The sequence below is a fragment of the Psittacula echo genome, assembly GCF_963264785.1.
Source record: "Psittacula echo genome assembly, chromosome: 18".
NCBI lineage: Eukaryota > Metazoa > Chordata > Aves > Psittaciformes > Psittacidae > Psittacula > Psittacula echo.
The window spans coordinates 455,733-729,824 of NC_137754.1; the positions used below are offsets into that span (position 1 = coordinate 455,733).

Genomic DNA, 274,092 nt, shown 5'->3' on the forward strand with positions numbered 1-274,092 from the left:
TTAACCATGTCCACCATGAGAATACCCAGCTCTTTGCTGCTTCTTCAATATTGCCAGGGGTTTTGGACACCAACGAAGCAGTCACTGAGTTTCCTGCCGCAGGCGGCTGTGTTTCAGTAACAGCTTCATCAGGTTTCTCTGGAGTTGTGCTTTAGCTTAGATTTTTAATTGCAAAACATCACCGTAGACTGCCACACAAAGGGATATGTTAAGATTGGAAAGTCTTTTGGCTGAATGAGAAGCAGGTGAGTTGACTTCCATCATCATTTACTGCTGGAGCTGAAACGTGTCTTTGTTCCGACCCAGAGACACTTCAAAATTCACTGTGTAAGCAGTCCCCTTTCCAACAGGCGCTTACCAGCAATCAAAGGAGTGAGTTTCCCACAGCTGACACCCACCATTTAACAAATTCCAAGTGAAAAATCTCCTTTGGAATGAAATATCACCATGCGGCATTCCAGCAGCACGGCAACATTTCAATCCTGCTGCAACGCTGCCCCTTCCTCTTTTGTTTCTTGCCTCAGGGGATGCGGTCAAGGCAAGATTCCCCCTGTTCCGCAGTGTCTCCCAACACCTCTGCCCATTCCCTGTTGCACAGGCAGGGTGGCAGGAGGGGTTTTCCCACTGGTGTGTGATATCCAAGGAATCTCCCCCCCACACACAGCCAGCCTGACTTAGAACAGGACATGGCAAAGCGGTGAGAAGGCTGCACAGAGCTGTTTTGCTGGAAACTTGCTTTGTTTGGGTTTTTAATGATGAGGAACTCATTGAAGCTAAAAGAACCACAATGAGAAGGGATGAAAGGTGCAACGTGCCGCGCCTGACGCTGCTGCCACGCTGGGTCATGGCCACAGTGACTTGTTAAGCTGCCATAACTGGAAGGTACATCTGAGGCTCCAAAGCATAAACAGGGATTCCCACCAGCTTGCCTGAACTGAACACAGTTCCCTGTATAGATGAGGCCTCATTCTGGCCTCTTTCCCTTCATCTAATGCTGACAAAACCCATCTGCCTCCATGGGTGTAGCACTGCTACCAAATGGAGAACCCACCAAAAATCTTTCAGCATCAATCCCTGCCATTTTAATCTCTTCTTTTTTGTACAGTGTGCATTTGAGCTGGTGTCTGCAGCCTCACCCTACAGAGCAGAGCTGCCACCTCCCCCAAGAGCCGCAATTTCTTCTTAGTTCAATTATTTCTGCACCATATTGTTTGCAACAGCTGAAGCCCACAGTGCTGCTCAGCACATTATGGACTCTGTGTCAATGCACCATGAAATAGCAAGACTACAATGGGGCTGAAGTCACAGAATCATAATCCTTTAATAGCTTGCTTCATTTGGGCTGCTGGAAGATGGCACAAAGTTTCTATTTTTAAACCAATGGTGCTCATTGTGATGAAGCCAGGGCTCATGGGATATAACTGCAGCTGCGGACCTTTTCCTTCCCTGAGGTTTGGAAACTCAGGGTTCAGGTAGGGGGAAGCTGCTGACAACTTCTGACCCCATTTAACTGTCTGGATTTATCTGCTTGTTTACAAAGGAGCAGTATACTTGCAGAAGAAATACTTTCTCCTGCGTTTTTCCAAAGCACTGCATTGCCCAGGCTGAAGACTGAAGACAACATCTCTAAAGCCCAGCTCCTGGCATTTCCCTGCAGCGCCTTGGGGCACCTCGGATGGCATTTTACATCTTAACACCAAAAGCCACCCTGGGCTGGGGCTCACATGCAAAAGGGCAGCTGAGAGGAGTGACAATGGGACAGGTTCCCAGGGAGAATCCTGCTCCCCCCATTCCCATCAAATCCCTTTTTAAGGACAGCAGTTGGGTGTCTTGGCAGATGTGCACTTGCACATTTTTGTGTTAATAAAGAGGAGCCCTTTTTTAATGCAAATTTGCATATCCCTCCTCCTCTCCTTCCATGGTTACACTTCGAAATACAATAAATATTTCACTTTCAAATCTAGATTCATTAAAGGATGCCTAGGGGGGGAGAAATAATAAGGTATCGCTTTACAGCCCAAATAAACCACAGAAAGATACAGCCTATAATGTATATTTCAGGCTTTAGGTTGAGATAATTCATACATCACTCCCAGCTAAGAAACCAAGATGGTGCTGCGTCAGCACGTTGGCTGAGATAATATCTTCTTGTGCTGTTTTATGCCTTTTGGTGATGTATCCCAGTTCCCCTGTGGTGCTGCAAGTGGGAAACGATGAAATGGCCACTGCTGATGGGATGTTCCTTCCCTTTCTTCTTCCAAGAAGAGGAGCAAGCCGGGAAACATGCTGTTTGCTGCTGTGGTTCCTACCCAAGGCCCATTTTTCTTTGCAGGCTGGGAGCTGAGCGTGACGGGAGAGCCCGTGACAGGCTTCAGGGTGCTCGTTTGTCATAAGAGCCATTTGCCTACTAATAAAGTGACCTTGTGTAAATAGCTCAACTTCTCACAGCCACCACATCGCTAGGGCAGGACAGGCCTTGACAGATAGGGACCGCACGGGCTGCTGCTCCAGGATGAACTGCTGCAGCCGGGAGTTGTTTCTGATGGGGCTGAGGTGCTCCATCATGTCACGGCAGAAGGTGCCGGTGAGTAACGTGCCCAGGGACATGATCCTTTCTGATGCTGTCGATGTTCTGGGAGCCTGGGCTCCCCCCCTTTGTCCTCTCCAATGGCCAGCACTGCCCAAAGGAGTTGCTGTCACTGCTGCCTTGGCAAATTGAGCCCCACGGCACAAACTGCGTTTGCTGAAGAGCTCCGGAGCTTTTGGGATGCTGCTTTGCAGGGTGTGGGGCAAGCGAGGGAGATCTTTGCATGAGACCTACAGGGTCTCCTTGGGTGCCAGCAGCAAAGCAGCCTGCGTTTGTCCAGACTTGTCCTGGACATCACCATGGCTGACCTTCAATGAGGGAGCCATGCAGATCCCACTGCACAGTGCCTTCACCAGCTCTCCTCCTGGCACAGCTGCAGGACCAGCCACGGCCACTTCTCCATGGGATCTATCCTTCAGCCGCCCTATAGTGCTTGGATCACACCCTTGGTTTTGCCAGGAAGCAACTGAGAAGTGTGGGGTGGGAAGGGACAGGGGAGAGGGATGATCTGCAGGGCTGCGCTGCAAGGAAAACACGGGGACGGTGATTGTTGTTGTTATTGTTACTCTCCCATGCACGCTCCCAGCCAATCCAGTAATCTGTTATTTATGTGTAGCCTAATTAAGGTTGTGAGTAGCTTGATCTCTGTTTACTTAAGTATCTAGCGGAAGATTGCCAAGATGCAACAACAGGATTTCAGGGCAGGCAGGGCCAGCTGTGTGCGCAGGATGCTGCGGGCTGCTCCTGCCTTCGCAGGTGGAGGTCGCATCGGCTGTAGCATCAAACACCCTGCTGCCAATTCAAGCTTGTCTACTACAGATTCAGACAAACCAGACCAAATAGAAGTGAGCAAAGTCTGAAACCAGTGAAGGGGGTGTGATTAATGAAACACACATGGGATGGGTTTAAATCTCATTCCCACAAAATAAACCTACAGCTGGACCCACGGCCCCACTGAAATCACAGCACAGACGTCCATGACTGCACACTTGCTGCGGCCGAGCTGTGAATCAGCCTCCACGATTCATAAGTTCCAGGAGTTATCACAAGGAAGTTGATGGGACTGCCCGTGTGAGTAACCACGCTCCGACAGCACGAGGCGTTTGCAACCTGCCTTGTGTGATTTACACCAACACAAAGAAAGAGATGAAGCATCCTCTCCTGCCGAGTCCCATTTACTCAGCTACTCTGTCTTAAAGGGGATCTCGGATAATGTCACCTTTTTGGAGCATCACGGATGAAATATGCCCCTCCTGTTGCATGCATTATGGGTTTTATACTTAGCACAGTGGGCAGCCTCCTCTCCTCCCACCAATCCCCAGGCTGAGCCAGCCAACGAGACTATTTCGTTTGCAATGTGCGCTGCCACCCTCCAAAAGCTCTTCCAAATGGATCTGTTTGGGCCCATTTTAAGTATCAATATTGCCAGGTTCTGTGTTAAATGTGTACGCAACGCGTTTCGGGAAACCTTTAACAAATTCTGTGCGGAAGAATATGTTTTCCCATATGGGCTGCTTAAAGAAAGGCAGATGTGAGGCAATCCAAATCCCTCATATGCTTCTCCTCCTTCTCCCTTTCCTTTTGGCAAACCATCTCAGGCAAAGACAAATATTGTATCAAAGAATTATGGAAATAAACACGAACATAGCTCAAGGGCACGAGTAAGTTTCTGGAAAATTTTCTCTGTGCAATTAATAGGTAACATTGCAGGGGGAGCCAAGAACCCAAAAGATGCCCGAGGAAGCTAATTTTGTGGTGCAGACGGTGCTCTGGGAACCATGGAGCGGGAGCTGCGCTAAGCAGCATTAGTCAGGATGCTCTTAACAGGCTGCTGAGAAAGATGAGGAAACCCAAGCAGGGAGCTGGGGGGGGTGCAGGTAACACCGAGCCGGGGTGAGCCGGGGACAGGCTCTGATCAGAGCAGGGATAAGGGCAGGAGCTGCACCTAGGGCTCAGGCGTTGCAGCTGGGGCGAGGGGCAGAAACATCTGGAGGCGGCATCGCTCCTCCTGGAGCCCGTGCTAAGCTCATGCACACGCGCTATGTGAGAGCTCGTCTTGTGCCGAGAGCCGTATAGAAACAGATGGCAAAGACTGCGCCCAGGCATAAATCAACAGCGCTGCCATCACTGTGACCCCAGACATAGCCAATAGAGCAGCGCTCCCAGCACCCCATTCCCTCTGGGGTCCCTGAGAATGAACCCGCAGCTAGAAAACAGCAAGCCAAAAGCAGGAGGCAAAGCACAACACCCAAGCAGAATTTCACTACAAAATGTAGGGTCTTACAAGAAGACAAAGAAATAAATACCTCATTCCTCTGCCAGGTTCCTCAGTTCATTAAATAACTGCAAACATTAAACCAGATGTTGTATTTTATCACTTGACTCGCATCATTAGGACTTCATTTCTGACAGCCCCAGAACAAGCGCGATGCGGTTATAAAGGTTATTTAACTATTAAAACAACTATTAATTAAAGTTTGCCAAGTCCTGGGGGCTCTGAGGACAAGCAGCACCTAGGTAAATGTCAGTTATTATTTAATAAGTCCTTGTTGTTGAAACCTACAGCACATGAGCTGTGCTCCCAGGAGGAGCTGGGATCCAGCCTGGCCCCACTGTTTGCGGGGGTGGGTGCTCCAGTGTCAGAGCCCACTGGGATCTTAGCAGAGGAAGAACAGCAGCAGCAGCCACAGGACAAGTATTTAACCTTGATCTCTGCCTTTACCTTGCTGGGCCAGGCCCTGCCTCATCCCAGCCCTGGGAACACCATGGATTGGGGCCACCTCGGGTTTTCTGCTGGTGAAGCAAAAGCGGCGAGACCTGACCTGAGAGGACAAGGGAAAGCAATAGATTATAACCCAGCAACAGCTCTGAGCTCATCCAGGGCTCCCAGAAATTGCTCCAATGCCAATAATTAACAGCAATAATGCTGAATAAGCCTCCAGCACATCCGAGCTCGAAGAGTAAAGGACTGCACTGAGCTGGAACCCAGGAGAAAGAAATATGGAGCTGCTCTTGCATGTTATTCTGTAATTAGGGCTTGCTGCAGCTTTGTCCCTGTCCCTGTGTGACAGAGTACGCCCGTTTTCCCTCCGGTGATACAGAGCAAGGGGAACAGCCACCTAACAAAGCCTGCTTTGTACATGTAAAGACAAATAAAACAATAACTTGATTCTCCTAAGCATGAGAGGGGGGGAAAGAAGGGAGGGAGAAATTAATATGGAGCAGAGAGCCCAAGCATTAAACGGGGGATGAAACGCCTGCCAAGGTGTTTTTAACAACAAACCAAGGAAATGAGAGGGCTCTGAGCAACCACTGCATTGAGACAATAATCACTCATCAAGTCAAAGTTTCACTCTAATCAGTTCAGTTGTTAGGGGGAAAATATAGAGTGATGCTGGGCTCAGAGAACTGCCGCTCACCCCTGCCTCCTGCCTGAGGACCACAGCGGCAGCGACCTGCTCTGTGCTGCACCTTCCCAGGTACCAGGAGGAAGCCGTGGTGCCCGGGGATGTTTCCAACCAGGCATCACTGCTACAAAGCAAGAGGTCTTTCCCAGCTTTGGCAATGCCCCAGTGAGGGGCCAGACCCTGGGCACCACGCTGTGCAGTGCAGAAGAGCCAGGGATGTACGTGCAACGGCTTTCCTAAAGGATGGCTCAGCCTTTGAAAAGCCCGCCCTTTCAGATCTCCTCTGTAGTAAATCCACATCCATTCAATACGAGATGTGGATGCTTTTGCTGCGGAATCTCATAGCATTGGGAATTCAAGTAGCTGTTTTGAGAGATCAGCTGGAAACCTGGAAAGAGCAACCTGCATGCTGGTGTATTTGAATGGCCATAATCTGCAGAAATGGGCACAGGAAAGGGCTCCAATGAACAGACAGGCTATTTTCCTATGAGAGAGGAGCGTGAGAGGTCCCATGCACTAGTGGAGGACACAGGCTGTCCCTGTGCTCCCAGATCACTCCCAATAGCAGCCAAGCACTGTGCGAGTGCTAGGGACATGCTTTTCAAAATAGCTTTTGGCAGTGGAAGGCAAGGCAAGCTTTGCCATGGGCTGGAAGGAAGGGAAGCTAATCCAACAGTGCTTTTCAACCCACTAATCCTGTCCCGTCCCATGAGCAACGGCCCAACAATTATCTTCACCACACAGCCGCTGACAGGGACAGGGAGACTTGCCTGCACCAGAAAGGGAATCATTTTCAGAGCTGGAATTTCACCACAGACAGCTTCAATTCCGCTGCTCCAAGCATGGAGCTCATCTGTGCTGAGCTTGACTGCAAACCCCTCAGCATGAGGCTCTTCTTGAAGCATCACTCTCGGCTTTACTGCCAGCTTGCTGAGCATCCCTCGGGCCAGCCAGCCAATGTCCCCTTGTCTGTGGGGCCCTCTCTGCAGCTGAGGTGTAAGGGATCAGGAACTGCAAAATGGGATCGCTGCAAGGCAGGGAAAACATAAATCTCTCTGAGCATGCCAGGAGCTGCTGGTCAATGGGCTGAAATTCAGCAAGCCCCAAGAGGATTTGTCCTGCCTCAAGCTGCCATCAGATCTGTGCACATGGGACAGCTCACCCCTGCCCTTTCCTGCCACCCCCAGGATAAAAGGGTCCATCTGGGAAGGCAGAGGACAAGTTTTTAGATGTGGCCTGATTTATAAGAAATCAAAGGAATGATTATCCCCTCTGTGATTTACCTTCCTGTGCTTTACAACCAGAATAAATCGCAATGCTGAATGTTGCTCTGGAGTTATGAGTTATCGAGGGAGCAGCAGTGCCATGAATCTTGCCACAGCTGGTAACTCATCCCCATAGCATGTCAGAGACCCTGTGCTGGAGGTTTAACTGGGGACATGGCTGTTCCTGAGCTGCCTGCTCCTTCCCACATCCCAGCTACAACCATCACTGCTGCTGTATGTATGCTGCTGCATACAATGCAGGATGGCCTGGAATGGGTGGAATGGGTACCTCGGAAATCAGAGAAACTTCTGCTGGAGCCTCCTGAGCATGAGGTCATTACAGCTTATTCAGGAAAGTGTCACTGTGAGTTTTAGTTCTCCTGCACCTTTTTTGAGGTCTCTCAGTCTGATCTCAACCCACACTTATGGGTGAGAATAAGCCATTGTATTAAAACACCCTGTTTCCAGGGTTGGGTTTTTCCCTGCCCCATGCTTTACAGAGTGCTGGATTCCTTGGCTTTTTGGATTACGGGTGCAGGGGTTTCCTCTAACGCAGATGTATTTCAGCTTCCTGAACTGGCAGAGTTAACTCAGAACACACAAATGTGTGCAAATAGCTCAGGTAATTGCAATCCCTGTTCATCACTTTGCATTGGGCAATCCAAATGTCACCCCGACGCCAGGCGCTTGCTCACTGGGCTCTGGGAGATGTCCTTAAAATTCCTTCGTCTTCTTTAAACTCGCCTGTTCCCGACAGCAGCGTGTCATCTGCAAATTCCGCTCCTTCACAGCTTATTGCTTGCCCAGATCGTTAATGACTGCATGGCAGAGTCCTGGATCTCGTACAAATCCCAGAGGCGCGCTACCCTCATTGTCTCCAGCCGCAATTTGTCTGCAGCAAAGCAGCGATAAAAGCAGCGTCCCCACAGAGCCCATCCTCCAGGCTGGGGTGAGCTGCAGAAACAATGTGAAGGCAGAGGCACACATTCCTACACAACCCTTCAGTGAGGCCGATGGGAGCTGGGCAGGAGGAAGAAGGGCTTTGACATGCCAGGAACAACTCCATGAGGACTCTGAGCTTACCTGGAGCTGGCAGCAGCTCTGGCCGTGCTGCCACCTTGGTCCCCCTGACTGTGTCCTGATGGGAGCTCTGGTGTAGCTGAGCCATGGCAATCCCTGCACCGCACCACCATCCGCAGTGTCCTACCAGGAGGGAGGCCAGGAGAGCCCTGTGGGTGGACAAGAGGAGAGAGGGACATCAGGCAGCTCCCCAAGGAGCCCACAGATACCAGAGAACTGCACAACCGCTCCCAGCCTCCTGAGTTTAAGCTTTTCCTCTGCAGTCTGCAGAGCAGAGAAACTTCTCCCACCAAGGGTAACTTCCAGCCCAGAGCTGTTTCACCGTGTTCTCCATCGCAGTGGTGGAGCAGCCATGTGCAGAGCAGTGTCCCCACCCCTGGCCCTGCACAGCCTCCCCCAGCCACCCTCAGCCCTGAGCGCTGTCTTTAATTGCTCTGTCTGTCGCAGGACATCGCTCCTGTTTCTTGATGGGTTCTGCAAAAACCAGATTCAGTTTCCAATGCAGTTAATGCCAGACCATGTTTTTATACAGATTTTAATGGCTTTCTGCAGCCATCGTGTCCTTCAGCACAAGCTGGAGCTCCTGCTTGCAAGGGTGGCAGAGCAGGGCTCCCCAGGGAGTGAGGATGGAGCCCTCTTGAAAGGAACTCAAAAATGCTTTCTTATAAGCTCCCTATAAATGCAATTTGCCAGATGGATCTTTAGCCCAGGGGTGATTCTCTTCTTGGTGAAAGCAGAAGAGGGGCCAGAGGACTCAAACTCCTTTCACTTCTGTTCTGACTTTGGCGAAACCAGCAGTGAGCAATACAGTGCAATGACTCATTTTTTCACCCTTGTTTTCTGGCAGGAGCAATATCTTGTGTCTCTTACTCAAGTTAGGATTATCGACCTGCCCTGTGCTTGCTGTCCAGCGTGGGTGACATGACAGCTCAGGAGGAATTGCTGTCTGGGTTAGAAATGCTCTCACAACTAACAGCTCCTTTCCTCCTGGGCGGAGTGTCACCTGCAGAACAAGGCATGTTCAGCACAGATGACCCAGAGAGCTTCTTCAGAATGCCAGAGAGAAAACCAGCCAGGGAGTGAGGAGGCAGAGGAGAAAATAGGAGATGCTATGGGTAAAACAAAGGCAGCTGGCTTGAGACAGCACTGGAGGTAGCTGGTACCTACCCAGCAACCCCATCCTATGCTGTGCCTGCTCACAAGCCACAGTGCTTGGACAGTGTCACTTGCCTCGGAGAAGAACCAGTTCCCATCCCCTTCTCTGCTGGGGCATCTCCCAGCCTCTATGCAGCGAGCCCATTGGCATCAGCTCGGATGTGGTGGCATCAGCTCCGAGCCCTTCCCGCAGCAGAGGCCCCTCCATCGCTGCATCAGACACAGGACAGGGGCCAGAGGTGACGATGTGGACATTGTGTGTGCTGCAGGATCTGCGCCAGCAACTGAATCGGGAGCTGAAAGTCACCGGAGGAGGAAGTAATTAATGCAAATCCCCAGGGCTGGATCAGTGCAGATACCGAGGCTCTCGCAGTCTCCCCAGAAGGTAGAGGTGCTGCCTGGTTCGCTTATTCTAGGAGTTCAGGCCACACAAAACATCTCAAAACGCTATAAATACCTCCTGAGATGCTGGAGAGGCATGTGATGCCACCAGCGTGACATGGAAAAGCCTGCAATAGGAGTCTGGACCTGCAGAGCCTCTGCATAGTGCTGGGGCAGCATTTCTCTGTGATCTTTTAGGTCTAGATGTAACAAAAGAACCAACAAAACCCTAAACACAAACGTGTTCTTTCAGCATCACTTTCTGTTAGATCCAGGCTGCAGGCACCGACTGAAAACACATCCCACAGAGAGCAGGTGAAGGTCTGGAGCTGAAGCCAGGCTGGGTGTGGAAGGGGGATGCCATCTCTCCTAAGAAGGTGATGGATACAGATGTGGGACCCAGCTGAGGTGCGCTTAAGGGCCATAACACAGCCAGTGGTGCAGATAACCTTGGAACTGGGACACGGAGGAGGAGAGATCAGTGCCTGTGGCACCAGGTTATTTTAGAGCCACAGCAAAGCAGCAAGAAGGAAGAAGTCCTGAAGGCAAGGACATTTGGGATTGCTCATATTATTACTACCGCTTCCTAAAGGCAAACCGAAAGCAAACGCAGCAAAGAGGTGAAAGCCCAGGCAGCAGATGGGTCTCTGAAACAAGGGTTCCTGTATTGCAGGGACCAATTTAATGTCTGTTTGCTATCTTCATGCCTCTGGCTCTGCAGTCAGTTCACAGCCTGCATGTGGGTACCACACTCACAGAAACCATCGTGCAGGAGGTGCTGCTGAACTCGAGCCTGTTCCTCCTCTGTCAAAGTCAAGTGTGTTTAATTAAGGCAATACAATTCAGGCTGGGACTGGTCAAGTTCTCCCCAGAGGTGCACAAGGGAGTTACCTATGTTTTCACAGGGTTTAAACTTACAATACAATAGCCAAAAATAAAGCGAGCTTTGTACATGCCGTTACTGCTACCTTTTTTGCATACAATTGAATAAATTACCTTTTGTTATGAAACATTAATCCTCTTTGCTAAATGGAATAATTCCCACCACGGATGCAGCGTGAGGCTGCAGCGCCCTCAGAGCAGAGCCGGGGGCGCCCTCCTGTGCAGGCAATTACTGAAGGAGCAGAGGAGCTCGTGCATCCCAGGAGGAGCGCAGGGGCCTCGTGGCAAGGTCGAGATGTTCCCTGGTGCATCCTTGGCTGGGGCAGCCAGTGATTACAGGGGCATAGATCAACCTTCAGAGGAAACAGAGACGGCAGAGTGAGAGGGGAGGTCTATGTGAGAAGTGATTTATCATTGCTAATCGCTATTTATGCTACAGGAGTACCAAGAACTGCTGGCCTGGGGTCCCCCAGAGCCATGCAGCACAAAAGGAGGTCCCTGCCCTGCCCAGATAATGGTCCAGATGGGTGCCACATGCTGCACTGCTGCACACAGGCTGGAGCATAGCAACAAGGCTGCAGCATGGGCAGGGTGCACTGATCCCAGCTAAGCACCTCATCCTTGGCCACCCTTTTCCAGGAGCAGAGCCTTTCTGCCTGTGTAATTACATATTAGCATTAATAACTATCGGTCTTCAGAGGAGGTTTCCCCATGTCCCCCTTCCCCTGGTTTTTGCAGGTTTGCTCTATCCTCACACCCATCACACACCTCGGGGTCGGGCGCTGGAGCCGAGCGGGATCCATTAGAAGGAAAACGCCACAAATCTCTGCGTGAAGCAACAGCTCCTGACAAAATGAAAGCAGCTATCTGGTTCAGATCTGCACTTAAAACAATCCAGAGAGCCATTAGCATTCCTCCCGTGTGATCCACATGGAGTAATAGCGGCTCTATGAATAAAATTAAAATCAGAGCTGACGCTGCCTCGCACTTGGGGAGATGCTGCACAGCGAAGGCCACGTTACTGTGGGCAACACTGATCGCTTCAGCCAGAGGCTGGGCCCCCCATTCTACTGCTTTGAGCAGCCCTTTGGTTCAGGAACATCTCTGCTTGCTGCCTTGCAAGGCGAGCAGCAAGTCCTGCTTGAACCCAAGCCCACGAGGGCATCCTAGAGCTCAACCACGCACAGCAAATGGCAAATTATGATGTTAAGGGATTGCTGAATCTTTAGGAGCTGTCTGTGGCTCAGGGATGGGCTGGCTGCTGTGCCCTGAAGGCAGCCCTACAGACTGCTGCTTCCCAACTGGAAGGGATGCTCCTCCCAATGCTCACAGGTTGCTGGTAGCACGTGGGGGGAAGAGAAACCCTCTTAGAGCAGCAAGGAGGAGAAATCTATAATGTTTTTAACCAAGCTGCGAGTTTCAGACTATAGTTCATTAATTCAAAGAGATAGAATTGATATTTCTCCCCTTCCCATCAATGGAGTCAAAGGGTCTCTCCATGTCTCCTAATGTGGCCATCGTATTCCGATAGCTCCGACAGCCTCTGCAGAACTGGATCGTTGTTTCCTCCAGGGACTCCTCGGAGATGCCTGTAACCAGACTGCCCAAACCATCACGTGCAAACCCTGTGGGCAGGGGGTGTCAGTCCTGCAGCTCCATCTCTGTGTCTGCCAGTCCGTGGCCGGAGCAGCCTGTGTGCCCAGGAACGGACCGGGAGGAAACTGCTGCACAAGGAGTCTCGGCTTTGATCTTAACAACACGTGGCTCTGTGATTCCGAACACTGGGTTTGCCGGAAGTCCCAGAGCACTATTATTCACGGTTGCTTATGAAACCCCTCATTAGCTCAAGAAGCTAATTGTTGTTGTTGAAGAAGCGAGCAATGAATCCTCATGCCTGGCACTCTGCCACCCCAGGAGCTGGGCTTATTGACTGCAAGGCACGGCGGCCTTTCCTTCTGCAGGCAGAGTAATATTCCCCAACAAACCCACATCCCCCCCCCATTAGAACCATCTTTCCTTTATTCTCACCCAATTCCTATCCACAGAAAAAATCAGGGCTGTGAGCGGGTGCAAACTTTGGGACTCATTTGAGAGGAACTCTTCAAGCCAGTGGCAAAGTTACCTCTAAAGTGCCAAAACCTGGGGGAAAAACAACATTCTACATGGATCAGGGCACCTTGCCCATACAGGAGAGCAGCTCAGGATGGAGGTTCCTTCCCCTGCCAGCTAAGCCATCAGCCCAAAGCAGAGGCATCACTGGGGTCAGCAGCAGCCACCAGCATGAACAGCAGTTAATGAATGGTCCCTCCCACCTGGCTGCTGGGAGGAATGGGGCTTCAGCCGGGAGGAAACGATTTTGCAGGTATTGTTTTGCTAACAATAGCAATTCCTGCTTCTGAGAATGCTATTTTGCTTAATACCTTCTTTCTGCAGAGCGGCGACACGATGGAGTAATAGCCCTGGGATTGGTGTGAAGGGGTCTGGCTGGCGACAAGGAAAACAGCTGTATCCATCAGAAAAGAAAGAGAAAACAAGTGCAGAGAAAACAAGTGCTCCACATAAGCATCCCCTGACAACACGGGTTTTAATCTTCAGGATTAAATGGTATTTTGATTCCTTTCTGCACAATAAATGTATTTGCAGGGAAAAACGTGCCTATTTTATCCTCTGGAAAGAGGAAAGGTTTCTGGGCCTAAGCAATGCAGCACTTACTCGAAATAACACACAAGCACGGTTTGAAAGTTATCTGAGAAATCAAACACAAACCCCATGGTCCAGGGTGGAGCGGGGCCGGCTGCAGCATCCTCCTCCTGGTCACCTGTGCCTGCTTCTCACTCAGGTGAGGGGCAGAGGAGAGCCCTCTGAGGCTGCACAGACCCCCCCCAATTCCCTATTGCCCAGGGCCAGTGATGGCGAAAGGTAATTATCCATTAACACCTTTGTGGGCTTGTTTCTGTTTACCGGGAGGGCCGTGGGGCGCTGGGCACAAAGCGTTTACACTGATGAATTATTCAAGTTGTGTAAAACCAGACAGCATTATTCTCGGGAGAGATAAAGAGGCGGCTGCACATACACATGGATGTAGATATAACAGCAGCTTTCAAAAGCATTACAATTCGCAGTCTTCTCCTCCCAAACAAGGCACAATGCTCTTTTCCTCCGAAGCAAAGCAGCAAACATAGAGCCCAGTTCCAAACAAGAAGCCACGCTGTCCCACAGAGTTGGCTGATAGCAACTAACCCCTGTCCACCTGCATCACTCATTGGCACCCCTGAATCACAAACCGGCTGCAGAGAGAAAAGCTGCCCCTGGAAGCCGCATGGGGCTGCCCAAGGCTTTCTGGCTGCTCCTGCTCTCATGCTCTACCCCCCTGCTCGCTTAGGAGCCAGCACACATGCAACAGCCTCAGCAACCTGACAAACCAGCCGTGGGCATCTGCTGTACCATGGGCAAAACGTGGGGCTGACAGAGCAGCGCTGCATCCCCACAGCTCCTGCAGTCCTACCAAAACTAGCCAATATGTGCCATCACAGTGCCACCGGCAACGCGGATCCAGCCGCCTGCAGCTGATGGGCACGCTGCCCGGAGCACCCTATCAGAGCAGGGGGGACCACGGCACCCACTCACACCTCTCAACACCCAGGCTGCTTGCCAGAGGGCTAAGGGTCCTTAAAAATAAAGAAACCCCAAAATCCTTCAAGAGTGCAATGAACCAGAGCACAAAGGAAAGGGCTTATGTTAGAAGCCAACAAGATACCCTTGAGCTGCCGTCCTTTCCCCTCTCTGCAGGGTGATGGAGGGCACCTGTGCTCCTATTGATCTGATCCGCACACCCCGAGCACAGCTCGTTTGAAAACAGGAGGAGAAACCCAGTGCTCAGCAACACAACATCTTGTTAAGTCGGGCGAGCGGTCCCACTCCGCAGCCGTCATCGGGCATCGCCTGTGCACATGGAGCAGGAGCGCGCTGTTCTTGATGGGGTTATTAATAACTGTCACGCTCCGAGGAGGTGCAATAATGCACTTGCTTTCCTTCATAGATTAAAACAAACCCGCAGGGCAGTGTCCCAGGCCTCCTGCTCCCACCCTTTGCATCCCAAAGGCAGCGCAGAGGCACAGCAAAGGGAGCAAACCACCGACACAATGATCCCTTTGAGATGGCCAAGCTTAATTCCCTTCACCAGAACCAGCCTTCCCAGGAGGGACAGGGCTTGCTCCCTTACAACGTGTGCTGCGGAATAATGCCTCTATTTTCACCCCACAAAACCCCACACTTGCTGCTTTGCTGTAGTTACACTTTTAGACCCAAATATAACCAGAAGCTGGAGGGAGGAGTGTGTGTTTAAGAGACTGTTCATCTGCAGGCAAAAAGTGTCAGTCCCTATGTATTAATTTAAAGTTTGAGGGTTTTATGTGGATGCTGCTGAGACAGACATAACTATGAGTAAATATGTCAAAATAAGCTATCAAGTGGAAAGCTGGTCCCTGAGCTGTTCAATGGAAGAAGTTACACAAGGATTATGACTAGATTTCAAATTATATTCCAGAAAGCGAGAAAACAAAGGACAAGGACAAGGTTTGGGGGATCCTTATTAACGCCTAGACAGTTCCCATCCCTGTCTTGCTTTGCAATATGCTTGCAATCAGCCTTTTCTAACGGAGCTTTCTCAGTGTTTTTCACACCTTTTTAGAGCTCCAGGTTATACCAGATCCTGCCTTTCCTTCCTCTCCTCCCCTGCCACTTCTCCTGGAGGAGTACGGGCTGTGGCATGTCTACATCTTCAAACCTGAGTAGAGACAAGTTTGGACACAGTGCCACGCTGCTTCCTTGCCCAGAAAAAGAGGGAAAATGCTCCTGTCCGAGCCCTGGGACTCGTTCCTGAGCAGAAAGCAGCAGGGAGCTCATTAGCCACCGTTTCCCCAGTCTTCCCCATCATTACTGTCACCTAGTGCTGAGGAACAGCTGGGAGGCTGCAAAGCATGTGGGAACTGGGAGCTTCGGAAGGGCTGGAAACTCCTGGCTGGACCATGGGGCTGGTCCCCTTCCATGGGAGCATCTGCTGGTCCAGTCCCTGGGCTTCGACTGGCAAGATGCTGCGAAGCTCAATGCCATTGGGCTGGAAAGCCTGGATTAAAGCTACCCAGCCTGCTAAAGGCTCTTGGGCACTCGCTAGCAGAACTGCTAAATTAATCCACTGAACAAAGCAAAACCCTGCCTTAAAGTAAAACTAAACCCCAACATCTACCTGAACAGTCCTCCCCTGGAGGCTCACCAGTGCTTCACTTCCCATTGAGAAAACAACCAGCTGTAAAAGACTGATTAGTCAACTGGTAATTGAGTTCTTAAATGTCAAAAACAATATAGTATGAATATTCAGCAGATCATGCCACCGAAACTCACCTGTTCAATCAACACTGACTAACAGCTCCCATCCCATTGTTCTTTTCCAGAAATTATGGTAATTTGACTTTTCCGAGGTGAGGAACAAGGCTCTCTTAAAACACATCCTCTTGCAGGTTAATGTCTAATGGGCTGCTTAAAAGAAAACTGTTTGGGAGCCGTGCCTGGCTTCAATCCCTCCACATTAGCTTCATCTGGCAGTTTAGGTAGAGGGCCAATTGAATCAGAACTGCGTCAGAGCAGAAACGGGTAGTATTTTGCCTCCGAGAAGGAGAAAACTCAGTACATAGATTGGAAAAAATGGGATGTTTTTGTGCTGCTTGAGGTTAAACGCAGCCCAAGGATCAAGGTCACAACACATTTCAGGCCTCATTTAATTTAACAGGGGAAACACAGGCTACATTTAATTAAGGGATGTATCTCTGGTTTCTAAAGGGATGCAGAGTGTTACCAGAGCAGCCCAACCAAGTGGCCGCCCTCTTCGCATGTTGGTACCATTTCTGCTCACCAGAAGAGTCTGGATTTGCCCCCAAAACTGCTCTTGCAGCCAGAAGGGGTTAGCACCCAGCTGCACGTGAGTGAGGCTGGAAAACAGCATCACCCACTCTTGGCTGCGGGGCTCTGCCCCAAACCCCATCTCTGGCTGCTTTGGTTGCTGGTATAAAGTCACTGGGGTAGCTGGGTCTGGCTGCGGGTTTTGGTTTCCGGTGGCACACCAGGAAGCCAAGCAACACAGCCTCATCCTTCGAACACTTTACATCCTTCTACCATTCTAAATCTGGATGTGTTTACTGATCCCTTCACCTTGCCCTCTTCAGGTTTTCTGTGCTGTTTACCTTCAAAGGACTTATGTTCTAGGAAAGAGCCTGTCTGGGAACAGCAGCAGAGCCTCACGGTTCAGCCATAAGGCACCATTAAATAAAACCACCTTCCCTGTCACCATAATTGGGATGGAGCAGCTTGGGAGGAACACAGGCTGCAAGCACTGAATCAACCAGGGCTTCTCCAAAGCCAGGGCAGATACATCACAGCCAGGAACGCATCATCTCGGTGCTCCTTTGGGGCCATTCACTGTGCTGAGCCCTCACAGGCAGTCACTGCTGCTGAGGGTCACCAGCACCATGCTTGGTGGGCATCGAGGGGGACTCAGTACCCGGCCCCATGCCAGCACAGCAGATGACAGCACCATTAGAGACGGGAGGATTCCACCTTCCTGAGCATGCTTTAAGCTAACACACAAATGTGCCATCCTGCAAGGGAGCTCCCCGTTACCCAAACCAGACCTATGGGCTCTCCATAAAGCGGTTAGCAGGGACACTGAAAGCAATCAGGCTCTGGGAGAGGCAGGTTCAAGCAGCCCCGACTGCTCTCATTATGGTGGAGAATAGGGAAATAAAGCCATTAGGCTCACCAGACAACTAGGTTATTTGTATGATTTTTTTCAATGATTAGTTTCTTTAATAATGCCTTCTGCAGTGGCAGAACCTCTCCGGCACCGCGTTACTGATGGATGGCACTCCCATGTGAGCAACCAAACCCAATTTTAATGTTTCATGATGCTACTGAAATGAATAAAAAGGCAATTATCGTTTTCCTCCAGTAAAGCCTCAGATGCTGCCAAGCGCAAAGGGATGCTGGGTCCTTTGTCGAGGACCATCACGTGTCACTTGTCCCCAGCAGCCCCAGTGCAGGCTCCCTTATACCTGGTGCCACACAGACGGGAAGCAAGAAACCTCTTGTTCCAGCCCAGCTAGGAGGGAGCAGGCAAACACCCTCTCCTCTCCTTTCCTTTCTCTCCTCTCCCCTCCCAGTGCTCTCCCATCACCTCCTTTCAGCAAACCAAGACTTGGTTTGCAGCTTGCACTGCACCACAAAATGACCTTTCCTTTGTAAGGAAGAGTTTTCCTTCAAACAAGAAGATTTTCACATACAGGAGCCAGCTTCCAAAATTTCATCCTTTTAGGAAAAAAACCAAACTGGAAGTGTTGATCATTTCCCCCCCGCTCAGTTCTCACCAGCCTTTCCCAAAGCCACTGGGATGTGTCTGCAGCTGAACCCCCCATTCACAACCGTTTCAGAAGGCTCAGAGAGAGGAGCATCCCACAGTGGGAGCAGGGGTGGCTGCACTAGCTTCATCCTGGTGGACCTTGACCTTGGTCTCAGTCCACAAGATGCCCGTCAGAGTCTAACGGGACACTGTGTTGTGCCAGACCTGTTCCTTGACTTCTCTGTAGTACAAATTGATTTCAGGAGCCATTACTGTGTATGAGATATCAAAGACCCCCTTAGCAGCTTCCTCTGGTGGAGCCAGCGACCAGGAGGCAGGGAAGGAGTTTTACTTTGTAATGCCATCTTTTGAAAGAAAAACATCCATCTGTAGAAATGGGCAGTAAAAGCCTCTGCTGAACCAGCATTAATATTCCAGCTGAGAGAAGCCAGAAATTCAGGGGCATTTCTTCCACTCTTGGCAGGTTTGCCACCTCGTACAAAACACTGCACATTGTCATGGATATCACCCTGTCACTTGTGTGGGGTGAGGAGAGGTGACCTCTCCCACACGCACTGAGCTAATCACCATCGTGCCTCGCCTCTGCCTGGACCAGTAATTACACTAACCTATTTTTCAGGCGTACAATGTGAGAGTTCCAGAGGAACGGAGCTCCAACAGGGAAAAATTAACCACCTGACTTGTGCCGAGACACAGCGGCTGTTTATGCCTCCTGGAGGCACCACTATTTGCAGCAGAACAAGAGCAATACACGGTGCAGCAGAGGGCAGGGAACGCGGCCCACGCATGCCAGCCATTCGGTTGATCCCTTTTCCACCCTTACCCAGGCTCCGAAGTGTGAGCCAGATGTTTTGCCAGGCAGCGGTGGCTGCAGGAGAAGCAGGACTTTGGCTGGTTTGTGCTATGAATATTCCCGTGCCCTCACTGCTGGGAACCCCCATCATTCCCTATGGGTCTCACTGCAAACACTATCAGGCACCCAAAGGGATCCCCACAGTCTGGACACGCACACAACCTAAAAATCAGAAACCAACCATACCTGTAGACCCCTCCAAGGCCATTTCCCTGGGTCACCCATGCAGAAGGGAGCTGCCCTGTGAGCTCCACCATGTACATGTGCCCATCTGCTCCTGGCATCACTCTGGAGTGAAATTGCCCCAAAACAACCGGGCAGCAACCACCTGTATGGGGAAGTTCCAAACACTCGTCCCTGAGACTCATTTTGATTACTGAGGCAACTGAAGCTTTAATTAGTGACGCACGGAAGCGCTCCGGACTCAGGCGGCTGTGCAGGAGCTGTACAAACAATCCGGGAATGAAACCCCTCATCGCTCCAGCAGGCACCACCTCCAACATCCCTGTCCTTTCCCGGCTTTTCAACACACCTATTCAAGACGTGCTGGTTTTGAAGCAGCAAAGAGCAACTCCACCTCTAATGACTTTGATTTTCCCTGTTGCAAAGCTGCGCACAGAGGCCGGTGAGAGCAGCTCCCTTTCTGCTCGCTTGGGTTTTGCCTGGATCTTGTTCTTTCTTCCCTTCCAGGCCAGGGGCACGCTGCCGCCTTCCGCGGGCCCACGCTGCCGCGCTCCTACCGCAGGAAGCAGAAAACTAGTTTAACATCTCATTTATTTCCTAGATGAGAAAGTAATTCCCTGCTGAATGATTATCCTGAACCAACAATTCAGAAAGCAGGAATTTACAGTGTCTGCCAGAGCCAGGAGTGCATTACTGTAGTGCTGGGATATAATGGAGCTGAAATATGTTTTTTTCCCCTCCTGTTAGCCTGAAGAGAAAAGCCATTAAATATGATTAAGGTTAAGAGATTGCTAAAATTACAAACAGCCGCCATTCAATTATTTTGCTCTATAAAACGCAACACAGACTGAAGTTATTTCTCCAAAATGTGTTTTTAGAAAATAACATAACACAACTAATGTGGTTTGATGTAGCAAATCAGGTTTCAGATACTCCTCGTAATGCGAAACTAAGAGGTTCATAATTTAACTCAAAGTTCGTAACTTCAAGTTGTCAGGTGCCTGCTCCGTTAGAAAACGTGGTGGGAAGGGGGGAAAATCAATCCCTCCCCAACTAATATCCTGTGGAGTTGTCTAAAGCCAGAGAGTCAATCAGGTTTATCACCCATTAAAGCAAAAGCCAGAAAACACAACAGCTTGGCACCACAGTCACACAGGCCTTATGGAGAGTAAATCACTGCAGGAGTCTCTGTGATTCCCCATGCGACCTGAGGTGGGTGCGAGGGACGCGCTGGGCTGGCAGCATGGTGCAGGGCTGTATCTCAGGACATCGGCTGCCTGGAATCCCGGTGCCTGGCACTCAAGGCACGGGCAAACACACCATGCTAAAAACGTGGTTTCTGTCAGCCTCACACAAGGAGCTGAAATAATTGGAAAGCTGGAAAAAAAAAGTGGATGGGGATATATTAACGGCTAGAGACTGGTGGTTATTACGGTTAATAAAATATGAGGAATCGCATTATTCTGCTGAAAGCAACACAACGCTCACAGGGTCCCCAGAGGCTGGCTGCAGAGCCACTTCCATCCGCAGACTCCAAGTGAGCTTGGCAAAGTGCTGTGCACTGGCTGCTGGGTGCTCGTGCTGTGCCTGCATCGCCAGCCCAATCCCGGCAGCTGGAGAACCAAACTGCTGACCCAGCAGCATTCAGGCCTGGAGGTTTCATGTGTCAGGAGGATTTGTTACCTTATAGATGCTAATTATTCACCTGAGGCACTGGAGTGTGACTGGAGTCACAGATTCCCACCATGGTAACCATGATATCAGCATGATGCCCATAAACTCCATTTACTTCCACTTGTCACAATTTCTACACAAAGTCCCTTCGCAGCAGGTTGCGAAGGGTTAATGTGTGGGAAATAGGTCATTTGATGAGTAATTGCATGATTAGGACCCAAAAGATAGATAATTTCTCATAACCACATACATAATTCATTCAGCTAATATGCTCATAATCATCTCGCTCGCACCCACTTGCACCTCACAACAGCCATTCGCTCACTTCCAGCCCCACGTAACCAAAGCGTGACACAGAAAACAAACATGAAAGAGACTGCTGAGTCCATGAGCAGCAGCTTTACCAAGAGAAACCAGGGCTGTGCACCCTTGTGTACCCGAGCACCCAAAGCATTTCCATGGCAGAACGCTTTGGGACTATGCCTGGGCTTTGCCGGTGTTTGCCTGGAGCCATCTGGGACATCCCAGTGACTGACTGGGAATTATCCAGTATCCAACAATTTTCCTCTTCCTTGCCTGCATCACCTGTGTACCTGGCTCCACTCAGACCAGTCAGAAAACCACCTCCCTTTCGCTTGCTACCTAACCAGCTATTCCGTGCACATGAAACAGCAGATAACTCTTTATCTGACAGGTAATTAGCTGCAGAAAAAACACAAATGAAAACCACAGACCATATTAATAACCACGCACAAACACGTATTTGGCTGGAGATGCACAATGAACTACTTCAATTTACCAAAAACGCCTGGTTTATCTGCAGATGGGAAAGGAGACATCTTCATTTCCGCTCTCATCTGTGAACATTAGCAGCAGCTGGGGAGCAAGGTGAGCCCCTCTGGCCCTCCTACCCCATTCCTCCTTTTAAATAAGGAGGAATGCATCCTGCAAAACCAGGAAACATGGGATTCCAAAAAAGAACAACCCCACAAAATGGGTGCAATGGCCACAGGGAAGGCTCGGGATGCACAGCGGATCCGGCTGTGGGACCATCGGTGCCTTTTGCTCCAGGCTGCACACTGCTCCCCACCTCCTCCAGCTTCTGATTGCTAAAGCATCTCTTTGCAGAGTGTTTATGTCTTTTGCATGAATGTTTAATCAGATACCCTCGCACTCTTCCCAGCAGCCTTCCCCTGGGAAGCAGCCGGAGCCGGAGCGACAGCTCCCGCCTGCCTTTTTGGGAAGGATTTTCTGACAGGGAGAGGATAAATTGCCCTCAACAAGGAGCCATCAGCCTCAGCCCCGACTGTGAAACATGGAGCAGCCCTCCATGGGAGACGGGCACAGAGGAGGGAAAACCTGGGAATGGAGACCCAGGCGCTGGGTCTGCTCCAGGCTGGCACCCCCCTGCCTCTGGCTGCCTCCCATATCAGGCCAGGTACCGCTCCAGTGGTGGGCTGGAGGGAGGGATGCTGTGATGTCCCTCACCCATCAGGAGGGATGTGTTAATGACCACCCAGAGCCCAGCGCTGGGACATCCATCCCAGGGAAAGTGTGTGAAGTGCCTGGCGAACAGCACTGCAGCATCCCTCCGAGCTCTCCTCCTCCTGCTTACCCTGGGGCCTTCCTGGCTTACGGAAAAGCCTTTACCTTTGAATCAGGCTTCCACCTCAATCCCATCAAAGGCTGTGCTCACCATGGATTTGCTTAACACTCGACCTTCTAGGCACCATCAAATCTAACATGGCTTGACAGATTCGGGATTAAACACTAAAGCCAGACAAATCCATACGGCCCCAGCAGATGCAACAGGATGGGCAGGATTGGGAAAAAGAGAAAAGGGAAGAAGATGGAGATGCATACAAAATTGGGCAGCTTCTGCCCACACCAAGAGTTTGCTGCTGCAGCTGGAACAAAGCCCCTAATCCTGCTGCTCTTGGCCCACTCTCCCCCCTGCTCCATGGGGACCAGGGTCCCTGCTCCCATCTCCTCCCAGTGGGATGCTGCTCCCTGTTTGAAGAGGTCAGATCCCACTTTTCCCCACTCAGCCTCCCCTCCAGTGCCCTCAGTGAGGTGCAGCCTCTCCTGGACAGTGTTCCAGCCACTGCAGCATATGGGTGGAAACAGCAGCAGCAGGAAATAGCAGCTGCCCAGGCTTGCAGCAGCAGCTTGGGAATTCCTGGATGTAAGGTTTGGGTTTGTAACATAAACCTCTTAGTTTATGAAGCATTCCCCTTCCTTAGCCAAAGGAAGCCCAAACCCAGCATGCCCGATGGAATTGCGTGTTTAATATTTAACAGGGGGCCAGGCTAGCTAATCAAACATCTCTTCTGGCTTACCATTAGCCCTGGGGTCAGCACTGAGTCTGCAAAGTCCTCCCTCTGAGGCAAGGTGGGTTTATTTCTCTCCATTGCAGTAATGCCTGCAGAAGGCAGGCTCCAGCAAAGAGTTCAACAAGGAGATAAAAATCTGATTTACTATCCCAGAGGAATCAGAGGTGTTTCTAAAATACCATTAGAAAAGAAACATAAAGTACACTTTATCACTAAATGACACTTCTTTGAGATTTTACAGGATCACAATCTTGGAATTAGCAGTTCTGCTGCTACCGTAGCTTTTTGCCTGACACCCTTCATGGGACTATCAAAATGAACAATGGGAGTTTTGTTTGGAAACTGCTGAAAACAGACATCCAGGTATGAACCCTCCTGAAAGTAAGAACCATAAAGAAACAGAGCGTTCATTTGGACAGCCTGGAAGCATCATGAACACAGCAAATCCCATGGCACCCTAAAAAGAACCCAAACCCCTGGAGCCACAACCGTGCCCCCAGCAGCAGGGCTCAGGGCGACACTGACCTGGTGGCTCCATGCCCGGCAGCCCTGGGGGGCTCTTTGCCAGCCCTGCCCCGGTTAGAGCCCTGCGGCACAGGCAAGCGCTGCAATTCATTGGCGAGGCCGTGCCAGTTTTGCCAAACATCTGGATTATTGATGCAAATCCCCCAGATGCTTTTGCAGTGTAAGCAGGAGCCTCAGCTCCCGGCTGCCTGGCAGCAATCCCCGCTCCTGGCACGTCTTGTGCTGGGAGAACCCCTTGGGAAGGACAAACTCAGCATCTTTCATTACTTGCAACCGGCTGCTCCCAGTCCTGGCTCGGCAGTGGCTGCTGCTCCTGGCTTTGCTGCACCCTCCCATTGCTTGGCACCTTGCTCAGAAGCAGCAAACCCCCGGTGGCTTTGGCACAGGCTGGAAGTGCCAACCGCTATTCCCAGCCTCTGGGAGGTCCATCCTGCCCTGGTTGCCCACCCAAAGCCCCTGAGGCAGCAGGGGAAGCTGCCATAGGTCTCCATTGGGACCGGAGCCCTCCCAACACATCTGCAGAGCCACACTGCCCGCCCCAGCCACAGCCTTGCCACACCTCAGCCCTGCCCAAAGCAATTTACTCGGGGCTGTAAACAAGCGTGTCCATTGCGGGAGGAAATGGACAGCCACCGGCAGTGATTTCCCGCAATTAAATGTGAATTAATTGATTTACCAAGTGATGCACTTGCTTTATATATGGTGGGTTTAAGTAACTAAGGTTTAGTAACTAATTTCCAAGGCATGTTTATTAGCACTGTGTAAATCTGAGTCAACCAGTTATTTCTAATTGTGGGAATAATTAAAAATGAGGGAGTACTTCTATTGCAGAGAACACCCAACCAGGGCTGTGCCTTAGCTTTGCCCTTCCCTGCCCAGCACCATGGGCTGTGCCATGTCCCCTTTCAGCTGTCCCTGTCAAGTCACTCCCTTGGCTTACCAGCTGCATCCTAACAACATGTCCCTACTGCGTAGTCTGCATTGGGATTTATTTCCCCCCAGAACGGTGCAAGGACCATTCCCATGGCTTATCCCACTCCATATAAGCATGGATGGCAGCACCATCCCCTCCATCCCCCTGTATCCCCCCCACACTCTTCCTCACCCCCCCAGCCCGCATAGAATGACTCCAAAGGAATTTTGTGGGGGGTCTCAGGATTAAAAGATTGGCTCTGTGCTGCTTTATGCCTGCATCTGTTCTGCTGAAATAACCACCCCTCCTAACCGTGCCCACCTGCTGTCTTTTGCAATTTTAAGTATTTCTAAGTAGCAATCAAATCAGTATAATTTGTTCTTTATCTCAGAAAAACCATTGTGAAAGAAAAATGTGACCATTATGTTACATCAGGGAAAAATACAAGCCCTTTATTTCCAGCCTTCTCTCTATTCTATCAGATCTCACAGTCGTCATTATGCCCGTCGTACTTAATATTGCTCAAATGAACGGAGCTTGCTTTAATCACCGCAACCTTTCTGCCTCCCCCCAGCTCCCCCCTCCCCAGGGTTAAGGCTTTTTTCCTTTCTTTTTTAATTCAGATACATAAATACTCCTATTATGAATGCGTTAAGGGTTTCCAGGAGACGGCTCCGCGGGCTTGTTTCGGGAGCTGGCTGCTATCAGCAGCATTCCCATCAGCCGCTATTGTGTGAGGATCGAGGTGCTGGAGCCCAGCAAAAGCAGGATGCACCAGGCAGAGCCACCACCCACCGGCTGCTCCGGAGACATCACAATAAAAACCCGGGCAAATATTGACTCTGAAATCAATTTCCAGATTAGGATTGACTGCCGAACTCAGCCGGGTTGCTGCAGAACCAGTCAATCCCGTGGCTCTCAGATAATAAAGTGCACAGATCCGAGGTCAATTGGAAATTATTATTTATAGACTGGCTGCAGAGGTGGAGGAGAAGCCCGTCACAGCCCCGGTTAATCCCTTGCCATGCCATGAGCTGCACACTGGTGCAGGTTTGGGAAGATGTAGCTTTGATTTAAGGAACGGGGCAGCGGAACCTTTCAGCCATAAAAGAGCCACTAATCGGTGGATCTGGTTTCCTGCGTGGTTTTCCACCCTATGCTTATTTAGGCTCCTTTCACCTCATACTGGTTATTGAGACATCTCTCAGGATCCCCCCAGCCAGGCTGTAACCACCCTGAACCCCATGAGCGCTGCTCCTGGGCACAGGACCAGGAATACCACATTGAAACTGAGCCCTGGCTTGGTTCACATCCTCAAATTAGACATCAGAGAAGCCTCCCTGTGTGCCCTGGACCGCTGCCTTGCTCAGTCGGTGTTAGCTGGTTAACCGTGTGCTCAGGCTGCACAAGGTCACTCCTGGGAGGTGCTGGGGAAAGCTCTCAGTAATACATCAGACCGGTGTTATCTCAACAGCCCCTTCCCAAGACATGGCCACAGGGACCACAGTGCTACAAATCAACACTGTCCTTTCCTTTTCTTCTCCTTCCCACTTCTCAGAGTGCCAGCTCTGAAAATAAGAGCCATTTACAGGAAAGCCCCCCATCACAGAAGCTCCTCTCTCCCAGGGATACGACGTTATTGCTGTTTATGTGAGCTGTGAGCACATCTTCAATAGACAAGAAGGATGGCACACAAGGTTCAGCCCATTAGACAGTAAGCCAGGGCTGGGGGTCAAGCAGTTCTATTTAATAGCCTGCTCCCGGTGCCAGCCCTTTAGCCTGCCGGGAGATGAGCGCAGACTCCGCTGCTGATGGAGATGGTTTATTAGGGTTAGTCTGGGTCCTCCTTCTCCCTGGAAGCAGTTGGTGAAAGCCTCGTGTTCTCCTTGGGAACACTGCTTCCTTTGGCTCTGCAGCTTAGCATGGCAAAGTGAACCCCCCGACCACTTCTGTGTCCACTTTGGGCTTGGGAGAAGCAGGATGCTGATGCAACAATGAGTGTTTAGTGCCCCAAGTGCCAGATACCCGCTGTGGCATGGGGCCCTTCTGCATCTCAGCTCACCTCCTGCACATGGAGGGTGACCATATTCCCATTGCCTTTTTAAAGCATAGTCTTTAGGACAGTCCTAGTGATGCACGTTCACGCAGCAGGGAAGGTCCGAGCCAATTCTGGGTTATCCAAACAACAGTAACTGCATTTGAGGTCTCTTGCTCTGCGGTAAGGCTCGGGATTAGGCATCCTTTGGCCAGCACCACACTGCAACATGCTTGCTGCTTCAGCCTCCTGTGCCAGCACGTCTGCAGCACATGCTCTGGCACCAGCTCAGCTACACTCAGCACATTCTACTTTCCATAAATAAAAATTAAACAAACACTTAACAAGCATCATGCATATTAATAGCCTCCAGGTGAAGGTTAGCATGAGCTGTGATTGTGGCAAACCGCATTTGATTAGATTGACGTGGAAACAGGGGAGATAAACAACCCACAAAACCCTAAAAGTCAGAGTAATTTATTCTTTTGACCTCCGCGAGTTTCTCAGTTTTATGCAACTTCAGCCTCCTTCATGTAATGGGATTCTTCCCTGCTCAGTGTGCTTCAAAGAAGCAGGTGCTGGCACATGACAAATTACTCCATTCCGCTCGCCCCTCAAACGGTTCACTACATGTATGGCATCTGCATGACAAGCGGAGCTTTTGACTCAGGCATCTCATAAAAAGCTCCTTGTGAAAGCAAGAGACTCATCATGGTCCCTCCGCTGAGCTGTCAAGCCTGTTGGGTAAGCAGGAGGTGTCGGGGATGACAGGGCCTGAAGCTCAGCCTGGCTTCTCCCGCAACCTGTCAGGTTTATTTTACAGAGGGTGCAGTAAGGCTGGTTTGGGATGCAGCAGCAGGACAGCCCACATCCCGGTTACCTGCATCCAAGCCAGTGCTCCGAGCTGCCACCTTAGGCACAAACACCCATGCCATTGTTCTGATGCCTGCACTGATGTGCATCCCAAAGCCTCCCTCTCTCTTCCCTGACTTCAAACAAGTTCAGGCGTTGGCATCCAAACCGAGTTTTCCAGCACAGCAGTCACTAATCCCCCCTCACTCAACCTGAGGAAAAAGGCCATCCCAGCCATAGACAGAGAGCCACTCCTGGCTAATAAACACCAACAAAGGCAGCCTGGAAGGATCTAACCCACGACTGGAGGTTATCCACAGGGTCTCTGCTCTGCTGCTGCAGAAGCACCAGCAACACGTTCCAATGGACAGGCACTGATTGTTCCTTTGTTTCCTGTTTGTGGTGGCACCGCTCATCACAGCAGATGCTAATGAAGACGTGATGCAGGCAGCGCCCTCCACAGCCATTTCTCAATTCATTAGCATCCTGTCACTCTGAAGGGTGACAGTGGAGACCCATGTTCCCGCATTCCCACCTTTCACCAGAACATGACAGGATAATAAAGCAAGGCTATTTCCCGTCCAGGGGAAAAGCCAAATGCTTTCCTTAAGCTCAGCTGTTGTTACAAGTCCCTAAAATGGAACACAAAACAGAACACCACCCCAGCACCCGAACAAGCAATAACGAAGACTCACGGTGCACCCCTGCTCGCAGCGGTGTGTTAATCCTGAGCACATTGCAGTACTTCCCCTGTTAGCTACACTGCACATTAGTCCTACAGAAAACAAGCAAACGCTTTTTCCCAGTGGCAGCCTGGCAGGGGGTTCCACATCTCCCAACCCTTCTGTGGGACCAGAAACACCCGACGTTTTCACCTTATCCATTAAAACACCCAAACCCCAACAAACCTGTAGGAACAAATGGTCATGATGGTGGTTCAGTGTTTATCAAAACACCGAGTACCTCAGTGCAGGCAACCAGGCAGCCACAGATAAAGGCAAATGTCTCCTAACACAGGCACCAACACGCCTATCAGTGGGACAGATTTATTCTAGCAGCTCAACGTAACAAGAAGCCCATTGCACTACTGAATTCAGAGTGGGCATGTTCTCCGAAAAGATGAAGTATGCCATAACCAGTTCTTGGTTAGGAAATACAGCCACTGAACCATCCGATGGGCTCCCGAGTTAATGTGATAATAGCTGAGCAGGGTTCTTTAACACAACTGCAGCAGCTGGCGCTGCTGTGCTCAGGTTTCTGCACTACTTCTATCAGCACGATATCTAAACTCGACTCCTGTGCTCTGATTGGGGCCATATGTTACTGGCTGACATTCAGATGAGCCGTGAAGCTCATGCAGGTATTTGCTAAATCTGTGGAGATGCAGAATTTGCTGATCTCCGTTCTCTTGACAGCAGTTTCATCATCCAACTGGGAAATAACAGCAGCACAGGGTGAGCCCGGCAGGCTCCAAAGCCGTGGGCAGCAAACAGCTGGCGTAAAAACTTCGGGAAACATCCACCCGCAAAACGGGCCAATTCGGGATAACCCAGGAAACAAGGAGCAGACACTGGGAAGCAGTAGCCTGGTTTTCAGCTGTGTGATTGCTCTTACCCAGCTCTGTGACCCTCTGCAGGCCGGGAGGGAGGGGAATAAGACATGGCTCAGCACAGCAAAGGCCTCTCCCTCCTCAAACAGGAGGTTTTGGAGACCCTGAGATGCTGCTGCAATGGGGCGACAATGTACAGCCCTCTTGGCACAAGGGGCCTTTGGAAAGCAAACAGCAGCATCAGCTTCTGTGAGATGCTCACAAGCAGTAGGCTTGGCAGACACCAGTGTGGCAAAGCAGCCAGGAGGTCTTTGCCCACAGCAGCTTCCCATGGCCAAGAGAAATCCCTTCTCATCCTTCCCTACAACCACTTCAGAAGGCTCCAGCAAAGCATGGTCCATGGTAAGGGCCCTGGCTCTGCGGCAGAGCAGGACAGACAAGTGTTGGCAGCATCCAGACCCACAGACCTCACACTTCTCTTATTGAATTTCACTCCCTCCACCTCTGCTCGCAGCTCGCTTCCCTTTCTGCCCCAGCCGCAGCACAACACCATCTGAGCTGTGAAAATGCAGTCAGCACATCCAGCCACTGCTGCTGCCTCCTGAGCGGCCCCAATGTTGTCAGCTCTCCACGGCTGACAGCATTCCCTGATGTTAAATAGGCTTCGTGGCTGAGTGGAGGCAAGCTTCCAGGGTAAGGAACCAGCAAAGGAAGAGGAAGAAAGAGTGAGATGCTGAGAAGGCAAGAAGGCAACAGGGAGGCAGGAGCACATCCAAAACCCATTTTGAAGACCATCTTTGCACACTGGCATTGGCTCTCCCAGCACATATGGAGCCATCCGACCGAGAATAGAACAAACCTCCTCGAACAGCTTACAAGGAAAACACCTTTTTCCTCCCCTCCCAGAGGATCTGACTGTGCTCATGGCAGGACAGGGGGCTGAGAGCCACAGGAGATTGGGGTGCTTTGGGGTAGCTTTGCCTTCTCCATGTGTGAACGCTGCCGCAGCCATGCTGCACGCAGCCCAGTGAAACCCATCATAGATCTTCTATCTTTATTTTTCCCCCCTGTTAAATCTAAGAGGGAAAGATACACCAAATGTTTGGTAAGAGCTGCTTCCCCCGGGGAGGGCTGTGGGAAATGCGCTCTCACAAATGAGCTAACACAACTCCCCTTCCTTGTTTATCTTCTTCATATTTGAAGTAAGGGCTGGGGAAAATGGAGGAATATTTGGCTGAATTCCCTGTGCCTGTCAAAAACCAACACTTCATAAATATGTAAGTGTGCCTATCTATCACCTGCTGGTGGTTTGGGCTTCCAGGAGCCAGGGAATCATTGCTAACCTCTGCATGGAGCTCAGTAATAAGCAGGAGGCAAAGCTTCACTTTCTTTCCTATTGCTGCCCCAAGGATCCAACTGCTCTGGAGAAGCTGGGAGCTCTGGGGATTTGGGATGAGGAAAGAAATTAAGTTTCAGCAAGTAAAATAACATGAACCTGTAGTTCTGCTTCCCTCCAGTGTTTGGGGTAGCAATTACCTGAACCGTAAGTGACCAGCGAGGGGTTTGGGCAGAGTCTTTAGGTGACCGGCAGTGTTACCAGCAAGGCAGTGCTACCCCCGTGGCACAGATGGGAAAACTGAGGCACTGCCTTCCTCCCTGTGTCTTGGGACACCCTGCCTAGGAGGTGCTCCTCCTGAGCAGGCATCATGGACGGAGGATGCTCTTGCTCCTCTCCACCACCATGCTCCCAGCATCGGGCAGCGGGGCTCAGGGAAGGATGCAGGCAGGAAGAGCTCAGCACACGCTCTCACAGAATGGACCTTTCCTGCTGTGATGCACTTGAAAAACACTCAAAAATAGACAAATCACGCTCCCCCCATCAACCCCCACCAGTCAGCCCCGCACAAGGGCACCGGCTCTTTTCCATAGACTGTTCTTTTTAAGGACCACGCACTTACATTTAATTAAAAGTATCTACGTGGAAATGAGATTAATTAATTCTCCTTCTACCCAAGAGCCCTCTCATTGTGTTCTCTTCAATGAGGTTTTAAAATGTTGTCTCTCTGCCCTATCTGGGCTACTTGTCTCCAGACAATGCTTGGGCTGTTATTCCAGCATCACACCACCTCAGTGCTCCTTAAAGCAAAGACAGGGTGCAGAGCCAGCCTGTGGTGCTCTGCAGGAGGTTAAGAGTAAAGCTCAGGACGTGTGTGGGCATCCCTGAGGATCTGCTCAGCCTTCCCATAGCTTGGGACAGACAACCTCCACGCAATGCACGGCCCGAGGATGCTGCATGGGTGAGGCTTTGCAAGGTCAGAAGGTGAAGACAGATTCAAACTGCAAGGAGAGGGCTGCAAAAGGCCTCAAAGCCGGTTGGAAGCCCAGCAGAACAGATGCAGCATCATCGAGGACCGATGGTGATCAACAAGATGGAGCCTTCGCCGCTCCCCAGTGTCAACAACCCCGATGCACACCAGTAAAGCAGGAGGCTGTGAACGCCGCTTCCTAACCCGCCACTCCCCCGAGCCGCCCGCCCGCAGGTCAAGCACAAAGACGTGGAAGGGGAGAGCTGCCAGGAGCGTCCAACAGGAAGCGAGTGGAGCGGGCGGACGAGCTCACGGGAGCCGGATGCGGAGAGGTGACCTCGAGCTGCGCGGCAAGAACGGCCCCGCTGTTACACCCGGAGAGCAACGCGTGCTCCAGCCCCTGCTCTTCCGTGTGTCCAAACTCCACCTGGCGCAGAGGAAACGTCTTCATCCTAACTCAGTGTCCGGTAGAGCGGGTGGAAACCGAAACAGAACAAATTTCCTGTGTTGGTGCCAGATCCACACGGGAGGACGGGGCTCCTGGGCTTGCTCACACGCCCCGAGAGGAAGGAAATAAAGGAACACAGTGCAAACGGCACAGCAGAGCTGCCTTTGGCTCTCCCGCCTTTAGGCAGCAGCACTGAGCTACCTGCACAAGCTACGTTATCATTTACAGAGAGTCTGAACTGATGGGCAAACGATGTACCCCTGCTCTGGGTGCGTGGGGAACCACAGCAGAGCACGGGGAGAACTCAGGGGGTTGTGGTGCTGCCAGGAAGGGAAAGGGGCTCGGATCCGCGGCTCCACTCTCTGTGGCACAACTTTCTTTCCCCTTTCCCCCACTGATCACTTCAGCTACTTTCCTTCTGTGCCATTTTCCAGCTGCCAATCTTCCCATCGATCCGTGAGCTCCAGCCTCCTGCAGCCCAAGATTAATTGATGGGGGACCAAGAGGTTTCTCCTCCCAAACAAGGGCTTCCCAGGCAGGTCCAACAGTACACCAGCCAGGCTATTTACATTGTAAGTCAAACATGAGATCACCCAGAGGCTCCCCAAGGCTCATAAAGGCACATCATCAGGGCGAGCTTATTTACAAGTGGATCTCTATCAAAATGAGGGACCTCAGTAGTCCTTCCCAGACCGGCTTCCCAAGCTATACCCATGCCAAAGCATTTGCATCCCATTTTCCAGGGATGGTTTGTGTTTCACCTGAATTCCTTATGAGAAATCCCAATTGGGAGCACTCATGGCAAGTGCCTCATGACTTGGCTCAGATTAACTCCAGCCACATCAGCTCTTTGCAGAGTTTATCCCATTTGTATAGATTCCAGATTACAGCTTTGACAGATCTTCCTGACTTTGGTGGGAAAACCAAAAAGAGCAAGGGGTGGCGGGGGGGGGGGATAAGAAGGATCCTTGCTGCCATGCTTCAGACATGAAATATTCATTGCCTCTCAACCACTGTCTACAAGCTGGTAAGCGCTTCTGTGACCCCAAATAACACAGCATTGTTCCTTCCCAGTCCCCACACTGGCAGCAGCTCCTGGACCTTGCTTTTCTCGCGCACCCTGGAGAAGATAGGAACCCTCTGAAGGATGCTCCTGTATCCCAAGGACTAGAGGCTACGCAGGGGACTCTTAAAACAGATTTGGGATGCCCAGGCAGCACTTATCTCCTCCTGATTTATGTCTCTGCAGCGTCTATAGTAAATTCAGTGGATCGCCTTTACCTTCAGCGCTGTCTCTCCCCTGTAACACTAATCTTTTATTCATCTCAATTCTGAGCAAAGACTTTCCAGATAGTGAAGATGACAACGAGCACAGCGGGTATTTCGCCTTGCTGTCAGGCACCAGGACTGTGGATGCTCCCTGTGTACCACCCACAGCCTCCCTTCTGCGCCAATAAGGATGCGGGTGTCCAGGTTCCAGCATCATCCATACCCTGCCCTAGGAGAAACCGGGTCATGCAAAGAGAGGCCTGAGCCACGGATCACAGTCTTTCCATCCTTCCCAGACACTGGCTGGGTGGAAATTTCCAACATCCCCTTCATGCAACTGCTTACTGTCTGCTAGATTTATCTGCCTGATTTTAGCCTTCAGAGCCTGATTTGTCTGCCTGTCATTTGGACAAATGTTGACAGGCAGAAACAAGCAGGGCTTGCTTTCTTCCACTCCCTTCTGCTTTCTTTTCTTCCCTCTCCACACCATCCACTGCCAGTGAGAACATCAAGGGAAAAGGATGAACAACTGACCCATAAAATAAATACAAGGCTTACAGCTTCTGATCAAGATTAAATATTGTAGGAGTCACGGCCACATAAAAGCTGTGGAAGGAAAAGTCTCAGACCTCAGAAAATATCCTTCCCACCCCAGCAGCGTTCCCAGTGACTGTGGGGGGGCAGCAGCCCCCGGGGTCAGGGTCCCCAATTCACTCACATGCCTACAGCCAAAGAGACAGCCCCTGGGAGGAGGAAGGAGCACCATTGCCTTGCCCTGCTCCCACCAGAGAGGCAGCAGCTCCGTAGGAGGGGAGCCCATCACCAGGACAGCGTTTTAGAGCCAGCTTTGTATACACAGGGGCAAGCGCAGAGCACTTCTCCTGCGTGACCCGAGAAGCGTGCACAGAGCCTACAACAATAAACTGCATCAAATACTCTTTGTTTAACTCCAGGACATGCGTCTGGTTTAGAAGCTGTGTGGACCCTGCTCTGCAGCCTGCCACAGCTGGAGCAGCCTGCAGCAGGGAGCCAGACCCTGCAGAGACAAAACACCAGCTAAAGGAGCTTGAAGGCAGCAGCAAACTGCTCTCCTTAGTTGGAGCTGGGAGATGATGGCCTCCACTTAGAGATGCCTGCACACAGATAACCACAATTCACACACAGTTTGCACAGGAGGCCGAGGTAGACAATGGGAATGCATTCACTGCTATGGCACTGGGTAACAACCACACCTCAGAGCTCAAGGACTCGTGATGGGCACACTGTGCGGTCTGCTCTTGACCCCACTAGTCCCAGCTGCTGGCCCAGCTGCTGGACACATAAGGATTTTCCATACAACTTGGTGGAACATGCTTAGCCATTCCTGCTCCACTCTCCTCCTTTCCCTTCACATCAATGCATACCCATCTGCTAAAGCACTGAAGCACTCCAGCCACCCAGCTGCTGAACTCGGTGCTTGCCAGGCTAGTGCAGATTTCATTTCCCTCTCACTAGTTGCCAGTTTTCCCAATCCTGTAGGTCTCAGGTTTGCTCTCATAGACGTACCCAGGCAAGCAGTGCACCACCCCTGCTGCAGCACAGCCATGTGCAAACACAACCACAACTAACCAATAAATGGGGGAGCTTCCCCCCCACTTTCACAACCCTCCCCGCCTGAGCTGCCCCCACAAACAGAAATCCATCCAGGTGCACCCCAACCCCCTGAAACCCTCGTACCTGCAGAGCCAGGTCCCTGCATCCAACCCAGGCACTGGGGCTGAGCTGAGCACTAAGTACCCGCAGGTGGGGATGGAAAGTGTCTGCAGCTGAGCTGGGGCAGGGCAGGAGGGTGGGCAGCAGGCAGAGCCCCCCCCATTGCCTTGGCTAACAACAGTAGGGCAGTGCTGGAGAGGCTGTTCCCACATACAGAAGACTGGGAGCTCCTGGGAACTGCTGTATATCCCACGTGGAACCCCCTAAGCCTCCCCTTGTACCAGTCCTTGGTTTGCCTTAAGCACACCTGTGTTTTCCTGGGCAAAAAGGCACAGTTGATCGACAAGCACCAGCTCCAACCCAATTCAGTTCTGTTTAAAGTACCCAAGTTTTAAACTCAGAAATCTATGAGTCCATACCCCTTGAGCACTGAGCACTTGCACACAGGCCAGAAAGCACTGTCAAACCCTGCTCAAAACCAGCCTGCCAAACATGGCATGAGCCGAGTAGGTTGGGTCTGGGGTGGAGGGGTGCTTGCTGGGACCGGGCTGCTGGCAAGCTTCTGCCCCATAGCTGGTTGGTGTGGGCTGATGTGCACCCTGCAGCACATCAGTGTCCTCCTCTGTTCTGAACCAGAGCCAACAAGCAATTGTGCAAACATGAGCCAGGGAGTCAAAGCAGTGGCACAGAGAGAGTTGGAGCAGTGATCGGCAGGAAATTAGACATTTAAAAGCTGAGGAGAGTGACTGGTGAAGATTAAACGCAGTATAGATCTGCTGGAGCAGAGGTGAGTGAAAGAAAAGGTAGATCATTGACACCCCTCAGGCAACAGGGTGAAGACATGTTTACGTACCGCTGTGTAATCAAGTAGGAATGAATGCAAGACTCGGGGCCTTAATTGTTCATTTGCAATCAAGGCCACGCACACCTTTTCTTAGCCACAGAAAAACACCGCCGGGCTCCTTGTTCCCGCTCCACAGCAGCATTACCTGGAGGAGGGAAAATTACCCACAGTAATGGGGCTGACTGCGGGCACGGAGCAGCTGGGGAAGGGAAGCTGCAGCCCTCACCATCAGAGTGATGCTCTGGACACCAAGACCCCCGGCTGGGATGGGAGCAGGGTGACAGACAGGAGAGCAGGAAGGACAGCACGCAGAGGTTTCCTTCTGCACCTAATTGAGATTCCGGTGCCGCTGCCATGCTGAGGAGCTGCTGCCAGCCTATGGAAGGCAGGAGCCAGCGTGGTGCCAGCCCCGAGGGAGGCCGGAGCTGAGTACAGACGAGGGCGTGTGATCAAATATTCCCTTTGTTCCCGGCAGCTCTGCGGCTCCTGCTTGCTCGGCCCACAAGTGCCTGCTCCGGGTGCACTCCGGCAGCAGAGGCGATGCTCATCCTGCCTGTTGCAGCAAGGAGGCAGATGCGAGGGCTCCTGGGGGAGGGATGATGCTGCCATGGGGATGCTGAACCCTGGTACCCGAGCAGAAGCTCTGTACCCAAACGCGAGTCAGTAACACCAGACACCAGCACCCGGGCTGTGCAGGAAAAAGCAGTGAGGGAATCCAACCTTGGTGCTCTCTGGATGCTGAGAGCAAGTGTGTGGGGCCTTGGGGGAGATGCCTAGGACAGCACTGGTACTGCTGGCACACGAAGCAAATCTTTGTTGAAGCCAGTCAGATGAAAACAGCATCTCCAGAAAGGAATGGGGGTCATAACAGAGCACAGGAAACTGCCTGTGGGTCTTTCAATCAGCTCTTCCCTGGCACCGGGCATGCTCACCCCTGCTCCCAGCACTGGGACAGACAGATGCCAGCCCTGCTGCACGGGAGGGCTGGGCTCTGCTTCCTGCCCTTAGTCACCTTCCTAAGGACAGTTTGGTTGTTTAACTGGAGTGTGTTTATTGAACTGAAGCATGTTTGTGTAACTAAAGTTGGTTTATTTATCTAAAGTTTGGTTATTTGACTAAAGTTGGTTTATTTAACTAAAGCTGTTTTGTCCAATTACAGTTTGTTTGTTGAATTAAGCTTCCCAAGGAGGTTCTGCAGTTCCACCCAGATAACGCAGAACTCTGAAGGGGGTGATGTGTGCGAGGGGGATGCTCTGCCGCAAATGCCTGGTAATTTGGACCCACCATGACCTTGCTCAGGGCAAAGGACTGAGGGGCTTTGCCCTGGCTCATGGGGCTCAATCTGAGCTGGTTCTAACTCATGTGCAGTCAGTTCCCACACTGTATTCCCGGCACACTGCTCACCCAGAGTTACTGTGTACTTACCTGTGGACTCTGAGTGCATGCAGAGCAGCAGCTCTGGTCCTTAGAACATGGGGCTGCTGCTGCACTGGCACCAGCTCCCAGAATCCCTGCTTGCCCAGTCCCATTGCCAGGACCCAGCACCGGGGGCACGTCCTGCCCAATCGATGCCGCCTGCAGCAGCTGCCGAGAAAATGGGATTGGATCTTCAGGAAAAGCTATTAGCCCGTTGTCAGGCGGTGATGGGAGCTGCCTGGCCAGTGCAGATCGATGCTGCCAGCCCCAGCGCCCCGCTCCTGCTTTCTATAGCAAGTGCATTTCAATCCTGAGCCCGGAATTCAGGTTCGTTTTATCTGATCTAGGTTAAAGTGTCATCTATCACTAATTACTTGATGTGGCAGAGCACTCAAAGCTGGGACTTTATTCTTTGATTTCATAACAAGCCAGAAGCATCCTCAGGTCCTCTTAATGAAAAAGGCTTGACAGCTGTAGGCTCGCTCTGGAAGGGAGCACGTTTCTGCGGCTGGTCACCAGGGATATTTGATTCACCGAGTCCAGTTTCTTACTGTTCCTCTTTTCAGCTTTCCCCCTCAATGTTTGTGTGTCTTGATGCCTGTTAAAGCAGTTGTGTTTCATTGAGAAACTGATTATAAACAGTACATTTACACATTGTTTTTGTCCACTTGTGTTGCCTGGGCAGGGCCACAAGGGCAAAGACCTGAAGTGTTCAGGTACCAGTAGGAAAGAGGCAGAAAAGGGGTACTAGGTGACCCCTAAATGCCTGAAGGATGCGGACCACAGATAGGATAAAGCACAGACTTTGTTCTTTCAGAGGACCACTGAGGCCATAGGAAGCTCCACAGAAGCTGAGACACTCTGGGATGCTCAGCAGCGAAGCCCTAACACAGCAGAGGGTGGAAGGGGGGACACTGGGCACACAACCCTGGGCACAGGGAAACCGCTGCAGCTTCTGAAGCCCTCACAGATGAACTCAAGGAGGTTTCTGAGCAGATGCAGTTCTCTGTGTGGTGCTAAACAGACGGACAAATGGCTAAAGCAATGGCTCGCAGCATAACCCTACAGTCACGAGCCCGAGCTGCCCGAGAGGAAGGGTTGAGCTCTGGTTGTCCACACAGACTCCCTTGTTCCCAGGGACATAACGAGATAGAAATGAGAACCTTTAGAAGCCATGGCTAAGTAAGCCTGTGATCTTTGCAAGCAGCACTCCCTGTTTGGGTTTCTTTCCCAAACAGATGGATACTGCGGCATGAAATTGCCAAGATTAAAGGCAGCAGCGGTTTAGTACAGGTGACTGGGGACATGAAATGGCTGGGCCATTCGAGGACGGGGATCCAGAGCCCTGGCACAAGCTCTGCTCAGCACTCACAGAAGGTAAACAGCCCCAGAGCAAGGCAGCCGCACACAGAGGTGCTGGCAAACCCACCAAGCATGATGCCGGGATGGGGATGAGCCTCCGATGTGTCCACAGCAGGGCTGGGGCTGGGGCTGGCAGCACCCGTACTGAGCGATGCTCACAACTGCATCCTCAACAAGCTGTTGGTGTTCAAACACACCTGAACCGGTTTAACACTGAAACGAGAAGCAGCCATAACCCAGGGCTCCCCATCCTCTCCTGGCTCCCACCGCAGCCCTGCCTTCACCACGGCACATCACCTCCGAGCAGAGCCACTGCAGCCCAGCAGCAGCAGGTCTGTGTGCGGCAGCAGACATCTCAGACACAGCATTAATCACGGCTCAAAGCCCTCGGGGAGGGGTGCTGGCTCGAGCAGCATATGTTGAATCAGGAATTACAAAGAACCTTGCCCCACTGCGACATCCAGAGTGGGACACTTGAGGCAGCTCGTGGCAAAGAGTGTGCAGGTGTGCGGGTTGTGGCATTCCGGGATGCTGCCTTGCTGTAACATCTCTACGTGTTAAGAGACAAGGGCCAGTTGTGCCTACTACAGCCTTGAGATGCTCCATGGTCAGCAGTGACAAGTGCTGGGGACCAGCCTTTCCTCACAACGCAGGACCTGCACATCTGCCACCGACGAGGGACCACATAGGGCACATGATGGCACCCCGGTCCCCCCACTGCCCTTCCTTCCAGGCAGAACACATCAGATGCCATTATTGAGTGTGGCTAAACAATGCTCTAGGAAATAATTCTACTTGAGCTGCGCCACGTGGACACACCACCACCTGCATTACTGTAATCATAAAGGGTTCAGGGAAAGGAGAACATGGACCTGGTGGGGAAGGAATTTAGCTGCATATCTAACGCCATCGACACCACAAGTGTGTGGCACAATTTGCTCTGGCTTGAAGAGGAAAAAGGCATCAGGGACCTGCAAGTTTAACATCTCTTGTGCATTGAAATAATTAAAACATGGCCATTTTGACCACCACAGTTAACTGTGTTCATCGAGTAACAAAAGGAAAGGCTGCTTTTTCTGGTTTGCCCCCAGTTTTTTCCTCAGTGTTATAGTTTCTCTAAGAAAAATGTTATCTTTATATATTTATATATATGACCTATATTTATATATAAATACATGAAGTTCTCAAGAAATCCCTGTTCTTCGAGGAGCAGCCACCACCGCTGCCTTTGGCACATGAGGCCAGATATGAAGGGCTCCTTGCTGTACACTGCAGCCTGTTTACGTGCAGGGATGATGGCAGCACGCCTCTCGGCAGCATCTCCTCAGTGGAAAGCAACTGCTTCTCTCCTCCTCCTTTGTCCAAAACATCAAAGATTGATGCTTCCACAGTTCCGGTGCTGCAGCTGCCTCGTAACCTGATTTCAGGGGGGACAATGAGCAGAGGCCCTTGGTACCAGTTCTCTTCACTGCAGTTGATGTCTCGGGGTGAGCAGACACCTCGGATCATGGTTTGGAAATCCCCAGTGTTATAAAGGGAGGACTGAACTGGAGATGGGAACGGGGTCCCTCAATGCTCGCCTGCTGTTACAGAATGTAAATATTGGTCTGCTATGAAAGCTTCCATACCGGGCTGCCTCCGGAGCACCTCAGGAAGACTGGAATATCAGTTACGGGTCGATTTGCTCCTTAAGTAAACACCGACGCAGGATAAACAGAACTGGAGGACGGCTACGACCACGCCTGCAGATGGCAGGGATACCGAGAGCAAAGAGAGATGGCGTTTTGTAACATTAATCTTTTTTTTATTAAGAAGACAGATATTTTATAGTACTTCTTTTCCTTTGTAAAAATGGTATACATGAACCAATACAAAATGTGTATGGGAACAGATGGATATGTATTTTCTTACATTGTAACACCTTCCATGGACACCTTAAAACAGAATTGGCCTAAGGGGAAAAACCAGAAAGGCCGGGTAAATAAAGAACAAGGTTGTTTATCATCAGTTCCGCGTCCTTCATTTGTAATATCCCTTAAACAAGGTTGTTCTTTCTTCACGCTTCAAAATCCTAATGATCTAAAGCTGTACAAAGTAATACTCAACAATACATTTCAAACAGTGCACTGTATACTGAAGAAAAAATACATAACCCAATATACAACTCAAAGTCGCAATTTCCTGGTTCTTATCCTGTTCCTAGGGTTTGTTTTGAATGCGTGGGGCCGAAATTTTGCAATCTACCTGAGACGGAAAACACCAATCAAAACACATGAACCTGAGACATGTCAACAGCGTAAGTCAAAGTTACATCGGTAACACTGCACTACGGTACACTCCAAACAAAGATGGGCTGCTCAAAGCCAGGGTGCCCGTCCCGGCGGCGGGAGAGCCCCCACTGCTGCCTGCTCCCAGCCACAGCGCGGGGGGGCTCGGAGAGGAGCTCGGCAAAATCTGCTCGGAACAAGGGGTATTCCCGCAAGGTCCTTCTCGCGCGGAGGGGAAAGGCGGAACGCTGCCGGAGCACGGGCCCGCTCTCTGCCGTCGGGCCGTCCCGATCCCGAAGGAATCCCGCGTTGCCACGGGGCTGCCAAAACCAACAGCTAAAGAAGAAAAACCCAAACGCACAAAAACACTCCCCCAAAATCCCCCTAAAAAACCCAAACCTGACGCTAAGATTAACGCTTCCCTTAAATAAATCTGCATACATTTTCCACAGAAACACAGTGAAAAAAAACCCCAAAGAATCGCTCCAAATCCAAGATCACTCACAAGAAACAAAAGATTCAGCATACAGACTTTAACCCCACCTTGTCCTGGCGCTCTGCTGCCTCTCCCTTACAGTTCTATCGGACCTCAAGTCCCCGTTTCACCTATGGCTTTGTAAGTCGGTCAGCGCTCCCGCAGTGTCCCATGGGCAGGACACGAGGCCACTGCACTCCCTATGCCCCATGGCTGCAATGGGGGGAGGATGACAAGGGCCGGGCTGTGCCGGCTCTGGCAAAGCGGGACAGGGGGGCCTAGCCCCGAGAGCAGGATGGAGCTTCCACAAGGCACCGGGCGGGAGCAGACGTCCCGCATCCCTCCCAGAGGATACCCCGGGGCCGACGGGCGCCTTTGCCGAGCTCCAGCTGATTTCCTAGTCACCACCATCGAAAGCACCTGAAACATGGGCAGCCACGAGCGGGTTCTCGCTGGTCTTTATCCGAGCCTTTAGGACGATAGAGGGAATGGGACATGGGCACACTGAACTGCAAACTACGAAGTCTAAAATGTGCTGGTTCTCCTCCGATGAGCTCGAGTTCTGAACGGAAGCCGGTGACGAGAAAAAGAAACACCTTCAAGGAAACGCACCTACTCCAAGGGGTCCCAGCAGGCAACTCCCGGAACCCAAGAGGAAAGGGGAAACGAAGAGCCACAGAAACCCGAAGGGAACTAACGCACAGAAGCCCCTCTTCTTCCCAGCCTCCCCCCGACCCCAACAAACAGAAATTAAACAAGGCACAGAATCTTCTGCAAATGACTTCACTAAACTAAATCCAAGCCGGACTTGGCCAAAAAAAGAAAACCCAAACGAACTGAGGTGTCGAACAGCAGAGTGTACTTTGTGAGGAATATTTTTACACAGCCAATCCCGGACCCTCCCAGCCTCCGACTCTCCACCCATTGGCTTTTTTTTTCTTCATAAAGAAAAGACACAAGCTGGTTGCAACTTCCAATATCACTGTCTCTTGAGCGTTTAAATAGTAACCGTCCACGGTTGGACACCTCAACAAACCAAGGCTGCTCTAGATGAAGTACTCTTTCTTCTCTTCAGAGTTGTTTTGTCCTCCTTCTGCATTGATGATGGCTGTGTCTGCGTCGGCCGCATCATCTGCTCCTTTGGCTTCGTGAGTGAAGTATGTACCTGGAAGGGAAGCAGGAGGTTGTGTGACTGCTCGCAGGTCTCTGCAAGAGCACAAGCGATGAAGCCAAGAGTGCCAGGGGAAAGCAAACCCCTAACGGGAGAGCAGGGGACACTGAGTATGAGGGACCGAGCCACTGAGAGGCTCTTCAGCAGCAAGACCATGCTGCAAGCCTTGGTGCAGGTGCTCTTCCAGTCCTGCCCTGGGCATCCAGAGGAGCAATCCATTTATTATAGCAGGAGCTGGGCACTTGGCCTCCACAACCATGACAATACCAGGCTGCAACATGAAGCCAGCATTGGGAAACCCGCTCTCCTCCTGACCCAGCACACAGAACATGGGTGGGCAGCTCCAGCCCTCCTCCTTTCCCTGCTCCCAAGGGCTTTCAGGACTCTTCTAAGAGCAGCCAGGGTCCCTTGCACAAGACAAGACCCCGCCGCGAGCAAAGGGACACGCACGTCGCATCCCTTCCTCTTCCAGTTTTGTCTTACCTTTATGTCTGGCAAAATATCGCCCTAAAATGATGAGCAGGCAAAGCATTGCAAACACGACCACGGCCACGACGCCGCCGACCACCGCGTGGTCCACGCTCCGTATTGCCCCTTCCTCACCTGCACGAGAATCTGTTGAGATCAGAAGAGGAATAAGAATTCGGGACTTATTACGATGTGCTCTGAAGGGTCTGGCCGCGGCTGCTCTCGGGGCTGGAAAAGCCACCCTTGTGCTCTCAAAAGGAAGAGGGGTAAAGCACAGAGCTGCCTCCCAGATGAGTTGGGGCAGAGGAGCTCGGTCTGGAGCCCAACTCATGTGGCGGCTCGACTCGCAAGGTGTTTTCCGCTAGAAGCAGCAGCGCTACGACTACGCAGGTGAGAGGCAGCTGGGAGAGGAGAGATGGAGCCGGAGGTGGCTGCGGATTGGGGAGATTTCCCTTGAGTGCTCCCCAGATTCCCACCTCCCCAGGGATAGGGGCACAGGGAGCAGCAGGCCAATACAGGAACATTCGCCATGAGCTCTGGAGGAACATCGCTAACAATGGTCCTGTTGAAACATTCCACTTCGGCCCAAAGAACCACAACCCAGCCAAGCCAGCCCAGTAAAACCATTTACAACCGTCCTTGCCCCATCCCAACAAGATGATGCCTTTGCTGTCCAAAGCATCTGCAATGTCTGGAGACACACAATTCCTGACCCACAGTACAGAAACCTCTATGAAAGTGAGTGATAATTGTAGAGGCCTCCAACCGCTTTACTGCGCTTACTTAAGCCTTCGCCACACTATTAGTTTTCTTTCAGAAGCAACTCTCTCTTAGGACGCCGTCACTGGGGAGAGGAATGACATGTTTGGCAGGGGAACAACTCCGAAATGAACCCAGAATGAGCTATGGCCATGTAAAATGAATGTATGGCAGTGTAAACAATTTTAATTTAAGAACGCAGCTACATCAACCCTCACTGCAATCCTAATGGCAAGTGAGATTTATAACGTAGTAAAACACAATTATTCTCCCGCTGATTAATACATTAACATTTTGGAATAGAAGCTAAACCATTGTCTCTTTTTTCCATGGAGTCAAGCGCGACACCTCCATTAAAATGATTTACTGGCCATACCTTACAATTTAAGCACAGCAGCAACAGAAACGGTAAAAATCTTTTAACTTTACATGATTTGTGAAGTCATATGTGAAGGATTTACCATTTAAATCTTTCACTACAAGAAGCACATGGCCTATAAATCTGCCCTGCATGCAGTTGCCCAGACACCTAAGAGAAATGCATTTTACCAGGAAGACTGAGAGTGCAAATGCAAGTCCATTTCTAAGAAAGATTTATCTCCGTCTCCCTCCAAGGAGCAGAGCAAATCTCTGAAGCCTCCACCTCTAATAATATTTGAAGTTTATCGATCAAGCGTACAGGTCCATGACAGCTAAAGGTAATGGTGCTCTTTGGAGCCGAAACCTGATACAAAGCTTGTGAGCAGCAGCCCGGGATTTACGCTTTCTATCAATATTTCCAATTCTGCTCCAAGATGAAGGACCAGGGCCCCTAAGTGAATAACTCGTGACTGAGAGCACCATAAAGCGCCTTTTAATTAAAACAATCTGAGACAAAACCCCTTCGAGTGCTTCCTCGAGTAACTTTCATGAGCTCTGGCATGGGCAGCAGGAGCAGGGAGCCCCTTTCCAAGCTTACCTGGAAAGCTGAAACTCTGCCCCAAAAATGGTCCTGCAAACCAAAAGCACTGGCTGCCCCATCACCTAATGCAGGTCATTTGGCTGCAGTTCTGGCTCTGCTGCCTGCCAGCACAAGGGAAACAGCCCTTCCCTAAGAAGCGACTGTGGCAAACAGTCTGTGCAGAGCAGTTTACTGAGTGTGACTTTGTCTACCGGGACACGCAGGGCCATTTTTCTTCATTATTCCTGTTAAAAGAGACCTCTGTGAAGTGCCAGCATGAGTTCATTTTGTTATGTGCGTGGCTAAACAGTTTATCTTCAAGCTTAACAGACTACATCAAAATTACATGCCTTCTGAGGATGTCTGGTGGCTGCCAGCCATCCAGTGCCAGGTCTGTGGGGAGGTGGCAGTGGGCTCTTAGTGGCTGATGTATGTGTATGTCCATCGGACAAGACAGCGGATGGCTTTCCTGCCAACGTGCAGGACGCTGATGCCCCAGGAGCACCACGTGCAGGACAACGCTGCTTTCCCACCCCAATACATCCTCAATATGTAACTTCCCTACACAAGCTGCTCTGGCCATTCCCTTTGCTAGACACTCCTCCTTCAATGTCTCCTCTCTGCCTCATCTTCAACACCTCACCAAGCTTCACATGCTCCAATGCGGTGACCGAACATCAACCCCGTTCTGCCTTCCAGCACAGAAGTTTACTGTCACTCGTTATTTCTATGGTAATTTAACAGTTTCGAGTCTATGGGGCAAGGAGTAATTCCCCGAATTTGTACTGAGGAAGAGAGACCTGACCTTAAACCCTGGGATCTGCTTTGAAATGCTGCCTCCAATTCACAAAAGCTATTCCCCCTTCAGATCTATGATTAAAAAAGAGATCACAACTTTATTACTGAAGAGGGAGCAGACGAGATGGCAGGAACTGACAAAATGCCACATTATTTGCTAATCCTAATATGTTATTCTTCCTGAAGATTTGCTTTTCTCAGCACCAATTCAATTATAGATGCTACAAATCCTTCTGACATTTAATTCCCTCTTGTCGGAGAGCACTAAATGTATACATGCAGAGCTTTCCATTAAGATGTTAGGAGCGCGCTGGCCTTTGCATTGAGCACTCGGGAATCTCCCTGACACAGTCTGGTTCTGGCTTTGCTAGGGGATTTTTGGTGGGAGTGGGAGGAGGGAAGGAAGAGCAAGGAAGGGGCTGCCATGGCTGCATGTCGTGACGAACATGCACCGCAGCGTGGCTACTCTGCAGCTACTCCACACCGCGCTGCACCTACTGCTGTGGGCTGGTGCTTTGCTTGGTGCCAAAGCACCTTAAAGGAAAACTGCAGCACCAACGGCACAATCCACCTGCAATAACTGAGCAGATGCAGACAAAGTGCAGCACTGCCCCGTGATAGAGGGATCCCACAGTTTTCCCTGGTGTCGCACTGAACTCGTCTGCGTGAGACGCAGACCGACACACATCAGCAGAGAGCACCGCAGCCCCATTTCGAGTGGTGGACAACACAAGGCTTTGGTAGCTTTCAGTTCGGTTGTGCTCAGTATTTTAGCCAACTGCTCATGTCATTAGCAGAAGTGAGATGATGCCACTGAAGTTTTCCTTTAACCCAACAGGGCAGCTCATAGAATACTATACAGACAGAGAAGAGGCATTTCCGACCCATCCCTGCTCCTCACCGTACCAGCGGGACGTACTGAGTCAGGAGCAGCACACAGCAGGTGGTTTATCTTCCACATGAGCACTGTTAACACACACCTGCGCTGGAAACCCGCATGTTCTTACCTTTGGGCTTTATTTGCAGGGGGAGAGGCCTTTTAAAAATAAAGGTATTAACAATCTCCACTTTTCTAACACTTCTGCAGCCGTAATTGCTTAAATCAGCTCTCAAAAGCGTGCAGATTTGGTTAGCAGGATCCTGACAATGTGGGTCAACCCTCACAGCAAGCTTTAGCAAGGGAAGACTGTTCTCCTCCTAACTTCCCAGTAAAAAGGTTCCTCTCAGTTCTGGTTTAATGACTTACTGCTGCACTCCCACGAGCATTTCTCTTCTATTTCTGAGTGAGAGTTAATGTGAAGCCCTTGAGGTAGGACAACACGGGCTAAATTTGTGTGTGCATATCTAAGTTCATACACACACTAACTCCACTGACAGCTCCATGCTGCCCAGATGCTAACAGAACATCTGCAGCAGGGTGGGGAGCAGAAAACCTATGAATTTCTTTGAAGAATTCCTAACTTGGCCATGTTTTTTCCCTCTAAACTGGAAGTTCAGTTTACTAAATAAGGAAGGCACTGATGTGACTCAGGCTCCCCCAGGTCACAGTGTAGGTGCTAATGGCCTTAAGTCCCTGCTGTGCTTTGAACAACTGGGCAGCTAGCTATTCCTCCTCGCTACAGGGTAGGGCACCTACAGCTCGTGCTGACATTTCCCCACTGAATTTGGGGTTTCCAAATGCTAGAGCAGCACTAGAGGTTGGGGCAGGGGGAGGAACAGGCTGTCGCTACATCAGAAACACTATAAACCACCCCACCATGATGTGGGAGGACAGAAATCCCTGCCCGTGTATGACAGGATGAGCAATACCATTATTCATTACTACGGAGCGGAGCGGCATTAAGCACTCTGCCCCTACTCTAATTTATTGATGGGCTGTTAAAGAGTAGCATTAACCTGTTTGTTGTATTATAATTGCATTTGGTCTCATTTAAGCCAGAGAGATTTGAGGAGTTCACCCTTCGTCAATCAATAAGTGCCCCTTCAGCGACCCATTTCAAGATCGCTTCATAAGAAATACTGTGCTTTGCTTCAATCAATTTAATCCCTATGACAGGTGCTCAATGTTCTCTGGTGGCTTCTCGAGTCTCCTCTCTGCTAGGGAACAGAGCCCCACTCACAATCGATAGCAGCCGATTCATCAGCATCCCCCTGAACCAGGTGCTGATCAGACCCTAGTGGGGCTACACTGGCCCTCCCTGACTGGACTGGGGTCCAGGCGTGCTGCATCCGCCTAGCCACGTGCTCACAACTGGAGCAGGCAGCGGTGCGGCGATGCACACACAGCCATACGCCTGTACGCACAGCCGGATGTACAGCTGCGTGCCCAGCCATCCCGAGTACTGCAGGACACTGGTCTGTGAGGCTGGACCAACGCAGAAGAGACCCTGTTCCATGCCATAGTCTACAGTCTCTACATGGTAGGAATGAGAGGAGCATTGCGAGTGGCACGGACACACACACAGCTCGACCAGGAGAAGCGAAGACAGCTCTGCAAACTAGCTACCTGGACGGAAGGCAAGGGATGCATTACTTAATTGCACAGTTGGCAGAGCCTCCGTTGAAGCATTTAGCAGGACAGGAGTACCTGGAAGGAACAGCACACTGAGCAAACCCACAGCAGCAGCCACGAGCTCCACGAGCCATGAGCACGCACCCCGGCATTCCCACATACCCTTGGGCCGGTCCCATGGGCTCCCAGTGCTCCCCATGGAGAGCTCGGCTCCGGCACTCACCTGGACCACCGCCTGACAGCCCAGATGGACCTATTGCAGCTTCCCAGAGTTGGGCATGGGCTACGGGGCAGAGGGCAGCTGTGTTCGAGGCAGGGAATGGCCTGGGGCTCCTTCTCGATACCATTACCCTGCGTAATGGGGTGCGTCAGGAACCCAGAGAGCAACAAGCAAAACTGGAAATTCCTAGGGGAAAAAAGCCAACCAGGAGCCCAAAGGGATGCTCCAAAATGGGTGCGTGGGGGGGAATTTTTGCCTTGCATTCAAGATCCAGAATGCACCCGATACTCAGGAAAAGGCACTAGCTACGTGCCAGAGCCGCAGGCCGGGGCACACGAGGGAAGGTAGGGCTGCCAGCAGACACCCACTTTGAGGAATTCCTGTGTGGAATTGTTTCCCGTTCTTCCCTTCAGCCACAAAATGGGGCATTTTTCTTCAAAAAAATACAAATTTAAGAAGTAACCAACCATCTCAGAGCAGAACAATTATTGCTACTGCCCAGACACCTAGTGCTGCTTACCTTGCCAGGCCTGCAATAACAATGATTAGTACTGCTCACGTGTTAGAACACACACGGAATTCAGCAATCATTTCTGACCTCTTGGCCAAAGCATACCCTGAGTGGCTCACAGTGGATGCTGCTGCTTGGATCAGATAAAGGGTGAGTGTTTTATAGAACAGGATGAGGATTTAGGGGCTTGGTTTTTTTGCCAGTGTTTCTGCACTGGGTTCAGCTCCCAAGGGAATGGGGTGGATCCCAGCCCTTGGCCGGGCTCTTCCCGGCTGGAAGCAGCTGCGGGGCTGCCCTGTGCTGCCCTGCCCACTCTGGGCTTCCTCTCCATGTGCACTGGAAAATCAGTGCATTTCTAAAGACACTTGGGAAGACAGGCAAAACGGAGATCAGGGGTCTAGGCTCTATTTGCACCCCTGTTTCGAATATACCAACTGCATCCATAGAAGATGCTTTCACTTCTCCATCTGGGCCAGCACTAATTTGCAAGGACTGACTCTGAGGATGGGTTTATGCAGCTTTCAGCCCAGCGTGGATAAAGAGGTTCAGGCAATCGCCCCCTTTTCATCCCATGTCAGGAGACGTGGGCACACAGAACACCAAGCGGTGAGACCATGAGCGGAGGGATGGCTGCGCCACAGCAACGGGACAACGCAACGTGGCCAGGGTGCAGAAATCAGAGTGGAACCAGTATCTAGGGTAGAAGAGCAGCATTTACCTACGTACTAGCCCTTACCTGAGAGATCCCCATAGTCCAGCTCCTCTGCCGAATTGGGCAAGTGAGTAAAGCCTTACAAGTAAAAACAAACTCATTTTTCTCTGTGTTCCTCGAGTGACAAAAAACAACACACTTAAGAACTGAGGATGAATTTCTTGAGCGGGACAGAAATAATGCGTCAATCACTTGCCACCATCTGCCAGATAGGGCAGAGGAACCCGCAGGGCAGAACTGCAATCATTCCCTTTATAACAGACAGAAACATTCCTCAGTCTACACTGTTGGCACACCAAACATGGCATCAAAACCACTCACTCATAACAGCATGCAACGACCCTCAGACTCTGCCTTTTAGTCCCCAAGGGGAGCGATTTCCAATTGAGGCCAGGCCAATTTGGGCTCTGTGCACAGACAGCACTGGAAAAGGCCCTTCCAATTTGCCACATAAATCAGTCTTGGTTTGGGAATGCTGACAAGCCTGGCAGTTTACTGATCCGGGAATATTGTGGGTCGCATTTCAGAGCTGCCAGGCACCTGTACGTGCAGGCTGCAGGCTGGGGCTTCCGCTAGGGCATCGCACACAGGCTCCTTTTTCCCTTTCCCAAAGCTGATGCATTCACGGGAGAAGTCTCTCTCCCCAGAGCTGATAAAGCAGTTAGGTGAGACACTCTCAGGAGCACCAGGCAGCTACTGCTGCCTATGAAGTTGTTCTTTCCTACTCTCTTGGAGAGTTTGATGTTGGGGGCTGCTCGGGAGGGCAGACTATCTCCAGTGCCCTCCTCTGTACAGGTTACAGGGCAAACCCGTTCCTGAAGGCCAGAGATCCCTTTAAAGCAGGACCACTCCAGCAGGACCTGTGGTAGCTTCCTCTGGCTGCTAAAGCACGGGTGTTATTGGAGAAAAAAGAAGTGTTTCCCATGGAGAGACACCGGCATCACTGGGCATTGGTTTGGAAAGTGGCATCGTGAGCTGGGAGACTCTTAGGAACACCAACCTGGTTTTAAACAGCCAGGAGGTCACCGCAATGCTGGCGTGTGCAGCCTGTCCCCAGGGGAAGCAGCAATCCTCGTGTGGAGGGAGCACATTAAAGGTAAACCTGGCTCCTAGCGACTGCTGGTTAAACACATCAAGTCACCTGGAAGCTGCAGGGGATTTACCTTCTGAAGGGGGAAATGTTTAGATTAATGGCTGGATCTGTGTGTGTGTGCTGCTCTTGGCTTCAGGGAGCCTCCTCTTTTACTGGAACACAATATATAAATACCATCACAGGTGACTCCAGAAGCACTGGGCACGCAAACCTGGGCTCAAAGAGGAGCCGGTTGACTTTTCTCTCTCCAGAATTCCTTCTGTAGAGCCTTCCCTTTCTCTACATGCTCTCAATAACAAGAAAGGGCAAAGCTGCGTTTTCCACGAAGCCAAACCACCTTTTTTAGAAAAGAAAATGTAACATTCCAGTGATCCAGGTTCTCCCTGTGCCTGCTGCACTTCAAAATGCCACCGAACTGTATTAAAGCCTGTTGCGAGGCATTTTAAACACACAGTAGATTACTGCTTGGTTTCTCTCATTAAACTTTGACCTGAGCTATGAAAGCTCCTCCTCTTCACCCCTCATCAGGAGGAACTCCAAATCTGCTGCACCTCCTGCAGAAAGAATGGAACCTGCCTTGTTACTCTCTACCCAGACCCAACACGATGGTCATATGCACACCTCTAGCCCCAGAACTGCACAATGCTGCCTGAGCTGCCTACAGGTGTAAGGAAAAGACAATTTCTCTTTGTACCAAGCTGTAAATATCAATTAGGGGTTATATTTAATGCTGCCAGTTCCCTGGCATTGTAGAGAAACCTCAACATGTGCCAGGAGCTTTGTGATGTTTTACTTTATCTCCCGAGGGCTGGAGCTGTGAAGTATATTGAGGAATGCATTTACTTTCAGTTGCACCTTCAAAGGGGAACAAGGCAGCTGGACAGGCAGAGCTGCGTGCCAACAACACTGCAGAAGGCACTGAGGCCTTCTCCCTGTATGCTGCTTGCTGCCTATGGGGAGACCCATGAGAGCCCAGCAGCTTCTGGCTCAGCTCTAGGCTTCACACGAGTAAAACTCATTTTCAGAGACCGAGCGCTATCAGAAAAGGCAACAAGAGCTTAACACAGCAGTGTTAAATGTTCTCATCCAAAACCCTGCTAAGGCCCTAATTAAAAATTCATATGGGCCTCCGGGTAAGAATTTCCAGCTTAGAAAATCATTTACCTGCTAGATTATGGGCAAGGTACTTTCGTCCCTCTTCGTTCACGACTGGGATGCTTTCGTTATTTTAACCTCCACTCCGGGTTCCTGCTTTGCCAGCTTCAGAAGAGGTTTTTCTCGCCCTACCTTTCCATGGGGATGAGCAGAGATCCTGCCTGTGCTGAGGCAGCAGCACCTTGTCTCTGCCCTGCTGCGGAGCCGAAGGCAGCTCTGAGCCAAGCACATGTACATGCGTGTGGGGCTGCCCCGCCACAGCTACACCGCAGCATAACCCACTGCAACGGGCGATGCCCAAGGTCTGGAAGATCCTTCAGGAGCTCCTTCGGCTCTTTGCTTTTGACAGGGCAGGGTCAAAATTTGGGGAAAAGTGGAGGAATTAAGTCATCGCTCTCGCCGGTCATGTATAAGGTCATGGCTGCTTATACATGTCCTGCTTGTGCAGGGGGCAAAACGTGAGCCGGACGTCTCGTCCGATGGGATCCTTGGCAGGGAGGAGATCCCAGCCTGTGAGTGGTGACAGCGGCCAAGGAATAAAAACTGGCATGTGGGCTTTGAGGGGGAGAGGGGCAGGAGAGATGGAAAGCAGGGGCCTGGCAGGGAAAGCGCCTGCTCTCCATGCACGGTGGTGGGAGGCTCCGGCTGCGCATCAGCAGGGACCAGGGGACCAGGGACCCTGACAGGGCACCACGGGAGGGAGGGAAGGAGGGATTCAGCTCGGTAAACCCGGCTGAGTGCGCTGCAGCAGAAGCACAAGCCTTCCTGCCGGCCATGACCATGCTGTTATTGGAGTTCTGGCAATGAACAGTGCAGAGAAAGGAGAAAGTGCATCAGAAAACTCACAGTTCAGCTCTCAGTTTTCAACAGAAAGAGTTAACAATGTTCGTGCTTTAGGTCACTCATGCAGCGCTGCCGTCAACTCCATTCCAGAGGGGAATGGCAGGGGCTTTGCTACCGCCTTTACATGCACACACATACAGGACTCCTTCCCCCCAGTCCTCTAGGATACACTCCAAAACACTACGTGACTCAAAAATCCTTTCCCCAATTGAAGTATTGTGCTGGTTCCCACTAGCCTTACATTTCATTTTCTTTGCTACCAATCTCTTTTTCTTTTTGTCTTTCTTTCTCTTTTGGTTTGTTTTAGTTTTAATTCCCCCAATTCATTTGGAATCGTTTTTGGAGAAAATCCATTTGGCTGTAGAGTTCATGCCCATGCATTTCGAGTCATTCACAGACATGCTCACTCCCATCAGACATTGGTAAGAACAAATGGCCAACATACAGAAACACCTGGTATACTCCATACACACTCCAGCAACACAAGCTTGGAAAGAACCCCCCGAGTCTTCATGGGAAAAGCAGCCCCGTGGGCAAGCGCAGGGGGCTCGGTGCCAACCGGCTGGGATTTATGGCAGGAAAGTCTGTGGCAGGTCGCTGGAGTGGGACTGCACTGAAGGCAGGGTCCCTAGAGCCATGCTGAAGGCTCTGTACCAACTGCTCTCCCTGCACTCTGCATCAAGGTGCTGCTGAAGCAGGACACCCTCCTGCTGCACCCCACAGTACACAGCACTCACCATGAGAGTAAGAGGCGGATGGAGCCTGGCTTCCTTCCAGACCAAGCCTGGGTCTCTCCTGACCTTCCCGACTGCTCTCAGACCCTTCTAAGGAAGCAAAGTGCCAGGCTGGTGCTTCAGAGGCGCAGCCGGACCCTTAGCACCAGGGCAAACACAACTGAGCAGACCGGCAGGCAATGAAATGGTGCCACCACCCTCAGAGGCAGCTCTTCCAGGCTTTCCCTGTGCCCCAACCACTGGTGACCAACATTTTGCCTTCATCTGAAGTCAAACATGGAGAGAGAGACTGGCAATGTACAGAGAACAGAAGTTATGCTGCAGGCTGCCAGCTCTCATGGCAAGGGGGAAAAGGCATGGAGCAGGTAAGTTATCCAGGACACGAACTGCAAGTCCTTCCACTTGATAAGGGGCCTCACTACTCAACTGTCACTTCACTCAGTCCTACCTCTGTCACTGCCCCAGATACGCCAGGGAAGAGGTGGTTTTGTGTCACAAACTCCTAGTGATAAAAGAAAGGGCCAATTGATCAGCTAAGAGCAACTAAAATAGCAAACCCAGATATGGGTTAGCCTTCATTAAAGCTGTCAGGGGTTTTGGTTCCTTAGCTGAAAAGCGAGCTTGTGCCAAAAGCAGCATGCTCAGCTTCCAGCCTGACGTGACTATTGCGGCTCGCTTCGGAAGCGAAGGAAGCTGTCAAGCTGTTAGCTCGGCTGCCTCCAGCAGATGAGCAGGGTTACTTTGCTAGACTGCTATGCTGATAGGGAAGTGCTGTGACTTGTTTTCCAAGCCTCCTTCTGCACTGCAATGATGGGAACTTTGCTTCTGCCCATGACCCCTCTGCGGAGCATCCCCAGGATGCCAAACGCTGCCCTTGCCACTGGACTTCAAGAATTAAATCTGAGCTCCGGTTTCCAAAAGCCAGATTTCTTCTCCACACATGAAGCAACAGCGCCAGTAAGGAAGATGAGCAGGGAACCGCTCACTGCCTCGGCAATGCTCGCAGACATGCACCATTAACATGGGGTTTGGGGGATTGGGACCTGCCTGGCACCAGAACAGCTGCAAAGCTCACAACAGGAATGACAAAACCAGACAGACTTTCCAGCCTTAAACCCCATGTTATATGTATGAGGCGAGTCCACCTGAAGCATGGTTTTCCCTTGAAGACTGCATTTCCCTTTTTGCTTCCCCTTCCCAGGCTTGTCTTGCCACTCAGCAGCGCTGAGAAATAAGAGAAACAGGAATGTGATACCAACCGTGAACTGCCGGTTCTGTCGTCGCCGTTGTGTCTACACACGGGAACAGAGGATTGGAGGAAGGGAAGAAACAGGAGGAACAGCATGCAAAAAAAGGGAAAATGGAAAAAATGGAACAGATAATATATGAGCAAGCTTTCAAAGAACATTGCGTGACAAGCAATAATAAAATGAAAGGCAAAAAGCATTTGAAGTGAGTTGCACTGTTTAGAAGACATGCCTCCAGTTCAAAAGCTATGAGCCTGAGGAAAACAGTAAATTTGCCTCTTTTTCCAGGACCTTGCCACAACGATTACTGGTGGGTGCAAAGTCGGGGGAGCAGGAGGCGGGGGAGAACACCCACACCAACGCTGCAGTTGGTAAGGACCAAAACAGAAGCTCGGGACCAGGACAAAGAGCCCACACTTGGCACAGGGCTTTTATGCATTCAAACATTGCCATCATCCACTCCCACCTCTTCTTCTCCTTCACCCAATGCAGGGAACCTCCAGGCATGTTTGTACACGGCCCAGCCTCCTAACCTGGAGCCTTGCCAAGGCGGCAAGCCAGGGCTAAAGCCAAAGGGCTGCTGGAAATCTCACGTCTGGTACTGAAGGTGCGAGCAACAACTCTGCCTTGGCTACACCAAGCCTCAGACCTGCCAGATGCTTTTAGGTGTAGAAATGTTCTAGAACTGGCAAATGGAGACGGACATTACCAAGCCCTCTACTACAACAGCCACCTGGGTAACAGCTATCACTAAGTACAATACACTGGCCCTTTTCTGGTCAGGAATCTGAACCTGATTTCACCCCACACCTACCTACCCCCCATCAGAAATGTCTTGGGATTTGCTGCCTTGCCAAGGGATTGATGCTTCATCTCCTCACGGATGTTTGCAACAGGCTGTTTTAAAGACTGACCAAATCTGAAGGCTTTCTATGGCAGCATCCTATGCTATTCCCCCACACCAACAGCTCTAAATCATATTCACTTGTGTTATCCAAATTACTGGCTTATTTAGCTATCGAGACTCATCTACTTTTTGTCCGGTTCTACACATCCTGTGATGTTGGTTGCTTGTGTTAGTGGGGTGGGCTCCTCCCAACGTTACTGTAACCCCACAAATCCCTACTGCTATTCTGGAGCCCACAGCAAAGCCCAGGTTTTGCACAGCTCAACTCTGATGCAGGCAATGTTTAAATGCATATACCCCCATAAGCGTAAAGACGCGCTCCACTGCCTGCTCCTGCAAAGCAGCCCGGAGCTTGGGTTTTGAGACAACACCAGACAGTTCACACTGGCGCTTCCCCTCGCTCACATGCTGTCGGGAGCACCCCACACGGGGCATCCCCCTGCACGTTCCGAGGCAGCAATGGAAAAAGGACCCCCCGCTCCTTTGCAATTTAGCTGAGGACAGTCCAGGTCTGGATCTGTGAAGCACCAGCGGAGACAAGAACCATACAAGGAATACACAATACTTACAGATACAAGGTCTACATGCTTTAATTATGAAAGCAAAACAAATAAACCCTGCACAATTGAACAAACTGCACCAAGATTTGCATAACAGATTACCAAGCCGTCATTAGCCTGCTTGCGCTGCCAGTGCATACTGTTCTTGGCTTGGCAACCCAGCCTAACACACGCTTAGAGGCGCCAGCCCGTGCTCCCGCGGCAAGGGAGCTTCCCAAAGCCGAGGGAGAGCAAAAGCCAGGCTCTGCTTTGCTGTTGGGCAGCCGTCCCCAAGCAAGGCTTTGGTTTAACCAAGCAAATGGTGGAGGGGAAAATGGTGGTGAAGAGGGGGAAAGCTGTCATTTAGAAAGGGCTGTAAACCTGAGCATTAATTCCTGAGATAGCGTCTTGGCATCTATAAATAGTCTCAATTTACTGTCTTCCTGAAACAAAAAAAGTTATGTCAGCTTTTATGCTCAATAGAGAATCTGCTGAAAGTAAACTTGTATTCACGTGCTGGAAGAGATACTGGTGAGGAAACAGTGCAAATGGACAGTGCATCTCGCTTCCCCGGCTGGGGACAGAGACCGACAGGTTACAGAACACAAAGTTCTCAAGCGGTTGTAAGTGCGAACAAATATCCAAGTCAAACAACATGTTGGCTGCAGCTGGAATGACAAAGTTATGATTAGCAAATGGGTTGGATGGTAGCAATAGGAAACACAGACCAGTTAAAGTTTAGCATGAGTTTTCCAGCAGTCCTTTTCCATCCCAGAGTCTTCTTTGAGAAGAAGGCTGTACAGACACCATGCTCCAAGAGGAATAATCCCGTGTTAAAGCAAAGCAAAGAATGTCCCCTGACACCAGCACACAACACAGCGGTTCCATGGCAAAGGAGAGAAGTATCATCAAATGAGTCAAACTGTGCGCGCAGCCAACTTCTCCACTGCTCTTCCCAACACGGGAAGGAACACCCCAGCCCCGCAACACTGCTGCTACAACCATCCACCCTTTTGAGATGGACTGGCTAACTGTAACCGTGCTCCCCTGAATTCCAGGTACATGCCATTCACTTTGCCTTCGCTTTTGAGAGCCACCTTCATATGCCAGACCAGGTGTACATATGCTATATAATCCTAGAATAAAAATCATCTCCTCTCCTCAAATACAGACGAACAAGAAAGTCCTTGATGTGCTCCTGACTTAGCTACGGTTGAAGGAAGCACCAAAAAGCACCGTTCTGGGTCCTGAGCCCCAGGTGTGAGACAACACCAGACTGCGAAAAGCAGTCACACCATCACACAGAGCTGATGTTTATCATTTAAACCGGTAAGTTGGTGCTGAAAACAGGCTCTTTCACGAGATGTGGCAGAGAGGACATGGAAAGCACACAAAGAGCCCAGCATGGTTCTTTCCATCTTAAGAGTAAGGCTTCTAATCGGTAAGAGAACAAAGCGTGCTGTCTGGGGAGAAGGAAAACAATGCAATAGTCCTTCAATAGCTATGTGTACAGAAAATCACCAGAGCACTGGTTTATAACTAAAGGAGGTGCCCCAGAAAGGAGCCGCTGGCCTCTATAAAGCTGCATAATCATCTTTTAGCATTGATCTAGGAACTGAGTTTAACGCTGCCAGCTCTGTGATGAAGACACCATCACGCATCATCTTGTGATGCACATGGTGTTATCTGCAGCTAAGAAAACATGAATGACACCCAAGGTTTTGGCACTCACCACTTCATTAGGCAGCTACACAAGCATGCACACACACACATATATTCACACATATTTGCAAAATCACCACATGAAGGCATCTGGGCAACACTTGGTTGAGTTCCGAGCTCCGTCACTGGGCCCCCGCGTTTCCTCAAATGGATTCTCTCCAACTCCAAACTGTTTGTGCAGTGTCACAGACCAGGCCCTTTAAACCTGTCCATAAGGAGTCCACAGCCTCGAACAGAATGAGCATGAGGGAGGAATATTGAAACCCTAGCAGCAAAATTCCATTCACCAACTCGAATGCCTGAGCTGCAGCCCCAGAGAAGCACAGGATACGCTGGGGCTGAAAACCACACAGCTATTGTAAAGAGAATTACAGCAGCTCATCACCAGTATAATGGCAAACCACACTTTTCAGACTTAAGGAGGTATTAGTCACTGTATGTATCTCTTTGATATACTGCTTTCTCAATTGCTTTCTGAACTGAAAACAAGAGCCGATCTGATCACTGACTTGTGGAGCTCTGATTCTTCCCCATTTTCCAGACTCCTTCATCCGGAGTGACCATGGAGAGCCTGAACTCCTTCATGTGGCTGCTCTCACAGCAGCCCTGGGGACCAGCACACTTACAAGTGATTTCTGCTTCACCTCAGGTCCTCAAGGCTCAGAGGAAGCCCTACAAAATTCCCTGCCATTCCCACTGGACACACACCTGCTGGTGTTGGACATTAGCAGAGATGTTCTGTTTCAGTAACAGCATCAGAGGGTGGTCCCAGGGGCAGAGGAGCTGGTGCCTCTTTCCCCAGGTCAGCAGCACAGCACTGCTCCTTGGAGGATGGATGGACACGCACCCTGCGTTACGATACTCAACGATGAGCCTCCGTAAAGCATCTCCAGCTTGTGCTGACAGCTTTTGCGTACAGGCGCGTTGCAGCGCACCCCTGAGACACTTTGATTTGTGGACCAGATGTTCCACAGAAACAATCACAATCTGCATGGGGGTTGCGTGTGACAAGAACAAAAGTATTCCTAATAGATGCTCTCCTAAACACACACATTTCTGCCCAGCAGGACAGGTTCTGTGCTGCTTATGTGCTGTTACCACCAGTACAACCAGGTGTGACAGAACCGTGCCTGCTGCTGACTGGACAGAGCACTAAAAGACTGAATTTTATCTCATTTTATTTCCCTGTAACGGGCCTATCAGCCACTCTATCTTCCTTTATTCCCTTTAATGCGGTCACATCCTGGATGAAAATGTCAGGAGAGTGCAGCATCATCTTTAAATTAACTTGACATTTTACCAGGGACCTGCTGAAAAGCCAAAGCCAGATGGTACTAAATAATGTGGGGGCACAAGGCTGTGAGCTGAGCCCTACGTGGTGCCACTGAGCCCCTGGATGGGCTGAGCACCACCACAGGTAGCCACGGGCATGAGCAGCTGAACCCAAAGGGATGCAGGGCCTGCAATCCATGTGGACCAGAGTCATTCCCACGCTGCCTCCACACCTCCCACAGACCTACCGCAAGGGAATGTCAGCACCCAGTGCCTCTTGCTGCACCCTTCCCAGCCACCACTACTTTGGATTACTGTGGGAATGAACCCTGTGCCGCTGCAGGATTTCACATGACCGGCTGCCAGCAGGGAAGAACCAGCTTCTACTGAGGACATCATCATCTTCCTCATCTACAGGAACACCTCCGGTCAAACAGAGCTAAACCTGCTGCCTGCACTGTGTCACCCCCTGCATGCATACCCACCCCTGCTACGGTATATCCAAGACACAGGGGGTTAAAGCACAGTCTAAAAGGCCCTTAAAGAGAGGCCACAGTGGAAGCTGCTGGCAGTTTTAAGATGAGCAGCAGCTCTGCAGCATCAGTAGCACCCATTGCCAAGCTCAGTGCGTGTATGTCACCCCCAGGCCTCCACCAAAGCTGTTGCCAAGGTACCTGCATGACTCATCTGCAGAGAGAGTGTGATAAATGCAAACATGCATGGACAAGTAACCCCGTGGATCCCGGAAGAGTGAGGGATGCTCAGGAAGGCAAGCAGAAAGCCCTGCTCTGCGCCATGCCCGCGGATGAGGGCCAGGCTGTTATTAAGAACCTTTATCTCCCAGGAAACAAGAGCTGCCCAAAGCCAGCATTTCAAGGGACAACTCCAGGGGTAATTCAAATTATGCAGTTTGCTCTGCTGTATCGTATTGTACATCTTAATGAACAAAGCCACAAGGACAATTTGAACCGATCAGAAAGGGCTTGCCAGCGATAACAGCTGAAGCACTGAAGGACGGCTGGAATATCAATGCAGTTGGAGGATATACGAAAAGGATCAAGCTGTCACGCAGGAAATCTTTTCAAGCATCTACAGTGAAGCAAAGCAACAGTGACAGAGGCAAAGCTTTAAAGGTCGTGCTGTGTGGAAACTTGACCGCTGCTCAGCCTTCCCCTCTCCTGGAAGGAAGCAGCAGGTTAACTCACAGACACCTTCCCCACCTCCCTGCACGGAGCCTGCAGAAATGGAACACGACCTGGATGTGCCAAGCAATTGGGGCTGATGCATGGCTCTAGGCATGCACCTGGCTGGGTTTGGGGGGGATCTCAGGGCACCCAGGAAGCACAGTGCACCCCACAAGCGCAGGGATAACGCCCCTGCTCCATCACATTCCTGCACATCACGCTACCTGTCCTCCCCCACTTGCTGCACCCACTGCTCCAGCTCGTGTTGGCTGAGCAGCGTCTATCACCGCACAGGGATAACAGGGCAGGACAAGGCTGCTTTTCCATTTCATGTCCGAACACATCTGGAGTAGAAAAGAAAGATGTCTGTCACGGGAACCTGCAGAGGAGCATCTAACTGACCATGCATGCGGAGTAGCAAATGCAGCCCTTTGAGATTGTTCCACGTGAGAGTTTTAACAGGGGAAAATGGATTCAGGACAAGTTATCTCCCATAACTCAGAAGAAGCAGTTCCAAGAATTCCTAGGGGCAGCTGCGAGAGCTGACAGCACACCCACACCTGAGCATGGGACATGGAAACGAATCAGTGCAGGGCTCTCTCTAACCCTTTCTTAACAATATTTTACGTTAAAGCAAGACAATTGTTTTCCAGAACACTCTGGTTCCAGGGGATGTGAACTAGGCTGGGTTATACAAGCAGCAGCAGGGAAAAGGAAAAATAAAACTGATTCCAAGCAGCAGCCAACCTGCCAGCAGAGGCAAGAACACCCCGTCTGCCACCCAAGCACTTCTGTCACACCACAACAGTATCTCAGTGCTTTGGTGAGCATGGGAATTAAGGTATCAATTGTCTCTCAGGGCTTTAAAAAGGGTTTCAACACTGCTATGCTATGTAATTCTAGAGATTATGTTAATTCGACCTAATTTTTCCCAGTGACAAAGTCTCTTAACTACTGAAGAGCAGAAGTTGCCGCAGCCTCACGCTGCCTGGCTGCTGGAAAACATACCCAGGCAGGTCCTAGCAAAGCCTCAGCTGCTTTTTGTGGGCAAAGCACACTGAACCTGTGGGCAGAGGATGTGAAGACACACATCAAGAAGACTCAGCGCCAGACTGGTGGCAGGGAGGAATATAAAAATCTCTCTTATCGGCATTAACTAATCTTCTTCCTACACCCCGTGAGCAGGAACTGCTGGAATCAGTGAACAATATAACATTTTCATTACTTTTCCAGCCTCTTCAGCAGCTCAGAGCCAACAACAAAATGAATTAAGGAGGTGATGGAGACCCAGCTGGGTTTCGCCAACAGGATGTCAGCAAGCTTTGAGTTTTAGATCCTCCACCATGGCAAACAAAGGAGGGAAAACGGGGCAGCCACACGCTCCTGAGCTCAAGGCACTTCTGCCATGCTAATGAAAGAGTAACCGGCACTTCTGCTGGCACAGGAAATTAAGAGCTGCTGGTCAATGCATCTTTGGGTGCCTCTTACAGTTTTCCAATGCAGTTGTGCTTCCCCATGGAGCAGCACCCTCACAAAGGGCAGTGCTGATCCTGAGGGCAACAGCTTGCTCCAGCGGAAAGCCACCAAGGAGAAACAGCTGGGATAACATCCTGCCAAAGGTCCTCCCTCCCTTTGAAGACCATCATCCCTAAAGTGACAGGCTGATAACAATCCAGCTCCCAGGAAAAGGGCAGGCATTTGCTGACAACCACATGGACTTAACAGGGTCGATGAAGCACCAAGACCAATTCTTCCTTTCAGCCTTCCAAAATTCACTGAAAGCATTAACAAATCACCATAAAGCAAAGGAGAATGGTATGCGTGTCCATGACACCCAGCCCCAGGGACCAGGCTTCTCAGCAAGCGGGGACTTTCATCAAGTGTGACACTACTCTGAAATGAAAGCTGGTTAAGTTAAGGAAGTAAAAACAGAACTGAAACAAGGCGACCAAATGGCAAAACAGGAGCACGTTCACAGTGGAGCACCTCAAGCATCCAGACCCGGGTGCCTGTAGTCCGGGTTTGTCCATAACCACCTGGAAGGAGGAAGACAGAGAAGGGCCAGGTCCAGAGAGCGCGACGGCGGGTGGCCCATGGCGCACGGTAAGGCACACTGGGAGAAAGGCTTCAATTGCTCATCCATGCCAGCCGGGTCTGACTTGGGTGCCAAAACCTCAGAGGGAGAGAAGCCACGCACCCCGAGCAGGACAGTCAGGTCAGCTGAGCAACGGCAGAAGAGCAAATAAAACGTGAAGGCATTTACACGGGGGATGCTTTACAGCAGCGATAAACATTATGCCATTAGCTACTCAACAGTCCATGCTCACCTTCGGTTTGCCACCCCTACCTCAAACAAAACAAAAGGCAAGCAAAAGCAAAAGCAGCAGCTGACATAGAAAAGATTGGGAAAATGGCAATGCAAATGATTACAAAGAACTCGGAAAGGCCTTTGGCATGAGGGGAGGGTTGGGTCTAGTGGGGAAGGGTGATGGATGCAGGTAACAGCACATGGCGCCTCATGATGGGCTGGCTGGGTTTGTTCCTCTTGTGAGACAGGGAAAAACCCACTAAAAGCCAGCTCCTCAAAAAGGGTCCTACGACTGGATTCAAACTGACTGGTGGAATTCCCTTTTCTGGGAGAGCAAGGCAGAAGCCTTATTACAGAGAACACTGAGACATGAGAAAAAACATCTAGAGTCACACCAGGCGAATTACATTACTCAAGACCCAGCTTTCTGCTTCCAAGTATGAACTGCTCAGAAACTGACAGTGATGGGGGTGAGGCGGAAACAATGGCCTGGATTAACTGAGCTATATGGCTGTTTGCATCCTTCATCTGAAAGCACCCAGCACCAGCCACCAGTAACCGCACGAACAGCTTGTCCTGCCAAAGCAACCCCTGCCTGTCACAACCCCTGCAGCAGGGGCCGTGCAGCTCCTGAACTGCCCGAGCACGACCTGGAGGAGTGTTTGCAGAGAAAAAGGTGAAGTGCAAGTGACCTGTTTGTTGTTTTTCCCCAGGCTTCATGCTCGGCTTATATACACAAAAGACAATAAACATTCAGGACATTTCCAATGGTTATGAAGGTACCGTACCTGTGATGGTGGTAGGGATGGTGGTGGTAGTGGTGGTGGTTGTTGTGGGAGGAGGGATAGTTGTGGGGGGATCTGGATAAAATATAAAAAGGAAAAATAATAATAAAAAAGCAAATTAAGAAAACCCAAGCAGAACACAACAGCGGTCAATAGTGAGCACAGAAAACCAAGGACACAAAGAAGCAGCGCGGCTGGGGGAGACCTTTCTTGCTTTCCTCCTCCAAGAGCCAGGGGCCAGAGCCCACAGCAGGGCACGGCCGCAAGCTCCATCACAGCACAGGGATGTGCTGAGCTGGAAAGCCTGGCCCCAGAAACCCTCCCCCTCTTGCCTTCCACAGCGCTAAAAAAAACAAAGTAAAAGAACAAATAAAGCCCAGCATAAATTAGTCAATGAGAGAGAGAGAGAAATGGGATGGGAGAGGCATAAGGAAAATAAACTGCACGCTTTCCACAACACAAAGAACAGTTCACAGGTACAGGCAGAGACACGGGGGGCTTGGTTGGGTTTCTACATATACACTTGAAAACCCAGGCAGGAGGTTTGTGTGAGGGGACCTGCTGCGCCTGAAGGCTTAACATTAAGAGCCCATGAGAACATCTCCCTTCCTTCCCAGGGCTCCTGACATCCCTCTTCCAGGAATGCACGCCAGCAGGATGTTAAAAACTACCTCAGTGGTAGTCATAAATACACAGGAATGAGAACGTCCTTCCTAAGCACCAAGGGATGAAGAAGTTCACAGAGATCTTTTCATTCCAAAGAGCCAAAGTTTGCTGACAATTTCAGCTGAATGGTTTGGCTATTGGGGCGCTGTTACTGAGGAACATGGCTGTGGGGACTATTCCATCTGTGAGCGATCACCGTGTTCCAGACATGCCTGGGCTGCGGAGGCTCCAACGGTGCCGCTTCTCACTGTGCTTGCATTACGTACAGGGGCACATCCTCCTCATGAGTACTGGGCAGGAGCGCGTAGATACGAGAAGATGTCAGCGAATAATAGGTATTGATGCCCAGGTGATCAAACTGAATGTGTTAAGCAGTTGGGGAGACTTTGAACTACGAATTCATTCGCCAATAATAGAGCATGAAACATTTCATGGGCTTTTGATTTTACGTCTCCTCTATAGCACGTCAACTTTTCATCACTAACGCATCTGCTACTCTTTTATCTCCAAGCGAGCTCTCTCAGATTCCCTAATTAAGACATCTGAACTTTAATTATATGCTGCCCCTTTCTTATATTCCATACAACTTCCCCAAAGTTAAGAAACCTCAGCATTTGCTTCACTGTGGAGCACTTGTATTAGGAGCAGTTGTTATCCCTTCCCTACATTCAAAGCATCCCAGTCCCTGCACTTAGGACAGAGAACTTCTTCCTTGCTCATAATGCAAACCCTAGGAGTGCTGGAGACTGAAACAGCAGAACCAGAGGCATAAAGTCCCTGGCCTTTCACCACGCTGCATGGGATGATGCTATGCAGAGATCTTCCTGCATAAAATCTTCCTCCATAAAATAAAACCAAAAGAAGGTTCCTAATTGTGCTAGAAGGTTCTAGCAAACCTGTCTGCCCATTCCCACGGCGAGGAGAAGCATGGAACGAGCTCTAAAAACAGGCATGGTTTGGTGTGTCAGTGTGATTGGGCACCCCTGCCTCATGTGTGCCTTAAGCACAGCTTGGCAGCAGCTATTCTGCAAGCCTTGCCTGCTGGAAGCCATCCACATGGAAAACCATTTAACTGCCTCTCGTAGCTATCACTGCATACAGCCATACAGCTGCATACCCCATACAGCCCCTGGGTGCAGAGGGACTGTGTCTGTTGTCCCCCCAGTTCCCAAGTTAACAGGATTTGGGGAGCCCTGCACGGGAGAGAGCCAGCCCCGCTGGCTGAGGAGCAAGACACATCCTCCACCAACATCCATACTGCACCTACAGAGACGTGTCTGGGAGGACACGGACCCCGGTGCTGCTGCAATATCACATTGCAGTGGGGAAGGAGCCGAGGGCTGGAGATGGGAACACTCCCACTGCTGAGTGGGATGCGACCAGTGGCAGCAACTTCCTCAAGTGACAGCCTGAGCTGGGTCAGTCCCAGGGCCTTCAGCTGATGGCTGCAGCTCCACCACCACATCAAAGCCTCTGGGTTCGGATTCTTTACGGACTCCAGAGTGCTGGATGCTCATGGGATGCTCCCAAACATGCAGAAACCAGGTGGGATAGGATGTAAAACCATTACCTACCCACAAGCTCCTGACAGACCTCAAAAAGTGCTCTCCTACTTGGCCAAAGTGTCCCAAATAGGGTCCCGCAGGTTCATATCCCCTGGGTCCATGCACCTCCTTTAAAACAACATTGTCCCAGGTCTCCTCCCATGGATTTAATCCGGAGGGAGCTGCACTGCATGAGTCCCACACAGTCCAGTTCTCACCCACATCTAAACCACAGAATTAACAGTGTGTTTCTATGAGCCCTAAATCCAAGTCATTAACACTGGAGAGGGCTCATCTAGCACTTGCCTGGGCTGAAACAGGTACATAAGGAGTGAAAGCACCTCACCTCCAATGGCTCTATGGCAGTAGCTCTCCCTGGTTTCCATCTGCTGGGGAACTGCCCATGTCCTACTCCAACTTCTTTATTCTCCACAACATTGGTGTTTCTTTAAACACCGATGTAAACCAGGTATTTTTTAACACCATGAGCACACAAAGAATTCCACCATAAATGCATATTTGACTTCATTTTGCAACTGGAGTCTTTTGGACCTACAGGCACTACCGGTGTGAGGTGGCAGATGAGTTCAGTTTCAGCCCAAAAGCTGTAGCTTTGTTGTTACCTTCAGCCTTTGGGTGAGTTTCTAGGACTGGGCATAAAATCACTCACATGCAAGTGGCATTCAGACAGGCAACATGAGGTCCTCGACTATTAATCTGTATTGGAGCAAGAACAAGAGAATGTGGACTGCAGAGCTTCAAGCTGCTGTTACATGGCCTGAACTTCAAACCAAAAGCAAGCTCCTGTCCCATCTCAGTAGAACCATACAATTGTTTAGGTTGGAAAAGACCTTTAAGATCCTCAAGTGCAGCACCCACCACAAGCTTAGCCCAGGCACACAACAACCACTCTTAACCCATAAAGTTTAAATATGCAGCCCAAGGGAATTGCTCATAATTAAACAGGAGGATCACTCTCCGGGTGCCTACTGAATCTTCATTATATGCAACGCCTGGTGACAGGAGCACAAGGTCTAAAGCAACGGCAAAGTAATGCAGAGGGACTGAAGAATTAAGGTAGGTACTTAACAGCACTTTAGAAAGATGCTGAGGCACGGTTTAGTGTCTGCTCAGCCGCCACAGACAGGCTTAAGGCATCTCATTCCTCCAGTTTCTTTACTGGTTTGTAATTGTCTGGGGATGCTGGCTGAGCCTTCAGCAATTGAACTTCCTAATGAAAGACCTGGCCGTGCCCTCCCCTCCCGGATCACTGCTGAAGACACTGCGGAAGGCATTACAAGAAGGAAAAGGAGTTATCAGAGAAGTCCTAGGGGAACTGTCAGGCCAGAGAACTTCCCAGTTCTCCCCATGGCCCTGCTCTGGCTTTTCCTTTGGCTTCCCTGGAAGCACCAAGTACCACGGCGAGCCCAGCTCCGGAGGAAGGAGCGCACCGGACACTGGAATAGGCTCTGCTCCCGACAAGGGAGTTACAGAAGCAAAGGAAGGGTTTGGCAGCCCCGGCCCCAGCCCGGTACAACGCAGGTGTCAGGAGCTGGCTGTAAATCTTGCATTAAGCCAAAAGTTAACTTTGTCAAAGCTTTCAGAGCAGGAATGTTGCAATTATGTGGAAATGAGTCTAGAAGAACGGTGGTTTTCTCACGTACCGTATACAAACAGCATGTAATCCGCATGTGATTTCCCCACCGCGTTGGAAGCCTCACAGCGGTATGTACCATTATCTGTTTTGTTTAGGTTACTAATGAGAAGGTTTGAACCAGACACTACAACGTGTTGAGGCATCTCATCATCTACTCTTAACCACCTCATGTCCGTAGGCCTACAGAGGAGGGAGAGAAAGAAACAAGCACATTACTATTTTCCTATGGTAAAGATGGCATCTTCAATAGTTCATCCACAGACAGAAAGCCCAAACCAAGAAAAACTGTAAAGAAATAACACACACTTTTTTGCACTACTCAAGCCCCGATGCTGTCGGGCTTCCTCAATTTAAATTTATTTTAACCCAACAGGAAACTGTATCCAGACCTTAAATTTTCTGAAAACACTAATGCAAGCAGGAAGAAAGTTCATTAGTGGTTAATCATTCGCTTGTTCATTAAACCTGTGAGGCTGTGGATGACCTGTGCACCCCTGAGTGCCCATCCGGCCAGCGCGTGGCAAAACCAGGATGTTCTGGGATGGACACAGCGCTGAGCAACACCAGCTGGGTACCGGCTGGGGTCTGGTTCTGACCAGGGGCTGGGTGCTCCCCTCATCACTGCCACATGGGCGGCAGCAGCTCTTGAAACGTGGCTTAATTTCCACATGGTGGAAAGGGCTTTGGTGCTCCTGGCTATGGGCTTCAAAAGGCCGCTTGTGATTTCAGAGTCCCCAGGTTTCCCATGCTGCGTGCATGGCACAGCAGCCGCTTCCTGGGGATGTCTCGCACCCTGGGTCTCCTAACAGTGACTGTTCCACTGTCCTCCCACTTCTGTCATAGTCTTGGGGTAGGGGGGAGTTGTGTCAAACCTCACAAGAAACCTGTGTTAATGCCAATATAGAAATTCCTGCTCTCTGGTCTTCTTTCTCCTGAGCTTCCCTCCAATGTTTTTGTTGCCCAATCTTGCAGAGAAATGACTTTAAGTGGAAAAACATCCCTCTTCACCTTAAATCACTGTAAAGGAGTTTATGAAATCTCTGTCTCAAAACCCGAGAACCAAACACTGCCATTAGCTGAGGGTGCATCTTCTTATGCTTTGAGAGACCCAGGTGAAGTGACCTACAGCACATTACTGGCACCACCGTAACATTAAGCAGCGTGCTGCCGGGGAGATGTGTCTGTCTTACTTAACGTGTGTGCGTCTTACTCATAGCCTGCAGGAAAAAAAGCAGGAAAAAAAGCAGCCTACCCATTAAATTCCCAGGTGACAGCAAATGGGAGGAACTGCAGCTGCCCAAGGAGGAGGTGTGCAAGGGGGCATTGACAGGCTCTGAGCAGGGAACAGGTATTACAGTGGAATTCAGCAGGGGACGTGCCAGTCTCTAATGTACGGGGCAGGAACCAGCCTTGTGCCGAACAGAAGACACTGGGAAGCAGGAATGCACGGAATGACCTGGGAGGGGAGGCAGCACCACGGCCTCCTCACTGCACCCTGCCTGCCCCTGCCCCCAGCAGCAGCACCATCACTCCCCATGGCTTGTGTGCCACTACCCCTGCCAGGACTCCCGCCCTGGGCACGCTACCAAGGAGATGCTGACAGACTTCGGGGATGTTGGCAGGAATCTCATGGACATGACGGAAATAAAACAGGAGAGTAAATACTTGACAGCCATAAATCCAAGTGGAAGAGAAAGTATTCTTAAAAAAGTAAAGTCAACAAAACTTAAATCACAACAGCGATGGGAGTGTGCAAGAAAATCTGCCCGGCCTTGCCAGGGATTTCCTGATGCATGAACTTCTTCAACTACGTAAGAAAGCCTCAAGCGCATGGCAAGAGGAGGAGAAAGAATAAAACCTGCATTTCCTAAAAACCACGCAGGGCACCAAAAGGGAGGAAGATCATCCCGCAGTCAACAGTACCAAAAAGACAGACTGCCTTACCTTGGGATCCATTCCACTTTCACCAGTGCTCAGTGCTTTGGTGCCAGTCTGACTCCTGCGTACCGGCACCTCACTGGGATGCGATACGCAGGCCCTTGGCCTGGCTCTTCCAGGTCAAGAGCAATTGCCACCCAAGACATTCCCTGGGGAAGAGGCACACGGCTGCAGGGCGCTTCATTCTGCACCCAAGGGCTTGCTGTGCAGTGGCCATGAAAGGCTCTCCTGGGAGCAATTCCAATGGAAATCCCTTGGCCACTGATTACATAGCAATAAAGTAAATCCAAATGGAGCAGCAGATGCTCAGGTGCAGAAAGCATCTCTCTCTCTTTTGCACTGTGATGTTATCTCTGCAGCAGAGAGCGGCATGTTGGGTGCCTGCAATGGCAGCAGAGGTCCTGCAGCACGGCATGGCCCCGCCACGACCTGCCCATCCTGGGGAATGCCCAACTTACTGTGGTTTTCCAAAGGCTGCGCACGACAGTTCCAGCGGCTCCCCCTCTCTCGTAAGGCCTTGCACCGGGTAGTTCTGCGAGACCCGCACTTGAGGCTTATCTGCAGGACAGAAAACAGCCCTCTGTAAGCCATCACCAAGCATCAAGCCAGGTCACATCTGCGTGCACCCAGAGCTGTTATCCTCTTGGCTGGCAGCAGGGAAAAGGGGGATCTGGCAGCGCTTCCCGCACTGACCAGAGCACCATGCTTCCTGGGAAATGCAGCTTGCTGTGCCAGCGTCCACCTGCGAACTCGCCCAAGCTAAAAGGAACTCATTTGCCTTCCCGCTGAGGTGAACCAGAGGTATTCGCGGTGCTTGGAATTGACAGGTTGTACTGTGCATCCTGTATTACTGTACAACACTTGGCATCCACACACATCAATATGCTGGGCCTTACGGGAGATGCTTGTTAGAAACACGAAAAGTAAGTCAGAGCCGATGCTGCTGCTGTTTCAGCAACAGAAGGGTTTATTTGGTCCAAGCGAAGCTCTTCTAAATCCTAAACCAAACAGAGAGCATTAAGGCATTGATAGTTATGGAGCCAACTCAAAAACTCCTCAGTAAGACCCTGCAGGAGGAAAATCACAGCATACCACAGAGCTGGAGTCCACAATTAAAAAATTCATTACCTCCTACAACTGAAACACAGATTAAAAACTCAATCTAAGCTGTAGCTAAAACATTATCAGCGCGAGAAATCAATTCAATGCTACAACTGCCATTAAGCCGTATACATTTTTCAGGAATTTACTCAACTGTAAGGAACAAAGGGAGGCAAAAAATCAGTATGCATAAAGGCTGAAGCCATTTAAATGTTTCTATTTCCTTGGAGAGTAACTGCTACCAAAACCACTGGCTTGCTGCATTTTATTAACTGTTTAACTCATTAACATGCTTCCTATGGAATAATAGAGATTAGAAAAAAGACCCGTGTCAGGATTTAACCAATTTAAACTCTCATAATTTCCAGTAATGGAATAAGCAACACGAGTAAATCCCCTCCTGAGATGACTACACCACAAACACTCCATGAACTAATCCCGCTGCAGATGCCATGGAACATGGTGTCTCTGCGGGCTGGAAGCGGGATCCTGCCGTGCCGGGGTGTCACACATCTGGGGTGCAGAGTCCCTGTTCCACTGCAAGCGTGATCCCTTCAGCGTGCCCCAAACCACGCTCCGCATGTGCCAAATACAGAGGTGGAAGCAGGTCTGAGCCACGAGCGCTCGCACAGCCCACAGACCCGGGAAGACGAAGTAAACCGAGGATTATGCAGCAAGTGAAGCCCAGGCAGCATCTGAGACGCCGTGCCTGGGCTCGCCACTCCGGCTCACAATTCCCACCCCCCAGCCATCTGCTCCCTATTTATTATTTGCTTTGCAGCAGTACCTGCGAGCCCATGCCAGCAACACAATGCTATTGTGCTCAGTGCTGTAGAGAGAACAGAAAACCTGCCCTGCCTGATTTCCATGGGCACACAAAGACGACGGCACCCTGCGCCGAGGAAGCTCTGCGCGGCGCCTTCCGCAGCCTGCCTCCCCTGCTGCTCCCAGCCCGCCTGCTTTACATAAGTTCCACTGTTTCTAATGAGCTGCTCACCAGCTGACAATTCCTGATGGAAATCAAGAGGGATACACTGAAGGCTTGCTGCACTGGGAATATGCTGCACATTGCCTTCGAGTGAGTGCAGGGGATAGGTGAGCCTTGCCATGTCAGCTCTCTGGCCCCACAGCCTTCATTAAGCAAATGAGAACACTATGTTGGTCTGGACATGGCAGAAGTGACACCTGCAACAGAACTGCGGTTTATCAGCACCCATGCATATACTCAGGGCAACAAGAGCATTCCCATCAGGCTATTCACAGCGAGCATCACTCCTGCACAGGACTCACCAGCACACCAGAGATGACAGTGGGCACCATGAACACGCTTCCCAAGTCCGAAGGATTCAGAAGGATGGCTGGGCACTCAGGAAAGCCGACCTTTCAATTATGAAAAAATTCCACTTGCTTCCACCAAGAATTGGGGTGGTGGGGGCATCATTTTCTCCTTTAAGGATATGCCTTTCTACTGCTAAGGCGAAGCATCCTGTCTCGGACAAAGCCAGTCTATTTCGTTCAGATGATGGACTCTGTTAGTGAAGCTTTGTGAAATGGCAAGCACTGCGGGATCCCCTGCTCAGCTCCTGCATGAGACTGTGACATTTAGCAGCCTCTGCCAGTAAAGCTGCGATGGTTTCAAAGCCCGGATGCAGTTTGCTGCCCGTTAAGTTAACCACTGTAAGAAGACTGTGTTCGAGTGGTGGCCTCTGTGGCTGCATGAGCTGAGCAAGGACTATCCAGGATGGTGACCAAGAACTCAAAGCAAGAAGCAGAGGTTTTACCCTCAAGTTCATTCCAGCAGCCTGAGATCCTTGACTTGGAGCTTCATGTTGTCATACCACTGGATTACTCCATAAAAACAAGCACTTGCATCTATGCACCCAGGCCGCTACATACACCACTGGCAGGCAATTAGATCTAACAACCCAAAGCTATTTCCTCGTGCGCCTTTTTCCAGCAGCTTAAAAAACCAGCCTGGTAATTTAATAAGGCACCTTTATTAAGCTCAATTCATTCAAAAGCTAAGAGTGATATACAAGGTTAAATACCAGTAGTCTAAAGGTTACACTGTAGCAACAACCAATTTGAAAAAACTTATTACAAACCCATCCTGCGTTTGATGAGATTTCTTTTCCAGCAGGCACCCCCCTGTGCCTGCCGGTGGGGGAGCTGCAGCCTTCCCAACGGGACCATGCACCCCATTCCTTGCCCTGCTCCTTGTCCCACCACCTCTGCTTTCATTCCTCCAGATGCTGAAGACTCCCCCCACTGACAGGTTGTGCTGACAGCTCAGATAGAGGGAGGCCAAGGCAGCAGAACACACCTCCCCTCCAATTTCACTGGCCATCCTGGGCTCTCCATGCTGATGTTTCCCAGCCTTAAAGCTCCATGCTTTGGAAGTTACCAGAACTCTCCAGTTCTGCACTTGTCCCCATCCTTCCTCTTATCAGCCTCTCTCCCAGCTTTTGTGCCATCAGCAGAGATTATTAATGGTGACTTCTTGAGAGCACTGAACAGCATCAGGCCGAGCACTTGGGCCAGTGCATTCACTCTAAAAATACCACCGTTCACTGATTACTCCCTAAGGACTTTCCTTTGAGATCTGCCGGTTAGCAATTCCATAATCCATTTAAATGTGTACTCCATCGATAATGCGTAGATGTCATTAATCAGCCAAGATAAAACCCTACATTGAGCTTGGTGCCTTACAAAGGCCTAAGCCTATTATTCCTACCGTATTATTCCCTTTCATCAGGCCAACCTACGATCTCCAAAGCACGCATGCTTACTGTCTCAAAGCCCAGCACCAGCCTGGCCTCCTCATGTGCCCAGGGTACCATGATGCTTCAGTCAGGTCCATCAAGCTGTGGGCAAGCTTCCTGCTGCCCCTTAAGTGCCTCTTCCCAAGGGGGAAGAGCCAGGATGCATGACTTTATCTGGGAGTACAACCATGGACTTGAACAGATGCTTGGTTTTCTTGGGAAAGCAAGGCAGCGCGTGAAAGGTGGTTACATCCTCACCCTTCTGCCTCTCCCATGAAATACAATCACAGTGTGCATAATGAGGAAGCTACGTGCAGTGATTTCAGCTCTGTGCCTGTATCCGCTAATTCCACTGTGCACAAGAGCTACCAAAAGCTGCCATAGAAAACCTGCATTGCACTCCACGTACGTGTTCCTTGGGGCTGTGCCAATCCTACCAGCATTGAATCATCGCATCGCAGCAGCTCCCAGTCCTCCAGCAATCTCCATGCGAGTGATACAGCTCCTACAATGCAGCAATCTGTCCACCCTGAACTCAAACCCACACTGAAACGGTGGGAATAACACAGTGAAAACATTCTGGGAAGCACTCGTGGCTTCAGAGCCACCCAGATAATACTTTATCTGCCAATGGGAACTATTTTACCCAGCTCCTCACCTCTGCTTTCATCTGTGCCCCAAAACAACTATTCAGACCCTGACTGCTGGCAGCTTCCATGCTGCCTGCCAGGAGAAGGGCAGGAGGAGCGTGTCCCTCACTATTAGAAGGCAGCAGCCAAGCAAGTGTGTATACACGGGTTAAACACAACTGTCCCCTCCATTCTGAAATCACACAGGATTGCTTATCAGGAAATGAAGCCTGCGTCAAAGACAGCCCAGACCTGGCAACCCTGAATCTTCTCCTCACCTCTCGCAAGGACAGGAGTCTGTGTGGCTGGTTTCAGCCAAAAAGGCACAAACCTCGTAAATAAATAGCTCCCGTGCTTGCAATAACGAGTAAGTGTGGGACCAGCAGCTCCCAACTCGGCTGGAAGAGCCTTGCGAAGACCGCTGGGCATAATTCACCCTCAGCAGAAGGGACTGAAAGCCTGCAGCAGAAAAAGGGAAGCCAAGGCCAGGCAGGCTACAAACACTTCAGTATTTAAGTGAGCTCTGCTGCCTAACGCCTGCAAAAGGCAGAGTCCAGCCCAAAGCGGGAGCTCCTCGCCCCCAACAACACCCCTTGGAGAAAACCTCCTTAATGAGCTTGCAAATGAGCACCCAGCTGGGAAATGTCACAAACAAGAGTGGCTAACGCCCCAGAAAATCAAATAACTCAACACTTGGCTGATCGTGGCGCTTTTCAGATGCACTGGAAGGAAGAGAGAAAAAAGCCTTAAATCAAAGTTTCTGAAGGGGTCAACACCTCACTGAACAAAACAACTCATTTATTCCTTTTCAGAAACCTCCAGATGATAAATTACACTGATGTTAATCACTTCGCTGCATACTATGCAATTAATACTTGTACGCAACAAATGTAAGGTTTGCTGGAGATGCAGCAGCACACATACATACATATGGCCCATTTTTAACATCATTTGGCACCAAAAATCCTCCTTTCCTAACAGCAGAGGCTATAACAGCTTCCATCGGTGTGTATTTTAACAGGACATGTGCAGATGTTATGAAGAATGAATAAGCAATTAATTAGAACTTCAGAAAGGCAAAAAATACAGCAACGCATAGAAAACGCCACATCAAGACCCCAACTTCTGCTTCCAGCCTCATGAAATGAGATAAGCGCCACAAAGGCTGAACTTAAATGTCTCCGAGAATATCTGGTTCCATTCCGTTCCTTAATGATATTTTAATGCGTTTTGTTGCTTCATTTCCTTTCTAAAATTACACTCAACGCGCTGCTCTTCCATCCCTCACCGGTGGATCACAATCCCACAGGGAAAGCAGCTCCAGCTGGAATCAGGAGCTCTTCCCAAACCCGGACCGGGCAGCACACTGCAGCTGCCGCTGCCCCCGTTCCCTGAGTGCTGTTAATGTTCCCCTGAATGTTCTCACCACTGCTCAAACTCTGTTTGTTTGGGAGGCATCACCAGGAGCCTCTCAGACATACTCCTCAGGGCTTGTTTGCACAGATTTCTTTTCAATAGCATCCCCTACATGCACACAGAAGCATTTATCTCTCAACTTCACAAAGGGCCAGGCTGTGCCACATTACATACGCAACAAATAGCTTACTCCAGGAGTAGGACAAGTTAATACTGATCACGGACCAGTTTTGCTGAGCGCAGCAGAACAGGCTTTCCTCCTAGCACACGCTGCTGCGAGCAGGTTCCTGGCTGGTGTTTCCTTGGAAAACAACACAACCAACCCACAACTTTCAAGCTGCATCTTGGAAAAAACCTCCCTGTGCTCCGAAATTCAGTCAGACAAAAACCACCTCATTACCCGAGAAGGCTCCATCCATCATCCTCCTGCCCTTCCCCAACACATTTCATGCTCCAGTTGGATACATTAAATGCAGAGAAATACAACCTCTGCTGAGAAGAACATTTTCCTGTTCCCTGCTGGTGTCCCGACGAGGCGGATCTGCTGTGACCTTGGAGGGAATGGGCAGAACTTACGGGGAGAGGATGGAAGAGCAGGGAATGAACGAGCAGCACAGCTAATGGGCCTGGAGCAGGAAATACACTGTGGCCAGGGGAACTGCACCACCAGCAGCTGCAGGAGTCCTATGCTCCAACTGCAAAAGCCCATCCCTGAAAAGCCATCAAGCGCATACCAATTAGGCCTCATTGTAGGCACCTCAGCTCCCCAAGAGGCCAAGCACGTGTCCACAGCAGCACTGATGGAGATGCCTCTCTGTGAAGACAACGGGCTTCCTCCTGCCCAACACACCATCAGTGTGGAGGGGAAAGTTTGCTCTGCAACAGCCTCTCCCACCGGGAGCTCAGGCCCAGCAGCAGGCACTAAATGCAATTGTCTGGATGCCGTCCAGCACATGGAGTCCCAAAGCCGCTACCTGCTGGGAGCTGCCAGGTTATGATGCATGACATGTTCTTCTGCCCGTGCTCTCCCCTCAAGCCATCTGCTGCTGCCCACTGCAGGACCTGACCGGACTAGCATGGGTCAAGTCCCCAATATATCACCATAATCACTTTTAAGAAGCTCAGAGTTTAATGCAAAGCAGACCATAAACACAAAGCAGTCTGAAAGCCCTTCTCCTGCTCACCCCCGCTCCCCTCCGAGGAGGCTCTGCGCTAGTTCCAGTCCAACAAACGGCTCCGGAATGACACACAAGGATGCTACCATCAGCGCTAAGGGCAGAAACATGGGCAGCGAGTGCAAGTGCAGCCTCCAATGTGTTCACTGAAGTAGGCACATGTCCTTTAGGACATCCAAGTAACTGCAGTTTGTGTGTGCTCTGCCTTCACAGCATGGGGAAACCTGCAAAGGCTGCAAACAAAAGAGGTCAGAATGGATTTGTCTGAGGAAGAGTGGAAAAACTGTTAGTGTTTTTGCAGAGAAAGGACAGCGGCCACCTCCTACCCCATTAGACAGTCGGGATTCCAGAGGGATTTCTGACAGGAAGCCTAAAGGTGAGCTGATGTCTTTTCCAGCAAAGGGAAGAACCCAGCAAGGTTTCAATACCTCTGCAAAAACAGGGGAGATGGGATTTTTTTCCCTCCGTTAAGTATTTGATCAAGCCTCACAAAGGTGCTAATGTATTATTAAAGCTAATGGAGCTCTACAAGAAATGTTAATGGACATTAAGTTTGCATAAATGAATTACACATTAGCTCGGTCGCAAGAAATCTCGTATCTGCCAATTTAGGTGGTATCTGATCATTTCTGTTTTCCTCATTACAGGAACATTACTTCCCGCTAGTTTCAGAGATATGACAATTGTAACCAAGATGTTCATAATGAAACTACATAATGAAGCAGATGAAATAAATTAATACAAAACATCCCCTTCTCCTTCTGAAGTGATGTTCCAGCTGAAGTGAGCCTCCACAAACAAGCCCCCTGCAGGCCCCAGCACCCTGGCTCTCTGAGGACTCTGTGATGGTGCTTTGGGAGCTGCTTGCTGCTCACATGGTGCAGCAGCTCCCGCCCTCATCCCCAGCAGCTGCACCAGAGCGCGGCTGCATTTGGGAGCAGCAGCACTCCCAGGCACCTGCTCCTAAACCTTGTTAATGTCATATACAGCAGCACAGTTCCTAAACAAAGTGAGATGTTATTAACAGCAGACATGTTGGAAGTGCTATAGAAAACAGGTTGGCCTTCATCAGCAGCATTACTGAAGATTCCACATACATCATGTTCCTCTGACTTAAAAAAACACCTGGTGCTGTGTGTTTGCAGTGCACAACACTGAGTTTCTTTTGCACAGAGCTGAGTTTTTGTCAGTGAACTCCCAACGGTGACCAGTCGCTTTGATGTGGCGGTAGAGAAGCATTTTTCAAAGAGATAGGTAGGTTGCTAAGAGAAAAATACTCAGGTTTAATCTGTTCTGACAAGTATAAAGCCCAGCCAGGAACCTTTGACAGTGCAGATTCTATGTACAGAAAGTTATTTCTTAAGAGCATAAAGGTATGTATTTATTGTACTGCAGAAGGGCCAGGAGAAGTCGTGGCTTAGCCCCTGAAGTGGTACCCACCATTTTGAGCAGCAATACAGAAGCCCCATCAGTGCTGTCATTTTACCTTCAGAGCAGCTCCTGAGCTCTGAAGTGAGGGATTTGATACATTAAGAGAATGAAAAGTGCTGCTACTCACACATAACTTCCAGGTAGCGCTGCGTCTGCAGGTCCTTGACAGCCGGGTGGTCCACCAGGCAGATGACAGGGACCCCGTCGTCCTCCCGTCCCACCTTCAGCAGCAGCTGGCTGGTCACCGTGTACATGTCGGACCACTGCTCCACCTCCGACTTGCCTGGGGGAGAGAGCAGAGGGTGGGAGATGGCGGAGGGAGCACATCCCCTTCGGGTGCCATCCATCCCCGCTCGGCAGGCTCCGAGGGTTAGGGGGGCTGTTGCCAGTTGAAGTCAATGCTGCGTTACCAATGATTAACGATCCTCTCACACCATCCCCAAATCCCCAAACCCTTAAATCAATGAGCTGCAAATCCCTCCCACTACTGAATCAACAATTAGCTACAGAAGTGATTAACCAGATTAACTCTATTAAAAGCAGTATTGATGGGAGGAAGTGTTTCAGCAGTGCTGGTCGGAGCAAAGCGATGTTCCAGGCTGGCTGCTGGAAGGATGCAGTAAGGCACAGCATGGAGACACGGAGAAACAACAGACAAGGCAGGAGGAAAAGGAACACAGCAAGCATCTGCTGACAATGCACCTCCGCTTTGTCTTCAGATACTCTCATCTGTGGCTTTGTGTTTAAGAATTCTCAGTGTAAACGTTAAGGGCAACTCCTGGAGCAGAGGTCTTTCAAACACAAAATACTTCTGTATAACCTATTGAAGAGAAAGAGAGGCCAGATGCAGAAAGCAACACCCCATGATGTTTAAAAGAAAGGCCTACTGATCCACAAAGCCACGCTGTCCTGCTCTTCACAACCCACAGGCAGGTATCTCAGATTCCCTGCTTGTGTGTAAAAAACCCAAACTGCAACGAATCAGCAGGGTGAGCAAGAAGCTACCACCCAGCTCAGCAGCCTTCAAAGGGAAAGGGAAGCTGGGATTCATTTGCCAATACAAGAAAACTCAATCAAGAAGCCAGACAGGACAAGCACGAAGGGTCACGACAGTTGCACTGCTGCCCACCAGAATGGGGAAGGAAGCCTGAAAGGGGCCCCAGAAAGGGAAGATCTGCACTGGTGACAACTGGTGCTGGGAATCAGTGGAACACCCCTTCAAGTGGCAACAGGTTTGCATTCCACCTTTATCAGCACGCTCTCAGATGTGTCCTGCTCGGATGCTCGCAGGTGTTTGACTTAAAGAGAGGATTTCATCCTGCCCTTGGAGAGGGAGGATTTGAAGTAATAAGCCTGGACTTGTATAGAGAGCCCTTCAGTGTCTCAGACTGGGTAAAGCACAAAGGTGCTGTCAACCAAGCTCACATCTACATGCAGGCTTAAACTAACAGCATGTCACATGCAATCTGAATCAGTGACTTGAATGTGCAAATACTGGGAGCAACCAGACTTCAGGGAGACGGAGAAACCCATCTCACATGAATATTCAACTGAACACAGAGAAAACACTCCATAAACAACAGAGCTGAATGTGAAGGCGAGCTCAAAAGCCTCACAACCCAAAGCACAGATGATCCTGCCTGCACCTTAAACCAGGCAGAAAGCTGCAGAAACCACTGCGGAAGAAAACTCGGCTCTGGGACCGCTCAAGGTCACCTCTAGTTATAGAAAGGCTCCAGAGCCCTGTACTGGTGCCTGGCAGGCAGGCAGGGCCCCAAACGCAGTCCACCCCTTCTGCATTAGAGAACAAGCTGTCTGCCCACACGCTCCTTTGTTCCTGAGCTGGCGTTCAAAGTAGCTCACTTCGCTCTTTCTCCTTTTATTTTCTCCCCTTAACCTGGCAACAGAGAACAAATCCCCAGCATTACATAAGTCATCTCAGCTGCCTGAAATGTCACCTCTGGAAAAACCAAGTGGCTGAGAGGATGCACCTACCAGTGAGCTCCTTGTTTCCTTTGAACCATCTGATGGTGGTGGCTGGTCTGCTGGCCATGGCAGTGCAGTTCAGCTCGATCTCTTCTCCCTCGACGGCGATTTCTTTCTGGATATCGATTACCAGATTGCGCGGTGGGACTGCAATGAGAAAGACAGCAGAGCACGTGCTTGATGAAAACCATTTTGCGATCACTCACACAAGACAAAACCTCCAGGAAAACCCCTAGAACCGACTAAAGGAAAGCAGCAACTGGGATTTACTTGACTTTTCAATCAATCAAATCCTTCGATAGGCGGTTTCTCAGTAATCAGAGTAAGTGCTTCCACTCCTCACCTAACAATCATCGTGGTGGAACAAATTATTACTTATCAAGTTTGTAACTTTCTGTTCCCAATCCCAGGCAGGCGCTGTTCCAGGGAAGAGCTGTACCTTCTGCGCTACTCGGTGCTGCGTGCTGCTATTTGAAGGTACAGCTTGACTCCGCACACATTTCTTGACTTCTTCTGACAAGGAGAGGAAACACGAGAGCTGACATTTGGGAGCGAATTGCTTACCGCGCCTCGAACCTCGCGAGGCAATTTTTCTCTCCTGCTGTTCAGCTTCAAGCCTCAGCCGCGGGGAGTGGAACCAGGCCAGCACGCATCAAGCTCATTTAAAAGGCTCGAGGAGCTGGTGAGCCCCAGCCCAGGATGGAATGAACCACTCTGGGAACAACCCTGCATCCCCATCCGTTGCAGCACCATGCACCAGCCACTGACCCAGCGAGAGGAGCGAGCCAGCTCTGCACCCAGGGATGGGCACCTCCATTGTATGGTCATTTCTTCAGCATGCCAGTTTGCCCTTTGCCTCAGGCACCTACAGATCAAGACTCTTCCAAACACCACGCTAGGAGACTATGCACAATGAAAATCACCCAGTAACACTGAGAAACAGGCTATAACTTCAGGAGATAACAACAACTGCAGTGTCTCTGAGACTGTGACCAACCAGCTTAAAAGTTCCCAGGCAGGAACAAGGAGTCTCCTTCCCCTGAAAGCACCAGTAGAAGAAAAATGAACATCAAGGGATCATTGCACAAAGTTGCAGTTCCAAAAAACCCCGGAATTTCCAAAGGAAACTCAACTTTGCTCTGATCAATATGATTAAGCAACTGCATAGTTCAAATGTGACTAACACGTTTTGGAGCTAATGAAGAACAAATATGTATAAATACCATCCAGATGATCAAATGGACTAATTAGTCACTTGTGGCTTTTCTCTAACAAGAACAGAACAGGCTACACATTTGAGATCTTCACATGTTCCAATTAAGCATGAATAAATCTACATATTGTGTCACAGAAGACATTAAAGCACATGGGCGAGAGGGGGAAGCGCTGCTGAAGCTCTCTCCAACACTGACTCCAAAGAAGGATGCAGCGCTGGCACTGGGAGATGCAGATCAGTGACATTACTCCTTGATAGACTTTACTCTGTATCGAAGTCGGAGTGACAGCCACGAGATCTTAGGTGGGGGATGCATTCCCAGTAGGACCAGCCACGTATCGACACAGAGAACCACTGCCCTGCCCCAGCTCATTTCATCTCCTCATTAGGGAGTCAGTGGAACAGGACACAGGAAAGACATCACCTTTGGCATGGTGGTACCTGACCTCTCCGTACAAACTACATCCAAGAGAAACAGTCCCTCCTCCATCTCCTCACAACGAACATCTACTGTGCCTGCCTGCTCTGCGAGCTGACGCTTGGCCCGAGTACGTGCTGGAGGTGAAGGGACAAGACCCACTGCTTTAAGGACCTTGGGGCTGGCCGTGCTGCAAGTCCTTCTCCAAATGAACTTAAGCACGAGGCAGGGAAACAGACTTTGCTCTGGATTCTGAAGCATGAAGCATATTTAATAATCACAACCAAACCCAGCAAAATCTCTCTGCCCAGAGAAGCTGTGGCTGCCTCATCCCTGGCAAGTGTTCAAGGCCAGCTTGGACACAGTGGATTGGAGCAACCTGCTCTAGTGGAAGGTGTCCCTGCTCGTGGCAGGGGATTAGAACTGTATGAGCTTTAAAGGTCCCTTCAACCCAAACCATTCTGTGGTTCTATGAAACTCTGTTTTGTCTCCAACTTGAAAGACACACCGCTTCTAGGTGAATACAATAAGTACTCTTTATTTCAAACACCTTCTTAGTATTGTTAGCAGTGAAATGAAATCCAACAAACTACCTTTCATGTGTGATTCAGAGAGAAGAGCTGGGGGAGAGCTTCCTATGCCTATGAACACCGGAAAGCACACTGAAACTTTGAAGGTGTTGATAAACGTAATGGCAAGAGTAGAACTGCTTATAAACATTATTTAAACAATGTATAAAAACCTAAGAACCAAATCTCATTATACAGAAGAAGGGAGATTTAAACTAATCAGCAAGTGAGATCTTACATTAAGTCACCCTCTGTGATTCAGGTTCTCCTATTAATAGAGTCTTAAAAGCTGCTGCTAATCTGCAGAAGCAGCTCTAATGGCACGAGCTGCTATTACTGGTAACAGCATCAGGCTGAGCTGCCTGTGCAGGGGACCAAAGGAAAGGGGAGAGCTCAGCCCAACGTGCCTGAGCACATTCTGGGGATGGGACGGGATGGAGGGGAGCAGCAGCACCAGCCTCAGCTCTGCAAACAGCCATTTCAAAGCAAATGAGCAAACTGATGGCGTCAAACGAGGGACCTCGTGTTCTTTCACACGTGAAACAAATTTTTGTTAAAATTAATAGGAAGCTATCACTTTCCATTAGCTGAGCCCGAGGTTTCTCTGACTATATACATCAACTGACAGAGATGCGAGAACTTCACCACGCGGGAGGTTCACCAGTGAGGCCGTTAGTAACATCAGCCCTTAAGGAGTATCATAGATGGGCAAAGATGCTGTCATTTGCCATTAAAATGTAATCTCTCAAATCCCCAAGTTCTGGAAGGGAAGAGTCAGTGTGTGATCAGAGTAGTCTGATTACTGAAAACACAACATCCATAAACTGCACAGTTCCACCACGCTACGAGGCACTCCTGTTAATTTATTTTCCCTCTGCATATCAGATAATTATTGAAAGACATTTCCTACAGCTTTTACTTTCTGGCTGACTTCTTTCTCACTCTGCCAGATGAGATGTGCCCACTGCAACTCATCTTCCCCTCTCCCTATGATGTGTGCCTTCTCTTGCCCTATAGCAACAGCCTCGAGACAGAGGAGGACATTCCTGCCAGGACACCAGCAGGTCCAGAACACCAACTGATTCACTTGGATACTCTTACAGAGCAGTGACAGCACTAATGACTAATCCCTGCAGACTGTGTGCAAACCAAGGCTGGTATTAAGCTTCACTCCACAAAGGGCAGCAGAACCTCACAGCTTTCCAAGGGACCTGCCCCAGTAAAGGAGAGGCTTGGAAGAGCACAAGACCTCATGCTTACACCTCTGCTCACTCTTTGAAGCCAAAACCTGCCTATAAGCAGAAAGGTAAGACCTGAGAATCACACTAAATACCACACAACCTGCAAAGAGAGGCTCTGGGTGCAGCCAAGGGACACCTTGCAAGACAGGAAGGCTACAGGAGGGTGATGCCACCAAACGACCTGCTTGCTACTTGCCCTTGAAAACCCTGTGCCTGCAGGTTCAAGTCCTAGGCTGCTTAGAGCTGCTGAAGGGCTGAGCTGGTCTCCAGTGGGAGAACGCTGGGTGTTCAGATCCTGTCTGTGCTGTATCACTGGAGAGCTGCAGCCGCATCCTGCTGACCCCAAAGTTCACCACAAGCACCTATTTGGTCCTTACCGAGCACTGTGATGGTGGTGTAGATTTCCTGCGGGGGGTCAGTGTAGAGCTGGCAGAAGTACCTTCCTTCATCAGAAATGGAGACGTTTGTCAGGGACACCCGGAGCTCACTGTTGGAGAAGTTCACCAGCTGGAACCTGCTGTCCTTCAGCGCTGTGAAGCAAGCACAGCCTCAGTGACCATGACAAGAGACGCAGCATCTCCTCTCCCAGCACAGGTCTTCATATAAAACCAGCAGAGACACCCACCCCCTGGCTCCTGATGGCAGCATCCATCCTGCCTCTGACCTTGAAGTCCAGCCCCTTAAGATATTTCAGTTCCCATATCATTACAAGGACTCAACATAAGCCCAACACCTTATGAGGTGCTTATCAGCTGATAAGCTGATATCAGATGGCCTAGGGACCTGTAGATAAAATGTTTGTTGAGAAAAATCACTTCTATGTGGCCCCATTTCTGAGTGTTTGCAGTCAGTGGACTAGGGGCAGTATGAGAGAGAAAAGACTTGGGAAAAGCACAGTTTAAACTCTCCTGACCAGTAACAGCTGCCCATTACTGGTGTAATTGAGAGTGTTTCACTGCAGGTACCATGCTCTGGGGCATGACCATCACAGGAAACAAAGCCAGCCTCATCCGCTGGATACGGCACTGATGGGAGATGCTGGTTTGGTTACAAAGCAGCACAGACTGCCTTGAAATCCTCAGTCTTCAAAGCCAACAGATTACCTCTGAGAACATTGCGCTGTCTCGGTGTTGCCCTGTTCAATTTGTTTGTGTCAGCTAAATATTTGGCACTCAATTGCAATTCACCCTGAATTACTACAATCAATTCCTATTGCAAAGTAAGACGGTCTGACTTTTAAAGGGGACCGTCAAGGTTTCCATTAAGGAGAAAGATTATGATTGCCTGTCTCATCTACCCTCTGAAGAATTGACTAAACTTGAAGCATCCAGCATTGCATTAAAGGACGAGCTCTTGGCAAACGTTTTCTCCCAAGTGCAAGCGAGGCGCAGGAAAAGTTGTTATCAAACAAGGAATGATGGGACTTACGTCTGAAATCTCGGAAATAGATGGTTTGCCTGTTGGGATTCAGGAGCTGAATCACCGAGTCGTCGCTGTTCTTGACACGGCAGCTGATGGTGGCGACGTCCCCCTCCACCACCGTCACGTCTTCTGTAACCAGATTCTGGCCGTCACCTTCAGGAGAGCAAAGAACGAACAGCAACATCAGAAACGACATCTGCAAGTCCTGTTTGTGTACCCAGCACCCTGGGAAAGCCAGACCTAGCCTGGACGTCCAGTGGAGCAGCCAGAGTGGGGCTCCCAGACACCACACCTCCCCTGATGTTCTAATACACATGTTCCACATGTGCAGCAATGCCAGAAATCTGCTTCCTCATTCAATGGGTGAATTCTGTTACATTACCTCAAAGAGCAGTTTGCTATAAGGAGCTTTTACCCTTTGACTTGAGCACACAGACTTTGGGGAACCAGTTTTTACTCACTCTGTGTAATCAGTAGGTGCTATTAATGTCCAGAGGCAAGAAAAAGAGAATTCAATGCAATTATGCAGCGGGAGCCATGTAATCATTTACAGGTGACCACCTCAAACTCTCCTCCTAATGCCCAGGGAGGTTGTGAATGCTCCATCCTTGGCGGTGTTCAAGGCCAGGTTGGATGAGGCCTTGGGTGGCATGGATTAGTGTGAGGTGTCCCTGCCCATGGCAGGGGGGTTGGAACTGGATGATCTTAAGGTCCTTTCCAACCCTAACTATTCTATGATTCTATGAATTGAGTCACCACATCACATGCACGCAGAGAAATTTGCTTCCCATGTCAAGGGATGCAGAGGATGGGAATCTGAAAACAGTGCTTTGCACTTGGGGTCCTGCACCCATCACCCATGTACCAACAGCAGAGACCCAAAGCCATCGATCCATGAGGGGCCACAGCAGCCGTCACATCCTGCCTGGGTACCGGAGCATCACAGCTGTGCCCAAGCAGCCCCAGTCCATGAGAGCCAGCGTCAGGTGCTCCGATACCTCCAGAGCAGTGCTAGCACAAATATTCAATGTTACTAACTGCTCCTGGGGAATAATTTTATCAAAGCCATTCAAAACAAGGTTCTTGCACAAGGATCAGCTTGATATGTTCTCATAAACGCAATATTCACTACAAATCATTAACAAAGCTATTAAGATTCGATTTCCATCTCAGCAATTATTGCTAGCATATTTTTTTACATTTACTTTAAAAGACTCAATCCTATTTTCAATTCATTAAACTGTTCCTTGCATTTACTGAATTTTACATCAGCTTAGAAGCCTATTTGAATTAATAAGAATTACAGTAGAAGTAATTTAGAAATAAATTATTTGAAGTTCAAGCCACTGAAGCTTTTCATGCCGGGATGCTGCTACGTTAAGCCTGCTCACTGATGGCTTTGGAAGTCCAGCATCTCTGTCCAGACAGGCATCAGGATCCCCCTCCAGAAGGCATTTATCTCCCTGAGGACAACGACAGGCCGAGTGCACGTAAGGACACGCCGAGCCATGGTCCAAAGCCAACAGCATCACCAGCCCAGCAGACTTTGCGTATTTGTTCTGAACCAAAGGGCGTCTAATCCGGCCCTTGGCTGCAAAGCTCCCCTTGCTCCGCTGACCTAAATATGTTTTCGTGGCTGAGAGCACCAGACCATGCACGATAACGCTTTGGGGGATCTGGATTCTGATCGGCTCCCGCTTACCAAGACAAGAAGGGCATTGCCGTGACCTGCATCAAGTACAAATTCTGAATTAAATCAAAGGCAACACAAAGTGAGAGCTCCAGACCCATCTTCACGTCAACGTTCCCGGGAGTTTCTCAGTAAATATTTACTGGCAGCGCGTTTGAGGAGCATTAGACACATTCACAGCACTATGACATGTTGTGACAGAAAAGGGAAGACTGGGGAGGGGAAATGAAGCTTATGGACCCAACAGAGAATGGCAGAAGTTGAAAGAAGCAAAGGAAAGCTGCTACTGAAACCCAACTTTAAATCAGCTCCCAGTTCCCAATGCATTTGGGGGACCACGAGGCAGAGCCAATGGGAAAAACCCAGCTACATGAGATAGGTTTTCACTTGTTCCATGGGAGCAGACTGTCACAGCCCCCATGCTCTGTCTGTGTATTAGATGGTGGTCTCCTGCTGGGAATTCCGGTACTAAGCCCAGATCCCCTCTCCAGTGTTCAATGCACACAACAGACTCCAGGTCCTGGCCCGGAGTCTGAATCATCCTTATCTCCAATGTAAGGCATTGCTATGGAGAGGAAGGGAGAAAGGAATACGGAAGAAGCCAGGTTCAGGGTGAACTGCCCTACATAATGCAACGTCTCTAACAGCTTTAATGAGCAAGTACAGCAGCCTGGGAACAGCCATGTCTGGAGCCTATGCAATTCATTTTCCCACTTCTCTTTCTGCCTCAGACCACCACAGTCTCCGCTTTTCAGACTGCAAAGACAAACATCGATGAGTAAATTGTGTTTCAAATGAGTTCCTCTTAGCTGGACACAGCCCAGGGACCTTGGCTCATATGCAGCGGTCACATTTAAAATCAATTCCTTCTCCACTTGCAGCACACCGGGAGCAAGGGGAGAGCCAGTGAGAAAGGGAAAGACGAAAACTACGTGCTTGTGAGCACGATTCTGCCATTTCCAGGGAAACACGAGCAGCGCCGCTGCTGATCCAGCCTATGGGATGCTAGCACAAATGCCTTCCAAGGAAGAGTGATCCTCACTGCACCCAAGCCATGTAAGCCCAGAGACTCAAACAAAATTCCTCTTCATAAATTGAGCCAAGGGAACAACCCACATGGATACACAAACTGTTTGCTCGTGTGCTCCAGCAGCAAGTGACCTGGCAACCAGTCTGCAGAATTAATGTAATTTGAATGTCACAACTCATCTCTCAATTCCAGCTCCTACAAGGAACGTGGTGCTTAAATAACCAGCCCGAGTTGCAACAAACATGAGGAAGGTTTGATAAACGCCTTGTAATCCACCTACTGCAGGCGCTTCGTCTACTTCTTGATGCTCCTCTCCCCGAGCAGTGCCTACGCTCTCTCCATCCATCATGAAGATAGCATCCCTCCAAAGGAAACGTCAGGAACCGCCTGTTTGAGAGGACTTCAGGAGCCAAAGAGACTTCTTGTCATGATCAGATAAGAGTAGCCTTGCAGAGCAGGGAAGAGGAGGAAATCAAATCGACATTTCACTTCTCTGCACATCTGCTTCCGGGAGGGAGCAGAGGATTCACAACTCAGTGCTGGAGGAAGTTGCTGGAGCTCAGTGCATCCAGTCTCCAAGGCTTCAGAGGCTCTTTCAGAAAGCTGCAGTCGTCACACTTGAACTTTGGAGAAGAACGGACAATCCGCGCTAATTGTGCTGGCGAGAAAATGCAATTGCTTCCTGCGGAGTTAATTTCATGACAGCTTTTCATAGGCAAAAGAAAGACAATTTCGGATGAGGCTGCCTACAGACCATGCACGTGCGAGTGCGGGGCACGGCTGGCAGCAGGGTGAGCACTGCTGCAATGAGCCAGTCCTACACCAGCAATGGGATGGAGTGGGGCTGGAGAGCAGTGCCATGCAGTGAAACCCAGTCTGCAATCCACATCATGTGCAGAGACAGGGATGCTGCCATCCACTTGCATTAATTCTGAGTGCTTCCGGGTGAAGGAGAGCAGAAGAGGCAGCCTGCTGCTACTTATACCCATGTGTAATCCTCTTGGAAGCCCGCTGAGGCCAAGGAGCCACACAGGGAGCAGATCCTGTTCCAGGGACACCAAGGAAGGGGATCTTGCGGCTTTGCTTCTCTCTCTCCGAAGCGGAGACTGCAGCAAATTGATGTGGCAACACTCACCTGGTACAAATACCTTTACTTTCAGATTTCATGTGTATTATTCTTTCTTCACCACTACAGCTAGGTTTGATAGAACTGCTTTGAGAAAGGATGCTGCTGATAGCACCAGTTTTGGTATCACTTGATGATGCTAAAAGAATCAGTTCCTGTTTAGGATGGAGGGAAAGGAGGTGTGGGTGGAATTAGCATTCACAGAACCTATCCCCAAAATGTTAGTACCATGGATGTGTGAAAGTGCAGGTACTGCTGATGACTAAGGAAGTGCACTGCTGATGAAGGAACTGCTCCTCAGCAACGCACGATGTCTTCCACTTTCCAAGCAGAGAATAGTTTGGCCAAAGGTTGATTGTTTCTCAGAAGAAGAAATGGAAGAGGCGACAGCAGCACCAGATTAAAGGGTCACATCAGAGCCATGACTGACCCTGGCCCTCTCACCGGTCCCCAGCAGCCAGGTCAGTGGGAGATGCTTCTGCACCCGACTTGGCTAAAGGCAGGTTGGTTTCCCCCCAGCTTCCCCACCAAACCTTGGATGCAGAACTTGGATCACCAGTCCTGGGATGCGAGCGGATGTCTGGCACAGTCTGCAGGGACCCAACCACCGCCAGCTCGCTGTCACGGGCTCACCAAGCTGCCTTGTCACTGCAGGGACCCATTTCCCTCTTTCCCAGCCCATACTTTAGCAAGCGTGTGAATGCTTTCAGCACCTTTCCGCGGTGCTGCGCCCGGCTCCTCTCCGAGCCACAGCTCACACTTCCCTGCTGAACGGCTCCCATGAGACAGCATGCAAGAGTGTGCTAAAAATTCCTTGCTGCGGGGAGCACGTTTACGCGGTGACACACACACACTTCAGTCAAATACACCGCAAAGTCAAGCAAGTTGTGCACAGCTATTAAATTCCTGGAGGAAAAAATGCTACAGCCACCTTTATGGCTTTTCTGACTTAAATAGGAAGAATAAAAGATGACAACAGCTCGGAGCTGACACCAGCGGCTGAATTTACTTTAAACATTTGTGGATTTCTGCATGATGAAGTGGCATTGGGGAATTCTTTCCACTGGATTGTAACCAAAGCAGCACAGAGGCAGAAAACCGCTGGGAAACAGCCCTAAAGCAGCGCTCTCAATGAGAACAAACCAGTCACAGCCCACATCCTGCGCAACGAGCAAATGGAAGTATTTCTTTTCACCCTAAGAATTAAACCCCTTTCCCCTTCCTATGAAACCCTGCGCACTGCTGGCCACAGGTTTCTCAACCCAGAGCACCTCCTGACCCGCCAGGCCCATCGTGCTGCTCCTCTCATGCTGCTGCTACCAGGAACCACATCAGCGCAGATTTATGATCTGCCACCTGTGCTGGGATTAGATGTCAGCCTTGTCTTTCTATTACCCACATATTGATAGATAAAATTCCATGGCCATACACTGCTTCTGCCTTCAAAGGTTACCACTGGGGATGCTGAGATCGATACCCATCTCATCTGTCGCTGGCTGGGAGGAACAGAGCAAACAAGGCTGCTGAGGGGGGCAAGGACCTGGCACAGCTCGCAGCATTAGTACTGGGTTTTGCCACAGAGCCTGTTGTTCCTCACATCTCCGGGTTTTTATTCCACTTTTCTAACCAAATCTTGGGATGGAAAGCAATTCATAACAACCACCAAAACACAGTCTTTCAGAAAACGATCATTCCTGCACAGTTAATAGGTTTGGATTCTTTGAAGGAGGAATCCTATGAGCCACGCTCACCACAATGGAGCTTCTGCTGTCTGAAAGCACAATTCACACATTTTGCTGCCATAGATAGATTGGAAGCTGCATGCCTGGTTTAGAACTAATTCCTTAACCCATTGGACAGTTCTTAAAAGATGTTGCTACTGCAGCTTTTCCTTTTACTGTTTTATATCTATCTATCTAGGGATGCTCAAACAGTTTAACCACCTGCCTCGAAGCAGCGCTTTCCAGAAATAGCAGCAGCTCATCTCTTGCTTTTACTGTGGAAGTTGCAGGTCCATCGCCAAGACAATAAAGGGTTGAAGGGCATGAGGAGGAGCGAGCAGAAGTCCAGCAAAGGGCAAAGCTGTGCACAGCCTTAGGACAAACACAAGGCAGGACCCTGCACTCCTGTTCCTCCCAATACTGAGCCATCCCTGTGAGCCACCACAGGGCAAGGGCACTGCCTGAAACCCACTGCTCCGGTTCCCCCTCCGCTGCTTGGAAGCAGCACGGCGAGGTAGGAGCCTGACAACGCACGAGGGTCCCAGCAGACTGCTGCCTCCGTTCAGTGTGTTTAAATAACACAGTCTAGGATCAACACTCATTTATTATTAATGGTGCCCTAATACAGAATCCCGTACCTGCATTTTATCCTCCAGCTGCATCGCTCCCAAGGACACGCGCGGCCTGGATCTGAGGAGGGAGACCTTAATTAACCCAGAGTTTCACACACACACATGGAATGTCCTCTCTCTGCCATGACCTGGTCCATCAGGAGCCCGAGCCTGATGTGCAGGACGTTGCTGCAGGTAAGAGTACTCAGAAATACTCAGTTTTCCCAGACGATGAGCTCGTTGGGCACATTCACATTATCACAACATTCCCAGCACTTGCTGCCTCACACATTTCCATCTCTGCCACAGGGATGCTCCATACTTAAACACCTCAGCACCGGCTCCAGGCACAACACCCACACTCCCAAAACTGCCAACAGGGGTTACTCAGGATAACAGGATTCTCCAAGAACCAGGAAGGCTGTTTCAAGGCAGATGATGGGTTTTGTTTTACTCTAATAAGCAGATAGGTCTGATATCCGTTCCTGTAACCCACTTCTTGCAGAGATAATAGATAATATTGGGATATTTTTCTTGGGGTATTCTGGCCAATTTGCATTCTTTGGCTGAGAGACAGCTTTAAAGGACACCACTTCACTTGCTGCGCTATACACACAAGGGATGCCACCCCCCTTTCATTTTAATCTTTAGAGATCAGAGAGAAGATCTTTTGCACAGAACAACATCCATTCTCAGTGAGGGTTATACATCACATAACCATGAGGGTTATGCATTCCCTCCCCAAAAAACCCAGGGGGAAACCACCTCAGCAGTGGCATTCCAATCCAAGAGAGCTCCTCCCAGCTCACCCTCCCGGAACGGATAACAAGGTATGTTACAACAAAAGCCTTTAGTCTCGGTCTGCCTCAGACACAATGACAAATGCTAGCCTAAAGGGCAACGTATTTGTAAGGCTGAAGTCTCCTGCAACACCAACTGTCCTGATTCCTCCCGCTGATAAAGGCTGTTCTGGGAGCTGTGTTACCATATATTATTTGCCAGAAGAGGAAGAAAAGCCATGGAATCAGCCCTCGATCTGCTACCCATCAGATTTATAACTGTTAGCAGAAGACCAGCACTCACGTCCTGAAGCATTAATCAGTCAGTGCAGATTGTGACCATCCTCCCCAGCCTCCATGAGTTCTCTATTTCTTTCCCCCCCTTCATCAGTGGGATTTGCTTTAACTGCAGCCATGAAAAGAACGGAAAGGGCAGATGCTCCTTACACAGGAAAACCAAACCATGGCTTCATAAATGTCACCAGCTCAAGCCCCCTTCGGTGCCCTCTGCTCCCATCAAGCGCTTCCAGAACATTCTCACTCATTTCTCAAAGTTGCAGTCGCCTTTCAAAACCAGATTGCATTTAGCTCTTAATTAAGCAGCTCTCTTTGTGCACACACAAACCCGGCCTTGAGGTTTAGCTTGTCGTTTTAACCAAAAGCAGCACGGTAAATGCCTTTTACACGCAACACCATTAGATATAATTAAGCAATGGGTAAAGCATACATCGTGCTATAAATGTCATTTAGTTTTACAGTTAAACTCATCAACATTTATCAAAACACTGCCTCCAGAAAGAACAAGACAGCCACAACCAGTGACTTCAATCCGCTGCTGTCTCTGGAGCAGCGTGCTCCAAGGCAGAACCTCAGCATGCAATGGCTTCCCACTTCATATTTGCATCTTTTTGATGGAAATGGTAATTTGCTGCTAAGTTCCTGCACACAGCAGGATGGGAAGCAAAGGATCCCATTCTGCTCTAGGACCTGCCGCTTTCCCACCCTCTCAAGCTACACCTCTGGCTGCACCATGGAGCACAGTGCAAAACCAAAGCCCCTGGCCAAGGACCCTTATGCAGGTGGCAGGGCTGCTGCTGCCCAGCGCAGGGCACCGTGCCACCACCTCCTCCCCGGGGACAGCGGGACCAGTGCAACCCCATGGCACATCCAGCTGCCCAGTGGGAACCGGCAGCCTTCCATCCACAGGGATGCTGGCACCGTGCTCCTGCTGCTGTAGGAAGCCTAAGATGAAACTTCATTCATAAGGGTCTGCTTTCTGCGAGGGGCACGTCTGAGCTACCACAAAGGGGATGTGAACTGTAAAGCAAGGGAAACACAAGCAACGCACGTTACCAGACACTGCCGTGCCTGTGCTGCTTTAAAATCTCACCATTTCCTGTTTTCTCCCGAGGAGCATTAACACGTGCAAACTGAGCCCATTAGAGGCAATTTTCAATTTACTGCTCCTCCTTGATATTCACATGGTATACACCAGCAGGCATCAGCTCCATCAATAAGGCTCGTGGGCACCCAGGTGACTGTAAACTACAGCGAGAGCTCCCTGACTCTGCACCTTTACACAGAAGAAAAGGCAAAAAACCCACCCAAACAGTTTTGAAGTGGGTGTTTCATCATCTCCCATCATTACAGATTATGCTGCTGCACTCCAGGAGTACCAAGGAGCAAATGCTGAAGGTTCCTGCTGTTATTTACTCATTCTGCCCCTCCGCAGCAGTGGGAAGGGCTGCTCCAGGCGGGTGAGGATCTCCTCCTTTTCCTCCTCCTCTCCCACCACCCCGGCTCTATGGCAGACACAAGCTCTGCCCACTCAAACACCTTCCTCACACCGTGTTGGCAAGGCAACTGGCATCAGTGCGGGGCTTCGGGAATGATCCTGCTCACATCAGTGCCCGGAGCAGGGAGACGGGATGGACCGCAGCAAATGAACAGCAATGCCTGCTCCCTTTTCCAAGCTCAAAGACCAGGCTCTGGAGGTGAAAGCAGCTGGGCTGGTACAAACCTGTATCCCCACCCAACAGTCCTCCTCATGCTCACCCTGCAGCTTGAGAACTACCAGCAGATAAAACTCCAGTCTTCCAGCCTCCTGAACAGCCCTTAGAAAGGAAGGGTTCAGATTTACAGGCAGAGCCAGGTCGGAGGACAGCCAGGGATCTTGGAAATGGGCGCTATATCCTAGCGCCAACTCCCTGGGTCACCTTGGTTTGAAACTGTGCAAGACAGAGAGAGCACTTTGCTAAAAATCTATCTTCTTAACTGCTTGAAACTGAATTAAAATGCATGTATGCAGCACTCCTATCTGCCCGCTCTTCCGAGCCTCTCCTTTGGCCTTATGATAAAAGAATGCAGGAAATTATACCCAACCTTCCCCCAGCCCGGAAAAGGGAATTCATTACAGCAAGCACAAAGTCAGCGCTATTCCAATAAACCAATGCAATCCATTCAAGCACTGAAAAGCATCCTGAAGGCTTGACACCTTGCTAGTCATTCACAGCGTGTCCTGCCATGGGTATTACCCAACAACCATGTCCAGGACCTCTATGAACGCAGCAATAGCGTTCCACAACCCCTCCCCTTGCAGCCTTCCCTTGTGCCCTGACCCCAGAGCTGAGCACACTCACTCCATCCTGCATGAGAGACACGAGGCCTTGGCCAGATGTTGAACCAGCAGTTGAGGACCCACTACAGACAGCTGCTTGGCATCACTGGCAAGAACAATGTAAATCATCCTCATTCTTCACAGCTCCTCACTCAGACCCCAACAGCTGGAGGAGATCTGCCAATTCTTGCCAACTTGTAAGGAACTGCGAGCCCAGCCTCTCATACTCAGCACATCGAGGGGGAATATTTAACAGCAAGACTCATTTCCAAAGGAGCAAGGTGGCAATAAACAACCGGGCAGCAGAGCGCTGGCAGTCCGAGCTTTCCGCAGCTCTTTTAGTCAGGAGCTGCACTCACATCCGAGAGCAAGGGAAATTCCCCCCTTGATCACTTGTGTTAAAACCACGTTAAAATCCCTCCAACTTAAAGCAAGGTCTGCTGAGAATAAAGACCCTGCTCTGGAACTCAGAACCGAGCTCTGCGACACCTCGATTTGGGAACTGTGACCATTAAGTATGACTGGAATTACAGCCTGGCTCAATGTGGCTTTTACAAGCGCTTTCTGCACTTTAACATGGCTTTTGCTGCAACACCGCTTAGAATCAGAGTCACAGCATAGGGAGCTGCTGTACCGAAGGTGCTTTTGGCTTGGTTTTTCCTTTGAAACCTGCCAGGGCTGCCTATTCCTGAAGTGTTTCCCACCTGGCAGCCTGGCTGGGAGCTGAAGAGCTGCCCCAGCCTGCAGGTACCATAAATCACAGAACCCATCTGATGCGCCCGCAGGGTTCCGCCTCCCAAGTTACGTTAATAACTCCCTGGGCCTGGAGCAGCCGCCTCCTGCCTGCAACAAGTGCAGTGATCCCCGCTCCTCCCAGCTCAGCTCCTTGGGCTGCTGCTTGGAATTCATTACCATGGAATAATGATCCCGCGAACGGGATTTATTACGCTCAGTCAGTGAGATAAAACACTAGGGTTGTGCGGAGAAACACTTTGACACAGACACCATATGCTCAGCACCGATGATGAGCTGGGTTACTTCAAGCAGGAAGATTTTGTTTTCCTGCTGCACAGATTCGCCACCGCAAACATGAGAGTGAAGCAGCACGCCTGGAATGGGAGCAGCGGGCACATGCTCTGCTCCATCGGGATGAACTGCCCCTCGCCTGCTGCCCAGGCAGCCTGGAGCAGCCCTCACGGGTTGATGAACGCCTGCTGAGATTGGATGGTGCTACAGAACAAAACAACCCTCACGAATCATAAGGCTTTATGGGTGTGCTGCTTTGGATAATTCCCTAAGAATCGAACTACGTCCTGCTCATTAGCAAACCTGGCTGCACAAGAGAAGGATTTTGGGAGTGAGGTGATTACACACAGGTAGCGCGGGGGGCAATGAGGGAAGTCAAACTCCATTTCCAGGCACCCAAAGAGACAACAGCCTTGTCAAATAATGGGGCAGGGAAGTAGAGAAGCAGGAAGTGAAGCTGCCTCACTCTTCATTTCCATCCCAAATGTGGTGTAAGGAATGGAATTGGTCACCCTTCAAGCGCAGAGCCCCATGAAGCAGCCACCGGCACCGATCTGCCCCACAGGTCCTTGTGCCAGCCGGGGTGCTTGTGAGCAGCAGGACGGGAAACACAGACCCCCCAAGCCCTGTACCAGGCATCATTAATGTGAAACTGAGCATCTGCATTCATTCACCCCAAATCTGCAGCTCAGAGGATGAACCATGTTACTGGGGAAGCAGTTGCACTGCTGTGTCTCAGAGTGAACCACAATGCACACTGTATGCCTGCTGTACCTGTCGTCCCACACAAAAATCCCAGTGGGATGAGCTCTTCATGCTGGCTCAGGGTTTTTGGTTTGTTTTCTAAGCAAACATCAGCAGAATGTACTTGGATAGGCAAGTTACCAGTGCAGAGATAAGGACACCCAGCTCTGAGCAGACCTAGCAATCACAATTGGCAGAAACCAAAGGGATTTCCAGTCAAACCTCACTTCTTGTGTGGTACCTACCAAACTCTAACAAAAGCATTCAGAAGAAGCAAGCTGAAACATACCTAAGTACAAACCCAGGTCATCACTTGGTATACACAGCAGTGGGGCTGTTTATTAATGAGATCGACATTCTAACAGGCTTTCTCTCCTGGAAGCGCGCTGCTATTGCACCAGAACCACTAACTGCACTTGTGCTTGGGATTACTTGTGAACAGGAGTTTGCACCCAGTCACCACAAGCCCACCCCCATTTGCCAAGCTCCACATTGCTCTCTTTTCCAGCCAGTCCCGTCTGATTCAAAACCAGCAGGTTTTGGTGTTTTGGGACTGGACTTCCCCTTGAGCAGCATCCAAGGCATGGCTCATGCGTGGTGCAGCCCAGCAATACTCACCCTGTACCCAGGGCTTCCTGGTACAGCAGAGAACTGCTGCATTTGTGCACACTCACAACCCAAATGGGACCTTTGCCACAGGGCTACGTGACACAGCACCCATCACCAGCCTGTGCTTGTGTCCTGGCTGCCACTTCCCAAAGCCAGGATGTGGGCACTGGGGAGTAAAAACCTTGGCCAGAGCAGCTCCTCCACACCATGGCTAATGAGGATGGTGCTGGAGACAGGAAGCAAACCTTCCTCCAGGTCCTGAGTGACCGTATTGTGAGGGTGAGACCTGCGCAGCCGACAAAACTGCTTGCAGCACTGCTCTGGTCTGAAAACGCTCCATCACGCCTCATCCCCACCACCCAAAATCATTAACAGCACAGTCCTACAGAGCTGCAGCTTCCTGGCCCTTTTCCCTTGCTACCATTCCCCCCGGCTGGAGCCTGGGACACACAGCCAGTGCCGGAGGGAGCATTTCAAAGGGTGATCCCAATTAACAGCCCGCATCTATTCACGCTCACACGCTTTCAGTGGAAGTTTTCCTTTTGTCTTGCCGCGTCCCTTCCCGAACAGAGGCTCATTACTGATGTAGGCCAGGTCTTTAATTGCTTGGGAATGTGGCTCTCAGCACAATACCCCTGAGAGGCTGCTTTATGAGCTGTCCTAATGCCACTGAAGAGGGCCACGAAACCCCCAACCCAGCTGCCTGGCTCCAACCCAGAAACCTCGGATTTCCACTGCACTGAATCCACATTCCCAAACCAACACTGTGCGAGAGTGAGTGTAATCCTGCCGCCTTCGGGCAACAAGAGCGGGCATCACCAGAAAAGCATCTACTTCTCCATCACCAGCTTTCACACACTCCTGCCCAACCACCCAGGACAGCCACAGATTGACTGTACAATGGCACAACTGGTGGAACATGCAGCCTGGGAGAGCCCTGCTACAGCATTAGGTAAACCCCACCCTCACCATAGGACAGCAGGGATGTGGAAGCTGCGAGAACACATGGATACCCGCAGCATCCAGGGAAGCCATTGCTCGGCTGGTACCAACCAGCACAAGCCATCTAAAGTGTGCCCATGCATCACAGGCACAGTGTGTGAGGTACTGCATGCACCGGCTCCCAACCCACCCTGCACCAGCCATTTACTCATCTGAGTTTTCCCGGTTTTCCAGCCACGATCCCACCACTGCGGCCCTTCTCTCCCACAAGGGTTACAGAAAGGAACACTTTCTGCAGGCAACAACACCCGTGGTGTTTGAATGATAGTCTTTCCAGGGGAAAGAGCTTGTGGATTGGGTTGCTAAAAGCATCCACCTGCTTATCAATCCAAGAGCAGCATCTCTAAAGGTCACAAGTGGGGAAGAAAATCAAACTGAGAGGCTGATTGTGATTCCTCGCAAAGAGGAGCTCGTTTCTCACAGATCCACCCCGCCGTGCTCTGGAACGTGACCTTTCCATACAAAGAGAGCAGTGCACTTCTGCCTCTCATGTGTTAACCTCCTTTTCCATAAATTAAAAGCAGTCTTGATACCATCATTACACACTCTTGCTGGATACAACCACCGAGGTCCCGCACGCCAACCCCATCACCACCTCACATTTGTTAGCACGGTATCGGGGTGATACCGGCTCCTGGAATGGGAATTTTCAGTGGCACTGGTGGAGATGAAGAGGATACAAAGCACAGAAACTTGACGGCGAGAAAAAACACCCGTCCTCTCAAAACCTTTCAGTTTCTCAGCATCCATGAAAGACCCAAATCAAAACCGGAGTCAAGATGGAAAACACGTGGAAGCGGAGCTGAGCACAGCCTGGAGGATGGAGCTGTGGAGTCCTCAGGGTTCAATCCCCCTCCATTTCACCTATTCCAGGCCACAAACCCCAAACCCAAGGCACCCCTAAAAAGACAGAGACCCCCCTGGGGTGGGGATGCTCCCTGTGTTCCCATCCGAGGCAGTGAAGGAACAGAGTCATCACCTCCTAATACAGCACACCCACAAGCAGGCTTAAGGGGATTTGCTGGGAAAGCCACATATTTAACATAATCATTACATTCTGGCAGCTGAAAATGCTGGCAATAGGAACACAGGTTGATCTTCTACTTCTGTACTTACTCATAATGATCTTTACTGGCTGCATGATCTTTGCCTACTTGTTTGCACTGCTCCATCTCTCTTACAGGAGCAGAACATACGACATTTACCACTCTGCTTTCCAATTACCTCTTAGTTTAGCTGAAGGTATCTGAAATGTCAGCATGGGATTCCACCCACACCCGCTGCTGCCCAACCTGGCTATGGCCAGCAATGCTCAGCATCTCCACTCTGCCTTGCAATGCCTCCTGCCAGGCAGATTAGCCCGAGGAGGAGCTCACGCTGCCCTAGGAACCACCCTTCAGCGGGGACATGAGCAAAGGGCCGCGTTGCCCTTCACCAATCCCAGCAAATGCCTTATTCCAGGTCAGGCTGGACACCGGTGGAGGGTCCAAAGTAGAGCTTTGTCTGGTCACCTTGCACAGCAGGCAGGGAAACCTGGGTGAAGAATGGCTGTCACACTGTCCTGTGTACAGTCCAGGTCTGCTCTGAACATCATACAGCTCTCTTCCTCTCTGACACGTGCTGTCATTACGTGACTAACACCAGGACCACTCGCCCATTTACAAGGCATTGCAGGGCTGCTGGCTTCTGGTGACTGCCACAAGCGTGGCAAGGGGGTTCACCATTAGGCATAAAGTCACCTGGCTTCCCATGAGCCACGTCGGACCCCTCCTACCAACTAAACCTCCACAAGGACCCCCTCAGCTTATACTTCCTAACACAAACCTGTCAGAGTTAGGTGAACTGGAGGCTTGCTTAAACTGCTACGGAAAGAGAGGTGCTGCAGAGCTCCCAGGTATTCCCACACAGTGAGGGTTTCTCCAGATCTCCTGCTCCATAGGTGACAAACAGCGAGGCAGCACACACAGACACACCTACAACCACAAGGATCTGTGGGAGGTAATTAGGAGGCAGGCAGACAGACACATGCTCAGTTCCATGATGAAAGACAAGGTACAAAAGGAGCCCTTTGATGCCTCCACAGGTTGATGGGACAGAGCCCTCAGCATCCCTTACTGCTGCTTCTGTCTCTGGTGAATGTTTGGTACACGAAGAACAGGGAAACACATCTGACACTGGCAAACGAAGCGAGCATGTGAACAGCGTGACCATCCCAGACCCTTCCAGTCCTGCTGATGAGCAGATGTGATAAAAATATCCCGTATTCCTCCCATTGCCAAAGATGGGAAGCTAGTAGCAGCCTTCCTTCAGTTACCCTCGCAGAGGAAGGTGGCGAGTGGGCTCTGCCGAGCTCTCAGGACCAACACTATGTGTGAGTGACGAGATGAAAGCTCAAGGCAGTGCGTACGGGGCTGTGGGAGGGAAGAGCGAGCGTCTGCACTGAGCTCTGTGCGCTCTCCAAAGGGATCTGGCAGGTGACTACGCTCCTCTCCATCCCCAGGCTTCTGGAGGCGAGTCAAAGATGAGCCAAAGTCCTTGGGCAGAGGTGAGCATCGCACGTCACGGCCAGCTGAGATGGACCAGCAACACAATCCTCTTCCCCAGTCATCGAGCAGCCTCATCTCCAGAGCTAATTCCATTCCATACGTTCACAAATCCTTGCTCTCTGGTGCTGTCTCCATAATAGGCAGGCAAAGCAGATCCCAAGCAATCGCGCTTCACAAAAAGGAGAAACACCACCGCAAAGCTCAGTGCAAGAACAGAAAGAAAGCCTCATTTTGCAAATTTCAGCTTAGCTGTGTATTTCCAGCAACTCCCCTCATCCATATCTTTATCCCTGTTATTTTCTATCCTCTCGTGCTTTCAATTCCAGCTTTGCCTGGAAAATCTTCATGAGAACAGCCTTTGTTCACCACCCACCATTGCAAGGTTGGTGCCAGCTCCTGTAGCGGCATTGCAGGCAGCGAGTGCCAGATGAAGAGAATGGCATGTACCTGTCAGTCTGTGGAAGAGCAGCTATTTCTGGCTTGCTTTTACATGCACATTGCTTGAACTCTCTGCTTTGCAGAGGAATCTGGTGTTACCTGAAGAGGCCAGGCTGGATCAGCATGCTGACAGCACTGGGGTGCCACGGCTCACGCTGGAAAGGGCTGGCAAGCTACAGCTCCCAGGCTGTTCCCTCGTATGCTCCATTAACTCGAAAGGCTTTTGTCTTCACATGTGCAGAAAAGTACCTTCTATCTTAAACTAGGGATAATAAAGGTGGTTGAGTTAAATCTCCAATCAATGTAGAGACATCGCGATGCTTAAGAAGAACTGATGAGGAACTAAAGATGCTCTTTGGCTCAGGGACATGGAACAGCTCGCCCATGCCTGTTCAAGGAATTTCTAGGGATGGGGATGTGCTCCAAGAGGTGCTCAGCTTGTGCCAAGGCATTCTCAGCAAAGACTGGGATCGGCCCTTCCGACAGTGGGAATGCCAATGATTGAGGCACACTCGCCACCGTTCTCCCCAGAACGGGTCTTTTCTGAGGATGGAAACAGATCTGGTCCTGCTTTTACTCAGGCAAAGGAAGAATTTGTTTTCTTCCTTTTAAAAGACTTAAAAGCTCCCTCTGCACAGAAGCCATCAAAATCCCATTGTGATAGAAAAACATGATTTCAGAGTAGCTACTTTAAGTGTATGGTAGATGCAAATAAAACAGCTTTATTTTTATCCCGGCTAAATTAGGTCATAAACCGGGAAGCCAACATCTCCACTGCTCCAGGGACAGAACCACCAGGTTTGAAGTGAGTGAAGATGTCTGAAAATAACTTACTGCAGGAAGCCGGGCTGGATGCGGACAGAAACACAAGCATTTGCAATGGTTTTTTTTTTCCCCTGCCCAGACATATTTTATCATGTAGAAAACCATGGTTGACTTGGGTTATATTGGGATATATTACTGAAGGTTGCTGCCTAACAAGATGCCTGTTCAGCCCCTGTGCTATCCTGGTTCCCCGTGGGATACTGTGTGGGATGCTAACACAAGGGGAAAGAGTCAGGAGGCAGGTACACTCAGCATCCAGGAGGGAAAGCCTGGTCCAGAGATGGATGGATGCCGTAGTGCCTAGGCTGTAGCAGATGACACGGGGAATAAACTTGAGATTTCTGTGCTTGTCCGCCCCAGGGAGGCAAAGGGGCATTTCCAAGGAGCAAAGGGCTGTGCTGAAACCAGAACTGGGATTAGCTGCCATCGCAGACAAGAGCAGGAACGTGCCGCCTTGCTCAGTCCCTGCCAGCCCAGGCGGGAGCCATGGCGAAGATCAGCTTCCCAGGCGCTCTGTAGCGCTTGAGAAATGAGAACAGATGATGTTATTTTACATTTAGGTATCACTTGAAGCCTTTCTGACACGCAGTAAAACAGTCTTCAGCCCCCAAAGCAAATGTTAAAAGCATGAGCAGCAACAGCTACGGCAACATGATCTCCTTCTCTGGTGTCTCACTGCTTTCCACCACAATTCTCCAGGCAAGGTGTCTCAGTGGCAAAGCCCGCCCTCGCTCTCACTGTAATATTGCCTACCACGCAATGGTCTGGTCCAAAACTCCTCCTGTTAAAACACCTGGTAATACAGAACCTCAATGCAATCCGGACACCTCACTGAGAGCATCAGCCCCTGCCAAGATGCCTGGATGCACAGGGAGGACTTACGGAGTGAAAAAGCTGTCTTTGCTTCAAGCAAACACATTAGAGCTGGTGGCGACAGAAGCCCCGTCCCTGCTAACCACTGACTTCAAGCTAAGAGCCATCACAACCAGCAAGTGTGAGGGCTGAGATAAAAAGCATGTCTGTTGGGAATCTGCAGAGGGCCACTTCCATGGGCATCCCAGGGAGAAACAGCACAGTCTAAATCAAACTGAAACACCCCTTGGAATGCCAAGGTGGAATTAGCAGCACTGGGTGATGCCAATTATGGGCTCATATGAGTACTCTAAGCACAACTTCAGGTTGCTTCAGTTGCTGCCTAGGCAAGTGCCTTCAGAAAGTTTCCACTAGGAAAAGCAATGAACTCCAGTTTTCTCCCCACAGTAATAATTCTCTGCTCCATTTCCACACGAGCTGCTTCTCTTTAGTAACAGCCATAAACTCTGATCCTTCCCAGAACTCACCATAACCTGCTGCACACATAGAAGGTACCTCTGGCAGCTGGGGACTCCTACTGCTACCCAGGAGAGCTCCCAGACATGCTCTCCAACACAGATCTGCATTACACAGCAGCCACTGTATCTGGGACAACCTGGTCTCAGGCAGCTGTTTGCTCTGGCGCTGCTGCATATCCAGCTCCGGGAGCAGGTAATCCCAGGAATGTCAGCAGCTCACATGGGAACCGTTCATGCTTTTGCAGACCTCAACAGCATAAAATGGTTATGGGCTGGAAAAGGAACCATTCACTGGTTTAAAACTGAAGGACAGCAACAACAAAAGCATAAATAACCCCAAGTTTCTGCTGTGAGGGAGAGCGGAGGCTGAGCAGTGCCAGAGACGTGGCGCAGTGGACGCGGAGGCTATCCATGACTCCCTGTGCTTTCCCACTGTGCAGAGCAAATAATGAAGTTTGAGCTTTTCTTCCCCTATGGAAGCCAAGAACTGGATTTGGGGTAAGAAAAGAGGAATAAGGGTGTCCCTGGTGAGGTGGAGCATCCCTGGCAAAGCCACCCCCTCCCCCACCAGGAGCATCCCTGCGCTGGGACGCTGTCATCAGGGATACAGCGGATAAAGGCTCCACTTCCTCCAGGAGCCTGACCGAATCCGCAGGGATATTACGTGCAAATTGTCTGGTTAGAATAATAAATAGCGGGTTCGCTTTATAATGTTGGCCGCGCACGACACGTTCATTTGTGATCCAAGCCTCCGATTTAAAGGAGGAAGAAAGGATCCTCGCCTGCCTGGAGATAAACTTAAGTAAATAATGTTTGCCATCAACTCCAAATGAAGAATGACAGTTAAATTTTATAATCATCTTCACAGCTCCAGGACTTACTTTATATTTTCTCAGGCTCATGACCGAGGGGTTGTCATGGCAACTAGGAAATCCTACCTTATCAGCCTCTTACATTTACATTCCTTACGGCCGCTTCCCTTTATAAATTAAATCCATCACGGTCTTCTATTCTCCAAATACGAAGTTCTTAGGATTATCTCGCAGAAACAAGGATCAAATGCTTTGATTGAAACACTATGCAAAAGCTAATTCACTGGTGGTTTTCTTTAAGGGAAGATTGACTGTGCTACAAATAAATGGCTCCCGTCCAAGCTGGCAGTTGGCAGCCTCTCACAAGAAGAACTTGGGAAGCAAACACGGGTTTTGCAGCATGTTCGTGTTGGTCAGAAACATTCCCACATCTGGACAGTAAGAGGAGAACCTGCCTGGCTCAGTTGTCTGCTGACAGAGCTTCCACTGGGCCCTGCTGAGGTTGCTGCAGTACTCTGGGTGCACTGGTGATTGCACTACTATTCACTACAGTGCAGTTACACGTGTGCAAATCTTCCTCCCATTCATGCTCACTGGCCAGAGTGGGTGCTGAGCCCCAGCACAACATCATCACGATGCAGGCAGGAAAGCCTTGTCCTGCACACAGAGGAGGGTGAAGCCCCAAACCAGGGTAAAGCCCAGTGTCCCTGCTCCACATGCCTTTGAGATATCAAACCCCATTAACAATGCTACCCAAGCACACCTTCTGAAGCAGTTTGTCAGTTATCTCCTGCACCTTAATTGGTTTATGGTGATTAGAGAAAGAAATCTAGAGAAACAAATCTAGAGAAACCACCCAACAAATGTCCATCCACCAAGCACAGGAACAGTTTCAGACAGTTGCCAGAGCCTCAAGCAGCACACACACATCAAGCAATACAAAACCATGTGCATGGTGGCTTGCAGATGCTGAAGCAATCAGCCTGGGTACATGTTTAGCTGCACTGAATACACAACCAAGCACAGCACTTGCATTCAAAGAGGAGATGCTGTTAGGAAAGAGCATAAGGTCTCATTAAGCAGATTTAGAGGGGTGGGACCATCTAATTGTTCAAATTCCATTCCTCCGCATGTAATGGGCTCAGAGTTGGAGCACAGTTAAAGATTCAGATGGAGCAGCAGCAACAACGCTCATCTCTGTCCTAAACAATACAGAAATAACATAAACTTTAATTCCCAGAATGTTTTCTGCAGGAGGCTTTTGATTAACAGAAGTCTTACAAACTGTAATGAATTTCATAAAGGCAACTCCACAGTCACAGACCTACAGGCATCAAGAGTTTAATTTAGTTCATGTACTTTTTCTCCATTACTGGTCCTCCACAAGAAGCTGATCATCAGCTCACAGACTGCATTGCTTAATTACCCGTGCTGCACTGCTGAAAGTGAGCGCTAGCCACGCTGCCTGTCAATAGGGCACGTGGGGCAGTGCTGGATCGATGCAGGCAGCCACAGCAATGCAGCTGAATGCCACCACGCTGCTGGACCTGTGAAGGATGCACGGAGCCACACAAGCAGAAACTCATTCCAAGGCCTTAAAATCCTCTCTGTTTCCAGTGATACCATCTTTTGTGCTTGCAAGCAGCGAGTAGATTTCAGCACTCCTCTTTCATGCGCTGTACATTTTAGTCTCAGTGCGAACAGCTCCCAGACACCCTGTCCAGGCACCTTTAAGCCAGAAGTAGGTATGATTTTTGCTCTGGAAATGCCTGCTGCAGTCAGAACTGATCCTTCCAGAGCACCTCACCCACACGTACCCCGTGAAGCTGAGATTTAGAATAGCACACGTTTCGGTATTGCCTCCAAGCCAGCAACTCAATAGCCACAGAGCTGGCATGGGATTTGCCAGCACACCTTTACTGAAATATTCATAATCAGCAGATCAATAATTCACCATGTAATATGATAAAAGGTAATCCACTGCTTGAAGCCAAAGCTTAAACAAACTTTGCTCCAGTTACAGCACCGTGAGGTCTTACAGATTTGAAGATACTCGGGGCAATGGTGGAAGGCAGAAAGGAGCAGTGGGGAGGGAGGAAGGCATCCCTGCTCCACAACCACCAGTCCCTGCTCCACAGCCACCAGTCCCTGCTCCACAACCACCAATCCCTGGTCCACAACCACCCAATCCCTGCCGGATCAGGAACTAGTTACAGCTACGCCTTAAGCCAGGAGCCCTTTGCAAAGGGATGCTAATTCAATATGAGGTAATGTAAGTCAATATTCTTGTTTCCCCTTTCATCCTTTCAGCCAATATAAACTAATACAAATGATAATGACATGTCACCCGTGACCTCTTAAGCATGCTCCTCATGTTAGCAGTCTAATATTGATTCTCCCCCTCAAGCACATGAGTCAGGTGGAGCAGAAATTCACTTTGGGCAAAGGAATACCTCAACTGCATCAGTGCCATCTCTTAACAGGCCCCCAGCAGCACCAGTATGTTTAATGCCTGCTTTTGAGACTCTAAGCCAGGATTTTCAACATGAGCCGAAAGCTTTAACAGCCCAAGCTGAACCTCAAGCCTGCGGAGCAGGAACACAGAAAGCTGATTTCAAGTGGATCGGATCAGCTCTGTTACCGTTTCTGGACCGTTTGCCAAAGGTGTGTCAGGACTGGAAACACGAAGGCTACTATAGCACCTGGACACTGAACATCCAGGTCCGTAAGAGGCAAACAGCCTGCACCGTCTTGGACTCCTCATCTGCCTTGAGCAGCTCAGGAGAACTTGGAAGGTAAGCAAATAGAAAACGTATCTACGGTCACAAACACCTCGCAGGCACAATAAACACCAACTGTGAGATGCCTGTGAAAGGGAAAATCAAGCACCCACCCAGCATCACCAATTCTTTTGCGAAGCCGGTAGCCACAATAGCGGCTTGTTCTTCGCATAAAAGGCCACCACGGCGCGCAAGAAGCCCTGCTGGTACTTGAGAGGCATGGATCCAAGGTCAGCCAGGCTCGGAGCCAAGGCTCCAGCAATAAACTGGCAGATCTATCCTGATGTGGGGAAAGTAAAAGGCCCTTTAATTGTAGAGCTCTCGAAGTCTTTCATATTAATTTAACATTCACCTTGAAACGCTCGTGCTCTCTTCAGGCCCTCAGCAGAGCACAGAGGACAGGGGAGACCACTTCAGCAAGGTGCACACTCTTTCCTAAGGCCTAACTGCGAGGTAACCGAGCTTATAGCAGGAAGGCAACAAAACGGCCATCCCAAAGACAGCCACTGTTAATCCAGCCCATCAAAGCTCCCACGAACCTGCCCATGCCTTCAAGCCCTGCCCCATCCGTTCCCACAATGAGCATCCAAACCGTGCTTGGAGACCAGAGCTACTGTAAGAATAGCTGCTGTGGGAGAGACTTTGTTCGCAAACGGAGTGAGAAAGTTCATTAAATGATAAAAATTCCAACCGTGCTACCGGGATGTAAATTGCATTCCTACCCAGAGCTGACATCTTAAACAGTTTAATTTAGGTACAGCTCTTAGCAGCGTTGGGCGTCTGCAACAGAAACAGATGCCTTGAATCATTTCAAAGTATGCTCCTGTCAGAAATGTCCTTTCTGACACCAAAATCAATTTCCTTCTCCTTTACTAACTACTCTCCCAAAAATAGAATGAGAAAAGTTGCCTCAAGTTTAGCTTTTCTACGCCATACAAAACATGCTTTTACGCTTTAAGGAAGAAGATGGTGGTGTGTAACACTTGTGCCTGCGGTAATTAGTACTATTTTGATAGAGCAACTGGCAATGAGAATAAACCTGATCCATCTTCATTATGGAGATCTAGAAAGCCTTTGACAAGCCTGCTACAAAAGGCAGACGGGCTGCTTCCTCGCATCGACACCAGCGCTTCCTGTTGCTAACCTGGCACCGAAACATCACATCAGAAGAGCCACCCGGTACCCAGAGTCCTTGGGAAAGCCACCCCATTTTAGGGACAGCGAGACCCCCAACCCCAACCCTTCTGTCATGCTGGGAAATCTGCTTGTGAGCCCCACAAAGAGCCAAGAGTCATTGGGATTGGGGCACACAGGAAACACACGAGGCTCCTGGAAGTGACGTGCCGATGTTGGCATCATTACCAGGTTGGCTTCCATAAGTCCCTACTCATCCCCCAAGTCCATGGCCAGCACATCTATTGCTGCTACCCCCGTCCAGTGCTCTAGAACACTTAGTTTATCTGCTGCCCCTGAACACACAAGCATCGTCAAGAGTGCTTACCTACAAACATACCGTGCCAGCCTTGACAGTCAACAGTTCTGTGTACACTCAACATGCAAACACATCAACATTTTCTCTTCAAACCCATACAAAGCGAAAACCTGCAATGGTTTGCCTTCTAAGAGGAAAACACAATGTGGAAAAGCAAGCCTGAAACATGCAAAGCTACAAAAATAACAGCCTGAATAAGCTCATTTTGCTGAAAAATGGCTTCGGGGCTTCGCAGCTGAACAATGAATCAGCTGGGTGAGGGCATCTGCATACCCAGAACACGGGCGGGAGGAGGGGGCCGTCGGCAGCCTTTGCCATCATGTTTTGGGTTTATTTTTCCTCGCCTGCCCAGCTCCCGTGGGGCAGGAGGTAATGACAGCACTTCATCACGAGCAGCAGCGGGTGCCTGCATCCATCCCCATCCCCATCCCGCAGCCGCCAGCCCCCACGGCTGGTGCGGAGCCGCAGGATGGAGCGCCCTGCAGTCATCACTCACCAAGCGCCTCCATTAACAAACTGCCCTTAATTACAGCGCTAATTGCAAAATTATTTCATAGCAGCAATTATTCTCCTCAGCCCAATCCAGGCTATTTAAGCGGGACATTGTCTCCGAACGTGGCGTCAAGCCAACCCATCTACAACCAAGAACTGTCCCTGTGCTGCACTGCTCCACCCAAACCAGCAGCTCGGGGGGTGAGGGCTCCCTCCAGGACAGAGCCTGCCATGGGACGGTGTGTCCTACTTCAAGTGACCACCACATGCCAGCGGGTGATGGCTCATGTAATGAGCCAAAGTGCCAGGAAGGGACCATAGCCCTTGGGACCTGAGGCTTAGAGCTGACTCGTGTAACTGGATTTTCAAAGCCCACAAGTACGATCCCAAATCTCTGAACAGCACAAACAGGTGGTTTTCTCCCCCAAAAAGACCACAGCTCTGCTAAAAACTCCTCATAGATCATCCCTGTAACAACTTTACAGGCAGTAAGTGAATCTATTTCATTTTGATCATTTCAAATACTCCATTAATGAGAAAAATTGAGGCTTATTAGTCAGTGATCTAAAACACTGCACAAGGGCAAGTGCGGTGACAGGTCCTGAGCAATTCACATCTCTGGTGGTGATGGGGGCCGGAAAAGGCGAATGTTATGACCCAGCAGTAGGAGAAACCACAGCCTGAGGTCACAGCCTGGCAGCCTGTTCCAACAACCATGGACTGGCCACGTTTGCTCAGGTAATACAATGCATCTCCAATACCCCGTTCATGCAGGACAAATATAGGAACAGCCCAAGCACTGAGGCTCTGCGTGCAGCTGATCCGCATGGACAGGAGGGGGCTGTTGGTTTGGGTTCCCAGGCATCGTGCTGGTAACAACAGGATCTCGTGCTTCCTAACGCAAGCTGTTTCTAAACACGGAGCGCTGGGTGTTTTCTCAGTCTGTCTCGTTTTGCAAGTTGTAGGGTAATTTATTTGTCAATTTTATTAAGGAACGCATCAAAGCCTCGCCTCCGCTCAGGGCAGTTCATAAACCCACAATATTTCCCCGCAGATTTTCATACTCAGACATTGTGCAGGAACGTGAAAGGGAAGCAGATGACTCCACTCTTACACACAGCAGCCAAACTGGACGGGGCAACAGCATGTCCAGCATCCCCTGAGGACCTTGGCCAGACAGGGCTGCGAACAGAGGCCCCATCCGTCACGTGGATCACACACCATTACATGGATGGGTGCAGAGAAGAGGCTGATAGCACAACTGGTGACAGGTATCTAGCTGCAGGCACGCACTATCCAAGATCTCAAAGCTCTCAAATCACAATACGCTTACGAGTGCAGTGTTACTGCACTTCTCAGTCAAACCAGAGACATTCAATAATCACCCAGAAAAGCACCATCTGTTATGCCTTATAGCTTAATTAAACTAAAATACAGAACTCCTTAATTCTCACAGCTCATAAAGATAAAGGTCATCACACAGCTTTACCATCAGGTATCCTGTATATAAAATGCAGAGGCTGGAGTTTCGTTCACCCAGACATCACTCAAACCCTGCCCCATCCACCCAGTTGACAAAAACATCACCCCAGCAGCGTGACACCGGATCGATGCCGTGATTTTGGACTGACAGCGAGTGGATGGACTGCAAAGCCCAGGGCACTGCCACCTCCTTCAGCACAAGTGTGCTGCTGGTGGGGCTCAACCAGGCTGTGGTGGGCACCCCTTATCTCCAGTGCCCCGACCCCTCCTTGCTCTGCTCCAAGCATCTGGCCAGCACTGCTCCAAAGACCTGGAACACGGGGACAAACACCGTGCCTATCCATGATGTCCTAACTAAAAGCTTTTGCCCAGGCCATCCCCCTACAGGGACATCATTCCCTGTAGAAATCTGGTCTATTGAAGCACTACCTGACATTCACAGCAGAACAACTTCTGCACACCCCAGTGGGAGTGACTGCTCCAACACAGCGGGCAGGAGGGTGGGAACCCAGCAGAACTGCTGGCAGTTTCGGGAGGGAAATGGGAACAGAGTCATTGCCTGAAGGGAAGGCACGAGGGAGTCACTTGCCCTTGGTTTCTTTTTCTTCTGCATTCCTGTGCAGAGAAAAGGGAAATGGAACCGTAAATATGGAGCATAACTGAAACAGCACAGAGTAACCGTGGCCTGGAGTGACAGGGAAGGTCCCGCGTGCCCCTTTGGTAATCACGGCTGTGTGAAGAGCAATTTCCAGTGCTTCCACTCCTCCGAAGCCCCTGCCCAGCCTGTCTGCTGTGACAGATGTGAAAAACCAACCCCGGTTCCCTTTTCCCTGCTGCTCACCCATCAATTACCCCAGCACACCACACTCAACGCCCCACTTCCCAAAGCTGCTGTTTCCCAGCACCGTTGTTGTTCTCCTCGGAAACATGTGCTTTGTCTTTCAGCCATGAACCCCGGCAGAAGACTCGCTAATGCTGACCAAAATCCAATTACTGGCTTGTCAGCTTTTGTGCGTTTCCTTTTGAGGCTCAGGCTATGAGGAAAGGTGAATTAAAACCTGTCTAATGGGCAAGAAGTCTTCAAATGGCCATGGCACCTTTCAGGAGCACGTCTGAGTGCTTCACGCGGCAGTGGAGATGGATGAGATGCTTTACAGAGCCTCTCTGAAAGATAAGGACTAACAGGCCGTACTGTGTGATGATGGGGTGGGTTTTTTCTTGCTTTCTGCTTCCTGTAGGTGGAGGCAAACTCCTTGCTGAAAAGAGGAGGATGTTCAGAAAACAGGGCTAGAAGGTACCAGCACATCCCTCTTGTGTGATGACTTCTCCTGCTGAAGAGCACCCTCACCAATGCCATGCTGATGGCATCAGCCTGCAGCAAGTTCCAGGGGTCCAGGAATGCAGATGTCCCACCTGTGGGCCCTATCCTACTCCTGAACAGAGCTGCATCAGAGCAGGGACAAGGGACCAAGGCTCAGACACACAGGCGGGTGCTGAACCCTGGTACCCAAAGCTTCTTTACCCTCAGAGCTACTGAGCCGGCTGCGAGCGCAACCACAGCACTGTGAGCTGCCTAACCTTGCCCCTCTGCTCCAGCCAGGCTTTAAGATGCAAAGCATCAGCTAGCTCAACATGAGTGAGATGAGCGAGAACATCACACTGCTCACAGTGCAGGTGCAGTGCTTTAGATCCTCATTAATATTTCAGCTTCTCCCATCTCCTGCAACTGTCCTGGTTTTATTTCTGTCTGCAGGATTCCAATCTCACTTCTCCCATGCTCTTGTTTGCTCGGAGAAATGCTCCCGGTCACGGGACTGCTCCCAGGGAAGCGAGCCCACCCCTGCATCGGGTGAGCTGCTCTAATTGCTCCTCAGCTCATTAAGAAGCACACCGTGGACTCTCCTGTTCATTTCCTCAGCACTGACCACCCAGGCTGCTGCAGTGGTCTGAACCTGACCGCATCCTTCCCAGTGCTGCCTCTGCTTTCCAGCATGGGAACACTCCCATCCCCAGACCAGTGGGACTGATACAGCACCCATGCTTCGATGGGCAATTTAATGTTACCAACAAATCAACTACATTCAAGGTTCAAGGATGAGGCTGTTGGGAATGGGCCACCCTTGGAAACCCAGGAAGGAGTCAGTGAATCACACGTGTTCATGTATCCAGGCCATGAGATAGACTGTGCAACTGAGGCTTCCTAGTCCCGCGGTCGGTCGATGCTTTACTGACTTGGTTATGGAGCAAATTAGATTACACAAATATTTCACTAAATATCTTTTAAAGTCTATTAATATTAACATCAATTCAGCCTCCTATGTGCCTGGCATTTAAAAATCCATTTTAGAACCTCAAACTAATTGCAGATTTACATCTAGAATACGAATTAGCAAGTAACATTCCCCGCTCCCTGTTTTGCCTGGCACCCAGATCTGCCCAGTTAGTCTTAGATGTTACTGGGTGACACTTACAGGAGATGAATATTCAAAGCATGCTCTTGCCTGCAAATGTTTTACAGTTTCCTGGCCACTGACTTTGTTTAAAGCTGCAGCTCTACCCAACAGTCACCCCGGAAAACCAAAGCACTCCATTCACTGGCACATCACCACGTCCCCACTGCACTGATAAGGTTTCAAATTAACATCCAGAATTCTGCTCTAAAGAAACACATGGTGTTACGCACACGTAACCAGGCATCACTTCTGAGGGATACATTGAGAGATGCGTATTCCCTGGTTTCCATGTGATAGGCTTTCCTTCCCACCCCACCCCTCCTGATCTGCCTCCAATTTACACTCATTTATTTATTCTAAGAGCTATTTCCCTGCCACCATCTCAAAAGACATGCAGCAGCTTGTATTTTGTGACTGAAGCCATCCAGAAGCACACGGAAAATGAAACAATGATCTGTTCTGAAGAGCTACCCACCTCAGGAAAGATGAGCAGCAAGTTAGTACCCTTTAGAAACCAGAACATCAAGAAGGACAACTGGAAGACACTTCTCATGCTGGTTGACCATTCGCCTGGACCCTCCTGCGACCTCCCGGTACCACAGACACCGCTTTCATATCCTGCCGATCTGTTTGCCAGTCTGTCGTGAGAGCCAGCCTGCAGCCAATTGGGAATATTATGGCCTAACAACACCATGTTTTACTGGAGTTGGGCTCTGTACAGGGTTATGATGAGAGGTGCTGGGGACCAATGCAGCCGCACGGGGTTGGTCCATGGCAGAGCTGCAACCAGTCATTGGAAGGACCAAGGGTCACCCCCAGGCACTGAGCGAGCAGCTCCTCAGATCCCTGTGTGCTGCACTTCATCCTCTGCTTGTTCCCTCCGGCTCGGGAAGCACTCGCAGCTCTCGTGCTCAGGCTCCCTCCCCTCACCCCTGATGACTCACAAGCTCATTCAAAATATTTTCTTTATTGGCAACATCTGAAGCCAAATTTCCCTTCCCTCTTAGGAATGGAAGCGCAAGCACTGCACACGCGTCAGGGAGCTGCGAGTGTCAGCTCTGCATTTCAGCCGAGTGGCTCCTTCCCCATCCCTCTCGCAAGCTGAAAGGCTCACACGATGCACTTTGAAGGGCAATACCCAATTAGCATCACGCTAAATAGAACTTGATTTCATGCAGAAAAAAGTGCCCATCAGCAAACCTAATGGACCCACACCGGCACTGCCTGGCTCGAAATCAGGATACAAACTGTGACACCAGGGAAGAGGCTCAGCTACCACATCCATTAGCACCTTGGCCAACACGGAAAGGAGCCAGGCCAGGACTGAGGGACAGGGTTCATTCCCATCACCACGCTGGCACTGCTCAAGACATCACTCTGCAGCTCCATGCCAAGTCACTTCAGGTCCTGCATGTCCCTTCTGCTGCTCCTGTCTGTATCACTGAGCCAACAGACAGCTAAGGAGAGCTCATCTCTCTTTGTGACTTATGCTTTAAACCAGACATCATTATCCTTTAGAACTAGAGGACACATAGCTAAACCAGATACTGCTTGAAAAGATACTCAAATAACATTTTGCTATTTGCTCTATATAACAAGGCATCCCAAGGTGCCCTAGAACCACTCTGCGAGTGTTACCAAAGCCCTTGCCTATCGCATCTGCACCAGCATGCCAGCAAACATCCCTGTGTCCTCCCTTCAGGGCCCTTTTGAGGGATCCACCTGTCTTATACCCTCCTCAGCTTAATTCACAGCTTATTTAGGCAGCAGGCAAGGCAAGGAAAATCAAAGGGATCTTTATCTCCTGAGTTATTTGCTTCTCCCATCTAAAGGACACAGCAACCAAAAGCTGCTGATAAAGTTCGTCAACCGGGTTTCGCTTTATGGCCCCAACAAGATCAGAAAACAATTCTCTATCATCTTGTCAAGTTAAATGTTTCAATATCTAACTCAATGTTCCCAATCTAAAAATTTATGAATTCAGTGAGAAGCCCGTGTAATATCTCCAGTTTATATCCATCTACCAAGGAAAGAAATTACACCAGCCATTTGTCACGGCCGTCATTCCAAAGATCAGTAACAACTGAAATAACTTTAACTTACCTTAAGAACTACGGCTACCATAAAAAAGAGCTGTGTGTGCAGGTTCTACCCTGCTATAATAGAAGATTACTTTAATTTGATTACTCAGGAACAAAGTCAATAGAGGACCTGCAAACCAGTGCCAATTTATCATACTGGAGAGGCGCGGCTATGCTTTGCTCAAGAATGTTATCAGTGTCGTAGCTAAAAAACCCATCAGTCCTGGAAGAGAATTTACAGAAGTCATAATTTTCTTCTAAACAGTAATAAACAAGTGAAATTGGGTTGGGGAAATTCAAGTTTCAACCCTCATTTGAAATACTACAGACATCCCTTTTGTTCCAAAAGCGAAGAGAGCAGGAATATTGACACTGGTGCAGCTCGCTGCAAGACAGACACGCGCAAGTTCAAGTGGCTACAGGAGGAGATAACAGGACAGCGAGTCTCATTTCTCAGCTGCATGCTTAAGCCTAATAATAGCAATGCATGCCTGCCATGGAAGCAGCATTTTAGCACTCAAGAAGGCTTAATTTCCCAACCGATGGGGGTTATTTAATCCTGAGATGTCACCAATTTCTCCTCATTAGCAATGCAAACCAAGCGGTGCTGGATGAAAGGCTGGCGAACAATGAACAATCAAGTCGCAGCAGAGGCCCGTTGTGCCAACCAGGAACAACTCACCCGGGGCTCTGTGGAAGCGACCAGCCACCTGCAAACACAACCCTCCCCAGTGCTCCCCAGGACAGAGGCCTGGTCACAGAGGTGACCAAACCCACAGGCATCACCTTGGGACACCAGAGTTACCCTTTCAGTGGTACAAGGTGACGTTTGAGTATCTCATGTTACCCATCCCACCTCCTTATCCATCCACTCCCAGGTATGGCTGCAGCAGCTGTAATCTCTTTATTTGGAGCAGAGCTTCCAACTATCCAAGGACAAATAATTGGCTTCTCCAAATGCAAAGACAAGAGTTCAAATGAAATCTTGAGGCTCAACTGCCATAAAAAACACCTTTCTCTGAGGCTCAGGCTTGAACAGCCATCACAACACAGCGAAAGAATTAACCTCTACAACTACATGATCTGGGGAGCAGCCGAGGAGGCATCCCCAGAGGTGCAGCGAGGACCAGCACACACGTGGTCTGTCAACACCGCAACAAAGTGCCTGCAATCACTATAGTAGTGAAAGTCCCGGAGATGAGTGGCTCCATCCCACACCAAGATCCCACGGAGAGCCATTGGGATGGGGCTGCAAGCACAGCGGCTTCCCAGGCTGTCTCTGGGTTAGCAATGGGACAGTCACACCTCAGTGCTGCCGAGGGCTCACCTCACCACAACCCCCAAAATACAGCAGGCTTCTTGTCAGCATCACTTTGCAAAACTCCTTTCTAGAGCAGAAACCAAGGGCAAACCTAATCAAAAGGATGCAGGCGCTATGCCTGGACTGGGTAGCGTGGAGAAGCAGGAACAGGGGGCTCCGCTCCCTGCTAAATTTAGCCTGATTTTCATCTGCCTTGAAAGCTCCAGCACTTAACAAGGAATAAGACAAGGTTAAAGAATGAGAAGTTGAAAGCGGATGTCTCCGTGTTTATCTATAAAAGCAGCACAACTTTCAACAGCATCATCCCAAGCGAGCGCGATGCAACTCTTACACTGCAGATCTGCATGCTAAATCTCCGTGTTCTCCTCGGCGCTGGGAGCCTCCGCCAGGGCTCATCTCGCTGCTTTCCCAACATACTGCCAGCAAGTCTTTTCCTCGGGGAAACTTGGGAGCGCTTGGCTCCGCAGCCTCATCCAGCTTTGGATGAGAGCGTACTGCATATGGCTACTATTTTCTCTGCAGTGTATTTCATACCACCGCCTGATAGAAACCCAAAAATCCCACATAAAATCTGTGGACGGGCTTTAAGTCGTGGCTAACCGCTGAGTATCATCTCAAAAAGGGATCTTGGGGGATTTGGCAAAGCACGCAGAGAACTACTACAAGAATCAAAACAGGCTCGTGACTCATCTCTGGCATTGAACTAGAGAAAGGCACCGTGCAAAAGTGAGATGGATCCCAGGGCCTTAACGAGCTTCCCTCAAGATAAGAATACCAGCACTTCTCATCCCGGAAAAGAAATGGCACCAGCTGCAATAAAGTTACCCAAATAAAGAGGCTTCTGGTGTTATTGATAATTTTTACAAGTTTGTTAATAAAGACTGCAAATTACCAGGCTGAAACCTGTCATTTCCCAATCAATTTCAGCACTCATTTTCCTCCTACAGCCACAAGATGATTTATCAATTCCCAGGCACCACAATTAGTTCAGAAGCGGCGTCCGGTGCCATTGAGGATTGGGTCTCCAAGCTCCCACCAGCAGCTCACGGCACTGAGGAGTCTACAACGGTTTGATGTAGAGCAAGAAGCCAATGCAAGTACCAAGTGCCAAGAAGAAGCAGCTCCGCCTGCACATCTCCACAGTGCTACACGCTCGGCAGCCTGGAAGTCTGCAGGCTTTGGAGGTTGCTTCATTTCAGCCTCTAATGAACACCCCGATGGCTCAGATCTCCCTGAGCAGCAGATATGGAGCTTACTCCTCATGGGCATTTCTGGAGATAGGGGGAAAAGTGTTTGTTAAAAAGAAAGCACAAAGAAAGACTGCTTTCAGCAAGACCACGCTGCAAGAAAGGCATCAGATTCCCAAGTTCAGGAAAGCCCACGCTACAGCCCCAGCACCCATATTTGTTTTCGGCGTATTAGACGAAAAGGGCCATGCTAATGTGACATTTTACTATTGCAAATCAAACCCAATACTAAAATTAGAACATAAACCAGGCACAAATACTCTTCCAGACACACAAGCAACTTGGCTTTCCACTTATCCTCCTTTATGCATTGTGGGGTTATACTGAATTCTATTATGTATTTGTTAATGGGCAGCATCGCTCCTTCTTAAGTTCAACGGTGCGCAGCTACAGCACTGCAAAATCCAGGAGGCTTGCTGCAGATACAGCAAGGTGATTAAAGTGCTTGGAAATACTCCTTTAAAATCAAGATGGAAAGATAAATCCTTTAGAGGCCGGGATATTTACCTCGATGTGTTCCAGCCGCAAGGCATGCCGGGAAAAGAAGAAGGGCTTTAAATGCAGCATCAGCTCATAAAAGCAATAGTTGTTTGCACTGAAAATAGCCCTGTGGGCCAAATGGCTCTTTGGTAAGCAGCAAACAGCGCGAGGTATAGATTGCACATGTATAAACCTCTCATTAATTCAGTCCACTTGAGACAAGCCCTATAAACCACTGCCCAAGCGCATGCACCTCCCACACAAGGCACTGCGTGCCCTGCCAGAATCCCTGCTCCCTGCTTTTGGATCAACAGGCACCTCCTGAAAGCCAGCTTGGCCTTCCAAAAGAACCGCTATCTGTTGTATTGCTCAAGATTACAGACCATGCACCTCATCCTGCCGCACATTACTGCGCCGAAGGGAAAAGCCCCTAAATCCAGCTGAAATGCCAAGGCTATCGGGGAAGGTACCGAACCCAATACAAACACAAACTTGGATCAATAGGCAATGGAATATAAATAGGCCTCAACAGGCTCTGCAGATTAAACTCTGAGCTTTACAGCATCTCCGAGCTGAGCGCATTAATAATTAGCACTTTCTTTGTTTCAAATTCAATGAATTTATATCATCCTTCAACACCGCTTAGCCAAAGCAAATAAAAACCAAGAAAATCACATTACTTTTTCCAATCCATACGGAATGATCTGGATATTCACATTCAAATTTGCTATCATGGATTAGCTGAAGGCAATTACTTCACTTGCCCAATTCTTTTACAATAATTTAAAAAGAGAACTCGAGTCTGTACTAATAAGAAAAATGAAATCCCATTAGCTGCGTCCTCAATGTATATTAACATTTCTTTTGTTTAGAAAGGTTAATAGCCCCCAAATAAAGGAGTGCAGCCTGCCTGTTAAAATAATTACATCATGACATTTCAGAAAGGTTGGCACATAGACATGATTTCCAGCAAGGAAACAGCAAAACAAGCAGCCTTTGAAAAACACCATCCACACTTAAAACATGCAAGGGACCGGAGACCCTGACCGCAGCGACAGCCCTTCCAGAGGCTCCAGCATCCCCCTTTCCTCCTGGGATTACAAACGTCTGCACAGCCAGGGAACCCTCCCATTCTCCTGCCCACCCTTCCATGGGATCCAATGGATTCGCTTTGGGCCACCCCTAAAATCCCGTTTGGCTTCAAGTCCATTTGTGGATTCTTGGAAAAATCAGTTCTCTCCATGGCATGAAATATTTGCATATTTTAAAGTGTTTGAAAAGCAACAAATGTTACAGTTTCCAAATGATTTTGGAACATGCACATGTAATTAGCCCTGTCTAACAAATCTGCTCCTGACTGTGGGAGTAAACAAGTGAATTTAAGCCAAAACCTGTCTCAGAGACATCAAATGTCAAGGTCTGACTCGTGTTCTAACATTCCAGCCGAAGCCTGGCAGGTAATATTTTCTTGGGGCTTATTTGCTTCGATTAAGCGTTGTGAAAGGACAAGATGTCCTTAATTCAGCAACCTCTTCCATGCACCGTTTATTTCATGTTGTCTATGACAGCTATTCCATTTTGGTTTGTGACGGTTCATGGATGACACCGGGCGCACAAAGCCTCACCAAACATCACTACAAGCCTCAGGGTCTGTTCTCCTCTCAGGACACCCACACAAGAGCAGGAAGCGAGAGATGAACGCGTTGCTGTCAACTTCTGCTACCAAATCCTGACAGTTACTTGAACAAATCCGCTCATGGTCACAGCAGTGAGGAGGTTTTAAGAGGCAGCCCCGGTCCTGACTCTCCAGCTGAAGTCCCGCTCCCACTCGCAGCCCCTCAAGCCGAAGCCATTTCGCCAGGATCTAATCTGCTCCCATGTGGAATGAGTGCGATGACAGCAGGGCCTTCCGACCCGTCTGTGCTGTGAACGGGCTTGGAGCTAAAGAGCTGCAGCTCCCGAGCCAAGCACCAGCTTCCATGAATGATGTCAGTGCAGCTCCGAAACTGGGACAACCTCCAGACTGGAGACACCCAAACAGCTTCAGCAGAGAGAAGACGCGTTCATCATTCATAAGAAGCCAGCAACGCTCCACGGCTTCCTCGCTCATCATCTTGCACGCAGGGGAGACTCTCTGTAGCAAACCATACAGGACACAGGCAGAAAACCAAATCCTGCGTCTAACTCCAGCATGGTGCTCTCAACGACTTCTTGTCAAGCAGAACCACTCTGCTCCCAGGGTGGGACGCCACAGAAGAGACCCATCACTGAGGTGGAAACAGCTTCCCAAGGCAGAGCCAGAACCATGTCTCAGGCAAGCCTTGTTCCAGAAGGTGACACACAGGGTGAGAACAGGAACGTGTTCATCAGCCACACTGCCTTCCGTTGTGAGGTCGGGAGAGAGAACATTGGCTTTCTGCAGAAGTCTGTTCAACACGACTTCCGCACGAGCATTATACCAAATACTAAACATCCAGCTTAACACCGAGGATGAAAATCAATCTTTCCTTATTGCCTCTTCCACGGGATGGGAATAAAGTCTGCCTTCATCCAAAAAAGGTCATGTTTGCATTTCTGGTAAACACAAGCCTTTGTTTTTTCCTCTCCATGCAATATGCTCAAGTGAGTCACATCTGGCTGACTTGTCAAAAGATAGTGAAAGTTGGAGGAAATGGTGTTCCACAGATGTTACTGAATAAAAATAGCCCTTCCACAAACGAGAACAATTTTCCAGCTCAGCGGCCAAATATACTGCTCAAAGGCATCTATTGCCAATAGAGGTTCATTGCAGATGGCGAGTTAAGCAACTTGTTTCTTGCCCTACTAAAACTTTTCTCTCCTACCATCTTTGGCGAGCATAACGCAGTGAAATCATGCCAGAATTTCAAATCCCACCCAAAAGCCTACACAAGAACTTCATCTGAGCTAGCAATCCACCTTGTTATCCTCCTTGGGAACGACCCCTTCCAAACCAGATGGGACACTCTTCTGCTACCCACACTGACTGCGGCAATGAAGACAGAGCACGACCAGTCCAGCCTTGCAGCGAGGTGGCTCTTAACTCAGCCCAAAATAAACTGTATCGATCGCCTGCATCACCTCAAAGGAAGCATTACTACTGTTTCATCATGTATCTGAGACTCATCTTGCATGAACACAAAAGAATATTCAAGGCCCCTTAATTTTCTGCTTCCAAATCAGTAATTTTCAAAGCAGGTACCTGTAATAAACCCAGTTGTTCTCCTACAAATTCATCAGCGAAGGAAAAGTGCAGATTTTGCACCTTGGGATAGCATCTTTCAAAGCTGTATCTTTAGCAAGGACACAGAAAAATAATCATATTACGGTGTCAACCGATAAACAGTGCAGGAGTAAAGCACAGACAAAGCAATTTCTGCAAACTCTGCTAGGACTGCTGCTACGGTTATTGATAACAGAGAGTGAACGCGAACAACATCACACTGGCAAAAATAGGAAAACTATCTCTGCAAAGAATTCTATAAACCCAATCCTGATATCCCGGTGCCATCGAAGTTAAAACTCTGCAGAGGATAAGATGACTTCAAAACCCGGAGCGTTTACTGTTGAAAATTCTTTACATTCCATGACTAAATCAGAAGTGCTGCGGTGATATTTCCATCTCAGATTCTGCTGATGTTCACAGCCTGAGCCTGCTCGTGTGGCTCTCGCTGTCAGCAGAACCCCTTGACTGAACACCATGTCATTCATATGATAAAGTGCCCGAGAGGCAATTCACCGGGTCTTAAAAAGGAAAGAGCGATGCCCTCAATCCCCTTAGGAAGACTGTCTCCCTAAAATGCCATCAAGAAGTGAGAAAAAGGGATTCTGCAGGAATCCATCATCTCTTACTTAAGCGGCCAGCCGCAGTGTCTAGCCTGCTGCACTCCAGCCTTAAATTATTCAGCATTTAAATCGATCCCCGTCCTTCGTGGCCACCTCTCATGTTGAGACACCGGATGCACGCAGGTGTGGTGCACACAGATGTGGGTTCGGGTCTCACAGCTCAGGTCTCTGAGCCTCAAACAACTGCAAAAGTAACTGAACCTCACCAGGACCACCGAGAAGCCCAAAACCTGAACAGATTTCTTACTCAACATGGCCCTTCATGTTCTGTTTTCCAATGACTGCTTGAATCCACAGGGCTGATAAACACAGGGAAAGAAGGTATTTGTTCAATCTTTTACAAGCATCTATTTAATGATGGAAAAGAGCAGATATTTTTCCTCACCACTGCAGAAAGAAAACATAAAAGAATAAAAGAATCCCACAGCACTTTCTTCCCTCCAGGGTAGACGGGTATTTGATATTCTAAGTATTCCTACAGCAGAAATGTAGGAAAACAAAGAGGCAGCATTCTCAGGAGTGCTGTGTGTGCTATGTAGCAGGGAAAACACTCTCTGCCCCATCTCCTCGGTCCAGCCCATGCAGACATCCCAACAAGTACTGGACTGGACCGGGCACAGGACCTGCAGCAAGCTCCTCATGAAGGTTAATGATCCCAACACTACTGCAGCCTGGATAGGATATTCTATTCTACTTCTGTCCCAAAGCCTCAGACAGACCCCCAGCACCGAAGGATGAGATACCTCTTCCCGGCTACCTGCTGGGTACCGGTGGAAACACAGGGGTCCTTGCCCAACAAGCATGTCTAAGATGTGGCAAAATTGATGGGGCTTTCCAGGGGGATGTTAACAAGTGTACAGAATTTAAGAGGAAAGGAAGCAACGTTCATAGCTCTTGGTAGCCCCAAAATGCTGAGGGAGGCCACAGCACCAGAGCAGGTCGCTGCAGCAGTGGCTGAGCTGCTGCCTCCTCATCCACAGGAGCTGCAGGAGGCAGAGGGATGCAGAGAGCAGAACACGCCAGAAATAAACATCTCGGGGAGAAAGTTTTGTACCATCTCCTATGCCTGTCACATCCAAATGTTCTCTGCAGAGACAGATGGTCTAGGCTTCTATTAGCAATGAATAATGAGATGTGAAGTGAAAGGTGTGAGATGCTATTTAACCTTGCTCCCCCCCGACATCGTAAGTCCTGAACTGTACAGCATTTGATATTTTTGTGGTTATAAAACACCAAGGAACACAGCAATAGTCACCAGTTCACTATGTGCCAGATATGTCGTTATCTGTAAAACCAAACCTGTTCCTATTTTAGCCTTCTTTAAGACTGGCAAAAGCTGAACTGTCTGCAATACAGGCAGGAGGTACCCAGTAAGCGGGTACCCACCTTGGCCAAGGCACGCCAGTAACTTCTTCATCCCCCATATGAAGCGATGCTCACTGACCGGGGAGGTACTTATCATCTGCACTGAAAACTGGCTGATTTTGGCAAAACTCTGAGACAAGCCAGGGCTCTCTGGACTACACCTGAGCTTGTAATGTTGTTTGAAGTAATTCAAACCACCAAGTGGTCCAACATTCTCCAACCTGGTTGCCTTTTGCTAGCAAAGCAGCAGTTCAATGCACCAGAGAGCCTGCTGCAGTGTTCCTATGACCCGGCTCCGGGAGACCGATGCTACACAGTTACACCACCGGTGCAAGCTGAGGGTCCCCTCAAGCAGATCACCACGAGCAAGCACAACACCGGCACATCTGCTCCTCCTTCCACCGGAGCAGCGAAGCTCTTAGAAACAAATCATCTAAAACTATTTAAAACATTTGGTTTAAATTAATGGGCTATTTGATGTTAAAGCCCATTCCCTGGAGCTGCCTGCACTTGCAGACGTGCCTGCATAACTGGTTTTAGCAATTTGTCGACAAAAATCTGGCAACACGATACGTTTATCCAGGGAATACACATTATGTCTTACTTAGATAAACATACATAATAGCTATTCCCCATCTCCTTCCCGCTCCTCCATTACAGAAACATTGACTAATAACCACAAAGGCTCGCTCTCTTCACAGAGGAAGGTCAGACCAGCCACGCAGGAAGCAGTGTTTCATCTTCCAGGTGTATGGAGGCTTCCAGCCATGTTCTGGGATCACCAGACACATGTACAAGGCTGTAAATAAGCTCAGTTGCCTTCAAAATCCACTAATAATAATGCTGCCCACAGCGGCCCCGCTGCCCTTTTCCTGTGCGTTGCAATGACAGTAATCCATAGGATCTGTTTTGGTTTGCCTTGTCTTTATTAAGAAGTGGTGGTTTACAGGAGCAACTCGCATTTCTATGGCAATCCTCAGGCTTCCACACACTGCATTAGACCGATGACATTAGTAAGAAGCCAGACAGAAAACACCTTCCCAAGAGGCTGCCCTTCTTCCAAGAAACACACTTTCTCCACCGAGCAATTATTTACAGCGAAGCTGAAGTGAATAAAGCAAGAAGAGCCTACACCTGCTGTAACTACATTATTAATATCCAGATGTTTTGTTTCCTTCCCAAATTAATTTGATATTGATTTCATGCCACTGAAAGAGCAACTGGAAATCTCCTCTGAGAGGATGGGCAGGAGGAACCAGCAGTAACTCCTGCTCAAACCACCTCAAATCCCGACCAAGCTGAGGCAAAACCAGCAGCACATGCTTGCCCAAGCCTTCTCTGTCCATACACACACACGGGTATACATGTGCGTATGTGCATATGCACACACACAGAGTTACTTTAACAGCAGAGGCCCCAGCAAACACAGCAAATCCTTTCTTCAGGGCAAATAAAACCCTTCTGCAGGAGCAAGTTGTTGAAATCCAATTTGCCACGACAAGCAAAGGCATGAAACACACTGCCGCCCTTACCCACGCGTTTGCATTCCTTACTGTGAATTTCACAAGGGGAAGAGCATTTCTTCTCGCCAGCTGGAACAGAGGTCTCGGGATGCTCAAACACACCAGGAGAAAAGGTGTCCTGCATGAAAGGTGTTTCCAAGATACCACAGTCAGTATTAATAGGACTTTGAGTCTCACAGGCTTGGAAGAAGTAATTAAGGCAGTTTAACAAAGCCTGAGGCCACAGCGTGCTGCCATAAACTCCTCAAAGCTCACCTGAAGGTAAGCAGTAACTTAACAAAGCACTTCCTCCCCATTCCATATTGGAGACCGTAAGGATGCCCAACAAACTGTGGCTTTTTTCCTGAGGTATCTTCATCGATGTCCTGCTGCGCAAATTCCATTTCCGAGCAGCCTGACGTTCAATACAGAGATGTTAAGGTCTGACTTACCCCTTTCAAAGCAATCTCCTCACTAACACATCTCTCCCCACCAGCCTTCCCGTGGCTGATCCCTTTCCTACGAAGTTGCCTGTGATTCAAGCAGATAATTTCTGTCTTTAATCTAGACTCCAGTGGAAACTAAATTAACTTCTCAGTCCCTCAAACGGAAAGCACCGCGTCAGAGAACACACTGAGGCTGTCAGATCTGCCAGTGGGTTGTAAGAAGGTGTCTATGGAAGCACTCACAAGCTCCCGGCCGGGTGACCAACAGACCAGCCCTCTCCCAACATTCTGCATTCCAAAGGGCCCCAAAGGCCCAAAGAGCTGCAGGATCAGGGGCTCCTCTCTTTGCTAAGATGGTGTTTTGACAATAGCTTTTTTTCCTTACGAGACATTCGTCATTAACAAACTTTAGACAAGGTTAATGAAAGTTCTGTCACTTTAATGTCTAGCCCGCTTTAAATTACAGATGTCATCTGCCATGACTAAAGAAAGGGCACCGAGCACTAACACCATAAACTATCATCTCCAGGGACACACAGGTAATTGCACAGCTCATTAAAAAACTGTTTTAATTATTAATTGACCGTGTCACAGTTGTCCTTTGAAGTCAGCTTTCATTTTTTTCCTTGCAAGCACAACGATTCCAAGCTGACCTACACAACTTCCCTGACACCTCCAAGGACCACAGGGGAAGGCTTGGGACCTGGCTCATAGCACAGGGACCATGTCTTGACAGCAGAAGTGTCACACGCCCTCAAACAGCCCTAATTCGCACAGATTTCATTAAAAGACTTGGGCGATAAAGGGGAAAAACACCTTAAATAATGGTTGGCCACTGAACCTGATTAAAGGACCTGAATGGTTGATGAGCCCAGGGCAAACACAGCTGCAGGCAGACTCTATCTGGTTCCTACTGCTACAAAATCACTGGACTGGTGTTCTGCTGAGGCTCAAAACCTCTGTCACAAGGTGTGGGACTGGATTTTGAGAGGTCCCTCCCAGCCTCAATGATTCTGCATAGCAACAACAAGGAAGAGTGATACTGGAAATCCAAAAGCAGCTGAATTCAACCCTGTTGCTTAAAAGAGATCATACTTGTCTTGCTGCCTTGGGAAATCATCACCACCCAAAGGAGCAGGGGGAGGTTCCTTGAAACAAACTCACACAAATGCAGCTCCACTGGACAATGGGCTCATGGGTCAAAGAGATGAGGAAGATAACCACAAACCACCACCCTGCACAAACACTGCCACGCTAGGCATGTCTACAGGCAGAGAGCAAGGCATGCAGATGAGCGACCACCACAGCAGCCACCTAGCTGTTTGCCTGCATCTTAATTTAATCCCAGTCTCATTCAGAATTCAATATTGGGCTGTCACTTGGCTTTCCACAGCTGTCAAAACGAGGACAAAATACCTGAACGCACAGAACAGCAACATGAATTTGGGAAGAACCATCATTTATCTTCAATGCAAAGAACCACAAGTGAGAATAAAACCATGTTAACCCTCCACTGCACTGCAATTCCCTCTGAGGGGGCATGAGCAGAGAAATCAAGTCTGTTGAGGACAGCAGTTTCCCCCAGTAGGTTTTGGGGGTATTAACGCATGCAGCCATTCAAACTCTGTCCTGACAGTGACATCCCGTGCCAGCCTTTGGTCTTGGCAACAGCTAATGCTTTCCCACTCTGAATCACAGCAAGGCTGGAGATGTTAGAAGCAGGCAAAGAAGATCAAAGGACAAGCATCACGTGCTTTCCTTAATTGCCAAGTGCTAGACTGGGAGGAAAAGAACAAAGTTTCAGCTACTGCGGTTACATCAAGAGCAAGGAAACTTCTCGGCAGCCAGCACAGCCGTAACTGCGCACCTCGCCTGAAGCTGCAGCCCACAGAGCCAAAGAACGTCCAGTGCATGTTTGTCTTGGGCACTGATTCATTTTGGGAGGAAGCAGTGTAACACGGCTGCCTCTCCTGCCTTCAACCTTTAAAGCACATCCTTCATGTGTTGAGAACACAACTTGTTTCTTTCTTTAGATGCTTTCTGGGCATAACCAGCAGAACCACCCTCCCCATTCGGGTTGCAGTAAGGCATTTCACAAACATTTAGGTGTGCCATATATATCAACTACTGTATACATATCATATGCTACAAGTAAAGTAGCATAAAAACCCACTACCTAAAGTAACTTACAGGTATTTCTTCACAAAGCACACCAAACAAGCAAGCAGTTTGTAGGGCTGTTACGTGAATGGGAGGGTTTAATGAAAGCAATGGCTTTGCCTTAAAACTATATAAATGCAGAACCGGCATCCCACTGCTCCATCTACCCAGTTCTTGTTGGAGCTATTTGCCAGTGTAATTGAATCCTTCTTCCAGAGTCTTTATATTCCACTCTGGTTTGGGGACAATGCTGCTGAAACAGCTTTACCATCCATCTTTCTTAACGGGCTTAATCTAAATAGAAGACTCAAATCCAAGATTGTGCCTTTGATGGATAGCTCACCTTCTCCTAGCAGTACACCTTAAATGCGTCCTAGTGTTGCTCTCAGAAACCTGCATTTGCAGGGATTGTGGCCTCTCCTACCAAGCCAGCTATCATCTATACTTATTACAGCATAGTGCCGTTAAAAATAGATAAGGCTCAAGGAGCTGCGACATACGAGACAGAGATAGGGGAACCTGCTTCACAGACCACAGTGTCAGCCCAGACCTCCACGAATTCCAGGTCTGGGCTGGCTTTAAGAGGGAGAAGGAAAAAAGAAAGAAGCATTCTCTGTTTACTTCGCAACTGGGGCAATCCCAAAGGTACCTCTCCTCCTGCCTCGTACCGAAATCCAGCATCCCCCACAGGGGCCCAAGTAATTCCTAATAAAGCATTAAGCAGGAAGTTAGTGCAGGTAATAACACTGGTTTATGTGTTTAGATGCAGTGTTTGGATATCAAAAACATATTGCATTTGAGCCGATAAAGCCCATTACTGCTGCCACACAGCGCTGGGAAGTGCGCTTTTATGTGGCTACCATAACTCTGTTTTAGGAAAGTATAGAGCTGATGAAAAGCGTGTGTTCTGCCGCCTCGAGGGGCCCGGGGTGCCGCAGCACACCGCTAAGGGAACACAACCCCTCATTCCTGGCCTGCAGCATTACAGAGAGCCACATGGCCCCAGCTTTCAAAAAGGCATGTGTTATTCTGCATGCAGAACCACAGAGAAAACTGCCTGCTATTAGACCACAATGACTCCTGCACTGAGCCCCAGCAGGGCTCCACACCCTATGGATCCAGTGGGGGATCCTTGGTTCATCCCAGTCACATTCCGCGCGCGAAGCACGCACGATGCCTCTTCCAATGCTCAACCAAGACCAGCAGCTGTGCCAAGGAAGCATCTACCCACCATCCCTGATGTACACAGCAGCAGAGCCCAGTGCAGAGCATCTGCTGGCATCCCAGGAGCCAGGTAACCTTCATGGACATTTGAGACTTGCTGAGATAATCCCGGTAAAGTTGGTTACACTAAAATGGAAGTGGCTTTGAAAGCCAAATGCCCGATCCTCAGATGCACTGCTCCCTGCGTCTCTCCTCCTGAAGAAAAGACATCAAGAACTACCAAGAGAGCCCAGCTAAGGCAAGAGGCAAAGCAAGAGAGAGCTGCAAGAATGAAATGAAAGTGCTTTTATTCTGGGAACAAAGCGGACCAGCCGTGCTTCGCCCTCATCCCCCAAAAGCTCATCCTCGCTTCCATGGTACAAGGAAGAAAAATCTATGAACTCAATTTCTCCCATCCATTTTGCAGCCTCTCCCCAGTCAATGAAGTAGTTAATTATAGTTTTTCTACTGGTTTAATTCAGCTGGAAGAGTCAACCACTTCATTTAATAATTTAGTTGAAACTTGTCTGCACGAGAACATGCTCATTTCTCATTCACTTTCAAATTGAATCAATCTAAAGGCTCCCAATAACACAGCAGCAGCAATGCAAACCCCCCACAACTGACAGTAAACCAAAGTTACTCCTCTTTGCAAATTGACTATTGTCTCAAGGCCTCTGAAAGAAATCAATGCACATCACTGCCTAGAAACTATTAACCTGTCTGCGCTGGGCTGCAATAATTGAGCACAATTAGACACAGAATTCAGAGAATTCATCAAAAAGAACAAAAATAAAGACGTTTTCCACTGAATTCCTGTTCTGCAAGCAAAAAATGGGAAGTGATCTGTCCGTGAAACCCTCTGCAATGAATTCAGATTAAGGGCTCTGCTGCCAACCTTGGTGCTTTCCCAGCCCTCCTTTCTAGAAGGATTTTTACCTACAGCTGCTTTGTTCTGGGAGCCAAATGACACTGAGCAAAGGTGGCATCTCCAGGCTCCACTGCGCCATGCTTTGTGTAACTGCAGCCCCATGCCTGCAGGCTGTCTCCCAGGAGCTGGACATCCGAGGTGCACACACAGCTCCCAGTCCTGTTCCTGAACAGAGCACCCAGCTCGGACACAGCGTAGGAGCGGGCTGCCCAAAAGAGCGGCGACCAAGGGTACTTGCCATGCCAGAGCTCCTCTTCCCATAAATCTACTTCCCTTTATATTAAAGGAAGCCACTGTCAGCAAATGCGGTTTTCAATATATCAGCCAAATATAGAATTGCAGGAACTCGGTTATAAATCCCGCAGGAGGCAGGGGCAGGCAGGAGGGCGAGGGAAGGCTGCGCTTACACAACCCCAGCAGAGTGAGGCTGCCCTACTTCCAAAGGGGATTCTGCTCCTACCTCCATCACTTCCCTGACTGCAGCACACAGTGAAGTCATCTCAGAGCAACAAGGGAAAAGAGTTCCAAACAGGGGAGCCCTCGGCAGCAGCTGCGGGAAGAAGCATCCAAACCCCTGCAGAAAGCATTATGGCACTACTCTAACTTTACACAGCTGTCTTGTAAAGCCACTGCAAGCTATAGTCTAACACAAACCTAGACAGCACACATTGCAAATGGAACAAAGGAAGAGCAGAAAGAGCCTAGCAGGCCTACTGCTATGTGTCCTTTGAAGTCGCACATCTCTTAAGGCTAAGTGTGAGACAAGATGCTCCGAGAACAATACTTTTCCTTATAGCATCTCTCTCCAGAGGGAAAACTCTTGTTTGTTAAAACCTAACACATGTGAAAAGCCATAACTACGCAAATAAAGATGGGAAGGCTGAAGTTGCAGGCAGGACTTTACAGTTTATGGACCGCAGAGATCTCTTCCAGCATTACCGACTGCAAGAGGGAAATGATGCTTAAGCTCTTAAGAAACCCTGCCCTGCTGCAGGCTGCCCAGCTCCAAATGGGACCCCTGCCACCCGCCTTCTATATCCCAGTGAACCATCCCGAGGGGCAAGGCGATGAGCCAAGATGCAGGCTCCCTGTGTCAAGCACACACCTCCATCAGGACGTCGTTACGGCAATGAGCACTCATTGAGGTTCAAGCTGCGCCAAGATCTTATTAGTACTACAAAGGATTGCATTAAAAATACATGAAATATGCAGACAACCACACTTTCTTTATGTGGCTTCATTGCTTTAAGCACCTGCAAACAGAGATAACATTTGAACAGCAACTTTCTGTACGCGCTCCGCTATTTTATCGTCTTGGCTTGCTACAGGATTGATGTTTGGGAAGTGGCTGAGCTCAAAGGCGGTGCGACACAAGCACCTGCTCCAAGTCCCACTCCTGCAGATCAATTGCAGCCATCCCCATGGGCTCAGCCTCCACCACACACAGCACTGGGATGGGGATGAGAAACTCCCTTCAGAGGCCGGTCCTCAATGCTGCAGCCACCCTTCGAGAAATATCAAACCCCCACCAGCACACCTGGACTGAAAGCTCTGAAAGGGGTCAGAAAGCAGCCATCCACTGGATGTGGCATTTTACCTTACAGCAAAACACTCCCCACCTGCCCCGAGCCAAGGGAAGGAGCAGCAGCACTTACGGGAAATTCCTCGCTTGGTGAAATTCATTGCATCAATCTGTTGTCAGCACAAACAAGCAAAAAGCATCCTAAGCTGTAACATTTACCAGTCAATACCCCAGGTACGCAAGAATCCTCTGCGTCGTCTCATCACCATGGCACATTGTTCAGCCATCTCCATGACAGGTAATCAAAGCCCTTCACTACCCCTCCTTTATTAATCCTTGCTTAATCCCCTTTGAAATTTCAGCTGCGGCTTTCATTAATGAAACCCTGATTTCTTAAAATGCATAAAAAAAGCTTCATCTTGAAATCTGGCACTCCCTCCCCTTCTACAGAGCCACAGTGCTGCAGCAAAACCAGAGCTACTGTTTCACGCTCATCCACACGTGCCATGGGGCACAGAGATGGCAGGCGCCAGGATGACAAACACTTGATGCTACGGATGGGCAGCACGAGCATCCTGCACCAACCCCACTACCCAAGGTGCAGGCTGGAGGAAGTGAGCTGCTCCTCTGCTGGTGGCACTGCTGGGACCCTGACGGGCGGACAAGGTCAGGGCTTCAGCAGGGCTTGAAGCAAGCCAAGAACAGGAGATGGAGAAGCGCGGTCGCATATGGACATCCACCGGCTCTCGGTAACTCCGCTGCGGCCCTGCCGCCTCCTGCTCTCCCACTGTGACACCTACTAAGGCTCGGGGCTGTTTTCCTTCTTTTGATCATCATTTCTAACACCATCTTTCAGCCCACATTCTCCTCCCCCGCCGTCCCGCGGTGAGGTCACGATATGCTGGTGACAAGGTTTCCATGGCAACAGACTGATGACACAAACATCAGATTAGGATTTCTCCAAGGCGGGAGGAGCAGGAGATGGGCTGCGAGGGAGCGGCTTTCCATCCCTTCGGTGATAGCGCTGGGAATAGGGAACATCGCTGCTGAGTAAATTGCTTTTTGTAGAAATGGTCGCTTTTTTTGAAGTTTGCCTCCATGTGAAAGCCTCCAAGTCGGAGCCTTAACATTATTTTAATGTACTTTTCTGTATTTAATCATCTCCTGCTCCAGACACTCGTCTGTTACCATGGGAATGACAGCCGCACAAATACAGGATTATGGCTATCGCGCAGGCGGAGAAGGGGAATTCTGAATACGGTACTTAGGTTCAGTAATTAGCCGCTGCATGAAAACCCTCACAATCATGAATTTAGATTGATGCATTTATCTCAGCGCTTGAATACAACCGCTCAAAGGTGGGATTCTGGAACATCACACGAGTACTTCTGACTAACGGGTCCAGCTTCCAGCACTGCTTCATCCTGCTCTCGGCCCTGTTTTCCCCTTCTCCTTCCCACCAGGCATCCCCTGTGCCTGGCTCACGCCTCATGCCCACTGATGCTCCCTTTTCCTGCTTCACTGGAGCGTGGAGCCCGCCCAAGACAAGCCAGGCACCAGCGCTCCTCAGTTCCCAGGTGAAGAAGGCATGAGTCCATCAGGAATGCTGCTGGCACATTTGGACCAGCCTGCCCAGCTTAGACCATGAGCTCTGACTGATACACATTAAAGCTTTCAATACATTCTTTTTTAGGAAATGGACCAAGCTTTCTGCTTTAACTGGAATTAGTTGCAAATAACTGATCCTGAGTGGCATCCGCAACCAAATTCTGCATTATTTAACTGGATTCTTACACAGAAAGATCCCAAGAGCATCCATCACCCTCCACAAGGTGCTTGTATCTCCCTGTAACAGGCCCCAGCCCTAGTCAGGGAGGATGCTCACCTCTGCATTGGGGTGGCCAGCCACGACTGCACCCCCTAAAATGCAGCACCCCCTCCTGAGTAGCTGAACTCGAGGAAGTGAAAGGTTGTGTCCTTGGAGCATGAAAATGATCCATCATTTGCCAGCCTGCATCCTTTATGCACTGAAGACACTTCCCTCTTTGCATATCTGTTGCTGCTAAAATTCCCCTCCCAGCACACGATTCCCTCTGCCAGCTCTTCTTGCGTATTAGAGAAGACAAAAAGGATGCAGAGAATCTGATCAGAGCGATCGTATTTTCTCCAGGCACTTCTCTGAGTTTAATTCTACATTAAGCATATCTTTTAACAGCCCAAACAAACCTTCCCATGTCCCACCTCCTTGTGCTCCCCTCCAGCACTCCCAAAACAAGGAATCAAGCTGTACTTGAGAATTACTCACTGAAGAGTAGCACTCCTAAATATACCACGGGAAATCAGAACCAAAACCAACAAGATGAGGAAGGCTGCAGGCTTTGCAGTACAGAGCTGGGAGGGGACGTGTTCCGAGTCCTCCTTTCCTCGCCCAAAAGGGACAATCCCAGACAAGCTCAGTGATGCTGAAGCACATTTTGGACAGGTTTATGTAACAGCACCAGCCCACTGGAGGTTATGGGTGCTCTGCTGGGGAGTGGAAAGGCTGCAGCCCCAGTGTCCAGAGCACCCAAGGCCATCCCCACTGTTTCCAACCCCATCATCACACTGCAGCTCGCAGGGGCCATCGCTCCCACACTCGGGCATGAAGCAGCTCGTGGCTGATGGCTCCCAGCATCCGCACTCGGCAGCTCCCCATGCTCATCCCCACTCACGTTACACGTCTCAACGTATTCACTTACCTAAGGAAAGCAAAGGCAAGGGAAAACACAAAATTAGGACAAACGTAGCAATTGTTCAAAGCTTTTACCAAGCTTTTGCAGCCACATTGAGCCCCCGTGGGCAAGGCGAGGTTAATAAATACTGCAACAACTTTTGAGGCCTTTTTATTTATACCTACATCCGCATCAGCAGAGGGATTGACGAGTAATACTTCTCAAATCGCTCCTGTGATGTCAGCACTGTGGAGCATTAACTGCTCCCTGCCCGAAGGAAACGGGTCAAGTTTAATTCTTCAAGCAATTCTTACTAGCACAAGAACTCCTTCTCCAAGCCAGAGATAGGGAGCACAGGAATCCCAGCAGGGCACAAGCCCTGGGATGCAGATCAGCAGGCAGCAAGGAGAGCCTGAGCCCAAAGAGGAGCCACTGGATGAGGCCTCGCTGCCTCGTCAGCCAACAAAACCTCACCCAAATCCAAAGATAAGGGAATTACAGTTCTGGGAACTCTTGAACAAGGTTACTGTGAAAAGCAAAGCTGTTTAAACACGCCTTTGCCAACCTATCTCTTCATTACTCACAGTTCCCCCTGAAAGCACAGTTCCATGGCTGGTGATATCGAAACCCTTCTCCACCACAGGGACTCTACAAACAGTAACAAACCCTTCAAAACGCTCCCAGAGCAAGACTCTGATATCCTCTGTGTCAGAAAATGTCTCACAGCCTCCTCATCCATTGGAAAAGCTTGCTGGACCTTTGGCCAAGCAGACAGCCTTGGCAGGTACCTTGAGGTCCTTTTGGTTTGGGGTTGGTTTTTGGTTTTCCCTCCGCAGCACCAACTGCAAAGGCAGCAAAGCGTGTCACACAGCGGAAGAATTCCCACTGCTCCAACGTTATGAGCCATGTGCACAAAGAGATTAACAGAAATTAAAGGAGATATAATAAGCTGCCTGGAAAAAAGTTTCCTTAAATATCCCACTTCAAAGGCTACGTGTGCCAAAACGAGGGCCGCAAGTAGGACAACTGAAAACCATCCCACCGGATAGCAAACCAAAGCTAGCCCGGAACAGGAGCTGCTGCCTTCAGTCAAAGCAAGAAAGGACATGTGTGCATCCAGCACAACCTGAACCACACGTCCTCAAGTCCCTGTTCCAGCACAGAAACATTCCTGCTTCACCTGCATCCCTCTTCAAGACATACCCCCGAGGCAATCTTGCTGCCTGGCTTCCGCTATAATGGCAGGGAGCTAAAGCCAAATGATCCCACAGCATCCGAGTGACAGCAGGCTAAGAGGAAAGCAGATCTCCTCTGCAGAGAGCCACGAGCGACCAGCCCGTGCTGCCCTTGGAGCGAGCTTCATCCATCCCTTCCGCACACCAGCACCACGAGCCCTACGTCAGCGCGTGCGCAGGCTGCTCCACACATTCCTCAAGCAGTAATTACACACAGTAATTACATATTTAATTGTTGCACATTAATATCACCTCAGCCTATAATTACAGCTTATTCATGTAAGGCTAATAAAGGAAAACAGGCGTATTTGCATAAAAGTTGTAATGAAAAGTATAATGATTTTACTAACAAGATGTGGATAAGAATGCATATCTGTGACAAACACTTTGTGTCAAGAAGAATAGAAAACGATTTTCTTTCCTGAAGATTATTTCAGGCCCATTTAACACAATCTGTACCACTCTGTTGATGTGCAGTATCTTGCACACATCAAGGCAGATCTGGGTAACGTTCCTGACTTCAAATAAAATTTCATTACTATATTTAGTTATAGAATGCTTGCAAACGGTTGCATGGTTAAACTTGATAAACACTGGAATCTGTAAGTGCCGGACGACCCCGGTGCCCATTTCTCTCTGTGCTGCTCCAACACCGCAGAGGTTCTGCCCCTGCCTCCTCGCGCTGCCGTTTACATTACAGCTTAATTCTCACCCATAAAACAAGCAATTAAGAGTAAGCACAAACTGCTTTGGAGTTCCTGAGGCCAAAGATAAAACCAAACTGGCTTTTAGAGATCTGCTCGGGCAGCGGTGAAACAAAAAGCAGCGCTAATTGTCAATAATTTGTCACCTCTGATTTGAGCAGAGGCGCTGATGGGCACACATCTGGATCCTTCCCAGCCCCGCATCAGGAGCACCTTGGCTGCTTCCATAGTGCGCTCTCCTTGGCTTCCGAGCAGCAAGAACTGCTCCAGCGTGGGCATTCTGACAGCAACGTTATGGAAATCAGGCTCAGGACAGCGGGAAGCGCCACAGCAGTGTCCACGCAGCCACATCCTTGATATTCCCACATCCCCTCGGCCGCAGGTAAACAAACACCTCAAGGGAAAAGAGGGAAATTAACGCTGGAAGCTCAGCCCAATTCCCTTGGTAGTGACCATGAGACCTCCTATTTGGCAGAACTGCTGGTGCTTTAGAGACACCCCCCTTAATCCCCTCCAAAAGCAGTTAGGCGATCCTTGCATTTGAAAGGCTGATTCTGTATTATTCCATATGGAAAGCATTTTCAAGTTTCTCACTTCTTAAGTGTTATTTGCTTCCCAATTACAAGCCAGCACATCTTGTCTCCTCTTACCTAGTCATTACCAAGTGCGGCTACTTAGCAAACAGCATTCTCAAGGCACACAGAGGATTTTCGGAGCGCAGGGAGGAGACGGGAGGATGAGTTTGCCGCCTTGTACTCAGGTATGCAATTCTGAAAGCTATATTGTGAAGGCAACATCTGCACAGAACATCTGGAAAACCTCGCTACCTCCGAGTGCTTCTCAAACCAAGGGGAAACGTGCCAGCTCCTCCAATAGGATTCTGCACAGTTCAACAGGCTTTATTTGTCTCCTTGACAACATGCAGCGTGACTCAGTTACCCGGTTCCTCGGCAATCAGGAATTTCATCCTAGACAAGGGGGTGCAATTCCTGCTCCCCAGAAGGACAAGTGAGCAGCTGCCTACAAGCTCTTTCCCAACAGACCAGGTTTCCAACTGGAGCGCTCTGGCATAGCCATCCCTGTTGTGTTTAGCTGCAGCCATGAGCAGAGGCACCCTGAATTCCAGACAGCCTGTAGGAGTACGTCTCTTGCAGCAAATCTCAGTTTACTGTTATCTATTGCTCCACCTGCCATTCTGTTTAACTACTCAACCATCTTCTGAGAACCCTGTGAAACAATTAGCGTGCAAACTCCATGACAGACCCAGCCTGGAAGCGCCCTCACAAAGGCTGGAAGTAACCACATGGAAAGAAAAACTCCTTTCCAAAGCCTGCATCTTTGGTCACTCCTCTGTTTCCTCATTAACCCCCAGGACAAAGACAAGGGAAATAACACAACATGTTCCTGCTTTTGCTTATCAAAGTAATTAAACCTGGCTACAAAACCAGCTGTGAATATGGAATGAACACCAAGAAACCACCACATCAACGAGCACAGTGTCAGCAGAAGGAAGAGCACAAGGCCAGCAACACAAGGGATGCTGATGGAGAAGGGAAGAGCCAGCTCAATCTGCCCCTTTGTCACACCAACACACCATTCCTGGGGAAGGGCAAAACACATCCTGCCCCAGGACACATCCCAGCCCTAAATGCAATGTGGACGGTTGGTGGTGGTGAACCCAAGCCCCCACCCAGCACCTACACCTCGGCCTTCTGCAGATCAAGCACCCTGCCCCATCCACTCACATCACGTGTGCTTCTATTTTGCCCGCTAGCCATTACAAAACAGCGCATGTAATGCAGCCATTAGTTCATCAAGGGAGAGTTTAAACATGACATACTAGTAATTAAACTGCAGGAGAACCTGGCTAATTCCCATCAATGATTAAGAGCCACTGCAGACCAGCGGATTTTACAAGCGAGTGCACATGCAATAAAAATCTCGCTCATTTATTTTGACACGTGTCACTTCACATTAAAGGTACTCTCCAGCACGAACTCCAGTCTGGAGCACAACTCTGTTCCCAACATGGCAACTCATTAAGCCTGAGACTCAGCAAAACACTTCACCGCGTGCTCAGCGTTCATTCCGAGAGTCTGGGAACCGCGTAAGACACGCACCAAAGATGGGACCTCCATCACCAGGGGCTGCAAATCACTGCACACAAACTCATACCAAGTGTTACTCCCCGGTGTGTTTCTTAGCCCCAAGTTATTTACAAAGACATGGTGAATCTCGATGGAGAACACTGCCTGCCCATTGGCAAATGATGATAGAGCAGCACCCGAGTACCCGTTTAAAGACAACACCAGGGTCACAGCCAGAAATCAGAGCCCAAAGTCACCTTCAACACACAGGAAGCACAAGCTCAGCAACACAACAGAAGGTCTGCAAGGCCACCTTCAAGGGACCCTCCCTTGGGCCAGGCATGTTCTCTGTTCTCCCACATTCAGGAATCATTGTCAGTGATTCATTGGAGGTTTTAATAATACTTGCCCCACATCCTCAGAGCTCTCCCCCCCACAGTGGAAGCTCCCTGAGCTCCAGAGCTCGCGTGGGAAGTGCTAATCTAACTAGTTCAATCATGTCTGACTCAGCCGCAGTCTGGTGCGGTTCCACGCGGCAGGATGCTCCTACTCAGTCGAAACAAGCTGAGAAGCAGGAGCCAAGAAGCTCGCCCATCACGATGACGGCAGATGGGGGCACAGACAGATCCCTGGAGTTGACATGGAAACATTTCCAACAACGGGGCCCACATCCCGGTATTTTTTATTTGGTATTTTAGGAAAGACTTTCCCATTTCAGGAAGGAGCCAGGTGCCCACATCACACCCGAGAGCGCTCACTCCCAAGCGTGCTGCCACGCTGGGACGTTGGCAAGCGAAGCAGCAGCTTGTGCTGCCATCCCGTGAGCCCTCGCACACCAAAACTCCCCTTGGACGTGAAGGAGAGCTTCAAAACCCCCTTTGCTTTCCACCAGAAACACCTCATTCAATGCCTGAACAAATTGTACAGGCTCCCATCGAGCACTTTCATACAAACACGCTCAGCAACTTCAGAGCTGGTTTAAAGAGAAACGTGTTACAGGAGCCCTGCCAACCACAAAAAGGTCTCGCGACTCAGAAAGATCAAATGTGATGGGGAGGAAACACACTTACACATTCCTACACAAACCATTTGGTGTCAAAAGTTCAAAAATCAGTATTTTTAGATGCCTGCTCTGAGGCAGATGCCTCGGTTACTCCCTCAGCCTCTCTATCTACGGCTATCTCCTTGGAACACTTTTGCCTTCCTTGCAGCATGCATCCAGGCAATTCAGTGCAGAGCTTCACTACAGGCATTAGGGGCTTTGGAAACAAACGAGAAGGTTTCCAGCAGCAGACGTGCCTAAGCGGGGTAAGGAGAAGCCAAGCTCACAGACACGCTCAGAGGTAAACATCCTCACCACGCTGCCAATTATACCTTTCAATTCCCTGGCGAGGCCAGCACATGCTCTGGAATACCACGTGCCCAGGGCTGTGGAGTTCCCCCATCCCAATGTGTGCCGCTTCCCCCTGGAATCACACATGACCTTACACTCAACTTTGGAAGCACCTGGGATGAGGTGTGGACCTGTAGAACACGCCGAGCTGCTCCAGGGAAACCCATCCATCATCCCAAGCGGCCCTAGGGAACACCCAGCTACAGGCAGCACCCAGAGCCTGTTTTGGGGAGGTTCATTCCAGCCCCACACCTGGGCTTTAGGTGATGCTGGGATGCAACTTTTCAGTGCAGCTTTACCAAAAGCAGTGGTGGGGCAGGACCATTCCCATCAGCTCCAGCAGAAGACGAACCCTTCTGCAGTTCCTTTTGAGTATCCTGCATGCTCCACAGAAGAGGTGGCTGCCTGAGCACTTCAAACGGCTGGGTCACACCTCCGAGCTAAAGCCCCCTCACATCACAAATCCCAGGCTGCCCTCTTTGGTACCTTGTGTTGATATGGCACATGGCAGCACTAAGTCTTGTGAAATATTCCAAATGACTTGCAAAGGGATGAAATGAAAACAGAGGCAGTCACCAGAAGGCTTAAGCCTAAGATCTACCAGAGCAAACTAAAAAGAAGGATCAACCTTCTTCAATAGGATACTAGTAACTGAAACAGCAAATCTCATTTTCCACCTTTAACCCAGGAGGGGTAAAAAGTGTTGCTTTTGCAGTATTTTTCTCCTCTGTCCAACAAGACTCAACCTCTTCAATAAGAAGTCCACAGCAGGATCAAGAGCTAATTTCTAACGTAGCTCCCACCAACTCCTAAGTTCCCGCAGCACAGATTCATTGGGAATGGGGAAGGCACCCGTGTTTCAGGCAGGTTTCCTGGGTGCATTACTCTGGTGTGGACCCTCGTGCCAGGCAGAGGGGAAGGAGGCTGCCGGTCAGGCTGAAAAGTTTTATCTCGCTCCAAGCTCCCCACGAATTGCAAATCCCGAGGTTGCCACAGAAACTCTGTGGGCTGACACGCGGCCATCAGGAAGCATCACGGTCATCTTTTCCATCTTGTTTGCTTTGCATCAGAGCACTTTCAGCTCCCTGTGGCATTGGTGCTCCACAGAACGATTCCCTCCTCGCAGTTATTCTTGTGCAGTGTCCAAGCCGCAGTGATTAATCATTCCCGCTTCCGCGGCTGACATATCGAGGTGGGGAAACGACATCCTAAATGAGCAGAGCTGATTACCTGGGAAAGCAATTCTTCAAGATAGCACAGCTAACTAATAGCTCCATCTGCTACAAAAACACATTCCGGAGCCCAGCAGTAGTGTCAGGGTACAACTAACAATTTCGTCGCACCTGCCAAATCTGAACTTGTTTGTCACAAGTTGCCACAAGTAAGTGGAGAGCCCTTCACCATCCTGCTCCGTGTAGCCTCGGAAAGCGGGAATCTCAATCACAAGGTCCACAGGGACTTGTCACAGAAGGCTGAAGGTTACAGCCGGCCTTGAAACACAACGTGGATTAGATATGGATGCTTTTGCCTGTTCTTCTCTTGCATCTCCCTGTTTCCAAGCAGCTTTAGCACACATCTGACCCCTGCGGGCACAGGAGGGCACCACTGCCAGGACCAACGGGGTGCTGGCACCCAGGTGAAATGCCAGCATGGCAGAGACATGCGAGATGCACCAAATCAACTGAGCCTGGCTACAAACGGAGCTGCCCATCACTGTAGGATGCTCCAAGGAGCAGCAGCATGGCCAAACCTCAGTAACTTGAAATGACAACAGGCACCCGCTCTCAAAAAAAACCAAGCTGCAAGCGAGGACCCTGGTTCTCCCCCAGAACCACAGGTAACAGACCACATCCAAGCTGCCAGGAGCCACCTCTCCCTGCAGCTCCCTGTGTCCATCCCCACTGCAGCAGCGAGAAGCCTCCTTGTTTTCAAGTCAAACCACATTCCAACAGGAAAGCCCCGAACCCACCAGTGAGCCCACCCGCTGCCAGCACGCACAGCACTGCTGAGCACCACCTGCCATGCGAAACCAAGCCTCTGCCTGAAGCCAGACCATCACTGGGCAGTAAATACCAGCCCTTTGCAGCACCCATAAGCTCATAATTAAAGTGCTGGCTTCGTGTTTTGTAAAAGGAAATAAAGCACATATTCAGGAATACCCAAGCAGATAAGCAGGAGGAAGCCCCAGGGAGGACCCACACGGATGCTGGCCTTCTCTGCTGATTTAAAACCACATTTAAATCCTACCAAGGGTACAATCACTTCTTTACAGATTGAGAACAACCTGCAGATATTAAAGCAGCAAATTAGCACATGCACCTTCTGGTTGATCCCTGTCCCACTGAACCAACTGAGCCACCGCCGGGCCCAGGGACACTCTATGGGTCAGTTTTAGTCATTGGTTTAACCATGTTGATAGATTTATCTAGCAAATCTGTAGCAAGCAGACCAATTTCACCCCGCTTTCCCTGTGACTCCACATGAACACATTGTTCAGAGTTGGTCAAACATTCCTGCACATTTTCCCTGGGATCCCTTTTGGAATCCCAGGCTTCACGAGGGAAGCTTGGGTAACACCCCCAAGCTCTATGTACCATCAGTGCTTCAGCAAAGCTGTTTATCCTGGCGCGCTGTCCCACCACCTCCCACCCTGCACACCCACCACAACAGGAAGATATTGCAGCACCTCAAGACATGCTCCTTCCCCACGCTCAGCCCAGGCATCAATCCTCCTGATAACCATGCCATGCTTCCATCATGTGTCAGCACAAGTGAGGAGCTCTAAATTAGGACCGTTCAAGTGATTTGCTGGCTGTGCTTTATTTATTGCATTGGTCAAATCAGTAAATTACCATGGAATCCGGCTGAACGACAGAAGTTCAATCACTTAAGAAATTAGCCCATTAAATGGAGAACCGGAAGACCGCAATCCTGGCGTTGCCTGAAGTGCACTCCCACCCTGATTTCATACCCTCGCTGGGTCAGTCGCTCACTTGCAAGTACGAAACAACGGGTTACACACATCTGTAATTAACCCAGGGAAACGGCACAGGCAAGAAGCCTTTCCCCAAAATCACTGAGCTTCTATCCAAACAAATCTGTTGCGTTTCCCTCTGCCTGGGAGCGAAGGAGAAAAATGCCTCAGGAGCTGAGATTTCATAATTCCATTCCAAAGCCACCACTCATGTGTTGTGCTGCTGACAGCTAATTAAGTTCTCCCAAGGTAAAACAAATGCAACGTTTGAAAGTTGCCTCCTCCTTCTAAAAGTCTTGACTGATACTTCACCTGCGTGGTATTAATCAAGGAAAAACAATTAAAGGGGGGATTTGCATTCACTTCAGCTGCAATCCCAGCACCTGCTGCATCCTCCAAACTGATGGGGTTTGGGTTTCATTCTGGTCCAGCCCATCTCCTGGCACTGGCAGCCATCCCCCTGGACACAAGTACTTACTCTGCAGCTTCGGTGATGAGACAATAAACCCCATTCTGCTTTGTAAGGGAAAAGCTGAGCGAGCGAGGCAGGAGCGCTGAGGTACAGCCCCAATCCCTGCTTTTACCTCTGGGCTCCCCACAGCAGCATCTGCCCAACTGCCTTTCACACAAACACCCCTGCTCAAAGCATTTCTTAGCTGTATTGAAAATGGCTTTGAGCAGAAGCCGCCGCTTTGTGCTGTCACCGTGGACGTTGCAAAACCTTCCTGCAAAGTTAGAGCACACCACGGGCATTTCCTCACACAAACAGGGTGGATGGGAGGAGACTCCCATTGCCAGCAGCCGGCACGTAAAGCCACGACACGATAAAACCTCTTCCCATGAGCTCACCTCACTAAATGCAGTGATTCAAAGCAATTTGGAGAGGTTCATTTATTCCATCGTAGTCCTACGAGCAACAATATTTCATGCTTCATACATGGGCAGCTACTAGAGCAGCTGATGGGCATCACCTGTGAGATCCGAGCACCTTAGTCTTAAGTAATGATTGGAGGAAATAAACATTTCAAGGCAAACTTGCTGGCCACCTGAAAGCAGCCCTCAAAGCCCCATTTATCAGACAGATCTGCTCGGCTGTGTTTAAAACCATACACAGGGAGGAGAAAATATATTGAGCCACATATCTCAACATAAAAGCACCGAGGCATTATCACAATAGCATGTCCACAACAGTTATTGCAGCAAAGTGCCTTTTCTTCATCTTCTGGAAACCCATGTAGATAATATTTCAACAATAACCACACATTACTCCCTGTGGTATAGACACATACAAAACGCATTAGGAGAGATGCCAGGAGCTGAAATGCTTTTCTCAGTGGCTCTATTCAGGCGAGCTCCTCGCAGGTGCCGCGGCACTTTCCGAATCCAGCTCCAGCGGGAGCTCCAAATCAATACGGCTCCTCGGCCATCAGCCAGCCCAGCTAAATCACTCCAAGGGCAAGCCCTGCTGAGTTATGGGGCCATTCCTGCTCCTGCTTCACCGAGAGCGCCACGCCATAAACCAGCTCAACCCAAGGTAACCCAAGCTCACGGGTGACAAGCACGAGGTGCGCACCATGGGTCATGCTCTGCACAGTAAAGTGGGGTGAGCAACATCTCACTGCATGGTCACGAGGGTATGAGCAACAGGAGACCCTCCTCCCCTTGCCCTTCCAGCTTGCTTGGTGCAAGGGTAAGCCCACGCAAGGGAGGGACATGGATCAGCTGCCTTTGCCACAGAAAAGCTTCTGCAAACGAAAATGGATGGGTTTGCTTTCCCCAGTCCAGAGAACTTCGCGTCCTCTTTGTGGCAAGTTATTCAGAGATGGTTTCACAGAGCCTGCCAAGCAGAATCTGAGGTCTGTGGGTTGCACAGTAAGAGAGTTTCTGGTTAGCTGTGGAAGTGCCTGGGCTGGGGCTTGTTTTTGAAGTTCTCTGATTCGCTCCCGTTTCCCCTGAAGTGACCTACAAAAGCAAAGGGGAAGAACTTGTGCTTATTTTCACTGGTTTACTGCTGTCAAAGCCACCTTAAAAGCCTTCAGAGATATTTTTTCCTCTTGCTTTTTCTTTCCCCGGGCTGTAAATCCAGGTCACGCCTGCGTTTGAAGATTATCAAAAGGCAAACGGGAGAAGCTGTCTCCTTACAGAAGCAAGGGAGGCCACGCTTTGATGCCCCAGGGCCCCAGCACCAGGAGAGCTGACTGTCCCAGCTCTGCTAAACAGCACAGCCCACAGACCGGATCTGTGTCTTCAACTGGGAAAGCAAGAGGCAGTGGGGACTGGCAGCACCTACCCAAAAATAACTGCCTGTGAGGATCAAAACAGGGAAAAAGCCATGTGCTGTGATCTCAGCAGCATCCTATTTGCATCCAATGCACAAAGCTGCATCCCAGAGTGTCACAGGACACCCTGGCTAGAGCAGGTCCACAAGGCAGGGAAACAGGGACAAACAAGTCCTGGCTGCCGGGAATTGCAGGGCTCAATGATGCGCAGAGGACATCCGGGCTGCCCGTCATGTCTTCTCCTGGGCACGGGGGACAAGGGAATTCTTTACCCTGGAAATACTCAATTATTTTAATAGGATTACATTTGAGACTGAGGGTGTTTAGAACAGTCCCTTGAATTTATTAGCCTGCCAGCACTCCAGATAAGTAATTTGAATGCAAAGATCTCTTAAGTTTAAGTAACTGACTGGCAGCGAGTCAATTCCCACCCTCCGCAGTTTCAGGCACAACGCTAACTTTTGGAAATGAGCTCCTGAGCTCAGCAGTAAAATGCCCAGGGCAGCCTCATCCATCTCGTCTTCCCCATCCGCTCCTTCTAATGGTGTTTTGCCCGTTGTCACAGACAGACAAACACAAGGGCAGAGCAGCTAAAAACCGCTGATTAATCCTCCCTCTTTAAGCATCCCACGTCAAGAGTAAGCCAACTCATAAATTAATGGGGCGTTGAGTCCAAAGCAACATGGACTAATGGAGCTCTTGTTCCGCACAAGGATTGCTGTATGAAGGTGCATTTAAACCCAGAACCAGCATTTCACAGGGATGGAGATAAGCCAGCACCCCAGCCCAACTGGGCTCCAGCACCATGGCTGCAGAGGCAGCTGGTGTCAGAGCCACCCTGGAAGGTGGCACCGTGCTGCAGCATCCCAATGCCCCGCTCCAGTCCTTCCATAAAGCAGCATGGGCTTGCAGCAAGCACCCATGATGTAGGTTGTTTACTTGAGGCGGGAGGGAATGAATAAAAGAGTCATAGCTGGTATTTACATACAGCTTGACATACTCAAAGCTCTGTGCAAACATTAATCCCTAACAGCCCTCAGAGGAAGGGCAGAGTTATCCAGCTTATCCTCTTTCCACACCAGCGACATCTGTGACAACCGCAGTGACTGCAGCAGCTCCTCGTCAGCCTCAGCAGTACCACCTCACCCCCAGCTCCCCCTGCGCACCCCTGTTTAAAGGCACCCACTACAGCTAAGGAAAGCAAAACCCAAACTGACCAAAAGCCACCAACTGACCCCCTGGAAGCACAGCCAAGCCGATGCAGGAATCACCAGCAGGCTGAAACCCCATTCATTCCCACACAGCTCCCCCTACACAACGAGCTCCCCACCAAGCTCCAGGCCCACACGCTGGGACAGACACACTTCAGCTATCACTCCACATTTCCCACTTTTCGGATTAGGAGATCCTGTCCCAGACCAGCAGCACGTATGGCCGTCTGTCCTTCTTCCTCCAGTCCCTACCCATGGCGAGGATGCGCCTTTCCCAAGCCACCCTCCAGCACACAAACCTGAGTAACACCAGCAGCATCCCGCCTGCCAACTGCTCCTGAAGCCTCTTGTGAGCTCCTTCCTTTGAAACACCACTTCCTGGCACCCCAGACTGCACGATACAACTAAGACAGGTGAAGAGCGTGCCACCCCTTCCAAAGGCTGCCACGCTTCTGGAAAGGCAATTTAATGCTCGCTTTGTGTTCAAGCTGGGGGAACCAAACAGAGGGAAAGAGCCATGTACAGGCATTAGCACGCTGGCCAGCAACCAAAAAGGTAATTAAAAACCTCCCCCGGACAGGTGGTCAACAAAAACCACCATTAATGCCTTTGATTGCCAAGCAAATGTCTTCCAGCACACCAGCGGCCGCAGCAGGTCCTGGGGATCTGAAGGCATGTTCCTGTGCTCCAACATCTGCCCCACAACCAAACCCCATCGATCCACTGCAAGCAGAGGGGCAGGGAAGCAGGATCCAGGCATGGTCCAGAGCTCCCAGTGCTGGTCACGGGGCTGCTGCTGGTGCTGGGAGCCCGGCGCTTTTAAAGGAAAGGTCTATTAAAAGATTGCTTTTAGCGTGAAATTTAACCGGAGATGCACTTTTTTCTTGCCGAGGGTGGCAAATTGTCCACGTAATTTCAGGCTTCTCTACTAAATGTCCTAAAAATATATACTTTTCCAGCAAATCGCATTATCTTGAACGCTGTTTGCTGAATCCCTTTGCTCTCTGGCTGAGCCTGCTGCAAGGAAAACACTCTATGGCAGTGGACCTGTGCTCCAGCCCACTGCAATCTGCTGCCCACGTGCTGCAATTCCATCTGCAGTTCTACTGCTGAGCACGGCACAAGCCTTCGGTCCCATCAGCCTTCCTGTTCCCTGCTGCTACCAAGTGTGCACTGAACCTACTCAACCTGAAGCTCCTAGATGGGACGTGCATCTCAACTGCATGAGATGAGGTGATTTGTGGATGAGGATGCTTATTTTGGGGTGAGCCCCTAGCCTCCAGCTTCCCATCTGTTGAGCAGTCATGCAGAAAGTCATTGAGGAGACAGCACAGCATCAGATTTCCCACTGCAATTAAGGAATCTCCACATTCTCGGAAGATGCAGGGAAGAACTGAGATCTATAAAGAGGAAGGCACATGGGAACATTTCCTGGCTAAGTGGAAGGGCCCCTCATTGAAGCCTGAACCAGCAGCCTGAAGCAAACTTTTATTAGGGTAACCCAGCTTCCCTCAGACAACCTTCACAAATGTCAAATCATCTGCACCACACCGTAACAGTTTAAGCCAGAAATTAAAGCCTGGAAATCCTTCCTCATCAGCTGGCATAGGGCTGTGCCCTGTAACAGAGGGGCAAGAGGACTCGCAGCTGAAGACTCAGCCCAAAGCGATGATCCTTACTGCTTTCCAAGGGAAATACTAAGAGCAACTGGCAAAGTTTGATAATGCTTAAGCCTCTGTGTGGTATATTAATGCTTCCAGTGAAACTAAGGCTCTACCAGCCTTTAAATTACAGCTGTGTAGCAGAAAGCACCGCACTGCCAGCGAGTGGAAAGCACAAACTGGTCCATGTAGCCCTAATCCGATCAGCAAAACAAGTGGAGCAACACAATGTCACTTCCCTTCTGAGCAGCGTTTGCCTACTTGAGGCTAGAAATACTGCAGCTGAAAGTATTAAAGGTATCCATCACCAACTCACCTACAAACCCTGGGAACGCCAGCACGGAGCCATCAACAGCTCCACATGGAAAAGCCTGGCTCAAGGTTTACTTAACACTTGCATCTTCCACCCATGGAGGCAACAAGCAAAGCGTTAAACAAGTCACCTCGCAGAAGCCTTATGAAAAATACCTGTGCAGAAATGCACACATTAAGGCTACAGACCACTGGGTAGCTGCCAAGGATGATGGAATACACTGTAGTTTACTTATTTCTTTTTAATGGCTCCAACATTCCACCTGAAAAATGGGTCCTGGAGCTACATAATAGGGGATAAAAATTAAGCGACAGTTGCCATTTGTCATGACGCAGCTGATCACGCACATTGCTCATGCCATCACGCAGAGCATCGCCGATCCTCACGCTTCCCAGTGGGAATATGGCGAAACAGACACCAAACCGCACCCGCCACCAAGGCAGGGAGTTTAACATCGTTTCAGAGGTCTACAAGCTTCCAGGGAACAAATGAGGGGAAAACAACCAGGCTTTATTTACAGATTTCCCTCATTCCTGCACATTTCCCAATGCTACAAAAGCACATTTTCCTTTCATTCCCATACAAATATGCCAGCACCAGCTCTCCAGTGGGAGGTTACACCTTTACCTTTTCATTGACTTCTCTTTGTGCTCTCAGAAGAGGCAAGGAAGCATGTTAAATACTTACTGGTTTTTCTTCCCCCATCACAAAGCATCCCAAAATAAACACGAGAAGGCTCTGAAGCACAAAACACTTGCACGTCCTTGACACCAAGCTCCCGCTCAGAACCACACAGATTGCACATTCACACAACACTGCAACTCTTCACACGTTTTCCAGGTCACATTTCCCAGAGTTTGCACGGTTTCTTCCAAAATATTGTGCAACATCCTAGAGCACCGAGACCATCAACTGCCTGGCTGGGCACACGAGACTTGCTCATTTTCCCGTCTCAGTCCAAGTTTCAGGTGATGTTTCCACACCATTTTTTCAGCCAAACCAGTAACACAGTAAAATCACTTCCTAAATCCCTTTCAGAGTTGGAACGATCATCCATTTCACACTGCACCAGAGCCCGAAGCAGCGCGTCCAAGGCCAGAAGATGCTCTTGAGCAAGCTCTGGTGCCCAGAGCAAGAGCATTACACTGAATCCAGACCCTGATCCGAGGGCACCGAATTCCTGACACGGGTGGCAAGTGCTGTCAGACACTCCGCACCATCAGCATTCATCTCTGTGCAGTTATGACCAGAGGCTATTTTGCTTTTATGTACAGAGGTTTACCACCACCTGATAAAAGAAGGATTTCCAGAAGGCGAATGGACCCAGGTCTCAAAATAGAGTGTTTACATTAACACTTGGCAAGCAAAGCCCTGCAAACATAGATGAATAGAGATAAGCTATAAAAACACCACGGACATTTACTTGCTGGAATAGTGGCTTGTAATCCAATTTCAAGTCCTTCTGCCAAGTGTTACACACAGCATCTTTGTGTAGGCCGATTTCAGCCCTCGTCCCCCAGCGCCCCTCAGCAAAGATTAGCCAGCGAGAAGAAATGGCAATTCAGAGGGAACGCTCCATTGACAAAGCCGTTTAAATGGGAAGTTATGATCTGGGTACATCGGAACCCACGGCCCTTCCATTTGTGGAAACACGAAAAGGTCAGGAAAGGACAATGAATACTGCCTGCGAGGCAAACGGGGATGCCGCCATAAGGGTGGAAAAACAAACCTTCCCACACCTTCCCGCTGTTAATGGGAACAAATAGGCTTTCCCCGCATTGGAAGGGCTCACTAGAGCCTTGCTGATGGAATTACTGCTTTGTAATTAAACCTGCCCTTTTCACACACGATACACAAGGAGCAAAGCTGGGTAAAGCACAATGACTTGAGCTTATCCAGGTAAGGAGAAGGCACCTTGCACAGCAGGGTCCCCAGCCAACGGGCAGCAGCACATTAACCCAGAGCAGCACGGAACACTGATACTGGACAGGGCGTTAGGCAGGAGAGGGAGAAGAAAACAGACCCGAGGGTTTCCCAAACGACTCCGCCAACCAGCCCTGCTCACGAAGAGAATCACTAAGGTGTCTAGTGCATGCGTTGTTTGGCACGATACTGATGGGGACCAGTGGGTGCAAGCCCATACTGAGCCCAGGAATCAGGGGGATCAGCTCCAAGTTCTGACTTCATTCAAGAGACTTTCATACTTTGGAAAACTGCTTTAATGGCCCCGGCTACACTGGTTTTGGTGGTTTTAATGCCTGAGGCCATTATTTTTAAAGCTTCTGCCCAATTTCATCTGATGCATGGGAAGAATTCTCCTTCCATTTGATTTTAGTTTGACACAACATCGGAAAGATCCGTAATTCAGCTAATCGCTCATCACATAAACAAAGAAACCTCTTGAGAACCAGAGAGCAACACGTACGTGTATTTGCAATGCATAAGAGGATCTTCTTTTTTTTAATGGTAACAATGCAATCATTCAGTGTGAAGAGTCTGTGAGGCCAATTAAATACTTTGGGTTCCATAATTATAATTGCAGTAATGAATAGAAAGGAGCATTACAGCCTGCACAATGCAGTTCCTGCTCAATTCAATGATTCGGTTCTTGTCTGCTTTCAACTAACCTTTTGTGTCTCTTCGTATCAGATCTTGCAGATTACTTTGAGCATAACAAAAATATCCCCAAATATCCCAGGTAATGTAATACATTAAGCATCCCTTGATTATGGCTACACATAATCTGCAGAAGGGATTATGCACTAAATGGATAACGCTCCTGTTTATTAATTTTAGACATTAATGAAAATCCAACCCCATGATGACAGGGGAAAGGCAAAACCTGATCTCCTGAGGGGTGGTGAGGGTTTTTTCAGGAATCTCTTCACTTTTGAGCAGTTCAGGCTCTGTTCAATGCGCATGGTGCAGAAATCATCACCACACACAACTATCTAGAAAACAGGAGGACAGAGTGGGCACAGAAGCCAAGACTGCCAGCGTTTATTCCATCAATACCAAGAAGGTCTGGAAAGCAACCGGCAGCTCTGCCAGCATGATCCCAGCCGCGATCCTGAGCACGCTGCCTTCCCGGTGTGCAACGGCACAGCAAACACTCTGAAGACATTAGATGTGAACCCCAGGCTTTGGAAATGCAGTAACAGAGGCTGCCCAGGGAGCACAGGAGCTTATTTTGGATGCCACAGCGCTTTAAGCGTGGTTGGAAAGCCCACAGCTGACACACACACAGTAAGTGAGGCTCCTACACGCATCCTGCACTTGTGAAGGAGACTGTGATTTCTCAAGTCACCCGCAGCGCGTTGCTCTCCATCCCTGAGACTGAAATACTGCTGACCAAGGCACAGACAACCTTTTCCTTTACACTGAGCCAATTAGCAAAGTCAAGTATGTGGCCCATTAGCCTTGTTCCAGTGAACACTGCGCTCCCTACACAGTCCAGGCGCTGCGACCAGAGGGATGCAACAGCAGAGCAGCACAGTGACGCTGGGAGAGACATGTAAGTGTGTCTGGTTTACTTTAAAAATACATTCATGCAGCCACAATTTACTGAAAAGCACTGCTCCTCACTCCCCCCAACGGCCATGAATCTCTTTAGAGAGAACATTACATTACACCCATAATAGGTTTATGCAATACAGCACATATTTGGTATGTTAGTCATGTCTCCAAAGCATTCTTTCCCTTATTTCCTAAGCTTTAAAGAAGCTTGTTTTCCCTGAAAGAGAAAAGGGTTAAGGCTGGGCCAGAGCTCCACATGCACCAATTTCCCCATTTATCTTGAGGAAATGAAAACAACAGATTTAAGCAAATCCAGTTTTATGAATTCAAAACTTCAGATGCTCCTTGCAAAACATCTAAGCAACATCCTTCATAGATTTGCAGAGAAAGGGAGAAGTTCATTTTATTGATGGAAGGTCCAAAAAAGGCAGATCCCAATCTGGGCAAGTAAAAAATCTCCCCCTATCTATAACAAATGGGACCTGGAGCACAAGGCACTACAGTGATTTACTGCAAACCTGAGCAGACAACAAAATGCATCTCCTTCCTTAGCATTAAAAGCAAGATGCTTTTGGACTGTCACTGCTCATCAGGATCTTCAGATCCGATCACTTTTGCCAACAAAAGCCTTGTGCATCACAGCAAAATAAACACACTGGCTGGCCCTCGTACAGCGCTGCTGCTTGCTTTTCCCAGCACTCCAGATAACATCACACGTGCAAGGCAGCGCACCCAGCTTTGTGAAACACAGGGTTTCATCTCCAGAGCTGCCATGGACACTCACAGCCAGCCCACGTCTCCCCTCCACAATACAGCAAACAAACAGCTTTTGGGGAAACCACCCGAAATCACTGCCTGCCTCCAGAACTTCAAGAAGCTCAGTTGGGGATCCTATCGACCTGAGCACACTGCCCAGTTATCTACTGCGACAACTGGGTTTATTGCTCTCTGGTGCTTTAAACTGAAAGACTGATGAAGAGAGGCCTCTCACCCTCGTCTGCTTGAGGATGGCTCACAGGCCACAGGGAGCTGTGTTAAGATCACCAATTACTCAGCTTGCACACTCACTGACTCCTAACGAATGCAACTGATAGACTTTGCCATCTATAACATAACATAACTCCCCAACAGCCCCAGGCAGCCATGTACTGGCCTGTAACTAACACAGGCCAGCACCAACCCCAGTGCTGCCGCAATCTGGTCAGAGAACACGCGCATGGCCATGTTAGTTGATGCTTCCTGTTGACTGAATTAGAGCATCTTTTAATGAGGCTCACTTCAAAATCATTTTAAACCCATTTGCCCATGTCAACATCAATGTATTCAGCATTATCTACCAATTAGTAAAGCGGAAAGTATTCTTTAGATTATCTAAAATCTCGGTAAAATATTCAATGTGTCATTCATTTGCTACAAACTGCCCTATAAAAACAAATTACTGGAACCAGCTGTCAGAAGCAACAAGTGACCAAGGACAGAGCGCTTTTTAAACCGAGGGCTCTCCAGAACGTGTCCAAGGTGCTGGCATTGACACCGATGACACATCTTCATCTCCTGCAGGAATCAGTCATTTCAAACGCTGCCCATGTCCCAGAGGAGTGGGCGAAGCAATTCCAGGCATTTATTGCATCAGGAGGGAGCAGAACACTGTCTTGGAGCGCAGGAGGACATCCCAGGAGTCAGAGGCAAGAGCAGAGAAGGGGTTCACCCTTCTGAAGGGCCCAACATCGGGGCTTTTACCTCCTGGCTCCTTGGAAGCAACCTGGTGCTGAAGATGCAGCATCCTGAAGGAGAGGTCACAACCTGAATGAGGTGTCCTCTCGGGTGCCCACTTCAGGAAGCCTGGCCTCCCCTTCCAGCCTCACTGGAGACCGACAGATGAAGCGATGGGAAGGTATTTTCCACTAGATCAGGCTGGCAGTGATCTCCAACAGCTCTGCTTCCGAGCCAAACCCAGGGAACGGGTGCCAGGGCTGCAGCTCAGGTAGGGCTCAGTGCCAGCCCCACCAACGACTGCTCTAGAAGCATTTCCAACCCAGCAAGCCGCAGGTGAGCTCACCCAACACATGGACAGCCACGGCCTCGGTGGGGCGAGGATGCTCATGCACAGCACCACAGCCCACCACTACCAGCGCCACCCCAAGCTGCCCAGCCTCACCAGTTCCCCGGGCATCAGAAGGAAAGGAGGCCACTGCTCGCCTCTGCAAATACACAGCAAAACCAGTTCTTCATTTCTTTGACTCGCAAGGAGAAAAACCTTGGTTTTCCCCCAGTTTCGCAAACGAAGGAAGGGCGGGTGGGAGGGTGGCTGTTTGTTATGGTTTTAATCTCTGGAGTGTGGCAGAGCAGTAAATCTTGCATTATGCTGTGCAGAGTGTCAGGTTGGGGCTTCATTTTGGTCTCCTGAAGCAATGAATCTTCCATCAGGGAGGCCATTACCAACACAGTTTTCCTTCATTTTGCACTGCCTCATCCCTGACTGTATTATCAAACTTGCCTCCAACCTTCCCTCACTGCAAGGGGCTCAGCACCCACAGGCTTCTCAAATATTCACAGGCAGAGCAGCCAAAGCTCTGAAAGCAGAAGGTGCTAAGGCAGGGCAAGGTGCCCCGTGCCACTCACCGCTCTGGTACTGCCACGCAGCACTCTGCTTTCCAACCACGGGCCCCACCAGTCTTGTCTGTCCCTTTGCTAATCCACTGGACAACATCCTCCAATGAAAATCACATTGTATTTTGATAGTTCTTCCACTTAAGATACCCAAATCCCTTACGAATCCTATCCATGCATTTGATAGAACACCTTGCAGAGGGCACAGCATCAGGGCTGTGCTTGAGCTATGATGCTCATGCAATGACCCGACCTACCCCCAGCCTGAGGAACCACCACTGCAGGGAAATGCAGGTGCTTGAGTCAAGACAGCAGCCCCAGAGTCCCTTCTGTCCCAGTCAGCACCTTGACACCAGATACAGACTCAGAACCTGAATGGCTCTTACAAGGTCTAGGGCAGTGATTGTCCCCCTGTACTGGGCACTGGTGAGGCTGCACCTCAAATCCAGTTTTGCGTCCCTCACTTCAAGAAAGACATTAAGGTACCGGAGCACAGGTGCTCAGGGACATGGTTTAGTGGCGGACATGGCAGTGCTTCGTTAACGGTTGGACCTGATGATCTTAACAGTCTTTTCCAACCTAAAGGATCATGTGACTTTAAATTGCTGTATGCAAATTGTGATAATAGGAAGGCATTTATAAAATTCCAGTCAAACAGTCCATGAATATTGAAAAATCCAGAAGTGCCAAGGTAAATGACAATTTTCAAAACACACTAAGGAAATCCGATCGTAACAAACCAGTCCCATGAAATACCGTATCTATCATCAACTTTTTAATTACCAATTGATCAACATGTAGACAGTGTAATAGCTTTCAGCTTTTAATTACTGAACTATCAAAATTCCAACCAAAAAAGGAACCTCCAGAGATGAAACTGTAATGCTTGATTATTCATTGCTACATAATGAATGATTTGTTTTTAAACAAGATGTCAAGTTCCTCATGTAATCCATCTGGATGTGTGACTCCGCAGAGCTCACACTGCCCATACTAAGTACCAGGGCTCCTATTCTCCCAACCCCAGGAGAGAAGATTTTTTCTGCTTTTCCCCCCTTAAGGCAAAACAGTCCTGGATTGAGGGGCTGCAAGGAAACCAACTGCCAAACCATGCTCCAACACAGGCAAGCCATTCCATCTCCCACCAAGGGGGGAGGGAATGGATGCTCCTTCCAACTCAGCTATGCTCCAGAGGAGGCAGCTCTATACTCAGGAATACATCCACCAGGCAGCGGGCAGGAAGCACTGCTTCCCATTTCACACATACAGCACTGCTAAGAAAAAACAGTGCAGGAGAACTGGGATGCAGCTCCAGGTTTTCCAGCACAGCCCGAGACTTTAAATGTTAGCACTGCATGGAAAAGTGCATTGGGGCAGGGAAAGACTTCCTACCCATGCCCTAAATCCAGCATCCCTAGCTAGGTAGCTAGGGACCGGCTGCATCTCCACCCGCTGCCTCACCAATTACAAACTCTGACTATTCCAGGCCACGGGAATTCCACGTTGCTGCACAACCAGTCATGGCTATGCCTTCCTTCTGCACCGCACACAACCTGCTTCTCCTCCAGTGTGTTCTTTAACACTACAACCATTCCCACCTTACATGACCTCAAAACCTCGAATTAGACCCCCCCATCTTTGCTTCCATTGGTGGAATGCTCAAGAAGCAAGGATTGCTAGAAACATAAAGTCCTGCCTTAAGGCTGCAGAGAGCCCTCTGCAATCCACACCCCCTGGGGAGGATTTTGCCCAATCCTGGCTTTTTGCATTTGGAGAGATGTTTCCCAGAAATATTCCTTTGAAACGTAAGGGATGCAGGGAGGTCCGTAAAGCATCCTGCAGATGATACTCTTCAACAACGGCAGCTCAAGCAGAGCAGTTACGCGATTAAGAAGCTACCAGTAAATAATGCCTTAGGTCCTTCAACCCCAGTGCCCCCAGTCAATATTACTCACCCCAAGTCCCCGTGTACAACCTCACAGATGTTTCCTACATGCATTGTCCCAAAACACCCTACTCCACAGTGGCATCTGCTCCCACAGAACACAGGAACCTTGTGGTTCCCCTCTGTTACGGGCTCGGAACCCCAGCTGCACCACACAATACCCGGCCATGCTTCCCCCATGTAATAAATTCCCCCACTCCAGCCACATCTTGGGCTTCATTTCCACATGGAAACCACAGGCTCGTCGCAGGCGCTTCCCTCGGGAAGCTGCTGGTATGCAGAGCTTGTACAGATTTTCACATCAGAAATTCAGTAATCAGTCCAGTAGCTGTAAGCACTTATGACAACAATATCTATCAACACTTACCATATTTACAACTAAATCATGTAAATACAAGTCAGCTCTCCCCTGCATGCTGATAATCCGGACAAACGAAGGCTGAAAAAAGCCACTCCAGGAAGAGACTGAGCATACAAAACCACCTACAGCAAGAAACAAGAACCGATGGTGCTCCAAAACTGCTGAAGGCAACAGAAAACCAGGGCTCCCTGCCCCGGGCCACAGCAGCCAGAACCCAGGCACAAGAGCTGCTCAGAGCACGGCTTCTCTTCTGCAGGATCCATGTATTCCCCAGAAAAAGGAGGACAAGTTGCTTCAATACCTACCCGGAGCACTCCACTCTCCATCTGCCTTTGAATCCCTCATAAATCCCAGGAACCAATTTAAAATGAAAAGATACCAATTTCAGAGGCGCTTTTCACCCCCTAAGACATTCCGCTTTATTATGCTTATTAAAGTGACAAAAATTACTCTCTAGCTGGTTCATTCAAATGCAACTTCTCCAGAGGTTTAGCGAGCGATTTCCGAGACCTTCATAAAGGAGAAGTTATTCAGTGAGGAATTTGATTTTTTGCCACAACAAAAACACCACGTTATTAAAACCTCCACATTGGATTGGACTGCATCTTTAATGGACACGGATTTCTTAAAGACATTTTATCTATGGCAAAGAGGAGCTGCTTTTCCAAAGCCTTCCCCAGTGAATTCAGCGACGTTCTGCAGCCCAATGATCATTCTTCGGGCAGTAAAACCCAGGAGAAGCAGGAACAATCCACACTGTTTCTCACCAACATCCCCCTTGTCTGTGCACACCCACCCATGTCCCCATTAATTCCGGTGTGAAATCCTCTCATCCCTACACGCAGCGGACGCCCACTCCATCAGGCAGTCTACTGGGCTCTCCAGAGGAAGAGCCAGATGCCCAGCCTTAAAATAGCTTACTAATCCTTATTTATTTACCATGGGATAATTCAAGCTACTCCCTGCATGAGGATGGGATTTACACACAACATTGGAGAGAGGGTGGCAGAGCGGGGTACCTGCAACACAGTGAACCCCAGCCCCTGTTATCACCCAGAGCAGCCCTGTCCATCACAGCAAACCAAGGCAGAGTCACATCAAAGACCCCTCAAAGGGGCACTGCTGCTGCTGTGATAGATTTGGGGGGCATGGTACATGGGTGGTGGGCTGTCAGTACATGTGTTTGTCCTGGCAAGGAATGAAAGAAAAAGCCATTCTATAGGAAACACCAAAATCTTACTTAAGGAGAGCTCTCACTAAAGACAACCTGCCCGATCTCAGACGGGAATGAGATTAACAGTGCTATCCAACCTCAACATCCCTCCCAGAGAAGATGACAGCTTTAGCTGACAAACCACAGGCACCTTCCAGAGCTGCATTCTACAGACATCACGTTGGGTTATCATTTGAGATCCAGTTCACCAAAGAGAGCCTGGAGGGGACAGTCATCCTGTAACGGTGCATCTGAAGTTCTCCGGAGTGATTTAAGAGCTCCACCACTGACTGGATTTGCTATAAACCCTCTGTTTACAAGGCTCTGTATAGTCTTACATAGCAATAAAGGATTTGCCTCCAAGCATTTTCTCCATTTCTTGCCTACAAGCTTCTCCCCTTTTCCCTGAAGATGTCCAAAGGGAGCAGTGTTAATCTCCTATCTATCCTGCTTTAATCTGTGCTCTTCCCGAGGGAACACGCCACTGCACTGCACACGCTGCAGCAGCGATTGCTGCCAGTTATGGATTCGGGGAGAGTTGATTAAATGTGGACCTTTTGCTAAAGATTCTATGGAACGATTAAGAGCAGAAGACCTTTAAATCGAACAAGAAGCTGTTAATGTGGACGGAGCTCAAACACCTCAGCACGGGAGTCCCTCTCAGGAGCTCTGCCTACCAGGTTAATGAGCAATGTCTCTGTCAGAGCCACCTGCAGACCAGAAGCTGAGCAACGAGGAGGGAAAACGGTCCTTAACTGCGATGATATGGCAGGAAAAGTGGCCGTGTACAGCGACCCCACAGATATGGTCTCTTAACGACACAGCACAGGTCTTCATTTCGAGCAGCCAGTAAACTGCTGGAAAATGGAGGTCAAAAGGAGAAGCGAGCAGTGAAGTCACAAAGGAGAAATTACACTCAGGGTTTACACACCGACGAGTATCCCCCGTGCGTCCACGCTCCAGCGGCGATTGCAGGCAAGAAGCAGGAGCACGTTCCATGGGTCCTGCCTCATCCCTACCCGGAGTCTGTGCAGGCATCGCAAGGGGGAGGGACCTGACCAACGCCTGGCTCCAGGCTGGGATCTACCTTCCCCTTCACCCACCAGCAGGTGCCGAGGACGGGCACCCTGTGCTGCAGCCTGAAAGTGAGTACCGCAGGGAATAGCGGCTGGATCAGCTGCTGTGGAAAACAGCACCCTCCACACATCAGCTCAATCCGAGCCCCCGTTGGGCAGCACGTGCAAAGGAACCGTGTACAGCTCCTCCAGGCTCTGTGCAGCACGGAATAAACCGGGGTGGCAAAAACACGACTGTGCCTGGGAGCTGGAGCCGCTGTGAGGCCGACCTAGATTCTGCCCGGCACCACCAGAGCGCTTCACGTGGCAAGCAGGGCTTCCAGCTCCTCCTGTGGCCATCCCGAGCGAGCAGGCTCGCTCCCAACAGCACTCCTGAGCCCGCTGGACCAGGCTGACACTCGCTCCACAACAAGCGCTCACAGGTTTGGTGTTTGTCAAGCAGCTTTCACCCAGTGCCACAAAGCCCAGTCACCGGCAGCCAGCGATAACAAAACCAGTGCTGCTCCAGATCTTGGCATCAAGCAACATCAAGTTATCCAAGCGCCTTCCCTGAGTCAGGCGGGAAGAGTGATCCAGGCAGGAATGTCTTTAAAGAGCCGCTGACACCTAAACCAAGGCAGCAACACCTGCTTGTTAAATAGAGCCCATGCGGCGCATGGCAGTGCCTCCCCTCGAGTCAGCTCAAAAGAGCAGCTTCCTTTACAGAGAGAAGGGAAAGCAGGAGGGGCAGCCCTGCGGAGCTTCCCTGCTCCTGCTGAGCTGCTAATAGCACGACCTACCTCCACATCAGCCAAGGTGAATAATGGTATCAACAAGGCAAGTGGTAGGAGCACAGATACCTCAAACCATGGTTTCAAGCAAAACAGCTTCAAATGCAAATCCACACCAAACCAGGCTACAGCCACAGTTCTCTAAATGCAAACATTTCAGGTCTTCATTGCAAAAAAAACCCAATCAGAATTATCTGCCCGACCTCATAGCCTGTCGTCATGAAGCAGTACAGGGTTTGTGTTTGCCCTGTATGCTTGAGCAGCTTGGGCTTGCCCAACTGCCATCAGGGTCCTAACAAACCCCTCCCCTGAAGCAACGACAAAAGACACTATGAGCACCTTTCAGAGCAGTCCTGAGCACAACAGCCCCCCCCCAAGCACAAAAGTCCTCCCTGAGCACAAGCCATCTCACCATGACATCCAGCATCACTATCTGCCTGAGGAGAATAAAGAACCGGGTACTTTCATTCTCCTACAAACCTCAGCCAAGTGAGCTAATCCACGCCAAATGCCTGAGCAAACACCACTGTGTAACCAAAGGCGCTGCAGCTTCACAACCATGCAGGGAGGTGACTGTTCTGACACCACGGAGCAACCACACAGGACTGGAGTGATGCCCAGGTGGGGTCTCCAGCCAGCACGGAGACAAGCTAAGCGAAGAGAAGAAGTCTTTACAGCCCAGCCATGAACCACAGCCGGCAGCTCTCGCCCCAGCCATAGAGTCTCTACGCCTTCAATGGACCAAGGGCAGCCGTTGCCCCAGAGCAATTCCATTCCATGCCGGGGCAGCAGGGAAGGGAATGGCTTTTGGGAAGCCCCTGTGCCTTCTCTAGGTCACAGAAGCATCAGCATCCCAGAGAAGCATTGCAGAGATAAAACACACGGTGAGAGCATGCTCCTTGCGACCAGAGTTAAGGATGAGCATCCCTCTGCTCAGATACAGAACAAGTGCTGGGAGGGCACAAGGCTCCTTCAGCTTTGAGCATTAGCCCGGAGGCTACACGTAACGCTCAGCTGCCAAAGGAAGTTTTCTTCCCAGCCCAGTTTCAGCAGAGCCCTACTTTGCTGCAATCCCAGCTCCAGAGCTTAACATCCCTAATATTTAAGAGTGCTCTGAGAGGGAAGCTGCCAGGCAGCCTCATTTAAAAACAGAAAAGCGGCAACAAGCAGTTTCTCATGCTTGATCCGATTACTCTGATCTCTCTTTTGATGCTGCAGACTCAGACTCATATTTCTATGACTGCACGGGGGGAGCAGGGGAATGTCACTGCGCTGCTTCATATTTCTTTCTTGCCTGTCACACTTTGGAGAAGAGATATGCACTGCAAAGGGCTAGAATGAAGTGGCTGCTCTTGGACCTCTCTCACTGCAGCCTGCCAAGTCCCAGCTGGGTCTCATGCTCTCCGGGAAAAGCTCATGGGATGCGCACAGCTTTACTGCTCTAACAAAAAGGAGTGTTTCCACATCAGCCTTTGAGGTATCTCGGGTCCAAGCTGAAGAGGGCCAAGGTGTTTTGGACAAGCACTGAAGCACACCTTTGTGAGTGGCATCCACTGCTGCCAGAGCCCACCCAGAGACCCACTGATGGCTTGGGGAACACAATGACATTTCCATTCTGCAAGCAGACCTTTAAAGAGATTATAAATCACAGTCAAGCACTTACTAATGCTGCTAAAAAAGGACACAACGAGACCAGAGAGATTCATGTGCTGCTGTAACCTGAACCCAGGGTTTTATATACCCAACACTTGTCAAGCCCAAGGACAACTTTCGGAGGCGATGCAGGCCCTGCAGGCATCCTTGGCTCCCACAGCCTCATTCACATTCCCCTGCTCCTCACCGTGCCCCATTGCTCCCACTGCTTAGCCAAGGACTCCCGAGAACATCACACAAGTGCCACTGCTCTGCCCTCCCAGTGAAGGAACAAGCCAGCAACGTAAGTGCTCAGGGCAAGCTTCACAGCCGGCCCTGGCAGAGGCAGTGAGGTTCCAACACAACCATTTCCCACCGCCAGACATACCCCTGGGCTTGAGAAAGTGCTCACTGTCACACACTGCTAAGAGTCCATTTTCTCTTCAGTATTTAAAGGTGAAAATGCCAACACAAACCCATCAAAAACCTGCCAGAACACAGCACCTATCACACGCGACCGTCGGCAAGTGGACAACACCGGGAAGGTGCCAGCCCAAAGATCAAAACGAAGGAGATGTCTCAGTTAAGCCACAGCCTGCAAAAGTTCTGTGTTTCTGAGCAGAGATATGCTTAAGCATCGCTTTGATCCTTTATACTGGCATCTTAATGGGGACTCAAGTCTCCTTATAAGACTCATCTTGAGAGTTCAGTAGAGTCAGAATGTTTTTAATAACCAAGTTCTTAAACCTCAGAAGATCACAACAGATGAAAACCAACCCATAGGTGAAACCAGCATGCTGGTCCAGCCCCACCAAGCAATGTCACTGATTGAAAATAACTGGCTGTGCAGGCCAAGGAAAGTTTTTAAATAGAACAAGAAAGCCACTGACCACACGCAGCGGGGTGGGGAGGCTCCCTAAGCTCCTAACCCAGTGTCACAAGACTTAAGGCAAGAACCTGATGTGCCACAGGGCAGCAAAACCGACAAGTTCAACAGGCAGCAAATACACCAGGGAGGAGGAGAGCTGTTATTATAGGGAAAAAAGCCAAGAGAAACCAGGGTCCTTGCAGGAGCTCGCCTGACCCACACCCCTCCAGCTGGGGCTCCTCCTGCCCTTGCAGATTAGAAGCTGCAGTATCTAAATGCAGCCCGTGGCTTGGCCACAAACGCCAGCTCGTCTCGGCACGGCCACCATGCACCACCATGCGCCCCAGCCAGCGGGTTGGGTTCAAGTAGCAGAGCTTTGATTGAAGCCTCGTGGCATTCCCCTCCATAAAGACCAGCCACAGGGGCAAACATCCCCCATCCCAGCAGCACGCTCCCTCGACGCCGGGCACGCCACAGCATCCCAGCCCACGCTGGCCGACCTTCAAAGCGTTCCATGGTGGGGCTCCCCATTCACCACAGCAGCAGCTGCGAGCTCGGCACGCAATTACAGCCCAGCAAAGCAGCTGATCTGCGCAGCCTAAACACAAGCGCACCACCGCTAATTACACCGTCCCACCTCGGGTCTCTCCCCCATCGCCCGTCTCCAAGCAGAGCCTCTTTATTTAGCGCTGGTGGGTTTGCACCACCAGGGAACAGCGCAGGATGCTCCCCAGAGAAGCAGACATGACTCTCAGTTTGTGTTGGGTTGGTTTTTACCACGTAGCATCCAGTTTCACAGCAGAGACACTGGCTGCGGGTCCAGCTTTGCCTGTGCTCTTCAACCACTGCGTAAGTATTTACTTACTGGCCGAATTCCAGCTCAATGAATGCTGCAGCTTCCTGCCCGCGCCACGCTCACAGCCCCTGGAGCCTGCTAAAATCCCGTCTCCCTGCACTGCAGAACGCTGCTTAACTTTGGATACAGAAGGGAGCCCCTGCATTCCAGACAGAAGTACTGCCAGGTGCTGTCGGAAACCACAAGAGGAACAGGTTGGCAAAACCCCTTTGAGAAGTGTGACAAAAATCCCTGGGAAAACAGGCATTACACAGAAGCATCCAGAAAAATCTGCTTATGTGCAGTATGAAAAAGTGGTTTTTTTGAGCAAACACATCCTTGGGAGCATTTAATGGTCCATTTAAACAGAGGGCACATCCAGGCTGAACAAAACATTTAATTCTGATGGCCTTGGGGAGACATAGGGTTAAAGACCTGACCCATTTTCAGTCCAGCCATAGGGCAGAGACCACAGCCAACGGAATGCACCCACCTTTAGTCCCAGCCTGGCCGGAGGACAGCACGCCAAGCCACCGGGGTGACGGAGCCAGAGCTGTTTGGTTACGAACCCGCCTGTGTTTACACACCGGGAAAGACAGGGAAAGGCAAACAAAGAGAACAGCAAGCAGCCGCTGATAAACCCGGGGGTCCCCGAGGAGCTCAGCTCTTCCTGGCCCCTCGCACAGAGCCCCCTCTGCCAGACACACAGCAGAGGAGCAGCCCACGGCCAGCAAACATCGAGGGCAGCCACCGAGCCAAAAGGGCTGGCAACCGTCCCTGCTCCGCGCAGAGCCATCTCCCAGTCATTCCATCCCCGGGAGCCTCCTTGGCACTGGTTTCCAAGCCAGACTGTCACACTCATAAACCTGCGCTCAACTACCTACATGCAAGACAAATGAGTCCAAGCTGCAACCCAGATGGATCCCTGTATTCACCAGCCCCTGCCTCGCCGCGCTCCTTTGGCGCTGCGGTGCAGGCAGAACGCAACCGTGTGTGTCAACACTGGAGCTCGGCACGCCAGGAACCGGGCACACAAAGGAAACTGCTCCATGTTTCAAAGGAGCCTGGCGGGACACAGCCGCAGCAGGAGCCCTCCCTGCCTCCAAGGGGGTCCTAATCCAGGCACAGGGCTTGGGTGATGCCGGTGGACGCAGTGCCTGTGCCATGGCCGGGCTGCAGCGCGGTGCTGGTGCCGCCTCCCAATGCCTCCCGTGGCCTTGGCTGAGAAGTTGTTGTTTCTGTAGTGCCTGTGCTGCTGCTCCACGCCATCAGGAGGATGCTGCACTCCCCCCGGCGTTGCCCACCTCTCCGTAGTAGCCGAAATCGCTTCTCAGCCCTCTCCCTCCTTTGCAGAAGCTTTGTGAAGTTTAATTAACTGTAAAGCATCGAGATCAGATAGAAAAGCACCACAAAAAGGCACAGATCCACCTTGAGTTATCGGCTTAGCTTAAACTGAGTCCAAGCGCTGCCTGTTGCCATTGCCAGTGAACACAGGTGGCAACGCCACCACGACCTGCTCCGGACCTCGCGGTGCTGATATGGTGCTAGCACTGTCGTGCCTTGGGTAGAGCCCGTATAGGAGACGCGGTGACGGCGCTGCAATCAGCACCAGGCGTGACTGCCACGGCACTCGTTTTGTCTTCCGAGCCCATCGGAGCTCACAAATCACAGCTTTGAAATGGGGGGATTAAAAACAACACCACAACGAGGGGCTCCTCAGCGCAAAGGCAGCTCTGTCTGCACGGCATTAAAGCAGGAGCTCCAGGATTTTATCCTGTGATCCACAGCGGAGCACCAAAGCACAGGAGAGGCATCTTCCCCCCGGAGCATCACGATCCCAATTCACCACTCGAAAAGCCCTGGCACAGTCGGGCGCAGCCGTCTGCAGTGGCGTCCAGCCCTGCTTTTGTTCCTCTCAAGCTGCTGCGCTGCTCCGTGCTGTGCTGCCGTGCCGTTAGCCAGGCAGCCATCGCAGGCACCAGCCTGGAGTTAAAACTGCCCTTAGGAAAGGATTCGGAATGGGAGGCGAGGCATTAATAGGGTCAGACAGCAAAACAAAGCACGGAGGTGGCTGTCCTGCAACAGGGCGTTTGTTTTTATTGGGGCATCTCGCAGCAGCAGGTCTCCAGGTCAAACCAGTGGGAAACTGAAGGCAAATCGAGCTAAAGCAAATGCAACTTCCCCAGAAAGCACCTTGCCACCAAATATCTCCCTGGAAAACTAGGAGGAGAACACAGCAACTACGTAAACATCTGGGCGTCTGCCGCTAGGTGCCAGTGAGCTGCACCGAAGCGATGCGAGAGCTTCCCTGCGCGGTGGAAAGAGCTGATCCCAATGGCTGGTGTCCATCCATCCATTCATCGCTCCTGGTTGCTCTGCACGGGAGCTCCGGGCTGCAGAACGGCCGGATTCAGAGAACAGAGCCACCCTTCAGCACTTCCGAGACCAGGGAAGGAGTCGTTTCCATCATCGGAGCAAGCCTTGGGCAGAAGCCCCGGCTGGAGGATGCGGATCTCCCGCAGAGAGGGAATGGGATAAGAACGACACCGGCTTTATCCCACACCCCCCCCCCCCGCCCCAATCCCACCAGACAGGCCAGCGGGGAAGCCCGGGAGAGCGCGTACGACACGGCTGTGAATAAAGCTCTTTGTTCGGCCAAGCTGCCTGCTCCTTTATCCCCCCTTCTCCCATCAGCGAACTGCTGCAGCCCACTCAATGGCCCTCTTGTTCCTTCCCCTGCGTCCCGGGCAAACGATGCCCGGTGCTCCGGCCGCGGAAGGCACTGAAGGGAGCCTTGTGCCTCCCCAGGGACACGCTGCCCATGTAAAGTGCCGCTAAGGGGGGACGCTGCCACCGGAGCCTCGGCCACAAGCCCAGGTCCCTCCTGCGGCTCCTCGGCTCAGCGCCACCGGCCGGGAGCGGGGGCACTCGGCGGCCGCGGAGGGTCCGGGGTGCGCTCCCCAGGAGTCATGGGTTGGGGGAGTCCGAGCCGGGGAGCCCCGTTCGCGGCGTCCGCTTGACGCCCGCTTCACCCGAAGCCTCCGAGCGGGGCGATCGCCGCCGGGGTTCCGGGGAGGGCGGCGCCGGCGCTACCGAGCGAGGGAAGGAGGGCGGGAGGGATGGGGAAGCGCCCCGCGAGTTGCGCTCAGATTCCAACAGGTTCCGCGCCGCGCGGCGCAGCCGCTCTCCACCCCCCCCGTGCACCGGGGGGCGCGCACCGTAATTAGCGCTTAACTGCGAGGCCGCCCGACGAGCCGAGGGGCGGCGGGAGAAGCCGCTTCCATGGCAACTGTCCGCCCGCACCGCCCCGACACGCGCGAGTGAGCGGCCGCCGACCCCGGGGACCACGCCGCGGCTCGGGCCGGAGGCAGCGGCGCGGCCGGCGCGGACCGCGCGGCTCCTCCGCCCGCCGAGCGCGCCCCGCACCCGCCCCGCTCCCTCCCCGCAGGCCCCGCGGTGCCCCCCGCGAGCCGGCCCGGGCCGCACCTGTGCGGATGAGGGCGGTGGCGGCGAGGAGGAGCAGCAGCAGCGGCGGCGGCGGCGGCAGCAGCAGGAGGCCGGGCGCGGGGCCCGCGGCGCTGCGCTGGGCGCGACCCGCCATGTCCGGCACCGGCTCCGCTCTGCCCGCGCGCCGGCACCGCCGACCGCGCGACACCGTAATGAGATGCGTGCGCGTCACCGCGGGGCGGGGACCGGGGCGCGCCACGCCCCCTCCGCACCCACCGCCCCCCCCCCCCCCCGCCCTGCGCGCCAGGGGCCGGGGCCAAAGTGCCGCGCTCGGAGCGGGGCGCACCGGGATGCGGGAGCCGGGGAAGCGGGAGGGCGCTGGGACCCCCGGGAGCGGGGTGCGGGACAGCGGGAGGCGGGAGGGAGCCGGTGCCCCCCAGAACGGCGCCGTGCGGCGGCACAGACAATGGAACCCGCACCTAAACAAACCCCCACGGTCCCTGCGCCCCTCCGCCTATCGCGACTCCCGCCGACAGGGCGAGAGGCGGAGGGGCTGCGCGAGCACCCGCCCGGAACCCTCCTCCCCACGCACCCCCGGCAATCTCATCCTCTGTCCCGCCGTCGTCCTTGCCCCCCGAGCATCCCGGGCCGCTGGAGGCGGTGTTGAGCCTTCCCCGGCTCCGGGGGAGCCCGGACACCCCCCGGCGGAGGGCACCGGCAGCGGCGGCGGGGACTGAGCAGCAGCCCCGTGAAACTGCGCCTTCCTGCGGGATTTTCAGCCTGAAACCGCGGGGATGGACAGCAAACCACCAAAGTACTGGCCGTGCATTGATCAAGGGAGACCAGAGCACCCAGTCCTTGCAGGTCCATCATGCCAGGAGGGACCAGGTCCTCCCTCCACCCACGACACCCAGAATACCAGGGCCTCCACCAGCAGCATGAGTGGGGGAAGGCAGAAGATGTCACCGTTGCCACCGCTACTCATTAGGTTCGGAGGCAGCGAGATGTCAGGTTGACTTTGTCACCCAAAGGCTGGAACCACCGGGGGCGAGCGCTGAGTCACAGCGTGTGGTTGGGAAGAACTTTCACACACTGGAGCATGAAACCACGCTGGTTTCATGGCACCAGAGCCTGAGAAAATGCCAAACACTGCTCTGGGGCTCGGCTTGGAGCACCTGCAGCCACCAGTGACCCTCACCACTGCAACACAGAGCCTCTCCAGCGCTGGAAAGCCTTCCTGCTCCATAGCCATGCCCAACAACTCTCCATCCCGCCCAATGAGTGCCATGGGAGCAGAGTTTCAGGTCACCATAATCAACCACAATCCCATAACTGAGCCAGATGCATCTCCCAGTTTGGGATAAAGCACTTCCCTTGGCCTGGGACAAACAACTCCTCTCTCCAGCAGGACCTGAGCCCAACAGGGGCTGGCTGAGAAGCTCTATTTTCCTTTGCAGCATCAGGCACCCACTGTCCTGCTTCTCCCCGATTCCCTGGGTCAGCCTCTTCCGCACATCACAGCCCACTGTGGCTCAGCCATCAGCCGATAGGCAATCTGCATTAACTAAAAAGGTTTATAATAATTTAAGTATTCATAGGATGCAGAACAATAAGTAGTAGGAAATACAATTTGCATAATAAATATCAATATCACAACAGCTAAAACAAACCATGACAAATTATCTGCTGCTAAATGGCCGGGAGATTAGAGACTGTAAATTGCAAATCCTGAACTCTAGGAAATGACTTCTCTAACCCCCTCTGTCTCGTTCAGCAGACAGAAAGGGACTCGAGATGCACTGAAGCTGGCCGTGTTCCTGCTGGAAACGTCTTACTGCTTTCCATTATGCATCGACTTTAATACCAAGAGGAAAACGATTTCCTCTGTCCTGAAAGCTTAGCCCTGGATTATTTGTCACAGCATGTTCAGCGGTTGCTAAGTGGAAGTGGGTGCTGAGTGGAAGCTGTCTTACAGCAAGTGGCCGTGTCCCAGGACAGCAGCTGGCACGGGAGCACTGGTGGGAATGGGGGGCACAGAAGGGTTGTGACCTGACCATGAACACAGTAGGCAGCTTGGGATGAGGTGGCACATCCCACTGACAAACAGCCACCCATTGCTGTGGCTCACTCCGAGACATCTCCCAAGGGACGCTGACAGGGACGCAGGATGCTGGGAAGCTGCTCCAGCAGGCCACAGTCCTTGGAAAACCCAACCATCAGTACCTGGGGCGAGGAGCCAGTGATGGAGGACTACCCAGAACCATGCTCCAGCCTCAGTACCACTGGCATGGTGGGATGCGGTGACACAGCTCCATGTGACAGCATGAAGGCAGCACATTCAGAGGTGCCCATGGGACAGACCATGTTCCTCACCCACTTTGGCAGAGGCTGTGAGAGCAGAAGCTTCTCCCTGAGCTTCCTGTGCCACTTGCAAAGATCCTTCACATGTGTCATTCCAGCTCCCCCAGCCACCAGTGAGCGCATCTCAGAGACCAGATGGTGGGTTTGCATTTTAGAGCCGATAATCAATTGTTTGTTAATTCAGCATTCAAATCAGGAGCAAAGATGAACTTAAAAAATGAACTAAGCTACGAGAACACCAAAGTATGGCACTGCCAGAGGCAGAACTGAGCCCCACAGATTTAAAGGCACTTGGAGCTCCTCCTTCCTGGACTGCACGTTTCGATGTGCCTACAATGACATTTGGCAACAGAAGCCATAGGTGTGTAGATGAGCTGTGATTGCTGCTGATGCTCCCAGCCAGAGACTGAACCAGTCCCAGTACAAATTGGCACCAGTCCTGCTGCCACCACCCCTGGGAATGGCATCAGAGGACACAGCATCACTCAGCTGCTGCCTGATTTTAAGTAACTGACATCAATTAGATCCTCTGCAGAAGAAGTTGCAGCAGGAGTCTGTTTTAGATGGGTTTACAAAGCAAATGATCAATTACCTTGTCTTAATCTCATGAAAGGGAACCGAGAGTACTCACTGGCCACCGTGGCCTTCCACCGAGTCCCCTGCCTTTGCCATTCCTTCCTACATCAACCTAAGAAGGGAAAAAGAACCCGCACAGCAGCATCTCCCTTCTGCAGGTACCACGGGACTCACCATTCTTCAGCGGCTCTTTGAGCCTCAGATTAAAGGTGCTATAGAGACTGCCACCAAAAAGATTCCTCCAGGAATGGCAGCGTTTGTTTCTGCTACGTATTCTGTCAAGAGGAATGAAACAGTTGTCGATCTTGAGGAAGGAGCCGGCTCTGAGATTTCCAAAGAGCTGCACGCAAGTTTAGCCACACAATTCACATGAAAGGCAGCGTGGGGCTAAATCCTGTGTAACTCTGAGAATGGAGGAGTTTGTCAAAAGGAACCCGGAGAAGGAATAATCAAGTTATAGCATTTGGGATTTAACGGCTCGCCTGACAGGCATCCAGCACTTCCCTGGTGGGCCACGCTGCTCAGCAGAGCCTTGGAGCAGCTCCTTGTACCTGTTCCCAGCCCAGGAACCTGGCGCGGCCGCTTCAAAGAGCAGGCAGAACCTCAAAGCCCAATTTCCCGTCCTCCACATACTGTGACAGTCGCCTCTCGCTACGCTCCCCCCCATAAATTTGGGGCTTTAGTTACAGTACAAATAGCTCCCGATAGATTCCATTCCTCTGCCTCCCACTGTGATGAACAACAAATTTGTTCAGCATTTTAAAAGGCATAAAACGGATGCTGAAGCATCAAACACAGCTCACTGTCACCAAGGGAGGAGGGGACGTTGTGTCATCCAGCCCATCAGTGCTAGCATCTCTGCCTGCTCAGAGCCCACATCCTCCCGCACCGGAGCTGTGACACTGGAGCCCCACGCTCAGCACAGGTTTTGGGCTGTGTCCGATTGTCTGGCCCTCACCATGCGCAGGGACCCAGAAGCATCAGGCTTTGGATCGGCACGGAAAAGATGGCATGTTTCAAAGTGATTCTGGAAAACAGCAGTGCCAAAACAATAAACGAAAGCAACACATACACCAGTGTATAATGCATTGACTGTAATTCCCGTGGGACAAGCACCGCAGGCATGCCACAGCACAGCCATACTCACTGGGAGCAGTAACGCGGTCACTGTAAGGTGTGGGTGCTGGCACCCACCACAAGGACAGTGTTTTCCTTCATAATGCACAAAGTTTCCCCTGACACCCACTGCGTATTTGCATTTGCTTTGTCTCCCCTGCACACGTAGAGGGGCTGGCTTTAGATTCCCATTTTTGTTTCTGGAGCTAAAAGATTAAATTTAATTATTTTGAAGCCACAAGTGTGACAATAAGACAAAAAAGCCTTTTGATTTTGGAGAAACCCTATTGAGGATCGGAGGGGCTGTCATCAGTGCAGCATCAGTCTTCATTATCTGATCCTGTTTTCAATTGGCAGAGCTTTACAGAGAACACCGCTCTTTCAACCAAATGATAAAGGGTGTTTGAAATAAACAGAGAGAGTCCCCAGCCAGTGAATACCTTCGATTGCTGCGTACTGTGACTTAATGCTAACTCCTGTGAACTCCAGCTTTTCATCTGTTAATAAAGAGCCGTGCAGATGGGAGGTTTCGCTCGCCTCAAACCTTTGTTTAAAAAAAACAGCCAAAAAAAAACCCAACCCAAACCCCCCCAAGGAACAACAAGCGCTAAAAGTGGAAAAGTTCTCTCTGAGCAAAGTCTCTGTGTGTATTGATTCAAACAGTGTCCAAAAAAAGCATTGCCGAGCCACCAGCAGACCCCTGCCAGGGCAAACATAGGCCAAGAACCCCTCTGCACCGCTGCAATGCAACCCCAGACCTCACTTGCACCGACCACCTAAGCCTGCATGTCCATTGAGACGCAGCCCCGCTGGCACCGTGCGCATCGCTCAGCAATGCGGGTGTATTAGTGCCCGTAACATGCATGCACAGAACAGCAATGGGTATTCCATCATCTCCAATAATTCCAAGCAGAAAGGTTAAGCTCCCATGTCTGCTGAAATATCTTCAGATGGTTTTAAAGAAACCAGATTATTCCCTAGCGTGAGGAGAAAGCACGACAAACCTAGCCAGCCTGGCTCCCCTGCCAGTCTAACCTTTTTACTGCTGGATAATGAGGAATACCCTATAATTTAGGATGGGGTGAGGGTATTTATTTTTTTTAAGCACAGATCTAATTGAGAAAGGAGAGGAACAAATCATTTCATAGTCTTGCATCATCTTTCCTGCAGATGAGTCTCTAATGCACCCGCGCCATAAAACCCAGGAGCTGTGCCCTCTGCATGTTGTTGTGTCAAATTTCAAATCAAGAGGGTGCTTGAGCTGGATTTATTACAATTGGAAGACAAGAAATTGTACTCTTTATGAGCCAATGACACAGAGCCTTATAATAAGAGAATGAAGTATCATTTGAAACGTAAAGCAAATTAGATTACCGGGGTCAAACCCTTCTAGAGAGACATCCTGTCTTTTGAGCGCCTCTCGCGCTTGACATCCTCTTTTCAGGCTTCGCATTAGCATTTAAGTGTGTTTTAAATGTGTTTAATATTCTTACAGGAGAAAAATGCCTGCAGGAGTCCAGACACAGAGACCACGGGGAGGGGGGACACACAGGCCACCAAAACACGTGCCAGCGAACTGCAGCCCTGCTTGTAGGGAAGCTCCTGTGCTGCTCCAGACAGGCACTGCAGCGAGTGCTGGAGGCTTGGTTTGTTTGTTATCCTACAGATGCTGGGAAGTAAAAAGCCCTTTTGATCCCATCAAAAGCCATATCTCCCCACCACAAGCTGCCGGGTGGGTGTTGCCTGTCCCACCTGCATTCCTCAAACCCCGCATGGACCTGACACAGCGACGCCGATCAACCTTGGGCATCACAGACATCCAAAAGGTGCAGCAGGTTCCCCAAGGTTTGCTTGGTGGGGACAGGGAGCATGGGAGAACCTTCTGCTCCTCGTCACCCCAGGGCAAACCTCGTGAGGCTGCTTCTACAGCAAATCCACTCAGATCATCACTATAAACACACCGCTACCACCAAAGACCTGATTCTCCCTCTGGCATCTCACGTGTACAGCTCCAGTTTGTTGCTCCCTTCAGCATTTGCTTTGCTAGGGACACCCTGAGCTGCAAGAGGCAGCAAGTCCCAAACCTCAAAGTCAGGCTGAGACGATAAAAACGGTGTTGGTAAACACCTGAGCCCACAATGCAAAACTTGGGCTGCTCCTCTGATTTAAGAGACTTCATGTCTTAATCATCTGTCAACACGGCACGTACCCAAGCCTGGCACAGAGGAAAGGTCTCCCAGAAGGGATACAAACATCACACATGAAAGGAGAAGTCTTACTTAGCCTAGAGGGAATTTCAAATGAGGAGCAGCGTTACTCCGGCTCTCGCTGTCAAGAGCGGTTAGATTTCCATTGACTTCTCTTGTAACAGCGAGGCTCGCCTTTGAAGAATCCCCAAACATCTTCACCTTCAGCTCACATTTGCAGGTTCCTGCTCATCACTCACGCTGCGATAGCACTCGGGAGCCGCAGCCAGGGGCCAGGACCCCAACTGCAGCAGACGCTGCGCAACAAACAGGAGTTCGCTGCCTGCTCGCCCCAATCGCTCCCGTCACTGTGTCGAACGCAGCGGACAGGAGACTGCAGATAAGATGCCAAGACAAGTGCTGCTGCGCTTGGGTCGCTCGGAGCGAGGCGCGGCAGCCCCGGGCTGTCACGCTGCTGGAGGTGTTGACAACCCAGCTGGAAGCATCCCTGCTGCCGATACAGGGGTGTGCGCTGGTTGTACCGGCCCCCAGAACCAGAACCCCGCAGCTCCAGTAAGCAGGCAGTGGTTACCTGTCCTCCCCTTTGCGCCTGCCCTACTTTCCACTGAGAAGCAGCCTTCTTGTTTACCATCAGAAAGGGCTGCAAGCATCAGAGTGGGCTCGGAAGGGAGACAGCGTTTGCTTACAGACAAAAAGGCTTGTGGAGTATTGGAAATAACAAAAGGCTTGCTGTGCTTTCAGCTCACCGGCGGGGATGCTGCAAGTGACAGCATTTACAGGTACTGCTGTTCCCTCATGGGATGGATGAGACTCAGTAACCCCTGAGCGCGGCCACTCGCTCCCTCAGCATCTTCAGCGCATACATGCAACAGCCTGCACATCGAACCACCGCATCCCCAGCAGACACCACTACGCACACCCGCACACGCCGTGTTTAAAGGTGCATCCTAGCCCAGTAATTGCAGGGCTTTTGTAAGCTTGTCTCAACTTGCCGACAGCTCCAGAGGAAAACATAATTCGTTAAGTCTACGCGAGTATTAAAGAACAAAGCTGGAACTCCCATACAATTATATTTTATCTCAGAGCAAGGTGAAATCATTAGATATTAGTGAAGTGCAGCGGCACAAAAATGATCTGTTAGCAGGGGTTCATTACATTGTATTTTCAGAGCTGGGAAGATCAATGTGTTCATGCATCATGAATTAGTCTCATGCCTTCATCTTCCCTGCTCTCCGGAAACCCAACATGATCTATCGCCAGCCATACATCATTGTTTCAGCGCTGCGCATTAATGACAAAGCTACAGTTTCTACTTGTCAAGCTGACCAGCTGCATTTTTTCTGCACAAGATCGGAAAAATCCAGAGCAGGAGGAGGAGGAGAAGGAAGAGGGTCATTTCTGGGCCAGGCTTTGAAGTAAATTTCAACCGTCTCCTTTTTCCATAGATCCATCACTTTTATAATCTGTGCCTCCACTTGCTCTCCTTGCTTATATCTTATATAGCTTGGGTGAGCTGAGGGGAACTGGAAGAATAAATCCATCAAGTGGTGTTGCCTGGTGCCTCCTGCACACAGCCCACGGAATGGCACCTCCCTGTGTATTCCCTCATGGTCTAGGACCCATCTGGGCTGGTGCCTGGAGCAAAGGGGGTCCCATCACTCACTGCAACAGCCAAGATCCTTTTGTTCTCCTCCCTACTGAGTCAACAAGAAAACACCATTTTCCAGTGACACCTCCACAAGAGGCAGCTCTGCTCTTTCAGCACACCCCAGGCACCCAGGCCAGGAGCTGCTGCCTCCTCATCTCTCTGCTGGGCTGAGCACAGCTCCCTGCTTCCCTCCCCACTAACCCAGTTACAAACACAACTCTTCCCTTTCCCCTCTCCCCCCTCCGCCTTCCGCAGCTCACTGTGGATGCACAGACAAAGCAGGGAGCAGTTGCTGGGCTTCTCCCACCCACCACACTCACACTGCTCCCGCCAGCAGCAGTAGAGCAGCCTGACTGTGACCTGCCTTTACCATTCCCAGATGCTGTTGTCCCCGTTTCACAGACAGGGATGCTGCATCAAAGTCTCTATCACTAAAACTCCTTTCTTGTTGAGCATCCATTCCTTCTCTGCTCAAATCATCCCATTGCTTTCCAGTGCAAATACCATAAGCTCTGATGAGGAGCAATTCATGTGAGGCAACATTGTCCTCCCGCTTCGAACACCAGCCACAATGCTCATGGGGAATGCAGCTCCTTGTGCTCCAGCAGCTCAGGACAGGAGCAGGGTCTGACTCTGCCTCACAACCACTGGCACGATGCGGTCCCACTTGAAGGGCAGGAGCTGCCTCCACTGTTGTCCACTGCCAGGCTCCCTTAGGGCTGCCTTTTACTATTGTTATTTTTTATATATCCAAACATTGATCAGCAATGTTCGGAACATGACAACGTGCCAATACTTCCCTTGTTATGTGACAGATGACTGCACAGATGCAGTCGAGTGCTGCTCTTCCTCCTGGTCATTCACTAATGTTCACAAATGAGCTGACAATGGGCAGGACTCTTCAAGGCACTTCATTTCTGCCAGCACAGGATGCTTTCAAGGTAATGCTTTAGCCATGGCTGAGGGTGAGGCCCTGCAGACTCTGTTCTGGTTTACAGGGTCTCTGCTCCGGGAGCAGGCAGTGCCCACAGCACAATCCGGGCTCATGACCCTTTGCAGGACATAGAATCAGACCACACAACACATTGGGTTGGAAGGGACATCAAAGATCATCTATTTCCATGTGGCATTAGAGAGGCACACACAAGCGCTGCCCATCAGCGCATACAGCCATGGATCTGCTGAGGGTACCAGTGCCCGCCTGCCATTGATGAGGAGCTGCCCACCCTGCGGTGCGCCCCATCCACCCTCAGCACCAGCCCAGCACCTCCAGGCCGTGCCTATGCCCCGTGGCCCAGCCGGGGCTCCTCTTGTGGCGCAGAGCAGCGCAGCCGGTGCCCTTGCTGTGGCTATTGACAGCGGCGAGCGGGGAGCCTTTCAGTGCCTCTTTGTTGGTTTTAAACAATGATGCTGCCAGAGCTATTTTCGCTCCCTCTCCCTCACCACGCAGCGCTGGGGAGGAGGGGTTTGTGCGATCAATGGGCTCTGATAGCGTGGCACTCAAAGTGACCTTTCAAATACCAGCCAGAGCCAGGTCACCACAAATTGTGCTCTCCTCCCCCGCGGAACATGAAAGCCTTTTCATTGCTGTCTGAAGGGCCGGGGAAGAGCGCGCTGTGTTTTGAGGACATCACTGAGAGCCTGGTCCTGGCACTAACAATAACCGGTGGCTTCCTGCCCCGAGCAGCAGCATCGCCCCGATGTGACTGGCAGCATTATCTGCCATATCCTGAGGTTTCAGCCACCCTCTTTCTGCTCTTTGAGCAGCAGCCATGAGACCCAGCTCAAACACCAACACCCAAAAGCCAGCGGGGCCGCACATGGAAATCCAGACAAACCTGAATGTGTGGGAATGTGGGCAAGCATCCTGCTGGACATGCCTGCTGGGAAACACAGCCCGGGGAGAGACCAGAGGCCTTGGCAGCACCCACAGCCAGGCAGGTATTGTGCGCACAGGGGAAAGCAGAAACCTCACTTTCTTGCCCTCCAGTGTGTAATGCTCATGTGTGCCACTAAATCCCTGCATCTGCCACAAGTGGAACATTACAGAGCATCACACCCTGCGTTACACAAGCCCAATGGCATCCAATACCTTACACCTGCAGTTTCCTAGAAACAAAAGTCCTTCCCCTGGACCTAACAGAAAGTAAACCAGAAACCATTTATTTGCTCCCAGTACAGCCTAATGGGCAGGATCAGTGCTCTGGGCCACAGAGCATGAGCTGCCTTTTGAAAGAGCTGCTATCACAGTGCAGCACATGGCATTGATGCTCACAGAGCAGCAGGCACCAAGGGCTTGGGGTCCCCAGCCCTGTGGCAGCCTGTGTAGGACCCCCAGAGGGAACAGGACCCCAGGCAAAGAGCAGGAATGGCACAAGACACGCCGTGCTGAGCTCAGCATGAGCCGGAGCATCTCCTCCCTGTGTACTCGCAGGGAAGCGGTTACAAATTGCTTCTATTTCTCGAAGCTCTTCACTGGCGTGCTTTGCCCTTTCAAAATGAAGAGAGGGAGTCAGCACGACACTAACGGCGCTCTAAAACTATCCTCTGATATGGCATCACGGACAGCACGTATTAAATTCAACTACAAACATGTTCCTTAACGGAAACAGCCAAATACTCGCTTCCTAAGATGCTTCCATTAGGAAGAAGTATTTGAGAGACACAGCAGTTCAGCACTGTGTCGTGCTGAGCATTGTTCCCTGTGCTGGAGCGTGGGATAAGATGGATGGATGCCTGGGGAAGGGACACGGCAGCCAGACAGAGACCAGGCATCAAGCAGCCCCACTTCACTTCTTGGGGCAGGACATCCTGAACCCATCAGTGCTGCCCAGGCTCCCTATGCTGGAGGTGTAAATACCCTCAACAGCCCCTCAGAACTCCTTCAGGCTCCAAATGCAACACAAACCAGCTCATCAGTGCTCCAAAATTAACCCACAGACCAGAAACATGAGCTCTGCCATGGAAAACATGTAGTACTATATTGATGCTGCTTGGAAAAGGCTGTTTGCTCTCCACAAGAGCATCCTGCCTTCCACTGGCACAAATCCATCTTCCATGCTGCCCAGAGTGACTTTTCCTGTCCCAATTTACCCCAAAAAAGATGCTTAGTCAAGCATTTTCACTTGACAGTCAGCAGCCTCTTGTTTCTCCACACACAGAGCTTAACCAAGCGCCTTGCTAATTATTTATTTGACCATTATGTCTGCAAGCAGGTTTCCATTTCCTCACATTTTCTCATTATTGGAAATGATTCAAAAAGACACTGTGTCACTACAAAAAGATCAATGGCTTTGATCATATTTCCTTTGCAACTGTTCGATGTTTACCGTTTAAGCTGTATTAAATTACAATTGGCTTCAAAGGTCTGGGTCTTATGTGGGCTTATTTGCTTGGAGAATTGAGGAGCCGCACAGTTAAACTCCAGACTTGTTGGACTTGATGCCAGCCAGCTACTGATAAGGCAGGCAAACATTTTCAAGGTAGCAAAGGGGAGAATAAAGCCTTTCCTTGGCAGGATGGGGAAGCTGCGAGATGCTGAGGTCAGGCTCCAGAGCAGCATCTCCCCGAGGATGCAAAGTCCACGCTGGATACTCTTTGCCATTGCAAAGCCTCAGGGAACACTTGTGGCACAAGGTACTACAGCACTCTAGAAATACTTGAAAGAACAAAAGCCAGTGTTAATTTTGGCAGTGCCTGGCTCTCATTGTGGCTCAGCCTCACCCGCTCCTTGCGCTGGGCTGGGATCCCAGCCTTCCTGCCTGCCTTAAATTGATGTCCCTGTCTCCCTCGCCCTCAGGAGCGAGGCACAGCAGCCACCCAGCCAGGATGAGCCTCTCCCTTTGTTTCCCAAAGCACATCCTCAGCTTTTGTGCGAGATTTGGCTCCCAGCGCTGTGCACAGAAGCTTTGATTTCAGAGGTCTTTCGCAGCGCTGGCTTGGACTGAAGGATGGAGGAAACAGATTTCTTTTTCCTCGGGCATTGTGTTAAAAATACCCTCACCTCCGAGAAGCAGCTGCCTGCTCCTGGCTGGTGTCCTTCTCAGTGCTGGTGCTTAAAGGGACAAAAGCATGAGCATAAATTGAAGGGCCAATGCCGCAAGCGAGCTAAATATAAATGCCCCAGGAGCAGCACTGCCCGTCTGGGAGCTGTTTGCTGCTGGCTTCCTCTTGTCCCCAACAAAGGGTCCCTTTCACCATCTCCAAAGCAGTGCCAGCGACTCGCAGCACGCAGTCAAAGGGGACGAGATGAGGACTGCTCAGACCTTTTCTTTCTCCTAGGGCTGGTTTAGGGGCCACGCATGGGACCGCTGCTGCCCAGGCTGAAGGAGGCTGCTCCCGACAGCAAGAGGCACGATTAGCGAAGGGGAAACCTGAGCGATTTTAAGCACTTTTGAGTGGGCATTTTATTCGGGTGCAAGATGCATCCAGGAGATCTATTGTGCTGTCAGGTGAGGCCGGGGCTGCCGGGGAAGAGTTACGAGCTGCCCGGTGACACTCGCTGTAATCAGGTTTTCACGTTGTTGGAGCAGATACAGCTCTGAGCTCCCAGCTGTCCTGCCTCATAAGCAAACAGCTCCCAGTGCGGGCAGGCTGCAGCTTTAACTCAATTCCCAGCAAGGATACAGAGCCTGGCATTAACCCACATGGACCTTGGGTGCCCCCGGGGGTGAGGGTAATGCAGCAATGGAAAACCAGGTCACCGGAGCCATCCCCCCTCCCCTGCACATCATCCATCATCGATTCCATGGACACAGCACGGCAAGCTCCAGCTCCCGGCCAGGGGATGCTCTCCCAAACACAGCCAAGGACAGAACAGGAGTGGTCAGCTCCACACATCCCTGAGGGCTCTGCTTCCATCCACCTCCATCATGTCAGCAGCTTACGAAGTCTAAAACCCCCAAAGTCATACACAAGTTACTGGGTTTCCCTCTCCCTCTCTGGAGGACAAAGAGCTCAAATAGTAGTTACTGAATACACATTTGCTACCCAACATGTTCATATTTTAGAGCCAGGACTCCAACTGCAAGCTTGCATCAAGCAGACACTTTTGGTACCTTCAAGCTGCTAAAGACAGGAGATAGCACTGGGTGCTGCTGGGCTGGTCGATATTGGGCAGGACCCCGGTGAGAGGCACCACACAAGCACAGCCCCGAAAACACGGATGTGCAGCTGATGGCAGGATGGGGTCCACAGGAGGATGCTGGCAATCCATCCCTGCTTTTGGTGCAATAAACTACATAAGCCCTTATTTTTCTTAATTATTCCTGATATTTCACCTGTCATGTTGTCAGCTTCCTCTGAGAGGAAGGATAAATAGTGCTTCTCATCTCACATCCTCAGGGAAAGCTTGCTATTTATTCCTGTGATGGGCAAGACATCATGACTAATTAGGAAAAATGGTGCCCTGCTTGCACCCCGGCAGGAGGTCGGTGTCATCAGTTTCTGCTCCCAGGGACACGGGGGCAGCTGCGGATGGTCCATGGAGAACAGCCTCCCATGGCATCTGTTCACTGCAGCATGGGAGAGGGAAAGGACGGAGAAGGGGCTCCTCCGCCCTGCAGAGTCCATATCCCGAGGCTTGAATAAGGGAGACTGGAATTGTGGAGTAACTGGATTTTCCCCCAGGTAAGTGGCCATAGGCAGGCAGAGGTATTGGTGGAGAGGCTGCCCCAGGAACAAGCTGCATTAAGCAGGGCATCCCCTCACCCCTCCTCAGGGATCAGCCTCGGAGCTCCCGTTGTAAATCCCAGCCCGCAGCAGTGGCAGGATTTACTCCTCCTCTCCCCTGCCACCAGACACACTGCGATCACAGCAGGGTAATTGAGATGGGCGCCGGAGAGGACAACTCGCACGGGAACCACAAACACTTCACATTCAAAGTAAGCAAAATTCATTTCCAAGTTGCTATGACCACAGAAGAGAACAGCACTCGCTGTCAGAGCCACGCAAAGCAGCCAGAGCCGAGACAACCATCTTCCCTTCTCCATCCTATCCCCAACCAGACGCTGCCTCATCCTCATGCCAGCTGCTTGGCCGCAGCTCTGCGGAGACGCTGTTCACAGAATGAGTCCAGCATTGAGCCCTCCCTGCCAAGCCTTTTCCAGACCCCCTCCCAGAGCCCTGAGGAAGCACAGGAATAGCCTCTCCCAGGGTATGGGCTGGCAACAGGCAGTGAGAAGCCCTCACCAGCCTCATTAGGACCAGCTCACCACCTTCCCCTTCTCAGGGTCACAGAGGCCCTTTACACATTTGATACCGAGCATCTGACCCATGCTGACAGCACCCAGAGCCTCTACAAGGGAGCGGCAGAAGGCGAGGAAGCAGTTTCCTCCTTGGGAAGCAGGGGGGAGGAGGGAAAGATCTGAGCATTCAGCATCCGCAGACACTTCACTCAGCAGGGGCTGATGGAATTCCTGCTTGCAGATACAGTTTCTTACAGTAGCCTGGTAAATTAAAGCTATTTACTCTGTATTTACAGGCTTACAAATAAATCTCAGAAAGCATTTTACTGAAAGAGGCAGGGGGAGGAGGAGAAACAGAGTGTTTTCTGGGCTAAATATAACCCAACAAGGCCACAAACCTCCTCATGGTTACTTATTAGCTAAGGGAAAAGGGAGCCGAGCGTTCATATGCTTGGAACAACGCTGCACAGAGCGGAGAGCAGCATTTCATTCTCATTTGTAGGTAACACGGAAGAGAAAAGCAAAGTGTTCTTACATGAGGGAAGAGCTCTCCTGAGCCTGCATCCCCAGCCTGTGCTCGCACCACTCCCATCATTTTAACTGAGTGCTGTGGGTCAATGGGAACACATTCAAGTTGTAACTGTGTGATCTGCCCAGCCTGTAATGGAAAGCAGTGGGCTTGGTTTGGTTTTTTTAAGTGGCTGATTGAGTTCTCTTTGTTTTGGTTGGTGTGTGGTGCACAATGCAGCCGGGCGCATTAGTCAGGAAAATCAATAGCTGCTTCGAAGGGGAAACATAGAGGCAAGCACAGGGACCGAGCTCCGAGGCAGGGGAGAGGAGCAGGGAAGGAGGAAGAGGAGGATGCTGTGAAGCAAGTGGGGCCAGGCTGAGACCCTCCTGCAGGGCACTTCCTGCCTGGGTAAAGCACAGCACGGAGCATACAGCAGGCTTCTCCTGGCTCACATCTGAAAGCCCTGCTGCAAGTCGAAGGCTGAGGTTTCCACTCATTTATGCCCTTTCACACATGCAGAAGCCAAAGGACAGATGCTCCTAAAAGCTCAAGCGCCTTAAGACTCACCACGCTCGCAGGCGCACTGCAATGTCATTTTTCTTCCCAGAGACTGACCCTGCTGGTTACCAGACAGGACCAGCAGCACAGAGCCCCTGCAGCACTCTGATGCACACTCCATCGCCAGGCTCCTCCACACAGGGGGTCAAGGATGAGGCAACGCCACCGCCCCTGAGCCAGGAAACCAGAGCACATACCCGCGGCATGAAGTAACGGACTTGAAGCCACACATCTAAACCTATACCTTGTAAATTATTAGCCCTCCTGTAATGAGGCTCCCATTTTCTGGTGAGGCATTAACCAAGGATCATATGTCCTGCCTGGCTCCAGAGAGCTCCTTATGCTCGCATCATTGGGTTTCCCAGGAAATCTGAGATGAGGAGCCCTGCTCAGAGCCTTGGCCTGGAGCACAGGGAGGCAGGTTACCCTGCGGTCACAGGGCTGTGGTGAGCATCAAGAACAAGGCGATGTTTTCCCCTTTTCCAGACATTCCCTTCACCATCAGAGCTGGACAGGGCTGCACTGGAGCCCATCCTGCCCTAAGCCATGTGCCAAGCCTGCCAGCCTTCAGTCCAGAACTCATCCCAGCTCTAAGCACTCCTGTATGGTTTGCTCCAAACCAAAGGAGTCCATTCCTCCTCTCCTGCCCCACCATAACAGAACATATCTAACACTGTGCTCAGTGCCAGTGTCCCACACAAGAGGGTCCCCAAAACCTTCACCCTGTCCCCCCACCTTAGTTTTTATGTGAGCACAGACTCAGGGTGAAGGCAATCAATGCCCATCTCTGCACCAGGGCACAATGCCTCATCCCTTAAGGCAGCCCAGGGCTGGCCATGGGACCAAAGGAACACGGGAAGCAGAGGGAGTAGACCGATGGCTCCCCCTCCTATGGCATTAAATCCATCAGTAAGTGAGCCTTGGCACCCACAGATTCCCGGGATGAGCTCAGCACATTCAGTAGCACTAAAGAGCTTGTTAAGCAATCCCTAGGTTTTATGCTGACTTCTCCTACAGCTCCTTCTAGATGGAGGCAGAGCTGGCACCCATCCTAAAATCCCAGCGTCACTCTTGGCTCCTTACTCCATCAAGCACCATTAGCTCCTCTGCCTGTCGCAGCTCCCTCCGGAGAGCCAGGAGGAGCATCCGAGGGCACAAAGCCCTGTTCAGCTCCATAGCCCGACTGGGACGGGACGCTGCTCTGCACGCTGGGCACCAAGGAGCACAGAGAGAAGCGATTAGAGTCTGCAGAGACACAGCGAGGAGCTGGAGCCTCCCCTAGGTTTTAATGCTGATGCTCTTCCCACCAGCAGTGCAGGCATAATGCAGCATGCGAGATGCAGCAGCCCCACTGCACATCGTAGTGCACGGAGCAGGCAGGCAGAGAGGTTGTAATCCAAGCTTAAGGACAAACAGCTGGTGATTAAACAACAGATGGGAGGGAGGGGGAAGGGGACAGATTTTTTCCCCCCTTCCCTCTTGCTTTTTGTAATCTCTTCCCTTTGCAGAACGCAGAGGAGAAGGGAACCCCCCCCAAACGCACACTCAAACTCGAAGGAAGGTTTCAATGTGCGCAGATGTTGGGGAATGGAGCGTTTCCAACAAAGTGCTACAGCCTGTGGGGAAAACGTGCGCTTCAAATGGAACTCTTCCTACCTCTTCCCAAACCTGAGAGAGGGCAGAGATCCCCAAAACAGCAACTGCTCCCAAGGCAAGGGACGAACTTGAGCTAGCAGGTATGTTTTGCCTGAAGGAGCCCAGCTATTTCAACCCTGACGCCTCACACTTAGAGATTAACTTCAAGAAGAGCACAGAACACCTCCCCTCACCTCCAGAGCTGCAGTAAATGCCAGCCTTTGGTAAGACAAAAGGCTCAAACTCAGGGAGAAGCAAGATGCGTTTCAACGAAAGCCGGGCGCTGCTCCTCGCCCCGCAGCCCTTGGAGCTGTCTCCCTTCTGGGTTGCACAAGAAGAGGGAGAATGAAGTCAGTGACAGTTTGAGTTTGGGGGTTTCTCCCTTTCCTGTACAAAGGGGCCTCCTGTGCAAACGCGCACTGTGATAAAGCATGCAAGAGAGGCTTCCCTTTGGAAATGGGAGATTACAGCCGAGGGATCAGAGGAACATGGGCAGAAAGCGAGGCTGCTGCTTCTTCCCCAATTATTGTGCACTCTCCGCTCTATTTTGTTGACCTCGCACATTTCAATCAGGCTCCAGCACATTCTGCCTTCACCTGCTATGAATCAAAACCTGGAGGGCTCAGATCTCCCTGCAAAGAAAGCCTTTGATAAGCTTGTTAGGGATGCGAGACAGCTCCGGTTTGGTGGGGAGCTTTTGTAGAACACCATTGCAAATTTATGTCGTCACCCAGGAAAGTTGTGGGATTCACTTGGCAGAGAGTGGGAAGGCGAAGGAGCACAGGCACTGCTTAATTCACCTCAGCAACAAAGGACGGGAGATGAGAGCACTGCCCAGGAGCCACGGTGAGGGGCAGAGATGTGCAAGTCTGAGAAAGATAAACTAGAAGAGCTAAACACAGGGAAGGGGGGTGCTCCGGAGGGCTGAAGCCAGGAATACCCGGCATTTGTACAGCGTTTGGGCTGTCAGGCAGCAAGGAAGCATGCCCTGCATCCCTGCTCCCCACACCGCTCTTTGCTCTTCAGTTCTGCAGGATAGAGTTTACTTTGATGATGAAGGACAAGGCTGGATGTTGTGTTTTCCCCAACCATAGACGTTGGCTGAGAGGCTCCATCCACAGCAGTGGGGGAATTCAGCCCCTCCAGCACTGGGTGGAATAACTCCGTGCATGCAAACTCCACACAGTAATTGGAAACAGCTGGTGCTGCGGAGGCACAGGGGCACTGGGAATGTTTTCCTTCCCCCTCCAGGTCTGTTTCAGAGAGCTCCAGAACCAGAGGCTGGAAGAATTTAGTGGAGTTCACGACCTGTCCAGCCGAGCAGGCCCTGCAGCCCAGGCATTTCCGTGTACTGAATCCCTGCGCACTGACAGCACTCGCACCTTGCAGCCCTTTGTTCCCAGAACTGCTCAGGTCTTTGTGTAGCTGGAGCACAGACTCCCTGCTCTGGGCAGCGAGTTCTCTCTGGACTTGTTTGGAGCAGCCCGCTCAGATAATAAGCACAAGCATCCCTCTGGATGCTCCAGATGGAGCAAGCACCCAACACCCGGCATGCACACATCATTTCCATGCCAAACCCAGTGGCCAACCACTACGGTCCCCATGCTCCTTCTGAGCCCCCATCACAGCCACAGCTCCCAGCTCACACACACACAGATGTTTAGTGGAACAGTGGCTGTTTTCCCAGCACTGTGCTTTGGGAAGCAGGAATGGTGATGGGCAGTGGAGCAGAGCCAGCCATCCCGCAGGATTCCCCAGCCAGGATGCCGGAAAGCTAAAGGTTGTTCTGCTCCTCAGCCTCCATATGGAGCCAAGGCATGACTGCATTATTGCTCCTGCGCTGCAGCAGAACCAAAGAGCTGTAATAAACCACTTGCAGCGTGTCCCTCAGCACAGCACACCCAGCAGAAGAGAAGCAGCCTGAGGAAGTCATGCTCTAGGGCTCCAAATCCACACATTTCCACCCACTGGATGATGGAATCTCAATGTGCCTTTTCCTCACTGCGCCCTCCCCTTTCAGCGTCACTAGTATCTGGCCAGTTACAGGGTGTGATGGGTCTTAGTACGGGCTGGCATCGGATGCAAAGTGAGAGACAATCCTTCCTAACTTGAACCTAGCTTTGCTCCAGCCACAAATGCATGCTCCAAGAGCCAGAATAAACCTTAAACTTGCCCTGTATGAAATGGCTTTCAGCTCAGCTTTCCCTGTTCTCTCCACCCAGAAGCTCCATTCTGATCAAGAGAAAGGCATTGCCAAAGCCAGTCACGGGAAAGGATGCTTCACTGAAGGGGATGCAGGAGCCAGCTGATGGTTCCAAGTCCTCCTCCAAGAAAGCAAGCTGCTTGCAAACAGATTTGCAAGTAGCGAGGGAGATAAAAAAGATAAAATCAATCTGTTAAGTTACTCATTCAGGAGACATTCAAAGCAGCCAATGTACAAATCCCTCCACACTCTGCAACACAGAGCAGAAACCTCCCCATGTTTCACCCAGGAACCATCATGCAGCAGAACCATTAGGGCAAAAACCAGCTCGAGTTTGAAGCCAGCACCCTCTGTTTCAGCAGATGCACCATCAGAAACCAAGGAGGGGGGACAAAGCAGGGCTGGAAACAGGAGAAAGGAGCTCCCACTGCCCATCAACCACCGCCAGCTTTGCCCCTAGGAAACCATTTCCAGCCCATCTCAGTGAACACCCTCAGCTCTGCAGCAGCGCCTGCAAAGTCCTTGCTCAACCTCAGGAATACCTGAGCAAAGCAATCGCACCAGATGCAAGCCAGCACCGTCCCGAGGATGGGAGTTTATTAGGTTGTGGCCCACATCAGAGTTATTGTGCTGTGTTAAATTTATTGGTACTATCTCACCTCATTAAATGCTTAAATAGACCTGACAAGACAGAAAAATGGGACTTGGAAAAAAAAAAAACCCACGAAGGAAGCTGCTGTTCACAGGCTTGGAGTCACCTCTAAGGCAAGCACTGGAGAGGACAGGGCACAGCACCAAGCACAGGGATGCTTTACAGCACAGCTCACTCGCTTCCCAGAAAGCCCCGGAGGAAGAGGCTCTTGCATCACTCCAAAACCCCGCTTGACAGGGAAGTCGTGTCCTTCTGGCCAGCCAGAGCAGCGGGTCGGCACGAGGAAGGACAGAGCAGAGGAGGAGACAGGATCTGTGCTGTCCATGTTATTAAACTCGGCTTAGCGCGGGCTGAGCTTTGCTCCCCACAAGGCTACAGCAGCAGCTCCCAGCATTTGCCATACCAGCAGCTCCTCAAGACCTTTGGGAAGATTATTTAAAGCTTCCATTTGTTCTGTACTCTTAACCTTCACTGCAATTACCTGCCCGATTCCCACCGGAGCCTCCTCTTTGCCTTCCCCTTGCCTGCCTGAGGATGCGAATGGGCCGGGGCCACAGCACCAAGGCAGCCGACGCTGCCAGGCTCTGCTTTCCCCGCAGAACACCGCACTTAAGTTTGATTTAGTGGGACAGCTACAGCATAATGGCTGCGGGAGACCATTATCCTGTGACAATGTTCTGTTCCACTGTTATTGCTTTGTTAATTAAGTACCAATTGACTATTAATTGCGGGAGATATTTATTGCAGGAGAGAATCAGTTACCAAGTAGTTAAAGGTCAATAAGAGGTTTAGCTCATCAGCTGGTATTTACACACCCCCTACATCAACACACAGTGTTCAGAGACGCCTCTTCCTGAATCCCTCTGCATGCACATGGATGTGGCAGAACCTTTCTGCAGTCACCCCAGGGTCCGCAGACAAGGGAGAAGGGACCAGGGATCGGCCAGATGCGATTCTGCCTCTTGAGGATAACTACAGGTAAGGAGGGAATGATTCCTGCTGGAAATCTACCCCAGTCGGGATCTGATCCGAAACACGGGCAGGAAGGGAGCACTACCAGTGGCTCAGGAGTAACCAGCCCCGTGCTGCAGAGCAGGGCAGGCAGATGAAGCTCATTGCCCTCCTTACACACCATGAATTCAGCGTTGTGCATCCCCAGGCAGCCCTCAGCCCACCAAAGTCTCTTCAGGAAAAGATGCACCCGAAATCTTCAGAGTGAGCTGTCACAGAAGTGCTTTTATTTGCCTTGGGAGAGCCATTGCTCACTCACAGCCTTCTGCAGTGCCCCCACACACAGAAAATGCCACGCTTCGCTCCTGATGAGCACAGGCGTCACTGTCGCAAACCAAACCATCTCCAGACTGCAGTGACAAGCCATGCAAATTCAGCTCATTGATATTAGGTCACATCTTGGCCCCTTTAGGTTCCTCTCCACCTTTAAAACACACTTTATGTGACTCCGGGCTGATGTGCTCCAAACCAAAAGCAGCTTCATCTCAAACAAGCTGCTTTCCCCGCGCAAGAGCTCAACTCTTGCAGTGCCTGGAGATTATCTGAAGAGACCTTCGCTCTCATTTAACAAATTAAATGAGCAGGTTTTCAGGAGTTCAGCAGCTGAAGTACTGCTGCTGGGTTTGAAAGATCCGGCTGTAAATGTCATCACGCTGGGCCCTTTACAACCACCTGACTGCAGCGATGCCTGGGAACCTTTGAAACCCCAATCCTGCGCACTGCTGAGGCGCTGACCCCGAATCGAGCCTATTCAGGAGCAGACCCCGTCTCTGGATTTAAATTTACTCTATACCTTCGTTTCTATTTAAAGTGAAACCATTATAAAAGGAGGAAGATCATCAAAGGGCTGTGCATCCTTTCCCCCTTCCTTTCTGCTCCTAAGGCACTGAACAAACCGCTCCTGACCCACTCCCGTACCCCACATCGCCTGTTCCTTCTCAGAGCACTCATCTCACCCAGGACTGCTCTGAGGGCAGCAAACTGAGCCTGTCCTACAGCTTTTATGAACACCATCACTGTGCCTGCAGAAACTAAGTGTAAACAGAAGCCTTTGGAGAAGGCAAAGTGATGCAGAGCCACGTCCCCAGGAACGTGCTAAAGAAGCTCCATAGGTTTTTTTCCTTCCCTTTCCAAAGGCAGGCCTGCAGGGAAAGAAGCCACCTTGACATAACTCATGCCTGGCTGCAGTACCCCAGGAGCCCTGCCTGCTCAGCCAGCTGACAAGAACAAGCCATTAGGGCCATTGGCACCAAGAAGGCAACAGCCACAGCAGGAGAGCCAGAGCCTCCCTGTGTCATACGGAATGCACAGACCGCACAGGACTCTCAGTGTTAACACTGCACCGGGTCAGTCCCGGTTTGGGAACTGGTGTTGTAGAGAGGCCAGAAGCAAAGAGCAAACAAAAAGTAAGTCACAAGATAAAAGCAGAAGAGACCAGCTCCGCTCAGACCCAGCTGGGACTTGTAGCCTTGCTTAAAGCTTTGCACTTGTTGCAGAGGCTTGTAGGGACTTCTGGGCAGGGACAAACATGTAACGGCACATGTGATGCTCTGTTCCTGCTCTGTGCTGCTTTCCCCCAACCCTGGAAGGCACCGAAGGGCAGGACCAAGCGGGAGGCACAGCGATGCCAAAGCCCCAGCCACCCCTCCACATGGAACAAGCTTCCCTCCTTTGTTTCACTTCAGCTGCTGAACTTCCCCTTCAGCCCCCCCCAACTCGGATCACTCGCTTCTGCACTCTTGGAGCTTACTATTAATATCTGTGGCTTGCAAATGCCTGTCATGGCCTTGGCCCAGGGCAGGGGACAGCTGAGGGAGGCTGCTGCTGACCAGGGGTGAAAAGGGACCACAGACACATAGGGGAAGAGCTCTTGCATCTGTTCCAAGTAATGCTGGTGACTCAACGTGTCACCTCGGGCCAGCCACCCCCCAGCTGCCTCGCTCCTAAAGGGGCAGAGCATCGCGCTCAAGAGCAGCACCATAAATCACCAGCATCACTGCTGCTGTGACAGCTCTAAATGCACCTCGGAGCAGGGGGGAGGATGCTCCCAGTCCCCTGGTCCAGTGTTTCCCCCCCCATCCCTTTCTGTGCTTCCAGAGCCACAAACCACCCTCGACGAGGGCACAGCATCAAACCAAGCACACAAACCCTCCTCAGAACGGCAAATTTAGCATGCAGAGAGTGAGTTCTGTAGAAAGTGCCCTAAAAAGCAGCTGTGTGCTGCAGGAAAAGGGGGAGCTTTGCGTATCGAACAATAATAGCAAGATATTACCAATGTAGGGCTGTGATTGTGCCATATAAAAAATAAAATACACACTGGTTAATCAAAGAACTACAGACACTTTTAAGTAATCCCAGCCCTGGCTTTGCATAACTCCATACACTGCCAGCAGCACTCCTGTCGACCACAAGAGACCATCAGATACATCAAAAATTCTCCTTTAAATTTATTTTCTGTAAAGATTGGTCTTTTGAACTGCAGTGGTGGAAGCTTAAGGGTACAAAATCTGCCTTTTTTGTCTCTCCCTCTCGTGGAAGATGCTGATCTGTGGGGAAAGCGCTGCCACAAGCCTCTGCGCCTTGTCAAGATACCCGTCCTTTTCATGGATCACTTCTCTTATCAGCCACTTGATTAAGACATTAAAAGAAGGAAGGTGAAGGAAGGTTGTGCAGCAGGAAAAAGGCTGAGAGAGGCTTCCTCCTCCTTGAAGGCTCCTAACTGCCTGCTTGCCTTCATGAAGCCAGGCTTATATTCGGGAGGCAGAACAGTGCCCAGCTCAGAGCCCCACGCTGCTGCCCAGAGGGTCCCCAAAAGCTGGCCATGGTCAAGAGCTTCCATGTCCAGGCAGAGCAGCTTCCAACTGGAGAGGCAAATCCCAGCTGCATGCATGGGATGGAAGTACCCTTGGGAAGGGAGCTGAGATTTCCAGCCCCGAACATCACCGCTGCGCCAGGCGGAAGGAATTAACTGCTGGGATCATGAAGCGGTGCTGGTGCATTAGAATGGGAAAGGGGGTTATGGTTTTATTGGCTAACAACAGCAAAAATAGCTCTGGCCTCAAGGCAGGAGCAGCTGGCTGGAAGCCTGGGGTTGGAAGCTCTGTGCTCAGATGTGGGAGCTCTCCCAGAGATAAAAGTGGGACATCAGTGCCTCAACTTCCCTGGAACTCTGCTTTATGTGCGGCTCTCTTTACATTGTCAAAGAACTTCATAAAAGTTAAATTAAACACTTACACTTCCCCTGCGAGGCATCAAAGCGATGTTTATTGCACCGGTGGGGAAACCAGAGGCAGAGCCAAGACCAGAACTCAGAGGTGTGTTTCAGAGCGTGCACCAACACGTGCCCATTATACACATCTAGTATGGATGAGGCTTTAATGTGCGGCACAAAGCCTCAAGCACACCACATACCTGCTCGGTCCCGGGTGTGTTACCAAAGGCAGTCTAAAAAAAGCCCCCACGCTTCAGCTTTGCTGTGCAGAACGTGTTTGGTCTGGACAAAGAGATGAAGTGATTGTGTTTTACAGTGCCCGGGAGGGAAGACGGAAGAAACATCAGGGCTCCCGCCTGCTGGAAGCACCCACAAGAGGAACGAGCCAGCCAGGAAAGCAGCACTGGGGGAGTCCTTTCTGAGACATTAACCCCCAGCAGCAGGCAAGGCACAGGACTGGGATCAGACACTGCCCAGCAGCAGCACCAGAGCAAGGGAGCACAGCCCAGCCCCGAGTCGAACAATGGGAGATGGAGCCAATGATGCTCCTGGCTCCTGCTGGGTTCTGTTCATTACAATCCCAGATTTAATCCCCACAGAGGATGCAGACTCCCCAGTGTAACAAGTGCATTAAGGGGGGAGAGCGCACATCCCGCCAAATCTATTTACTGCACTTAATAATTCATGGCTGCATATGCGGCCCCAGATAGACTGCAGCCCCTCGCAATGCAAGAGCCTTTCCGACTGCAGGGATTCAGCTAATGTCTTCATAAAAGGTTCTCAGTCAGATCTCCTCTCCACATCCACGGCAGCAAAGGAAAACTAATAGCTCCAGCTGGCACTCGTTGAAAAGTCACTTAATATTTCACAATGCAGGGAGCTTTGTTTAATGGGACACGTTGTTTTTCCCTAAGCAGTTGGAAAAACCCTTGACATCATATTAATAATGTCAAGTTTTATTGGCGCTCTGATTTGAAATGATATTAAACTTTGCAGACTGTCTCGACTGAAGTAGGAAGCTGTTAAGATGCAGACAGTTTGGATAACTGGAAAAATAATAGGTCTTGTCAGCCATTTCTCCCAGCCTGCAGGGGAAGGATGCGAACATCGAGGAGCGGGGTGTTTATCTGCTACACTGGCTGGGCAGGAGACACGGGTCCTGCATATGAGCACGGGTTTGATGTGGAAGATGCCATGCCAAGAGAACAGAGTCACTTGTGCAGCAGCTGCAGTGCAGACATAGCTGTGTGCTCAGAGCAAGCCTTTGTTTCCAAGCTCCACAACCAAAACCACCCGAGCTGAGGAGTTCGATAGCTGTGCACAGCCCAACACAAGCATCTCCTTAAACACATGTGTACGCTGGTGCTGGCATGTCCCTTCACACATCTCCCATGTGTACGAGTTACTTATGCAGCCTCCCACCCCAAAATACAGCCATGCTGGTTTACCTTCTGTGGTAAGTAACTGCAAGTGGAAGAACTCAGCTAAAGGCACAACAAGCTACAAACCTGCGTCTGATTTTCCTATGGCTGTTTCCAGCTTGCCTGCTGTCAAATGACTCTTCATTACCAGTTTATTCTGGACCACTGCCTTAAAGAAATCCAGGTTTGACAACCAAATGCTGCTCAGTGCACCCGAAGGATGGTGTTTTAAATTGCACCTTTTGTTTTGCATGACATGAGGCAGCGATATTGCGGCTGGGCTGATCCGCAGGTTGGGGCAGCCCCTCCCCAGGTCCACTCGCAGCCTCCGGAGCTGATGGAATTCACTTTGCTCCATTAAGACAGTGCATAACTTGCTATGGCTGCTGCATGTCAAGCAGCCAGGGAGCACAGCCGCTTCGAGCAGAGGCTGTGTGTGTGCCCAGTAAACTTAGGCAGGAGATAAATTGTCCTTAGACCACATAATAGGCAAGTCTGCTCCTCCAGGCTTCCCAATGCCTGCAGCGAGGCTCAGGTTGCAGTCAAACCAGTTCCTCCACAAAGACCACACTCCCCAGTGTCCCGGAGGAAGCCTCCCTTTGACCAAGTGCTTGTTTCCCATTTGGTTCTCACAAGGCTTTGTCGGAGCCTCCCATGGGCCCCACAGCCACCCCATACCCAGGAACACTGCCCTGGCCACCCCTCTGCTCACAGTTCCTGGTTGGAAAAGGCAGCCTCTTCTTTACATGAGCTCCCACAGCTGTGTTGTAAATCTCATTTCAATCATGGGTTTGCTCTTTCGCAGGTGAACAGACCCATTCTTGCTGACAGAACAGCCAAGGAGGAGACTCCTCTCTCCAATGCCATGTATTTAACACCCAAAGCAGTGTGCTCTACCTGCTGCCTTCCATGCTGCAATGCCACCACACCATCCCCTGCAGCCCCCTCTCCTGCGGGCAGCACTAAAACACAACAGCAGAACTCAAACCCAGGTGGGTATTCAAAGTTTTAGAAGCCATCTGAAGGAGGGAGGCATAATGATTGCCCCCAGGGAGTTTCAGGAGTGATAAGACCAGCAGCAAGGGAATGTCCCACATTCCCCATGACATGCCATACATCATGCATCATCCTGTTAATTGGAATGCACAGTGGATCGCAGTGTCTTCAGGTTTATATATAGGCACGGCCGCTATTGTTAGCAAATGTATACAGCACATTCTCCAGCACTGAGCTGCTCCTGAGCGTTAAACAAGCTCGTGCTCAGCAGGAGAGTTATAAATAAGCAGCTCGCCCACTCAAGAGGTTGATCCCGCTCCTCTTTCAGGCAACAGACATATGGAACTCCTCTAGCTCTTCCCACACAGGATTTCAACAGGAGGATCACACAGAGACGTCCCCTCAATCTCTGTGTGGCCAGAGTGTAATCACCACAGGGCACAAGGGCTCAGACAGGTAGCGAGCTGCATCCCCACACATCCCTCAACCAAATAATACCTCTGTCTGACACAGCCAGAGATTTATCTGATGCTGTCAGCAGATGAACTTAGAGTCAGAGCAAAGCCGTCACCAAATGCAGCCCCTGGCTGGGGAGAACCAGATTAAAACCCCTGTAGACTCCCTGAAAGGTCTTCTCATCCTCTACAGACAACGGTGGCATCAGAACCAAACCCATTACCCGGGAAGTTCAGGGTATCAGAGCGATACAAGAGAGAAGTGCTATTAAGAGTCTGAGGTTAAGAGAAATTACTGTTATTGGGTTTATTTAAAGCCTATTACATGTTGTTTATCAGGGTAAAAGTTGAAGGTTCGTATCAGGTTTAAGAGCCAGTGCCAGGGGAGCGGCAGGGATTTTCACAAGTGGCTCATGAGGTTCAACGCCCAAACTAAAGCACTTCCAACAGCAATTTTAGGAAGTCGTTAGCATGCAGCCTCCTCCCAAGGTCAGGCTTTGTAGTGTCCCACGTTAAACTTGATGGCGCTGCTCTGTTTCAGATGAATCACCCGCCCAGCCTCTGCACACCCAAACCTCCCCTTGCTGCAGTAAAGCAGGCGTACAACCCTGATTAGTTACACACGGGAGGCTGTCACTTGTGAACACCACGGGTACAAAGCCGCACGTGCAAAGAGGAGAAGCTGATCTGTGAAAGCATCAGCTGAAATTAAGTGCAAAGGAAAAGAACACTGCAAGAGCTCTTCTGAGAGCATGAAAATGTAACAGGGCCCAGGGCTGTTTGGCTTAAGAACTTAATCAAAACGCCTGACTCGCTGAATTTCCCTCTATGTGTGCGAGGGGGATAAAACCACACCTCTAGGAAGCTCTTCCCGAGGCTGGGTTTGGTTTCTCACCCCACAGCACTGTTAGGAAGAGTTCCTGATGATCATTACCCTGAACACCAGCACCTTTGCTGGGGACCCCTGTGCCACGGGAGAGGGGTTTGAGGGGGAAAGCAGACCCTGTGCACATTCATCTCAGAGTCGGTTTCAAGAGCCCCCGACCTTTAATAATAATTTCTGCTGTTATCTGAACATTTCCTAATTCATCCCCTTCTGTCCCTGAAAATCTAAATCCTATTTAAGTTAATGCCCTTCATTTTCATTTATAAAGACAGATAGGAAATAATTATTTTTGTATCTCTGCTGTTTCCTTATCTTCTGGCCTAATAATTCCTCACTGTCTCCCTTTCATCATCTGTCTGCAGCACAAGAAACTTTTCCGTTCGTTAAAGCATTCTGTGCGTTCGCTTTCCTCCTCTTTCATACCTCGCCGCTCCCCCCTTCCCGGCCTGCCAGTGCTTTTCATGCTCACCCTTCCCACTGATCTTCACATCTTCCCGGTGTTTGGATTTCAGCTCGCAATTTCATATGCAAATTCCAGCAGGCCACCTCTTCAGGCTCTGCCTTTGATATCCGAGTAGCCCTGCCTGGCTGAAGTGCTTTGCATAAGCAGCAGCGCGCTCAAAGGGACGGCTCCATGCTCCCCCTCGATGAAAGCGGCGAGGCGAGCAGGAACAGATGTGTCTCCTGGTGACAATTTGATTAAAAGAAAATAAAGGTGTTTCGTGCGGGAGCCCAGCCCTGCAACTGCAGAAAACCCCGGCCCCGCCAGGCAAGGGCACGGCGATGCTCGGGGCTCGCTGCCACCAGAGGCAAATGGAGCTTCTCAGGGACACCAGCTTGGCCAGGAGCCACAGGGTCAGCTGCCCCCTAAAACCACCCTGCTCATCTCGGCATCCCCAGAGCTCCTCTTCAGCTCTGCTGAACAATGTCCATAGACACTTCATAGCAGCCGAGCATCCTCCTTGTTACTCCGTCCACGTTACCCTGGTTCGCCTATGGTGCACAAGCCAACATCCTCCTGGCTCACTGCAGCCAAATACCTGCCCTGGTGGAGTCAAATCATAAATGCAACAGCTCTGGCCTCTTCAAGGCTCTGAATTGACACAGTGACACTTCAGAGGTAGCTTTTGGGAAATATCTCACAAGGCACCATCCTTACAATGTCTATACTTGTTAGATACCGTCCCATGTTGACACAAGTAAAACCTTGGTGGGTGTGTGCTGCCTACAGACATTTATTAAAGCCATATTCTCACCATCAGCCCTCAGGACAGTGTCCCTGTTCTTTTCTCTGCAGAGCAAGTTACTCTTACATTAGCCAAAGAGCATTGCTGTGATTGCAAAGCAAAAGAAATGTGATCTTAAGTGTTCAAAACCTGACAGCAGAGCTCGAAGCACCTGAGATTCCCAAAACACCTTTCTAATGATGTTCCACAAGAACAGCTAAAGCTTTGCCGATTCCTTCAGCCTATGGACAATGCTGCACCCTCAGCACCACCTCCAGCAGTCCCAAACACCTCCCCAAAGATGTTAAAGTTGATTCAAAGCCCTATAATAATGGGCAGCACATTAGGATCCCTGCAGCCGAGCACACTAAGTGCACAGTTCTGGCAGAAGCAGCATAAGCCCCGGCTTACACTGTCTAGCACTGATAAATAACTGTGCCTAGTGACTCATCAGCAGCCAATGCAGGAAGTGTATATTTAAACCTGCGCTGCTTAAACAATTGTTAGAGATGTCAGTTCATCACGCAGACAGTTTTTATTGAAAGGAGGAGGAAAAATATCATTTTTTAAATTAGCAAGAGCAGCCCTTATCTCAGCTGCTTTTACTACGCTGTATTTTGGGAAATATTCTTGTATTGTTCACAACTGCTTCCCTTTGTTGGACCTACAGCCAACAGCCCCATTTCAAAAGACTTTACAAACATTAACCAACAAAACCTCAGCACGGGAGCTGCAGAAGCAACAAATGCAGGAAGATGAATTCACTTGCCCACAGTCACATTAAATCAAGGCACACTCATGAGCAGGATCCAGGCTTGGATCCCACCGTGTGCTGCTGGCCCCGGACAATCCCGCTCCCACCACCCTGCTGGGAATGGGGCACAGCACATGGGGCAGCATGGCTGCCTGCCCATGCAGAGCACAGCATTTCCCTGCACATTCCACTCAGCAACTGGATTATTGTCTTTATAACCACTGCTGTCAGGCCTCGGGTCAAAGACTCAAGCTTCTCCCTTCCACCAAGCCCCCCACATCAGACTGTTACATGCAGGGTCTTGAAAACCCATCTACGCTCCAGCATCCGTTTACAGGCTTTGATGTGCTTTATTACATCAGGAAGGTGAGAATGGCAATCCCATGTGTGCAGGCAGCTGGGGGGACCGAAGTGCTCTGGACAGCAGCAGCAACCCGGGTCAGGTGGCAATGAGATGCCCAATGCGGCTTGCTGTCCATGCAGGGAGTGGTCTGGGAGGGAAGAGCCAACTCTTGCACCATGGGGGATTTCAGATAAATACTGTCAGCTCAGGTGAAGGGGCTGCCAACGCCACAGACAGCTCCCTGAAAGCTCCCGAAGGGCAGGAAGACTCCTCAGCTGGGCTGGCACCGCTGCAGGGATGGCTCCTGCATCCCACATCCCCATCACGAAACAGAGAGCAAGGAAACAGGGATCTCCCGAGGGCAGTGTCTTTGTTTCAGAGTTATCCAGGACCTTCACACATTTAAAAAATGAGACTCTGCCTTTGGAATGGCAACTGGTAAGAGGAGGCAATAAAAAGGCAATGGATGATCTCTAAGAGGTACACTGGGACCTCTCCATCATCCCACAGGACACAAGAACCAGAGCTTTCAATAAAACCAGGCAGGAAGAACGTCCAGGCTGATAAAAAGCAATATTCCTCTAGCACAGTAATGAAGTTGCTGAAGTTATTGCCACGGGACATAAGGACAAAGGCTTTGCAGGGCTCCCAGTGGGCCTGTGCACTCACACAGCTCCGGGAGCACCCAGGCTCATAGAAACACACAGGGAAGTGTTTGAGAAGCGTTTTGAACCGTGTCTTTCATGCTGAAGAGCACCTCAGACTATGAAGAGACACAGATGAAGCCTCGTGCACGCGGCAGATAATTACACATTTATTAACTCAGCCTCGAGTTTCATGACTGAAGTGTGACAGCGACTGCGAAAGCAGCACAAACCCCATGGGGAACTGCTTGTGTGGTTCTCCTGCATGAGAACGACCCCGAGAACACAGCCCAGGAGCAGAAGGGACTCAGCAGATCTTAGATGCCCCCACACCACCGGCCCCATCAAGGGGGAGATGCCCCCTCAACCTCTTCCCTCCTCACCCCGAAAGCAGCTAAATCAAGCCCTAATGGAGCTGCGTGAAGCTGGCTGCTGATGAAAATCCATGCAGCCGTGTGTGCTTGAAGGGCTGAGAGAACTCTTCAGCCAGGTCCCTGCTGTGCTCTTTTCAGGAGAGGTCCTTTTAACTCGATGCTATTCCCAGACCATTGCACTGATTTAAATGTTAACATGCTCTCCAGGATACAGGCACCTCCCTCGCGTCAGAGGAGGCAGGAGATGACGCCAGCGCCAGCCAAGAGCCTTGCTACAAGAGGGGTGAATAGAATCAGGCCCCCAGGTCCCCTGTCCTGCCATGGGGAGAGCAGAGCATCCCAGGGGAAGCACTCACTTCGAAATGGAAACAGTGTTTCATTTGCACTCATTTCCAAATGGAAAATACTGAGGTTATTTACTAAATACCAATTAGCAACTGTAACATCCATCAAAAACAAACAACCCGGATAAAAATACAGCCAGGAAAAAACATTTGGGCAATGCACTTGGAGACTCAAGAAAGCTTAAGGCCAGCACACAAATCCCTGCTCTTTGTCCTCAACAATAGAGGATAAGTCGGATGCAGTTTGCCTGGTTGTGATGGGATCTCCCTGCTTAGGCCCAGCTGGAAAGATACCATCTCATTGCCCATTACCTGGAGATCACATCCCTGACAGTGAGCACACAGCACTATCAGCTTGCCCCGTGTGGTGAAGGGACACGAAAAAGCCCCAGTACAATATAAGCAGGACATTGTCCGTCAGGGCAGGTTTGTAACCTGTGCTTTCACTGAAATAAGAGGGTTTGAAATAGGATACAATGGGGTAAATCCCAATAGCAAGCTGAGCCAGCAGCACTGCTGATGCACTGTGAGGCACATTCTGCCTGTGTGTGAGCATGCTTCCAGGGTGGGAAGGGAGGGAAGAACGAGGGATGCCGCTATCTGGAGCCCTGCAGCCTCCTCTCAATACGAGATTTCCCCATCTCTTCCCTGCTGGTGTCTGCAGCAGCACGGAAAGCCTCTGAACAAGGCTCCCTATAATCCATCAGAGGTGCTGCTGCCCGTTCATGCTCCGTGGGAGCTCTGCCTCTCCACTAAATCCCTCAAGCCATCTCCAAATCACCTAATCTCCATCTCTGCCACCTGCTTCTTTCCAGTGACCTTCCTCCTCACACACAGCATCTGCACGCTTCCAGATAACTCCCTTGCCTCCTTATCTGCAAGAGTATTTTAGCTCCTGTCCTGGCACCATGCTCAAGCAGCAAAGACATGTGAGGAAAGCACTAGGAGCCTCCAAGAGGGATGGAGAGGGCAGCCCCTTGCCAGCTGCTCACCTGAAGCCTCACCATCACCTTTGGCTTGGAGCAGGGAGGCTATCCCCAGCACCCCAGTGCTCAGCACATCCCCACCTAACACCACTTACATTAACAGCCACACAAGTGGCTGTGACACCCGGAAGGCCACGAACAGCTCATCTATTGAACTTCAAAGCTGTGCCATTTCTCAATACTCTGGAATTCCCAAGCCTCTCACAACCCTCCTTTTACTTTAGCAGTGCGGAGCTTGCCCCGGGAGCTTCCCAGTGTACACAGGCACCGTAAAGGAGACAGATGTGGTGCTGCTGTGCTAACGAGGAACACTGGTATTACACAGGGCAGCAGGGCACAGAGGTGAGGAGTTATTACAGCATGGAGAGGAGCAGGGAGAGGGTGCAGAGATGGAGGCTTCGGTGGCAGGGTTACTCAGAGGTTACACACTGCTCTGTTCAGTGCTCCAGCCTTGCCTCTATCTGCAGCTAATGAATGTTACTGGGGAGAGGGAGGAGCAGAGGTTGGAGGGAAATGGAGCAGAAATGGAAAGCTGCCATCTCCGATAGCATCTGCCTCTCCCCAGACAGGCTGCACAGGGAGGCAGGAGCAGCAGCGCCCGCCACACCGGGGCTCGGATGGAGCAGGAGGAGCTCGTCAGTGTGAGCATCGCTTCGGGATGTGTCCCAGGATCAAAGCCACCACGTGCGGAGGAATGGGGTTGGCAGAGTCGCAGCTGTAACTGGAACACATAGGTTGGTACCAGCCCTGCTGAGCTCCCTGTGCTGAGTGCTCACCCTCTGCTCAGGGGAAGCAGCCCTGGCTATGGCACTTCCTTGCTTGGAGCAGCAATTCCCATCGCACCAAGGGCTGCAGGTGAGTGCCCTGAGCAGTTTATAACACTGGAGCACAAGGAGGTTAAACATGGAGCCAGGAATGCAGAGGAAATCTGGATTCTGTCTCCCAAACCAGCTCCAGTGCTTCCCTTGCTGCTCCCATGGGGTGGATGCCTCACCAGCAGCACTCCCTGGGCACGGCTTCCCGACGAGCAATCACAGCCTAGAAGCAATGGCATTTCCTAGAACACCTTAAATTGCCTTTTTTACACCTCACTGCTCAGTGCCAACCCCAATTCACGTTATTTGTGCATTTGCTTCGGAAACATTATCTGATCAGTCACCCTGCAAGAAGCTGGGGAACAGCTTCAGCTCCTCCCAGCCTCCAGAGCAGGTTGGGCACAAAGGAATCTGTACCAATTCCTGTATAAAACCTGCCTCCGTGTGCCAGGGGGCACAGCCCAGGACAAGGCACAGCCGGTCCAAGAGCCAACATCAGGGTGTAGTTCTCTGCTCTCCAGCAAAGCAGGGTCTCCTTTATGGCAGCAGAAAGAGGAGAAAAGAGTGCTTGGCACACTTCTATATTCCCTCTGCTGGCAGAAGCTGGAACAGGCAACACCCAAAAGCCTCATGAAGATGCCGGGACTTGTGAAACACATCTAACAAGGTGCGTATCTCTGCTGACATACCTCTCACACCACATCACCATGCGCCGGCTGCCCATTACCATCAAACTCCCACCTACTGCAGCAGGCTCCCATAGCCCTTGGCTCAGGAAAAGGTGCAGAAATCCCTACAATTAATAATTCTCTATTAGCCCATCCCTCCAAGCTGTTCCTCCACAGCCATCTGCACGTCCTGAAATGCGAGGTTTTAGTCATAAATGCCAGGCCTCCTCTTGGAAGTTTATAGGCTTCCATTACCTGAAGAGCTTCCAGCTACTGCATCCAGGCATTTCAATTCCCTGATCTCCAGCACAAAATGGCAATACAAGCTTGACAATGCTGAGCTCCCGCACCGCACACACACCGCCTATTCCTTAGTTCCAAAGGATTTCCTCCTTCCTCTGGCAGGAGCCAGGTACCGAGCCCATCTGCTCGAGCACATCGAGCACAGCCTCTTCCGCAGCAGCGCACTGGGAGCCCTGCTCAAGAAAGGCGACATATTTCAACTCCCATATTGCAGCCACAACCCCTGATGCACTATCAATTAAGAGCAGCAATAATTACAAATGGAAAACTGCAGACCTCGGAGCAGATAATGTGTTTCCATTAGATTAAGTAGTCATAGAAATCAAAAATAAAACCTATACTTTGCCTAATTAAGCCCACTCACCATCTGATTAAGATGTGTTGTGATACCATGGAAAAGCACCAAAGAGCTATTGTAAGTAAACCAACACAACTGGGTCTGAATATTATATTCCCTGTCAGAAGGGATAATTGATCTGCCTCGAGGTTAACTAGGACAATTACTGCCATTTGACAACGCTGACAGTGCTGAGCCTCCTCCTGCTCCACACAGCAGCACTGGGAGAACACAGGAGGCTAAAACCTGCCCCTGGACAGGGCACACATCTTCCTTGGGATCCAGCACTACTGAAACCACCTCCCCACCCGCCTGACTCAGTAAAAGCGCCCTGTGCTCGCTGAGGAGCTCCCCCATCCCCAGGCCTCTGCTGCTGCTCAGCCCTGCCCAGGAAAAGCTCATTGGGGTTTTCCAAAAATAAATCCCTGCAATTCTTTTGACTTCGGGAGCGGGTGCAGGACAAACCAGGCTTTAAAGCTGGCTGCGAATCACACCTACTGGGACTAAGCACCCGGGAGAGCCCGAGGCCGGGTTTTTACAGGTATCTACATGCCTACCCCATCAAGCTGCTGCTCTTTGTCCTAGCATCATCTCTGTAACAGCCTCTGCTGACCTGTATGTGGGAAGGTAAATGTGGGACAGAACACACCATGCTGCTTCATGAGCCTCCCACTCCAGAGTATGAGGCTGACCGTCCTTTTCCCGACGGCAAGGATTTAATGGGAAGGAACTCCCTTTGGCTCAAACCACTGCAAACTACAGAATGGACTAGCAAGGATGACGAGATCTGCACATGACCCCATGCCAGGAGCGGCAGGACATCAGAGGGCAAGTTTGGGATCAATCGCCATCCTGAAACTGGAAGCGTGACCCAAGAACCCAGGGAAGGTGACGAACTTGGACAGCGTTGCTAGGAAAACAAGACTGTGGAAGGAGCCCAGGATTACTGCAAGTCACGGATTGAGCACAAACTGCACAAGGCATCACATGGGATGCATTTACCAACACAGCTTTACAAGAGATGAAGGAGCTGTTCTGCCTGGAATGATGCTGTCAGCAGAGCTGAGGCTACCGAGGACTCTGTACCTTCTTCTGAGCATCCCCCTGAATGAAGCCCTCCCCTGTGTCCCATAGAGTCCATGTTTCCATGAAAGCTGTTTACGGAAGAGCCACAGCAAATAAAGATAAAAGGGGCATGGCACTGAATGTAATTAAATATTCAAAGATTGGCTTTGGCATTATTTAGTCAGCGAGGGCTCCAAGCTTTGGGCTCAGGTTTGGCTGTTACTGTGGAAACCAGCTTTATGTGGATGTATAAAGAGAAAGGGCTCATCAATTAAGTCATTTAGAAACTGAAATGAAACAGCACAACAGGTTGTTCTGCATTTCAGATTCTCAGCTCTGGTGCCTTGCTCTGAGAGATGGGAGATCCCCAAGACAATCCAGTGCCCTCATCCTCCAGGACATGTGACAGCCTGAGGAGCAGCAGCTCCTCACAACTGCTTGCAGGAGAGATGCCAGGCAAGGAGCTTCCTAAAGCCCAGCACAGACAGAGCAGCACCCAGCAGCGGTCTGGGAAGCAGAGCCCTGATCCCTCAGGACCCTGGATTCACTTCTGCTCTATGCCTATGGGTTAAGCAGGAACACCAACACACTAATCCTCACCTGCTGTCTCCACTGATGTTTGCAAAGGGCTCAGAAACCCTCTGGTGCAAAGAGGTGTGGAACAGTGAGCAGCATTACTCCAGCTAAACCGCTGCTCAGGAAATGTAGATGGAATTGGAGGTCAGACCAGGATTTGCACCTCACCAGCAATGCCAGGACACAGCAGATGGAGGGAACAGCGAGCAGGAGTTATCAATAGCTGGGAAAGGCCCATGCACTGCTGCCCACCTGTCACCCATGGGAAGAAGGGTCACCACCACTGACAGTACAGCCCCAATCCATCCCCCTCAGAGCAGCTGAGCCAGTGCCATCATCCTCTGTTTATACAGGCAAGCACAGAGGAGATGAAGGAGCCCAAGGCAGATCAGAGGGCAATGGGACAGCTGGGACAACAGCCACCTCTGCAACTAGAGCCCAGGACCTCAGCAGCTGCTTGGGGCCCTTCTGTCCTGGCCTGCTCCCCATTCCCAATGGAATTCTGCAAATCCCATTTGCCTCAGCATCCGCTGTCACATGAGGAGAGGGATGGAGGATACCGGACATGCGCTAGCCACAGAGGTTATTTGTCTCCCCTCGCAGAGCAGCTAGATCAACGATGTTCTCCGAGGAGCAAGGGCCTGTTTGACAGCATCCATAAGGTTTTCTGTCACGCTACCCAAAGGATATTTTTTTGCTGTCCAAACAACCCCGTCATTATTTACCCAGTGCCAGAAGATGGATTTCCATTTTGTCTCCTCCTGTTGCACTCAGTGTCCTCACTCATCACACACCAGTCAGCCCCTCGCTGTGCCGGCTGCAAGTCCCCTGCTCCCAAAGTGAGTTCTCCCATCCATCAGGTTCGGATCTATATTCCCCCCACAACCAGGTGTTAAACTGGACCCCGAACAGCAACAGTGGGAACAGAGCTGATGCATTGACATGGGGCGGGTGCCCCGAACCCCAACTCATTGTCCTGGTGTAGGATACACATGCACCTTCCCTCCCCTCCATCCAGAGCCAGCTGCGCCCGAGGAACAGGAACTGGCACCAGAGCCAGCACTGCTCCTTGAATAATTTACACATTATTGATTTCTTCCTACTATCTGGCAAGGAGGCCCAGACCCGCACACCAGGAATGATTACAGAGTACTCTCTGCTCAGACAACTAAGATAGCATTCCCCTCCAGTGTGGAAGCAGCACATGGAAACCCAAATGAGCTGCTGGGTCAGCTTTGTTCCCAGCCAGAGGAAGCAAGGGGAGTGCAGGACCAGAACATCCTCCCCTTTCCATACAGGCAGTTCAGGGGAGATGGAGAAGGTTTCAGACACAGGCGAGCAGCCACAGCTCAACACAGCACTGAAAAGTGTCCCAGCGCCGTGGCACCAAAGCCAGTAACACCCTGAGCATCTCACAATGCACCAGGTTCTGTCCAGGCACTGAACACAAGCGGCAGCAGAGCCATACTAAAGGGATCCCAAGGCTGGGGCCAGCTGATCCAGCTTGCTCCCAGTGAGCGTGACAGGCCTCAAAGAGGGCAGTGAAGGGCTTTGCATGCTCCCACGTAGCAGGGTCATGCTTTGGAATATGCTTGCAAATGTGTAAGTCCCCTTAAGCAAAAGGAGCCTAAGCAGTTCCACATGCCTTGGCACTGCTTGTGAACTGGGTGCAGCTGTATTTTGACATGTGAGCAAGCTGCAGGCTGGCAGCTCCTCCTTCACATTGGGAATCCACAGCCAAGTAGCTCCTCTGCTCCCCAAATCTGACCCTCTATTCCCTGATAAGCATCAACCACCTCATGGTCAGCCCGCAGAAGAGAGGGCAGTGAAGTATTTCCCTCTAAAGACATGAACTTGTTATAAAACAGTTGCCAATGCAGTGATGAACACAGCAGCATCACACACAGAAATTGAAGACGCCCTTTAATGGCTTTGCTATTGATCTGAAGACAGTGATTTTGCCTTTGACATTGGAGCACACAATGGGGAAAGGAAAAAGGCAGCTGGCAGCCTGTTCCCAAGGGGAAGGCTGTGAGTGCTGTGCCTATCAGCTGCTGCTTGCAGGTTCATAGATGCCACTACAGCTCCATCACACTGAAGTAAAACCACCCCTGCCCATCACGCCAGAGCACTTTGAGATCTCCATCCCTGAAACTACCACTCCCAAGTAGAGGTTGTGCCCAGACTCCTTGGCAAGCACAAAAGTACCCCAGAAGCAATAGTAACGAGCAGTGAAACCACGCAGAGCTGCAGCCTCTTTCTCCAAGTAGCAAAAGAACAAACAATGAACTTGCAAAGCTGAAACCCAGCTCGCTATCAAAACAGCCCCCAAACTTGGTGATACTCCTGCTGTGACGGGAAGGCTTTAACAACCTCGCATCTCCCCCAGTAACCTGGAGCTTCAGGATGATTTTCTCTTTTCCATCCCCCCAGCTTCCCCAAAGCGAGCCCGTGTGCCAAATGGACCAGCCTGTCAGGAAATCTTGATGCATTTAAATAAGAAAGCAATTAAACACTTTAATAGGGTGAGGGGAGAGGGGCAGGAAGGAAACTGTGAAAGTGATTTCAGGATGACCTTAAAACCTTCCATTATGTAGCTGGGATCATTAATGTTTAGCAAGCCTGGCTGGCTTGATCCCAGCCCAGCATCCATCCATCCACCTCATATCCGTGTACCCTTACACAGGCAGCACAGCAGGACAGGCTTGCTGTGATCTCCATAGCAGTCACACACAACCTTTCTCAAACCCAATCCTATCTTTGCCCTCCTGGCTGCTTATAAACACTGTTCACCCAGCATCTGCCAACAGCAGAAAACAAGCCAGTGCCCAGATAATCCCATATAAGCCCGGTAGCCACCCATCTCGTGGGAAGAAAGCAATCAATGACTTGCAATTCCATGGTGCTTTTAACAGAAGACAACTTCAAAGCCCCTGTAGATTCGGAGGCCCTGTGACACCCTTAACAAGCACATGTTTAGTCTCAGTTTTATGGATGAGGAAATTGGGACCAGTACAGTGGAATAATCTGCCCACACGACAGGGGAAAGGATGAAAAGCAGCAAAAGCAACAAAGGAAAAAGCCAAGAGCTTTCTGCCCCAAACACTCACCAGTCCTTGTGCACTGAGGGGTTTGTGGTACATGAAGCAGAGGGCCCTTTGCAGCGATTACACAGGAAGAAGGCTTTAGCAAACAAGGATTGCACAAGGGTTATTTTTCCCTGCACCCGCCTATCAGCCAAGCACTCAGCTGGGGATCTGGAGGCACCAGCCATTACTTGTAATTTAAACAAGCTGGCCTCCAAAGAGCAGGGCAGAGAGAAGGGCTGCTCACAGGCATTGCTGCTGCCGGCACAGCCGAGCCACAGCACCTCCTGCTTACAGCACAGAGGGCAAGGGAGGACAGGGATGGATTCTGACAGGCTGGGTAAGGGGAGGGCAGGAGCACAGCGACCAGGGCACAGGGTGCCCATGAGCACTTCCATCGCCAGGCCTGGCAGTGGCCCAGCAAGGCAGCAGCGGCAGGGCAGAGCATCCTCGCTGACGAGCCTTGTCAGCCTTCCTCAAGACTAATTTTTTTAAATTGCAAAATCTTACAGAGCTATTAACCTCAAAAGAGTTTAACATATGGCAGCACAAGTCTCCCTCTTACCCTAATTATAAGGCTTGCAGTAATGGGGCTGTCTTTTAAGTTACAGCTGCTATGCTTTTGGCTTTTCACTAACATTACATCCTATTAAGCAGCTACAGTCAGCGCATGCAAATTGCCAGAACACGGAGTGCCTCGGACCAGCGAGGGGATGCAGTTGAGCAACAGCAGCAATATCCCAGGGTCAGGCTCACCCTGCTGAGCAGTCCGTATGATCCATCAATCAAACCTCACTCATTAATTAACTAATTCATTAAGTACCTTTAGAGATGAAGGCTCACCCAGGCGGAACATTGCGTTGACGGCGACGTCCCGCCGGCACTTAGCGGTACAAACCCCCCCTCCCCGCCCGGACCGGCGCCGCCGCCGCATCGCCCCGCACTCACCGCGGTCCCGCAGCGACCTCCAGCCCCACAGCTCCGGCGGAAGGGCTGGACCCTCCCACATGCCCCTTATATAACCCCGCACAAGTGCTGGGCATCACCATCAGCCTGCCCCGATGTGCCCCACCTGGCCCTGCAGCATCCCTGTGCTGCAGGAGCGGACCTGGGCTATCCTGAGCTATAACAGCACAGTTTGCACATAAAAGCCCAAATACTTGCTAAATAAATGATAATAAAACCGATGTGAGGCTGTGGGGTACTGGTGGAGCAGGGGAATGGGACTGGCTGGGTGGGGGCACATGGAAAAAGAACCACCAAAGCCGAAGGTTTCACAGCCCGGCAAGGAACAGTGTGCTTGACACAGTGTTGCTTTGTGCCAGACAGAGCTATGAGCTGGGGTGAGTGTTGCTGGGGATGAAAATAGCTCAGAGCTGGGCCGGGTGCTGCCCGGAAATGCTTTCCATGGGGATTTTTGGGAAAGCCCGCCTTAGCATAAATAAACTGATGCCAGAGATGCCTGGAGGTGGCCAGAATGCCCCTGGTTGAACCCCCTTGGAGCAGTGATGCTGCGGTGCTTTGGGCTGCAGTCAGTGCACGTGCCTCAGGGACCCCCACCCAGCACCCTGCAGCATTGCTGCAATCAGTTCACACTGTTCCTGTGAGCTGCAGGTGGAGCACACGGGTACCACGGCCCTGGCTCCAGCCCAAGGGCTGATTTACTTTCCTAAGCCCGGAGTTGAACCAGGCATATTAAAATGGCTCAGGACCAGATGCCAACCCCCCACTGAGCTAGACAGGGCGCTCCGACCTTGCATTGCATTCCCACTGCCTGCAGCGGCCAGGTACCATCCTGCTGCTCCCAGGTCCGGTGGAACCTGGTGCCTCCCCCTGCCCTTCCTTGCTCGCCTCCCCTTAGAGCAGACGGAGGAGAGGCCGTGCTGCTGTAGTGTGCAGTAACGGTAACCTCAGCATCAATTCTTGCTCCATGAAGAAAAGCCTCCTGGTTCTGGTGCCACAATACTGAAAATGGCTGTAAATGTGAGGAATTGGCACATTGTGGTCCAACAAGACAAATTGTGAATTGCTCCATGCAGCTGTGCGGTTTGGGATGCTGTGCTGCCGGCATCCTAAACTGGGAGCATCTCCTCAGCTGGGGAAAACAGCCGGGGGCTGCTTTCTCCTTCCTGCTGGTCCAGAACCTGTGTGCTGCTTCTGCTGCTTCTTTCTCCACCAAGGATGGGCTAAGGTAGCTGAGGTCTGCATCCCGCAAGCTGTGAGCTTGGGAGCAAAATGTGGTTCAGCTGTGAGAGCCTGTGATGTGCTCTTAGGAGAGCTCAGCCCAGCAGCCCCACAAGCTGCTTAATCACCATAAACACCCCGTTATTCAACAAGGGTCTGTGGGTTTAGGGTGGTGGAACACTGGTACGGGGTGCCCAGAGAAGCTGTGGCTGCCCCATCCCTGGCAGTGTTCAAGGCCAGGTTGGACACAGGGGCTTGGAGCAAGCTGCTCTAGTGGAAGGTGATGGAGACAAGCTCTGTGAAAGTCAACGTTCAGGCTGAAGGAACAGAATTGTACCAAGGTGTTTGCATGGGCAGTGAAACGCAGACTGGCCCGGAGCTGTTTGTCTCAGGAGATAATGGGAATGTTTAGTCTACTGTGGCGTGCTGTTGTGTGGATTAGATGTGTACCAGCTCACACACACCTGTAGCAGGACAGTAAAGAGAGAGCAGGTACAATACAGCCCTAGCTCCTACAGTGTGCAACTCCTTGGTTGCCAGAGGTGATCCTCAGAATCAGGGGACCTTCTTCCATGTGCTCCTGTGAGTGGGAGCTTGTAATTGGGAGGGTGAGAGCTACCACAGAGCTGGGTGGATGCGCTGCGTCCCTGCAGAGCGCTGAGGACAGCCTGTGACACAGCACAGCCCTGTGCACAGCGCACATGGACCAGTCACTTACCCAGCAAAGTTTCACTTGACCCCCTTTCAGTGGCAGTGCAGCGCACCTTTCCCTCCTCTGCTTCCCTCTTCCCCGGAATTGGGAGCCATTTGCAGTATTACAGCTTCTGCTGCAATAAACCAGGGGGATTTTCTTCAGGGAGCGAAAAATTGCTTCGGAGGTTTCCATTAAGTCCCATTAGCACAGCACGGCCACTCGCAGGGGCTGTGCTTGGCACTGAGTGCATTGGAAAAGAAATGGGGCGTTTTCAATGCCCGGCGCTGCCGAGTTCAGCCGGAACAGCCCCATTAAGCTGCTTTTACAGTGGGGCGTGGGAGCTGGCAGCTACAGAAGCTCAGCCAGGCACTGGGACCAGTATTGTGGCAGCTTCTTCCTCCTACAAACAAGGGTCAGCTCCTGGAGCAGGCAAACAGCCACCAGCCTTTACTTGGAGCATCCTCATCACTCCAGGCCATGGACTGCAGCCTCTTCCCTTCCAGCTGCCTCACAGTGATGGAGCCCTGCTGACAGGTTACACGGCTGCACCTTGGCACTGCAGTGATTGTGCTCGACAGCGCTGCCTAAATACCACCAGACAGAGTATTACTCACATGGAAATGAGGCCTTAAATGTCATTATTTGTGTCATTATTAATAGTCGCTAATTGTGTTCTCTAATCATCATGGAATGATGTTAATATTAATATTCACATCAAAACTGCCTGGGGAACGAGGAGAACTGTTTTAAAGAAGCCCACCCCACCATATGTCAGTCCTGTTCATGTGAAACACTGGCCTCGTGTGCTGGGGGGACACGGATCGCTGCAGGGAATGTCGCTGCACCACTGGCCCTGGAATATGCTCTGCCCTGTGATGCCTGTGGGAGCACAGCAAAGGACTCACAACCGGATCACATCATTGCCTTGTGAAGAGCTTTATTCCTTCCGAATGGTCCGTTACAGGGAGTAAAGCTGGATCCCTGATTTACACACATAAATCTCAGAAGATGCAGGAATATCACAGTGTTTGGTAGCACTGCTTGCTTCCTGTAGAGGTTTTTCCTCTATGAAGTTCACTCTTTCATTGTGCTCTTGCCAGCATGGAAAGCCACCTAAGAGAACAGCAACAGCATGAGGCCACCAGAGAAATGTTTGGAAAACACATTCCAAAGGCATTCATTTGAATGGCTGTTGCTCAGGAGCTGAACTCTGTGGCTGCTGAGGACATTTGGCAGCCTGCACAACCATCATAATTGCTGTAACAGGTCCACTGAGCTATGTTTTAGAAGCCTTTACCAAGCCACAGCCCCATCACAGCAGCAATATGTGCACATGCAGTGGGCAGAGGGCTTTGCCCCCCCAGCTCCTAGCCCAGGGCACAGCATGTCCTGGATGAGCAGGAATATCCAGGTACCAGGGAACAATAGTTTCTGGGGAAAACAGCAATGAAAACAAATTATTCTCTCTGCAATTTTCTGCAGTTCGCTTTTCCAAACAGCTCTACTTGCAAGTACCCGAATGCTTTACTTAATCAAACAGAGAGGTTTCCAAGTAGCAAAATGTTATGGCTCGAGTTAAATATAACTCAGAGCACAGAAATACCTTCACAGCATCCTTCCACAGGGCACCTCCACTGGTGTCGGATGGAGAAGTTTTCCCTGGGTACCAGCCCCACATCCCACCAAGGGCACCCGTGACTGAGCAGGCAAGGAGATGGACCTGCATCCTCGGAGCAGGGATGCTGCTGCTTCCCTGTGCCAGATGCTTGGTGAGGCCCAGACGCTGCTGCCTGTGGCTGCCTTGTCCCCGCGGTGGAGGGAAGGAAGCTCACGGTGCTGTTTAACACTTTCCTGGGAATGATTTTCCATAAAATATTAATGACGTATATATAATCTCATTGATTCCTTAGGGCAATACCCTCTGACAAAATGGCCCCGATTAGGAGATAACTGACTGTGTAGAATTGCGCCCTCAGAGAACTTAATGCTGGCAGGGTCCATTATCTCGTGATAACGACCCCCTTTTGCCAGGTGCTGGGGCCATTAGGAGGGATTTGGGGGGAATAAATCCTTCTGCTTCACTCTTTTGTCCCATTATACGGCTCACTTTGCAAATCAAAGCCGATGATTGCGCCCTTGGTGGGCAGGCAGGGTGAGGGCAGCACCTCCTCTGCCAGGGGGATGGGATAGGATGGTTTGAGTTTCCCCATCACCAGCAGCTTGACAGCCAAGTGGGAGCTCCTCTTGCAGGAGGGGATCATTGCAGAGCTCTCTGGGAAGATGCGGGAGAAGAGGAAAACGGGCGGGAAGCTCAGGAGGTGGTGCTTCTCACCAAGGACAGATGCCTTCCGTGCTTTCTCCCAGACTTGCACGTATATGGACATTCAAGAAAGCATTAATGTAAAACACCATTGATTTCAATTTATATTAATACACTGTGCAGTGAACTGGGATGGCTGATTCACAATCCTCATCAGATTTCAGTGCGCTGGGTAAGTCAGATCCCTTGGTTCACTGTAGTTTAATTACAAGCAAATTGCAAGTGAATTAAGATAAATCGAATTAGAACCACTCTAATACTGAAGAAAAACGCCCACCAAGGAGTCTGCGAAGGTTTAACTAATCCACTTCGAGAGGTAATTGGGATGCATTGGCCTGCACATCCCCATCCAGCCGAGTACCGATGCTAAGCGGGATAAACCATGGATCCCAGGCAGCTCCACTCGCCCCTGTAACTACTGCTACTCACTGGGGAGAGCTGCCAGCCACCGGGAGAAGGGACCAGAGCCATAGCATCACACGCGAGGTTGAAAGTGGGGGAGAAGAGGAACTGGAGCAGGCTGATGAGGCACAAATTGGAAGCTGGGGTGGCTCTTTGTTCTTCTTCTTCTTTCTTCCCTCCCAGGGAAGTGTCATTTGTACAAATTGCCCGACCGTGCCAGCTTGGGAGAGACCTTGCAAGGGAAACCTGGAGCCTTCCCTGCTTTTCATGTGAGCGGATGCCCCTTTTAGTTCTGAGCAAGGAGTAAGTGGAGAAGAAAGGAGCCCCTGTCAGCCTCTGGGAGACAAATTGCTTCCTGCAGCCAGAGGTGCCTCAGCTCTAACAGCCACCCGCTCCCGGAGGTGAGCCGAGGTGCCCCCCGCTCGCCAGCCCCCCCGCCCCACCCGCCGGCCGTTAAAGGGAGCCCCGGATGAGTAGCTCGGCATCCTTCTCGTCGTTATCTGCCCGCGGTGATTTACTGCTGGGAGCGCGGTGGGATATGCGCCGCTGCCTGAGCGAAACGACCCGGCCGGTGACTGAGGCCGGACGTGGTGCTCGCGTTCGCTGCCTCCCCTGCATCCGACGGGCCGTGATCTCCCCCTGCTGCAGGAGGGAGGTGGGCAGAAGGGGCCACTGGAGGCTCATGAGCCATGGAGTTATTACAGGCGCAGAGGGAGCAGGCTCCCCGCTGCTCTGGCGTTTCCAGAGGGCGAGAGGTAAGGGCGCGGGAAGGATCCTGTGCTGTACAAAAACCACAGGCTGGAGCTTTTCGGCTTCTGCTGGAGCTCTCGCAGCCGCTAATTAAACGGGAGGAACAAATCCACGCTGCAAACTTGAAGCCGGCAGATAAGAGCCTGGCCCAGCAGGGGTTGCGGGAAGGACACTGGCTGTCCTTAGAGCATCCTTCTCTCAGGGAAGGTGGGAAGTGGGGCCTGTCCCAACCAAATGGCTCCAATCACAGCCCCTAATAATGCACCATTATCCAAAGCACCAAGTCCAGGAGCCATGGAAAGGCATGACTGCACTGCAAGCAGCACATCCCTGGACACCCACCTCCCATTCCTGTTTACCCACAGAGCCTGCTGGTTTCTGCCCTGCCTCGCTGCACTCTGGGCTCTGTGTCCTCATCCTGGTCCTCACTGCATTACCCTGTGGCTGTGCTTTGCTGCCTGCAGCATCCCTCGGGGGGCCGGGGACCAGGAGTGGGGTGATGGAAGGGTAAGTGGGGGATGCAGCACATTTCTGTGGGGCTCACATGTCCTCACTGTGCCTTTGGCAGCTGGATCCCCTCTCTGATTGATGTGGGGTGAGCTGCCTGTCCGCCCACAGCCTGCCGCTAATGGCCTCATTAGTTAGGGAAAAGGGCTGCTGAAGTCAATTTATAATATGTAATAGTGAAAACCAGCAGAATCAATAACTGCAGAGTCAGGGGGAGGCTGGGGAGGGAGGGGGCCAGGGACAAGTTCAGATAACTGATGAGCTCAAAACCCCTACTCCTGCCTTCTGGAGCTGTGTCAAATACACGCTCATCATCATTCAGTTGTAGTGAGGCAGAGTGTACCCCCTGCTCCCCATCCTCTCCTGGGGTCCTGGACCAGCACAACTCCATCCCGTGGCTCCTCTTCCCACCATTAAAGGCATCCCATAACACCACAAAGGCAACAAACTCGAGAGCTGGTGCTGGACAGATTTGGATGAGTAACGCAGTGGAAGTTTTCCACGGCAGGAGCTGTGGAGAGCTTCCTGTTCTGGGGAGACCATAATTTGAGAAGGGATTTGCTCTTTTGAAGTGCGCCTGAGTTCACGTAGGAGTTAATCCGGAGCAGCCCAATGTACTGGGCTGTATGCCGAGGGATCCCAAAGGTTCCTTCTGATCTGTGCTCCGAAACCACAGCCCCCCCATGACACAGGCTGCTATAAAGCCTCTTGCCAAAGCTCTCCATTTAGTGGTAATTCCTTTTATAGCCCATTTCTGCCATGCGGTCGCGCAACCCGTGGTTTAGGAGAGCACACAGGTCCCTGGCCGTTAGCCTCTCCTCAACCTCCTTCTCAGCTGCTTCCCATGGAGCTCGTTTCCCCTTCTGTGTTTACCACGGAGTCTGAACGGACACATCGGCTTTAGGAGGAGGAGTGGCAGCATCACCCTTGGCCTCCAGAGCAAGGCATCCAGCCACTGCAGCGGGGGTCATGCAGCTGCAAGGGCAATACTCAGGTACTCTCCTTGCTGCACTGCAGCTAAGCCTGCCCAAGCAGTGTTTATATAGGGCCTACAGAAAACAGGAGTTGGAAAAAACAACAGCATGTTAAATGGGTGGTTTTGTGAACTTTCCTCATCAACTTATGGCAATGAGGAGAAATTTCCAGCTCCGTTTTTGTGTGCTGATTGTGCTGAGAGCATCCTGCTGAGAAGTGATTCACCGCCAGCACACGATGCAGAGCAGAGACGTGTCCTGACCCCCTCACAGCACATGAGTAAGACGTGCAGGGGTGCTGCTGGAGCCAAGGAGCCAGCTGGGATATCATCCATCCATCCATCCATCCATCCATCCATCCATCCATCCATCCATCCATCCTCCACCCCTGTAATAATAAATTGGTGTTATGTGGCTTGCAGGGAGCAGGGAAGGGCAAAACGCTTTGCAGAGAGGAAAGGAAGACGTGGAGGGGATTCACCCTTGCCCCACGAGAAGGAGTTAGGATCCCCATTCCCAGCCTAGGGGCTCCTGGCCCTCACGGGACACCCCTTGCTCTCAGCCTGCTGAAGTGCTTCCCCACCGCACTGCCGGTGCACACCTCACTTCCATCTTCCCCGTCTTCTCACTGTTCTCTCTCCCCATGATAACTTCGCGTTTCTAACCTGCTTGTCATATTTCCTACCGGATTGGGTGTTTAATTAAAATCATAATTAAAATTGATCTCCTCATTAGCATGCACCTGCTCTGCTGCTCGCGTCCTGGCATTTAATTAGACGCTGAAGATGTCAAGTCTGACAGGCGAGAACGAGACCCGGCCAGCAACCCCTGACAGGACTTCCCAGTGACAACATCTGGGCGCCGGGAGCCCATCTGCCACCAGTGTCCCACCACCAGGCAGGGGGACGTGGCTGCTGCTGGGGCTGGCAGCCGGGGGGGTCTGGGGGCTGCACCCCATGCACTGAGCCATGCTTGAGTTCCTTGCCCCTTTCACAGGGCTGGGGGATGCAGTGAGACCCAGACCCATCACAGAGAGGGACAGGAAGGGACCGGTCTCCAGCGTCCTGCTGCCAGGAACAGTGAAGCAGATGAGCGGGCGGGATGAGCCCGAGCTCCGGGGCTGGGTTTGATGCCAGCTCATAATGACGGCACAGGCAGGTCAGGCTGAGACCTGCTGTGCTGCTGCCAGTCTATGCCCACTGCCCAGGCAGGCTCAGCAGCCCTTTCCCTATGTCCCTCAAGGCAATGCAGCTCACACCATGCTAATCAGGATATGCCCCGTCCCTGGAAGTGTTCAAGTCCAGGATGGATGGGACTTGATGCCTCCCCTCTTCAGATTAATGCCCTCCAGCCCTGGGTCTGGTTTGTCTGACTGGTACAAACCTCTTCCCACTCACCGGGCAGTGCCTGTGGCTCCAGCAGCAGTGCGCAGATCCAGAGCAGCTCCAGATCCAAGCCAGGGCTCCAGCAGCCAGGGTTGCCCTCACTTCCTTGGTGAAAACCAAGCTCCTCTTGCCTTACCTTGAGGTGGTTATTAATGGAATTACCTGATTCTGGTTCTTAAATTGCATCTGCTCCTCTCCCTGTGTGTGACAGGCAATAAAGCTGCCAAAAGCCATTTTGGGGGCCATTGTAAATGAGGAGTTTTATTCCCCTGCACTTTGAAAGGTGCTGACTGAGGGATGTAGGTTCAGTGGGGATCACGAGGCAGCAAGAACTGACATCAAAGATACCCACCAGCCTTAAGGGCATCCCAGGGGCTCCTCAGGGACCTGGTGGGTTTCACATTCCTGGGATGTGCTTCTCTTCCCTGCTTTTGGTGTGGGGGTACCTGGGCAGTGCTGCCCATACCCTGCTGCTGCTACCTCTGGTCAGCTACAGTGAGTAATGCAGGGCAGGCTGCTTATCAAAGGGGTCCTAATGAGCAGTAAAGGGGAGAAGACCTTGAAATCTCCCCCCTTTAGCACTGCTTGTAACTGATTCCTGTTGTTTCCCTGCAGCCAGGAGGGCACACGGCAGCATGCTCTGTGTCACAGGGGAGATGATGGGGAAACAATACCTTAAGGGGTAGTTGCCTTTACGTTTTTATGGCTACTTACAAAGCTGAGGCCATCAAATGCCAGATACAGAGACCTTTATGCAGCGAGAAGCAAAGCTGCGACTGGAGCCAAGGCAGGTTTATCACACTGGTTGGGAATATCCTCTGTGTCAAAGCATGGGATGCTGCAGGCACACAGGAGGAGAGGGTCACCTCTGCAGGAAGGAGCTTTGCATGTGGCCCGAGAGTGAAATCCAGTCATTCCCAGCTGGCTTTAAGGACACATAGAGACCTTTAACAGCAATAACTGCTTTAATTTAGAAAAAACATATTAAAAGCCACAATGCAGGCAGTAATAGCCATTGGAGTGCTCCTTAGATAGACAGCGAGTCCATTAATCATAAATAAGGCAGTTGAACATTATGAAGAAAAATACACAACCATTAATAGCCAGACATGAATAGAACATCCCATTGGGGAACCTTATTTATAAGGCTATATTGTTATCAGTCCTGCTGGGAAAATCCAGCTGCCTGAAATGAGGTCCGGGAAAGCTGCAACATCTGTGGGATGGAGCCAGCAGTGCCGATCAGCCAGGGATGCGGCTCCAACAGTGGCTCCATGGGGTGGGATCGCTCTGTCTGATCTTGGGAAGCTTCCTGGGATTTTCCATGAGGGATGATCCATCAGCCTTGAGCACAGGCTGGGGGGAAGTGAAAAGTGGGGGTTTGCAAGGTCATTGTATGGAAGAGCCATTGGTCAGGGACACGGGCTGGCAGAATAACCCCAAATGGGCAGTAATAACCCTGGCTGAAGGCACGAGTGAGCAATGGAGCCTAAACACACATTTGTCACTCGGTTTCTGATGCCACCATTACATAAATGTCTGCCATTAGCAGTCAAGAGCCGGGAGTCTTCAGTAAAGAATCCCTTCAGGAAATAAGTGAATAAGTAAATAAGTTTTCAAGCGATTACATTATGGGCTGAGGTTTTTAATGATGATATGTTAGGAATTGTGCAGGATTGCACCAGAACCCCAGGCAGCCGACTGCTGGGAGGCTGCGGTGACAAATGGGCTTTTCATGGGTGCCCCCACGCTCAGCATCCCTCTGTCTAACTGTGAGAGATATCACCTTGAAGATGCCACACAAGGATGTCAGGTGCAATGGAAGCGTGGAATAGGAATAAACACGTGCGAAAGCAAAGCAAAGCCGATCGGAGCAGGCAGGGACAAACCCCAGGCCCTGCGTTATGTTCCATGATTAAATATTTATCAGAGGAGAGGAAGTAAAATCCATTTACTGTTTGGGGCCGGTTACAGTCTTTCTTTAACAAATCCTTTGCAATTAGTTCCTTCCTTCCTCGGAGATGAGGGCTGCTGGTCCGCCTCCAACAAATTGCAGCATGTTTTCCCTCCTGATTGGTATGTGCGAGGGTTTCAAGGAACTTTCTGCAGCTCAGATCTTCCTGCTGAGTGTCCTTAATGATGGGTTGCCATGGGTGCTGCAAGCTGGAGGAATCGCCTTGGTGATGTTAGCATTAACCCAGGGATTACTGCAATGGCTGGATCCTTGGGAAGGGCTTTGGAGAGCTGTGTCTGAATGAGATGAAGCTCCTTCTATCCAGTGTTTGGGTTGATGCCTGCCTCCGCTGCTCCACCTGATCCCAGGCTGTGATGACAGCCAGGCTGTGGGATGCGGCAGTGCCCAGCTTCTGGTCCTCAAGGAGGAGAGGAGCTCCTGCAGCACTGGGAGAGCCCCTGTTCCCCGCTCTATTCCCTAAAAGCCAGGCCGTGAGGCGCTGTTGTGACATTTTGCATCCCAGATAATTGCGTTAAGGTAATTGCTGCTCCAGCATTATTTTCCATTCCTAGGAGAGGCTGGGAGGGAGGCTGAGTGCATTGTGTCTGTGTTAGTAGATTAATAATTACAGCCCTTCGGAGCAGCGCTGCTTTGGCTGGATCCACAGCTGCCGGAGCATCCGGAGGCAAACCTGCCGCCACCCTGCAGGAGCGAGGGACTGAGTGTGCTGCAGCTTGTGTCTTCTGCCGCTGGGTCCTGCATTTTCCGCGCTTCCATCAGCTGCACAGCTTGTTAGAAATAGGAAACACTCACTGCCTGGAGAAGCCGAGAGCTGGGACTGCACAGGACAGCAAAGAGCATCGGGGATTACCTGGCTAATACCTTCAGACGGAAACATTCAGTCCATCACAGGGAGGATTTGTGCTTCTGATGGCCCCTTATCCCTGGGAGGCTTTCTGCCTGCAAGCAGGAGTGAGCCAGCCTCAAAGCATCCCAGAACGGAGAGGAAAGTCTGTGGAGATCTTCCTCTGCTGCCAGATAATTTAGGAGAGGGAGCAGAAGGCTCCCGTGGCCTGTTGGGAAAGATTAATAATTCAGGGAAGCTGGATGGCATTATGGGAGTGGGTTAACTCAGCACCACAAAAGAGAAAACATAGAAGCTCTACTGACCTAGTAGCACAAGGGAACATCAGTTCTGTATCCCACCTAGCAGCACGCATCCCCACCATGAATAGGAACAACATGGTGTGAATCAGGGGAAACCAGGAGGAGGACACGGACCATGCACGGAGGAAACGGCTCGTTGGCTCTGCCACCTATTTAGAGAGAACTGGGAAACAAGAGAATCCATTGTGGACAGAGAATGAGATGGATAAAGTGATTCCAGGTTTTCACGAGCTGGGATGTAACGCTGCAGAGTTCATCTGACAGCGAAGGACCCTGTCCTCCCCAGCGGTGCCTCTTTCATCTATTGATTAATGTCTGTATAAAGCATGCCACCTCATTTAGGGCACAGCAAAACCACACTGCATTCCTTCTGATGGGATTTAACACAGAATTTTAGCATCAAGCCAGTGCCGTGGATGGCAGAGCACTGAGAGGACACAGGTTATTTCAGGAGGGTGAGCGAGAATGGGGACGGATCCACACATCCCTCCCTGGAGCGAGCCCAGCTCCAGCGCCTCCCAGGCCTCTGATCCCAAAGACATTAGGGAAGCCAGCGGGATGATGCCAGATGCTGACAAAGCTGAGGATGGCACAAGAGCCCCCCGCAAGGTCCCTGTGCCTGTCCCCACCGCCCCGCACCATCTCCATTGGCACGCACAGCTCACCCGCACCAGGCTGTCCTCATGGAGTGGCTGCGGATGAAGCCCTGAGCTGGGTAAGTCCTTGTCGAAGCCACAATGCGCCCGCACAGCCTCATGGCTTGACCTCTGTGTGTCAGAAATTAGATTCCAATCTGTACAACACCCGGTGGAGTACCAGGAGTGAACACCTCCAGCGAGGGAGAGGATGACAGCTACATCTGTAATACCCAGCAGAGCCGAGGAGAGGAGGCCGCTTTCCCTTGCTCTTTTCTCTCTCTTTTTACACATGCAATTACAGTTCCAGGCATTATTTGGGTTGCTCCGCAGCTGCTGCTGTCCTGCAGCCTGCTCCAGCCAAATGACATTGCAGAAATGACATTTCCACTCGGGCAGCACAGCCCAGCTCCCTCAGAATGGGAAGGAAAGGGACGTAACAGCTCCAGCACTTGTTCCTCCAGACAAGAAGTGTTTGTTCTCCCTCAGACAGCACAGTTCGTGATGCGAAGGGCCCGCTGGCTCTGCCTTGCTGCTTCATAGCAGGGATGCCCGGGACAGACCTCTTGCAGCTGGAGGGCTGGGGCAGGAGCCCCTGTTCAAACAACAGCAGCCAATCAGGCAGTTTAATCTATTTGTTCCCATTTACACTTCCCTGTCTCCTTACTTATCCATCAGGGATAATTACATCAAGCCCATTAGCTTAGCATCTGATGCCCTGTAACCGTTCTGATACGGCCGCTGGAGTGCTCATGAGTTGCCTTCTGGGAACCTTCCCCGGCTCTTATTTAAGCAAAGCTGAGGCAGAGGCCGGGGTGAGGATGTGTTGTCAAAGAGGACGTTCCAAATTAGCTTCCTGAGAAGAGCTGCTCAGCGCCAAAGCCTTTGCTGTGCTCGCCATGAAATTACCTTTCCCTGCTGCCATGCTAATTGCTAAACCTCGGCAGAAAACCGCTGCTATTGTTTCTTCCTTGCTGTCAACACCAAAACCTCTAAAGAAATCCTAAATCCTATCCCGTGTTTCCAGCAGTGTTTTATCTTTCTGCTGCTGTTCTCTTGAGATTTATGCCTCATGATCTGGAGGAACCCGCAGCATCCATCTCTACCTGTTTCTTGTCTATTTAAGTGGCAAGGGCTTGTCAATGCACGGAAGATTCATCGATTTACTGTAAGATGCAGAATCATGCTGCTGCAGTTGAATCCCTGAGAGCTCTCCCATTACGGGTGCAGAGCCGTTCCTCTTGGATTGGCACTGACAACACACTGGGTCTGGAGCATCCCATGGAATGGAGGGGGCAGAGGAGAGCCGGGTAAATGCTGAAATGCCCCTTGGCTGCATCTCCAGCTGAACCCCAAGAGCCTCAGCCAGCTCCAATGAGAGCCTCCCATTGCCTCGGGAGTTGGCCCGGCACAAGCTCCTGCTCTCCTTCTAATGCCATGGAGATGAGAACAGGATTGCATTCCTCCTTTCTTTTCCTGCAGGGAAAAGGGATGCTGTGGTCCGGGCAGCTCAGTGCATCCCAGAGCCCTGGGCAGCTCGGGGGGAGGCTCCATGCAGGAGGCACTGGAGCACCTGGACAGGCAGTGCTGAGGCTCAGTGGCTGCGTCTCCTCCTCAGCAGGCAGCAGGCACGCCAGGCACTGAAGGGGTTACGGAGCTTGTAAACTAATTCCAGTTAATAAATGATGGATGCTGTCGCTCTTCGGGGTGTATTTTAAGTGGGAAGATTGATCGTGGTTCTGGAAAGCCAGAAGATGTGACAGGAGAGCTTCTGCCTGCTGCAGAAGGGAGTGTTTAAACACGCATGTTTTCATGCAGGATGGATTTGACATTCCTGTGCCTTGGATTGTTCCCTGCACTCGTCGAGGTGCCTTCTGCCTCCCTGGACAAGTGTGCCCCATCCTTCCCTAAAGACAGGAAGAATAAAGCCCTCAAATTCAGATTTCAACTCTTAGGGAGCCTTGGAGGGGCCTCTGCTAAAAACCATCCTCTGAGGGCTCATCCCCAACAACCATCCCTGCAAAGCTGTCACATCCTATCCCACTTCCAGCTCTGCCCTCACCTTCCCATGAGGCTGCATTGTGCAGAGGGCCCCAGCCCTTGAGGGAGAAGATCCTGCCCCTTCCCTTCTCCCACCTCATCTTTGTGCAGGAATGCACACGTGTAAAGGATGCACATGTGTGTAAGGGATGCGTGGATCCCAAGTGCTGCTCCTGAGCCTTCCAAAAGTCTGAAGGGCTTGGAAGAAACTTACCCTGCGGTCCTCCAGTGAGAAATCTAAGCAGCAGCTTGATCCTCTTCCTGTTGAAGTGCCTGGGAAAGCTCCTCTGGAGTTCAACGGGAGAGAGATAAACCGTGTTATTGTTACCATTACCTACAAACACCGGCCAATTTGGTGAAATCCATCTGGGCCGGGCCCCGCCGCTGTGTCAGGAATGAATCAGGTTAGCAGCTCCAGCCCTGGCCTTCCTGCAGTCCCCACTCCGATAACACAAACAGAAAATTGGAAAGGAAATGTCAGCCCCGCGAGCTCGCTCCCGAGCCACATGTTTGATGAAACACTCTTTATAAACCCTTCAACCGCCCGGAGCCCTTTGCCTGGGAAAAAGGTAACGTTCCTCCTAGGAACAAGCCAATTAGCAATACAATTAGTTCTGTGAGCGGCAGCGATAAATAACTGAATCCTCTCTTTCCTGGGGAGGCCGGTGATGACACCTCTGAGCTCCTTGTGTCCGCAGGAGAGCAAACAGCCCATGAAACTGGTCATTTGCAGGGAGTTTTGATCTCCCGCTCGCCAGCCGCAGAACAAGAGAAGCATGAAGGATCAGATCAGCTGTCAAGACGCCATTCGCTCCCGCAGCAGCCACAGCAGCAGCCGCAGCCCGCTCGGGCTGCTGCGCACAGGAGATCCATGCCGGCTTCTGCATGGAAGGGGCCGCACACCAGCACGTGTATCCCAATGGGCTCCCTGCGCACGCTCCCAGAGGCTCAGCACATGTGGATGGGCCCTGCGGTGCTGCTGTGGCTCTGCACAGCTGGATCCCGGGACCCCTGGCTCCCTGCAGCCGTGCAAGGCATGAGGAGGGGACATGCCCTGTGTTGTGCAGCCCCTTTTATCCCTGCACTCACTCCAGGCCTGAGAGCAGGAGCTGCCCAAACCGTGCATGGGCATCACGCCTTCACACAGCTGGGAGGGAGCTGTGGCACCATGGACGTGCTGCAAGGGCCTTTTGCTAAACTGCTGACATGGAAAGAACCAGTAAGGCTGGGGCTTCATCCCGTTGAGGACACAGGCATGTGCAGAGCTGCAGCCTCTGCTCCTTCCTGGTTGCAGAGCTGTGCTGGCAGGACGGGAACAGAGCTATCACCAACTGCACTGGCCCAGGCTTCTGCGGGGAAGGGGAGGTATAAATTTGTCTCTGCCACTGAGAAATGAACTGGTACCAGCAGCACAGCCTGAGGTTATGAATTTCGGATCAATAGCCTGTTCTCATTGATTCCCCCGCCTGCTGTAATGAACTGATTAAGAGAAACACATCTGTAGGAGCGCTGCTGCTGCAGCAGCTCTGGCTCCCGATCTGGGATGTGAGATGGGGCTCCCGCACCACCGGGCATTTCCGCACCTCTCCCACTGAGCACGTCTCTCTCCTTGGCAAAACCTACCTGTCCTGTGGCTATGCAGTAGCCAGCCCTTTCAGACCTCACAGAGAAACGCAGGCTGATGGGGAAAGGAGCCAATCTTTGCAAGCAACAGCTATTAAGATGTAGCTTTGCACTGGCAGCTCGGGACCTTCCCGTTCTGTTTGTGCTAGTTCATTTGTATCAGCCAGCTCTCTCACCCATCTTTGAATTCATTTGCTTTTCCTCAGCTCCCACCTTTCCCTTTCCAGAGCAGGAGAGTGAAAAATACATATGTTGCCCCCTTAACTACTTTGATGTGGAATTAGAGCTCACACTGGCTGACCCCACCGTGGCTCAATCTCAGCATTTTCTCTAGCGAAGCCTTCCTGGAAGATTTATTAGATGGTGCAGCGGTACCCTCATAAAAATGCAATAAATGGCCCTGTTAGCATTATACACCATAATGACTCTAACCTAGTGGCATTCTTGAGAAGCCTTCTTTAGAAACAAAGGGGGAGAACAAAAACCTAACAGAAATCTTTGGGATAATTAGATTGCTGGAGTGCAGGAACCTTTAAAATCATTTTAAATCAAAGGAAAGCCAGACTTTAAATCAGAGGTTAACAGCGTTTCGTTCAGTTGCAAAACTCCACAGCTTCACAGGCTTGCAGCACCTTGCCTGCACCCTGTGTGTGCTGGTGATCCCGGAGGATGATCCGGGATGCTCAGGCATCCAACCTGAGAGCCATTTATTGCTCACTTCTAAACATTACAACTTCCTGATATCTCAGGACAGCAGCACTTCAGAGCTATGGAGCTTCCTGCTCCTGTCAGGGTCTGCATTCCCTTGGCCCTGATTTCTTCGCTGGCTAAAGCAATTCAATCTCTACTCAACTTCATGGAGTTCGGTTATCAAGCCATAGTGGAGGAAGAGCAAAGCAGGACTGGGATAGGGGAGAGCAGGACCCTGCACCAGAGGCTGGCACAGAGCAGATGAGTCACACATGCACCGAGTTTCTCCCAGTGCTCAGCCCCCTTCCCGCGTGTGCCCGAGAGGAGGGCAGTGCGGGCAGAGATGGAGACTGGGGACAGAGGGATTTGTCCAGTCCCTGCTGCTCACTTCAGTCCAGTGTGGTCCTGGATGCAGCCAGCCCTGCAAGAAGTGACTGCCGAGAACAACCAGCCCCAGGTGCAGTGCGGTAACTGGATTTCTCCCTGTGCTCCCACAGGGCAGGGCTCCCATCCTGTAATTTGCCAGGATGGTAACAAAGAAAGCATGAAAACAGCAGCTCGCTGCTCTGCAAGGCCGGGGCTCGAAAACTCCTGACACTAAGCAGAAATGAAAATGTTAATGGCGAACACCCAAAGCAAATGTATTCCATATGCAAAGGATTGCCATAGGCTGACATGTACAAATGTTGCCTTAGCTACGGCGGGAGGGAACGCGGGAGCTGAGCAGAGCAAGCAGCAGCCACGCTCCCACTGTTCCCTGACCAGCCCGGGGCAGGATGCGACCGCTCCTGCAGCTGCTCTTCTCCTTTCCTACCTACAGACCTTGGCATCTGGAGCACAGCAAGGAAACTCCAACCCCTCCAGCACCGGGGAATGAGCCTTTCCCTTCCCCCAACCAGCACCTTTCAGCACAAAACCAGCCCAGAGCAACATCCATCAGCACCAGTGCTCACCACAGCCATGAATTACTGCGCTGCTCCGGGGAAGAATGCCATAAATTCATCCTGAACAAGTTCTGGAGTCGGAATAGAGGCCAGCAACTGCAAACCGATACAGTGAGAACACAGCATCTCTGGCCAGCGAGCCCAGGGGAAATTAGCCTAATGTTCGGCAAGTGCTGGGCAGAAGGGATTACCCTGCCCCAGCTCCCATGGGGAGAGTTTGTAGCACTTTGTCTTTTATGGCTGGAGCTCTTTCTGGCCCTGGGGGCTTGGTAGCAGCAGCGGCTCCTCCTTGCATGTGTCTTTGTTGTCACAGACAAGGAAATCTGTTGCTCAGGGAACTAACCTGGGACTGGAGAAGCCTGGACTGGATCCAGACCTCTGCTGCTGCAGCTTTGCTGTAATCCCAGCATCTGGCCAGGCCCCAGCTCACTGAGGCCAACCACACTGTCAGCCACCAGACCTGGTCCCATCCCGCTTCCCTAAGAAGCAGGTGATGCTTTTCTTTCTCCCCAGACATGCAGTATGCCTCCAAAAGGAGGCAATTTTCACACTTCTTGGGTTTCACCGCAAGCATTGCTTCCAGCTCCATCTGTGAGCCTTAATTAGTGAATTTGCTGTCAGAAACTGTATTAACGCAACATTTAGCTCTGCTGGCAGCATCTTGCACCCTTCAAAGCATCCTGCTCAGCTAAACACCCGCTCCCAGGGCAGCACTCCCTGTGAAGGCACAGCGGGAATACACCAGGGGTATTCTCCTGCCTGCTCGGGGTCCAGGAACATCCACCCTGCCCTGCTTTGGAGAATGGAGGGTGCAGACAGTGACGTGAAGACAGCACGGATGCAGGATGGGGACTGTGTCCTGCCCAGGGTGAACCCGGACACCTCCCACCTTCCCATCCACTTCCAAACAGGGATGCTGTCCTGGCACTGAGCCAGCACCATGGCAAGGCCAAGGTCACTCACTGAAACCCAGCTCTGTGCTGTGACCATTCAATGCCCACATGCCAGCCAAAACCATGGGGGACAGGCCCCTAAACCACCACTCACAAAGGCTATGCACCCTGGGTCTTCCTTTCTCTTTCCATTTGTGTTCTCCTTTGAGTTGTTTTTTAAAGCCATTAACCAGAAATAAAAGTTAAATGTGAAGTCGAAACAATAAGGCATGGAAATAGCAGAAATAACTTAATTAAGTTTTTAAAGATTTCCATGCCTGAATAAATTAGCCTTCCTGCAAATGTCACAACAGTCAGAAAAAATGTGTAATCAATAGAGCACGGTGTTGCTGTGCTCTTTGGTTAAATGAAAGCTCTGATGCTGCGCTGCTCCTGCCGCTTCCCTGAGCCTCCCTCTCCTGCTCCGTGCTCCCCACTCCGAGCTGCTCCAGGGAAAGAGCCCCAGAAATCAAACCTCAGCTTTTCTCTGTGCAGGCAATGAGCTGGAGAGGTGCCATTGCCATGGGCCTGGATGAGACCCGGACACTCCTGCTGGGCAAAAAAGGCAAAGCAAAGGGCAGGTTTTCTTGGAAATAGGTCATAGCTTCCCATTGCCACTCGGAGATGATGTGCTCCTGTGGATGGGAATCTACTAGGGATGGTTTGGGGAAGAGCAACCAGAGTTTAGAACACTGATACACGATAGAAGTAGAGGAAATTTGCTTATTCCGGAGAAGAAAGACGAGGGAAGACATGAGAAGAGTCTTCAAACATTTAAAGGGAAGCTCCAGAAAGGAAGAGAATAAACAGGTTTTCATGTTCGCTATGAGGGTGACAAGATGAGCATAAACTGCAGCAAGGGGGATTCATGTTCGACACGAGAAACGCATCTAATGCCAAGGCGAGATGAGTGAGTGCCTGGGGACGCTGCTAATGGCACGGCTGGTTAAGTCCTGGGATGGAAACTCTCTTTTGCAGGCACAGGCTGGATCCTCAGCCGTCAGGAGTAGTTGTGGAGGGGAACAACTTGGGAACAGGTTAGAAATATCCAGGTCTTCCAGCACCCCTGTGCTGCCGGAGCCTGGCTCCCTGTGCCACTGCTCAGCCCAAATGCACAGGTAGCACCAGGCAGCCGAGCTCCAGCCCCAAGCTCTGCTTCCAACCCACTTGGATCAGGATGAGGATGAGCTATGGAGTGGCTCCCTGCTCCGCTGGGAGCAGAATCGCGGGATGGAGCGCTGCTGGCTGGTGTGACACACGCTTTCTAATAAAGGCACGCAAGGTATTGGAAATCCTTCTAAGACTGCTCTGATTGTCCTCGAGGAATCGGTGGCCAATGCTGGAATCCCAGGAGGACAAAAGCGGCTGCCAGATTAAAGGCAAAGAAGAAGACGGATTTCTCTCCTTTGAATCAGCAGCCAATTAAATTTCCAGCACAATAAAAGTGAAGGGCAAACTGTTCCACTAATGGCTCTTGCCGGCTGACCCCATTACCCGTGCTGCCGCGCTGCCAGGGCTCCGAGGGGGAATGCCAGGACATCCGGATGGCTGAGGAGCAGCAGAAGAGTCCAGGAATGGGGCAGAAAGCCAGGCAGTGAGCTCACACACTGGGTTATCGACACACAGCCCTCTTGCAGCTGCAGCCTGGACTTTGCCTCTGCATCATTGCATCATCTCATCTCCCCAGCGCGCTGCCAGGGACCAGAGGCTGCAGTGGGGCAGGAGCGAGCAGCAGCACAGTGCAGGGAGGACAAAGCAGAATGTCCTGTGGACTAAAAACATTTGCATTTATGGCTTTTGACTTTGCTGAGCTTAAAGCTTTCAATGACAGGATGCTCCTTCCTGACTGCCCTTCACCATCCCCAAGGCCTCAGGAATACAGTGATAGGAGACAAGACAGATCTCCCAAGTGCTCTCTGGTTGTTTACCAGCCACACAAAAGCCTGCAAGGTTCCATGTGTGAACCAAAGGGAATCTTCCCTCCCCTTTCGAAATCCAGGACGATTGTTACTAACGACCTGTCTGGATCTGTGCCCGGGATGCGGAGATATCATCTCCCGGTCCCAGTAATGAGGCTGCAACTGATCCTGAACAAATGACACAGTTGCTTAATAATTATTTTGGAAGGTCTGCCCATGACCTTTCGGCTCGTCAGGATAAGCAGTGGGAATTTATCACCACTGCCACCCAAAGGGGGCTTCCTTATTCCCTGTGTTTTTCCTGGCAGGAGCTTGGTTTTCCTCCCTGTTTTCTGAGCCTTCCAAGGAATCCACCCTCTGGAAATACAGATCCAGCTACTGCACGTGGCGATGGGTTTCTGCCTGGGGATGGGGACACCCCAGGAAGGGCATCCAGGGTGGATTTCCACTGGGGCTGGTGCGGACGAGGGGTGCATTTATCCTGGCACATGCCAGCTGAGCTGCTGGCACATGAACTGAGTGTACCTGTGCTCAGAGAACGGATCCAGCTCCCTGCAGAGCCCAGAATGGGGACGTTCATGGTGATAACGGGTGTGCACAGCCCATGGGGGACCGGAGTCCTCCTCATGGGCAGCGCCTCTCAACACAGGTCCCTTAGACCCAGCATCCCCATGCATGTTCCACGCAGGAATGGCTTCCCTCTGGATGAGGGCAGGCAGGCAATGCCCAGCTCCCACTCCCCTGGGCCTCAGGCCGGCTGTTGCCAGCCTCTGGCTTCTCCTGCTGGGGAAAGCTGCCCAAAGCCTCTTACAAAACCTCCTTTAAGCGCCCCTGGGCTGTCCTGTTTGTACAACCGTTCGCAGGCAGCCTTGCCTTTCATTTCCTTAATCTTAAATTGCATCAAAAAGGCAGAGATTAGAGGTAAAACCTCAATAAAAGAGGGAACAAAAGCCTCTGCCCACGTTGGTTTCTCAAACCCAGCTTTGCTGTGGTTTTGTTCTCCTCTTGTCTGACAGGCTGAGTAGCTGAACCTAAAAAATCTGAAAAACCCCCTAAGATTAAAACAGTATTTAGAAAAGGCCGTGCCAGCTTGAAATCACCTGTGGTTCATACATTAAACATCAACTGTACATTAACTCTGAATTATGGTCATGAAAAGCAAATCCTTTAATACCATTTTCTGTGTTCCACGGGCTGGAGCTTAGCATTAATAGTGCTGGTTTCTCGCAAGCCAGTCAATGGAGTGCGGCTTCCCTGCCCAGTGTTATCCCTCCGCCTTCGGAGCCGTTCAAACATTCCCGCCCTGGGAAGACACACGCAGGCAGCAAAGCAGAACCACAGGTGTTGGCCGGGTGCCTCTTGGCCACTGCCAGCTCTTCCAATGCTTCCAGGCGATGGTGGCAGCGCTGCTGTGCTGGATGCTGAAGTGGATTCCCAAATGATGAGGAGATGATGCTCCTCAGCCCCTGAGTGAGCAAAACAGCACCAGAAGGAGAGGGAATACTAGAGAATTCCCACCTCAAGAACCCAGAATGGATGCAGAAGGGCTACAGAGGTGAGGGATGCTCCTCACCCGTCCCTAGGATGAGCAGAGTGAGGGAACCTCGCTGATGTGATGGGGCCAGAGCTGGGGAGCAATTCCACTTTGACAGCTTTATACTATGTCTGCAATGTATCTCCTCAACAAAGAATTGGGTTTACGCTTAACAGCTTGAGCGAGCTGCCTGATAGGCAACACAGCAGTAAGTAACAAATCCCCCAACTGCGCCTCGGTCCTAAAATAACCCAACAATCAAAGAAGAGCAGAGCAGCGGTGGCGATGAGCAGAAATAAAGCAAAGCATCCCTACAGGTTCCTCTGCCAGGCATCCCCTTGCGTGACAGCGTTTTCCAGGAGGTGGTAACTGGAAAGGAGAGACCAAACCCCTGGGCTGAGAGGGTGCAATTTCTCCAGCACAAGCAACCAGGAAGGAATAGGGCCCATAGTGACAACAAGCATCAACAACAGCTTCCTAACATTCACTTCCTCATGTATAAATATTGAGTTGCAGGGAGGCTGGAGCAGAGGCTGAGGACAGTGGATCTCTAAATAGAGGCTTGGAGAAGTACAGGCCTCCCAAGAGCTTTTCTTTCGCTTTCTATTGTAAGAACACAACACGAACATTGCCTCCTCATGCCCGCCCGTGGTCAGGCAAGGAGCGGGAATTACAGCTTCCAAACAGGAGGAATGTTCAAGCAACACATTAAGCGAGCAGCCCCTCGGCTGCTGGGGCTCACAGTAAAGTATTGCCTTAATAACGTGCTCTGGGAGGCTGTGTGGAAATCCTCACAGCTGCTTGTGCTGTGAGCACTAAAAACTGGTCACAACCTTGTCACTAGCACTGTGTGGAGCAGCAGCTCCTCCATGGGCTGCGGTCTGCTCTTGGTTTATGGCATTCCCTCCCTTCTGAAGGAAGCTGGGGATGCTTTCTGCTTGAACACGATGCCCTAGAGAAAGGGCACTGCTGCAGCATCATCCAGCCTTGTACGGGGGCAAGGAGCTGCTCAACCCTTCCTGTGGATTCCCACCTCTGAAGCGTTCCTGCTCAGCATCCAAAACCAGAGACTCCCAAGCTGCTGTTTTTGTTTCACATGACAGGCTGGAAGCTTCGCTTACCTCTGTCCTAAGGCTGTCATGACCCAAGACATTCAACATGAGCTACTGAAACAGAGGGAGATTCTCCACCAAAGCAGCTGCTCACACGTTATCAGCTGAATGTCTGTTTTTGTTAACCAAACTATGTGGTAACTGGGGTTGGGGAAAAAATACCCTGAGCTTTTTAAAGTAAAGTTTTCATTCCAAATGGAGCTTTTCCTTTGCCTTGGAAGTTTCTGTGGGCAGAAAGATGTGTTTCCTGATCAGCACCACAGCTGGATGTGTTCCCTTCCCTTCAGCCCCCTTTTCAATCAGGTCGAGACAGAGCTGTCGATCCCAACCTGACAACAGGGAAAGCAAAGGTCCCTGCTCAAACAAGTCCCCCTGTCTGCAGTCACAGCTCCCCCTGCACACAAGGTATTTGAATGGTATTTAATACGGTTTCGATATGAAGATGCCACTGGATCACTTCTGGGAGAAATCCACCCAAACCCACATTTGGTGCCTGTCACCGAGGGCTGGAAGGCTCCCAGCCACGGCCACTGTCGTCCCCTGGACCTCCCCGAAGGATTGCTGAGGGATGAGACTGTAATGCAAAGGGCAGTCAATAATTCAAGCGGTATTGATTGCAACCAGCCCTGCTCTATTTTAGTTTATATTTTATCCAATTCTTTTTTCTACCTTTTTCTTCCCCCCCCTTTCGTCTGAGGGCTCCAAGGCTTTCTTTCCTGACGAAAGCCCCACAGACCAGGGCTGGCTCATACTTAACTTCTTATTTTCTCCCATTCTTCACATTCTTCAGGTAATTCATAGCACTTGGCTAAGTGGAGGACTTGTGATGCTCCAGCAAGGTCATAACTCAACCAGTCACCAGCTGCTGGTCCCTGCCAGGGACCCTGGCACTGCATCCCCAGTACAGCATCCCCGACACAGCAATCCCACCACTGCCTGGGGAAGGCAAAAGCCGGGAATTGCCTGGCAGCATCCGTGCACCGGCTTCATCCCATTCCCCCTGTGCCAATTCAATTATCTCCTCCCCATCCGTTTCACCTTGAAGGCAGCACGAACGCTCCCCGTCACAGGCCGTTTAGGGCTGCGATGGCCACAACAGGACCATTTTAACCTTCATTCCGCAAATCACTCCTCATACGTTACATTCCATAAGATCCAAATGATCCGTGGTTCTTCCCATCACATTTTCCTGCCTCCCGGAGGTGGCTCTGGCGTTTTTAACCCGCGGTTGGGAGCGCGCTGGTGTTTCCCTGCCAGGCAGAGGACCGGTTCCTCCATGCTCAGCGTTGCCGAGCTCGTGTTTTGTCACAGCGCTCTGCTCCTAATGAGCTGTTAATGATATGACCATTACCTATGCAAATGAAGAGAGCGATTCAGAGGGTGTTTTCACCTGTAGAGAGACGCAGCTCCCTTGGCATGGGAGAGGATCAATCACGGCAGTGTGTTTATTAAACCACGGCTCCCATGGGATCTGGGTCTCTGTGCACACACACACACTCATGTACTGCCCAGGAAACGCTGGGGTTCATCCTGAGCCCCCCCAAACCTTGGGGTCATAGCCAAGCACAGAGCAGCATCAGGAAGATTGAATCTCAACTCATGTATCTCCAAGCCTGGCCAGCTTGTAGGACTTTCTAAAGCACTCATCCTGCCTTTTCTTTCTATGGGCTTTAATTAAATATCTTTGTCTGAAGGCAGTCCTGGTGGCTGTGAGCTCTCCTGGGTTTTATCAGCGGCAGCAAGCAGATAACTGTCCAAAATCTCTCCTGACCTTTCCTCAGCTCACAAGAAACAGCATTCGGTGCCTTCATCCTTCTATTGTTTCCTATTATCTTCTGCTTTTCTACTCTCTGCCACACGCTAAGGTTTCCGATAGCAACTGTTGAGTGCTATCAGAAACATTAAGAGAGGAGCCTAAAATACCCCTGGCAGTTTAACAGCCTTGGAAGCAGAAGGTCTTGTCTCTCACTGGCCATCATAAGCAGTTGCTGAGAGCACAGAAGGTCAGGCTTTAAAGAACTGGTGAGAATTAAACAGAAGAAATGAAAGGTAAAGGTGCCTCAGTGGCTGGAACCGAGTTTAAAGCAACTGACCTTTGGAAAGAATGAAACAAATCTGTTTCTTACATGTTCCAGGCTTGGGTTTTATTTTCTCCTCTGCAGGCGGATGCTTCTGGGATGAATGGATGTGCTGGCTGGAGCAGCAGAACCCAGGAGCTGGTTCAGGTGTGGGATGCAGAGGAACATGAGAGGACAAGGGGATTGTTCATGCTCCCCAGGGAGGTAATGGTGAGACATGGCTCAGGCAAGGGCAGGGTTATGGATCTGGCTCTGCCATACATGCTCGTGGCTCCCCTGCTTGCCACAGGGATGATAAGGATGGGGAAGGAAAGTTGGTGAAATCCAAACTTTCATTGAAACTGTTCCTCAGCTTGAAGCGTATCATCAGCAGCACAGTGAATAAATCCATTTTAGTGGAATTATCCATTTCAGTTCCCAACTTAATTGAGCTTTGCCCTGCTACATAGCACAAGGGTGCCTCTCTTAATTAACCCCATGCAGGCTGCAGAGTGTTTTACCACCACTTACGCACATATGTAAAGGTTAGTTTGAGAGCATATACCTACATGGTGTGATTCATCAGGGTTTGAGAGCTCCGCTGCCACTGGCAGGAGCATCCCTGTTCAGATTCACCAATGCTGGATATGGAATTGTGCAATTGCAGAGCACAAGGAGGAGCTGCTGGGTCTGTGGGTGTTGTTTATGGGAGGGAGTTGTCAAGTGGTGTTACCGGTGAGGACAGCACCGCCCTTGACAGCCATACCTCACCTCTGCTCTGCCTGCCTGTCCTTGCTAAAGGTAAAGCTCGAGAGCTGGGAAGAGCACGCACATGCTGGTCCTCGAGCTGACACGTTTCCTCCTCAAAGACAGTATCACATGCTCTCGGGTCCAGCTAAGCCCAAGGAAGCCTGTCCAGCTACTTAATAAGTCATTGAGGATGTGTAGTTTAATTAACTTACCCAAAACTCATCCTTTCTCTTTCCCATTTCTGCTATTAATATTTTTCTCTATCTGATAACACAGCATAGCTAATTCTTTTTGGCTTTATAATGAACGATGCCGTGATGAAGAAAGGTTAGCAGGGCTTCAGGCAGCTTTTAATTATCCAGCTGAACAGGCCAAAGCGCTCCACTCCCTGCTTTTTGCCCTGCACACACCACCTTTGCTTGGCAGTTACCTGGGGGGCTCCTCCTGTATCCCTTTGCTTCCCAGCAGAGGCATTATGATGCTGGCAGCCATCTCCCCTTCCCTGCGAAGCCAAACAGCGGGATAGGCTGCTGTTTTCCATGGCACACACAAGAAGCTGGGATGCAAAGGAAACTTTTCCCCCACAAGTGATGGTGCAGCTGAGGACATGAGGCTGCCTGATAAAGACATGTTGGTGCCCCAAGGCCAGCGCACGCAGGGGCCGGTGCAGCCAGTAAGCGGGATGTGCACGAAGCTGCACAGGCACAGCAGCACACCCATAAATCAGAGCAAACTCACATTTAGAGGTAAATAAATGACAGCTCTCTCAAAACAAAGCTGGAACACGCAAGGACCAGCAGGTGGGTACATCAGCAAGGAGGGGAAACTGAGGCATGGGGGGCCAGGAGGGTGCATTTGTTTTGCTGCCGTAGGGCCGGGATGGAAATGTCACGAGGACAATCACCATGGTGACATTTCAGCAGCGCCGAGGAGAGCCACGCAGGAAATGAGTTTGAGAAATCCCCATTAAAGATGGAACGGCAAAACCAATTTGTTGGGGAAAAAGTGCTCCGGAGGGTTGGGAGACTTCCTCACAGAGAAAGGTCTCCAGCTCGGAAAGGTCGATGTAGCCTGGCCTGGGTTTAGGGTTTCATTTCTAAATGAAGAACAGACCTTTTTCAGGAGGCATTTCTGTGTTTGCCTTTTGTGCAGGAGCTAAACTTGGTTGAACCGTTTACCCATTCTTCCTGTGAGAAGCGTTTCACATTTGGCTACAATATAAGGTCACTGGATACAATGGAAACGCTTCCCGGATGGAGAAACAAACAAGGCTGGTATTTTCACCCAGGGGGACCTGTATGAGGCAGCAGGGAAAGCCAGGAATGCGCTGTAGCACAAAGACAGGTAATTTGAAGGATTATATTCAATGCAGGAACATTAGAGAGCATCGATTAGTGCCGAGAGCCTGAAACGATGGGCAGGGCTGCATTAGTGGAGACGGCATTATTTATTTTGGCAGCTGCATATGCAAGAAAACTCACTATAAACTCTTTTTGGTCCAACTAACCCATTCATTTCCACAAATAGAGACATTGGAAGATACTGGTGCTCTGTCACAGAGCAGCAGTGCATACACGTGTAGTTGGGCTGCTTCTGGTTTGATCTTGTCCATCACCTCTCCTCTACAGGCACATTAAAGCTCTTTGCTGAAGTGTTAGCACTGAGGGATGCCCACGTGTCAGTGGACACTGCTGAGCTGCCTTGTGTATGAGATGCAGATGGGCTGTATGGGACTACACTTGTGGCTTCCACAGGGGCATTGGAAGAGCTGTTGCTTCCATTAGAAGCAGTGTCCTGGGTTCAGCAGCAGCAGTCAGTTTTTCTTCTTCTTAGTAGCTGGTGCAGTGCTGTGGTTTTGACTTTAGGCCTGGGAATAATACTGATAAAGCCGATGTTTTCAGTTGTGGGTCAGAATGTTTACCCTGACCAAGGACTTTGTGAGTCTCATGCTCTGCCAGGGAGAAGGAGAAGCCGGGATGAAGCAGAGACAGGACACCTGACCCAAACTAGCCAAAGAGGTATTCCACACCATAGCAGGTCATGCCCAGGATGTAGAATTGAGAGTGCCAAGAAAGGCTGGATCACTGCAGGGTGGGGGTGAGGTACTGGTCATTGAGCCGTTGTATTCTTTTCCTTGTTATTTCCTTTATCATTATTACTATTAGTGGTAGCAGTAGTGGTTTGTGTTATACCTTAGTTATCAAACTGTTTTATCTCAACCCATGGGAGTTGCATTCTTTCGATTCTCCTCTCCGTCCCTCCAGGAGTGGAGGGAAGAAAGGTGGGGGGGAAGTAGACTGCGTGGTTCTGATTTATGGCCTGGGCTTAAACCACGACAAGCAGTCATTGGGATGTCCAGTACCAGCCAGGTTTAGCCCAATCCAGGCACTGCTCTGGAGCAGGATTCCAGCCGAGGGTTTATTTTCCAAGCCAGCAAGGCTAAAAGAGAGGCGGGTGATTATTTTAGTCCCTTGTTCCTCCGAGTGGCTTGGGCATCACAAAAGAATGCTAATGCTCGTGTCTTTATGAAAGCAGCCGAGTTCATCAGCTTTGCAAAGAAGAGAAATTAAATCAAGATTTAATTGGGATATGCATGTTTTATTCATGGTACTATCCACAGGAGAAGCCAGACAGCTGAAGGTAAAGAGGGGGGGGAAAAAAGTCTTTTGAAAAGTTGTTTCTCTCTGATTAAATAGAGATAGTTTCCCACTTCAAAGGGAGGGCTCCTTTAATGTATTTTAAATGCTCACATGTGCTGTTCCAGTGCCTCTGTGCCCAGGCTGGCAAGGGCAGTGTGAGCCCCTCACTACCCTCCTCTCATGGCCTCCAAAGGGTATCCGATTCCCCAGCACAGCTCACATCCCATGAGCCCTCAGAGGCAGATCTCATGGCATCTGGATGACCACTGGTTTCCCCGCCTGGATGATCCCCAGCCCCAGGCGTGATGGTGCTGGGTGCTGCACATCACGCGTGCCCATCACCCGCATCCCTCCCATGGCCCTGCAGGTCGCTCCGGGGGAAGCCCATATCAGGCTGGGCTGCACTGCACAAGGAATGGCAAACTTGGTGGCTGATGGGTTCCGGAAGGCACAGAAGAAGAAAAACCTGGCTTGAGCTTTCAGATCCACGTTGGTGGCCAGGAAACAGAGCGATTCTGCCTTTTCTGTGGCCACACCAGCAAGTGAGAGAATGAACTCCATTGTCGCTGCCTTTATTTGTGCTGTGCAGTCTCTGTGTGTCTTTGTTTTCAGAGCAGCAGCAGGTTCCTGGTGCAGAAGTAGCTGGTGCAGAAGGTTGTGCAGCCCTGGCAGGAGCTTTCCCAGCAGCAGCTTTAGCCAGGTCTGAAAACCAGTTTGCAGAGGGGCTGCTCCTCTGGGGATGCTGCAGCCCCAGAAGCCTGGCTTCTGGGCCCATCACAGTGAGCGAATGGCCCTCATCTGGCTGATGCCTTTTCCTTGTCACAGCCTAATGCAGACACTGTGAGGATGGCTGTGTTCTCCTCATAGCTACTTTCAGTCACAGGAGAGGAGCAGGCAAAGCCAGCAAGAGATGAGACCATCAGGGAAGGGACCAGAGGGGCAAGATGGATGGTGGGGATGGACATGGAGGAGATAGGAGAGGATGCACAGGTCCCAGCCAGCTTATTGCCAAGCAGGGGCTCAAAAAGAGCCCTGAAATGGATGCTTTTGGGCAAGCACTGCTGGAAATCTTTCCCTCTTCTGCCTTTACCAGTGCCTGGGTCCTGTTTCATTGTGAAATGTGTCAATTCAAGAAATATGTCCTTCCCCAGTGATGCTGGGGGATGCAGGAGCAGAGAAGAAGAGGCAGCAGGTAGGGACAAGGACAGAGCAGAGAAATGCAGAGGCCGTGCAGTTAGGAACGCAGAAGTGGAAAGATGTGGGAAACACAAGACAAGAGCCACAGCAGCAAGGCTTTAAGGACACAGGGAACTTCTTCCCTTTTTAGATTGAAATGTGTATGCGAGGCGCTGAAAGATAGAGGTTGTAAGGGGGGGGCTGAGCAGCAGCGGCCACAGCGCTCCTGGTGGGAATTTTGCTATAAAGAAGCGATTGTTCGGCGCCGGCGCCTGACAGAAATACAATTGGAAAAGTGGAGGAGAGAAAAAAGAGGGAAGAAAAGAAAATCTTCTCTGTAACTTGTGCCCTTCAGAAGCGGCCCCTGTCGCGTTCGGTGCTTGGCAGAGCCGCCGCTGCCTTGGGAGCATCAGGTCTTTGTTGAGGAAAGGACACAAAGAGAAACACGAGTTCTCCCGAAGGCTCATTATTCAAACTGCTCCAGACCCGCATCACAAGTGCCGGTGACTTTGGAAGATGAACAATCTTATCTCCTGGGTGAAAAGGACCATTTGTTGTTTGCTGTCCGGGAGAGAAAGCTCACAATGGGCACGACAGGAAACTTGAAGTGTATCTGAGCAAAACTTGCGGGGAGATGCGCTGCAAGGGGAGCCAGCCAAAACCTGCCTTGCCACAAGCGACGAGAGCAGGAGAAACACCAGCTTCCTCACTGAAGTGGAAGGGAAAAGTTGAGATGGTTTTGTAGGTACAAGTGGGGAGATGTCCACCTCCTGCCAGGGGAGGATGGAAGCGGAAAGCGCACATGAGCATCATGGACCATGAGGTCCTCATCTATGGAAGAAGGCGGCTGGAGGAAGGAGAGAGGGAAAGCCAAGGGAGAAGAGCTGAAAGCTGAGCATCCTCAAAGCCCAGCCAGCTCCTTCAGTGTGCCTGCTGGCAGCAGCCCTGCCTGCGGGTCCTGGGGCTGCCTGCACATCTGCAGCCAGTTTGCTTTTGCTGCCTGTTGACATTGGGGGCTGTAGCACCAGCTCCCTGCTCAGCCAGGGCATGGCCGAGATGGGCTTTGTGGCAGCTGAAGCAGTGGGATCCAGGTCCCTGGGCAGAGGCGAGACTCAGCATGAGCAAGATCTAATCAAGAGAAGCCTGGCCCCAACACCCCCTCTCCTGAATGGCATCTCTTAATGATAAAAGACCCCGTGGTTTATAATTACCAGTTTGACAAGTTCATGAGTTCTCATTTAATTATTATAATTAGCTCTCACTGGGTGAGAATGCAGGAGTTTAACAACAGTGTTAACAATGGGAGAAGTATCAGCCAGAATTAACTGCAAGGACAGGTTCCTCCTGCCTGCCAGACACCCATTAGGGAACAGCCCTGCTCCTCCATCCTCCCCTTGCTGGGCTCAGCCCTCGCTCAAAACCTGCTTGGAGAGTTAAAGCCAGTGGCTCTGCCCATGGCGTGGCTTTGGCAGTGCCAGCATGGGAAGGGAAGCTCAAACTCACTGCGGGCTGCCCAAAACAGGGCTGAGATTCAGCCCTGTGCACCTCAACATCCCATCTGAGAGTCAAGAGAGTCACAAAAGCCGGTGACCGAGTCCCTGCCCCAGCGTTTCCCACACAGCACGAGGCACCAGCCTGAGCAAAAACCAGCTTTGGGCCCCAAAATTTGCTGAAGAGGAACAGATTCACTTCTCAAACAAGGCAAGATCCCGAGCAGATCAACATGGCTCCGCTTTCCTCCTAATGCCCAAGTTCAGATGTATACAAAATGTTTATCTGAAGAGGAAGGGACTTGGAGAGGCAAGCTGTGCAAATAATGAGTTATCTGAAGCGCCTTTACACCTGAAGCAGAAAAGACTGGAGGGGTTTTTAAGGAATCATGGAATTTGGTTTGGAAAGGGCCTTCAGGAGCATGTAGGTCCAGGCCCCCTGCCACCGGAAGGGATTTCTGGTCTGCTATTTAATGTATTTAATCCCAGCTTTGCAAAGCAGAAGCAACGACTGAGAAGCTTTGGGGATGGGTAGTACCAGTGGAAAATGCCTTTTGACTTGCACATAAACCCGCATGGGCCCAGGGACCTCTCTCACAGCACAATCATCCCAATGGGAGCATCCCAAAAGGAGCAGCCCTGGAGCTGTGACCTGGCTCAGCCACCACCCTGCACAAAGCCTCTGCCATGCAAGGAGACAACTGTGGCCCAAACCTATGGAATTCATCCACAAGGAAACACACTCAGAGCTCCAGCGGGGCCAGTCGCCTCCCCCCATCCTGCCTGGGAAGCTCCGGCTTGCTTTCCTTTGCCATAAACCTTAATTTGCCTTTCAGCCAGGAAGGGCTGCTGTGCACCGAGTCTGCTCGTGTGAAATACTCCATTTCAAATACATACACAATTCCAAATACATACATCCTTTCTTCAGTTTTTTTAACTGTAAACAGGTTTTGAAGAGAAGATCAAAATCGCACTGAAATAGTTTGAAGCGGTCGGGATGAAGCGCTCCGCTGCACATGAGATGAATTTCCTCGGAGTAATTTCTATTTAAGGGATTTACATTTGCTTTCACATCCCAAAAGCAGAACGGGGGAATAAAGGGTGAGGGTGCAAAGAGGTTTGCAGCTGCTTCCCACCCGCTACAGCAAAGGGAACCGGGACCAACTGGGAAGACGCAGCAGCGGGTCTGGTGAAGGGACCCACACTGGGTCCTGCAGCAACTGCTCGGCATCCAGCCCTTCCTCCCGGCCCCACCGCTCACATCCCTAATGTATTCCTGACATTCCCTGGGGAACGCGTTCTCGCAAACATCTCGACAGAAGGAGGTGAGGAAGAGGCCCCAAATGACTCAGAATATATTTGGCGAGTGGAAGCGCTGAGGCGCAGAGGAGGAGCCGGCACAGGGCCGGTCTCATTCCCGTGTGGAAGGGATCCAGCCTCTTCCCAGGGAATCATTAAAGGTTTCGCACCAGGGAACAAATAATGTTAAGTGCAGGAATCCCTTTCGCTTTGCCCTTGCAGATGCTCGATGGTGAGCGGGAGCATCCGTGTGGAGATGCAGGGTTACTCCTCTCCCAGAGCCTTCTGGGAAGCTCCTTTGAACACTTACAACATCAGAGCATAGCACCTGATTTGTTAGACAAGCCAGGCCCCATTATTTTTTCAGGAGGGGGATATTATCTGCTGCCTCCAAAGGAAAGGGGAAGAGGAGAAAGCCACTAATACGGAGGGGAGGAGAGGCAGGCACAGAACCTCATTATTAAACAAAATAAATAAAATATACTAGCAGAAAATGTGTCTTGGCTTTATTACTATATTCTGTCCTCTAAATATTTCATTTCCAACTGATGCCCAAGCCAAATGGAAAATTTCAAGCAAAACTGCACTACTTAGAATATGCTTAATTATTGATTCAGTCAGGAGGGGAAAAAGAAAATGCACACAGGGAAGGAATGGCACCGAGTTCTCCATCCTTGCACCCCCACAGCTTCCTGTCCCTCTCCCATGGGAAGGGAGCTGCCGGCATCCCACTCCTCTTTGGGCACTGGGGCGAGGGAGGGAGAAGAAGGAGCAATGCTCACCCGGCTCCTGCCCAGCCTGTGCCCACCTCAGCCAGGCTCAGTGCTTTGCTGAGGGTTTCACTTGCAACCAGCAACGCTTCCTTGAGGGCTAAAAGAAGTGTATTAGGATAAAGAGCCTTGGCCCTGCCAGCATCACTCCTTGCTGAGGTCCAACACCAACCTCCAAAGGTAAAACCCAGCTATGTCAAAACCCAGTCTTGGCTTCCCCCTTGAAAGGGACCACCAAGGTTCCGCATCCCTGCCAGACACCAAAACACCAGCATCACTCCTGCAGCAAGACAGCACAGAGGGCAACAACCCACCAGAACTAATCTTGCTGTGCCAAAGGTTCACACAGGACACCTTCCTTAGCCACCTCTTGCCAGCCCACCGGAACACCACAGCCGACCAGGATCGGGATTGACTCACCACCTGCATTCCCATCACTGTCCCCAGAGCAGCAGCACCAAAGCGATCCGAGTCCAGCAGAACCAAGAGAAGCTGCTGCCCTGCTTCAGGCATTTATTTATACAAAGCAGGAGCAGCTGGGGCTGGGGCCATGGTGATGGCGCTAATGGAGCACACCTATGCTCCAGGACCTAGCAAGGAAACCTCTGTGGGAAGCAAGGGAAAGGCATGGAAAATGGATGGCAAGTTAAGGCTGGAGAAAGCAATTAGGAGCACTGCTGCTAATTGCATCAGGAACAAGTCTTTGACTGTAGATGAACTGGATTTATACACTTACACAGACTCGGAATCTCACAGAGAAAGCAATGCAACAGCCCTGCCATTTACAGGGAGAAAAGCAGGAACCAGAGCACGCTTGCAAATGGACTCTGGGGACTCAATTTTCTTTCCCTGCTGGGATAAGTCCAAACCAGCCATTCTGAAGCTATGGGAATTGCATCAGGAAAGCAAAGGAGGAGAGATGACTGCGGCTATGGATGAGCACATCACCGCAGGGTGAGGACAGTCACACAGAGGCACAGGACCACAAGACAGAAACACAGCCAAAAGCCATTTCTAACTCACAACAAGACGTCCCCCTCCAAAAACCAGTTCAGAGGCTAATTCCTTCCATGCTTGTCAATGTCATCTGCACTATCGGCCCTCCATCTCTTGCGCTGGAAAACCACCCACCCTCCCCTATGCAAATTCTTTCAATCAGCTAATTTCTCCCCTGAGACACAAGTAAATTATAGGCACAGCAGCCGGGTTAACCCTGAAATCAGCCTTAGCTGGAGTTTTCCTGCGCCCTCTCCCTATGGCATGTGTACCTGTTGGGCACTGTTGGTACCCATACCCATGAGCATCCTCCAAAGCACCCACATCCCTGGAAGCCAAGTGATGCAGGAGGGGTCCCAGCACCTGAAGGAGAGCACAGAAGGGAGGAGCATCCCCACTGGGGTCCCAGCAGGAGCCTGGGGGAGCATCCCAGTGCCCATGGGAGGAGCTGCCCTGTGCTGAGGGATGGGAATGGCACATGGAAGCGAGCTGTGTGCTCAATTAGGAATTTCACTGAAATTTCAAATTACAGCCCCTTTTTTTTCTTTGTTTCTTAAGCGACAGAATTATGCCATGTTACAGGGAAAGTGACAGGTAATTTGGGACACTGAGGATTTCTCGGGCTCTATAGTTAATGGGGAGTTTAGCACCAATTCCTCTGTAATTTGCACTTCTGAGAAACGGCATTATTACAAAGTCAGAAATCTCAAGCACTTTCAACCAGGGGATCTGCCAGGCTGATGCTGACCAGGAACTGAGGCGGCCCAAGTCCAGGGGTCACCATTTCAATATCTGAGGCTGGGCGCTGGCCAAAAGCGGCCGCTCCAATGGCAGAGCCGAAAATTGGAGGTGACATTCAGAAGTCTCTGAAAATTATAACCCTGCCATCCCCCTTGAAAAGCTTATCTGAATCCTGGCTCATCCTTTGATGAGGTTACTGAAAAAGCATTCTGCTCTGAGTACTTGAAAGATAACAGGCAATACAAGGGAGCTTCTCCGCAGGGGAAAACACTGGAGAGCATCCCTGCCAAGCTGTGGCACTAATTAAGTGGCCTGGATCACACTGGACATTAAGGTCCTGGGGTGCCTTGGTTTAACTCCTTCCTGACCCCACACACCAGGGCAAGTGTGCACACTCATCCACTGTGCTCCCAGGCATTCCACTCCATCCTGCTCCAGAGCTACTTGTGGGAGAGAACCACATCCTTAAGATCTTTGTTAACCAGTAAATGGCAGCCAGAGCACAAGCTTACCTTACCCCTGGGAAGATGTTAAGCCAGGGTTCTGGCTAATCCTGCCTACAAGTGAAGATGTGGCAACACTGAAGTTTGCGCTTGCGTTTCTTGGGTGTGAAACCCACAGTTATCAGCAAGTGTCTTGCTGAGCTTTAGGAAGAAAGGAAAAGTGAGCAAAGTCAGAGGTGCTGTCCTATGGGTGAGAAACGGTGATTTCAGTAACACTTAATGGGCCAGGAAAATTGACTCCACTGTATTTGTGAGGGACCAGCTTGAATGGGTCAATCCCTGTAACAGTATTGGGTCTGGTGGGGCAGAGTCTTGTTCCCAAAGCCGCCCTCCTCTCCCTCCTGCCTGCAAGCAGCCAGTGCGCTCCTATGGGAGCCGGGATGCTGCAGCTCTGCCTCTTCCCTGGTGAGCCTCGAGCCCAGGAAGCAGGAAAAAGAACAAAAGCGGGTTTAATAGCATAATTTATTTTAAAATTAGCTGTCTTTCAATGCTGCCCCAGCCCCCAGAACACCAATAATTGTTGTCTGGTTCCCTGCCATATCCCCAGCCAGCGCCTTCAGCGTTTCAGGCGCTGCTGCATGAGATTAGTGGGGAAGAGTTTTCAGTCCCTTACATCAAAGGGATAGAAAAACTATAAATTTAACAGAACATATTATGCAGGTGAGGGGGAAAAAAAAGCCAATTCTGCTCAAAAAGACAGCTCATTTCTCCTCTTTGTGGGGCAGGGCTGGAGGCAGCTGATATACCTCCGGGGGGAAAACCCTATTGAAACAGAGGCAAGGCCAAAAAGTATCCGGAGGTGGGAGACAGGTTCCCTGCAGGCAGGGAAAAGTGTTGGAAAGGTGAAGCCTGGGAGGCCTGGCACAGGGTCTGGTGCACCCAAATCCCGCAGTGGGTCCCCTCAATGCATACAGATAGATGGAAGGAAGAGGGAAGATGAAAAAGGAGGAGGAGGAGATGATCCCCCCCCTCCCTGCTCGCCACCAAGGGGCCCGGGGTCCAGGACCCGTGCTTGCTGCCTACTGCAGGCAGGACAACAAAGCCCCGCAGGGCAGGGGGGAGTTCTTACAGGGGCTTTGCCTTGCAAACACCGAGCATCATTTCCACGGCCCTTAAACAGAATAATTCATTAGCCAGCTCCCAACAATCAATATCTCGCGCCGACAATTCATACACCGGCTCTGTTTACCCAGCAGACCCTCTTTGATAATATTATTTATGATTCTAAATAACTCCATCGGTGTTCAATAGAGCTGGGAGGTACCTGGGGGACCGGGGCACAATCAAATTATGAAGACATATGGTTCACTCAACACTGGAAATGTTCAACTGCATTTCCTCGCCGTTATCCTGCCGCAATACCTTCCCAATCACTTCTACAGCCTCCTTGTGAGCGTTTGCTGGATGGGAAGGCTCCTTCAGGGAGACGGCTCCTGCTCAGCCGGCGGAGACATGCAGCTGTAAAGGGAATTGGATTGCGGCTGTTCCTGCATTCGCGGGGCTGAAGGACATGCCAAGCAGCTCAATGCATCCCAGGCCACCGTGGCAATTAAACTCCTGCCTTGCCGGAGATCCATGGAGCAGGCAGAGGCAGGCCCCAGCACAGGCACTGACTGCTATGTATGCAGCACATCATGCTCGCATCTCCTGGCTGTATTTATGTTCGATGCATATACTGTGTGCTTTTTAATAAAGCACTTCTGATATACCCCGAACCGGCCAAATGCTGAGTCATTATTATCGACAGAACATCACATAAGTACTCTGCTGAGCTTCCTCTGGGCTTTGAGGGTGTATAAAGCTAACACTAATGCTATATTGCTCTATAAACTCTAGTCCTCCCTGCAGAGAAGCAATAATTAATCAGAGGATGTGTGATATGTAACAAATTAAAAAGATAAAACTTCCCAACAGAAATTATAGGGCCAGGGGGATGCGGGTTGAGCCTTGCAGGGAGCTGTCCCCGGCATCCCATTTCCTCACTCGATCAGCACATAACTAACCAGGGCCGCATCCTGCAGGCAAAGGAGAGGAGCCTTGCAGCTCCCAGATGCTGCCCTGGCCCCGCAGCCAAGCACAAAGCCCCCTGAGGCACAGGTCACGGGGATCCTGGATGGGATGCAGGTGATGGGGACAGCATCGTGCTCCTTGTAAACCGGTGACAGTCGGTGCTTTCTGGTCTTGAACGTGTCCTGAAAACCCCTCGTGACACCGAGCAGGCTCGTTCCGGGCTTGCAAATAGCTGAGGCTATAAAATAAAGTGATAACAGTTATCACTGTGGAAATACAATCTCCGAGGAAGTCCCACCAGAGTAATAATTAAAGCAGATACTGAAGACTGACAACCCCAGGTTGCTTTTCGGGTCTCAGCTATTTCTGCTATGCCAATACCCAGCATCTCCTTTCCATAGGGAGCCCCGATGTTTCAGGACCAAGTTTTGCTCCCCTTAAGTGGAAGCAGAAGTAACCAGTAACGTTTCCTGCGGAACAGAAAGAGAGACCTTTCAGTTCTGGAATATCAGGGAGGTTTTCACTTCCATCTTGCCAGGGTTGATGCAACCCTGATCTCCGGCTGCTGTGAGCAACCCCTGAGACCCACTGACAGCCCCACTCTGCCAAGAGAACCCATCAACAACATTCATGGCAACGCTGACAGACAGCAGGGTCTAGCTCTGAAGTCCTCTTTGCAAGAGACCCTCAGGACAAGGAGCAGGACACATGGGAGAGGACGAGGATGGGTTTGTGGGTGCACAGCAGCTGCCTGCCCGTGCAAAATGATGGGGTCCCTGTTGCCAGGCTGCCTTGAATCGCTTTGCCAGGCTCAAGCCCAAGGAGGCTTTTAGGCTGTGTCAGTCACGCTGCTCCTGGAACCCTAAAGGAGGTGGTTGGATATCTATATTTAGTTGTCCTCACTTCCTTCCCTCCTTGACATTTATGAATTTTAGATGTCTTTCCTGCTGGGCCTCTGAAGGGCGCCTTGGAGGAACGTATGGTGGCCCCAGGGCTGCATCAGGGATGGGGCTCAATCCTGGCTGCTGGACTGCGGGTGCTGGCCCTGCGGTGGGGTGCTCAGGTACCCTGGGTGCTGTTGTGGTACCCTCCAGCCTCTACAGGCACAGGGGCTGCTGCCAGCTCTGCAGCTGCTGGAGGAAGGGAGGTAAAGGGAGGAAGGGATGACCGGGAGCAGTGGGAAAAACTGGGATTCCAAGGGATCAGGGAGATGCTGTTAAAGTACATAGCAGCTTACAAATGGGACAGACAGTACTGCTGGGAGCTAAGAGTGTGCAATCAGAGAATAAGCCCTGCTGCAGCATTGGTGGGATGGGACACCCTGCAGACCCCTTCATCACTCCCCAAGCCAGAACAGCGTCCCGCTCCTGTCCTCACCAAGCTCTGCCCCAGGAGCACACTGGGTAATGCACTTCTTCCTCTGCTTAATACCCCGGGCTCCTTAAATAGCTCTGACTCTGAGTGGTGGATAAACATTAGTTTCACAGCCCACAAAGCAGAACTGCCGGCTACCGCCAGTCTAGACATAATGAGTTCCTCCCAGGACCCCTGGGACCGCTTAGAGTGGGCTCTTCTTTACTCAAGCTGCCAGTCAAGCCGGTGCCAGGGGGAAGCAGCACCGTTAATCTCCTTCCCACCATCCCAACCACAGCAGAAATCCCTTTGAGCATGGAGCAGTTTTACTTTAATGTGCTGGCCCCCCGGCACACGGATGGGAGCAGCGTGGGCCACCTGCCTGCCAGCTCCTGCTGCCTGCCCACCACCAGTCCTGGCCATGGGAGCTTCCATATGGGACAAGGAGTAGGATGAAGTGGGGTTGAAGCAAACTATGAGGGAAAAGATCTGCTTGTTTTATAGCAGCAAGTGCATGGCACAGCATCCTCTTCCGAGAAACATCAGCTCCTGGAGGAGACATGAAGGGAATCATAGGTAGCACTCACCAAATTGTCCTCCCTGGATCTCTTCCCAGAACAGGGTGGACATATGAGATGGAAAATAGGGACAGCACCGCTGCCAGGTCCTTTCCAGCAGATCCATGCACTGATTGCCAAGCTCCAACCATGTCAGCCCATCCTCCATGCCAGCAGAGCGGTGAAACGCTCAGAGCCTCCGATCCGCAGAGATGGGCAGGGAGCCAAGCATGGACTTTTCCATCCTTAACCTCCAAGAAGATGGACACCTGTATCTCTCCTCTCTGCCAGGCCGTATTTAGCAGCTGTAATTATACCCTTTCAATCTCTATATAAATAACTGGAATTCCGGGTAAAATGTAGGGTTGCTTGATTTACATCCCCAGTGAGTCAATAAGGTTGCAAGAAGGATAAATCACAACAGAAGTGCTCACTCAGAAGATCTGAGAGGAAGAGGGAGCAACTTTTGCCCCCCCCGCTCTCCCATTACTCATGCTTGTTTATAAAGTGGCTGGGATAGTGCTGGCATTAAATAAACACTGTGTGATTGCCCGAGCGTTTCATCATTGTCCTAAGTGCCCATGGAGAGTTGCGGGAAGGAGCCACTTGTTTTTCCTGCCTCCTTCTGCCTTCAGACCACCAAGGACCATAAAGGTCCATAAAGGATGCTGATGATGCTGAGGGTCTCCATCCTCCCTGCCTTGATCTGCTGGCTCGGATTGGCAGGACCCAGTGAGAGCTGGGGAATGAGCTTCAGTTCCCTCAAACCCTCCAGGTCATGGGCTCCCAGAAATTTCCTCCCTGGCTTTTAGGGGAGGTCTCGATCCAGTGCACAGTTTGGAGGCGGCTGTAGGCAATGGCAGGGAAGAGACATGGTGTTAACTGCAGTGTCCGTGCCTTTGGACAGCAGGCTGCATGACAGGGTGTGCAACGGTAGATGGACGAGCCTGTCCTGGATGTTTTTCAAGTGGAGATTAACCACTGAGTAGGTTCTTTTATTTAAGATGCCATATGTCTCTTCCCTCTAAATATCTCTTCCATCAGATTCCACTGTGATTCCCACTCTGCCTTCAACCCTGCCTTGGAGACACTATTGCAAACACTTCAGAAAACCCTGTTAGATGGGAGATGGAGAATTCCTCCTGTCCATTCCACTGTGTACATCACACCAGAATGCACATACAGCCATTTTGCTCTTGCTCAGAGCCACTGCATTCCTGGGAGGTGGATGCCATTCCTGGGTGTAGGGCAGAGTGATGGATTGACTCTCATTACACTGCAGATCTCCTGTCTGCCTCGCAAAGGGGCTAGCAGTGCTGCCCCTTTCCCCTGCTGTGAGCTTGAATCTATCAAGGACTGTGAGGCACTTAGTGCTATGTAAATGGGAGACGTATCAGCTGTGCCTCAGATAAATGAATTTCACTTAGATTGATGGGTGTGAAGCACTTCCAAAATTAGGCCTATTCTTCTTAAATCAAACAGTTTCCCCAAGCCAGTTCAGCTCCATTGATGTAGAGGAAGTCATCAAGTTGCGATTCATCACCGGGTTCAATCAGAGACCTTCAAAGCTCTGACCCACCACATGCTTCCTTCCCTTGGCAGAGAGCGTCAGCATGCGGCCAGGAGCAGGACCCTCCACTGGCATGCATGGGGCCACCAAGGCTTGGTCTGCATGCTCCTGATGGGACCAAAACCACCTCAGGTGTCTTCCATGAAGCTTGGAGAATTACCTGGATATTCAGCATCATCCTCACAGCGTTTACGTATCAGCGGATTCTAACTACAAATCACTGCTTCCCCCAATCTTTGCCTGAGCATCCGTGCTCTCGCAGCTGAATTGGAAACAAATAAATCCAAGTCCAGCATCTCCAAAATCTCTGCCTCACTCCCACAGGTCTACTGCAAGCTCCACTGCAGGACTGGAGCTATTCCTAGGGATTAGGGCTGGAAAAGCAGTGCACAGCAACCCACCTGCTTGCTCCAATGTTCACACTGAACTGTATTTATGCCATTAAATGCTCTATAACATACAGATAACATCATAAGCCCCGTTTCATTCTGTTAGCAAACAGTAAATCCCTCTCACGCCTAGGAGCATCACCATCAAACTGCAGCAGGCCAAGTAACACCGGAGTGATCCCTGCTGTGCCGTTACTACATTGGCCTGATGATGGGGCTGTGCCAATCCTGACCCCGGGGCTGCCTGAGGGGAGCAGGGGCTGGAATTTCTCCTCTCCTCTTTCCAAACCCTGCCCTCCTAACGACAAGTATCTGCCTGGTGTTTATGCACGGAGGAGCTCAGCTCTCTCCAACTTTTTAACTGCAGATAATCAACAAAGCTGGGCAAATAATTTAGTGCGTGTAATTTATTCTATGAATTTTGATTCTTTGCCCACGAGCAGCTTGTGCTGCTCACAAAGGTATTGGTCCTGTGAAATTATGCAGGGGAGCTGCTGCCGTGGCCTGGAGCTCGTTCAGCCGGCTGGCAGCGAGCGCCCGACACCCTGAGCATCGCAATGCTGGCTCCTTCCTGCCTCCTGTTAGGTGCTCGCTCGCATGATACTGCTTCTGCTGATAGCCTGGAGAAACCTAACCTTTGAGGGCATCTCCTACGGGCAGAGCATTGCTAATAGAAACCTCAGCTGCGCTCCTAGGACAGCTGTGCCTGAATTGGGCATTTGAAAGGTAGGTGCAACAACCGCTTAGCTGAGTGACTGTCGAAATGCAGTCGCATTGTCCATATGTTTGTATCAAACTGCCCCGTGCTGTCATTAAACGAGACTAAATATACCTCGGAGCAGCAGTAAGCACAGCTGTGCTTCTTCTCCCCGCTGGCAGAGGCAGGAGAGGCTGCAGCAGCCTCACACATAACCGCAGTGCCAGCTCCAAGCTTGCCTGGAATTCAGATGTTGAGGCTGTGAGCTACCCCAGGTCTGCTTTGAGCTGGTTTTGCTGCGTGATGCGTGTCCTTTGAGCCATGCCCCATGCCTTGCTCCTCTCCAGTGTGCCTGTGCCCCCATGAGAAGGTGCTTACGTGCCTGCCATCAAACACAGGGCTCTTTGGTTTGGGGAAACAGCTCTCACCATCACAGGTTGCTGGTCCCAACCTATGCTATGACTGCAGCGTCCAGTGGCGCTCAGCAGCATCTTCACATGCGACATGCAGCAGAGGAGCTGCTGGAACGTTCATTAGCACTTCTTTCTGGTGGGAGTTAACGTGTTTGTGAGCAGAACTGCACCAGTGTGTGATCATAAATCACCTCCTGGCTCCGTACTCATACCTGGATGGTTGCCACTGCCAGTGGCGAGGCCTTGGAGCGCTGCCACTCCACTGATGCCCTCCATCCCCTCTCTTTATCTCCTACACATTGTGAGCTTGTTCTTTGCAGCGAGAGCTCAGGCCTTTCCAGTTAGATGTGCCTGCCATGAAAAACATTGATTTCTACCTTCCACCTACCTTCAGTTATCTGATTAATTCGATTCAAGGAGCAGGGAATTAAGCTTTTCTCCCTTTTTCTAACCTGAATGCAGAAACATTGATGTAGAAAAGGACTGTGGCTGTTAGACCTGTCTCGTGACCAAGACAGCTTTCAAATGTGTTTTAGCCTGACTTGGCATGCTGGTTTTTAGGAGCTAACTGGAGGAGTGAACTAATCCCAGGTCTTAATGAATAATGTTCAGATCTGACTTCCATTTTCAAACACATCCATACATTGAAGAATGAGTCACAAGGTGTTTGCTGTGTGGTGGGAGAACAGACAAGCTGAGCAGGGTATTTTTATGTGTTTGTGAATCATTGTATATGATATTTCCCTCCGCTGTGCCTCTCTGTCCTAGCAGTTTGCTGCAGCGAAATCCATTCAGCTGCACTGGAAATGTAGGCACTTCATAGAAAATCTTTACTAGTGCCAGCACAAATGGATGGCTCTTATTTCCTCCCCGCAAAGTGGCAATTTGCAAAACCACTGCTAACAAATATTTACCCTCCTCCCCCAAGCCTTTACCTAAGGAGTGATGGAGCTGCCTCCCGGCAGGGACACACAAAGCTCTATGCCAGACACACAGGGGACCACGGGCACGAGTGGCATGGGGGTGCAGAGCCCCGCAGCTCTGACCTGCACAGATCCATATGGAAACACGCTCGCTGGAGCCCGTAAACACGGCGCGTGAACACATGGCTGCACAGGTGCCAGCGTCTACACAGACACATATGGGAGAGGCAGGGAAGCGCGCGGATCCTTTCCAAGTCTTCCCGTCCTGGCTGCCGAGCCTGTTTGTTTTCTGGTACGCTCATCTTGCTGGAATTTTTAACATTTAATTAGTTGAACCAGCTGCTTCGCTTTGCAGAGGGAAGCTCAGTTTTGCCTTGCTTTGCACGGGTCTCCACCTTTAGCAGGATTCAGCCGACTGTGCATCCAGTCCCCACAGTGCCGGGCTTGGGGATGCGCTGGCAGCGGTGGTCATTGTATGAGTGGTACCAGCCAAGCTGCCCCGGGCATCAGCCTGGGCTGGGATCACAGCTCAGCACAGAGCTGCCATACATCTCCTCTTCATCCCTCTCGCTTGAACTGGAGCTGAGAGCAACCTTATGCTTTGCAGATTGTCCTCCAGTGGAAATGGGATGACAACCAGAGGACTCACCTGGTAGAAGACAGAGATTTCTACCCAGTCATGGCAGGGCACAGACCTCCCCCCCCACAAGGCAATTCCCACTGCATGAAACACAATCACTACCTGTCTGCATGAAAGATGCTGCGTTTTCGCCAGTGGCGCTCAGAATCCTCCCCAGAGAACCCTCTGGTGCTAAAGGGAGGCTGCGTCCCACATGAGGTGGGCACAGGGCAGAGGGGCTGCTCCCCTCCTGAATTATTTGCCCCTGGCTGAGGTCAGCACCAGACACCAGCCCCATTACGGCAGCTGCAAAGGATCCCGTTGATTTCAGGGAGCTGGGATTGCAGCCTGATTATTGCCACCGCTCATGAAGACACTTCTGAGGCGTTTGCCTTTGGAAAAGGGCAGATTGCCTCAAATGTCAGGTGTCAGTAAAGCCTTTCTGCATCCCGGGCGGGCTTCCCTCTCCAGCTTCAAACGACACAAAAGGACCCTGTGCCGTTCTATTCATACCAGATGCCAGCTCCTACCTTTCAAGCCAAGAGAAGTTTGCCTGAAAATAGACCCATGAACTTCTTCCTGATCCTTCTCATTTCTCCTTTTCCCCCCAGGAAATAAATTTTTAATTGTTCTTATTCTTGCCCATCACCTTTGCAGCGCTTTCACTTCCTCATTGAAAATCCGAGACAGAACAACACTGAAGAGCTTTCCATTTTCAAACCTCTCGCTTCTGACATAAACAAACAAAGCCCGAACATGTTTAATGAAACAGTTTGGGGTTTCAAAATGAACGCTGTTGTTTTGATCAAAAAGCCATTTGTAGCTCCAATCCCGAGGACGTTTTCCTTAAACCCATTTAATCCGGCTCTAACAATCTCTTTGCAGTGAGAGGTGCAACACACACTTGTTTGCCAGCCTGGATTTGCTTCCCCCTCATTAGAGCTGCCAGAGGAGAGACCTCGGTTTGAGGGAAGTGAAGATGCTCCTGGGAATGTGGTGCCAGTTGCAGGTGGGTGCTCCAATACAGGAACAGCAGCAGAGCCCGACACGTGGTACCTAACAAACAACAACAGCACACGTTTTGCCTTCATTTCCCTCCTCTGGTTGTCAGGGAATAAAACTTCATGTTTTCTGCCACACGCATCCCAGTCACTGCATGGCCAAGTCCCCACAGGGACATCGGTCCTGGGTGTACCTCCCATGGCTAGTGCATCCAGCACCAGGTTTCATCAACAGCCCTTGTCTTTATGAGCTAAAACTTCATTTCTATCAGGCAGTGCCTGCAAAAGTGCTGTCCATGCAGTTGCTCCTGCCAACGAGCTCATTAGCAGAGATATCCATTGAGAGCAAGCACACAGGAGAGATGAACCAGCACCCAGGCACCGCCATTGTGGCTCCTGGGTGCAGCAGCAGCTTCACTCACACACCTCTGCCTGCCCGGCACACGGTGCAATGCCCACATCACCATCACCCAGACACAAAGCAAGGCAAGGCCAGGAGCCTGCAGGGCTCTGCAGCTCTCATCCTTACTCACAGCGCGGTGATGCACCATGATCCATCCCAGCTCCTCGGGGTTAGCGTGGTCGTGGTCCAAGGTGGTGCCTGAGGCTGGTTGCTGTGTCGCTGCAGGGCTACACACAGTAGTAACTCCTCCCAGCACAGTTACACTTCGAAGCACCTCACTAGAAGCAGGAAGAAAGAGCATTTAAAGTCAAGTGGAAACAAGGCCAAGAGGGTTCAGCAGGTCTGACTTATGAGAGGAAGGAACTTAACAGAAAGGCCTGTAAAAGAGGGAAGGGGCAGAGGGGAGGCGAGGAGAATCCAGGGAAGCTGGGGAATAATCGTAATAGGAACACTAGTATTATTTATAAATTGCTCCCTCACGGGCTCGGAGGGACTCAGCAGGCAGTTAAAGCACCATAACAATAAACAAGAGTAATTAAAACCTCGTAAAACGCGTCCTAGGAAAGGGAAGAGAAAGATTCTAAAGCCCCTGAAACCCTGCAGAGGACATAAAACAAAGGCAAGGGGGAAAACTTATCTGAGGTTGACCGAAAATGTATCACATGCAATAATGGGTTTCTGCAGAACAAAAGAGACAGAAAGAGGGTTAGACTAGAAAGAGGCATGGAGTGAGGAGCCTGGGGTCCCTCCAGCCCTGAGAGCCCTTGGAAAGCACCATTCCTGCTCCCTGACATCCCTTACTTTCAACAGTCTCTAATCCGCTGGTTTTCCTCTAAACATCAGATCACATTCCAGCAAACAGACCCAAAGCCAGCAGGACGCCTTGCAGCACCATCACCTTGGTAGGCTATGTCACAGGGACCCCAGTTCCACATGGATTGGGCTGGGAAAGGATAACGCCTCCTGATTAGGATGGGAAAGACAAGCGCAAGCTCTCGCTTTTTTCCCGAGCATGTTTGTGCATGTACGTGTACTCAGATCCTGCTTGTAAATCCTGCGGAGACAGGACTCGAGATCAGGGGAGTCTAAAATGCAGGATGACTGCAGCACATCCAACCGGGAGCACGCCGGAACGCTCTGACAACTTACACCAATTATACACCAGTTGTTTGTCACATCAGGGAGCTCATCAGTTTGTGTTTCAGCAGGAGGTGATGTCTGAAGATGAGATGGAGGTGGGAACTCAGGGCAGGCTGATGGTGCAGAGGGGTCCTGTTTGCATGCCCTCAGCCGGCACTGGCTCTCCTGTGCCCCGGGATGATGCTCCATAAATACACGTGCAGCACGGCAATGGGGTCTCGCTGCATTTTGACATGTATTATGTGCTGGAATAACTCCGAGGGATTTCTGCACAGTATAATGATGAGAGTGCCCAGTAACAGGCAAGGAAACAAAGCTGGAGCTACCGCACCTGCGGTTTCATAGCTGGAGAATTGTGATCTTAGCAAACCAGTTTGCTCTAACGATGTTATTTGTAGAGCAAAAGCTTCTTGCCCCATTTGAGCCGATGGTGGGAGATGTTTGCAGGGAGAGAACTCTCAGGAAGGAACGCTTACTGACAGGGGAAGGTCACCCAGAGCAAGCACACCGCTGTGTGCTTCTGCAGCAAGGAAACCTCCCTGCCCTCCAATCAGCTGAGCATCAGGGATGGGGAGGCCAGCAGGAAAGTGCTGTCCTGGGAATGGAGTCCAAGCACAGGGAGAATATTCCTCCACCGGGCAGCCTAAATGGCTCCGTTGGAGCCATCCCCTTCCAGGCCATGGTGGCTTCAAGTCATGGATGCCACATGCTCAGTGTAATTACACAGACTTGGTGAGTGGCCCAGGCTGCCACCTCACCCTTACAGAGTGGTGTGCCCTGCTTCAGAGGGAGATGCAGCCGTGCCCGCTCACAGAGCCAGCTTGTTGCTGCAGGGGGAAGCCTTTGACCTTGGCAGCCATTAGCTGATTAGCCCTCTGCCTCCTATGTGCGCTTACAAATGTTGTTATTGATCACAAATTAGGCAGCTCCTGTTTAAATCCAGCTCTGTTTAACTTGGTGACCTCAGGGCGATGCTGAGCCTGCACCTGGCAGCATGCTGGGTCAGGACGCGTGTTCCTGCCAGTGCTCTCCATCCCTGAGCAATCCTGTGCTCTCCCACACTGGTACAACAGGGAGCTTCTGCCTCGTTTTCTTCCTTCATTGGGGGTGGGTGCCCTCTACACCCTTCCTCCCAAGCAAAGCTGTGCCACTTTTGCCCCAGGCAGCGAGAGCCGACAGAAAGCAGGATGCTTCCAGATGAACCCTTCCCTCCCAGTGCACACAGACAAGCTGCTGTTGAGGGTTTTAATTTCCTCTGCCACAGAGCAGCCGCGTGCCTTTTATACAGAGCCCCTTTAAAGACTTTGGGAAGCAATTCCAGCCATTTCTATGGGTGCAGGGAGATAATGGAACTCTTTTAGAGCGCGCTCTGTGGCAGCGAAAGTTCAATTCTTACGGCCACATTCACCACGCTCTGTGCTCCAGCATCCCTCCCACTTCTTATTTCCTTGCAGCTGAATGACTCCCAGCATCTTCCTGTGGCTTCTCTCTCGTGAAGCACTTTGGGTTGAGGAGCAGAAACAAACTCAAAGCCCTGGCCACGAGGCAGACAAACAGGGGGAGCAGAGAGCGCTGTGCTCCGGCACTGGGAGGAGCGGGCACCCAGCACCCACCAGCACCAAGACTCTGCCAAGCTATTTTTAGTCCCACCATTGCAGAACAAGCAGCAGCTCCAGGCTCCGCTCTTCCTTCCTTTCCTCTCCCCTCTCACATCGCTCCTCCAGAGCCAGAGAAGAGGCGGATGTGGGGAGGAAGTGGTCTGGCTCCTGCGGCATAGTCAGCCCCCATCCTGTACCTGGGCATCAATTCAAGTCTCCTTGCCATTGCAAGTGGCATTGCTTATGCAGAGTTGCACGCCTACTTCACAGGCTTTGGACTGGCCTCTGAAGTGGCAGAGATACTTGGGCATGAAACAAGCCTACACAGAAAATAAATTGTATTGCATTTAAATATTTCTTAAGTCATTTTAATGTATTTAAGTCTTAATTCATCTTCTCAAAGTTCCTTTTCACTGCACTAATGTGACGTGTTTGACAGAAAGATGAATTACATTATTAAAGAGTCTCTCTGGCAAATTTCTGTAATAAAATCTCCCTTTCCCCCCCGCTTCTCTCCTCCTGCAGACACACGGACCTTTTGCTTCCTTCATGTTCACAAATTATTCCTGGGATTTTGCAGGGACTCCAGGAAAACTCCTGGATCCTTCCCTCGCAGATAATGTAACCTCGTGTGTCCATGTCAGGATGCCATGGGAGAGGATCCTACTGAGCAACGCTCTGTGCCCTGGGTGAGTGAAACCTCTGCACACATGGAACCCTCCTCATCCTCACCAGCGGCAGCCTCAGCCAGTGGTATGAATGCACCAGGGGCTGCCCAGGCTGAGCCTTGCCTTCCTCCATGCCAGCCTGCGCAGACACCCTCTGGATTTATGCCCTGCTTCCCCATTCTGCCTTGATTTATCCCCTCCGGCATGCTGGAGAAGTCACACACATTAATCATTCTGACTTCTAAATTGTCTCCCTTAAATCATTCTTCAGGCTGGAGCCATTTCCCAAGAGCACCAGCCAGGCCCTCTCTGCCGGACAAGGCATCCTGCCAGGGATGAGGGGGCTTCACACAATGGCCCTAATGTGGTCCCAGGGGCCTGGCCATGGCCAGGATCCACCATGAGCTACACTGGGATGTGTGGATTGGGAATGCTGGACACTGGTCAACATAAAGTCGGCCTAAAAACAGAGGAAGTCAAGTCAAAAGTGTGAGGAGAAACTCCAGGCTCTGTTGTGTTCTTGATATGAAATACTGAGGATATGGCTCAGAACAGAGCCCTTCGACTTGGCCAAGCAAAAGGCACCACAGACCTTGAATAACCGCTGGATGAAGCGAGGCAGCAGCTTTGGCACTAGGGATGCTCTCCTGCCTCCCTGCTGCCCCAGCGCCTTGTGTTCCAGGCACGTGAGGAACTGCATTGGCTGGGCTTTTGCCTTTGCAAGCGTTGCTCTTTGCCCTGAACAGGAGGGGTTTGACTAACTTCATCTTCCAACCCCGGCACACGGAAGAAAGGAGAATAAAAACCTGTCACGACCTCGCCTGTCTGACCTCAAGCAGCAGGGGCAGGCTGCAGGCTCAAACACACCCGGGATGCTCACCTGGGACATGGAGCAGCAGCCAAGGAGCTGATTGGGATGTAGGAGAGGGGCTGCGGATAAGGACTGGGAACTGTACAAGCATCTTGGCAAGAGCAAAGTTTGGGGTTCTTCCTGTGGAGGGTCTTGGCACTGGGGTCCCACCATGCAGGGGGAAGGCAGGAGGTTGACCCCCTCTGCAGAAGCACCTTGCAACAGAGATCTGCTCTCTGGCTGTTTAGACTCTCCAAAGCTTCAGTGATCTGCCCAGATTAGTCCTCAACAAGCTGAATTTCTGCTCCAGGTGCTGCAGCTGCTCCTCACTGAATAAAACATGCCCTTCCCACTGCTGTGCCCCGCAGACCAGCTCCAGCAATTCTCTTATTTCTCTTGCTATTCAGGCACACATTTTTTTGGCAAACGCCTGCAAAGAGGCTCTCTGCTTGTTGCTCCTCTTGGGTTATTTCATGCAGGAAACGGTGCTGCTGTTGTCAGGAGCCTGCACCATCACTTGCCCTGGAGATGTGGGGTGCTGGATGCAGCATCTGCACCAGGAACAACACCATGAGCCCCCTGAGCAATGGGCAGACCCCTCCTCTGCTCACCTGAGCCAGCAGTAGGGGTTGTCCAAGGGACACCCATGGGGTAGCACAGGGATGGGACCGCTGCTGTTCCCAGGTTGTCCCACTCAAATCACTGCCTGGAAATTCCAGGGTTTGGGGTGAGGCAGCAGCAAAGCCAAGGCCAGGCTCGAGGCTGTTCATTCCCCTGGTCGTTGTTACAGTTCAACGTTATCTACCAGGTAGGGATTTTCCGCCTGTTATATTTGGTGCGAGCTGTCTGATCAGAGCCTCGCTGCTTGCCATCCTCATGTACTTACAGGCACTATGACCAGAATGGATGCTTTCTGCTCTGTGCTGAAGTTCTCAACAGAAACATGACAATCAAGTAAGGACAATGGCAATGCAGCTGTAATTCAACCTCACTCCCGGATGGGGTGAGTATCCCGGCAACCCCTGCCCGTGTGTCTCCACATTTGTTCCCAGCTGTGTTTGCCCTTGCACATGCCCCCAGGCAAACACAATCCCCGTCCTCCCAACTTGCCAGGGAGCTCCGAACCCCTCCACAGCGCTACCGCAAGAGAGAAGCTTTTTATAAACACGTAGAGATCTAAGTTTGGCATCTGCTCCCATAATGATATAGCAGATCGTTACAACTTGTGACATCCCACTATAAACAGAAAGCTGTAACACCCTGTAATTTAGAGAGCTGGATCAGGTACTCGTGAGCTTCACATAATCCAAAAGATAGTGGGTTTCAGGCTGAGTCTTCCTTTCTTTTCGCTTGCTTGCCTTGCCTTCCCTTCTGGTTGACATGGTTACGGGATCCTGAGGATGGGGTAATAGGACACGACACACACATTCGGGTAGACTCAAAAACCCACCAGTGCCCCCTGGAAAACTGCAAGCAGCACGATGCTGGCAGACAATGCAGCTGCTTTGCCTTCCTGACATCTCACCCTCTCCTTATTTCCAGTGAGGTATTTGCAGGGAGATGTCGCTTCTGTTCCCAAAGCTTTCCACCTGCCCCAGCCCTTTCCCTGCCCAAACCCTTAATCCTCTGCTTTTGCCAGCAGAATCACTTCTGCTGCAAGCCATAGCCAGGGCAAGGGAGATCCAGGGGGAAGTAACCAGCAGTGGGAGTGAGTGCTTACAGAACCCAGCTAGATGGAAGCAAAACTGCTTCTAAATGGAATGTTTATCATGGCTCTCCCAAGCACTGTCTGCAGCAGTGTAAGATCCTTCTCTCCCGGGGGACCTCATAGAAGCTGTAAATACTCAGAATAGCTTTCAAGGCCAGCCTTATGATAGTCCAGCTCTCCAGAAAATCATAGAATCATGCTAAAAGACATGCTAATGTGCAGTGCCATCACCATCCGGGACACCTCGCCGCAGATACTTTTGTGGACGAAGAAGAGAGCTCTGATTGCTGGTATCTTGCTAAAAGTTAAACACATCCAGGCTTTGGAACAAGCTGGGAGCATTTGGAAGCAGAAATCACTCATTAGTGGCTCCCATCCACCATATCCCTGCTCCAGGATTGGTTTAAAGACTACAGATTGAGTTTCCCAAGAGCTCTAGACCCGGCTGGGAGGCAGTGGGAATGGGATGCTGTGCTGCACTGCATCCCTCCAGCAGCAGAGAGCCGGCATGCCACGCACTGCCATGGCTTGTGCCCTATGTGTGCTGAGCAGCAGCATCAATGCTTCCAGCCTGCAGAGCTGGGATCTGTTTTCATCAGCTTTCTCTTTCATATCCATGGAGCTCAGGCTTTATCCATCCAAGCCTTGCAGAAAGCTTGTGTGTGCAGAAAGAGGAGCAGGTTCTGCAGCTCGTGCCTCCTTGCTCATCTCCTGGAGAGTTTTGTACCTTGTCATCAGCACTGACACGCAACAAAATGGAAACAAGGCTATTTAAAGGTTCCCGTAGAGTAGGGTGCTTAAGAAAACCATGCTCAAGTGTAAATGTCAATGGGACTATGACTGTAATGCAGGCTCATACTAAGCCATTTTACTTAATTGAGGCTGAAGGCACTGAAAAGGAAAAAAGGAATCAATCAGGGAGACACGGAAATGGAAGCAGCAGAGCCCCAGCACATTTACTGTGCCTGCTCCAGCACAAGGTTCTTTAAGGTGGCTTGATGCATCGGAGGAGGCATCCATGGGTCATTTTTAAATCAGGGCTCATGAGTGAAGGAGCCGAGAATGCTGGATCCAATGGGAAAGCCAGGCTGGAGCCACTGCAGAGGCAAGGCAGCCATGGCTGCTGGGATTATCCTGGAGGAATCCAGAGCAGGAGCCCAAAGCTTGAACCGTCTTCCCTTCTGAGATGGGTTTGCAGCTCCCCTTGGTGGAAGGAAGCGGGGGGACAAGGGAGAGCAAGTCCAAAAGCCCCAGAAGGACCTTTAAGGCCCTGTGGAAAGAGAAGTTCTCCCTGTCTTCAAAGGCTTCCCAGAAGTGGTTGTACCAGTCCAGAAGCTTACAGGGTTTGGGATGCTTGCAGCAGTCTTGAGCGTGGGATGTTGTTTATGGCTATCTCGGTACAATGGCTTCTGCAGTAACAAAACGCTTTCATCCCAGAGGAAAAGAAAGGTGCTGAGCCTGCACAGAAACTCAGTTCCTCCAGGAACCACTGGTGAGGGTCCCCTCTCTGGTCCCATCCTGCTCTGGGGGAACCAGGGCTCCAAATTAGCCCTGAAATTCCTCCCTCCTGCTCTTCTGAAGCGTCCTTTGCTTTCAAACTGTGTTTATCGTGCATGATTGATATTTGACATTATGCTGTACCGGGAACACGCACAACATCGCTCCACTGGGATGCAGCACTCTTCCAGCAAGCACATCCATCAGAGCTGCGAGTGCCACCTCGGCGAGGGGCAACGGAGGGGCCATCCCAGGGGAGGGACCGAGGCTGGGCTCCATCATGGATCTCACTGCATGTCTGTGGGCTAGGGAGAAGCAGGGAGTTAAAGGATCCCTTCCCAGCATCCAGACAGGGCATCGCTGCCCTCAGCCAGGCTGAAGGATGCTGTCTGTGCTCCGCCGCTCGGGGCTGCCTGTGCCCTTGAAGGATGGCTGAGAAATCCTTGACAGGAGTGAGAGGAGAGGAGGGCTCGAGGGGAAGGAGGGACAGCAGCACGGTCCTTGGTGGGTGGAGATAACAGGGGAAGTATCGATCCCCGTTTCCCTTTGCTGTCGCTTGAGAGGTCATTGCTGGAGGGCTGTGTTATCTTCCTGAGCCGTGCCTGCGCGCACACCGGGAAGAGCTGGGGTGTGATTCATGAAACAGTTCTTACAGTCCCGAGGTGCAGGAAGTAAAATGAACTCAGCTGAATAAATCCAGGGCCTGACGCCCATCAATAAACGAGACCTTCCAGGCTCCAGCAGAGGAAAAGGCTCCCAGGATGTGCAGCTTCCCAGCACCATAGGGACACCACCCCAAGGGAAGGGGCTGGCTGCAGCATCCTGCCACGCCTGAATCCAGCCCCATGAGGACTCAGGAATGAACAGCTCCGCACTGATTTTTTTTGTTTAAGTTCCCATTTATTACCATGCTGTGGATAGAGATTAACTTTCCTGGTTTGGTATTTATTATTGTTTCATGTGCTTTCAAATGGAAACTGAAGGTGCTTAGGTAAAGAGCTGATGCCTGACTGTGCTGTACCACGAGGGATGCTCTGCCCCTATTCCTGCATGTCTGGATCAGTGGGGATGAACCGGCACCTCCTCCCTGGCAGCTCCTGCTCCCAAAGCAAGTCATTACCATGTGTTTCTGTGATGTCCTGTGGTGAAGCACTACACACAAGCGACTGGAGATACACCAGACAAGCCTTGCTACCAGCTCTGCTGTAAGAAGTACAATGTGCTGGACAGAGCAGAATTGCTCCTGACACTGGGATTATATCTCTGCCAACAGCATCAATATTCTATTAAAGATATGTGATAATGTAACACTAATTACCAGTTGAGGGGCCATTAAAGACAACCTACAAACAGCACTTTGATCTCACCTTCCAGATTAAAAACACCACAATGATTTCCTGCTCCTTGTACTTTACTCCCTTGTTTTCTGCCCCCATGCATAATGCAGCAATGCAAATTGCCAGCGAACACCTAGAAGACTGCTGCTTTCGCCTGCTGTCCAAGAGTAATGGCTTCCTAAGGCTGGACCCCACCGGAAGGAGATAAGTCACTTCAACAAGCTGAGAACAGCAGAGAGAAACAGTCCTCTCCTATTTCCATTCAGCTGTGTGCTGAAGAGCAACATCACAAACGGCTGTGACTTAGCAAGAGAGGAAAACCCAAGCGGTGTGGGATGAACTAGGACCAGCCCAGCCCTGCAAAGCCTTTCGGTAACTCTGTCTTCAGCCAGTGAACAAACACACTTGTCTTTCCATGCTCCTGCTTCATTCCCAAAGGGCCCACTGGCACTGGCAGCAATTGCACAGGAAACAGGTTAGAAGCTGACTGCAGTTGTGCTGGGCTGAAAGCCATGTGAATGGGCACATGTCCAGCACAGCATCCAAGGCCTTGAAGTGGCCTCTCCATGCAGCACCTTAACAAAGGCCACAAGCCCCCAGGGGTCTTCAGCTGCTGTCCCAAGGCAGCCCGTTGTGATTCCCTGCCTCCATAAGGAGGATGGCAGTGATTTACCACTGCTTTTGCCAAAGGAGCGGCAAGGCTCCAGTATCTCTAGAGCAGGAGCAGGCTAGTGGGGGCCTCCCAGGTCTTCTGGGCTTAAAGACATTTGTCTGATTTTAAAGATGGCTTTTCCCTTTGTTTCTCTCTTAAGGCTGTGGAGGGCAGGCAGCCTGTGACAGTGGTCACAAGTTAATGAAATTGAAACTGAGAGTGTAAACAACAAAGCCTCCTCATCCCACAGGGAAAACCCCATCCTGCCGTCAAGCCTCAGTGCCCAAAGCTGCAGAACCTTTTGCAGGATGAGGGTCTGAAAGAGCAAACCAGACCTCTGGGGCACCCCCATAGCACCAGCGCATGGCACCACACAGCCCCCTCTTGGAATGGTGAGAATAACAGGAACATTTGGCTAAAGATACAGGTATGCACAGAAACAGAGGGATTGGAGTGTGCCTCCTCCTCCCAGCCGGTGCTAACGGCATGAGTTCGCTCAGAGCATCCTTCCACAGAATGCGGCTTGAATAAACATCTAACATGGGACCAAGGGAACATCTCCAGGACACTGACATGGGAGGTGATGCTGCTACCACCTCACTGGAGCAGCTTCAACAGAGGGAACTCCCTGACCATTTGTTTCCTGTGTGCAGCAGCACCCACCAGCCATGCATTATTTTAACGAGACACAATAATATTCTACCAGTTCTACAAGCTATAGATTGAAGCCACAAAGAGAAATCACCCGAACCTCTGTATGATCAATCTTGTCGAAACACGTTCATTTAATCCCTTACAAATGAAATGAAGACACATTTAAAATGTCATGCTTGGGGTCTGGGATCCAGGTCCCTATAGATCAATCAGCCCAGATAAACCGTGTTATTGAGGAGCTATTTGACAGCAGACATGCCGAAAACACTTATAAACTGTGCACACATCATCTCAGATGGAAAAATCATGTGCTTGCTTTTTGTTCCCTGTACCTTTCCATGACTAAGCACCCACCGTGCAGCAGGAGAGGATGGATACAAGGGGGCTGCACAGGGATGCACGTGGCTCATAGCATCAAGGACAATGCAGACACCCTCACGCACAGCAAGGTCATTGCCCTCCAGCAACAGATACATCAGGAAGCAAACAATGTGGGACCATTTCTGCAACACCCACAGACACGGCTGATCCTGCAGTCGGATCAGGAGCATCAATTTGCTTTGCAGCACTGGGCAAAGCATAAGTCTCATTCAGCATCCTTCACCTTCACTTGTAGAGCATCCCCACACATCCCAGGCAGTTGCTCAAAGGAACTTATGGTATATCCACAACACCTACTCCCAGCTGCACCCCCAAGAACTTCCCTCATGGGACCAAGGCGATGGGCTGGCTGTTTTGGGATGAACACCCAGGTGCCCATTTAACAGAACAGATGTGTGACAGGTATGACAATGGACAGGGATCAGTTGGGTTCTTTATTGGTTCTGAAGGTGCTTAGGTTTAAAACAATTTGTTAGGCTCCCTGTGATTTACTGCCACGCTGGAAAATGGGGCTGAGTATTGATTCTTTGCCTTTTCTATTGCAAATGGGTGTAATGTTTTATAGTATGTCAGAATAATAGCAGCGGGCACTTTATCAATGTCAAATGTTAAAAATGATCAGCTATTGTGATGTAGGAGATTAAATATGAAAGCTTGATGGGTATATAAAAGCAGAATGGCAATAATAAAGGGATTTTTATGTTCAACTTGTTGCTCTCCCAAATCTACCTGGGGAGCTATTAGAACCAACTGCACTGATCAGTAACATATCACTGTAGGTTAAAGGACGTGAAAGTGCTGGGTTTAATCCCCATGGAGGGGTCTTTGTGTGTTGCTCAACTGAGATGGGGGCTGAAAGTTGAGCCCTGTCCTGGCCAGGACCCTTTGCAGAGCTTCACATCCCCTTGGGCTGCACAATAGCAATGGGATATCCCTCTGGCATTGCAGAGCCAAGCTGGAGCCATGCTGGTTTTTAACCTCAAAGAGTGAGGAACTTTCCATGAGGATAACTTCTACACTAACTAATCCGTAAGTATTTAAAATGTGAAGTATGAGCATCTGTCAAACAGCTCTACTTAGCAAGCAAACCCAACGAATCTAGCTGTTTTCAGCTGCCTGCCAAGTGAGCTGTGGGAGAGGCAGTCACAGAGAGGCAGAAGAAGCTGTTTCAGGAGCAGAGGAGGGCTTCCCACAGCACAAAACCAAGATGCAAACCCCAAGAGGAGCCTGGACCCAGTGAGCACTGAAGAGCCCCACCTTTGTGCCTGACACCACACTCACCTCTTGGGCTTGCTCACTGCCCTGTACTCACCCATGATCCTTCCTTTCTGCTCCTGTCCCCTCTCCAGCACACAAAGCCCCAGTACCCCCAGGATCAGCCCTTTTATAGCCCTGGAAGGTCCTAATTCCTGACAGCCTCCGCAAATCCCCACTCAGAGCCAACAGCTGTGCTTTTGCACCAGGCAGGGCTGCCCTTAACTCCTTCCCCACCTCCCCGGTTCCTGTGGTTCCCTCCAGTGCTCTCAGTCACAGGCATTTGACTGCTGAGGGTCGCAATTGTCTGGTCAGGTGAAAAGAACAGGTTCTACCCAGTGGAAGCCACACACTGGAGCAGTTTGCTCCAGAGCCAGGTGATGGGCATAGGCAGCATTTAAAGCCAGAGCAAGATGAGAGGGTGAAGAGGATAGTGCTGCAGTGCCCATCATGGCCTGTCTCCCTGCACAGCAGCACGTTTAAACACTGATCTCTGGTGCGGTGACAGGTTTCTGGCATGGAAGCGAAGCTCCAGCCCCCCTGGCCCAGGAGGAGCCCCACAAAGGTGCATTGCTGACAGCACCACGTTCGCTGCAGACAGGAGATGCTCCCTGAGCGCATCCTCCCGGCTCCCTGCTGGGAATCAGCTGCTGTGGCTGCTTTTGATCCGTCCCCTGGGAGCCAGTGTGCTCCTGCTGCCCGTGCTGGGAAAACCAGCCAGGAAGAGGAGGGAGAACTCTCAGAACTCCATCAGTGAAGATGACTTCCACGAGTAACCATTAATCGTCTCACCGATACCTTAATACAAAGGAAGAGTGTAAAGTAGAAAAGGCCAATAACTCTTGAAGCCCGGATGCCAATTAATGGTTTTGAGTTGTCATAAGCAAGAGAAGGAAAAGAGCAGAGGCAGGACAAGTGTTCTGCTAATTACCTAAACACTTTATTAACTAGCACTAATTAAAGCAGTTCTTGGAGGCTGACAAATGGCTGGAATTACTCAATTTAGAAGTTAGTTTTGACTCCGGTAATTTATACAGCACCGGGAAGTTACAGGGGGGAAATATCTTTCAACTAATGTTTTTTTATTAAAGCTGACAGCAATAATTAGTTATTTGCTGCTAACGGGGCAGCCCCTGGAGGGAAATTCACCGAGATGGATGGCTTGGGCTCCTGCCAGCAGTAATTGCTCTGAGCTTGGTCAGATGCTGGCAGGCTGACCCGAACAGAGCCTTCGGTCCCTGCCTCCGGGCGCCCTGGCCATGGTGCCAGGAAGGGCTTCAGCGATAGAAGTGATGCTCTGGAGCCGGAGCTGCTGAATCCCAAGCTTGGCAGGAGCAGCAGCGACTCCGGTTCTCAGCACACAGAGCTGTAAGGCAGGAACTGCAGCCTCGGAGTAGCTGGGAGCCACTCGCTGCAAGTAATCCACATTAAAACCCCACTCGTTTTTGTCCAGAGAATAGCTGACCATCTTTGCCAAGGGCCAGTGTGAAAAGTGTTGGGCCTGAATGTAAAGCTATGCCCTCAAAGAGAAGAGGGTTTAATGCCGAGAGGTTACCACAGGCTCTGACACTGTTGTCTCTCATCAATCCCCAGCCTCTGGAGGCAACCGGCTACAGCTCTTCCTGAAAGTAGGTTTCTAGTTTACACACACACAGAAAAAGCCCTGAACACAGGAAACTAATGAGCTTTGTGCATTCAGAAATCAGAACGCAAAGAAAGACGATCCAGATTTTCTTTTCATCTCCCTTTTTTGAGCTTGACATATAATTTTGGATGCTTGGGTTGTCAATACCTTTTGTTTCTCATCCTTCCTATAAACTGCAAATGATCCAATTATAGAGTGAAAGGAACAGAGAAGGGGGAAGGCAGGAGAAATGGAATAATCTGTGGGGAAAAGAAAGTAACTGAGATGAAAAGCTAATGAAAGGACGAATACAAAACGGCACAGATGAAGTAGAGGGTATTTGGATTTACACGGAGAGGGGAGGGCAAGCCGAGGGTGAAGAACATCAGCATGGACCCACACGGCCCCAGCCCATCACATCCCTGCCCTTTCCTCTCTTTGCCTTCTTCGTTCCTGCTCCTCCAGACACAAAGTGGAGGCACATTTCAGCAGCAGCTCCGGGGACTCGCAGTGCTCTGGATAAATGGAGCCACGAGCCCCTGTGCATTTGCTATCATCAGGTCCCAGCGTGCAGCGCTTGGCTCAGCTCCTGCGCTGTGGTAGTTACAGGTTGCTGCGCTCCCAGCCCTCGGGGTCTTCATTTCTCTTCCCTCCTGGAAGCTGCTGGTGGAGCACTGCCAGCCTCCGTGGCATCGAAGTGCAGGCAGCAATGCATTGCCTTGGGTAGCAATAGGCACAGGGCTGTTTTTGAGCTATGTCGGGGTTCAGCAGCTCAGCACCCACCCATTTCAACCCATTCTGGCCATCCACATCATGCTGGGAGCCTGAAAAATGCCATAATTCATAATGCCATAATGCAGTGGAATAGCAAGAGCATGATCCAGCATCATCCAGCAAATCCTCTGCACAAGCCATAGGGCTTCCTCCAGCTGGAATGGGAGCTCTGCACCCCAGCTCCCCACAAGGGCCCCCCAGAGCCCTGGGAACACCAAAAGGCAACTTCGGATCGGAAAATCCACTGTCTTTTAAAGCTTTTAAAGGAATATTGAGCAGAATGGAAAGGGCTTTCGATGGCTCCTTTTTCCCAAACTAACAACAAAAAAAAGCTTTTAAAATAAATAGCTGACAATGTCTCTTATTTGAGTAATTCTTTGCCGGCAATAAACGTGTCACTCGCAAGTGCTTTATTTAGAAATGAAAAACTGTTTTTCTTTGTCGAGCGCTCCACATTACACCAAGTTAAAGGCTAGAAGCGCAATCCTCCTCCTGCTGCACCCCCCTCCCTGCCCGAGACATTCATATATTCTGCTATAATCTGATCTAGGTTATAAAAATATGAAAAAGGAGAAAAAAAGAGAAAGACATCTGGCTCTCCCCCAGAGCTGACATTTCCCTTTATGCCTGGTTTAACTTTTTTATGAGTGCCTGGGCTCGCTTCGGTGGAGAATTTCTCCCTTCAAATGAGTTTCCTGGTTTATGGGAGAAACCTTCCTTTAGACAAACCTGGTGATTTTTCAAGTTAAAACGTGTACGTTTTAAGTACTAGCGAAGTTTAAGGATCCGGCTGATGTGGACATAAATCTGAGTTTATTCACGCTGGAGCCCCTGCGTCTGATCCTTTACAACAAAATAAAAGGCAGCGGTAAGGAAGAGCCTGACATCGTTTTTACTTGTTTTACAGGAAGGGAGAAAAAAACCCAAACTGTCAATTTGGAGAGTAATTTATTAGTGGCTGCTCACACTTCCAAGCCTTTATGTGCTAATGCTGGGGAAAGGCGGTACTTGTGCTTCACTGAGCATGTACTCATTGAAGAGACAATGAAGAGGGGGCTGATGTGGTTTCCTCACTGTTTGAGGCCATCTTTTAATCAGGAGCAATGGATGGGGCTACTGGGGGGCTGGAGCCCCAGCTCTGCCGATGGTACCGCTGCATCCCTTCCTCCAGCCCCTGCGCACGCTGAGCTCTCATAATGCGCTCTCACGTAATGGATAACGGCAGGACAAGTCCTATTGTTCTGTGATAAGGAGAAATAAAACAGGCACAAAAGGCAGGGGCTTAAAAGAGCAACATTATTTCTCAAATAGAGCAGGGAAAAAACAAACCCCAACGGGTCCCGTGTCCCCTGCTCACTGCAAAGTAGCCTTGGAATCCCAAGTGAAGAGCCAAGCGGCTATGGAGCTCTCACAGACACAATTCCAGGTTCCATTCAAGTACCTAATTAAATTTTCAGAGTGGTAACTGCTCGGGATCCAGCACAAATAGCTGCAGAAGCCAGAGGGGAGGCAGGGAGAGGATGGAGCAGGGAGAAACCTAAAGCAAATAACTTAATTAAACAAATAAATAGGGAGAGAACTTATAGAGGGAAAAGAAACTAAAAGCCCTGGCAGCCGTGGCAGCTTGAGCGTCATTAGCAGCGGGACAGGAGGGAAGTGTCTCATCATCCTTCATCCTGATGAGCACTTAGAGAGTCGCGACCCCTTTCAGCATCGCCATACAGATCATCAGCCCTGCGCATCGGTCACTGCCGCTCGCCCGCCACATCCCACCTTACTGCTGGGAAGGGGAAGGTGCGGGAAGGCTGCCGAAGGTGGGCAGGGAAGAGCAGGCAGCAAAGGCAGGACCCCCGGGCCTCATCCCACTGTTGATGCTGCAGCCCTCGGGGCGCCCCCGGCTCCGCTCGCCCGTGAGGATGCAGAGGGAGCAGCGCCGCTATTTTTGCACATGCCTACGTGGCACGGCGGAGGCCGAGCTGTCAGCAAGCGTGGATTTCAGCTGGGTGTACCGGGAAAATCTCCCGTGTCAGCTCTCGAGAAGGAGCCCGGGAGCAGTCTGTGGCGAGGCGAAGAGGTGGAGGCAGCAGAGCAGCTGAGCTCCGTGACGCGCAGCACTCGCAGCCGGCCGTGGTTTCGCTGCTCCCCGCAGCACCGCTTGCTGCCTTTCTGCCTGAGCTCCCTTTGTGCTTCAGCATAACCCGAGCGCGGGGTGAGAGCGGCTGAATTGGCAGCCCCCGAGCGCTGCCCCAGCTGCTGCTGGTGGTGTGTTTGCCGAGCGCTGACAACAGGCGGATCACTGCCCGGGTAATGGGAGCAACCCTCGCCTCGGCGGCTCATCGCGAAGAGGAGGAGGACACGGCAACGCTGGGCTTGTTCCAGCCCTGGGAAACCACAGCAGCTGAAAACCTCTGCTCTAATTAACGCGGCTGCTTGATGACTCAGCAGCATCAGGACGCTCTCCAGCCGTGGCTGCACCACCATGTAAAGCCAATAGTAAAGCCTGAGCAGAGTGCTTGCTGTGGGAATAGCTCATTCCTTCCCTACAGGCCCTCCCGCTCAACCTGTGGCAGTTCACATTGGACACAGCTCCCTTCATGCTAAAACCATCATCGTGTGCGCTCAGCATCATCTCAGCCGAGCTCTCACGCAGGGTCCTGCATGAGACAGAACAAGCAGTGTCAGTGCTACCCCTCAATGAGGCAATCCAGGAACACCTCTGGATTTCCTCTGCAAACACTGCCTGTTGCCAGGAACCCGTGTTCCGCTGGACTGTTTGCTCCTCGTCAACACAGAGGAAATGTGTCCGGGTGCTTCAGCACCTCGAGAGCAAACAGTGTGGAGTTATTAAAGCAAAAAAGCAAACATCTTCCACTGAAATGTGGGGTTAAAGAGAGGGAAGGAAGGGACAGGCCTGTATCTCGCAGGAAGGTGTGGAGCTCAGGAGCATCCTGGCAGAGCTGAGCACACAGCCACACCATCCTCACCGGGTTCATATCCCTGCCCAGGGCGTCACATCCCATGGGCACTGCCACCGCAGTGCTGGAGCTGCCACTACAGGTCAGGCCTTTAATCTGTATTCCTTTCTTTCCCTGATTTAACTTAGCAGAAATTGAATCTCCGTTCCAGTTTCTTCCGATTCCATAAAGGGATATCAGTTACAGTGTAAGTCCAACTTATTCCTTTCCATGTATTCATTAAATCCCAGTTAGTTCCCCCACTATTTAATGGAATTGATGGTGTAATTAAGCTACAGGCAGACATTAACAACCAGAACCATCAGGGAGACTTAGGATCCTTTACGGCTCTGTTCCCAGTGTTATACAGCTTCTAATTTCACAACAATTACTGGAACCAGTTGGTTCAAAGCACACACTTGGCACATACAGAACACCCAGCGTCAGCTCCCGAGGGCCCTGGGTCCAACTTCAGCTTCACTGCACATCCCACACACCAAGTGCATCCCGAGGATGCTCTGCTCAACAATCACATCTGCTTGGGATCCCCCATTCCTTATACCGTGGTAGAGGGAAGTATAAACCAGAGACAGCAGCTGGAGCACCCACACCTCACCACCCCTGGTGACGGAGTTGTCCAGCCCTGCGCAGAGGCTGGAGCAGGGAAGAGCTGGCAACACCCATGCTTCACATGCAGCTCCTTCCTGCTCCGAGAGCTGCAGCATGTTGCCTGACACCGAGCTTCCCAGAGGCTTTGCAGACCAGAGGTGAAGCTGTAATAATAACTGCTATTGCGTTCAGAGATTGCTTCCCAGCGCCTTATCTGCCCAGAGATAAGAGCAGGATCTGATCACGCTGCCATTACCAGGCCTAGATTTGCACTAATTGGCTCTCTGGAGTAACCTTACCTCCAATTTGTATATTACGGGTACTCAGCAGGCAGTGATTTACAGCCTCACAGGTTTAGGGAATGCTGTAATCCCTCTCAGGGCTCCTTTCCCCACCCCTGCCAGAAGGAGGGCCAGCAGTGAGGTGGGTCCTGGGGGCACATCCTCATCACCCAGCCTGTTTGTTAATGACCTGGGGTTTGGGGATGTTTGGTCTGCATAATGGGATAATAGAGCTGATGGCTTTGAAGAGGGGGTTGAATCCACCACTCTGCTTCCCACCTCTGCCGTCCTTCCCCCTTGCCCAGCTCTGCTAAGAGCCCTGCTTGGGAGCTGCCAAGGGGCTGGCTGTACATGGCAGTGCAAAGAGCACTCATCTGCAAGAGATCCAAACCAACATGCACTCTTTGAACATGAGAAATGACTCTATCGCTCCTACTACAGGAAACAAAGTGGCTTTAGCTGAGGAAATACGCCTGGGGGAAAAATCAGTCTGGGCTGACTGTTAGGGATGACACAGGTAGAGACAGAATGTCTCTTTTGAAGGCTGCTCCCCCTGTGCCCTGTCCTGCCTACATCCTCATTCATGGCTTAGAGGGATTACGGAGGAGTGCCAGGGGAATCCCATCTCCATTAAACCCATGTCATTTGTCACTCTGCAGGAGTGGTGAGGAGGAGGACAATTAGCATGAACAGGGAGGCAATGGTTACGATGTAAAGCCTTGGCCATCAGTCAAGTGTTCTTCAGTGTGGGGCTTGCCTGTCCCTGAAGGGTAGCAGAGTTTGGTGGAGTCATGGAAAGGCCTCTCCATCCTTCTCCAAAACCTTAGCATTCATCAGAGCCACCACAGAAATAGACCAGTGAAGTAGTTCTCAGGCCATCTCTTGCAGTACACACTCCTCAGTAGCAGAAGTGGATGTTGCTGATGCCACTTCCCACCTGCATTTGCAGAGAGCCTGAAACTGGATTTCCCAGACAACAAGCACAGCAGTCAGGGTAGGGGCAGGGGGATGCCCCACGTTCAGCATTTGCAGGGGGTTTGATGCATCACTGTCCAACGGAGCAGGGAATGATGATGCAGACATGCTGCTCCTCACGTTCCACAAGGGTCCAGCTTTCTCACTTCAGTCACTCCTGTATTGCAAGGGACGGCAGAGCTTCCCTTGTTTGGCAGACACAGGCATCCTGCTCAGGTTGAATCTCCCAGTGAGGCCAAGACCAGGCCTCCCAGGGACATGTCCCATTTTCTGCTCCAGCAGAGCTCGGAGCCGATGGTGCTCCAGGAAGGGATGCACTGTACAGGTCTGTGCCCACAGCACCTCGTCCATCAGCCTTGCTCCAGGCTCCTGCTTGTTTGTGTGGTACCTGTGGGTGGATGTGGGACTCTTTGATCATCCAGGATTACTGCGGCATTAGGAGCTTTCAAACAGGAGCAGATGCTCTGGATACAAAAGTGGGTCATGTACGGTGCTGTGCTGGGATGCTTTGATGTGCAGGGGAAGGGGGGAGGCCAGGGCAGGGTATGGAGGAGCTGGAGTGTGGTTTGCATGGTGCAGACTCCAGTGAGCCCCTGTCTGCCTGCCCTGGCTGTGCTCCATTAGGTTACTGGGAGTTTGCCTTGTGCTTGCAGGGCTGCAAGGGGACAAAAGGCTTCCTACGGCAATGGAACAGTGCCTGTTTGCAGACATGAGGTGGGAATCTCGCCTGGCCGCATCCCCAGCACGTATTCCCTCAGATGTCTTCTGCTGCTAATGAAATAATGTAGGAGACATCATTCCCCGTCACTTCCAGTTACAGTCCCCCTGTGCAGGAGCCTGCCAGCGTTCCCCTTCCTCCAGAGCTAACAAACCTCTGCTGAGAAGAAAGGCCATTAATAATAATTACTCACAAAGAAGAAAACCCCTCTCTTGCTCTCTCTCTTTTTAATGAGCCCTAAAAAGTAAGTTTCTTAATTGAAAAGCTTTCTACTTTGGAGACAGCACCAACACTTCAGAGCGGGGCAGGCAGCGCTGGCAAGCAAAGGCGAAATGAGGGGATACATCAGGCAGCTCCTTACAGGAGTCTGAGAGACGGACCTCAAACTCAGGTGTCACCCAAACTCCATCACCAGAATCCAAGGAACTATCAGTGAGGCACTAATTGGATTGAAAGGAGGCTGCAGATGGAAACAAAGCAGGAAACCGGCTTTGGAACAAACATCATTAGAAACAGAAGTTTGGGAAGGAAGAGGATGTCTTGAGCCTGGGAGATGAGCAAAGTGTGACTCCCCTGGTACCACACATGACAAGGGGTCATTGGGCCAGGGCTCCTTGTCCCAGCTGCTTCCCATTCCCAGTCTGTAGCTACTAAATTGAAGGTTTATCAGCCAGCAGGACAGCCCCCGCTGCAGGAGCATCCTCTGCCCTGATCCAAACCGCTCATTGAGATAAGCTAGGGATGCAGAGCTCACTTCCCCACTGCACACCCCCCATGCAGGTTGTCCTCCCTTCCTGCAGCATTCCCGCCTGGCAGCAGCCCAGCCCCGGGCACAGAACGCTTCCACCGAGGCTTGATCAATCACCTCTCACATTTGGCTACTCGCTGGCTGGATTAATGGGATGTGAGATCCAGGATGTGGCTCTTCCTAATGGCATCGACATGGCCTCTGTCCCCGTGGGAAAGCAAGACCCAGGGCTGCAGCACACACAGCATCACCCTGCTCCCTGTGCACCAGGAGCTGGGAACAGCCAGAAACACTCAGAACACTTGCAGAAAGCCCAGTGTTTTGAGCCAGAGCTGGCTCAGAACCCCAAGGATTCGACCTTCCTCTCCCACCCCTTTCCACATTTCCAGTTTAAACTATTTTGTGCCCCGTTGGATGCAGGATATTTCCCAGGATGCCTCTAAGCCCTGCAGAGATTCACAGGCCTAGTGCAGAGATACCTAACCTTGACCTTTAAATGAGTCTCAGGATGGCTTTCAGCAGCAGGCTGGAGGATGCTCATCCATTTCTCCCACTTGTATATTGCACCATTACACCATAGTACCTATATAATCACCAGAAGCCCAAAGCAGGCAAATGCTGTCATCATCAGACAGCCCAGTTTGGCTGATGCCTCCTTAAAGCAGCTCTGCAAATCAGACCTGAATATCGTTAGGATAAAGGGTGTAGGGAAGGAAATGGCCACAACAGCCTGTTGCAAAGTTAGCGTGAGCTCTGCCTCCCAAATTGGTTCAGAGAAATTAACAGGAAGGAAGAGAGGATCAGACACAATAATCAACCTGCTTACCTGCTCATTAGTTTAATCTTGTCTTTTTTCTTCCCCTCTTCCAGCCTTGTAGTTTCTCTGAGTGCGGAGTAACAAGAGAACAGCAGAGTCCTAGATGAAAGGGAGACTGGGTCTGGCAGCACAAAGATTAAAGCAGAGTTTTTAGGACTGGTCTTTGATTACTGTGTTTCTACCTTGGGTCTGTGGTGATTATTCCTGCTCTTCTCCCAGCATCCCTTCTGGGTGCATGTGAGGAAGTGTGCAACCTCTTGAGCAAGTTCCAAGGACAGACAGTGAGCGTGTTGGATGCAGGATGGGCTCCAGCAGCAAAGGGGGTCCCAGGCAACAGCCCCCGCACACACACACCATCTAGGTTTATGAAGGTGGGACCCTGCTGGGGCTGGTGGGAAAGCCTGGTCCAAGCACCTCCATACCAGGAGTGCTCCTCTGGCTGCTCCTGAAGCAGGATGCAGGCACAGGGCTGATGATGAGGACTGCTCCCAGCTGTCCTACATAGGCATAACCTCAGGCAGGAAGGTGTGAGAACAGATCCCAGCTCTGCTCATCTAGAGAGAGCAGAAAGAGGCTGCTTTAGCAAAATTCCCACAAGGGATGCACACCATAGCCATGCATGTATGATGGAATTACATTTGGAACAGCTTTTTCTTGTTAAATCGGGCTTTTGGGTCCTGTCTGGAGACCAGGCTGAGCATGGGAGGGCTCTGGATGTGGCGGTGAAGAACGGGAGGGAGTCGTGAGGCAGAAGCAGCTGCAGCCGCAGCAGGGCATGGGGCAGGACGGGGAGGAGAAGCTCCTACCCCAGCCTGTGCTGGGCAAAGCCAAGTACCAGCAATTAATAAGCTTCTGTTTAGCCAAGACCCTTGAAGCGTTTCCAAAGCCAGCGCCAAAACAAACAACGCGACAAACCCGAGCGAATTTCATTCCTAAACCAAAAAACTATTGCCTCGCGAAGAGAAACACCCGGAGAGCATCCAGGAGCAGCTCCTGCTCCGGGCCGGGCCGGCGCCGCAGCATCCTGCATCCTCCTGCGGGGTGCGCGGCGGCAGCGGATCGATGGAGCAGCGAGCAGGAGGCTGAGCCGGGCTCAGAACATGATTTATGATCTCGCAGACATCTGGAGATCCGCGCCCGGGCTCTGGTGTAACGGCTCTCGGTGAGCAGGACCCAATTAGGTGACCCCCCACGTCCGCGATCGATCAGGAGGGAGGGTTTGCTGTTTACACTGTGCCTCCAGCAGCAGCATTGCCGCTGGGCTGGGGAAGAGCACCGTGTAGAGCTGTCTTTGGGGGTGTCGGGGGGCTGTGATGTGGATGCGCTGCACGCATCACCAGTGCCCAGCCAGCATCACCTCTCCGGGGGCCAGTGCAACTCTCCTACCTGGGGCAGTGGGTACCAATCCCCCTCCAGCCTCATGGAGCTGCTTTCTCTGCCTCTTGCCGTGTCCCCTGCTGCTGCAGGCCAGTGGTGTCAGCCCTTCCTTCCGTCCATGAGAAGTCCTGCACCATGAGGCTGGGAGAAAAAGGTTCATTTCTGAAGCGAGTTTTCCTCCCCCTCACTCGTTACAGAAAGGAGGGGGAAGAGCCCGGGAAGACAGAGTTCTTACATTAATCAGCACAGAATTCTAACTACTGCCCTTTATGCTTTACATAATAATATAAAGCTTTATTCAAAGACAACAGCCTTTTACATCAAAGATCCCCCTCTCCCAGTCTGAACTTTGGAGCCCTTCTCCTTGCAATTAATGTAGGGAGATCTAAACAAAGTCAGGGAGCAGCTTGCAGACATCCTCTGAAGCAGGGCTGACTCTCCTCGAGGAGCAGGATCCACCACCGCAGCTCTGCTCCCTACTGCTGTTTGGCTGTGCAGGCACACATAGAAAGGGAAATAGCAGGGGTTGGGGTGCTCTGTGCCCCACGGGGCTGGCACCACCACCTCGGAGGAGGAGGAAGTTCATTTTCATTCTATAATCTCGGCCTTGCGTTGTGCACTGCACAAATACACCAGGACAGCGCTGGTGCCCTTCGCGCAAACACAGCCTGCACAAGCATTGAAAGCTTACTGCAGGCTGGTGCCCGAGGACATAACGATGAAGGACACCCACCCCACGTTAAGTAGTGTAGCTCCAAAGCTTTGCCATAGAATTGATCATCTCCCTTCGGAGGGCCATGTGCACAACTCGTGGTTGCTGTGGAGGGCTGAGTGTGAAGGCAGCAGCAGCACAGCCGCCCTGCACCCAGCACACAAGAGACCAGGACATCTTCACCCGAGATGAAGGCTCCTGCTCCTTCCCTTCATCCTCCCGCAGGCTGAGCTCTGCCACGGCTATTCCGGGATCTCTGCTAAATGCTAATTGCGGTGCTTCACCTCCCCCAGGGAGCAAGGGGAACCCTCCCCTAATTAGCGCCGCAATCTGTGGCTGAGGGGAGCTAAAGGTTGACTGGAGCGCGCTGCGCTCCCTGTGAATTCCAGCATATGCTGTGGAAAACCGCCGCCGAAGCCAGGCTCCCGAAGCACGGGGTGTTTAAATAACCACGGATCCCCACTGCTGTTTATTACAGAACAGAAGCGTAATAAAAGGCAAAGCTGCGGCTGCGAATCCTGCTCCCTGCCAGGGCGGGCGGTGGAGGAGCGGGAGGATGGGAGAATTCCATAGGTGTGCTCCTATGCATCCCTGCAGCTGCTGCTGCCCTCATTTTGCAACAGAAAAGAGGCCAAGGGGTTGGGGTAGGAATTACCCGCCCGTGCCCACGCTGTAAGGCACAATGGGAAGTTCTCATCCTGTTTTGCA

At 50.8% G+C, this 274,092-nt stretch overlaps 1 protein-coding gene across 1 annotated transcript; it reads right to left on the minus strand.

Moving 5' to 3' along the window:
• Window positions 1–42,207: 42,207 nt before the first annotated feature.
• CADM1 (cell adhesion molecule 1) lies at window positions 42,208–164,935 on the minus strand (the record flags this gene model as incomplete). The annotated part of the gene is made up of 13 exons (XM_080631718.1): window positions 42,208–42,326; window positions 42,816–42,947; window positions 47,804–47,884; window positions 49,277–49,330; window positions 54,337–54,369; window positions 63,045–63,116; window positions 66,916–67,088; window positions 69,305–69,404; window positions 77,488–77,643; window positions 79,356–79,493; window positions 83,168–83,320; window positions 84,219–84,365; window positions 164,821–164,935. The coding sequence occupies 13 exons, from the start codon at window positions 164,933–164,935 to the stop codon at window positions 42,208–42,210; spliced, it is 1,473 nt and encodes a 490-aa protein (XP_080487844.1).
• Window positions 164,936–274,092: the final 109,157 nt, after the last annotated feature.